General features: G+C 41.3%; 3 protein-coding genes and 1 long non-coding RNA gene across 10 annotated transcripts; 2 read left to right on the top strand and 2 right to left on the bottom strand.

The window, feature by feature from the left end:
• Nucleotides 1-371: 371 nt before the first annotated feature.
• On the bottom strand, nucleotides 372-73,922 carry cacnb1 (calcium voltage-gated channel auxiliary subunit beta 1). 5 transcript variants are annotated; one of them, XM_008113319.3, is made up of 14 exons: nucleotides 73,417-73,911; nucleotides 61,407-61,493; nucleotides 30,017-30,136; nucleotides 23,236-23,358; nucleotides 22,911-23,047; nucleotides 20,445-20,521; nucleotides 19,423-19,586; nucleotides 16,645-16,725; nucleotides 14,646-14,704; nucleotides 13,897-14,006; nucleotides 10,788-10,939; nucleotides 9,080-9,175; nucleotides 8,182-8,367; nucleotides 372-5,199 (listed from the first exon to the last, which is right to left on the bottom strand). In XM_008113319.3, exons 1-14 carry the CDS (start codon nucleotides 73,501-73,503, stop codon nucleotides 4,681-4,683), a joined length of 1,998 nt encoding a protein of 665 aa, XP_008111526.1. In that variant the 5' UTR covers nucleotides 73,504-73,911; the 3' UTR covers nucleotides 372-4,680. The 5 variants fall into 5 exon arrangements, with proteins under 5 accessions (XP_008111526.1, XP_003222599.2, XP_062814157.1 ...); XM_003222551.4 differs by lacking the exon at nucleotides 19,423-19,586 and adding an exon at nucleotides 17,205-17,224 and having other exon boundaries at nucleotides 73,417-73,906; XM_062958087.1 differs by lacking the exons at nucleotides 61,407-61,493; nucleotides 73,417-73,911 and adding an exon at nucleotides 34,750-36,622.
• An 11,109-nt stretch (nucleotides 73,923-85,031) lies between these two features.
• Nucleotides 85,032-91,236, top strand: rpl19 (ribosomal protein L19). Its single transcript, XM_003222438.3, has 6 exons — nucleotides 85,032-85,188; nucleotides 88,045-88,151; nucleotides 88,692-88,814; nucleotides 89,001-89,121; nucleotides 89,983-90,093; nucleotides 91,053-91,236. Exons 1-6 carry the CDS (start codon nucleotides 85,184-85,186, stop codon nucleotides 91,174-91,176), a joined length of 591 nt encoding a protein of 196 aa, XP_003222486.1. The 5' UTR covers nucleotides 85,032-85,183; the 3' UTR covers nucleotides 91,177-91,236.
• A 22,376-nt stretch (nucleotides 91,237-113,612) lies between these two features.
• stac2 (SH3 and cysteine rich domain 2) lies at nucleotides 113,613-181,708 on the bottom strand. 2 transcript variants are annotated; one of them, XM_008113323.3, is made up of 11 exons: nucleotides 181,251-181,708; nucleotides 142,309-142,600; nucleotides 138,674-138,771; nucleotides 138,129-138,264; nucleotides 135,751-135,863; nucleotides 133,688-133,778; nucleotides 131,141-131,202; nucleotides 129,304-129,401; nucleotides 127,722-127,773; nucleotides 122,835-122,972; nucleotides 113,613-119,280 (listed from the first exon to the last, which is right to left on the bottom strand). In XM_008113323.3, the coding sequence occupies exons 1-11, from the start codon at nucleotides 181,341-181,343 to the stop codon at nucleotides 119,176-119,178; spliced, it is 1,278 nt and encodes a 425-aa protein (XP_008111530.1). In that variant the 5' UTR covers nucleotides 181,344-181,708; the 3' UTR covers nucleotides 113,613-119,175. The 2 variants fall into 2 exon arrangements, with proteins under 2 accessions (XP_008111530.1, XP_008111529.1); XM_008113322.3 differs by having other exon boundaries at nucleotides 135,751-135,866; nucleotides 181,251-181,706.
• A 136-nt stretch (nucleotides 181,709-181,844) lies between these two features.
• LOC134299970 (uncharacterized) lies at nucleotides 181,845-187,890 on the top strand. 2 transcript variants are annotated; one of them, XR_010007227.1, is made up of 3 exons: nucleotides 181,845-182,262; nucleotides 185,660-185,762; nucleotides 186,722-187,890. It is a non-coding gene; the product is annotated as an uncharacterized LOC134299970 (long non-coding RNA). The 2 variants fall into 2 exon arrangements; XR_010007226.1 differs by having other exon boundaries at nucleotides 185,660-187,890.
• The last annotated feature ends 55,903 nt before the right edge of the window (nucleotides 187,891-243,793 follow it).

Below are 243,793 nucleotides of genomic sequence, written 5' to 3'. Positions count from 1 at the left end.
AGGCTCATTCTTGCCACACAATTACCGCTCTATCATTCCATTTTAACTGCCATGGCAACATACTATGGACTCCTGGGGTGTGTCATCTGGTGAGTCACTTGAACTTTCTGGATGGACAGTAGACATGCCTCTCCCTAAACTGCAAATCCCAGGATTTCAAACCACATTGCCTTGGCAGTTAAGGTGAAATGGAGCATTGTAATTGTGTAATGTGAATATGTCTTAGTCTTCAGGTTGTTACTTTGCCTTCCCTTTTATTGTTTCTTATCCTATGCAACAAATATTTCAAAATGACATTTTATAAAATACTTTTTATTCCCATGGCAATGGGTTTGGGAGCACTGAAGAATAAAAAATGTTTAACAATGAGGCAGAGACTTGGTAGAATTTATTTTCTGTTCTCCATAACCTTATTCCTTCCCCCAACCCATCCCAAATGAAAACAACAAAACAACCCAGAGTGGAAAATAAATCCAAAAGGTGCAAATATAATGCAGGGGATAATGCTCCATTATCTTAAAAGTTCATTAGCCATCCTTTAAATGACTCCTCTCTTCCCCACTTTTTAAATTGATTAATTGATTGTAAGGGTTTAAGTGAAACCATTCACTACAAAGAAATGAGGTTTGGTTGGGAATCCCAATCCAAGGAACAATGCTGAGACATTATGAAATAAAATGCACTGTCTTAAAAGAACTGGTTGAAGTACGGATACAGTTTCTACATTGTTTAAAATTACATTTGCATTTTTTCATCCTGCTGGTATGTAATGACCCTCTCCTAGATGCTTGGCTAGCAATAATGATTCATCTGTTGCAGAGCACATGGATTTGCACATCTTTGTCTTCAGAGAAGCCCTAAGCAGCAGAAATCGATCACAAATGCACTTAAAGTAACTACATCTACTATTGTCTTTCATTACTATCCTGAAGAAGTGGCAGAAGGAGGGGAGGCGGCTTAAAGGGACACAGATGTTTTGCTCCTGTCTCCATGATAATGTCATCTCATTAGATTAGACAGTAATCAAACAGTGAAGAAATTGCTAGTTTTCAGACCAACATTAAAAAACAAACCAGAATAGTGTTTATATTATATATAGGGTATCCATTAAAGTGCCGTGGATGTGCAAGGCAGCAGCTTAAAATAAGGGATGATAGGCAATCCTAGGAAATTAGAGGGAGGAAAGGATACTTAAGGTTTCCAAAAAGCATGTCCCGATACATTTTTAATATGTGTATTTTTAAAAAATGTTTTTAGGTAAATGTGTTTTTAGCAGTGTTGTAACCTGCCTCATGCCGTGAGGAGAGGCGGGAAAGAAATAAAAATTATTATTATTATTATTATTATTATTATTATTATTATTATTATTACTCCTACAGAAAATTCAGGTGTTTTATTGGGATTTTTTGGTGAGAGCAGGGGTAGAATTGCTTAAAACTGAAAAGGGCCAAAAATATATCAAACCCCCTCACTCTCCCAATTGAAAGAGCATAATGCACCACACATCAGTCATTTTCAATAAATGGAGGATTTGACATCTCCATAAGCTGAAAGCTACGTGTCCTGTTTCCAACCCAAGGTTATTGGAAAGTAGTCTTACTTTATTTTATTGTTTATATTGCCATTCCAAATGTAGAAGCAGATTGGATCATATGTCATGTTAACCTACATTTCCCTACCCACAGCTGAATAGACCAAGCTCTCTCAAGCATTGTCAAACAAGAGATTAAACCCTGAGAGCTGGGGGTCTAAGAAGTCATGTTTTATCCTCTCCAACGGTCAGATTCTCCTTATTATCTTGAAGAATTTACATTCAAGCTGAGTGTTGTTTTAAAAGTGCCCCAACACATGAGCTATAAATTACAGCAGAGGATGGATGGGCACAGAAGATGGAGTTCAGTTGATTCAATTGATCATGATGCTTAGGTGACAGAGAAAACATACATCACTTTTCTTTTCTTCTCGAAAAAGCGTACAAATCAATACACCTAAACCTTCACAGCATAAGATTTAAATGATGGGTTGGATGTGAGGAGTCAACTACCAGAGCTGTGTGGTGTTCAGAAGTTGTGGTATTTGCAAGCAACAGTGACCTATTTCAATGGGCAACACTTTTAACAGGAGTCTTTGGATTAAAGGGCAAGATTTTGGCACAAGTATTGAGCCCAAAAGGTGGGTCTAGATAAGGCAGAATCTGCCAGTGTTACTGCTGACATTTGGGAAGCAAATGGTTACTGCTTTGTTTAGAGCAGGGATGGGCAAAGTAAGGTCCGAGGGCCTCATGCCCCCAGGACACTTATGTCAGGCTCTCTTCATTTTCCCTGTCCTCTCAGCATAAGGATACAGTGGCCCATTGCATCCTTATGCAGAAAGGACAGGGGAGGAAGGCACGCAGCAGCTGAGAGCCTCCTGGAGCGCTCTCAGCCACATGTCTCACCCTCCTCCCGGCATAAGGATGGTGCCAGCAGTCCTTATGCCGAGAAGATGTCATGAGGAAGCATGCAGCAGCCGAGAGCCTTCTCATCCATCGCCTGCCTCATCCTCCTCCCAGCATAATGCCAAGAGGACAGCCCAAAGAGAAGATCGGGGAGGAGGATTGGGGCAGTTGCTGCATGTCTCGTATTCCTTTCGGCATAAGGATGGGGCGAGCATCCCTGTCCTTATACAAGGAGGACAATCTCAGGATGACACTGGCCCTGTCCTGCCCCCCCCCCCCCCCCGGCCCCACCCTCTCACAGGCTCTCTCCCTTCTGGGCCCATCCAGCCCAGCAAGTGCCCAGTTGCTTTCCTTCCCGGCCTGGCCCTCTCAGTCAGGCCCACAATGCGGCCCCAAGGCAAAAAAGTTTGCCCATGACAAATGGCCCAGTTTGAAATTGCTCAAATGGATGCAGATCTAGTTGATCCATAGTCTGCCCAGAAGGATTGACAAGTGAGTGAAGGATTCCTGCTAATATCTGCACTACCCAACCACTGCATCTCACCTTATGTTTCACTCCACAAAGAATCTTGTATTTGTGGCTGCATGCCCACAGTTGCTATAGGGCTCACTTCAACACCTCTGCATCTGATTATTTCATCAGAGAATGATGATGTGCTTTCCCAAGGGAAAATCCTTGGAAAGGCAGAGGCAAAATTTGGAAAGTTACTTTTCAAACAACATTGAAGTTATAGTACTGAGATGCCGCCTTTCAAATCAGTTGCCATGATAGTTACAACTCTGAAGAGGAATTATACAGAATCATAGAATTGGAAGACACCACAAGGGCCACCTAGTCAAAGTCCCTGCCATGCAGAAATACACATTTTAAACCATTCCTGATAGCCATTCAGCCTCTGTTTAAAAACCTCCAGAGGAGATATACGCCATGTCTCAAAAGTAACTAGTTACTTATGTTACTGTATTTAAGAAAACAACAGCTGACAGCACTTTAGCCATGTGATATTTCTCCTCCATCATTTGCTGTGGTTACACCTTGTAACCATAAGAGAAATAAAAAGTTACATTTACACCACAAAGGAGTGACATTATCCCTTGCTAAGTTACAATTATAATGCAATTTAACTACACCTTAGGTATCGGAGAAAGGAAGTAATTACAATTAACTAGTTGTTTGTAACTAGTTATACCCAAACCGATAATCAAGGTTCCTCCTGTGAGAGAAGGAATCTTCTGCAGGAGGCCATTTTTTTTGTCTGATGGTGGGCATGCCTTTTTTCTTTTCCTCTGCCAAGCACTACAGGCCAAGCTATCACACATGCCAGAAAGAAGATTTCAAAACTGGTATTAAGAGCAAAACAGCAAGTTACAGGCACATTTGCAGGAAACACACTCCAAAGACTTCTTTCTCTGCCAGGCATGGCACATGCCAGCCACACACTTTTTATGCCCAGGATTTGCCCAGCAGGTAAGAGACATCCAGAAGGGTCATGAGCTGAGGCACTAGAGGATGGGTAGGCTGAAGACTTTAAGGTGGTTGGGGCTGGTTTTTGCTTGTAGGCACTGGAGAATCTTGCGACAAGGAAATCTTGCGACAGCAAACTGGGGGTTGGCTTTTGCCTCCCTGCCCAGACATCTGCCTGCGGCCTCCTACCAGTAGGGCTGGTAAAGCACCGCAAGGCAGGAAAAGGAAGAGATTAAGGGACAGCTTATTTTTGCAGAAGGAAGGAGGGCCTATTAATCTGGGTGATGTTTGGCCTTAGAGGTTGGCAGGTAGGCAAGACAGAAGGAGGGGTGGCACATGGCCAGCTGTCCACCGCAGCTGTTACCCGAGAGTTTGGGTGATCCGAGGCACCGATGGAGACCATCCCTCTTCCTCTCCAAGCCCCACAAGGAGCCCCCGAGTAGAAAGAGGAATTTAAGGTACATGTGATTATGATCTCATGGGGGAGGAAAGCCCAGGCAGTGCTGGCTGGCAGGACACAGATGTTCAGAGAAGTTGCTGGCACAAAGGGCAAGGCAAAGGGATGGGGTGTCCCTAAACTAGAAGGGTCACAGATCTGGCCAGTGCTAGCGTGGTTTAGAGAATGCTACTACCCACTCCCGCCGCCTGGTCAAGGCTGTTGCAGATTACGTCTAATCCCCTGTTGCCACACAACCAAAAAACAGCTTTGGCCCTCAGGAGGCTCTGAATGGGAAGAGGCCTCTCCCTCAGTGGATGAAAGCCGTGCCTCTGAGGGCCCTCAACGGATGTAGGCATCCCTTCCCCAGTCCTCCATGTCATTATGGTTACGACCCAGGGCTTCCTCTTCTTCCTGGCAATAGCGGGCCCTCCCCTTGCCGCGTCCTCGCAGAGGTCGGTTGTGGTTTTGTCGGTCAGGCTCCTCGGCTTCCCAGGAGCTCTGGGGGTGACGGTGGCCCCGGTACTGGGTACGATGGGAATCAGGCTCCTCCGCCTCCCAGGAGCCCTGGCGCTGAGGGTGGCGATGGCCCAGACCTTGCTGAGGGCAACGAGGCTCTGGTTCCTCATAGGGGTCAGTCTCGATGTCCATGCAAGAATCCACCGGGTCAATGTAGGCAGAATCACGGCTGCCCTGCGTCTCCGTATCAAAGGTGTCCTGGCGGGAAAGGCTCCGGGCAGCAAAGTGTGAGGGAGGCTGCATGGAGCGAATCTGACCTCGCACCTCTGGCTGCCCTGCGTACTCGTGCAGGCCGGCATGCTCGGGGTCATGAGCCTCCTCCCCATGCACTAAGTAGGGTCTCTGATTGAAAGATGCAGTCACCACACACCATGCACAAGAAAAGGAGAGAAAAAGAAGGCAAGAGTTAGCATGGCCACAACACAGCAGCAGCAATGGCCAAAAACAAATTAGAACACAAGGTTATCACACCCTGGTCTGGCGAACCCCTCTAGGTTTATTAAAATACTTGTCCATTTTCCACTTCTCCCCTTTAGCAATGTTTATTCTTTCTTTTCCTGAGAAATAGGCATGTAAAAACCAGGCACTTGGAAAAGCAAGTCTAGAAATCTTAGTAAAAAAATCAACGTAAAAAGTGTTGACTTACTCATGGGTCAATCTGAGTACTGTACTTTTACTCTTATCAAAAAAGGAATCGTCCCCTTCATTGAGTAGTATGATGAAAGGCAAGAACCCTTCTATTCTCTTGCTGTGGCACCACTTCTGGTCTGTTTGAATGTTTGGGTGCGGAAATGGGGCACTGATCCCGAGACAGCTTTGATGCTTTCCCTTCTCCATGGAATAAGCCTCAACTTATTCATGGATCATATATAAATTCTTAATTTTGGCCCCAAAACTTGCCCACAACTTATACATGAGATCGATGTATACCTGAGTATATAAAAAGCTCAGAGAGAGAGGGAGAGAGGGAGGGAACGACTGCAACACTACAGATATAACCCTTTAGCATTGTCCCACATTTGAAGAAATGCATAAAAATATGCAATGGGGAAATGCCTTTAGAAATGCCTACATTAGGAAAAATGAGTACCAAAATAAATATTAACTTCCTTTTGCTAAGGGGAAAAAAGTCCTGCTACCCAATATCGTGCTTATACTGGACCAGAATGTTGGTGGAATTCTGAAAAATACAATGAACATAAAACTAGCAGATTTTTGTTGTTCTCTTAAGTAATTTTTGGCTTTTAATCTTATCATAGAGTTTTCTGGGGCTGAGTGTGTATTACTTTTTCAAGGTCGCCCAATGGTTTCTATGCCAAGCGGAAAATCAAAGGCTGGTTTCCAGAATTGTAGTCCACTACATCTCTATTAAAGTGCAAAAAAGCCTAAACCCAATTTCTAGTTTTAACTATAATAGAGTTACCGAATCAATAGACTGGCATAAGCATTCACTTGCCAATTAGCAGTTGCCACAAATGGATCTAATCTAGTTCAGGACTAGCAGTAGAATTTACATCCATGTGTGCAATTGAGCAGTGATGAGGAACAGTTAGTCTTGTGGATGCTGGAATTTAACCTCCATTAGTCTTAGTCAAGAGTTATGCAGCATAAAGAAGGCTTCAGATGTGGTAACTCACATCTGAAGCTAATTCCTAATGTTCTCCACATAACACACATAATTTGGGCATGCAGTTCCTTTTAGAGTTAGGGCACAAATGCAGAAAAATTTAATGGAGAAATTGAGACATCCCTTTATAGCTGACTGCATCACATTAAGCTCATGACCTAGACTGAGAACTCATTAGTTAGTCATCAAGACATAAAGTTAGCATCACACAGAATGTATATGGCCCACCTGTGCTGACCTGCTCAAACTGGACCAACTCAATCCTAGGCTGGTTCCTACATGATGCTGTTTGTGCATCTGTGGCGATAACAAGTCCACTATTTCTTAAGCACATCAAGCAAACCAATAACCCAGTACTAGAAACCATGTGTGAAGGTATAACAGTTACTTTAGAAAATCTGCATTAGAGAAAGGTTTCAGACATAAGTTGCTCTTTCCATCACACACTCAAATGTACGTTGGACACATGTCCAAATTCATGTTTGAATTTGTGGCAAGAACAAAGGACCCTTAAGCAAACAGATTTTGCAATAATAAATATATGTCTGCTTTTCTTTGCTCAAAGAGGAGATGAAACTGATGGATCGTATGCCTCAGTTCATTGTGGCATGGCAATAAGGCCAGGCGTCAGAGCTGAAGTGGAGGTGCATTAGCAAAAATGAGGTGGAATTTTTAAAAGTAAAAAAAGGCAAAGATCATTTGACTTTTAAACTGGGAAACCAAATAATATTTTTGATATGGGCAACAATTAACATATCTACTGCAACCACAGTAATAAATGTTGGCAAATGAGAGCAACAAAGCCCTTCCAGATTGTTTTGGAAAGCCTGGATCTATTGAGTTTCTACCTTTTTATGAGAAGGTCACTGTTTGGAAAAGGATAGGAAGGGAAAGAATTCTCTAGATTCATTTCCTGTATGATTAGGACAGAAAGATGTGGTAAATGCAACACTTTAAAAGGAATTTTTTACATTACAGCTCTCAGAATCCGCCAGCCAGCAACTCAGCTGTCTACAATGGTTGGGGATTCTGGAAGTTATAATTTCCTAAAGTACCTTTCCTAAGTATTGGGCAAGTGTACAGAAAGGTACTAAGTCAGGACCAAACTGACCATCCATTGTTATCTCTGCAACATGATGAATTAGCCCTTGTTGGAAACACATCCCTGTATTCATATACACACATATACAGGATGTTGTGAAATTCCTGCACAATTCCATAACTTGTGGTGCCATTTTAGGTCATTTTAGCAGCCAAATTACTTCTATGTGGAGATACAATTCATAGCTTGGATGTTTCTCTAATGTCCTGGAAAACACATCTTGAAAGTGAAGGGCCATGGGGAGAGAAATTATGTGTTCAGGGAAGGTCATCCTTTCATCAAAACCATTACATGTTTTGGAGATGGTGGTGGAAGGGTTCTTTAGCAGAGCAGCTCCTCCAAGAAGTGTAAAGAGGAAAGGAAGAGGGATAGAGAGATTGATTTGATTGAAAATCAACACCAACAAGTCCTTTGTGGGTGTAGTGGAACCTCATCCACATGGCTCCCTTTCTTTCTTCTGGAGAAATACCTCAGGTTCTTCCGAACTCTACAACTCGTGCTCCTCCACCCGGATGGCTCCGCTCAGGCCCTGGTCCAGGCTGCCCCTCCCACCCCAGAAGCCCAAGTTGCGCTTGAGGGAGGTCAGCACCTGTACCTGAAGGTTGGAGACTGGGGCAGGGCTGGAAGCCAGGGCGGCAGTTGCCATGGTACGGGTCAACAGGGGATTGGGTGGGTTGCTGCTAGGAGGATGCGTGGCTTTCCAGTAGGCTTCTAGGTACTCAGCCAGGTGCTCACAGGCATCTTCTAACTGGTTTTCATCCAGAATGATATCAAACATCTCCTGCAGATAGAGAGAGAGAGAGAGATGTAAGAATGGGAAGGACATAGCCTCCAGAAGAAAGGGAAGAATGGGGTTAGGGTACTGTGAATGGAGATAAGAAAAGATGTTTGGACAGGACCAAGGACAGATGCAGTAGACAGGCATGATTATTGCTTAGTATCTCTTTAAAACATTAACCAGATGCCATACTAAAAGCTAAAGGATATGATTTCTGACCCACTAGCTAGACCAGTGATTCTCAACCTCTGAGTCCCCAAGTGTTTTGGCCTATAATTCCCAGAAATCCCAGCCAGTTTACCAGACAGTTAGTATTTTTGGAAGTTGAAAGCCAAAATATCTAGGGACCCACAGGTTTAGAACCACTGCACTAGACCTACTTCCTAAGTCAGGGCAAAGAGACTACTGTTGCATTTTCTGTTGCCTGAAATAGATAGCAGAATGAAAGGTCTGAAAAAAGGATATTTTAGAGAGCCAGTCTGGTGAGGGAATCTGGCCAGAACAAATAAGCTGAATACAATCAGGATGGCACCATGGCTGATAGAGAAGGAGAGAGTTTGAAGTGCGGGAATAGGACAGTGAAAAGAGATGCCATAAGAGGCAAAACTAAATGTCTGGACAATGGGCCAGGGATCAGGTGCCAGGGTGGGAGCAGAGAGAAGTGGGAGAGGTACTTCTAGACACGAGAAAGATTAAATCAAATGGGAGGACTCACTGGAGGGCACTGCGCCAATTTGTCAGATGCCACCATCTGCACATTCAAATGTTTGGCCTGGGATTTGCCTCGAGATTTCACCAGTCTTTGAAGCACCTGTTGGGTAAAAAAAGTGGGGAAAAGGTGTCAAGATCCAAAAGGATAGGATGGATCCAGGAACAGAGGAAATTGGGAATGTACTGCTCCAAAAATGACTGCTTCCAGTTCTGCATCCTTCTTTGGCACAATTAGCAAAGGGATACCTCAGAAGAAAACGTCTAAGGATACTATAATGGAATGAGCAAAGTGGGGAGCGGAGAGACTAAGAGGCTACTCCTTCAGGCAGGGGGGAATATTTTAAAATATCCCACTGCTGCCACCAATATAAAGAAGGGTGCTGACACCGAATATAACATACCCACTCTCCACTCTACACACGCTCACATGCAAGCACACGTATGTGAGAGGCGAGGATATACCGTTTGATTTTAGATTTCCTTTTAAAATGGTAGCTGCCACCAACCTAAAATGTCTTTAGGATTTTTGTTGTTAAATGTGTCTGAGATAAATTTCTCCCATTCACTGCCCACACTGTTTCCCACCCCTGGCTCCCAAACTGATGTTCACTATGAGGCTTTTCTGTGGTATCATATTGTTGTATTGCTGGAACTTTTATTAAGGTTTCTTGATGGAAAAATGCACTGTGGAGGCTTTTGAAAATTTTGAAAATTGAAAATAGAATAAACATTTATTTTATTAAAACAGGCAACTGATTACTTCAGAGAGGTGCATAAGCTTAAATGGTTTCAGACGTTCTTCAGCTTAACTTAGTTGTAGGTTTCAGATTACTTCACTTAGTTTCAAACAGTTCCAACCAACCAATCTATCTATTGGTCACAAAACCCTCACTCTATTTGCTGAGAATAGTCACGAGTTCCCCTGGGTTGTTAATAAACTCTAACCTAGAGTCCTTCTATTAACCAGCCCAGTAGTGAGAGTCAATCCCTTGAGTTATCTCCCCCAAGAGATCCAAACTGCCTGATCTAGCCTGTCAGTTTCCACAGCTTTTAGCTCTCTCTCTCACACACACACCCTCCAAACTCCAAAACCGAACTGCTCTCTTCAAACCCTCAAACAGAACTCCCCGGAGCTCTTTTTTTTCTCTGCACTCTAGGACTTGGCTCCTCCCATCTGCTCTGGCTGGCCAATCCTAGGAGTCTCTCTAAGCTCCTCCCCCTTTATAACCACACTCAAGATGGCTGCCTGGCATTCCTCAACAAAATGGAGGCTTGCCCCACTCACGGTTACCCAGGCTTCATCCCAGGCCTAATAGGTAAGGTTCACTACAGATACCATGACATGTAGACTTGCTTAGGAGTACATTCCCCTGTACACAGGAGGGTTTATTTCTGAAGAAATGACACTCTAATGTCAGATTGCATTCTGTACAGTGGAGATGGGGACAGGGATTCTGCAAGAATGGCTTTGCAGTATTTTCAGTATTGCTAATGTAATGTAAGGCTAATTTAATCTATTTCCAGGAAGGGTGTTGCATCTGCGATTTGCAACAAAACCAACAAAGAATGTTGGAGCAACCTTTAAGGTGAATACATAACATTTCATTCCCCAAGAGAGCTGATACCAGGTAAAATGGTTAGTTTTTAATGTCAGAAAACTGGTTGTTAGCATCATCTCAGGTGTAGGAGAGTGAAAGAAAGAGTCTACCCACCTTAGGGGAAGATATCTTAATATATACAATAATTGGTGCTAATGAGGTCTTGGAAAGTTGAGCTGGATGATTGATGGTGTCTGCATCCAAGGCTACCAGTTGTAGTGTACGGGCCAGCTCAAAGATGCGCTCGATTTCACTCTGCACTTCAGCTGTTGAGGTAGAGAGAGAACCATGATGGAAGGAACAGAAACATTAGCATTGTATGGAAAGAAACTACAGAAACTGTAATTCAAATATCCTTCTAGAGCAGTGGTTCTCAACTTGTGGGTCCCCAGGTGTTTTGGCCTACAACTCCCAGAATTCCCAGTCAGTTTACCAGCTAGTTAGGATTTTTGAGAGTTGAAGGTCAAAACATCTGGGGACCCACAGGTTGAGAACCATTGTTCTAGAGGCTCTGGGGTGTATTTTAGAAGAATCAGCCTCAACTCAGTGCTGTCCAATCTATCATTTCCACCATCACCTGATAGAGATAGAGCAGTGGTTCTCAGCCTGGGGTCCCTAGATGTTTTTGGCCTACAACTCCCAGAAATTTCAGTCACTTTACCAGCCGTTAGGATTTCTGGGAGTTGAAGGCCAAAAACATCTGGGGACCCCAGATTGAGAACCACTGAGATAGAGGGAGCAAAAGTCTGATACATAAGGAGGGGACTAGGTTGAGCCAGGCTCTTCTTGAAGATCCTGTTCAGAACAAAAGGCTCAGTTTTAGTAGCACTGACTCAATAACCAGGAATCTATTCACATTCCTCCCTTGAAGCACTCCTCATTCTCACCTAAAATTTGGGATAATACAGCTGTAATTACCATCATGTTTGCAGTATGAACGGGTACGCAGAGGAGATATGCTAGTCAACAACTTGAATCTCAGGAGAAAGACATCGTGTTCTTGGCTCCTGAACAGTCCATAGTGAGCCCAGACCTGAGAAATGTATTTGCAACCCTAATACTCTTAGATGAGGTTGCTATTGATAGTGGTCAAGCAGGGAACGCATGAAGGAAGGCAAAATTTTGATTCATCAGGATGTGACACACCAGGACATTTTCCAGAGCAAGCCCCATTGAAATGATCTGTAGTTATTTATATGGGACTCATGTGCAGAAAAGGGAACTGTACCCCATGTTAATGTTTGAAAGAATGGGGTGAGAGTGGTGATATACTGTTTAGGTGCTCTATTTATTTTATGCAATAAATAAAATATATAATAAAATATACAATAAATTCTATTCTGCTCAGTAGACAGAACCAAATGCCTTGCATTTTGTTATCCTCTTATTTAAAATCATTCAAGGAATTGTCCAGTTTAATTTATTTTCATACATCACATCAGATCTGGACACATTTCACCCATTGTTATGCATTTTGAATACCCCATTGAATACTGTCTTCCTTGCTGAAATCAATAGGAGGTGAAAGTGTTTGACTGAATCTTTTAACAGCATTCAACTACGCTGTACCACTATAGAAAACAATTCTTCATATACCTTCATATACCTCACAATCTCTGAGGATGCCTGCTGTAGATGTGAGCGAAACGTCAGGAGATAATGCTTCTGGAACATGGCCATACAGCCCGGAAAACTCACAACAACCCAGTTCTTCATATACATATCCTTTCTTTTTGTTTTAAACTATCTTTCCCCTATAATCAAATGCCATTTATCTTAGGGCCCTTCCACACAGCCGTATAACCCACACTTTGAACTGGATTATCTGAATCCACACGGCAATATATCCCAGTTCAAAGCAGATAATGTGGGATTTTATTCAGCTGTGTGGAAGGGGCCTCTGTATTTAAAAGCCTCCTCTGATTTGTGTTTATTTTCTATATGTAGTTCTATATTCGGCTTACAAATACATTTGAAACTGTTTGAGTAATGTTTGAAATTTTCATAGGACACAATGCTATACACAATGCTATACATATATTTTACATCCCAGCAACTTCTTGAACTGTATGGTTCAAATCATGTCTACTCAGAAGTAATTCATGGTGAGTTTGACTGGTCTCGCTGCCAAGTTGAGAAGGCCCAGGACTGGAGACTAATTCTGAAAAGAACTGTTGTAGTTCTTAAATGGTATGACCATTTCCTTTCAAAGGAAAACAAACAACTTTCTTTTCTAGATTTGCTTTCATCTGTTAAGCTTCTGGCAATGAAACAAATGAAAAATTAGACAGTTGCAAGTTGCCATTTTCCACTCCTTCAAATGCCATGAAAAAAATTCAAAATGAACAAATGTCTATCACATTTTGTCAAACCCAAAATGTATATTATATTTGTTCTGGTTTTGAAATTTTCCCTCCAGAAGGAAAAAAATCCTATACACACATATATATTTGCATATATAAATACTTTTCCTATTCTGGAGTTAAGCGAGTTAATTTTGCACTATTAGCTTGTGAAAGCTTGAGAGGCTTAAGGTTACATACCCAAGACATCTGTATCAGGAGCAGAGAAAGGAAGAGGAGGCACAGGCACAAGGGAAAGAAAATCATAGGAAGGGAGGGAGAAAAGAGAAGAGTGAGTTGGACATTTTGAGAAGCAGTTAAAGATGCCCGCAAAGTTTGATGCAGGGGAGAGGGCCTGAAAACAGAAAAGGTAGATGACAAAACCAACTTTTTCAACTGTTTTCATGAAAAGCTTTAAGGAGTATCCTGGTTCCCCATGAACACACGTACAAAAGTATGCGACTATAGGTCCACATTTTTTTAACCTGGAAGAACACTGCTCTTGCCATTTTACTGCTCTGGTACAATTCTATGGTCAATATCTGCAGAAGTTGACTACAGAATTGTACTGGAGGACTTAGAAATGCCTAGAGTTAACATATAAGGCAGCTACGGACAATCAACTCCACAAATGCTTATCTCACAAGTGTGGAGAGACAACAAGACAAGATAATTTCTGCCACACATGCTTGTGTTCAAAATAGGCAAAAAAGAAAGGCAGAAACACCCAGCATGTGAGGAATTAGTGCCATGCAGTGACAAAGGCAAAATTATTATTTCCTTCCTCCTATTACCTCAAGGAACAGACTCTGAGATAAAATATTTGAAAATGTGGCAAAGGAGCAAGCTTTCCTCTCAATGTATCAGCAGCACAGCCTTACCCAGGCTAGAGCGGGTGCTGGACCGTTCAATGATGGTGTGTTTGCTTGGGTTATTGAGGACTGAACGTTTGGCCAGGGAGATATCTGCTGTCACTCGTGTGATGGATATTCTGTGGAAGACAGAAAGGAATGGATATCCAAATGGCATTTACCAGGTGAGCATTTTTAACTTCTCTCTAGGACACTCCAAAGTCTTTGTGATGTGATGTCAGGCAAGGAAACTATCTCTCTAATAACATAAACGTACATTTTTGTTTCCACTTTAAAAATTAAGAACAGCTACATGAGTTTCAAGGAAAAGAGGGTTTAAAAACCTCAATAAATCTAGCTTTCAATCAACACAAACTAAAGCATCTCAGTCTTTATTTTTAAACTAACAACATCTTAAAATTAAGGAAAAATTTCAAAAAGCAAAACTTTATTTTGCCATTTTATATAAGGGATATAAATACCACTGTAGATAATGGAACCCAGGCATCTGTGGATGTTGGCATCCATAGGTGGTCCTACAACTAAACTCCAGCAGGTATTTTAAAATGGAGATGAGGTACATGCTCAATAGACATACAGGATATTTGCAGAGATTCAGGGAAAGAGACACTCTGTCCCAGCCTTTCCATCTCCTACGGTTTTTTATTAGGGTTTTCCCTTACAGCTATCTCTGTATTTGGGATCTGGGCGCAATCATTAATGCACAAATGAAAATCATCCGGTTGTCCCTCAGCAATACCCAAGGCGTCAGCTCACACCTGCCATCGAAGCGACGTTTCAGGAAATCAAACAAAGCTTTCTGCATCATGTCCGTCACCTAGGAAAGTAAGGGGAAGTGGGGCAAGACAGACAAACAAGAGCAGAAAAAGATCCTCAGAATCCAGAGGATGGAATAGGTGTGGTGCAAGAGACAGACATGGTCACATGCTCAAACATGGGTGAATAAGAAATGTTTATACCAGTTCTCAAAAAAGGCTTGTTGAGACAACTCTAACTATGCAATTCACACATTATTTCTCCAGCAGTGACAAATTCTGCAAGAGAGGGATGTCTGTGTGTGAACTGGAAGTGACTAGTGAGGCCAAAATCATGGCAAAACACCCCATTTGGGCATGGCTAGGCACTTTGAGGAACTCTTTTTTTTAAAAAACTGTGTGTGTGTGTGTGTGAGTGATCCCTAATCCCCAACTGCTGCCCACTCCTGTCTATTTTGAAGCAGAAGTGACCTTTTCTCAAGCACTTTTTGCGTGAGCAACGAAAAACAGCCAGATCAATGACCTGATGTATATTGGTGTGAAGTACTGCAGAGCTCAAACTAGAACCTTATACACGAGGGTCCATTGGAATCATGCACAAGGTTGGTGAGTACATGCACAGAAACCAAGATTTGTGGGCTTGGAGGACGCCAAATGATAGATAGATATGCCACATATTATTTTTGTACCAATGTCACTTGTTTAAAATAGCTGGAAGAAATCCATCTGGAGACTAGTATTTGAATGAGACAAAGAGATGATAAGAACAAACATATGCTGGTGGATTAAGACTAAATGGATTTCAAACCAGAAGTAGAAATGTATGTGAGGAGTAGACCAGGCATAAGCCTGCCTGAGCAAATCACACAGCTCTTCTGCGTCACGCCAGTTTTAAAAAAGGGAAGGGGAGTCCTTCATCCCTTGGGTCTAAACTGGCATGCATAAAGTCCCACTCCCACTGAAGTTCCTCCATCAAGCCTTCTTCAAACTGCTTTCCACCTTTGCAAGCAAAGAGCTGGGTTCTCCACTAAATCAGAAGTTTCTGATTAAAGACTAGAGAACACACTAGGGATGTACCCTTTGCTAGGATCATGTTGCTATGGGTCCACAATTATATCATTTTGATTCCACTTTAGCTCTTGTAGGTACATCCTTTGGAATCCTGGGGGTTTGTAGTTTGGTGAAGCACTACAACTCTCTCTGGTTGAGAATTCAGAATGTTCCTCCGTAAACTCAAGACTTCAAAGGATGAAGTTGGGGAAGCTAAAGTGGATTCACAGCATTCTAAGCATGTAGTGTAAAAGAGTCCCATCTCCTATTCCAGGTTTCCAGGAGGGAGCTGAGGGCCAGCCTAACTGGAAGGATTTACGGAATAAAGCATATGCCATAGAAATAACAAAACAGAGAGCCCCAGTAGCTACTAAACACTCCAGAATTTTCCCAAGCATTTCCATTATTTTGTACCCTCTAAACATTCAGACCAGATACTCCAGAGCAGAAGAATCCAGAGTCTTGCGGCTATTATTATTATTATTATTATTATTCATGTCAGAAGTGAACCGAGGGTACAAGTTGTAATGTATTAGAAAACACAAAGTTAAAAAAACCTTGGCATCATACTAAATGTCTTTTGACAGGTAGCTGTTCACTTGGAGTGCCTCTGGTGTTGCTATAAGAAGGTCCTCCATTGTGCATGTGGCAGGGTTCAGACTGCATTGTAGTAGGTGGTCTGTGGTTTGCTCTTCTCTTATTAGCAAGGTAAGGCTAGAAGAGTCAGTCTATTTTGGAATATGGCATGTGAGAGGCGGCTCAAAACACTGGGAGGAGCCATGGTGAAGTGATATATTTTGATCTAACTATCTGACAGATGTGTAACAGGACTTGCGTGGTGGACTAAAAGATGGGGAGAAGAACCAGCTTACAATTACCACCCTGAAAAGTCAACCTCTTCAGCACCACTGCTTCCCGCCCTATGCATACACTCCCACTCCATAGTCCTCACCTCATACCCTTTCAAGGATGGGCCTACAAGAATGATGGGCCGCATAGAAGGAACCACATCGTAGGGTGGCACATGTTCAGCCTGAGAGGAAGGGGGAAGATAAGAAGGCATTAGGTTTCCTCAAGATCAATACAACCTCTGTGCTGTAAGCAGGCACCACTTCATTAAAAAAACACAAACATAATAATTTTATTTATTAAACTGCAATGTTGAAACAAAGGGGAACCAGCACCTTCATGTTGCAATCATGATGGATAGGTGCAGAGAAATGGGTCAAAAGATGTAAGGGCTCCTTAAGGAGGCTTAAGGTTGGAACCATTTATGTCCAACTCTGACACTTCCTTGAGTGCTGGACGGAGAAAAGAATGGAAACCTTAGACCTTCACAGCCAAAGCTGAATGCATTTTAAAGAAACAGAGGCAAATACAAGGAGAAATAATAGTGTTCAAGCTTTGGGGTTTCAAGGCTATATTCTTGGGGCCACTAACTGGATGGGCAAAATGTAGGACCCCCAAGACAACCACCACCTTTTAATCTTGATATGTCATAAGCCTACTTACCGATTTTTGCTTCTGTTTGGCTATGTCCAGTGATTGCCATTAATGGGTGGGGAGGGGACCAGGACGCAGAGGGAGAGGAGAAAGAGGGACAGGCAAGAGAAAAACAAACAAGGCATGCGTGTTACTGACAGCTCATTCCAGCAGAAGCACAGGCAGGCATAGGATTGGGGCAGGGTGGAGGAAGCACCACTAGTGCTGAGGGAAGTGGAAGAACGGTAGCTTTCCAGAGGGGGACAAATTCCTTCCCCAAAATGGAAGAGGGTTTTTCAAAGGAAAGAACCTCTAATTCCAAATCACTGGATTTGAAATCTCCTCCTGTTCTCCATGCTCTGCTGGCTCAGTATGATTGACTTAACTGTTCATGACAGCCCAAGTTTATGAATCACTAAGCCAATATCATATTACTGGGACAGTCAGAAGCAACAGCCTCATTGAGACCGTTCACCATTCCAGTATGTTCTTGGGATATGGAATGTCACAGTGGAGATGAAAGGGATTCCCCCTGAAATTCCAGTTTATGAATCACTAAGCCAATCTCATATTACGGGCACAGTCATAGGCAATATCCATATCCTGACACTCAGACCTTTCACCATTCCGGCATGTTCTTGAGATGTAGAACGTCATAATGGAGATTAAGGGAATTCTCCCTGAAACTCCCTGCAAACGCTTGAGTTTGAAAGTCTCCTTCCCCATCACCCAGTATTCCAGCCCATTGTAAACATAGGGATGGAGCCCATAGCAGATGAATTTGTGGAGACAAGAAGCTGGCAGAGAAAGGGACAGCCTTCCTTTCTTCTTTTGGGCTTATCAGTGGGACATGTAGTTTGTTCCTCTCCATACTAACCTTCCAGCATCCTAAGATTGCTTAGTAATCAATGTCCAGACTATTTTCTCCCTCTTCTTTCTGACTTGTCCCCAAAGAGAAAAGGAGGGTATATCACTGGATGCAATGTTGGTGGTAAGAGTTGCCCAGTTAAGATTGCCTCCTTTAAATAGAGTGGGAAAGATTGTAGAAGATCCCATATTTGTGCTTATAATAGGAAGACTGTGATTACAATTAAATGATACCCTTTCCCACCAATATGTCCAGACCCATATCTGGAGAAAGGGTATCATTTGACTGTTTCATTCACTTGTTTTCCATGCTGTAATTCATATGGTGAAGAACTACTATCATGGCTAGTTCTCATACAGCAGGGAATGAATGAAACATACCACTTACACAGTTTCAATCATGAAAATGATTGAAACCAGCTGGCTTTCAGAGGTTTGTATTGGGCAGAAGGGATGAGAGAAAGATCAGGACCACTGGAAACACTTCATTCTTGGCCTTTCCATGGAAGGAACCATTTGATCTTTGCATTCCCAAAGTGCGTAAGGAAGGAAAGGCAGGGAAGAGGACTCAAAAATATTCCACCAAGGTTTACATGAGACTGTGAGTTTTTGTTTACCATTATCAAGGCATCTTCTAATGCATAAACATATGGAAAATGTGCGATCACTGGAACATACCATTCTTGTGCTTTGTATGCTTCCATGCACAACAAACGCAATGCAGGTGATATCTTTATTCTTCCCTCTTCATCAAGACTTGGCTCAAGCTGGCCTCTTTCTAGCAAGATGCCCACTGTCTTTAGGAGGCCATTACTATGTAACACTACAATGTAATACTACAAGGAGGCCCCGGTGGCGCAGCGGGTTAAACCGCTCAGCTGCTGAACTTGTTAACTGAAAGGTTGGCGGTTCAAATCCGGGGAGCGGGGTGAGCTTCCACTGTTATCCCTAGCTTCTGCCAACCTAGCAGTTCGAAAGCATGCAAATATGAGTAGTTCAATAGGTATTGCTCCAATGGGAAGGTAACGGCGCTCCATGCAGTCATGCCATCTACATGACCTTGGAGGTGTCTACAGACAACGCCGGTTTTTCAGCTTAGAAATGAGCATCAACCCCCAGAGTCAGATGCTACTAGACTTGATGTCAGGGAAAACCTTTACCTTTACCTACAATGTAACATCCTATGGTAGGTGCTCTGGGTGCAACACTGTCAAGAGGTGATTTGTTGCCAAATATACTCTTAGAACATGTCTTTCCCATCACCTCAGTCCCACAACACACAAGCGATTGATCTCCAAGCAGAAAAGACCCACACACAGCAGGCATAATTTGAGTTCAACAGCAAGCGAGTGTGGGCGAATGAGTGAGGCAGCACCTTTACCTTCTTAAAGAAGGGGATGCGCTTGGTGGTGGAGGGGGGCGTGGTGACACTGCTAACACTAGACTTAGGGGTTCGCTGGTTCTCTTCAGTTGCTGCCTCCTCCTCCTCCTCCTCTAATTCAAGGGCATCTGGGTCATAAGCTAAGTTAGTCATCTCCAGGTTACCTGGGAGGAGAGGGGAAGGGAAGAGAAGGAAATAAAAGATAGGGGAGAACAGAAAATAAAAGAAAACAACTAAAGAGAGAAAGTACAAACTGAAAAGAAGAAGAAAAACAAATGAAAAAGTATCACCAGAAAAGGAAGAAAACTCAAAACGATTTGCAGAATGAAATCAGAACTAAAATAAATAAAACAGAAATTCCACTGGGGTGGGATTTATTTTTATATCAGAACTCTAAGAATCCCCTGGTAGATTCTGAGAACTGTAGTCCTCAAAAGGAATTATTACACAAATTCCACAGTATGTGGCACATGTACGGAAGAGAGAATATGGCGATATGATATCTGCGATAGAGCTGCTCAGAAAATCTGGTTATTGAATTGGGCTTAGGTTGGGTGTATATACATATAACCATTTCAAGTAGTAGAATCCTGAAATGGCAGAGAAAATTCCACCTTTTCAAGGGGTAGATGTGAGACTGATATGTTTGAATATCCCCTATATTAAAAGCCAAACTCAAACATCTCTGAAAATGTTAAAGAACGACAACAACAGTAGGAAATTGGCACAGGGCTACATTCTGTTTCCTTGATGTGTGATCTTTTTACTTGGTGGAAAGTTTTTCCCCTTCCTTTTAAAACGTGGCGACTATTCAGATATGGAGCACACACTTCCTCATCTACATTCTAGCTTGATGCATTTTACTCAAAACTGGGTTCCCTTTTTCTGATGTTTCCATTTATATGACCACAAAGATGCAAAGTGAGCAATGTCCTTTCGATGCTTCAAGATCTCCTCATTCCACAAAGAGAGTGGAAATGGTGGCAACAACACCATTTTCTGTTGGGTAGAAGTAGCCTTACCACTAGCAGGTGGGGTGGGTCTTCGGGGGCCTGTCACCACATCTCCCAGGCTAGAGGTGGAATTGTCTCCTGATTTACTGCAAAAAGAAAGAGCCATTAATGTCAGAGATGAGAAAGAATTTCCAGACTGTGGAACTGGCACTAACCCAGAAAATCCTGGAACCAGCTTGAGGCCTGGTCAGTGATTACACAAACCATGGAGCATAAATGCACATTAAAGGCTTTCTTTCACATGCTTTTGTGGGAGTTTGTTGTCTGGTGTTGCAGTTCGAAGCTAGTTTTGAACTGCATTAAATCATCAGTGTAGATAGGGCTTATGCCTTCTTCACCAATAAAGATTCTATGCAGAATTCTGAAAAGTTGTTCTGAGGGGATATCCTGGCAGAACGAGTCTGGAAACTGTAGTCCCAAAAATATATTTTCCAAAATCTGATTCATATGGTCCTTTTCAAAATTCTGATCTTCCCAGTATTGCTATATTATACTGGTCTAGTCCCAGTGTGATTAATTTTCCAAAGAGAATTCTTCCGATTTTTATAGTACATCTTTTCGAAGAAATATCCAGCATATCTACAATACATACAGAAGTTACTTAGAAACTAGTTTCAAAACAGTTCAAATGCCAAGGACTTCATCACAAAACTTCATGTGAGGGTATGATAAGGAAATGACAAAGGAAGACTAGAAAAAGGAACCACTGAATTGAATTGCAGCAGACCTTCCACCTTTGAGAGGACTAGGTGTGCAGGACCCCATGAAAATGAAAAAGATTTGAATTTTGTAAAAGTTTTTTTTAACCTGAGAGAACACATCTCTAGGTATCTCTGAGTTCTCCAGGATGACTCTATGGTCACTATCTGTGGCACATGACCACAGAATCGCCCTGAAGAACCTAGAACCAGGTTGAAGAAGTTTGCTCTTGTCAAAAGCCTCGACCCCAAGTACTAGCAGAGCATTAATCAACAGTCTAAGATCAAGCCGATAGTCCAACAGAGGTGCAAACATTAACAGGATAACACTATAGAGAAACCAAATGTCCATTCCAGGGTCATAATAAGCCAATTACCAGTGTGTCCAGAATATAAAGTTGAATCAGAATCCAGAAGCCGAGGTCCAAGGTGAGTTCAGGGTTCAGGAACACAAGATAGTAAGAGTCCAAGGTTGTCGCTTCTAGAACTGATGTTGCAGCCAGCAACAAGGTGCCATCCCTAAGTTCCTTTAATCTTAAATGTATGGATGTTATCTGTTGCTGCTGCTTTTCTCAGCTACTCTCAAGGACCTGTACAGCTAAGACTTCTCTTTTTGCAGATCCACAAAAGCTGAAACAGTTTTCGTGGACCTGGTCAGAGAAACTTGCACTTGTTCTGCAGACTGAGACCCCAGCTACAAAGGCCTAAGGCGCATGATTGCTTCCGGATAAGCCTGAGGTGTCCAAACGACGCCTCAGGCTAATCTGGTTTAATTTGGAGTAAATCTGGATTTCCAGGCATTTAAAATGCTGGTTTCTCTCAGGATTTCAGCCTGTGTAGAAGGACCCTGAGAAATAATAGCTACTTCCATGAGTGCTGCTTCAAAGCTTGATCGAGGGAGCTGCTGGGCACTGTTGGACTCAAGCTCAACTGCTGATACTTCCACCATCACCTCACCCATGCTTTCCAAGCTGCTAATGACAGCTCTCAAGTTTCTCAGGAAGACAACTTCCAATTCAAGAGTCAGAACCTTTCAGGTATTGCTGGCCTCAAACTCTCATCATTTCCCACTAGCAAATGGGCCGGGCTGTGGCGCAGCTGGCTAGTAACCAGCTGCAATAAATCACTACTGACCGAGATGTCATGAGTTCGAAGCCCAGGTCGGGTTAAGCCCCCGACCATTAAATAGCCCAGCTTGCTGTTGACCTATGCAGCCCCGAAAGACAGTTGCATCTGTCAATTAGGGAAATTTAGGTACGCTTTATGCAGGAGGCTAATTTAACTAATTTACAACATCATAAAACTGCCAGCAAAACATGAGGAATGGAATGAGGAAGTGCAGCCACTACTGGACAGTGAAGCAACAGCTCCCCCTGTGGCCGGAATCGTGAAGCTGGAAAAAAATGTTAAATACCTCTGTGTCTGTCTATATATGTTGTTTGTCTGTTGGCATTGAATGTTTGCCATATATGTGTTCTTTGTAATCCGCCCTGAGTCCCCTTTGGGGTGAGAAGGGCGGAATATAAATACTGTAAATAAATAAATAGCATAGCCGGCACTCAAGGATCATGGGAGCAGCTGCTCTACAACTAGAGTACCATAGGATCCCCAACTGTGTTTTAAGTGAAGACACCAAGGACTGCATTTAGGGATTTATACATGTAGACCATACACTCTTCCATTGAGCTATGGCAACCAGTCATGAGGTACAGAAGATTTTCGGTAATATAGTCTCCTTCTCCTCCCAAGCCCTCTCCTCCTTCAGCACCAAACCCACCTGGAACTAAGCCGGTGTTGTCGCATCTTTTGTTCCTGAAGCATCCTCATGTTTTCCAACTTGACAGGACTAGGGATGAAGCCAACTTCACAGCCTTCTTTGACCAGGCGTCCAATCCACCAATCATTGTTGTATTTCTGGAACAGAGATGACCATCATCAGAAAAATGTGCCATAAAAAGTAGACAAAGAAAGAAGAATATGATGAGATAACCATTAGAGTATTATTCTGTGAAGGCTATTGTATGTGTTTGCTCAGTACTGTCAGTACGTGAGCTCACCAAGATAATAGTCATGGTGGTGATGAACCCATCTACTGCACTTACCTCTTTGATATGAAGGAAATCTTTGGGTTCAAAGGAAATAGACATGCCTTGGACTGGTACATCATCATTGGGAGAAGGATTATAACCCACATTTGTCCTCACCGCAAATGCCACAGGCTTGGTCTGCAAAATACACATGAGCCTTTGTTAAGATAAGGGAAACAAGAGGGAGATCAAATGCTAAATTACTTCCATAACATTACCAGAATCTATTTTTTAAAGAAGGATGAAAAAAATCTACATAATCTCAGCAGTAACAAAAACATGATGCAGTACAATCTCATGAGTACTGAAACCATGGATACTGGTCCCACAGATCAGGGATATAATATTTAGTTTTAAAAGATAATAAGTAAGTCAAGCAGAAACAGGGGAACAAGCAAATATGATCCTTAGAGGCCTTGTGACTATGAAAATAGTTGGGCAGGGCAGGCACTACTATGAAGCAGCGTGAAATGTCTGTTCAAAGAAGCAGTTGTGGTGGGTGGTGAGATGTTGCATGACTGTCCTGATTTGGCAGGGACATTATCAATTAATCCTCAGTTGGTCCACTTTTTCAGCAGCTTATAAAATGTCCCAATTTCTCTCTCCTTTTCCCACTTTCTGCTTTTAAACTCAGCTTATTTCAGCTGCTTCAAACTGCATTTCATTACCTCAAGAAACGGGAGAGGAGGATAGACTTAAGTTTCCGGGACTTTCTGGGAGTTTTGGTCCAGGGGAAAAATGAAAAGAAAGAAAGAACACTTCCACGTTCCAGGTCTAAATTAAGTGTGCAGGGGTTTGGTGGTACTGCTTCAGTATTCTATATAACATTTTAACCTTCCACAGGCCAAATTACTCCAAAGAGTAAAATATCCAGAATTGTGGTGATGCTATCCACACTGCAGATTTCTAGTAGCTTGACACTATGCCTATGGAATCCTGAGATTTTTAGTTTGCTGTGACACCAAAGTCCTCTGGCAGAGAAGAGTAAATACCGGTATCTCAAATCTCAGAACTCTACAGCATTGAGATGAGGCAGTTAATATGGTATCAAACTGTGGTTGTGGGAGCTGCAGTGGCGCAATGGGTTAAACCCTTGTGCTGGCTGAACTGCTGACCTGAAGGTTGATGATTTGAATCTGCAAGATGGGGTGAGCTCCCATCTGTCAGCCCCAGCTTCCCATATGGGGATATGAGAAAAGCCTCCCACAGGATGGCAACACATCTGGTCATCCCATGGGCAACATCTTTGTAGATGGCCGATTCTCTCACACCAGAAGCAAGTTGAAGTATAATCTTATTTCACTTCTAATACGTTAAAAAAAACTGCTGTTATTCTGTAGTGTGATACAGTCCATGGAAATGTGCATCTTATTTGTTGGTGTTTTTTTTTAAAAGGCTGATTTCAACACTGCTGTTGGTGTTGCTTGGCAGAATATCAAGGAGAAGTGGGTAAGAAAAGAACTCAGTAATTCCTGGCTCAAATCCCACCTGAATCAGGGAGGCCTCAGACTGCCTTGCCCTCCCCATCAGGCCCCACAGTTAACCTGAGACGGCAGTCAACATATATTTACAAAAGCCGCTGAGCAAGGCAAAGGATGGAACTTGCTGGCTCAAAGCCCTGAGAGCTAGGGCTGGTCTAGGTGCCAACCACTCCCCACCACTGGCAGCAAGGAGACTGGACTGGATCCCAGTGACCAAAACGGCTCAGACATCTTAATTTGAGAGACTGCTGTGGCAACAGACCAGTTGCCTACACCGAGAGCCAGGAAGAGCAGGGAGGCTGACAGGGAAAAGAAACGAGGAGACTTAATTAGCTAATTGCATCTGTTATAATTTCAGGGCTGCTGCCAAAGAATGGTATATTGAGCCACAGAAGGCAGGAAGGTTTGTTGACTAGGGCATGAACTAACTAAGGATTAGAAATATCAAGTGCAAGATCTAGGAGGCATTCATTTTGACACCCCCCAGTGTGGAATGTTCCCTCTACAAAATTTGAAAATGTTACTTTTTGGACTATTGGACAGTACCTCCCACAGTCCTCCAGACAGATGTAGCCTGTGTACCCAAAGCATCCCACACTGAGAAAAACAGAATTAGCTAAATACCAGTAAGGCCCATAGCGTTATGTACTATATGAAAGGCTCGAGGCTTGCCAATCCCTTAGCTTTTGCAGGAGTGCTTAATGGATCCGTTCACATAATAATGAATTGAAGCCTTCTCTTCATTTCTCAGTCTGCTGCATTGATAAAGTGTTAGTATGCCATCAGCCAAATTAATTCACTGGTGTGTGGCCAGCTAAGAATTTGTAGACATTTGTGGGCCAAAGTCAGTTGCAAAAACAAAACAAAACATAAGACACAAAGTTTGTGGCTATTTCAGTGGAAGTGGACCTCAGGCAGGGATGGGACCATGAGATACCCTGTTAATTAAACTAGATCTGTCCTAGATGAGGGCAAACTACAACTAGAATTGAATGAAATCTTTACATGAAGTATAGATTCTATTTTGAGAGAACCAGCATGATATAGCGCTTTGAATGTTGTATTAGGGCTCCAGAGACAAAGGTTCAAATCCCTGTTCAGCTTTGGAATACTCTTTGGGCAAATCACACTCTCCCAATTTAACAAGGCAGCAATGGTAAAGCTCCTTTGAATTAAATCTTGCCAGGAAAGCCTACGTTCCCACTATGCCATAAGTCAGAGTCAACGTCAGAGCACATAAAAACAGCAACAAGATAGATGACTGTATAGATCTGGAAGATCTGAAAGAATCCAAAAAGCAGCGGGGGGGCGGGGGCGGGGGGGCTTTCCAAAATGAATTTTGTGGCAGATGTCTTGCTAAAGCACAAACATACTTCAGATACAAAACACAAATTGAAGTATCTTTTTGTCTATAGTAGATGCAAGATTTTCAAACATTTGGGTTGCTCAGAACTTTTTATTTGGCTTTTATATCTGAGGGGTTTGTTGATTTTCAAGTCTGTTGATTTTTTTTTCAGAGCTGCCACTAGCATCACTCAAGGTTTGGTGATTTACTGAGAGGGAAGATACTTAAAGTATCACTAACATTTAAGGCATCTTAAATGCTTAGTTATGCCTTTATCATTACATTTGTATTGCATGATCACCAGGAATTACAATAGAGACTAATAAGGTAAACATAAAGGTTTTCCCCTGACATTAAGCCTAGTCGTATCCGACTCTGGGGGTTGGTGCTTATCTCCATTTCTAAGCCGAAGAGCCAGCATTGTCCATAGAAGCCTCCAAGGTCATGTGGCCAACATGACTACATGTAGTGCCGTTACCTTCCCGCTGGAGCGGTACCTATTGATCTACTCACATTTGCATGTTTTCGAATTGCTAGTTTGGCAGAAGCTGGGGCTAACAGTGGGAGCTCACCTCACCGGATTCAAACCACTAACCTTTCAGTCAGCAAGTTCCACTGTTTAATCCCCTGTGCCACCGGGGGTTCCTATAGAGACTAATAGAGGCTGTCATAAGAGAATGTCAATTCTCTTTTGACAGAGGTTTAGTGTACCAAAAGATAGAAGGACCTTGTCTGGGGTCTAAACTACATGCTATTATTAAATGTACAGCTTGCCCCTTAAAAGTTACTCTGATTTATTTGCAAGCAAGAAGATGAAACGAGATCAGGCTTCAGGTTATAAGTGTGGATGCTCTAATTCTTCTCCAAATTATTCTCAACAGCTGGGTAGATACTATTGAAAGTAATCTATCTGTGGGCAGAGGAAAACAAATTACATGAACTCCAGATCCAAATTCCCTATTGTATTTTTTCTTTTTCTCATATTTATCACTCAGATCCAGATAAATGGATTTGAAATCTAACAGTGTCCAGCCCCCTTTCTGAGCTTGCACTGTCACTGTCCAAATGTTTACATTATAGACCACACTACTCACTATGTGGTTGAACTTTGAGTAGGAGTCAAATGGTAATAAATGTAGAATGATGACGTAGTTAGTAGAGGGGACATCAGGACCGATGGAGCTGAAGATGTTACAGCACTAAGAAACTGGTCCTGATGAAGTTATCGGTACTGCTGGTGAAGATACATTGTACTGAAGATGTTGTGATAAGTGGGTTTCATGGAAGAAATGACAGCTGATTAGATAAGACAGGAATATTTTCATTGATAGGAAACACAGAGTATCAAGCACTGAATCATGTAATGGTAGAAAAAGTAGAAATGGCAAAGGATTATTGTATGATGACCAAGGAGATATAGAAGCATGGAAGCGCCTATCTCTATCAAACCCTTAAGTTTGTTTGATTTCTCTCAGTAAGAATGTTCTTCCAAGAGTGAAAACCAAACATTTCTTGGCATTTAGAATTTTTCTTCAACATATCTAAATGGCTCCTAGTCCAATCTTGCTAATCTTTACTACAGTCACCTGTCCGTGGCCAGAAAGTTGTGGATGTTCAAGTTGTGGACCAGTGTGGTGAGCGTAAATGTGGGGGGCATAACTGTGATCTGATGGTCACTCACATAGCAGTAATGGTGAAAACCATGCCTGGGTAACCAAGAAGGGCAAAGAGTTTGTGATCTCCTCCTTTGAAAAGGAAGCAACACTGCAGTGATTTCCTGACTTTGTCACTCCAGATGTCTTTCACTGAAGTTCTCAGAATTCCTGACCACTTGACTAGTTGGCTAGGGCTTCTGGGAGTCCAAAATACCAAGAGAACAAGGGTTTGGGAACCACTGAAATAAGGAAAAGAACCCTGAGCGAGATGATTGAAGTCCAGCAGAGACATAGTCAAAAGTCATAAACTATGGCAGTTCTGAAGGCAATGGGGCAAACTTCAACTTAGCCATCCAACGTGCTAAATGCTAACCACAAAACAGTTTCAGGACCTTGGATAGCACCTTGAAATTTCAAAATACACAGGAGATTCACCGCTTCACTGTCATGGCAGTCACTGGAAACCATAGAAATAGAGTTTGTACAAAAGATAGGGTGTTGTCACTATCTCTCCCATGGGGAGAGTTGAGAACTTTGTCTTCGTTGGATCTCTTTGAATATTTGTTTGTGTTATTTCACAGCACAAGCAAATATTCAAGGGGATCCAAAGAAATACTAGTCCTTAAATTCACACTATTACTATACTTTTTAAAAGGATCAGTGTAGTGGTTTGAGTGTTGAAGAGACTTAAGCAGAACAATGTACAAACCTCCACTCAAGCACAGACACCTTCTGGGTGACTTTGGGCAAGTCATACTCTCCCAGCCTCAGACACAGAGAGAGTGTGACTTGTATAAGGTCACAAAGTAGTCCCCCTTTCTTCATATTCTGAATCCTGCAATCTTTCTGTTAACAGTCAATGAAGTAAGTTAACACTGAATGACTCAGGTTGTATGCTAATGCTTATAGGTTAAGCCGCTTTGAGCCTCCTTTGGGAGAGATAAAATGGGATAACAACAACAACAACAACAACACGTAAAACTACTCTGGGACTTCTGAATTCAGACTGACAGATTTGGAGCACAATACTCCTAATCTAACAATTGTGTTAAGTAAGAAACAAAGTATGGATCGTCGATATTGCAATCCCAGGTGACTGGCACACTGGGTGAAGTGCCTAAAGACCTTGGCCAGCACTTAAAAACAATTGGCGCTGACAAAATTACCATTTGTCAGCTGCAAAAGACCACCCTACTCACATCTGCACGCATTATTCGCTGATACATCACACAGTCCTAGACACTTGGGAAGTGTCCGACGTGTGATCCAGTACAACAGCCAGCAGAGTGTCTGCTGTGGACTCAACTTGTTGTGTTTCAAATAATAATAATAGTAATAAGCTTCAGCAAAGCTGCCAGGCTCAAAATGTATAGATTGTTGTGGTATTTTTTTCCTGCTTCCTACTGTGCTTTATATTTTGTTGATTGATTACATTAGAATCCATTCATTCATTTATTTTTATGTCTGAACCCCTAGAATAGCTGACACAAGAATACATAGAGGGGCCTGTTTTTAGAACTATTCCAGGACTGACATTTTTAATCCAGACTTCCTGATATTCAAGATTGTAGTTACCAAGGGAGGCATAGCGAGGGCATTGCCCTGCTCCATAAGAATACTACCCTCCAAGAGTAATTTTTTTTTAGCAGCACCCCCAATTTTTAGTCGTACAGTAACTTAAAACTCTTGTTGTTAGAAATAAAGTTCAAGCATCCAAAGAAAGTAAAAATATTAAGTTTCCAAGAGGATGCAAACATAGTGTTATTAATTTTCAGTGTCTTGTTCTCTTCAGTGCTAGAAATCTAGGGAAAGAAGGGAGGGCAGAATATGCATTTCAGGGGGGCAATGCAGGATATAAATCAGTGCAATGCAAATGTTAAATGCTTCCACCTTTCCTGGGTTGGGCCAATATGTATCAGTGAAGCAGCAAATTATTTTGGCTTTTTCAACTAAGGCAAACAAGGGATGATTTGCTTGCCTAAGACTTTGTATTTGTCTCCCTCATATGTTGGAGAACTTGTTCTTGAAGTAAGGTGGAAACCTCTGCCACACCATCCTAAAGCCTGAAAGGTGACTTTTTTGGACCAAACATTCCAGAATCCTGCAGCCACAATAGCTATTGGGGAGCCCCTCAAAAAGATCCGATTGGGAATTTACTTTGCTCCCACCTTCTGGAAGCTAGTCAAGACAAGTGATCTTTTCTCCAGTGTTCTTGAACCATCCCACCAACTTCTCAAGGTAGGCTTTCCCAACTTGGTGTCTGCCAGAGATACTGAACCCAGACCCACAAAAATCTCCAGCAAATATGTGGCTACCTTTGCTTTCTCCAGCTGTGCCAAGGCCTGGCGCTCTGCTTCCTTGCGAAGGGCCTCCCGGTCTTCTTCCAGGGACACATCAGAGTCAGATGGACGACTGGTATAGGACTCTGCAGAACCCTGAAGAAGGTTGTAGGAGAAAGAGCAAAGACAATGTGAGAATGAAGATTAGTCCTGGAATTAGTAAATGTAGTGAAATCAGCACCTACTGTTCATACCCTTCTTGGGGCCTTCAGATAAAACCCTTTGCAGGACTTACAAGTTTCTTTTCTGGACTACAGTTCTCAAAACCCAGTTCCCAACTGAGTATATACTCTCCCTCACCTCCAGCTGTGCCAGTCTGTGCTTAACCATTGTATCTGTGTCCCTGATATATCAGAGAGAGAGAAAAATGGGGGAGCCCAATACTGATTTTTTTAAATGTCTGAGCATGATACTTTTGCATATTAAATTCACTGAAATGATGGTATCCAGGCTGCAGAAATAAAATGGAAGTTGCTTCTGTTGCCGTGACATATTTACTTGGCAATAAGCACTGGCCAATAATAGAAAGGAAATGATGTATCCTCAAAAGGAAAAAAACAAACAAAACCAGCATGAACATCTGTAATCCTTCAGAGCATGTCTCTGTCCTGTGCGTATAATATGTTCTAGAAAATAAGGAGAAGAACCTACGGCATCTATCAAATTGAGGGTCAATTACAAATTGAATTAAATTACAAATTGAATCTACTTTTATTTTTATGTTTGCTACAAATAGAACTACATGCTTCTGCATAGAGAATTTGATTTTGCCAGTTAATGAACAGGCAACATAGTAAAATAAACCTACCCCACCCCCTTCCTATAAAAATAAGTCAGAAAATAAAACCAAGACAAAGAACTGCAATATTCTAGTACTGCACACCGGGGGTGGGAAGAGTGTGGTCCATGGGGCTCCAAAGTGTGGCTTTTGAAGACCCCAAACACATCCACTAAAGTCCAGTGAGCGGCTCACTGAGGCCTCTTCTACACTACCCTATATCCCAGGATTGGATCCCAGATTATCTGCTTTAAACTGGATTATATGAGTCTCCACTGCCATATAATCTGGGATGAGATCCTGGGATATAGGGGCAGTGTGGAAGGGGCCTTATAGAGGACTCACCAGAGTGTTAGCTGTGTAGCGAAGGGATACATTCAAGGTAAAAAATTTGAATTTTTTGCCACATGATTTTTCACCCCGACCTTCCCAACAACACAGAAACGTTGCAAAATTTCAACCATACTTGAAAACCCACGAGGAGCCAAAGAATATACACACATGCTGAAAGAAAACTGTGAGTGATGCTATACAATATATAAACTTATTAATAAAACAGCAGTCAGGTTTTTCCCATTAGGAAACTTTGGTTTTCCTCCCAGGTAATATTTCCCAAAGTTATAATCTGTCTTCTGAACAAATCCATCATAAACATTGTCAAATAGAAGGGTTGCTGTGTGTTATTTTTTAGATTTATATACAGACCTGTAATTACTAGTTTCTTTTTGATTTTCTTCTTTTGGAAGGAAAAAATAATTCTTTTGATTAATGGACCATTAAGTCTCTAACTGTTCTTGAACACAGTGAGCTTGAGGGGTGCAGGTGAGGGTCTGAAAGGTCAGTGTTCATTAGCAGCCCCCCAGGAAGCCAGTCGGGAAGCTTGGCTTACTGCAAAAGCTCAGCTGAAAACTCTAGGGAACTAGAACTCCTGGGGAAAGTTGTCAATCAATTGGGCAGGACGGAGGCCAGCAGTTTCCATGCCAGCTTCACTCTGCAAACAAAAAGCCTAGCTACCTGTTTATGAGATGATGATTGTTTTAAAAAATTACGTTTTCAGCTTCAGGGATACTGAACCCGTTTGTTAAGGCCATGCACTGCTCTAGATCAGAGCTTTCCAAACATTTCATGTTGGCGATACACTTTCTAGACATGCATAATTTCACGACACAGTAATTCAGGTTTACTGTACTAGCAAACCTGAGGTTAAACCAAGCCATTATAAGAGAGATGTACATAAATTTCAGTAACAAAATAAATGGGGACACAACATATCTCATGAAAATCTTTCATATTATATGTGTGTGTGTGTGTGTGTGTGTGTGTGTGTATGAGATTTATTGATTTCACATAGACTCAGATGTTACTTGTTATGTTCACGTGACACACCTACATACTGCAAGTGACACACAGGTTGGAAAGCTATGTTATAGACCTTTATAAAGTATGACTGACTACTATATTTGCGGAGCTGATATACAGTCATCCCTCCACACTAGAAAAGACTTTCTGTATATATTTCAAATTACAATATTAATGTCAAAAATAGGTAGTATTTTTGTAGTACAGGTAATAAAAAATAGAGATGCAAGGCCACAGTGAAATTGAAAAACAAACAAACATCAAACTTTAAAAAAAACTGGTGAGAACACCTCTCCAGGAATTTCTAGGTTCTCTAGAATACTTCTATGGTGGCTCACAAGAGAATTATTCTGGAGGACCTGTAAATGTCTAGAGAGAAGTGTTCTCTCTAGGAACTTCTAGATCCCCTAGAACAGTGGTTCTCAACCTGTGGGTCCCCAGATGTTTTGGCCTTCAACTCCCAGAAATCGTAACAGCTGGTAAACTGCCCTAGAATGACTCTCTATTTATCTTCCAATGAAAGTTGACCATAGAATTGAGCTGGAGAATCTAGAGATTCCTAGAGACAAAATATTAATCAAATATGTGAATAATCAAACCCACGAAAGTGAAACCTGTAAATATGGAGGGCCAACTGTATGTGGTTTCATCCATCCACAGTTTCACTTATTCATGTAGGGACCCTGTACAAGCTATAGCCTTATCTCAGAAGCTCTGCTGTCTGTCCCATTAAAAGTAATATCCACAGCAAAATATCTGTGCAAAATCCAGGAATATATCCCCTGCAGATATGGGAGTTGTACTGTACCTCCATGCAGTTAAATAAGAAACATGACCCGGGACACCTAAGTGTAGAAAGAAATAAGAGGCAAAAACCAAATCCATACCAACATTACATTGCAAGAGTGTGTGTTGTCGAGAAGAATGACTTTTAAAATAAAGAAATATTTCCACTCCAGTGTACATAAAGGTATGGGAGACTGGATACCTAGGCCTGTTCCCCACAGCTGTATAAAATCCACATCAAATTGGATTATATGGCAGTGTGGACTCAGATAATCTAGTCTGAAGCAGTTATTGTGGATTATCTGCCTTGATATTCTGGGTTATATGGCTGTGTGGAAGGGCCCTTAGCCCCACTAATTAAAACCAAGACAAAGGAGGGCAAAGGTAGTATCCAACAAATGCACTTGCATGTTGGGTTAGAAAAGAGTTCCTGTGGCAGTGCAACATTCAACCTCCAAATTCAACCTCCTTGTTAGAACTAAACCAGATCGTTCTTGAGGTTCAGAGCAAAACTACCTTCCTACTTTTTTCAATGTCATTCTCACTTCCAATGTTTGTAACTGAACTTTGCTCATTGGTTCTACTACAGGAGTGGTTCCCAACCTTTGGACCTCCAGGAGTTTTGGACTTCAACTCCCTGAAATCCCAGCCACTTTATTAGATGTTAGGAAGTGTGGGAGCTGAAGTCCAAAGCACCTGGAAGACCAATGGCTGGGAACCACTGTACTACAGAGAGGAAAGCTACATGCAAAAGCTTCTTTGAGTCACAAGAATGGGGAAATAAGAAACATTCCAATGAAGAATTAGGGTTGCTAGATTGCAACCTGGAGAGAACTCTTGAACCTTTCATGGTTGTGCAGAAGGGAAAATATCAGCCCGTGTTGCTTGTTACTCAACCAGGTAACAAGCAGTTTCTGTTGAAATTCTCTCTTCTGTGTAACCATTAAAAGTGCAGGGGACTACTCCAGTTTTTACTCTATACAGAACTCGCAAAATCCAGATGTCAGTTTGATGCTTGCCAACACCTGGCATTTAAGAAGTAGTCGTTTTGGAACAATTTAGATGCAACAATAACAAAATGTATATTTCCACTATATGCCTGTCATAACTGATAAAACCTGGATGAAATACACTTCTTTGCTGAGGAGAGATGCAACAACCTCCCCAATTGACATTTGGGAAAAGACATAGCCAAGAACAACCTCCTGATGCAATACAACAGAGACTGCCAGATGTACACATGAGAATGGAAAGTGATTGATCAGGGAGTTCTGGTTTACTCAGCTGGTTCTTGGAGGGCTTTCATTTCCACCCACACAATCTGAAAGAATTCCAGGAAGGGCTGTTCTACTGTTATTGTTATCATCTTCAAGCTGCTACTTAAGGCGTCTTACCAATTAAAAGGATTACAATATATTGAAAAACATACATGCAACATTAAAGTAGAACCCTTTTTTAAAAACTACCTATATTAACAATACTCAAACAATTAAAAACTTACATTTTAAAAGGATAAAAAACAGTTAAAACTGTACAATTAAACACAATACAGCATCCTTTTCAAAGGTCTTAGATTACTATCTAGTACTTTTGCATTATTTAGGGCCAAAAAAACTGTGAAAAGGGGTAATGTAGGGAGGGGGTCAGAGTTAGACAAAGAACGAGAAATCTGTCTAAGGGATGATGGCCAGATATCGGTACAGGGCAGAGGTGGGAGAAAAGCAAACAATAGGCAGGCATCAATGGTAGAAAAGGATAATCCGAAATCAGCCAAAGCATTACTCACCCCCTCAGAGTCATCATCCAGCTCATATAGATACATCTTTGGAAGCAGAGGCAGAAGCAATAGCAGTGAGATTTGGGTACGACACCAGCACTCCCCTCCCACCCCCAGTTGGGCAAGGAGGAAGGAAAGTCAGTGCTCAAAGTGTCCAAAAAACCAGAAGCTGCAATTACTGCAAGAGGCAAAAGAATGGAAAATCCAACCGCAAGCAACAGCTACCTTCCCTCCCTGCTCCTTCCACTACAACTTTCAGAGGGAGCAAGAAGAGGCAGACCTGGCTGATTCAACGGCTTCTTCTTCGCCTCCAGTGTATTCGATCTACAGACCAGAGTTAGAAAGAGCCAAGAGATGATGACGTGTCTCAGACAAGCAGTTTGTTTATTCCTTTATGTGTCGTTTATTAGCAAAGCTGATATCTAACTTGGTGGTATATATGTATAGATGCGTTTAGCCAAATTATTGGAACCTGGCTTGACTCATCAACAAAATGGTCTGTTCATTTTAAACACTATCTCCCTGTAATCATGGAAATATCATGTAATCATGTAAACAGTGGAAACCATGTATGTTTGCTTGTGACTTACCTGACCATAGGCATGTGTTTTAAAAGTGAACATACAAAGCCATGTCTCAATTATAAATTATAGACTGGCAGATCTATTAAGAAAACTAGCACATCCTCCAGAATCCAAAGAATTGCAGAATTCTCTCTCTTTCTCTTTGAACAAGATTTTATACAATTGTAAGTTTATTGGGTATCTGAATAGCACTGCCAGTGGTGAGAAGGGAAGATGTGTTTGCGTTATATATCCATGTTGGCAGTGAAGGGAGGAAGCTACAATCATACATAATACAGTAGAGTCTCGGTTATCCAACCTTCACCTATCCAACGTTCTGTATTATTGAATGCAGTCTGCCTATTTTTGTAGTCAATGTTTTCAGCAATGTTTTCAGTGCAATGTTTTGGTGCTAAATTAGTAAAAACAGTAATTACTACATAACGTTACAGTGTACTGAACTCCTTTTCTGTCAGTTTCTTGTAAAACATGATGTTTTGGTGCTTAATTTGTAAAATAACGTAATTCGATGTTTAATACGCTTTTCCTTAATCCCTCCTTATTATCCAAGATTTTTGCTTATCCAATGTTCTGCCAGCCCGTTTATGTTGGATAAGCAGGACTCTACTGTATTGGATAATTTGCTGGGGTGTACTGAAATGGGATAGACACAAAGATTTTGTGGCTCTGCAAAGGAGCTCTTCCTAGATACTTCTACAACTCAAGAAGTTATTTCTGGACAATCCACAATCCAATTCACTAGTATTTTGTATCCACTACTCATGAGGCGCATTTGGAACACAATGCCTATAACTATTGAAAATTCCCCTTACTTTCCAAAAACAGTCCTGGGGCTTTATTCATGTGTTTAAGATTTCTTAAAGGGTTCATTACAAGACAGCTGAACTTATTTTGTCCTCAGAACAACCCCCAAGAGCTTGTGAATTTCTCTCCTGAATAGGAATTTGAACTTGGGTATTCTGTTTCCAGATCCAGGATCAAACTATGCTACACGGACCCTCTTGCCTTTAAAAGCTCCCAAGTCCAACCAATGCCTTTCATTCATCCTACTACTGCTGTTCCTGGCAGTAAAACTTCTGAAAAAATGTGGAGTGAAATCAAATAATACAAACATTTGCTAAACACATGGGGTTTGCCAAATGTGCTTTTTTGTGAACTATAGAGTTTTGCTTCTGATCTAAAATTGAACATCTTTGGCCAATTCTGCCAAAACACTTTAAACTACTTGTATGCCATTTGTAACATATGCAACTGCTTCTAATGGCGGAGACAGCACGTAACTAAAATTGAACGTAGACTGTTACAGACAGACATCTGTTACTGGCAGATTTAAAGAAATGAAATGCAGCAACATGGAAATGTACTATTTGTGTCTCAAACCAGGCATGTCTACTGTGAACATTGTATTTTGAGGTTGATTTATACTTCCAGGTAGATGCTACCTGGGCATTTTGTTGGAAAGGCATACTGAAGTGGTTGCAAATAAATGCCTTTGAAAGAATATTGTACCCCCATTCAGTGAAATTTAGAGACATGACAGTGATCTTTATGCTGATAAAACAAACTATATGAAGGTGTTCATTTTGTTTTCAACATGGCAAACGTAGAGGCTTGCTATCTAGAGGTTTCTGAGAGTGCTAATTGGCTTGAAAGCAAGGTACGTGTTTTAAAGAAATTGCCTTTTTAAAAGGTAAATTGCAACATTAGGCATTATACCACTGAATGGCAGCATCTCAACCCCTTCCAACAGCTGGGCGGGTGTTTACAGGAAATGTATTTCCTATTTCATCATAGACTTACACTATGAGTATACTACAACCAAGAGAGCCCTCACTCGTCACTGTTCCCCCCCACACCCCAAAATGTCCTAGAATACACTGGGGACGTGTGTGCCCAAGAAACATCAGAGTATGGTTAATGTGGCCAAAGTTATTCTATAAATCTCTAGGTCAGTGGTTCTCAACCTGGGGTCCCCAGATGTTTTTGGCCTGCAACTCCCAAACATCTCAGCCAGTTTACCAGCTGTTAGGATTTCAGGGAGTTGAAGGCCAAAAACATCTGGGGACCCCAGGTTGAGAACCATTGCTCTAGGTCCTCTACCAGTTGTTGACCATAGACCTGCACTGGAGGACCTAGAGATGTCTAGAGATAACATATGAATCTAATCAATCATTAAATCCACACATGCGGAAGACCAGGTATAAATCATGTAGTGTGAAACTGCCCTTGGCCTTTTCTGAGATTTCACTTCATATTGAAAAGTGACACAGATCGTTCCTGTTAAATAAGTTTATTGGTGGACTTCATTGCCCAGCAATCCCAGCCAGCTTACTGGCTGTTAGGAATTGAAGTCCAAAACACTTGGAGGGCTGAAGTTTGCCCATTCCTGGGGAGGCATGAGCCATCTCCCATTCTAACAGCTATGAGAAATGCTCAAGCAGGTTTCTAAGAGGAAATATTATTTCTGCAGTCCACTCTATCCACCATTCTTGTTCTAGCCTTGAAATCCCAAACTCATCATCATCATCATCATCATCATCATCTTTATTTCTACCCCGCCACCATCTCCTAAAAGGGACCCGGGGGAACTTACAGAGCACTCATAATGTAACAATACAGACGGTGAAATAAAATACAAATACATCAATAACAATGGTATAACCATAATTTACATAATCAATATACAAAATAATAACACAATAAAATCAATCAACTCTAAAATAAACATTGATAAGACACTACAATAATTATGGACATAAAATTAATAGCAGTCAACCAGTTATATAAAGTGCTTTCAGTGGAAAAATCACTGGGTCTACAAATTTTTAAACTTTTTGGGCTCTATGCCTATTGAAAATCTTGATTAAAGAGCCAAGTTTTTAGGTTGGACCGAAAACATTGGATGGTGGGGGCTAGCCTAATTTCTCTAGAAATTAGAGAAATTAGAGATATTTCTCTAATTTCTCAAAGGAGCTGTTTCAGTAGGGGCATGGTATGCTCCCTATAAGCAGCCCCAGTTAGCAATCTGGCTGCTGACCTTTGCACTAATTGCAGTTTCCAAGCCATCTTCAAAGGCAGCCCCACGCAGAGTGCATTGCAGTAATCCATCCTGGATGGAACGAAGGCATGGACCACCGTGGCCAAGTCAGGCTTTTTGAGGCATGGTTGCAGCTGGCGCACTCTCGGCCACTGCCGACACCTGAGCTTCTAAACTAAACTAAAGCAAAACTATCTAGGCAGGGCCTGCAAAATATAAAGCAATGCTTTCTCTGCCTTGGCACAGTGGTTAACTTTTGGCTGCGAGGACTCTAAAACCCATCTTCCAAGTGACAGATGTTACTGTCTCGGAGTCACAATCTGGATAAATCTTACTCTGAATTAAAGGACAGTCTGGCAGGAGTAGAGCTTTTGCTGTTGCGGGGATGATACAACAGTTTCTAGAGTGTTCCAAAACAAGATTATTTTGGATGATAACGTCCAGACATGACTCACAGCCAGGGTGGCCATGGTGAGGGTCTCTGTAAGTCACTGTCCCAAAATTCTTGAAGCTGAATCTGTTTTAGTTTCAGATCAGGTAAACAATTAATGCTTCTTTTTGCCTAGTCAAAAAATTGAAACAGGGCGTCCTAATCTGTTGTTCTCCAGATTTGCTGGAATTTGACTCCCTTCCTCCTTGGCATGGCCAATCGCCATACTGGCTAAGCATGTCTAACCTGAATCCACCACACCTAAAAGGGGCCAGCTTGACGAGATTCCTAGTAAAAGGAAAAGGAACACTTAAATAGGTATTCAAATGGGAAACAGAGTAGAGATTTGAAGGATATGAAAAAGATCACACTATCTTTGCCTAGTTTCATTAAATTTCAGACTGTCATAATTTCTTAATGCTAGAAGCAAATCTGCCAACGGAGATTCACAATAATCACAACACATTCAATACAAATATTAGTACATGGGATAGTATCATCTCCAGCTAATCATGACAGCAGGGAAGATACTACAAACATACTAAAGATAAATTGTTCCATATTTTTCCTAAGTGTACTAGGAATTTGAGCCTTTAGTTTAGAGGGAAGAGGTTGAATGGGAGTTTGGTAAAGAAGTAGAAACAGTCCTCATAGCACTTGTTCTTATGTTGTGTGTGTGTCTTCAAGTCACCTGTCGTCTCATGATGACCCCATGAATATCATACGAATATTCATAGGAAGTCATTTTGCCCATTACTTCTCTGAAATACAACATATTGTAATGGTGTTCATTGGCAGTCTCTCATCCAAGCACTATCCAGGATTGACTCAGCTTAGTTTCCAAAATCTGACAGAATCTGGCGTCTTCAGCGTACAGGAACATAACAACAAGCTATTTTCCTGACCTTTTATCCTGATATTGTGGGTGGCACTTCGCTAAAGATACCTGGAAAGCTCAATTTTTATAATTTCCCTATTCCCCAGAATGCGCCAGCATTTACACCTATTTACTGTAAATTGCTCCATTTTAAAAGCATTTGTCATACAACCTGCTCTCAAATCATATCATTTCCAGGAATAAAACAAACACATAGGCAAGAAATCATCTTGTTTTTGGAACCACTTGAAGCCTGGTTGCAAAACAGCTCAAGGTTAATAGCCTACAAACCAAACAAGTACCACCGGAAAGATACGCTCTAAAATTACCAACACATTTGGGATTAGTCGGCAACGAGTACACTTGGGGAATAAAAATGTCTCACTATGTTCACCAGAAAAAGAAATACATTTTAGGTGTAAAGGAAGAATTTAAACTAGAAGTGATTTATACCTGTAGGCAGTGGCATGGGAAAAGGAGAATGTGGGTTCACAGGGCAAAAGAGTGGAGTAGAATGGACCGGGAAGGGAAAATGGAAATGCCAGGTCACCAGTGGCATGGAAGTCATCTGGAGGAGTGGCAATCAAACCTATTCTGAGCTCTAGAAGCTCAAACGTGGGTTAGGGAGCCAAGCTAGTGGCAAATTGGGATGGGGAAAGTGGCAGGGCATAGATAAAAGGGGTCTGTCTCCAGAAGGAGACAATTGGGAAGCTTGGGAAGCCAGGGAGGGGAGAGGGAGGGAGGTGCAAGTGCTCACCAAAACGGCCCTGGAGTCTTTGCCGCCGGGTGTCTCCATGCTGCCTGGGCCTGGTGTTATGTGGACAGCAGTGGCTCTGCCCGATTGCTGGGGGCTCGGGTTACAAACATACTGCTACATTTGCAAACTGCTGGGGTATATTTAGCCCTGGGACTGGACATCCCAGCAATGGGGTTGGGTGGGGGTGGGAGGCTATGCCAAGAGTCATTCTGGTTGACTCCCATGTAGGAAGCAAATGCTCTGGCTTGGCAGGGGACAGGTGGGTAGGTGGGGAAAGGGGAGAAAGAGCAACACCTGGTGGAGACTCTGGCATTATAAAAGAAACCTCTTTGATGCAGGACATTATGGGTTAGCATGAGTAACACTTTTACAAAATTTCATTTCTTACACTCCCACCTCTCCCAACATATCTGGAGATATAACAGAATAACAGAACCCATTTAAATAAGCTCCACTTTCCATCAGATTGAAGTTAATGTTTGTTGGACTACTGTTCTCGGAATCCACTTGTCGATTGACATGCAGATTGATAAATTTGGGGAGCTACAGTCCCCGAGAAAATAAGTTATCCATGCCCTGTATATATTATACACGCATATTCAGTGGTTCACTGAATACGTGGGAAGTGCACACAGGGTTATTTGCTAGGTTCAGGTTCATCTGGGGACACTACGTTCCAAGTCACATCCAGGATGATTCAAATTCTGCACAGATCTGATAGTGCAAATCAATGGAATGCATGCTCATCATTCCTATTGTGAACGGAGACATTTCATTTGCATGCTTTTCTGTCTTTTGAATGCCTGGATAAATTAAGGGCAGGTTGGGGATTATCGACAGAAAAGTTCAGAAGGGGGAGAAAATTAACTCCTAGGATAGCAGAGCACATCTTAATGCCTTGGGAAGGAGAAGTAGAATTTTAGCCCCACAGGTCTGATAATATACAGGGTATAAAGGTAAAGGTTTCCCCTGACGTTAAGTCCAATCATGTTTGACTCTGGGGGGTTGGTGCTCATCTCCATTTCTAAGCCGAAGAGCCGGCGTTGTCCATAGACACCTCCAAGGTCATGTGGCCGGCAGGAATACATGGCGCGGCGTTATACAGGGTTTAAGACCCATGAAACCTATATCCACAGTTTACTTACCCATACCCAGGGAACAATAGTTTTTTTGGGAATTTACCAAGTCCTCCAGGTGACTCAGTTCTCTACTTCCTCTGAGGGTTACCATAGAATTGCAATTGAGGACATAGCAAATTTCTAGAGATGATGTCTACCTATGAATCTTTAAGCCTTCTAACAGAACTTTATTGAGACCAGAAGTAATGTTGTTTGGTTATATCAACAGTTCCAGTAATTGTGGTCTCTCTGGGAACATATCCTCCACAGATACAGGGGTCTTAATGTAATCAAGGGATGAGTGAGTTTTTATTTTCCCTTTTTTGTTATTAATATCTGTGATTTCTTTTTCTTTTTTTACTTTCATAAATACCCTGGGTGACTGAAAGAGATAAGAAAGCCTTTGATTATGTGACTTATAATGTACTAAGCAAACAAGTTGAGAGGCTATCTATACACTTTCTTCTCCAAGGCAATACCTACTCCATAAAGACCTCTGGAATTTTGCCATTACAGTGGTTGCCTAGTGGGTCTCCATAGAGGGAATATTGCTAAGCAGTCTGATAGAGGGCAAAAAGTCCATCCTCTCTTAGGCATTGTTTAAAGCAGTTCTCCTCAAAATAGCTTCTAAAAAAAGCATTCAGGCCTTTTAGGACACATTTATCTGTCTTTTTAGCAGTCAAGGGTATCTGCAGAACTTTTCTACAGCACTGCCTCTCAAAGGAGTTGATTTTCTTCCTATCAGCTATTTTCACAGTCGAGCTTTCACAGGGAATACAATGGGATGGATCATCCTGACTTTGACATGCAGTAACATATATTTTCATTTCAGAGTCCTGTCTAGTTCTTTCATAGCTGCCCTTCCAAGCCTTAGGACTTCATCCCACAAGCGGGTGAAAGTGGGGGAAGGTGGAGGGAACCATCTTACTCCGTTCTCTCCTGTCTTTCCTCATCTTCTGGGATGGCTAACGTATGAAAAATCTTGAACTATTTCAATGTCTTCACCATCTATTTTAAAGTTATATACATTGTCGGCGGTCATTATTTTTGTTTTCATAATGGACAACTTACCCCATTCCCTCCCATCTTTCCCCATCTTATTTTATAGTCCATTTTACTCCTGTTTTTCTCTGTTTGGAGTCAGGTATCACCTGGCGTCTGATGATGGATTTAGAGCTCAATTTCCATGCGCTGCAGAAATGAAACCCCACAGAGTCCCACCAAAAGTTACCTTACATCATGTGATGGCCCCCTTGGTGCTCCTGTGGGGCTCCATTTCTGAAGCACATGGAAACAGACCTCTAAGTCTGTGGGATAAAGTCCTAAGTCTTCTTCAGATTTTTTTTACTAAAGTCTCCACTCAAATTAATGACTGAGCTAAGGTATGAACAATCTTGAAATATTTCAATGTCTTTTTCATCTACTTTAAAGTTATCTAAACGGTCTGTGGTCAAAATTTTTGTCTTCTTAATGTACAACTGTAAATTTGCCTTTGTACTTTCTTCCTTGACTTCCTCCAACAATCATTTCAAGCCTTTGCTGCTTTCTGCTAATAGTATGGTGTCATTTGTATATCTCAGGTTGTTGATGTTCTGTTCTCCAATTTTCATCTCTCTTTTCATCTCTCCTTCTTCTGAATCTAATCCTGCTTTATGTATATTTTCCACACAAAAATTATACAGATAGAGTGATTGAAATGCAGCATGTCTAATGTTCTTCCCAAAGAAAATCATTCTGTTTCTCCACATGATATCCTAAATGTAGCCTCTTGTCTTGAGTCCATCAGGGCAATAAAATGGTATGACACATGTATTCCTTTAAGAGCGATCTCTAGCTTTTTGTGAATTATACAAAGGCTTTGCTATAGTCTATAAAGCAGAGCTGGCTTTCCTTTGAAATTCCTTTGAACACTCCACTATCCAATGTATGTTCACAATATCATCCCAAGTGCCTCTCCCTTCCCTGAACCCAGCTTGGACATCTAGCATTTCTTGCTCCATATATCTATTAATTCTAAATCCATTAGCAGTAGTGATCTAAGTTTCACTAAGATCCATGCAAACTCTTTTCCTGTGTGAGCCTAACTACACTTTAGAATCATGGAATAATGAAGTTGGAAGAGACCACATGGGTCATCTAGCCCAACGCCTTGCCATGTAGGAAAAGAGCATTGAATTTCTTCAAAAGTCTTTGTACTATTACATCTGGAAAAACCTTTAGTAGTAGGCTAAGTGCAACTCATGGATCGTGTGCAGTCCTCAGTTTGGGACCCATTTTTGGGAGAAAATCCAGATAATTAACCAATCATTTTGGAAGCAAATTGTGGTTACACCTGGTTTTGTTAAAGAAAAGGGCTTCCTCTAGGTCTAAACACCTTGGATAAGCTCAAAACATGGCCAAATTGTCCCCAAGCCCCCTATTTTGGATGTGAAATAAAAATAAATTGGGGTACCTGGAGGGGACACTTACTAATGTTTATTCCAATGGAGAAGGCTGTCTCCTGATTCATTCCCAGTTGTGCCTTGTAAAGTGCTAGGACTGAGAAAAAGAAAGTTCTTCTGCAGATCTTAAAGCTCCCTGTCTAGTATGAGGAGATGCAGTCTTTCAGTTAGTCTGGACCCAAACTGTGTAGGGCCTTTAGGGTCAAAGCCAGCACTCTGAATTCTGCCCAGAAATGGACTAGTAGCCAATGGACCTGTTTCAACAGGGGATTCACATAATCCCTGTAACTACCCATGTCCAAGAGCCGGCTGCAGCATTTTGAACCCGGTGAAGCTTCCAAACCGATTCCAAAGGCAGCCCCACCTAGAGTATGTTAGGATGTAATCAAGGCATGTGTCACCATAGCCAGATCTAACTCTCAATAAATGGACACAGTTGGCACGTTCGTTTTAATTATGCAAATGCCCTCCTAGCCAAAAATGAAACTTGTCATCCAGGTTCCGATCTCTGCCCAAGAGAACATGAAAAATGTAAACCTGATATTTCAATCAGAGTGGACCCCAATTCAGTATAGGCTGATTCCCTATTCCCTGATGTATCTTCTAACTGTCCAGGCATATCTCTGTTTTCTCTGTTTTACATTTCAATTTGTTCAACCTGATCCAGTACATTACTAGCATCAGATCTGGTTTAATGCAAAAAAGGCTACCTTGGAATCAGATGAAAAGAAGAAACAGAGGCCCCTTCTACACTGCCATATAATCCAGATTATCAAAATTGATACTCCACGATATTTGCTTTGAATCTACATTGCCATATAATCCAGTTCAAAGCAGATAATCTGGATTTTATAAGGCAGTGTAGATGGGATCAGAATGGCATATCACCCATCAGCTGGTAATGTGGAATCCTCAAGTTTGAATGACCCCTCCTAGCAGTTTCATGTATTAAACAACACGTTTTCCATCCTCCTTGAAATTGCTGAATCTAGTCTGTCTACAGTCTGTGTGTGATTCTCAGAAACCAAGAAGAAGCAACAAAAACCCAATTAGCTGGAAGAATAAGGTTTCTGCATTTGGGATTTCTGTACATAGTTCTCAGAAAATGTCTTGCTGAGGGAAACACAATGCATGTAAAGAGGGCTGTAGGTATAGCGGGAGCTCCTGATAACAGTGCATAGACAAATGTATTCCCTTAGGTTAGCCTTGGCATAAATAGGCCTTTCGCTAGCCCAGTGGTTCTCAACCTGGGGGCCCCAGATGTATTTGGCCTTAAACACCCAGAAATTCTAACATCTGGTAAACTGGCTGGGATTTCTGGGAGTTGTAGGCCAAAAACATCTGGGGACCCAGGTTGAGAACCGCTGCTCTAGCCACATGCCTTTCTATCATTACTTTCAATGGGTTAAGTTTGAATGACAGTTGCAGAGAATCCCCTTCTTCTGACAGTCAAAGGCTGTACATAGCCATTTTCCTGAATTCAGAAATGATACCTCATACTCTTCCATTCTTTAGAATTTGGTAACTAGACCCTTTTCCAGGCACAAGAGACATATCTAAATAGCAAATAAGTAGAGATTCATGTATGGTTCTCTGTTTTTGACAGAAAAGAAATATTTTGGGGTTGATGAGGGAATCTGGTATAGTGCATTCAGCTTGTGTTTTACATCCTTCAAGTTGACTTGGATTTATGGTGACCCTAAAGTGAACCAACGTAGACTTTTCATGGCCAAATTGAACCAGGTTTGAAACTGCCTTCCTCAAAGAATGAGAGTGTTGTTCTAGTCACCTAATGGAATTTCATGGGTTTCTAACTCTGATCTCTTAGGTCCCATCTACACAGCCATATAAAATCCAAATTATCATCTTTGAACTGGATTATATTAGTCTACACTGCCATATAACTCAGTTCAAAGCAGATAATCTGGATTTTATATGGCAGTGTAGATGGGGCCCTAGAGGTCTAGTCCAATACTACAACCACTACACCACGCTGTCCCTATCGTAATGACTATTTGCAGGCTTTCAAATACACATCAGCAACCATGAAGCTAGAAAATGATTTGAAAAACTGGGACAATCAAAATTTATAAAATTCTGACTCAAAATTTGTTAGACTTACATGGGATTATATAAACACAGCCCACCCCCTATAGACACTGACATAACAAGCTAAAAAGGAAGTGGAACAGTTTTTCTCCTTCTAAGAGAAGTACAGCTTGTTTCTTCTTGATTCACGATTGATTCTCCCTTGGCAGCTTCATAGTTCTTTCTTGACTCAGTGTCTCCGTTGAGACTTTGCCTGAATACTAAGTGACTATGGAAACTGGATTGCATCTTCTATATCTTCCCTCCTGCTCCCATCATAAAGGCTCTTCTGATATCAAAGCAATACCCTGAATCTAGTCTCTTGAAAATTCTGCCTCCTTGGCCCCATTGGAGCAAATGCTTGAGTCTTTTGTAAGCTGATCTCTTAAATCACATGCAGCCATACAGGCATATCTCAACATGGCAGATGCAGCTGAATATTTGGTATGAGAGAGAAAAATAATATGGAAATAATAAAAATAGGTTCCTATAGCACAAAAAAATTGGGCAGCTCAGCTTGTTTCAGATAACGTTTTATCCGCAGTGAATAATATACAACTGTGAAAGGAAGCAACCAGGATAGGTAAACCTTATATAAATAAAAAAAAAAACTCCCTAAATTATGATGATTTTTTTTTTGTGTCAGGAGCAACCGGAGTTGCTTCTGGAGTGAGAGAATTGGCCGTCTGCAAGGACGTTGCCCAGGGGACGGCCGGATGTTTTTGATGTTTTATCATCCTTGTGGGAGGCTTCTCTCATGTCCCATTATGATGATGATGTTTATTTATACCCACTTCTTCTCTCTATGAGGAGCCTCAAAGTGGCTTTTTAAAGATCATTTGAAAGCAAGCTCCTTGAAAAGTGCATCCAAAGATGAATTTTCCTTTCACTAAGTTGATTTTTTTATGATTTCCAATTTAATGGCTGACTTACAAATATATGGATCTTTAACATGATTGGATAGCTTGTGATAAGGAAGATATATACAGGGTGTTTGAAAACAAACTCCCTATTCACCGGGAGTTCTTTTTCAAATACCATATATATATATATATATATATATATATATATATATATATATTCTACTTTTTCTGTTTTTCTGTTTATGTACACTTATTAAGGGATCATACAGTCAGGTGCTGTTTACTTTGCCTACTCTAGACAAGCACATTCAGTTAATATAAAATAGTATAGGGAAGAATTCTGCTCAAGCCTTATGGCATTAATTACTGCAAGCAGATTGCTGTAACCTGATCTCACTAAAAAATCATCCAGGTAGATAAGAGATAAGAAAGAAAGAATGGTGTTAAAAAAGCTTTTAAAAGGATCATTTTAATCAGAGGCCTTGTTAACTGAGTCCCTGATAGTACAGCGGGATAAATCGCTGAGCTGCTGAACTTGCTGTCCGAAAAGTCAGCAGTTTGAATCCGCAGAGTGGGGTGAACTCCTGCTGTTAGCCCCACCTTCTACCAAACTGGCAGTTCAAAAACATGTGAATAGCTCAACAGGTACTGTTCCGGTGGGAAGGTAACAGCGCTCCATGCAGTCATGCCGGCCACATAACCTTGGAGATGTCTATGGACAATGGTAGTTCTTCGGCTTAGAAATGGAGATGAGAACCAACCCCCAGAGTCAGACACAACTAGACTTAATGTCAGGGGGAAACCTTTACCACTACCTTTTTAACTGAAGTATATTTGTATTTGTATCCAGGACTGATACGAAGTAATTCACTATACCGGGGCCAATCTGGGATGCCATATGCCAATGTGGGGTGGCATATGCCGAATTGGCCTTGGATGAGCCAGACAGGCATTCCTCTAGCTGCTGCAGAAATGGGAGGGAGTCCCAATTGCCCAGTAATGCTAAATATAGCTGGTGCTACTTGATGGCTACCCTTACTACCTCCACCCATTCCCCATGGCACAGTGGTTTCTGGGTTCAACATGGGTCTTGCTGATCTGATGTGGCCTGCAGTAACGTTGGTCAGGAGAACAAGGTGATGAGGGAAGGAAGAGAGGAGAAATCACCCCGTCATCACATGGTTTGCCCCATCTGACATCACTGCAGGTGACAGCTGACAGATGGGACCCATGTTGCTCCTGGAGACTGTTGTGACAGAAAAGATGGGAGAGGATAAGTGTCATGACATATACAAGGGCCACCCAAGCCCAGGAAACATGGGATGGCCATGAAAATTGTGTCCGGTTCAATTCTGGACCTGATCCCACTGCTTAGACTGGCCCAAAGAAGGAGCACTCTGAATTCTGGGCTAGAATTTGGGCAACCCGACTTTGATTAATGTGTGGCAAGGCCGCATTAAGGTGGCCTTGCCCTGTGTTACCCTGGATCAGCTCCATGCAGCATTTGGCCATCATGAAAATGATCTGAACCCCTTTCACATTAAGTGGTTGTTGTAGATGAACCCCACATCTTCCAAAAAGCATCTTAGGCCTCTTCTACACTGCCATATAATTCAGATTATCAGAAGATAATCCACATTATCTGATTAGAGCCATATTATATGAGACTGCACTGCCATATAAGCCCGTTCAAAACAGATAATCTGGATTTTATATGGCAGTGCAGGCAACATCAAAATACGGGACAAATAAGTGAGGCAAAAAATCGTGATAGTTGACAGCAAGTCCAGACACGAAGCTGTCAGTCCTGGTCAATGCTCCCCCAGCGTCCTGACGCGTTCATTTGTAGCAGATTTCAGAACTTCGCAAGATGGATGGGAGACATTCAGCGGAAGTTTACTTTTATTTTATTTTTAATTAACTCTCCAAAATGCGCTGGACCTTATAAGCACTGATGCGGATAACTAAATGTGCAAACAAGCAGATTTCTTATTATTTCACCTCACCCAAGCTCTATTTAATTTCATAAGCATCAGAACAAAGGAATGATTGCAGAGAGTTCTCATTGTAATTCCTTTCCAATTGTGCTTCCATTTAGCCACCAGTGTATCTGTGGCTCCATTGGTTTATAGCCTTGACCAGCTGTTTTGTGATTTTAAAATGTGGACATGCAGTGGAACAGTCTACATTAGCATATAGGAAGGAAGTCACGTGTTTTCCTTGATTGCAGGGATATACAGTGATGCAAATATGTACATTTTTTGGTTGAAAGCGAGTTTTAAGTGAAGCTTTTTAACACGTGTTATTCAGCTGTTAATCTGAATTAGCATGCATTTTCTTTAAACATCATTTAGCCACCGTCCCTTTTATCCTGGTTTCTCCCACGTATTAGGGTTTGTGTAGAAGGGATCTAAAAGGGGCCTTAGAATATAAGAATCTTAGAATTAAGAATTGCAAATAAAAATCAGTGTCAATTCATAAATACAAATAAGTAAATTATTTAACGTTGGATCCTCATACTTATGTCTTCTACGCTGTCATATAATTCAAATTATCAAAGCAAAATCGATGTTATCTGCTTTGAACTGGATTATATGAGTCCACACTGCTATATAATCCAGTTCAAAGCAGATAATCTGGATTTTATATCGCAGTGTAGAAGGGGCCTCAGAATTATGACATGGGATTTGGCTCCTGGTGATCATATTCTACACCTACCCAACTCATTCACAATAATCTTTTCTCAATCTATTGACAACAGATAGCTTTAGGCTGTAAACGGAAGAAGCCACATCCACCCAATTCAGGAGTTGTTAGTTTGAGATGGGCCCCCTTCTACACTGCCATATTATCCAGATTATCAAAGCAGATAACCTACAATTGGATTATATTGGTTTACACTGCCATGTGGAAGCCTCTGATGGTGTAGCGGGTTAAACCGCTGAGCTGCTGAACTTGCTGACCAAAAGGTCGCTGGTTCGAATCCGGGGAATGGTCTGAGCTCCCACTGTTAGCTCCAACTTCTGCCAACTTAGCAGTTCGAAAACATGCAAACGTGAGTAGATCAATAGGTACCGCTCTGGCGGGAAGGAAATAGCACTCCATGCAGCCATGTCGGCCACATGACCTTGGAGGTGTCTACGGACAACACCGGGTCTTTGGCTTAGAAATGGGATGAGCACCAATTCCCAGAGTCGGACACGACTAGACTTAATGTCAGGGGAAAACCTTTACCTTTTACACTGCCATATAATCCAGTTCAAAGCAGAGAATCTGGATTTTATATGGCAGTTTAGAAGGGGTCTGGATCCTGAGTGCCTACTAACACTGTGTCAACTTGCCAAACAACAATACGTTCAACAGATTTACCCAAATTGGGACAAATCCAATGCATGTTTCTCTTGAGTAAGACACGAGAATTGTTCATATACTGCCCTCTGCTGGTGAAGAAGGAAAAATGCAGTTCCAGAAAGAAAGGGAAGAGGTTGAATGAAGGAAGACCTTTGGAACTGCATGTAACTCAGACTTTAATTAGGACTCTTAACTCCTCTCCAAACCAAACCTCCAGCTAGTTGAAACAGCCCTCCCTGATTGTCTCCTTAATCTTGAGCCACGGGTTGTGATTGCTCCTCTGTTCCTGGCCCCTGTGGCAGTGCTGAGAACCACAAGGGTCCTTATGTCGATGGAGGGAAGATGCAGCGTCCTGGCCCTTTAAAAGAGTTCTGGTGCCCTCCGGGAGGCCTGATGCTCAAGGAATCTCCTCCATAGCAACTGCCTCCTACGTCATCACTATGGCAACAAAAGTCCAGGTCACAGAATCCCCCCTCCCTTCAGCTGTCCTTCCATTCCTGTCTTTCCGATCACATATTTGAAATAGTGTGCGTGCACGTCCTGGAGGACAGAAAATCACTAGGCTTGGAGACCGATGTGCGTATTATAATGGGCTCGAATATTACCTGCAATATTGGAGCAAGGGAACCTTGACCATCTCCACCTTTGTGTTTCTTTCCTCTGTGTTTGCCCTCTCTGCTTTTACACAAATCAGACAGTTTGGCTGCTTCATGAGACTGAAAATAAAAAAATAAAACTGATCCTTGGCAGTTTTTCTTCTGTATTTGTATTGATGCATGTTTTACTTTCATCCTAAATACATAGCATCTAAAAGTGAGGGATTTCTGGCTCTCCAGATTTATTTGGATACCAACTCCCATTAAGTGCACCCAGGATCACGTGACAGTAATAATAAGGGATCAGAATACTACAAGGGTTGGAGAGTCAAAGATTCCCCATCTACGTATTGTTGAAGGCTTTCATGGCTGAAATCACTAGCTTGCTGTGAGTTTTCTGGGCTGTATGGCTATGTTCCAGAAGCATTCTCTCCTGACATTTCGCCCACACCCATAGCAGGCATCCTCAGAGGCTGTGAAGTATACTGGAAACTAAGCAAAGAAAGTTTATATATCTGTGGAAGGTCCAGCTATAGAAAGAGGTCCAGATAGAGAAAGAACTCTTGTCTGTTGGAGGCAAGTGTGAATGTTGTAATTAATCACCTTGATTGGCATTTAAATGGCCTTTCCAGCTTCAAGAACTGGCTGATTCCTGCCTGGGGGTAATCCTTTGTTTGGAGATTTTAGCTAGCCCTGATTGTTTCCTGTCTGGAATTACCCTGTCTTCTGAGTGTTGCTCTTTATTTACTGTTCTGATTTTGGAGTTTTTTTTTTAATACAGGTAGCCAAATTTTGTTCATTTTCATAGTTTCCTCCTTTCTGATGAAATTTTCCACATGCCTGTGGACTTCAGTGGCTTCTCTGTGTAGTCTGACATGGAGGTTGTTAGAGTGGTCCAGCATTTCTGTGTTCTCAAATAATACATTGTGTCCAGGTTGGTTTATCAAGTGTTCTGCTATGACTGACTTCTCTGGTTGAGTTAGTCTGAAGTGCCTTTCATGTTCCTTGATTCATGTTTGGGCCCCATCTACGTTTTTTTCTGTTCCTATACAACAGGATTTGAGTAAGTAGGAACATATTATCCTTCAAATGTTGGTGAATTACTGGTCCCACTATCCTGCATTCCTTGACTGGGGTCCCTACCATACTAACCTATATCCCAGGATCTAATCCCAGATTATCTGCTTTAAACTGGATTATATGTGTCTCTGTTGCCAGATAATCTGGGATAAATGGATAATCTGGGATCAGATTCTGGGATATAGGGTCAGTGTGGAAAGGGCCTGGGATAAGTAGGTTGGTGGAAACTGAAGTGAAACAACCTGCAGAGGGTGACACATTCATCAGCACTGCTCTAACATATACCTTAAATATGATTTATCCCATATATACTCATGTATAAATCTAGAACTTTTTAGCACCCCCCCCCCCCCCACTTATTGTGACCTAGGAGAACTAAAAGAACTACGTATTTTTAGTGCTGCTTTTGGCCTTTTTCAATGCCTGGTTGACTTTTTCCCATCACAACAGACTGATACTTGACTTAATACATGTCATATCAAATTCCACCATTTTGGCCCCCAAACGAACCCTCAACTAATACATGAGGGCTGTGGCGCAGGCTGTTGAGCGGCTGCAATAAATCACTCTGACCATGAGGTCATGAGTTCGAGGCCAGCCCATGGCGGGATGAGCACCTGTCAATTAAAAAAATAAAAAATAGCCCCTGCTCGTTGCTGACCTAGCAACCCGAAATATAGCTGCATCTATCAAGTAGGAAATAAGGTACCACTTATAAAAGTGGGGAGGCAAGTTTAACTAATTTACGACTTGGAATGAGGAAGTGCCGTCAGAGTGGATGATGAAGCAGCTGCTCCCCCCTGTGGCCAGAATCGAACATCCCCTCAGGAGAAGGTTAAATTGCCTCTGCATCTGTCTGTCTCGGTCTCTGTTTGATGTTTATATGGGCATTGAATGTTTGCCCTTTGTGTGTATAATGTGATCCGCCCTGAGTCCCCTTCGGGGTGAGAAGGGCGGAATATAAATACTGTAAATAAAATAATAAATAAATGATGTTAACTTAGACATTAGTACATATGATACTTCCCTACAAAGACATCATTTGTCTTGATCTGCATCAATCTGTATTTTTTTTATAAAAATGAGGACAAAGATCCTTCATCGAAGTCCATGATGTGTACCTTCATGATGTTTATTTATATTTATTTATTTCAACATTTATATCCCACCCTTCTCACCCAACAGGGGACTCAGGGAGGCTTACAATAAAACACACATATAAAACCTGTACAATACACTATAAATCAGTTAAAAATTAACTTACATAAAACATTCATAAAATGCATTATAAAATACAGATAGGTGTGTTCATGCTGAAGCTATGTCACCGATATAAAGAACAAAGAAGTGCGACAGTACCCAAGAGGGCAGCATGTAAGATATTCTGTTGCACACAAAGCACCCATGGATTTCCATTGTCTGTAGTGCCCTAGACTATTGTTGACAGCAGTTATCCTCCCTCTCTTATGCTACTGTTGCAGCCTGCCATGAAAAACACTGTAATGTTGTGTATAGTAGCCACTACACAATGGTCACAGGGCTTCTTCTGCTTGTGCCATGATTTTGATGGTGCATCTATGACAACACTACCTTCCTGTGAATATGATTATTGCCTGATCCACACAATGATAAATTGGCTTACGATAGCATACATTCCCCAAAGGATAGCAGTGTAAATTTCTAGTTTTCATAATTGTGGTCAAAATCTTTTAAAAACAAAAAAATAAAATAAAAATACACTGCAGGTGTGGTGAACCAGGCTCAAAAGCCAAATGATAATCTTCTGGAGTCTAAATACAGTATGTAAAATAACACAAGCATCTTAAAATTTCAAATTTAATTTACTGACCAGGAATAGAACCTCAAAACTTATTTGAACATAATATGAACTGCCTAAAATCTAATGCTGGAAATGTTGTCGAACACAACACTCCCACTCTGATGATTTATAGTTCTCTAAGAATAAAGTGAATGATTTTTCCTCCCTTCTCCGCTAAATTCCCACACCCTGGCCAAAAGCAAGACCGCCACACAGACCAGCAATCATGACTCTCCCTTTAAAAGTTCATTTTTATGTTATCTTTTTATTTTTAGTCTGCAGGTATGCACTGATATGTATTAACACATATACAGAGAAAACCGACAACAGCAACTCAAAGACTGTATTGTTCCTAACCCTCCAATAAAAGTATCTTTTCTTATAACTTTCTGTCCATTTTATTTATTTATTTATTTATTTATTTATTTACAACATTTATATCCCGCCCTTCTCACCCGAAGGGACTCAGGGCGGCGTACAAATTGGCAACAATTCAATGCCTGCACATAATTAAAACAGCAATGAAAATCCAATAAAACAATTAAAACAATATAAAAATATAAAACATATGATTAAAATCCATTCCTCCAAAATCCTCATGCTGTAGCCGTAAATCAGTCCGGGGTCGTCTTTTATCATTTAATCTTTGAAAGCCTGGGCACATAGCCATGTTTTCAGGGCTTTTCTAAAACTCAGAAGGGTATCCTTTGCTCCCCGTTCTGTTCCTATATGTATCAAATATATGTATCAGCTATATGATTTCTGCCAAAGCAAGTCCCAGGGGTCTTCACCTTCCTGCTGACCCCACTGAGGAATTTCCTGGACAGATGGTTGGGCAGGTCCCCCTACTTCCTCAGTCTAAGGTGACAATCGGGACCCATTGTGTGCACATGTGAATCAACAGATGGTTTCTCCTCTCAATCTGATAATAACCAGCCAATATTTGTTCAATCAAATATCCCACTTGGTCTATATTGTCAACCATAAAGACTCACAATATACATCCAAGTCTGGACCCCGAAGGCAGAGATCACCACCCTTGTTTCAGGGACTCCGGACACTTGACTATCATAAGGTAAAGGTAAAGGTTTTCACCTGACATTAAGTCTAGCCGTGTCCAACTCTGGGGGTTGGCGCTAATCTCTATTTCCGAGCTGAAGAGCCGGCGTTGTCCATAGACACCTCCAAGGTCATGTGGATGGCATGACTGCATGGAGCGCTACTACCTTCCCACCGGAATGGTACCTATTGATCTATTCACATTTGCATGTTTTCAAACAGCTAGGTTGGCAGAAGCTGGAGCTAACAGCAGGAGCTCACCCCACTCCCTAGATTCGAACTACCAACCTTTCGGTCAGCAACTTCAGCAGCTTAGTGGTTTAACCCGCTGCACCCTATCTTTATCACCCAAAGCTGGACTATTATGCTAGTCATAATCCCCCTAAGCCCTCCAAATATGGTCATAGGAACTTCCTGGGGTCATCCCCTTCTTGGTCAGACCACACCTGGAATACTGTGTCCAATTCTGGGCACCGCAGTTGAAGGGAGATGTTGACAAGCTGGAATGTGTCCAGAGGAGGGCAACTAAAATGATCAAAGGTCTGGAGAACAAGCCCTATGAGGAGAGGCTTAAAGAACTGGGCATGTTTAGCCTGCAGAAGAGAAGGCTGAGAGGAGACATGATAGCCATTTATAAATATGTGAGGGGAAGTCATAGGGAGGAGGGAGCAAGCTTGTTTTCTGCTGCCCTGCAGACTGGGACACGGAACAATGGCTTCAAACTACAGGAAAGGAGATTCCCCCTGAATATCAGGAAGAACTTCCTCACTGTGAGGGCTGTTCGGCAGTGGAACTCTCTCCCCCGGACTGTGCTGGAGGCTCCTTCTTTGGAGGCTTTTAAACAGAGGCTAGATGGTCATCTGTCGGGGGTGCTTTGAATGCGATTTCCTGCTTCTTGGCAGGGGGTTGGACTTGATGGCCCATGAAGACTCTTCCAACTCTACTATTCTATGATTCTATGATTCTATGAAGGGCATTCCTCACACCTGAATAGGCTGTCAGAAACTAACCACGACCATCCCCTCCCAGCTGAAATAAAATTGTTGCCTGGAATCAGTGACATCAGCAAAGCTCAGCAAATCAGGGCCCCTCCACACAGCCATATAACCTAGAATATCAAGGCAGATAATCCACAATATCTGCTTTTAACTGGGTTATCTGAGTCCACACTGCCATATAAGCCAGTTGAATTTTGTGAATAAAATGTGAATTTTATACAGCTATGTGGAAGGGGCCTCAGAGGGCAGGCCCAGACTGGCCCCTCTCTGAGCCAATCTGGGGAGGAACGGGAAGCTTGAATGGAATCTGAACTTAAAAATCTATGTTGTTTCTATTCATGTTTATGCTTGTACATTTTGGCATCCTTTCTGGCCCAGATTGCATAAACCTCTGTTGCTTGTCTTGACCCTGGTGAGTATGTTTTCTAATCAGAAACTTTGGGCTGTTAGCGTAATGCTTATCAGGTATGGACCTTCCATAATCATGACCCTAGTCTAAATGTGGCCTCAGAAACCACTACAAAAGAAGTGTGGCCACTGTTCATAATAGGCATATCCTGTCCTTAGAGACAATTTGCCACCAGGCTCTGTTACCTCTCTCCAATTCCTGATCCAAAGATCTGCAAAATCTATGCCAAGTATTGCTTAAATGTTTCATTCTTGTTTGACTATAGCTTCCCGTGAGTCATGCTTCCATGTCCCTATAATATGTGTTGTGAAGCTTTGGACTTTCTATTCCCCTCTGATCACATCCACAGGTGAACTTTCGTTTGGCATGAATCCCTTTGCATCATTAGGCACAGTGCTGCTCGTAGTTGTCCTATATTGTATCCCAGTTGTTTGTCTAGTGGAAGTGTCATCTTCTGGAACTATCTCTTGTTTAATTTTGGACTGTTGTGTCATGAGGGTTTCATGGACATTCAAAAGAGGACTCTCATACCTCCTTCTTCACGGTACTAACAAGCATGACTTATGGTGCCACTGCCGTTGTCTCTGAGAGATCATTTGCCAGTTTCATTCCCCAGTGCTGCCCATTAGCTGCTTGGAAAATTCAGCCTAGATCCTCAGCAAAAGCCTGCCTGACACGGCAAACTCTACAAGTATCTCTGTTACCATCACCATAGCCTCTTGCCTTATAGAAGCACACAATCTTACCACCACAGAAAAGTAATAGTGAGAAAACCAAAATTGCTTCTTTCTAATGTTACTAGATTCGAAGAGGTGAAAGGCAGAAGTCAGGTTATAGTGAGCGCCATGAACATGTAGCCCAAACCCTGCCAGTGTCCTCCTCAAACACCATCCTGCCCCTCATCCAAGTGAAGGCTTTCATGCGGGGACAATTTCCTCCTAGATGTTCTGTTTTTCCTCCAGAATGGACATCCCAGGGTTCCTTAATTTGCATGACCCCACTCACTGTGTCTACCTTAACCCTTTCCTACCCTTTCCTATGGAACACAGTTAACAGAGGAATTGATCAGCAACTGAACAAGAGGTTTGGGGAGAATTCACCATGATTTACAAGAGTTGTAGTTACCTACATCCAGAGAGCACTGTGAACCCAACCAACGATGGATCTGGACCAAACTTGCCATGGATAATGGGACTTGCAGTACCTTCACAGATACTATGACCCCCACCGACAATGAACTGGTACCAAACTTGGCACAGAGAAGCCCCATGACCAACTGAACATACTGAAGGGGTTTAGGGGAACAGACCTTGATTTTGGGAGTTATAGTTCATCTGCATTCAGAAAACACTGAAACCAGCAGACGTCCGATCTGGACCAAATTGGCACACAGACCCAACATGGCCAACTGCAAATACTGGCAGGGTTTGGGGGTGATTGCCTTGGGAATCTGGGAGTTGTAGTTCACCTTCATCCAGACAACACTGAACCCAGCCAATGACAGATCTGGACCAAACTTAACATCCCAAAACAAACAATGCCTTCTTTTATAACCCGGGCATCGCCAGGTCCCCAAGCTAGTAGAGACCCCATGGGCCATCCAATCTAACCATGCAGGAACACATAACAAAAACACTCCTGATAGATGGTCATCCAGCCTCTATATAAAAACCTACAGAGAAGAAGATTCTATTACATTCTGGGGCAGCATATTTAACTGTCAAAACAGCTCTAACTCTCAGGAAGAGGAATCAATGAAACTTGCATGAGTAAGAACATACCAAATGTCATTGATTCAATGGGTCTACTCAAATTAAAAATAACTGACAGATTTAGCCTATTGAGTATGTCTTCCAGAAATCTTTAGCCCATATGCTAGCTAGAGCGCTTGGAAGTTGTAGTCCATAAGGTAACATTTCCAAGCTCTGGTGAAAGAATATGCCTATGTATCTCATATCACATACCCATTTTTAACCATGATTCTGTCCTGAGATAGAAACCACAAAGAGTGATTTCTGTCAGAGGAGAAAATATTTTCCCTGCTTGATCTGCTTCTACCTTTTACAATCTACTTTGCAAGGACTTAGTTATTTCTTTTATCACTCTGTTCCAGAGAATACAGCCAGATGGAGAATTGCTATGGCAACCTTTTTGCTTCCCTATGTAACGGATGAAGAGGTTTCTGTTTGTTTTGCAAAGATGTTTCTTGCTAAGACAAGAAACAGACAAGAGTAGCAGAAATGTGAAGCCATTAAATCTGGTGATTGGCAGGGTTTCTTGGCTCTTCGAGGCCGGATATCAAATCTGAGAGTCAAGTAAATCAACTGGAAAAACCTATTGCTGTGGCTGAACATCTACCAGCAAAAGATGGAAGGAGCCAAGATTTCTGAGTTCTGCATGGGTTAATATGATTAGCTGTGAAATGACACACTGCTAATAAACCACTGATGGTTTAAAAAAGACGGAACAGCCTAGTTGTGGTTGTTTTGATGTAAGCTTGAGGGCTGGGAACTGTCAAACTAAGAATTTTTAAGCAAATCCGGAATCCTTTTTGGTTGAAGGACGGGTTATAAATATTGGTGAAAATGTTTTTCAGAATGCATTTGGTGCTGGCAGACAAAGTTTATCAAAGAGTGGAAGTGTGGAGATGTTTTATTTAAATTTTTAATTCTGCAAAATGGTGTTTTTAACTTGCATTTTAAATCAGTGAGTTTAATTGTACTGTAACTTTTGCTATCTTGGGTCCGGAATATTACGGATTGATGATGATAAATGGAAGCTCTTACATGTGCCCACAATCCAGAGTCACCCGCAGAATAATAACATGCCACTCAGGTTTGTACAACAAAAATACAAGAACATTACTAATTCCAAGAGATCAAAAAACAGTAATATTTTCAATGGTCCCTCAATGATACAGTCCTGGTTCTTCACCCTCTTTTCTCAGCAGCAAATAGGTAAAGGTAAAGGTTTTCCCCTGATGTTAAGTCCAGCCGTGACCGACTCTGGGGGTTGGTGCTCATTTCCATTTCTAAGCCGAAGAGCTGGCGTTGTCCGTAGACACCTCCAAGGTCATGTGGCTGGCATGACTGTATGGAGCGCCGTTACCTTCCCGCTGGGGCGGTACCTATTGATCTACTCACATTTGCATGTTTTCGAACTGCTAGGTTGGCAGGAGCTGGGGCTAACAGCAGGCACTCATTCCGCTTCCGGAATTTGAACCTGGGACCTTTTGGCCGCAAGTTCAGCAGCTCAGTGCTTTAACACACTGTGCCACCAGGGGCCAACAGGCCTCAAAATAGCAAGGCCTCTCTGAGTACACAGCTCTCTTTACCAGCAGTACTCACTCAGCACCGAAAAACTTGTCCAAACTGGTTCTGCAGCAGCAGAACAGAAACAGTATCAAATCAATCCGTGGGTCTTTGCAGGCTCAGCCGATCGGCTTCATGCTCTCCATTTTCAATTTGACTTTTTTTAGAAATTCAAGGATATCCATAGGACTTTCTGCCAGCACCCTATTTCAAATGTTCCCACAGTCAGCATTTTCCCATGTCTAGATGTTATGATTACAGATAAACTGGAAATAATCTGTGCCTAAGTGTATGTCTGTGAGCCTATGTTTCTAAAACTTGAAGTGGACTTAGAGACACCATCAATTTGGAATTTGGGGGGATAAAGTGGGCATTTTGGGCAGTCTGTGTGATCCCAGGAGGCGAAAAGTGACCCCTGGACCTACTATCATCACTCTCCTTTGTTATACAGGTATGAAGAAGTAAATTCTAGTGAATTCAGAGAGGCTAGTTTCCAGGTAAGCAAATGTAGGTTTTAAGCCTATGCCACCAACAAGCCCTCTGCCTGTGTAGCCATCTGCTACTTTGTTCTCAGTGCCCTTTACAAAAGGAGACTCAGCAGGAATGCTTGGCTTATGTTGTTTAACACAGAAAACACTTTTATTCTTCAGCACAACACTTCCCCTTGAGATGGATGCTGACTATGAGAAGCAAGGGAAGACAAAAGAAAGAAAAATGGGAGAAAGAAAGAAAGAAAGAAAGAAAGAAAGAAAGAAAGAAAGAAAGAAAGAAAGAAAGACAGAAAGAAAAGCCTAATTTTTAGTAAAAGAAGGTGGTCAGAATATGCATTTTGAAACCATGTAATTTCATATACATAGAAAGACACAATATTTTGCTTGCAAGATTGGTTTTCCCCCTCACATGAGACTTCAAAAGACAAGAAAAAAGTCAAAGCAATAAAGAAAAGCTTGACAAGTGGGAAAGAATGAATCTAGACAGTGGAATTAATGTGTTGTCGAAGGCTTTCATGGCCAGAATCACAGGATTGTTGTAAGTTTTCGGAGCTGTATAGCCATGTTCCAGAAGCATTCTCTCCTGACATTTTGCCCACATCTATGGCAGGCATCCACAGAGCTTGAGAGGTTGACCTCTCAACCTCCGAGGATGCCTGCCATAGATGTGGGAGAAATGTCAGGAGAAAATGCATCTGGAACATGGCCATAAAGCGCGGAAAACTCACAACAACCTAGCAGAATTAATGTTTCGGTGTGATTTCAACTCCCATGACTCCATGTTGTGCATGAGAGTTGTAGTTTGGTGAGGCACCAGCACTCTTTGGCAGAGAAGGCGAATACAGTTGTAAAATTACAACTCCCATGATTCCATAGCACTGACCCATGGCAGTTAAAATGATGTCAAACTGCATTAATTCAACACTGTAGATACACCCTAAAAAGATACACCGTTGGGAGGGATTACAGTAGTGTATTGGGAAAGTAGTCCTCATTCCACACAGTCCTGGAAACACCATCCAAATTCGGTTCCAATTTCGTGAGCTGCTTATTTATATTAGGTAAAGGAAATTCACAGGTTGTCATAAATTGACAGGTGGCTTGAAGGAACACACACACACACAAAGGTAATAGTTGTAAGACTGCAATAAAAGCTGTATCCATTGGAGGAAGATGATCTCAAAATTCCCAATTGGAAACTATTGCATTAAAGGTGTCTTGGTCCTTCAAAGGCCCCGAACTAATAAGCAGGTAATACTGTGCAAGCAGATATCAATTCCCACAGTTCTCCCCTCCCAGCATTCTCTGCCTCCTCTTTGAGCACAGATTCCCATTCCCTTCTTCGGCTTTCTCTTACCTGTCTGACGAAACTGTTTGAAGTCGTGTCAGAGGAGGTACTGCCATCAGAGCGTTTGAAGCGGTTTTTCCTTTTGCTATATTTCCCCTAAGAGGTCAAAGAAGATGCAGAAGAAGAAGAAAAAATCAGAGACAGAGCAACTGTCATAAGGACATAATCAAGCATGTTTCAAGGTTACAGAGTATGAGCTGACTCCATATTACAGAAACCGACAAAAGGTGGAACCCAACAGCAGGTCTTGAGGCATTTCCAATCTAAGATACCAGATTTACTGTGTGTTTGGCATGTTCCACCATCCACAAATTTGAGAGAAACAGCATTCTGACCTTGCCAGGAAAAGTATGGAATGACTTTTTAATATGCGCTTAATACTAAAAGGAGCCCCCGGTTGCACAGTGTATTAAAGCACTGAGCTGTTGAACTTGCAGACTGAAAGGTCGCAGGTTCGAATCCGGGGAGAGGAGTGAGCACCCGCTGTTAGCCCCAGCTTCTCCTAACCTAACAGTTCGAAAACATGCAAATGTGAGTAGATCAATAGGTACCGCTCCGGCGGGGAGGTAACGGCGCTCCACACAGTCATGCCGGCAACATGACCTTAGAGGTGTCTATGGACAACGCCGGCTCTTTGGCTTAGAAATGGAGATGAGCACCAACCCCTAGAGTAGGACATGACTGGACTTAACGTCAAGGGAAACCTTTACCTTTACCTACTAAAAGTGGTGCTGTATGGAACTGGTACAATCCCTGCTTGGGTAGCCTATGTCTAAGTCAAATTGACAGGGTGAACATATATTGCACAGTCTACACTCCACATTTATATTTTTTAAAATACCAGATTTCATTATTTGCAGATTTGATTAAAATGGTCCCTCTAGGAAACTCTAGATTCTCTAGTGCGGCTCTACAGCCAACATTTGGCAGATCCGTGGTCTGTGGACCACCTACTACAAGGGAGTCTGAGCCCTGTCACATGCACAATGGAGGACCTTCTCACAGCGACACCAGAGGCACTCTAAGTGGCTTCTGGTCAATGGAAATATAGTATAATGTCAAGTATTCTAACTTTGTTTGTGCTTTTAAAAAACATTATAATTGTACCCCCAATTCACTTCTGACATGATAAATAAATAAATCTGGCAGATGTTGACTATAGAGATCTGCTGGAGGACCTAGAAATTCCTAAAGCAAAGTTGACCATAGGATCACACTGGAGGACCTAAAAAAGTTCCCAGAGAGGCATTCACTCAGGTAGAAAAGTGGTGATTTATTCATGTATTTTCCACTTTCACAGAGGTCCTGAGCCTCTAACTCAACAATGTGGAGCTCTGACTGTATGGAGCAAAGAAAAGAAGAGCAGGAAAGGTTAACTGATTAAACTGTAAATCAGAACAGATCTTAATTACTTTTCAGACTACACTTTCCAGAACTCCCCAGTGTGATGATTCTCATGTTGGGTGAATCAGAAAGGGGGAACTTCTGGATACACTCTCTAAGCATCTGTCAAACCTCCTGTGATGGACATGTTTATTCAGTAATCAAGAATTTAAAAAAACCTTCTTATTTATCTATCTATCTCTCACCTTCTTCCCAAGTTTGGGAAGCGAAGTAACTTCTGACAGATTTAAAAACTACCAGTAAAAATACACAGTAAATTATATATGGCCAAACACAAATTAAATTAAAAGTTAAACTATAAATAAACTTTAAAAAAAATTTAAATGATCAAAAATAAAAATAAAATATTGAAAGATACAGCTTATCTGTATTAGCCTGACTGCATATAAAAGGCTTTACCAGAAGGTAGAAGGGAAAAGGTTAGAGCTAGTCTATTATTACTATTGTTGTTATTCTTCTTCTTCCTCTTCTTATTCATATAGCCCCCGGTGGCGCAGCTGCTGAGCTGAGCTGCTGAACTTGTTGACCGAAAGGTTGGCAGTTCAAATCCGGGGAGAGAGGTGAGTTCCCACTGTTAGCCCCAGCTTCTGCCAACCTAGCAGTTTGAAAACATGCAAATGTGAGTAGATCAATAGGTACCATTCCGGTGGGAAGGTAATGGTGCTCCATTCATTCATGCTGGCCACATGATCTAGGAAGTGTCTATGAACAACACCGGCTCTTCGGGTTAGAAATGGAGATGAGCACCAACCCCCCAGAGTCGGACACACTAGACTTAATGTCAGGGGAAAAGCTTTACCTTTACTATTCTTTATATGCTTCCTTTGGAAGGAAGTTTCATAATTATAGAGTGGCTGCCAGAAAGTCCTCTGTCATGTCTGCACCAGATTTAGCTTTAAAGTTGATAAGACTGATCTCACAACCTGGCAGACCTATATGGGAAGATAGTCTGGACCATAACATAGGGCTTTATAGGTCAAACAGCACTTTAAACTGTGCCCAGAAATGGACTAGTTACTAGTTCTGTAAAGTGCTGTAATGGAAGCGCTATGGGCTTCCTCTAACCAGCAATTCGCCATAGTATTTTTGACCAACTGAAGTTACTGAACAGCCTTCAAAGGCACAGACAGTATATTACAATAATCCAAACAGGATATAATATTTTTCTGTGGTCAAATTAAGACAGCTTCAGAGCTGATACACTAACTTCAGCTGTGCAAACTGAATTCCTGGCCACTGCAGAAATGTGGGAACATGAATCCCGTACCACAACGTGCAAACTTCTCTCTTCAGGGAGAATGTAACTTGATCCAACACAGGCTGAATCCCTATTCACTGATCTGTCTTTTGACTGATCAGATGTACTTCTCTCTCTTCCCTGAACGAGGCCTTAATGTGTGTTCCTTCATTCAGTTTATTACTGAAAACATTTCAGTAATAATTTTTTTCTGAGAAATCAGTTGAGGTTTACAAGTGAAAAAGCTGTTGCATGGAGCTGAACCAGGCTTTTCAGGAAAAAAAGCTGTTGCATTATGGCTTCTTTCCACAACCACCAACTCTCCCAATTTGTCAGACACAGCCCTGATATTATCCTATTTTTTCAGTGCTTTTGAAATGTTCCAGTTTTTTCCCTCTTCCTTCTATTTCCCCCCACCATCTCGATGTAGTTATGGCATTGGCACAGATCAGTGATGATGCAACAACTTTTTTTGGAATTGGAGAAGAATCAAGTGATGTCACAACAGGTAACGTGGCACGGCACAACCTCAGCAAATGAGTTTGATAAGAAACTGCTTATGTTAAGAGATAAATAAATAATGACGTCATGTCTCCCCCTCACAATATATGATGTCAGAGGTTTTTTTTTGGTTTAATGCTTTTATTTCAGATAACATTAAGGTTCAGGAGTGTCACAATTTCAAACTGCAACTCTCAAAACCTGGACCTGAATGGCCAGTAAGCACGATGGTAGTGGATTTTGGAGGTTGTAGTTCAAAAATTGATGTTCCCAAGCTGTGGCTGCAGCATCCCAATGACAGCGTGAATAACCAACCTTGCATGGTGAGGCTGCAAAATTATTTGACACAAGCAGCAGATATCCACTGGCTTCATATGAAGTTCAGATTCCTTGAAGGGCTCATCATTCACAAGGTGAAGAGCCAGACGCCAATAAACAAAACAGAAGTGGATGGTTGTGGAAGGCCATCCAATCACTAATTCATTTGCAAAACATATTAGCAATAATAATGAGAAGCCACACCTCACAGGAGGCCTAGGGTGAAAACATTTCACATTTGCTCCAAGGCCTCATTGGAGGAAAGACATCAGTAAATGAAATCCTGCAGGCAGGGCTGTCTGTACAAGATAACCAGGAATAAATAACAGCTGGTAAATCTGCATTTATATCTGCTAATCCTGGTTAGAATTACCATTTTTTCACCATTCTAAAGCTAACCACATTAACATGCAGGACTTATTTTGATAGTCTTCCCTAACCTCATGCCCTCCAGATGTGTCGGACAATAATTACCATCATAATACCCAGTGGAGCCTCCGGTGGCCTAGGGGATAAAAGCCTCGTGACTTGAAGGTTGGGTTGCTGACCTGAAAACTGCCAGGTTTGAATCCCACCCGGGGAGAGCGCGGATGAGCTCCCTCTTTCAGCTCCAGCTCCATGCGGGGACATGAGAGATGGTAAAACATCAAAACATCCGGGCATCCCCTGGGCAATGTCCTTGCAGACGGCCAATTCTCTTACTCCAGAAGCAACTCCGGTTGCTCCTGACACACACACACACACACAAAAATCATACCCAGCATGATAGCCAGAAAATGGAACCTGCGTGTTGATGTATCAAGTTATCATTGTTCCAATTTGCCCAAACTTATTGGGACTAACAACTGAGTTTAAACCAGAAGTGAGAATCCATGGATTTCCAGATGTGGTTGAATTTCAATTTGCAGCATCGCACACTATTGACTATGTGGCTGTTGGGAGTTACAGTTCCAACATGTGAAAGGACACAACTCTAGTTTAGATATATGTGATCATATTCTCCAGATTTATAAGCTGTATATCAGTAATGTGCTTAGCTAATTGGGTCTATCTATTTTAAATATAATACTGCCAACACACATGTTGGTGTCTCAAATGTTAATCCTCTTTCTGGTTATATTTGATCTGCTGATTCCAAAAATGGAACCATATCAGCTCTAATTTTTGAGATACAGAACATATGCTATATACCACTCTTCACTCTGCTCACCCACAGAATACCATAACCATATCAAAGAAACTAGAGCTAATGTGGTTTATCCAATGCAATTTTCTGAATTAGTGCTCCAAATAACCTCAGGAATAAGCCTAAAACTGCAGACACCAAGGAAAAAATGTTTTTGTTGGGCTGTGTAATCTATAAACCAATTAACAAAGCTAAACAACTTAATGTTTCCAAGCTCTGTCGACCAGATATACAGTTTTGAACTTCGTGCCATTCTAGCTGCCTATCTTTGCATGGCAACAGTGGGGAAAGGCTCACATTTCTTCTAAACTAAATGCACACAGGCACATCTGCTGAAGGCAGATAGAAATGTATGCATAAGAAAGCATCTTATGATCCCGAACTACTGTTTGTGTGCACGCACATCCGCCCACACAAAGCTCCATTGAAATTGAACTCCTCTCTTTCTGCATACAAAATTTCAGACTGAGGAGGGCAGATTATTGCCCTGCAGATATCATTGCATTGCCACTTCCATCAACCCTAGACAGAATCGTCATTATTGAGGGATAATAACAATAATGTTGAGGATAATAAGAGTTGCTAATCACATCTGACAATTACAAGTTGCTTGCTCTTGACATATAAGCACAGCTGCCAAACCCATGGGCAAAACCATGTTTTTATGAAGTACAGGTAGATTATCCCTTGCCTGAACTATTCGGGATCAGAAATGTTTTAGATTTTGGTTTTTTTTTTCAGATGTCAGAATACTTGCATATACATAATGAGATACTTTGGTGATGGGATCCAAGTCTAAACATGATTGGCATTTTATGTTTCATATACACCTTTCTTATACACATAGCCTGAAAGTCATTTTATACAGGCATTTTTTAAAATAATTTTGTGCATGAAGTAAAATTTGTCTATACTAATCATCAGAAAGCAATGTGGATAATCGTAGATTTTGGAATATTTCAGATTTTGGAATTCCAAGAGATGCTCAAACTTGTACTAACATACCATCTCCTCCTTTTTGCTTTTTTTGATGTTTGCTTATTTGTTCCCTATACATATGATCATGTATACACATGAACATCTGCAGGAGGCATGCAACCTATCTTCCAATATAGTACCATAAACCATGGCTGAGTAGGCAGAGCCTGGAAAATATTTTGTTTGGACTATTAGTCATATTATCCCCTAAGCAGCATGGCCATGCCTCTACCAAGCCCTTGTCGCCTAGACATATTTCTTGAAAAAGAATGGTGGGAATCCAGTTCTTTTTGTGTGTTTGTGTAAGATATGGGAAGAACTGATACAGCAGTTTCTGCCTTCCCTACATCACCCCTGTGGAGGAGGCTAGGATTTCCCCAAAGGAGACTGTATAATCAACATTGTGAATTTTAAAATGTCCCCCTCTGGATTGATGGGGAACCAGAATAGCTCACTCCACTTATCAGAGGCTTAGGATTTCATCCCACAGGTTTAGGGTTCTATTCCCATGCGCTTGGGAAACAGAGTCCCATAGCAGTCTCACAAAGGCCATCATATGATGTAAGGGCACTTCTGGTAGGACTCCACGAGGTTCTGTTTCTGCAGCGCATGGAAACAGTGCCCTATATTTGTCTTCAGGAGTCCGGTTATGAAGTCTTGGCTCTGCCTTTCCTCTCCTTTGCTTCAGTTCCCTTTGTTTAGGTTCCCCAATAGTGTAGATGCCTCCATTTGTATTAGTTTTTGGGTGGAGCTTAAAAAAAACCCTAGAGGCCAGCCTTAGTTGGTTTAGTCCATTTGTCTGCACAGAGCTTTCTTGCTAGGACTTCTTTTCTTTTTGCAATAAAGCTACAGAGTTTAGATGCCTGGATATAGTCTGGAAATCATACACCCTAGCAATCCAAATAGGCATCCTTAGCACTAAACTTTTCATAGACCATCAGTCCCAGTGACAACAGAAGCTTGTGGTCAGCCCAAGTTTCACAAAGTAGAAGACCAATTCCCTCACTTTACATCAGAGGCAAAAGACTTTCAAGGATACCAGAGAGATGACCGGGACCAGCAAAATCTCCTTTTGTAATGTATTGTTTTAAGCTATCTTTTAATAGCCCCAGGTGGAGTTAACCCTTTATTCATCTTGTTTTCAGTAAGATTATTTTGGTTAATTTCCATCTTGCCTAAAGTGCCTCTGTACGTTAAGGGTCTTGATCTTAACAGAAGGTATACAGATAGCCCCCAAGTAAAGCCAGATACTATAGTTGTCCCAAAGGCTCGGACGTGCCATCACACCAGTGTTACCTAACTCCAAACAGTAGAAAGCAGCAGAAAGCAGGGGAAAGACAGACCTAATGTGGAAAGGATGTGGGACGGCTGGCCATCCCAGAAGACAGGGAAAGATGTGAGTAAGATGGTTCCCTCCACTTTCTCCTCACCCGTGAGATGAGCTCCTAAATGTGTTCCAGAGCTGAATGCATGAGCTGCAAACTCCCAGTTCAAATTTCTGTTCAATTTTGAACTCACAAAGTCCCTTCTTCTTTCTTTCAGACTTGGAAGCTCCAAGTTGTAAAATGAGGATAACAAAACTGGGTTATTGTGGAGAGTTGTTGTTGGGATCATTGAGATCCTATACTGTACATAAAACTCATGGCTGGGAATTATGTGCCCCTCCAAATGTTGGTGAACTGTGACTCTCAACATCCCTTAGAACTGGCCAGGCTGGCCAGGGAGGTTGGAACTCCCAATTCAATGTCATTTAGGGGGACACACTGTTTTTCACCCCTGTTTTGCCTGAAGGAGGCCCAGTGCTATTCACTTTGGAGCTGTCAAAAAGCTAATGTAGAATCAGGAAAAGTCTATGAATGGACCGATAAGCGTGTGTGGAGCTCCTCCATCTACGAAGCTTAAAACTATACATCAGGCTTCTGCATAGGGTTGCCCATATGAAACTGGAGAGGGCTCCTGTGCATTTAATGGTTGTGTAGGGAATTTGAGCTGGTGTTACTTGTTACCTGTTGTGTAGCAAGCAACACTATGCTGAAATTCCTGTTCGACATAACTACTAAAAGTACAGGAATAGGGTTCAGATTTGAGCCCTACTCCTATCTTCCTCCACAGCCGTGCTGCCTTCATTCCTTAATTTCTAACTCTTTCCAGGTTACGACCTGCCTGTTTCTTTTAATATAGTGAGCAAACAAGCACCACCATGTTCCTTTTTAGGATAGGGGATGTTGATTTTATCAGTTTTCTTTCACCTGCTTCAAAGAATCATGTTACCCGCCTCCTCTGTCTCCCAGGGGTGGCTGTCTTTTTGGTCTAGGGAGAGTCCCTCGTTGAAGTCCCTGGAAATATCTAAGCCTTTCTGCCCTATGTTGGGAGGGAGGGAAGAGAAACTGGGGCTGGAATGAACCAAACACTTCCCAAGCATGTCTCAGGGAGAGGGAGAGGGACAGCTGTCCGAAGGAAGCCAGTTGTTAGCAGGCCCCCACAGACATGGTTCTCGTAGTTTTAAGGCTAGGCAGGGCAAGGCAAGGAAGCAGAGCCCGAGGTTGGTATTTTTAGGCCTTTCCTCCCCTTGTTCTAATTAAGGCACGTGCGTCATTCAGAGCTGCAGCAAGCGGTGGGGGATCCACCACCTGGGAGACCACAAGGGAGTGGGACAAAGGAAGCGCCCCAAGGAAAGGGTCTACTTACTGGTGACATTCCACAAACACACACAAAACCCTCGGGCACATCGTGGATTTTGTATTGCTTTTTTGGAAAAGAAGCTGAAAAGTAACAGATTTGAATGGTGCCATCACACCAGCAGGGACAAACACACATCCAAAAAGGATTAAACCCACACGTCTCAGACTGCTGTTTCCATCAAAAGAGGGCAATGCATCTTGTGTTTCCCTATTGTGATCCTGTCCTTTTCAGCTGGCATTTTCGACACCCCTCTAAAGCTCACAAACAGTCGAAAGAACTTGGCATTTTCCCATTCCTTACGTATGAGCAACAGGTCCCAAGCAACTTAGCATTTCCTGCTTATCTTGGCACATTCTGCCATGATTCTAATTCTATTATTATCTGAACACCCTAAAGGGAGGAAGGAGAGAAGAATCTTAATACTGTGGCATCTTCTGGTATCTAAATTTCCACCTGATCTGCTGTTTCGCATTGCCCACTAGATTCAGCAACACCCACGATTTCCTCTACTCCCCATGATGAACTATATAGAAAAATAGAGACCAGAATCCTCCTATAGCTCATTCTAGGATGTATAATTCTAACTTTTCTTAACATCAACTACTCACCTTCCCTGTCAACAACTCTAAACTCCATCAGACTAACACATGATCCATGGAGCCATGGGATTATTTATTACTATAATCGCCTCTGTTTCCAGCCTGGGTCTATCTTCTTCCCCAAGAACTAGCAGATTAATAACGGACTATCACAAAACCAAAGCCAATTAACTGTGTATCACTTATTAGCTATGACTTGGAGGGCATCCTTTGTAAGACTGCCAACTTGGAGTTCCCAACACACCAAGGATGAAAACTATGACGAACAAGAGGAGGAGTGAGGTGGACATCTGATTCAGAAGGAGAGCAATCTCTCCATCGGCAGAAGATAAAGTCTCCAGGATCATGAAAAATGGCATCGTTATGAAAAGTGCTACTGAATAAATCTGACTTTGTGAATGTAACACTCACTGGTGAACAATGGGGATTCTACTTAAACCTTTTTTTATCATGTCAGAGGCGACTTGAGAACAAACTGCAAGTCGCTTCTGGTGTGAGAGAATTGGCCATCTACAGAGATATTGCCCAGGGGACGCCCAGATGTGTTAGCTGGGAGGCTTCTCTCATCACCGCAAGCTAGAGCTGACAGACAGAAGCTCATCCCGTCTCATGGATTCGAACCGGCAACCTTCAGGTCAGGAAGCCAACCTTTAGGTCAGCAGTTCAGTCGGCACAAGGGTTTAACTCACTGCGCCACCGTGGCTCCATATTATTAGTATTATTATTATTATTATCCCCACCATAGAATCTCCCCTCCATCAATCCTCACCATATCCTCTTAATCAGAAAACATGTGAACTGACAGAGTGATGTTCAATCAATCCTTCTTTCTAGAACTTACACCTAAAGTACTGTACCTTATACAGAAAAGCCATGGGCTTTTCATGTTCTTATTGTCTAAAAAAAGTATGTTTTCAAAGCTCCAGGCATGGATATACCCCGAATTATTCTTATGTATATCTCCAACTGTCCTTGTAGCTCCTACAAGTACCCTTCCTACATGAACCAGGAGAGTCACATACACTCATTGTGAACATTACTCTTGATTTTTTTAGATTAGAGAAATCTGAGTCATGTGCAACCTTTCTGGAACTCATTGGCAGAGAACAAGACTAAAGCAGCCCCCTTCCCTCATCTCCAAAGACACCTTAACCTTTGCCATGATTTTCTTTCCAGGACCAAGAGAAGATATAGTATCAAATAAATATAGTATTATACAGTATAGTATTATTAGTTTATAGTAATATATTAGTATTATAGTATAGGTAAAGGTCAAGGTTTCCCTTGACATTAAGTCTAGTCATGTCCGACTCTGGGGGTTGGTGCTCATCTCCACTTCTAAGCCAAAGAGCCGGCGTTGTCCGTAGGCACCTCCAGAGTCATGTGGGCAGCATGAATGCATGGAGCGCCATTACCTTCCCGTTGAAGTGGTACCTACTGATCTGCTCACATTTGCATGTTTTCGAACTGCTGGTTGGCAGAAGTGTATTATAGTATTTTATTATTTTATTTATTTATTTATTTACAACATTTATATCCCGCCCTTCTCACCCGAAGGGACTCAGGGCGGTGTACAAATTGGCAACCATTCAATGCCTACACATAATTATAATTATAGTATAGTATTATTTGATATAGAATCAAATATATCAAATATATTTTCACCCAGTGGCGCAGCAGGTTAAACCACTAAGCTGTTAAACTTGCTGACTGAAAGGTTGACGGTTTGAATCCAGGGAGCAGGGTGAGAGCCCGTTGTTAGCTCCAGCTTCTGCCAATCTAGCAGTTCGAAAGCATGCAAATGTGAGTAGATGAATAGGTACTGCTCCGGTGGGAAGGTAACGGCACTCCATGCAGTCATGCTGGCCACATGACCTAGAAGGTGTCTATGGACAACACTGGCTCTTCAACTTAGAAAGGGAGATGAGCACCAACCCCCAGAGTGAGACACAACTCAACTTAATGTCAGGGGAAACCTTTACCATATAGTACAGTATTATTAGTACAATAGAATCTCACTTATCCAACATAAACGGGCTGGCAGAATGTTGGATAAGTGAATATGTTGGATAATAAGAAGGGATTAAGGAAAAGCCTATTAAACATCAAATTAGGTTATGATTTTACAAATTAAGCACCAAAACACCATGTTATAAAACAAATTTGACAGAAAAAGTAGTTCAATACACAGTAATGCTATGTAGTAATTCCTGTATTTACAAATTTAGCACCAAAATATCACGATGTATTGAAAACATTGACTACAAAAATGCGTTGGATAATCCAGAACGTTGGATAAGCGAGTGTTGAATAAATGAGACTCTACTGTATATAGTAATATATTAGTATTATAGTGTAGTCTTATTTGATATAGTATCAAATAAAACCCACCCATGGCCCTCCTTTCACTTTATAGAGACACACTGTCAAAGTCCCTCTTTGGGTCTGGCTTTGCCATCTGTTTGCATGTGCGGATGGATGGCTGGCTTGAAAGATGAACAGGCACTGAGTTGAGCTCATCCGCTTGCACGAAACAGCGCTGGGTGGAAATCCAAGCAGCTTTATGGCTTTCTCTCCTGTTTTATTTTGTTGTTTACTAATTGGGCCTTCCTGGTGCCTGAATCAAATCAGGAAGCGAGCTAGTTAGGTTTAGCTGGTGCCAAGGGAGAAGGGCTCTCTCTCTGTGCAAGTTGCAATCCCCAGGCATCAAAGGGACCTGCTAGACTCAAGCTGCTTGAACAGCCATTCCTGCCTCTGTTGCTGCTCCTCCTCCCTTCTCCTCAATCCAGGAATTCCACATCTTCCTAAGATTGCCATTCAAACACTTCCTGGCTGTTGATCACTAGGAAGGCTCAAAGAAAAAGGTTTGCCGGTTTCCAAAGCATCATTGCTCTCTTATTTCTCGATACGTGTTGAGAAACAGGGGAGGGGTGGGCGAGCAGGAACGAATTCAACCAGGAGAAAAGGGTGGATGAGCCCCTCCCGAGCCATTTGGCCTCTTCTTCCCCATCCAAACAGCCACCCAGCCTTTCCATAAGGTGATATGTCCACCTCCAAAGTTCCCACCCGCGTGGGATCGGGCCCCGCTTCTCCCTTTCCCCGCTCGCTCCTCACCTGGAGACCGGGGTTGTCTAAGACCTCCATCTGGATGTCTTGGCTGGAGCTGTAAGGTGTGCGTGACATGCCGCCCTCCTGCACCATGGAGATGCCCCTTGGCCGCCGCCGCCTGCGCTCACGACGATGCCGGGCCCATGGTGCCGAAGCCGGAGAGATGGGCTTGGGGCTGGCCGCACTCGCAGGCGATTGCCAGCCCCTTCCTCAGCCTCGTCGCCTCGGCATGGCTTCTGCTGCCCACTCACCAAGGCGGGGGTGAGGACGACGGCGCCTCAAGGAGCGGGCGCAAGGCTGAGGCGCGGCTCTTGGGCGATTCCTGGCAGCAGAGAAGGCTGGAGAGGCTCCTGCGGTGGCGGCTGCTGCTGTTGCCAAAGGGAGAGGAAGGCAGGGTGGGCGTGGGGTGGGCTGAGCCCAAGGGGGATGCGCAGATGGGAGGGAGGGAAGGAGGGGAGAGGCTGCCCAGGAGGAGGGAAGAGAGATGGGGGGCTGGCGCTGGCCTTACTTGGGTTGCCCGAAGCCAGCCCTCCATCCTCCCGCCTCCTGAGCATCCTATCAGCATCCACCTGCTGCTGCCCCTATCTGCCCTTCTTCCCTCTTTCCTTCTTGCCCCTTATCCACCCAAGCACCCCCTTCCCTTGCTTGCACTGAAGGATTTGGGGAGGGAAGTGGCACCATACCATTTTTATTTCCTTCCAAGCAAGTCCTTCTCCTTCTTTCTTAACCTGTGCACTGAATCGACTCTAATAAATAATAATAATAATAATAATAATAATAATAATAATAATAATATTGATCATATCCTCAGCTGCTGTAAGAAAATCGCACAGACAGACTACAAACAGAGGCACAACTATGTGGCCCAAATGATTCATTGGAACTTATGCCTCAAGTACCACCTCCCTGCAGTAAAGAACTGGTGGGATCACAAACCTGCAAAAGTATTGGAGAATAAGCACGCAAAGGTACTGTGGGACTTCCGAATCCAGACTGACAAAGTTCTGGAACACAACACACCAGACATCACAGTTGTGGAAAAGAACAAAGTTTGGATCATTGATGTTGCCATCCCAGGTGACAGTCGCATTGAAGAAAAACAACAGGAAAAACTCAGCCGCTATCAGGACCTCAAGATTGAACTTCAAAGACTCTGGCAGAAACCAGTGCAGGTGGTCCCGGTGGTGATGGGCACACTGGGTGCCGTGCCAAAAGATCTCAGCCGTCATTTGGAAACAATAGACATTGACAAAATTACGATCTGCCAACTGCAAAAGGCCACCTTACTGGGATCTGCACGCATCATCCGAAAATACATCACACAGTCCTAGACACTTGGGAAGTGTTCGACTTGTGATTTTGTGAAACGAAATCCAGCATATCTATCTTGTTTGCTGTGTCATACAACGTCGTTGTGTCAATAATAATAATAATTTATTTATAACCAAAGCGCTGAGCTGCTGAACTTGCAGACCAAAAGGTCGCAGGTTCAAATCCGAGGAGCGGAGTGAGAACCCGCTGTTAGCCCCAGCTTCTGCCAACCTAGCAGTTCAAAAACATGCAAAAATGTGAAATCAATAGGTACCACTCCGGGGGGAAGGTAACGGCACTCCATGCAGTCATGCCGGCCACATGATCTTGGATGTGTCTACAGATAACGCCGACTCTTCAGCGTAGAAATGGAGATGAGCACCAACCCCCAGAGTCGGACACAACTGGACTTAGGGGAAAATTATCTTTACCTATTTATAACCTGCTTCCATCTCCCCAAGGGGACTCGGAGTGGTTCACATGGGGACCAAACCCAATCAACAGATAAAATAATACGACAGCATATAAATTAAACCAATACCAGTAAAATAACATTCATACAATACATCAGCGAGCATCAGAACTAGACAGTGGGGCTATTAAGATATTACAGGGAAGGCAGGCATGTGCAAAAATTCTAGGCAATGAGATTCAGGAGTAGGGTAAAGTGCTGAGGGTTAGGGCAGTAAATAGTTAAGACTGGATGGTGATAAAAAAGGAACCTACTGTTCGAAAGCACGTTGGAACACCCAAGTGTTCAAATTTTTGCATTATGTGGCCAGGGTAGGTGCTAATCTAATCTCAAAGGGCCCAACCCTGGATTATATGGTAGTGTGGACTCGGATATCTCAGTTCAAAGCAGATATTATGGATTATCTCACACTGCCTCTCTCTCACACACCAGAAGCGATTTGCAGTTTCTCAGGTCACTCCTGACATGAAAAAAAATGTTGATTATCTGCCTTGATATTCTGGGTTATTACTTTACTTAGGTGATCTTTCATAGCTCGAGGGTGATGGTTCTCCAAGTGTAGTGTCTTGGCGGTGGATGCGTAGGTGGCTGTGGATTCCTATTCTTGACCTGCATGTCCTTCTGCAGTGAAGACCTCAGTTTCCAGACGGAAGGCAGTCCTGGTCAGGGTTGGCTTGACGTGACTTCCTCTTGGCACACTACCCCCTTAAGCCCTCCATTTATGCCTCTTCGAATTCTGCAGCACTGTTGGTCACAGCTGACTTCAGTGCCGCAGCTGACCACAGCTGATTCTGGGTTATATGGCTGTGCAGAAGTCCTTCAGTCATAGATATTTTCTATGGGAGATATTGACAAGCTGGAAGGTGTCTTCTTGCGGTCCAAAGCACTCTCAGAATTTTTCGCATCCATAGGTTACCATGGGGAATACCATTGCTGACCTTCATTGCCAGTGTGATGTCTCTACTTTTCACTATTTGATTGAGATTTGTCATTGCTCTCCTCTCAAGAAGTAAACGTCTTCTAATTTCCTGGCTGCAGTCAGAATTTCTGCCTTGATATTTTGGGTTATATGGCTGTGTGGAAGGGCCCTGAGAGAGTGTTACCAATGGGTTTTTGTGGGTGGTCACCTAATGCAGCACACTCATTAACTGGTAATTATGGCTGAAATCCTAAGCATACTGGCATTATTGGCACTAACTAGACTATTTTGTGAATAGCTTATTTTCATTTTTCCTTAATATACTGGCTTTGTATCTCAGATCATATCAATCACTTTTTCACTTTGAATTCAGTTTGCCTGCTGATTTGGCCAGACAGTTTTTCTGTACTTTTTGTTAACCGAAACATCTTCCTAAGGGGACTCAGGGCAGATTCCAACATACAATGGCAAACATTCAGTGCCTCCGTAAACAAACAAATACTGGCATAAAATCCCAGAGAAACCTCGCATATGAAAATAACTTAAAACCTAACATCAAATTAAAGCCTAACATCAATAAATTAAACTAAACATAGTCAAACAAAATTATATAATAACATCAAATCCAAACAAACATCCAAGTATCTGCAAGTGTTGAGCTTCAGTGCTAACACCAGTGGTTTAATAGTTTGCATTTGGCTTTGGTAATCTTGGCGCAGATCCTCTTGCTGGTACCAAAAACAGGAAGAATTGCCGTTGAACTTCTTTGAATAAATGTTTATTCTCTAATTTTATCTGAGGTTTCAATCATTCTCCAGGGAGGTTAGCTCAACCCTCCTGGATGAAAGTGCATGTGTGCCTGCTCAGCTTTAACTGTGTAATTGTCTACAGCAGGTTTCCACAGAGAAGAAATTCGGCTTGTTCTGTTACAGCTGCTTCCAGGATCGCATTGCTTTCATTGGTTCCTCCACCGGCAGTCACGCATTCTCTCAAGGGACAAAGTAACAAAGAGGAGGTTGCGATCAAACAACAAGCAGGATAAAAGTGAGACAGAAGGATGATAGCAGCAGGTGTGTAACGGAAATTGGAGACCTTGAAAGCATTGTAGTGTGTAAAGACACATTAAGCCCACATGGGAATCATATTCTTCTCTTCTATTCAACAGTGCAGATCTCATATGGTTTTCTGTTCCCATCATTGTATGGTGCTGCCACTATTTCAAAATACTAATTTGGACCCCTAGGGAATTACAGTTAGCATGCCGCATTCGCTGGAGTCAGGGCAAAAGGAACCCTGTCAATGTGAAAAACTGCTTGTTTTGTACCTGATAGGACATCTTTCTAGGTTCTCCAGCACAACTCTATGGTCAACTTCTGCTGGAAGCTGTGACTATAGAATTACACTAGAGGACCGAGAGATTCCTAGAGAGATGTTCTCTCTAGGAAACTCTTGGTGTTCCAGCATGACTTCCAGAGGAATCATACTGGAGACCTGAAGACAATCCTAGAGAGAACATTTTAATTAAGCCCATGAATAATCAAATCTGCAAACGTCAAACTAGCAAATGTGGAGGGCTAGCTGTACTGGTATAGAATGGTACTTTTCAAACTTAGTGTTCATAAGCGAGAATTAAAAATGAAGAGGAGTCTCTGGACAGTCTGTATACTCCCCAACATTTTACAGAGGAAATTTGAGATGTGTAGCCAAGTGCACATCAGTGCATGGTCAAGATGGCAAAAGTTATTATTCAGAAAAATCACATAAGGAGGAGCGTTAGTAATGTACTTTGCTGAGCCTATTGAGAAGGGCAAGCGTTCATTCCTCTCTTCTTCCCTCTTGCTGAGGTAATGGAATTAAAATCACTTTTCACTTTGAATTCAGTTTGCAGCAATTGAAACAAGTTGAGAAGAAAGTGGAAGGAAAAGAGATAAACTGGAATATTTTAAAGCAGTTGAAATAAATGGGATGACAGAGGATTAATCAGGATTTTTCCTGTTTCATTGGGACAGTTGGAGAATATGAGTCTACAAGCTACATATGATTCCAAGACAGCTTTTGTGGGATCTCTACCTCCACACAGAGGTGGTCCAACCATAAGGCGAACTAGGCACTTGCCTGTGGTGCCATCGTCCCAGGGGCGCCATCGTCCTGGGAGGAGGGCACCACTCTCCACCTCCTTCTCTTTTGGGGCTTCCGGCGGCCACGCTGGGCCTCCCGGTGCCCGTGCTGGGCTTTCCGGCCGGCACAGACCCACCTTCGCACCACGGGAGCCCACCTTTGGGGCCTTCAGAGATTGTGAGGTCTGTGGGAACTTGGAAGCTAGGTATGTGGGGTTTATATATCTGTAGAAGGTCCAGGGTGGGAGAAAGAACTTTTCTTTGAAGCAGGTGTGAATGTTGTAATTAATCACCTTGATTAGCATTTAATGGCCCTGTGGCTTCAAGGCCTGGCTTCTTCTTGCCTGGGAGAATCTTTTTTTGGGAGGTGTTAGCTGTCTCTGATTGTTTACTGTCTGGATTTCTTCTGTTTTCAGAGTGTTGTTCTTTATTTATTATCCTGATTTTAGAGTTTTTTTTTAATACTGAGGGCTATCTGTGTTATCTAAATCCACACTGCCCTATATCCCTGTTCAAGGTTTAGTGCTAAATTCGCAAATATAGTAATTCCTACATAACATTATCATGTATTGAACTGCTTTTTCTATCGATTTGTTGTAAAACATGATGTTTTGGTGCTTCATTTGTAAAATCATAGTGTAATTTGATGTTTAATAGGCTTTTCCTTTATCTTTCCTTATTATCCAACATTTTCGCTTATCCAACGCTTTTATTTTTCAGTGATTGGTTTGGGGAGGGCGCCAAAATTCTGTTCGCCTACACTTGAAAAATACCTAGGGCCGGCTCTGCCTCCACATGTATCCCAAACTGGATGGATTTTTGGCCCCAAATAGACAATAGCAATGCATCTTAACTGGGCGGTGTATTAGCAATTTTACCACATTTCTATGCATTCTGCCTCTAACATTCAGACTGTTCGATACTTCCTTCGAAATGAAAAGAAAGTCTAAAGACTGGTGCTGCCTTTGGAAACTTGAGCAGCTTTGAAATGCTGCATCCAGAATGCTGACCAGGGCCAGTTACATGGAGCATGTAAGTTCCTTGTTCCTTGTAAGTTCCTAACAGCTCCTGGTTCATTTCTAGACACAATTCAGGTTGCTGGCCCTATATGGGTTAGTGTCTGAAAGACTGTATCTCCCATATGAGCCTATCAGAATTTTAAGATCTACAGAGGAACGCTTTCTCTTTGTCCTGCCAAGTAGAGGGTCTTTTTTATTGTGGTGTTGTATTTATCTTTTTCAACTTTTGCTTACTGTTAAAATAATTTTAAAAGGTTTATGTTGATGTTTTAATTGGTTTAAAATATATTGTAAATGTTTTTAATGATCTCTGGAAGACTTTTGGGTCTAGCTGGCAGAAAGCAAGCAGATAAAATAAATAGTCGTATGGATAAAATATCTAGCACTCAAGTGATCCTATCACAGAGATGAATAGGTAATTAGCTAGAATGCCTACCTTGACATTTTGTTCATAAATGTCCAAGTGAATGGCAGTATTGCTGGCAGACAGATACCAGACCTTTAATTTTTTTTTTGAGCATTATTTCATTAAAAAAAAGCTCCTAGTCCCATTACTACCCAAAGTCCTGGGATTTATTTTATCCCTCTCTGTTTATATGAGCCATGCCCTAAACCGAATACTCAGAGAACATAGCAACCTGATTAAAACACATTTTTACAATAGAAAAAAACAGTAAAATACTTGAAATGTGCTTGCTTAACTACAAGTTTTCTCCCTTCGCTTCCACATGAAAAGAGTTTCACAAAGATAGTTCGCTTATGTTGCTCTGGCATTATGATTCAACAGAGAAGAGAGGTAGGGATGAAAAGGGATCGAAGAAAGGAAGCATAGCACGCAGAACAGTCAGGATATAAAAATTATTAATCATATGCTCCTGGGGAGCTTATTTCTCATTCACTGGAATTCTAAACACATTTTTTCAGGAAATTCCCTGGTGATATCATAGGACCTGCTTCGGAATAAAGCTGTTTAGAAGCTGCATCAAGTGGATTGGAGGTTCCTATGCTCAGAGATTCCCACTGTGACACTGCTTCCTGTGAGTGTGGGACTGCATGCTCAACAAGGTAAGAGACTATACTGATGACAGCATAGAAGGAGTCACGATAAACCCTTTTGAATGTCTTTTACCATGAAAACTCTTATGATGAGACCATCCAAAATGTAACAAGAGACAGTGCCAGAAGAAGGCACTCCCAGATCAGAAGGCACTCAACGAGTTACAAAGGTACAACAGAGGACAACTATGAGTAGCACTGTGGCTAATGATGCATCTGGATTCAAGCCAAAAGGACATTCCACTGTTGACATGTTCAGAGGAGAAAGGAAAGTCCAAAGTGGCAAAATGCATTATAGGAACATAATGACAGGATAATATCAATAAAACCTTTGAGAAAAACTATCAATATAAGCATAATCCAAGTTTATGCTGCAATTACAGAGGCAGAGGAAGAAGAAAACGAATGATTCTATGATGGAAAGCCCAAGAAGAAAGTAATTACATGCTACAATAGGACTTGGTTTTAATCTCAGACAATTGGAAAGCAAAAGTAGGAAACAGAGCAGAATCAAAGATGTTCTGGCCAATGCAGGAGACCAATCGACTGAATTTCATAAGGCCCGCAGTTTGTGCATCACAAACACATTCTTCAAATAACTAAAGAAATGATTGTATACAGTGACATCATATGATAAGCAAATAAACGAGATCACTGGAATATGGAGAAGCTCTATTTTTTTTGCAAAAACAAGATGAAGAACAGATTTCAGCATAGATTGCAAATATCAAAAAATAGAATAATGCTAAAGAAAAACAGTAAAACAATCGTGCCAAAATACAACAGGTAAAGATCAAGATAGAGTTTAAAGATAATGTGAAAAACACAGATTTGAACTTTTAAGCCAGATTGACCAGAAGCCAAAAGTACTATAGAGTGAAATCAGGAATATTATCATGTGGGATGCAAAAGGACACTACGTGCAGCCAAAAAAGATAGAGAAGTCTGAATGGATGGCAGATGAAATTCTTTAAGCATTTAAGGAGAGAGAAGTTAAAGGAAACAGAACCCTGAATGCAACTCTTCAGTGACTTGTGCATAGGGACAAATTCTCATTCATTTTTATTAATCACATTGAATTCACACTTAATACTCTGCAGGCAACAAATATTCAGGAATTTAAGACTATGAAAACTGAATTCCACTACATTTAAATAATTTAAATGCTGTTCATGCTGTTTTACTTTATTTTGCTTTTATTTTTAAAGCTGCTTTACATTTCTAAACTGATTCTGTCTTCAGATAAAATACAAGGTAGGACGTAAAGATATTAATCATGTAAGTAATTAATTTTCACAATTTAAAAACAGGGAAGGTGACATGCTTTAGGACAACTTTCATGCTAGTATGTTTTTGAGCCATGGCACCCCAATCGACAATAACAAGACTTTAAGCAAGAGATACGATTTTTTTTCTTTATTTTAAAAACATTTTTAACTCTTTCAAGGTTTTGCAATGTTGAAGTCGCTGGAGGTTCCGGGGGACCCAGCAGCAACTGTACCACAAACTGCTAAACCCTTTAATAAATGTATAAAAATTTATTTATTTATTTACATCACTTTTACCCCGCCTTTCTCTCCGAGGAGACTCAAAGCGGCTTACAGTAAATAGGCAAAAATTCAATGCCTAAAAACAATGCAAAAACAACAATTCATATAAAACAATCTACAAAAAATAAAATAAAAATCTCAGGGCCCCCTATTTGCCTAAGCTTCTGGAACAGAGATTGCTATACAAGTAAGAAAGGTCCTGCTAGTGATCTCCCAAACCAGATAATATCAGACCTCTTGTGTATGTTTTCAAGACAAATAATCCTTTTATCACTGAGATGGGTTTAGCATGTTCACTTGTTTAACTGGAAGCTTACCATTCCCACTGAAGAGAAGGCTAAAACAGAGATGAATACATTAGCCTCCTGAATAGGCTAATAATAAGAGTCTGGTTATCCAGTACTGTCACCTGTTGTTTCCTGAGTCTTGCACCTTTGTCTTCATGGAACTGGACACTTAAGTCAATCAAGGAATCATCTGCATACCCATGTCATCATTTTCCCCAGTTTTGTGCCCGCTCGGGGGCATCTTAGTAATGGACTGTTCTTCTTCTCACCATGGGGCTCTCCTCCTGCCAGTGAAGTCAGGGAAACCTCCAGCCCATCCCTGCATGGATCCTAGCTGGTCCGGTTTCTCACCCAATCAGGAGGAGGTGTGGGAAGTCTAAATTGCTATCAAGAGTGTATAAAACGTCTTATATTTTTCTATGGCATTATGCTTGTACATTTTGAGTGTTGGCTGGTACTTACATCCCTTTTGACCAAACAATAAAAAACCTCTGTAGTTTGCCTTCAATCCAGAGTGCTTGTTCTCTGTCCTGGCTCATCTGCTTTAGCAGAAGCTCACTGGGCACAGACCTCCTTATCTGTGGTAACTCCCCATTATAAGGATCTGCCACTTCCAGAACAACCTCAGTAAAAATAGAACACCTGTTATCTGAAACCCCCAAATCCTCCAAAATCTCAAACTATCCACATGGACTCAGCAAGCCCATAGTAACACCTTTGCTTTCTAATGGTTTCGTGTAGATTTGTTTAATGTCCAAAATTAATTTTAAAATATTGCGTATAAATTACCATCAGGGTTTATGTATAAGGTTTAATTTTAAAATATTGCGCATAAAATTATCATCAAGGTTTATGTGAAACATACATGATTTTATAAAATGCATTTTATGTTTAGACTTGGGTCCCATCTCCAAGACACCACATTATATCCATACATGTAAATACAGGCAGGCATTCCCAAAATTTTGAAAATCCAGAAATCAAAACACTTTCTGCTTTGAATCATTTCCAGCAAGGGAAGCTTTATGATGTCACTGGAACCTTTACTAAATGCATTATGTCATACTCTGCACAGGCACACTCTTTCAGAACAAGTCCAGACAAGTCCAGTAATTCTGTTCCAGCAGAAGAGAAGGCTAATTTCAACATAGACTTCTAGTATCTTAAGACTCATGCATAGAGTCCAACTTCTGGGTTACTTTTCCCTGAACGAGTATGAAAATTCCCTGCCTAAAACAATCACAAAATCACAGAGTTGGAAGGGGCATTGAGTCCAATTTCCTTTTCAATGTAGGACCTCCAGCTAAAGCAGCATTTCTCAACCTGGGGGTTGGGACCCCTGGGGGGTCGAAAGGAGGGTTTCAGAAGGGACGCCAAAGACCATTAGAAAACACATATTTCTGATGGTCTTAGGAACCCAAACCCCTCCAGTATTTTCTATTGGTTCTGTGTGGGAAGTTTGGCCCAATTCTATCATTGGTGGGGTTCAAGGGGCTCTTTGATTGTAGGTGAACTTTAAATCCCAGCAACTACAACTCCCAAATATCAAGGTCTATTTTTCCCAAACTCCACCAGTGTTCAAATTTGGGCATATTGAGTATTCATGCCAAATTTGGTCCAGATCCATCGCTGTTTGGAATCCAGTGCTCTCTAGATGTAAATGAACTATAACTCCAAAATTCAAGGTCAATGCCCACCAAACCTTTCCAGTATTTTCTGTTGGTCATGGGAGTTCTGTGTGCCAAGTTTGGTTCAATTCCATCGTTGGTGTAGTTCAGACTGTTCTTTGATTGTAGGTGAACTATAAATCCCAGCAACTACAACTCCCAAATGACAAAATCAATCTCCCCACCCCGCAACCCCACCAGTATTCAAATATGGACGTATCGGGTATTTGTGCCAAATTTGGTCCAGTGAATGAAAATACATCCTGCATATCAGATATTTACATTATGCTTCATAACAGCAACAAAATTAGTTACGAAGAAGCAACGGAAATACTTTTATGATTGGGGGGTCATCACAACATGAGGAACTGTATTAAGGGGTCACGGCATTAGGAAGGTGGAGAACCACTGAGAGAATGCATCCCCAGCAAGGAGCTGTCCTGCTTGGTTCATATGCTTACCGGCTGTTAGGAATTATGGGAGTTGAAGTCCAAAACACCTGGAAGGCCCAAGTTTGCCCATGCCCCATTAATGTGGTTGAGATCTGAAAGCATTTTAAATTATTTTAAAGTAGTAGGACCCTTCCAGAGCCATATAACCCCAAATATCAAGGCAGAAAATCCCACAATATCTGCTTTGATCTGAGTTATCTGAGTCCACACTGCCATATATTCCAGTTCAAAGCAGATAATGTGGGATTTTATTCAGCTGTGTGGAAGGGGCCTCAGAGCTCTGCCAGACAGGCCCTCTATCCCAGGATCCGATCCCTGGTTTTCTGTTTATTCCAGATTATCTGGCAGTGGGGATTCATATAATCCCGTTCAGATCAAAAAAGCTAGGACCAGATCCTGGGATACAGGGCCTGTCAGGCTGCATTTCTATCGCGCAGCAAGGAAACCGCGCATCAACATGCATTTCCTATCTCTATAGTACAGCAAAACACATTTCACAGCAAAGCCCTTCTGCGCATGCGGAAGCCTCAGGGTTTCGTTTGACGCAGGCGCAGAAACCCTTGCGGTTTACGCAGGCGCAGAACGGCTTCACTGTTTCACGACGAAGCATCTCCTCTTTGACAAAAAAGATGCGCCTGCGCAAGAGGGGTTTGGACTGTACCATTTTCAGTATCCGGGGGAACAAAATATATTAAATACTTTTTACACGCGCCCCTTTTTTAATTTTGCTCGCACCTCACTTTGTATAAAGTTGAAAAGAAAATATAAGGGAGACAGGAAGTGAGGTAACAGAGAGAAGAGAGGCAAGGAAGGAAGGTGGTGACGTTGAGAGGCAAAGTGGTACAGGCCACTGAGGCCCTGCTGAGGGGCCCGCCCCTTCCGCGTTGCCTTTCTTTCCTTTCGGTGCCGTCGGCGCTGCCGCCATGAGGTGAGAGGCCGCTGAGGGAGGCCTTAGTGTTTGCGGGCGGGTTTCTTATACAACTAATTAAAAAAATACATTCTGAAAGCAGTGGTTGAAAGAAGGGAAATAAAAGTATCTGGGGGAGGATGTTTGTGGAGGAGGCGGGGAGGCCTGGGCGAGGCCTGTTGGGCCTATGAGGCGGAAGGAGAAGGAAAGGCCCAGGCTTCCAGTACAGATACAGGCCGCGAATAGATATATATGTATACCAATATGGAGGAAGCCTACATAAACATAAATGGATGTACACAGACACACACATATATGTACCGTTTATTCGATATAAATAAATGCATTAATATAATATCTTATTTCTTACCCGCCTCTTCGTGGCGGGTTACAACATAGCAAAAAAAATCACATAACCATCAAATATTATATTATATTATATTACACATGTTAAAACGTATTTCTATATAGTGCTGAGTACAAAGATTAAAATAGTGATCACAAGACTTACAGGTGCGTATAATAATAATTGAATTTGTTTCTCTCACAGCTCGAGGCAGGGTACAACATGGTTAAAACAGATAAAATTAGCACTATTGAAATGCATATATTAAAATACACAGAAAAAAGGTCAACACTATTATTTATTTATTTACTGCATTTTTGCCCTGCTCTATCTCAGCCCCGAAGGGGACTCAGAGCAGCTTCCAAAGTGGCAACAATTCAATTCCACAATAGACATAAACATAGAAATACAATATACACTATACATTAAAATAAATAAAAATCATAAAAATCAATAAATTGAATAAACTGTTAAAAGCACAAAAACCTAAAATTATAATCCAGGAGCCATTCCAATCATATTTCAATCACTTCATAGCTGCCTATTGCACCGTGCTACTCTCTGAATGTGTGATCCCACAGCCAGATTTTAAGTTTATATACTAATACTAATCAAATATAGGTTACAATTCACAGTTTAAAATTGACAGGGGAGGCCTGCCAGAAGGTTGTCTCTTGAAACAAGCTGTCTGGTCTCTTTCATATATGACATCTGATTATATATGGGTACACATGCTCAGATCCAGGCCCAATACCCGAAAGCAATTATCCTATTGGGTTAATTGTAAAGGTCTATTTTATACTGTATTTTCTGTGCTGTTGTAAACCGCCTTGAGTTCATTGGAGAAAGGTGATGTAAAAATTCCCAAATAAATAAAACAGGCATGGGCAAACTTCGGCTCTCCTGATGTTTTGTACTTCAATTCACAAAATTCCTAACAGCTGGTAGGCTGTTAGGGATTGTGGGAGTTGAAATCCAAAACACCCAAAAGGCCAAAGTTCACCCATGCCTGCCCTAAAGGTACCAGATCTTGTCTGATCTTGGAAGTTAAACATGGTGATTCCTAGTTAGTACAGTCAACTTTCCTTATCCATGGATTCAACCATTCTAGCTTGATCGTATCCCCCCTCCACACACTCTATAAAAGTAATCCTTGATTTTGCCATTTCATATAAGAGACCATTTACTACACCATTGTATACAATGGGACTTGAGCATTCACAGATCCACAGGAGAGCTGCTGTACTTGGATGGGAGACCACTAATTATGATTATTATATTTATTTGTACCCTGCTTTATTTCCCCCAAAGGGAACTCAAAGCAACTTAACACAAAAATGTTAGCACAGCATTTAAAATATACAAATATTAAAACAGAATTAAATATAAACAGTATTAAAAGATCCACAGTTAAACCCTTTTGAACATATTTGAGAAGTACCAGGTGCTGTATGCTTAATTTTAAAGCAAAGGAAATGGCAAAATCACCTTGTCTCAGAAAACCCTGTGAATTTAATGGAGTTGCCTAAGTTGACAGGTGATTTGAAGGCATATGTGTACACACATATGTGTATAAACTTTAATTTTGATAGGTATTAGGTATGCTTTATAAAAGAAGTGGTTGATGAGTTAATATCTGTACATCTCCACTGGAAAAAAGACTGGAAGTTTTAGAATAATATTTTTTAGAAATTGGTTTGAAGAAATAGTAAATTATAAGCTGAACCTAAAACCTGGCGGTTTTTCAGAAATAATGCTGGAATGAAATGGGAGACTTAATCTGAGACTGAACTCTTAGCTTTTGGGGAAAATAAATGATATATAAAGTGTTTAACTTGTGATATTTCATGAATGGGTCTAGCGGTTCTGGGAGATAGACACCACCACACCAGGTAGGCAGGAATTAGGTGAAGCTTAAATAGAGGGCATGAGATAATGAGCAGCAGCTTTGGAGAAAGAGGGGGGAATATATGTTGTAGTTAGCCATTCTCTTCACAACTTATTATAAACTATATTTTTTATTAAAACAAAAAAAATTCTGGTGTTCTAAATGTAACAACATCTTGTTTCCAAATCAGGCTTGTTTCATCCAGTTTGAGTCCCAGGACTGGGACAAAATAATAAAATAATAATAATAATAATAATATAAAATCTAAATAACAATATAAAATCTAAATAACAATATAAAATCAGTGGATTGCCTGAAGTTAAAATTTTTTACATGTTCACTCTAGCTGAAAGCAGATGTTGAATAATGGAGTCACCTGAAAAAAACTTCATTGAAAATAAGGAATGCCTCTTCATAGTGTGTTCCTCCAAATTTTGTTGGAAGATACTGTAATTCTATTTGAAAGCATAAACTTTATATTTTGCTTATTTATCATAGAGATCTAATTGTTAAAGCACATCTGAAAAGATTTTGTCATTTTGACTATCAAATGAAATTATAAAAACATTTAGAATAATTTCCCAGTTGCTTGCTTTGCTTTCTGGGAAATCCCTAACTTTTGTGTGATGTTTCGTGTCTTCAGTATGCTAAGGCTCCAGAAGAGGCTGGCCTCCAGCGTTCTGCGCTGTGGCAAGAAAAAGGTCTGGTTGGATCCCAATGAGACCAATGAAATTGCAAATGCCAATTCTCGTAAGTGACTATTTCCTGTGTTTATGAGCTCTTATTTGAAATACTGCATTCAGAAAGCTGTTTTTAGAATACAGTAAAACTATTACATTAAGTTTGTCTTCATATGCTTTCAATAAATATTTTATGGTATGGTATGGTATAGTATGTGGTAAGCCTACTGTGTTGTCTTATGAATAGATATGGAAACAGTTTTTTTCTTAAAAATGTAACTAGTTCATATATTCAATTAATTTCTATGTAATTGTTTTTGAGTTGCCAGTATTGTGCTTAAATTTAGCAGGATATCTTCTCGTTCAGTTGTGCATATTTTCCTGCTAATCGTTGTTAGGTGAATTCTGAAGACAACTTGGTTGCCCAAATATTTTTTGAATTAGGCAAACAATTTTAAGATGATGACATGTTAGCTCTTTACAGTTTGAGAACTGAAATTGCAGAGCAGAGCATCGCTGTAGTTGTTTGTGTGTGAAAATCACACCTGGGAATATCTTGGCTGTAGTATGTAATGATCTGTGATTATATATATATATATTTATCTTCTAGGTCAGCAGATAAGAAAATTAATCAAAGATGGTTTGATTATTCGTAAACCAGTGACCGTTCATTCAAGAGCACGATGCCGTAAAAACACCTTGGCTCGCCGTAAGGGCAGGCATATGGGTATTGGTAAGTCTTGATTTCTCAGCTTTCACTATCTTCGATTCACTAGGCAGATGACTTTAGGCAGTTTTTACACATGAGGAACAACAGGCATTTAATAAACATTATGAAGCCTTTGCAGAAATGCACATTGCTCTGTGCCTAACGGTAGAGGAAATTAAGTCAGTGGTTAACATTTTATTTCTTGTTCAGGTAAGAGAAAAGGTACTGCCAATGCCCGTATGCCTGAGAAAGTTACTTGGATGAGAAGAATGAGGATTCTGAGGCGTCTGCTTCGCCGCTACAGGGAATCCAAGAAGATTGATCGCCATATGTAAGCCTGGGAAAAATGTCTTTACCCATTTGGTTACCTAGAGCAGTTGTGGAGTTGTACACATGCTTCACAGGGAATTCTAAGAGAAAACATAATATCTGTTTTTTAGTTGAGAGTTGAATAAGGCCATTTTACTGAGCAATGTTCTACGTAGGCTTAAATATCCTGAAGGCACCAGATCATGTCCGATCTTGGAAGCTAAGTAGGGTCAACTCTGGCTAGTACTTGTTTGAGGGACTGCCAAAGAATACCAGGTGCTTTAGGCTATATTTCAGTAGAAGGAACTAGCGAAACTACCTTTGAGTATTCCTTGCCTAAGAAAACCCTTTGAAATTCATAGAGCTACAATGAATTGACAAACTGAAGGCACATATGCACACTTATGCCACATTCTACCATTGAACTGTAGTATCATAGAATTGGAAGAGACCTCATGCGTGATCCAGTTCAACCTCCTACTGTGCAGGAAAAGCACAATCAAAGTACCCCCGATAGATGGCCATCCAGCCTCTGTAGCCTCCAAGGAAGTACCTTCCACCACACTCTGAGGCAGTCTTGCACTCTTAAATAGCTCTCACATTTGGGATCTTCCTAATGTTCAGGTGGAATCTCCTTTCCTGTAATTTGAACCCATTATGCTAACATTCTAGCTCCCATCATCCCTTCCTATTGATCATATTGGCTGGAGCTGATGTAAGTTGCAGCCCAAAAACATGTTGAGTTTAGCTGTATGCAGCTCCAGCCTCTGATTTCCCTTTGTTGGTGAAAGGCCACATGGTTTTTTAAAGGGGATCTATTACAAAGTACTGTTTCTCTGAAAGAGACCTGCTCAGGTCTTCCTGTGTTTGCCCTCTTTTCTAGGTACCACAGTTTGTACCTGAAGGTGAAAGGTAACGTGTTCAAGAACAAGCGGATCCTGATGGAGCACATCCATAAACTGAAGGCAGACAAGGCTCGCAAGAAGCTTCTGGCGTAAGTTTCTAATCCTCCTTCTTGGCGGGGTTATTTCATCTTTTTAGACTTTGAATGATCTTTGAAATTGTGTCTGTCTTTTATTCCTTGTCTACATGCAGAACCACACTTGACATAAAAAATTAGAGGCTAAGAAACAAAAAATCTGCTGTATAATTTCATAATACAGTATGTAAGGGAAATGAGCTCTTGAGTGTATAGTATGTACAGTTCAACTCTTTAAAGCAGGGTTTACTTCTTCAAAAAAAAAAGTCTTAGAAAAGAGAGGTTCTCTGTCTGGGTCATGGAGTTCTAATTACCCAGGCCCTGTTCCTTTGGGAATTGTGAGAGGCATCCCTGTTTTTTTCTGACCATCAAAGCTCTACTTTCCCTCCTTTCTTGACCAGAAAGAGGCACGGAGAAGCAAAACACAGCTTCTGACTGAACTGTATAGTTCAGGAAAAATTCCTTGAGTTGTTTGGGTCAATCTGGACTTTTGTTTTCCTTAGTTAAGGAGGATGTGGTGTGGATCACGCCGGCTCTCAATAGCTTAGCTGTATTTCCATTTTGAGGTTTATCTGTGCTGTATTCTGTCCATTTGGGGATGGGGAAGTGATATAGATAAAGTGATATGGGTGAAGCCAACTGTCCTTATTAAGATCACCAGGAAGTGATGGAATGACCTAGGAGTGACTGTCTCCATTGTCATACTTCATCCTGTCACAGATAAGGGAGGGTTTTGCTTTGTTTATTGGAGAAAGGAGAGCAATCTCAGCCATTGCATAAATGAATTAAGAAACCCCCCACGAAAGGCATTTGTGTTTTCCCTCCCTCAAATTTGGAGAGAGCAGAGTATTCAGAACTTGGCAGGGGAGAGTAGTTGACTTAGCTTTATAGAATTCATATTAATTGAAGGTACTGGAAATAGCAAAGTGTTGTTGGTGGTGGTGTGCCTACAAATAACTTTTCTTGTGTTTCAGTGACCAGGCTGAAGCCCGGAGGTCCAAGACCAAGGAGGCCCGTAAGCGCCGTGAAGAACGCCTGCAAGCCAAGAAAGAAGAAATCATCAAAACCCTGTCTAAGGAGGAAGAAACCAAGAAATAATTTCTGCCTTTCTGTGTACATAGTGCTCAAAGGGTATCAAATAAATCTCTTTAAAATTAATCTTTGCCAAATCACTTTTACTATATGAATAGAGTTGCTTTAAAGTGTGATGGCTTTTTTGGTTTAGAATAGCAGCTTGACTAAAAATTTGATCTAGATTTTTGTTTCATTTTTTGAGTTATATAATCCTCTTAGAGAGATGCTAAAATTGCTCTATTGCAATTTCATATACTTAATTATGCATACAAATTAATTTATTAAAAATACTTAGTTTGCTGCTCAATGAAATATTTACACTATTCAGAAGCTTATGTCAGAATTTTTGAACATGTAGCTCACATGCATTTGCTCTATTTTTATCTTAGAGTAGCAATGAAGACAGGGACTTCTGATCTGTATTTTCTGTACATGTGTAAGTAAAGAAAACAAGATTATATGACAAAAGGACTTTAAAGAAGGCATAGGTAGTGCTGTATTTCTTCCATTCTAAGATGCGCTTTTTCCTGTTAAAATAGGGTGAGTTTTAGAATCACAGGTGCATCTGAAGTATTTTTTTTAAAGTTGGTACTGAAATTAGGGTGCATCTTAAAATCAATGGTGTTTCACAATTGAAACATCGTAATTAGACAGAAGTTTTGTTCTATGAAATGGAAAGTGAGGAGCCAGTGGGATGTAATGTCTTAAGTTTTGAAGGAAGGGAGATTAGGACTGGAATCTCTACTCAGTCTATTGGATGACCTTGGGCAAGTCACGCTTTCCCAGCTTTAGAGGAGGACAGTGTCAAACCCCCTTAATAAATCTTGTCAAGAAAAATCTATTATAAGGTTGCCGCAAGTCACATTTGTCAATTTAAAGGAACAACACAGTAAATAAAATTTCATGCTATTTGATAATTCGGATCATGAATATTAAAAATTTAACAGGTGATCTAAGGTCCAGTAAGGAAAGCATGACTTCAGATATGTTTCTATCTGACTTGTCCAGTCATGTAGAAAAACAGACTTCTTGAGGCTAAAAGAAATGTTCACATTCATGTTCTTATACTATGGATCTTGGTTTGAGAGCTTCCGCTCGGGATCCCTGACTATGGGTTGGATGTTGCACAGTCTGAAATCCAATACGTGGAAGAACCATTCGACTTCATGTGAACATCAGTTTTAGCGGGGTACCTAGGAATCTTCCTTGCTGTAAGGAAGTAAAAAGGCTGTCTATTCTCCAGAATCTTAAACCTTTGTTCACCAGAGGAATAATCCATACAGTGGTCTGAAATTGAGAGCTTTCTAACCTCAGCAATCTTGAAACAGCACTTTCTGTTAGTGTGGAAAAGGTCTTATTAGCAGTTAAAGGAGTTTAGTGAGGTTAGGTCACCTTTTGGAGAAGGAGCCCCCTGGTGGCGTAGTGGGTTAAAACCTTGTGACTTGAAGGTTGGGTTGCTGACCTGAAGGCTTCCAGGTTCGAATCCAACCCAGGGAGAGCACAGTTGAGGCTCCCTCTATCAGCTCCAGCTCCATGCGGGGACACAAGAGAAGCCTCCCACAAGGATGGTAAAAACATCAAAACATCTGGGTGTCTCCTGGGCAGTGTCCTTGGAGACAGCCAATTCTCTCACACCAGAAGTGACTTGCAGTTTCTCAAGTCGCTCCTGACACGGAAAAAAAACCTTTTGGAGGCCCAAAGGTGTGATTGTGGAACCCTGTTATAGTCAACTTTTAAGTCTGCTGACGTTGGAAGCTCAGAACCACATTTATTCTGACTGCAGCCAATCTAATTTCATTTGAAAGTGAAATAACTCCTTGTATCTGAGGAAGAGTAGGGGTGTAACCTATTTTAAAAGTTTTTAACATATAAAAGGGTGATTTGACACATTTTCAGGTATCATTTTTCTGGTATGGAAGCCTTGTGTTGTGCATTTGAAGCATCCACTCTCCATCTTTCTCAAATTCATCAGTAATTCAAGCACTGCAGGGATGTAAATAAGTCCAAAAATATTCTTCTTTAGTCTTTAGAGCATTATTTTTCATTTCCATTGTGATTTTCAAGAGGTATATTGCAATAGTTTTACTTCAGGCTTGTTTCTAGTTCACTGTTTGGGAATTGGTTTCTGGATAATGGTGTAAAAAATTCTGGTTGGCTCCAAAGGTATGTCAGATTGCAGTACTGACCTTTTCATACGCTTCTTTGTTGACATTCAATCTACTGACTTTCCTCGCACTCAGCTGCATACATTACCTGAGGCCATCAGAGTGCCAATAGTAAACAGAAAGTGACATGGTCCCTGCTGCCAATCCTTGTCTGTTAATTAGATAATTAATCCCAACACAGACACAAAAGATCAAGTCTATTAGCCTCTGGTAAAAATGAGGGCAAAGGTGCTTTCCAGATGGCCACTGCAGTGACATTTCATGCATTTTTAGACTGAAAATCAAAGCAAGTATCTACCTAAAAATCACAAGCTTTTATGACAAGGTAATCATAATAGGCCTGTGTGGTAGGTGACAGATATATCTATTAGAATAAATAAAATGTAAAATACCAATTTTGTATCTGTATCAGCTGTACACAATGACATTTTAAATCCAAAGGCCTGTTGACAATCTGAAACGACAATTGGCCAAATGATCAACAGAATAACAAGAAACCACAAGTGGCATAGTGCTCTCGTCTAGACTTTTCTAGACTAATAAAAACTGCCCCCCCCCCCCCCCCCCCCGGAAATCACTTTGGCCACAGCAATTGATCTTTAATTGCAATTTACACTCACAAGAGACTCTTGGATGTTTTCTAGATGACAATCCTAATGCAGAATGACAGTGAAGCCTAACATGCTTGGCTAAGGAACTTTTTAAAAAATATTTTTATTCGATACGCTTAAAATCAATCAGGAGAAATTAAGTATACAGCATGTGCACATCATAACTGAGTAATTAAATGTTCAATCAGTAATAATGGGGTGGATCCAGACTGTTCAACCCTTTTATACTACACAATTAGTGTAGTATGACGCAAAAGTACTTCCTGTGGGACTCCATGTGTAAACTCAGAAGTGTATAGAAACAGATGAGTATGAAGTCAGGGATTAATCGTGTTAAGAGCCCCCGATTCATGCGGGGATGGCTGAAGGCACCTAATTTTACATGTGAGGGAATCTGTCAGATTTGGTTGTGTTAGATCACTTCATTGACTTTAAAGAGTGGGCATTCCTGTGGGCGGTTTCCAAATGAGCATTGATGCTTCTTTTCTTGCCAGTAATCCTTGCTTTTTGATATATTACCACTTCGCTATTGCTATATTTTCCCTCCTTTTTTAGTTCTAGATTTTCACATTTCCAAAGTTTCTCTTTTTTAATGAAAAAAGAAAGAAAAACGGTATGGGTGAGGACTACATTTGCCTGTGTGATAGCACAGAATGCGTAGGATTACTGTAGAAATGGACAAAAGTACATTGTGCATGATGGGGTGAATAAATTATCCGTTTTCATTATAAATGCAACAGAATGAAACGTTACGGTACGAAGATGATTCCCTCCCCCATGGGATAAGGTCACTGTCATGTAATGTATGATTGCTAGTGTAGCTTTAACCCCCAGCCAGATCAGCTAGATTTAGTGGTTTGAGCATTGGACTATGGCTCTGGAAAACAGGGTTTGGATCCATGTTCAGCCCTGGAAACATGCCAGGAGACTTTAAGCAGGTCACACTTTCTCAGCCTCAGAGGGCAGCAAAAGCAAAATAGGGCTGCCTTAGGGTTGCCATATCAGAAATGATTTGAAGGCACACAAAAAGAAGAAAAATCAGCCTAGGTGACCTGACCTCATTAATTTCTTAGATTATTTCCTCTGGTAAGAAATAGAAAGTTCATATGAGGTTTTTAGAAGTTTTGCCAGTTCCTTTTTCTGAATTAAGCCTCTTACAGCACCTGGTATACATTGGTATTCCTGTCCAAGTACTAACCAGAGGTGGAGCCCCCAGTGGTGCAATGGGTTAAACCCTTGTGCTGGCAGGACTGTTGACCAAAAGATTGGCAGTTCGAATCTGGGGAGCAGGATGAGCTCCAGTCTGTCAGCTCCTGCTTCCCATGCGGGAACATGAGAGAAGCCTCCCACAGGATGGTAAAACATCTGGGCATCCACTGGGCAACGTCCTTGCAGATGGTCTATTCTCTCACACAGAAGCGACTTGCAGTTTCTCAAGTTGCTCCTGATGCGAAAAAGAAACTAACCAGAGGTGACCTTGCTTAGCTTCCAAGATCAAATATGATCTGGAACCTTTGGTCAGTAATAATTCAACTCCTGGGAGGTTTTAAACCGCACTGTCCTAGCCACAACTTGCCTCAACCTGCAATATGGGCACAATAATATAGGGGTTTTTTGTTGTTGTTATGTCCCTTCTAGGTGTTTCTGGTTTACAGAAATCCTAAGGTGAACCTATCGCATGGGTTTTTTGTGTGGCAAGATTTGTTCAGAAAAAGTTTATCATTGTCTTCCTTCAAAGTTGAGGGAGTGAGATGCCTCCAAGGTGGAGTTCCCAGAAGTGCAGTCCAACACTCAAATTACTATAATGCAGTTTTATGTAAGATAATGTATTTTGTTGTTGAGCACTTTCCAGTCATTTCTGACATATGGAGACCCCAAGGGTTTTCTGGGACTAAGAGAATGTAACTTACCCAAGGTCAACCAATGGGTGTTCATGGCTAAGCGGGGATTCAAACCCTGTTCTCCAGAGTCATAGTCCAATGCTCAAACCACTATGTCACACTGGCCCCTGTAATTTATTTACCTCTTCTTTATTTATTGAGCACGACTCAATTCCAGTTTCATTAAAAACTTGGATTTCTCAATTAGGTGATAGTTCACATTTGAGTCTTTTGGGTAATTTAAAAATAGTTTTGCAACATGAACCAGAAAATGACTCATTCAGACAATGAGATGTTCTCCTTATATTTTAAAATGTAACTCTTTCCACTCAGTTCTATATTTTTAAACATTTTTGCCTGATGAGGAAGTTGCTGGAGCTTTGTCAGCTTACATGATGTATTTTGAGCATTTCAGTCTTTTGTGGCATTTGTATTTTGTTGCATTTTGCTGCAATGGACAGCATAGCTAGCTAGCTAATATCCTGAATACGCTTCCTTTGGTTGCCACACTTGCTTTTCTCCATAGCAGCCACAGGAGGGCTGCAAACACCCACATTTTCCCTGCATTTTACCTAGATGTGGATACTCAGAGAACTAAGGCAATAGCATTTATGATTTATCAAGTGTTAATAAGGCTGGATGTAACTTTCCCACTTAGTCAGAAGTATTCAAAGGAGTAAACATTACACAAAATGATTCAAAGCAATTTAAAAATTATTTAGTGCTTTAATGTATTTGGAACACAGTTTTTGGACTACTTTTGGACATGATGTGAGATTTGAATTCATTTTGGGTAGTTTGTTCATCTCACCTTTTCCCCATGCAAATACACATTCTGTAAAACAGGTTTAGCTTCCCTCAGCCAAATATATGTGCCATACTTTCCACTGACTCCACAGACAAATTCCAACTACTCTTTAGAGATAGCTCCGTACTAGCTGAATCTACAAACAATGCAAACACATCTCAGTTCTGAAATGATACCTTGAATGATATGCTCCAGTCAAGGAGTCGGCATGGTGCAATGTGAGACCAGAGTCTGAACCCCAGCTCATCTGTGGAAAGTGATGTTGAACAGAAAGTCACATTCTTCTATTTTCAGAGAAAGGCAATGACCAAGGAAACTCTGTTATAGTATTGCCCTAGGGTCCTTGCATTAGAAATGACTTATAGGCACACAACAAAACAATCCAATCACAATTTAATTATTTTTTAGAGCTACAGTGTTCCCTCACTACTTCGCGGTTCACTTTTCACGGATTTGCTGTTTTGCGGTTTTTCAATAAACTCTAAAAGAATATTATAAATCATAAAAATTACAATTTATAACCTAAGGAAGGGAGGAAGGAGAAGCCAAAGGGAGAGAAAAGGAGCCCAAGCGGCAATGAGAGGAGAAGGAAGCGATTTATAGACACACGATTGATTAATAAAGACTTAAAATAGTGTATAACTACTAAATTAATGTATAAATATTAAAATAAATATAGCATCCCTACTTCGCAGATTTTGACTTATTGTGGGTGGTCCTGGAACGTAACCCCCGTAATAAGTGAGGGAACACTGTATATACTTTTTCAAAGACTGATAATTTGATGAAAACATCAAGGAAAGGGAAAGTGTTGGCAAGGTCCTGAAAGTAGAGACACACATTCTAGCACCATAGGAATTATGTTTCAACTTTCATATAATGGAGATTGTATGCCCCTAGACTAGGCATGGGCAAACTTGGGCTCTCCAGTTGTTTTGGACTTCCACAATTCCTAACTGTCAGGATCACCATGTCAGCCTGGAACTGGCTGCTATGGTTCCCTACCATAAAGAAGGGAGGTGAGGGAAGGGAGGCTGAGTACAGGGAAAGTAGTGTAGATAAGACATCTGTTTTGTCAGGGAAATAGAAATTGCAGGTAACAGACTGGTACAGTGTTTGGTCACTGGGGTGGGGGTGTGTGTGGATGGGAGTTGGTCTGTTATATTACAGGGTGTTTGAGCAGGAAACTTTAGAACAGTGTTGTCGAAAGCTTTCATGGCCGGAATCACAGGGTTGTTGTGTGTTTTTCAGTCTGTATGGCCATGTTCTAGAAGTATTCTCTCCTGACGTTTCACCCACATCTATGGCAGGCATCCTCAGAGGTTGTGAGGTATCACAACCTCTGAGGATGCCTGCCATAGATGTGGGCGAAACATCAGGAAAATACTTCTGGAACATGGCCATACAGACTGAAAAACACGCAACAACCCAACTTTAGAACTGTCTTATCAGAGAATGTGGAAAGAAGGAACAAATCATTTGTCTCCAACTTATCATTGTAAGCTTGATTTCAACTCCAAGATCTTCCAGAGTCTTACATTTTTCTTAACGCAATTACAGAGAATTGTAAGAAATTACAATTATTACAATTTCTTACAGAGTCTTACACAATTCTGGCCAAAACACCTTGAGTTCCCAAGTTTGCCCATGCCTTCCCTAAAGAGATCTCTACCAGAGCTAGGCTCCTTAGGACGATGGCTGGTGTGGATCTGTCAATAGCTGGGAAGAAGTGGGCTTCCTTTGGCCATTGTAGCACCGGGCCTGGGCAACCATCTGGGATACCTGGAGGTCACCAGCAGGGATCCTCAAGTGGACTCAGCTCCATGCAACCCACATTCTGCCCTGCCATATCCAGGGGAATGGTAGTTCCCTCCACATATGTGCTGATCCAAATCAGCTTAGATTAAATAGCTGAACCAAAATGTGTATCTGGAAAAGGAAGTGGACTTTGTAAGGCTGGGGTTTGTTGCTGGTCCGGGAAGGATGGAAGGAGACTTCATGTGAGGGATGGGGGCTATTGCAGTACATCCCAGCTCTACATCCTTAGGAAATGATAACTTCATTCCATGGTCGAATTATGTCTCTCTTTTGTTAGGGGTGGGGATAGTCATGTTCGATAACAATAACACACTGATTACTGAGAGCAGTTGACTTTGAGGCAATAACTTGCTGTGCTGTTGTTGTTGTTGTGCCTTCAAATCATTTCTGACTTAAGGTGAATCTATTAAAGAATTTTCAAAGTATATAAAGCAATTAACTTTTACAGCCTCATTGACTTTCTTAAGGCATTTATAGCAATCAAATGTGGACAGCTCTGGGAAGAAAAATTGAGACTTTGTTTTGGTACTGACTCTAAAAGTAATTGGAAAAGGGGGAGTGCAATGAATAGCTTTCCCAAAGGGTTGTGCCATGGCTCAATATGACAGCACATTTTCTAAGCACCCGGTCACAATTTCCATAATGGTTGTATGAATGTAGGAATTGTAGTCGAAAAAGTAACACTTTCCTTATCTGAGGAAGTCTACCAATTCTGCTCAGCTCACAATCCTCAAAGGTTGTTTGAGATTACAATATATCGCTTAGGTAGCCTTTTCATTGTTATCCTATTTTTTTCTGCTTAGCGATTAGCACTACAATAGACCCACTATGTTCCTTTTCCATCATGTACCTTACCAACTTCAGCTCTTGCAGAAGGCAGCTATATTAAAGTATAGATTTAAGAGCATGGTGTAGTGGTTTAGGTGGTGGACCAGTATAAGGACTATATGAGTTGAGGGTTCAAGTCACTGCTCAGCCATGGAAACCCATACTCTCTTACTCTGAAGGGAGTGGGAAAACCCCAAGAAAACCCCATAATAATTAGCCATAGGGTTGTCATAAATCAGAAACACAACACATGGGTCTGGCAGCCATATAGCTAGCAGTGTGTAGAATGGTTTACTAGGGATTAAACCAGAAATGCAGCAAAACATTTATTCCCCACCTTTTCCTCTGGAAGCCAAAGTTTTGAAACAAGGTGTTCATATTGTTGGAGTTCAACCCACACTGCTCAAGTCTGCAGTCCTCAATGAGGAGTAGTTAGCTTAGTAGAGGCTGATGGAAATCCCTCCCCCTCCCGTCTTCTGAATGACAGTTGGAATGTATCTACTTTTTCTCTCCTCTCTGTTTCTGCTTTCATTCTGGTTGGTTATGTAGAATGGATACTTTGCAGGAGCATGCTTTTTGTCTTTGACTTCTACTTTTACATCTTAGTGTGTGCTGTGGGTATTGAGATCTCTCTCTACTTGTGTGTCAGGAGAGATGTAATGACTGACTAGAGATTTTTTCCTCTCTTTGAAATGCTAGAAGAGATGGAGTATACAGAAGCTAGGGCCCAGTTATTTTCTACATCGAAATGTAGTTATTATTTTTGTAAATAAACCTTTTGTGATTTTAAAGACAGGCCTCTGTTTGCCCCTAAACTCTAAATTCTTTACAGCCACATTGTGCTTCATGCTCTGCTTGCTGTGAGCTGAATGCTCAAATTATAAATATCCTGTTTTTGCATATTTTGGATGCTCTGCTGTTTTGGGTAGTTTGTGATAAATCCCCAGGAAATTCCTAACACATGTGACATTACCCTTATTTCTTAAATGTAGGAATTGGACATTTATGTAAGACAATGCACAGGAACTCACTTCTTTTCAGTTCCAGTCTTGTCTCCTTATATTTTTATTAATATAAACAAGATAGATATGCTGGATTTTGTTTCACAAAATCTCAAGTTGAACACTTCCCAAGTGTTTAGGACTGTGTGATGTATTTTCAGATGATGTGCTCAGATCCCAGTAGGGTGGCCTTTTGCAGTTGGCAGATTGTAATTTTGTCAATGTCTATTGTTTCTATTATTATTATTATTATTATTATTATTATTATTATTATTATTATTATTATTATTATTTACTTTACTTATATCCTGCCTTTCTCCCCAAGGGAACTCAAGGTGGCTAACAGCCACACACTTTTATCAGTTTAAATCAAAGCAATACAAAAATGTAAAAAAAAAAATTAGAATCACAGAATCACAGAGTTGAAATAGACTGCATGAGCCATCCAGTCTAACCCCCTGCCATGCAGAAAAGCACAATCAAAGCACCCCTGACAGATGGTCGTCTAGCCTGTGTATAGAAGTCTCCAGAGAAGGTGCTTCCACCACACTCCAAGGCAGTGAGTTCCACTATTGAACACTTCAATTAAACAGTACTGTGTGTAAATGTATTGTCAAAGGCTTTCATGACTGGAATCACTGGATTGCCGTGAGTCTTTTGGGCTGTATGGCCATGTTCCAGAAGCTTTCTCTGCTGATGTTTCACCCACTTCCATGGCAGGGATTCTCAGAGGTTGTGCGGTTGTGGCAGGCATCTTCACAACCTCTGAGGATTCCTGCCATGGATGTGGGTGACACGTCAGGAGAGAAAGCTTCTGGAACATGGCCATACAGCCCAAAAGACTCTTAGCAACCCAGTACTGTATGTGTTAGGTTAAAAAATACAAGTAAACATGATAAATACAATTCAAATGCATTTAAAACTCACCACCCTCCCAAAATCCCACCCACAAACTCCCCAGCAACGTGCCCCTTATCCTTCTCCAAATGCCAGCTTTCAAAGAAAAGTTCCTTCCTCATTAAACTTTGAAGCTCCATTTGTAACAAAAAATATTAATACAATTTATAATTATTTTCTGAAATAACTGTACTGAAAATGTATCCCGAATATGATATTTCCATGACATTATGTGTTTTACATTTCCAATGTGATAAATTCCCTCTAGATCTCTAAAGGGTGTAATATTGCATTCTATCAATTTTTTTTTCTGCAGTTCTCTCCTACTCACCAAAATTGTTTCTTTCCCTCATATCTTCAACATTTCTGGAAGTTTTACATCTCCAGGCTAAGCTCAGTTATTTTGTTCCTTCATGTATATGTATTGGCTACTCATGCACGCTAAATGCAAATACTGTTGACATCCACACAAAGAACCCCTGCTTTGCTCAAATAAATTCTGGGAAAACACATTTCTGCTTTTGAATATCAAAATTCTGGCAGTTGGCCTGATGATAAAAAATCTGGAGTTTGTGATGTCTCTTCGCTTATGTTATTCGTTCTCCTACCTCATCTCTCTTTTCTCCTCTTGTCTTTTAGAATACATGATAGCTTTATCATTGTTTCTCACAGATGTCACTAAAGTCTACCATGGTCTACCATGGCTTCAAGTCACTAAAGATGTCTATTTGTCAGAGCATGAGATTTTTCTCACCTATTTATTTCATGTTTCATGTGCTTTTTTATTGGCCATTGGAAGTGAAACACAATACTAAATTGCAAATCTGATTATTGAGAAGGAAGTCTCTTTGTAGGATGGAAATGAGATGTCCATATATATCGTTGGATATAAGTTGACTTCATGTATAAGTTGAAGGAAGGTTAAGTATAGTTAGCCCTGCACATTCAGTAGGGTTTCAGGAAACTGAAAAATAATACTTCTCTAAGAATTTCTAGGTCTTCTGCATAGAGGTAGCTTGGCCTTTGTTGTCTGAAGGCATCCTGTGTTTGGAGGTGTTAACTGGCCCTTGATTGCTTGTTGTCTGGAGTTCTCCGGTTTCTGAGTGGTATTCATTATTTACAGTATTTGTGTTTCAGGACTGTATTTGGTGATCCCCATGTAAACTTGTCCGCAGCTGATAAGACTCCTGCCGTGGTTAGAGCAGTGGTTCTCAACCTGTGGGTTCTCAGATGTTTTGGCCTTCAACTTCCAGAAATCCCAACAGTTGGTGAACTGGCTGGGATTTAGTTGAGAACCACTGGGTTAGAGGAGCCCTCTTATTCTTTGCAGAACGTTGCATTTGTTGAATTGTCTTGGTGGGTCTGTAAATTATTTGGCGGTTGTGATCAGTGGTTCCCTTGATGCATGGTAAGAACACTTTTCCTCTAGGTGGATCTTTGTCTTTACTTTCATGGCTTGTTCTTGGACTTGCAGCTCTTCTGATGTCTGTTGTAGAATACCCCTCAGCATGTAGAGTCCAGTTTAGATGGTTCAGTTCACCTTAGAGGAGGTGGGGCTCGTAGATCCTGTTTGCACAGTCTACCATGGCTTTAATTGTGCTTCTTTTTTGACCTGGATGATGGTTGGAGTTTTTATGTATCTATCAGTCTGCGTAGATTTTCTGTAAATTGTGTGACCCAATTGTGATTTGGTTTGCAGATGACTAAGATATCTAGAAATAGTAGTTTTCCTTTGTTTTGCTGTTTGGGTAGATGTTTTTGATGTAGTCCAGGAACTTGTTTAGTTCTTCTTCTCCATGGCTCCAAAAGGTGAAAGTGTCATCTACATATCGGAACCATTCAGGGGGCTTTTTTGGTGCTGTTTCCAGATCTTGTCTCTCAAAGTGCTCCATGGAAAAAATTGCTATAACAGGGCTAAGTCGGCTCCCTGTGGCTACTCCATCTTTCTGTTCATAGAATTCATTATCCCATTGGATGTAGCTTGTAGTGAGGCAATGTTGAAACAAAGCTGAGATGTCTTCTGGGAAATTCCGGTTAATGAATGTGATGGTGTCTGCTACGGGAACCTTGGTGAATAGAGACACCACATCAAAGCTGATCAGTTTGTCATTGGTGTTGAGTTTGAGATTGCCGATTTTTTCTATGTAGTGGGCTGAGTCCTTAATGTAGTGTGCAATGCCCAGTGATTACAGTTCACAGCAATTCAGTGATTCCGCCTATGAAAGCCTTCGACAATACATCAACAATCCTAATTAACTTGACAATCTCATTGACCAAAAGCAGGTCCACACTTCCCTTTGAAATAATGGTAAGTTTATGTTGGTTAAAATTAGTCTTCATTTTAAATATTGTTCTTTTATGTTTTTTGCACTACAAATAAGATATGTGCAGTGTACATTGGAATTCGTTCATGTTTATTTTCAAACTATAGTCTAGCCCCCCCCCCCCCCAGCAGTCTGAGGGACTGTGAATCATCCCCCTGCTTAAAACATTTGAGGACCCCTGGTCTAGACTTATACATGAATCATTCGGGGAATTTGCTCCTCTTAATCCTAGTTCATCTCGCTATTTTACCACTTTCTTACTTATGTCTTTCTCTTGGATCTGTTTCTTCCGCCTCTTTCTCTGACCACTTTTTCTTCAGCTTTGATTCCTTCCTCTAAACCAGTGTTTCGCAAACTGTTTTCCTCTAGGTATTTTGGACTTCAGCTCCCAAAAACCCTAGCCAGCTTACCAGATGTTAGGAACTGTAGAAGATGAGGTCCAAAACATCTGGAAGAGCAGTTTGAGAACCAATGCTCTAAACAGACAGACTCACTAGGACAGTGGTTCTTAACCTGTGGGTCCCCAGGTGTTTTGGCCTATAGCCAGTTTACCAACTGTTAGGATTTTTGGGAGCTGAAGGCCAAAACATCTGGGGACCCACAGGTTGAGAACCATTTCAGAAACCTTTCTTTTCTTTTGTGAGCTTTTCCTTTGGTTCGACTGAGTTTGCCACAACAGCAACCTTGCTCTCAGTCCCACACTTTTAAAACATGGATGAAAGCAGTGAACAGAGCCATACCGAACCTTGTTCAGTACATTGAGTTTTAACTCACTTTCCTTTTGGTTTTGATCTGGCAACCCTGAGACCCAGAAGAATGGCTCTGGGCCTTCTGGCTGTGCAGTTCGAGTAGCTATTTATAGACAGGAATTGGGATGACAATAGTTTCTGAATCCATGACCTGCCCCCTGCAGCGGGGCATGCTTCAGCAGAAAGACTTGCTGTTCTTTGCAGCGGAGCATGCTGATGCTCCATCCCAGGCTCCCTGTCTTGTGACTTCTCCCTCCAACTCCAAACCCCATCCCTTCCTTTCCACCCCACTAATCTAGGGGCAAGGAAAATGGAGAGAAGATGAAAAAGAGAGTGCTTCTTGTTTCAAACAGCAAAGCTGCTTTCCTCCCCATTCCTTTGGTTAAATCTTACATTCTCATGCCAGCTTGCTGATGGCATTTTCACATGATCTCTTGCTATCTGGGTAGTTTTCCAAGGACGACTGAGACAGGGGTGACATTAATCAGAAATCATTTGCATAACAAAAGGCAAGGAGAAGGAAAGTGCCAAATTGATTTGTTTCAGGTCAATCGTGATGAGCTTGAGAAATGCCTGAACAAAAATATGACTGAGCAGAGCACACAGTTGTTTTCTGATAAGATTGTCATTATTATGCTTAACCTGGGCCAGAGCTTAGATTCAGTACCAAAGCATAAAGGAGAGCCTGGAAATGCTTCTTTGGACTACAACTCCCCTAATCCCCACAGCCATTTTGGAAATTGTAATCTAAAAATAAAACATTTCCACGCTCTGCTTCATATGCACCAGCCTTCCCATACCCAGCATTCCAGCATGAAGGTATTTTCAAAAAGTGCTCCATCTTGGAATTTGACCCATTTGGAGTGGAAAGATGATCCATAAAAAACTGCTCTGTTGCATGTCCACAGTCTAACTATGGGGGAAAGTTGCAGAGTATGGTAGAGAGGTATTCTGGATGACATTGTGTGTGGCTCATGCATACATTGCTACCCTCTGGTGAATCCTCTTCCATCATCACTGTCAAAGTAAAATTCATATCATAGCCAGATCAACTACCTTATGGAGATTAGAAAGAGTAATAGGCTTGCCCTTATTGCATAACCTATTGGAAAATAACTGTACCCAGTCTCTGGGAACATATCCTTTTGGCAAATGTGAATCTCCATGAATATGTGGAGACCGCCTTTTGAATACCACTAGTCAAGAAAAGCATGATCTTGTTAAAAGTCAACTCTTTGAACAGGTGATGTTCACAAGCATTCGTGTAGTGGCACACAGGTAACTCAGCTGTTAAACTGAAGACTACAATGCAGTCTGTATTTTAGAAGGTACAATATACAGTACACTGACAGAGAAGAAGGATGGAAGCTAAATAACCCTTTTTTATTTCCAACCCTTCCCTACCTTCCCCTGCTCTCCCTTTATTTCTCCATTCCCCCCTTCCAAAACCCTTTGCAGACCACAAAAACCCACGAAACAGCAAAAATGCAGTGATAAATATGTATATTGATATTAACTGAAAACCCGCAAAACAGCGAGAGAGCAAAAAGTGAACCGCGAAGTAGCGAGGGAACACTGTATAGTGCCCAGATCTTCCTATGCTGACAAAGGGATTCTGGGAATTTCCATTCAGATAAATAATTTTCCTAAGATTTGCCTTGCAATGCACAGATGTTCGTTTTTTTTGTCGTGTCAGAAGCAAATTGAAAACATACTGTAAATAGTTTCTGGTGTGAGAGAATCGGCTGTCTACAAAGATACTGCTCAAGGGATGCTCGGATGTGTTATCATCCTGCTGGAAGACTTCTCCCATATCCCCACATGGGAAGCTAGGGCTGACAGATGGGAGCTCATCCTGTCTCACATATTTGAACCTTCAACCTTCAGGTCACTAGTTCAGCTGGCACAAGGGCTTAACCCACTGCACCATCACGGCCCCTGTTATTTTGTTTAAAATGTGATGACTTCACAGGTATTTGCTCACAGGGACTTCCCTTACTGTTCTGAGAACTTCAGATGCTGGAGACAGTATCAGGCTTCACATTTGAAAAGAGCAGCAAAAGCCATAAATCAGAATATTGTTCCCCTCCGGGGATCTAACATATGAACAAAGAATGACTCAAGGTCACCCAGTGAGGCTGCAATGGAGCCAAACCTTTTAAAATTCTTCCCTGGTTCGAGTTAGAGCCAAGTCTGCCGTCATCATAAACACAGTCTGAGCATCCCCGCAGGAAAGAGGGGCTGGCCATGTCACCAGACAATGTGCCCTTATAATAAATCATCCATCACTGTAGCTTTAGATGGGAGAAAGTGAAAGGCCCAGGGGAGAAGTAGCAGCACTGTCACTCGCAGGCTGGGAGCTGGTAGCCTGTGTAGTTTGGACCAAGAATTGCTAGGAAATGGGGACAGATGTACTGCCTTGTCAGCTCCAGAGATCAAGTGGGGTTGAAAGGCAGGCTGTATCATGGAGTTGAGGCTGCCAAATCCCCAAAGCATATACATTTTGGAGACTACAGTGCCTTCTTACCTGTGCAAAAACATTGGTTTTAGGGCGAGGAGGTAGTTGGTTTTTCAATGCAGAGGCAGGGTGTGTGCAAAATGAAGCCCATTATCCCTCCCAAAGATGAATTCATCTCTCCCAAATGAAAATCTCTTTCAGTTCCCAAATTTCGAGCATTGCAGTAACGTAGAACTTCAATTGGGCATTTAGAGACACAGTTTTGACATTCAAAGTAAAGAGGGCAGGTGAAGTGAATGCAGAAAATGGAAGAGTTCTAGGACTGAATTGTTTTTTCACTCCCTATAATGGTAGCAATTTGGGGACTGAAAGAAAATTTCACCTGACTGTGAAGGGTTCCTATTGGCAGGCAAAAACTGCATTTCCCCCCTCCCCATCTCTACATCCTTTACATGGGAGTTGATGTGTTTTTTCAGGAATAATTTCCCATGGGCAAAACACAAGGAGTGGAGTCGGCAGTGGGGGAATTGAAGATAAAACAGTTGGTGCTTGAGTTATTTCTATTCATTACTTCTTGATCTCCTTCTCTTTTTCTTTCCTCATAGCTTCCTCCTTTTTGTTTCTCCCCTTCTCTGATTCTCGTTTTCTCCTTCTTCACTCTCTCACTTCCCCCCTTGTTCTGTCTCCTTCCATTCCCCCTTCAGTTCTCTCAGTTTCCTGTTAGGTTTAAATCAGTGGTTCTCAACCTTTTTTTGACCAGGGACCACTCTCCAACATTAGTACCAAAATAGTTACTAATCCGTTTTTGGTCAACTTTTGATTCGGTTTGATTATTTAGGGTGCTGATTCAGAAAATTGCATTGAATAGACCACATCAGCTCTAATTTCTGATACAACAACAACAATTCTTTATTGATTAGTCACTTTTGACCATATCAAAAATTTCTGATACTGAACATATGCCATCAAGTAGTTGCCATCTGCTCACCCACAGAAAACCATATTTAATAATCTAGAGCTGATGTGGTCTATCCAATGCAATTTTCTGAATCCTCACCTCAAATAATTTCTGGAGAAGGCCTAAAAACGAAGACACCAAGGTGCCCCCACTTCCAAGGTGCCACATGGAATGGCTCTGCTCAGGGGGAGGGGGGAGGAGAAGCAGCAGTCAGGAGGCTTGTTTTGAGCCTTTTGTGAGTAGTCAGCCTCTCCCCTCCCGATATCCCTGTTGTCTCAGCACTATAAGAGTTTTGCGAGACCAGTTGCTCTCGTTGCAATGGTGTGTTAACGGCGAGGCCATATTTTAGTTCTTGTGGACCACTAGTGGTCCATGGACCACAGGTTGGGAACCACTGGTTTAGATCAATGGTTCCCAAATTCTGATCCTTCAGGAGTTTTGGATCTCAACTCCCAGCAGCCTCATCCACTTTGGCCAATGGTCAGAGATTCTGGGAACTAAGTCCAAAACAAACCAGAATTTGGTAGTCACTGACTTCTATAAAAGTTCTCATTTATGGAAACAGGCCTCCTCTCCCTTCATATATCATTAACTCAGGAAGATTTGCTGCTATGAGATCCACATATGGAGAAGGAAAGGTTAGCAATTTTCCCCTGTTGCTCTGCTCTTGGTATCCTCCTTCTCATGCAGTAATTAGAAAAAGGAATTTGCTAATAGCAAGTCTGGGAAATAAGAATAGTTGATTACTGCACTGTAATTAAAGTGAAGGTGCCAGGAGACAAGCTTTTGCATACAGTAGAGTAATCACAGCCCACTTCTATGTATCCTCAATCTTGCCATAATCTAGGTGCCTCTTAACTGAAGAAATGAGCCAAGTTCATGAAAGGGGGGGGGAAGGTGAGGGAGGACTGCTCATTATATCAGGGCCTTTTGCTTGCCTTCAGTTTTGTCACTCATTGCATATAAGACCACTCCAAGAAAAGTATGACTGTTATCTGTGTTAAATAGAAAGAAAGTTGAGTACACAGCTTATTGTAAGCCAAGTTAGGAAGCAAAGCTTGTGGATCTGTCCATGGTGCTGATTGAGAAATGAATACTCTTACTACAGTGGTTCCCAACTCTTGGGGACTTTCCACACAACTATATAACCTAGAATATCAAGGTAGATAATCCACAATATCTGCTTTGAACTGGGTTTTCTGAGTCCACATTGCCATATATACCAATTTAAAGCAGAAAATGTGGGATTTTATTCAGATGTGTGGAAGGGGCCTTGGTCCTCCAGGTATTTGAGACCCAACTCCCAGAAGCCCCAACTAGCTTGGACAACTGTCAGGATTTATGGGAGCAGAGTTCAAAACTCTTGGAAGAACAAAGGTTGGGAACCATTGCATTAACTGCTAGGTATTGTAGAGTCATCAGCAAGCTCACAGAGTCTTTAACAAGCTATTTTACCAGATTCAACATTTTTTATCCCTGGCACTGCTCAAGGGTAAATCTTGTTGAAATCAAGTTAGCAGCTTCTAATTCAATAGTCTCCCTTTTCAAGACAGGAGGGAAATTCAATACAGGATTTCAAGAGCGTCTGGAATGAGAACTTGGATTCTTTTAATTTGTGCGCAGATGCTCCATATGGTGCAATATCAAACTTTATTTTGAAGGAACTGAAGCTTGTAAAAGATGCATTTTGGATTACAACTCCCAGAATTCCTCAGCCAACATTGCCAGTGGCCTAGGCAGCTTTATATCCCCAGGTTCTGAATTGATTCTGTCAGCTCAGGCTAGTGATCGGATTCTCTTGGACAAGAAAGAGTAGAAAACCCATTTTCCCCGTAATAAACAACCAGCAAGGTCTTTCTGAAGTCTGATGTGTTTCCATACCCATTGGTCCTGACTCCTGGTTTGTTCTCTAATCTTGATTTCCTCTTTGATGTTGAGGTCTGGCTTAGTCCCTAGTCCTGATTCCTGGTCTGTTTTCTGGTTTTGACATACATTTGTCATTATTATTGTGTTCTTGCTATGGTTCTTGAGTCCACTAACTGTGGCTAAGCCTTATATGTATATTTGAATATTCCTATTTCAATCCGGAACTATATCTTGTAAGCAAAGTTCCCCAACATTGTGTCCTTCATGATGGATTAGAATTTATTATTCTTACTTAGCAAGACATCTTTGTCTCTCAGATATGTACACCTATGGACATAAGGGAGTGATGAAGCAAATATGTTCTTAAATCCTAATTCACAAACTTTGCATTTTTAGTGGAGAATATTTTATGGATAAAATATTGTGTGGGCTACAGTCCTCCTGATATCCTAACATACTGGGTGCTAGAGATGGTGGGATTTATAATTCAACACATCATAAGGATGCCATCTTGGAGGAGATTCCTCTAGAAGTATCTTACAACAGTGCTCAAGCTTCTGACACATCAGGACAGTTGGTATTGAATAAGCTGATACTGGCAAAACAGTGCTGATACACAGGGCCCTTCTACATAGGCCCTAAAACATGGAAGAAACCAAGATAAAAGAGGAGGGGGTGGTGGCAGCTAAATGATGTTTAAGGAAAATGTGCACTGATTTGTATTAACAGCTGAAAAACACGTGTTTAAAATGTGTGCTTTAAACCCGATTTTGGCCTAAAAATGTGCATATTCGCATGACTGTATATCCCTGCGGTCAACGAAAACACATGACTTCGTTCTTATACACTGGTGTGAACAGCTCCACTGCATGTGCACATTTTAAAATCCTGAAACAGCTGATCAGGGCAGTAAACAAATGGAGTCACGGCACACAGGTGGCTAAATGGAAGCACCAATAGAAAGCAATTACAATAAGAACTCTCTGCAACCATTCCTTTGTTCTGATGTTTATGAAATTGAATAAAGCTTGAATTTACAGGAGGGTAAGGAGAGATAATAAGAAATCTGCTTGTGTGCACATTTAGATATCCACATCAGTGCTTATAAGGTCCAGTGCATCTCAGAGAGTCAATTAAAAGACAAAATTTAAAGTAAACTCCAGCTGAATGTCCCCTGTCCATCTCGTGGATTTCTAAAATCCACTACAAACAAAGGTGTCAGGATGCCAGGGGAGCATTTACCAGGATTGACAGCTCCATGTTTGGGCTTGCTGTCAGGTCCCATGATTTTTTTGTCCCACTTATTTGTTCCAGATTACAAAGCTGCGTGGAAGTGCCACTATTTTATTGTCTTCCATCACTTTGTTAGGACCTCTGCTTCCCACTACTAACCCATCAGAAGCTATCTAGGGTGCTAAACCCTATCCTTAAAATAGTTTCATCTCTTGGACAGCTCCTGCACTAAGATTCAGTGTGCTTTCCCTATGCCCCTGACTGGACTATAGAACTCCCCCCTATAGCTGACTCCTAATCTGCTAAGAAGCTATTAAAGAACTGACATCTCTGAAACTGCATTGCCTTCGCCATCCATCATAGCACTGTTCCAAACACCCCCTGCTTAATGGACGCCTTGTCTCGTCTGATTGCAGATGCTTAATGCATGGCAGATCAGCACACATTTTTAACCTTTTAGAAGGAGCCCTAGCTGGGCAAGGATTGTTCTCTGTAAGATCAGTCGCTACCTTGCAAGACAAGGAAAGGGAAGGAAAGAGCAGCTGGCCTGATGCTGTGGTTTGATAGGAATGATAATTGACATGAAAGAAAATGTGATTTTGCATCACAAGGCCCTGTTTTTCACTTGTCATGCTTGTATGGCCAGTGTAAACAAGCACTGATCTGTCTTCTCCCCTAAATCTGATGCATATTAATGCTTCAGGGTCCTGATAAGGGTCTGAACATGTGATTGCCTGCACACACACTAAGCAGTGTAGGAATAATAATTTGCCTGTCTGATGGCACCCACAACCTACTTCTCCTGTACAATCCTCCCTGCATACTCAGGTCCTCTGTGGGGTGGCTACTCCAACCAGCCAGAACCTGACTGGCATCTGTCACCCAGAGGACCTTTTCATCAGCTGCCCCAAGACTGGAATTACCTGCTGGAACAGCTCACAGAAACATAGGATAATACAGTTGGAAGAGACAACATGGCCCACCTAGTCCAACTCCCTGCCATGCTGGAAAAAACACAATTAAAGTATCCCTGACATAGAATAGAATAACTTTATTGTCATTGTACATTGTACAGCAAAACTAATTGCTTTTCCCAGCACACATCACAAAACAACACATCTATCCCTTCACACTCCCATTCCACCACACAGCTCCTAATGCTACATCAGTGCAAAGCCATGGAGTTCAATGACCATCCAGCCTCTGACCTGACAGCTAAATCGGCAATTGAACCAGCAATTGAAGATCCATCTCTTCTGGCAGGCCTATCCAGTCAATTTTAAGCTGCAAATTTTAACCTGCATTTTATCTGTATTTTCAACATGCTTTTTACCTGTGTATATTTGTTATATGTATTTTAAGCAGAGATTGTATGGCCATCTACGGGGTGTGTGTGTGTGTGTGTGCTTTGATTGCGTTTTCCTGCATGGCTTGGCAGGCATGGGCTTGGACTTGATGGCCCTTATGGTTCTTACAACTCTATGATTCTAAGTCACTGCTATTCTGTATAACAAATCAATCAATAGCAACCCTGTTGTTAATGCCATTAACAGACTTTGGACTATGGTTTACTTTTATGTCTCATGGTACATCTTCATTTTTCATCTCCCTGAAGTTTCTCATTTAGTTGAGGTCTGGCAAATAGACAATGGGAGAGCCTAGTTCCATTCCTTTGCAACATGTTGCCTAGATTTAGGAAATGCATCTGATTTGGGAGCTTAAAGAACTAGACTGACGCCGTAGTGTTAGTATGCCATGGCATGAATTACACATACTTATCTCCATCAGCTAGAGGGAGTACAGGATACAAGAAAGTTAACACTTTAGTGTGGGTGTAAAGAATCTGGTATAGTAAAAAAGGAATCTGTACATTGATCGGGGTATGTTTGTATGTGTGTGTAAGGGGAAGTACATTGCAAAGATGCCAGTTGTCAAGCAAGAGGTGGGCAATAGAATGTCACATTGTCAAAGATCAATTCCATGAAATCTGGGGATTTGTAGTTTAAACAGGTGCATTGAGAATTCTCATCTGGATTGCTGCAGTAACCCAGCAAACTACTCACCCCAGGATCCCACAGGCCGTAGCTATGGCATTGTAGTGCCATCTTGTGAAATGAGCCCTGTAATCCTATCAGATGGGTTGAACTACACGCCCAGTCTTTACTACTTGATGACCTTCTGCATCTCTTTAAAATGTATGCACAATCATACCTGAGAGAGTAAAGAATCCTGATCATAATAGAGGCTTATCTCTCTCCAGCCAGGCCTCACTATGCAAACAAGAGCTCTATTCCAGCTACCTGGGAAATCGTACAACGAAATGCATGAACTTATAATTGCCTCGATTTCTTCAACCTCCTTAGCCAGGTGTGTCTTTACAATCAAAATGTGTAACTGTCCTGTCAACAGAAAGTCCTGAAAGTGTTTCACGTACAAAGAACACATCGAATTAAAACAAAAAACATAGGAAATGTTTGAAACACCTTAGGCAAAGTAATTATATGGCAAAATGGGTCATGTCGGTCAGCAAATCCAAGAAGATGTAATCATGACAACCTAGGAGGCCTTGTCTTCACCCAGTATTGACAATAAGGAAGGAATGAGACATCATGTTTGACAGTGATAATGTTCCTGTGGCATGAACTCTCAGACCCAGAAGTGTAGAAGAAGAGTAGCTGAAGGGTGAAGTGTTAACTTCAGACACAGAAAATGATTTGATAAGAGCGGCCTGAGCAAAGGTGCCGACCTCCAAGGATGAGACTCTGAGATAAATGAGTTCTGCTTCGAACCTATATTTATCCTCTAAAAGGCAACCGAGAAGAAATTACAACCAGTGAGAAGAAGAAACAGGCAACCACAAGATATTTGGTGTGTTGTAATAATGTTTAATCAAGACATTTGTTTCCAACTAGTTTCTTTGGCCATCAAAATCCATACAACAGCAACATCATGCATTCCTTAACATAGACAAGGTGCCATTTTAACAAAGCTATCTCTCTACAGTGCAGCCGGCAAAAATCCGGACATTATTGCTTCAGTGAATGGGATTCCCAGTGGGGAATAAACTGTGTGAGGTCTACTGTGCAACCAGATTATTTCTCTGTCTGTGTGTAATTGTGATCAACATCCCCCTTCATATGCCCAAAGAGGGCAGTGGGACAATGGGTTTCTTTCAGTGTAAACATCAAGTCACTGTGGACTATATTGCATAAAACAGAAGCAAAAAAGGCTGAAAACGACTAAGAAAACCTGGCGTGAAGGAGAGACTGAGTCTCAGAATGTATACAAAAGGAAGTTTTATATCAGAAATTAACCCAAAATGCTTTGACCAAGGAATATTTATATTATATTTGCCAAAATTTTACATAGGTGTCTCCAAATCTGGTATGTTACTTCTTGGAGAAATCGTTTTGTAAAATCCTTGCAAGTTGATTTTAACTACTTTTCTTCTGAAGAAGTTTTAGGATAATTTCTGGAATAAAACCTTTTCTATATACCTTCAGATGAACTCAAATCAGAAAGACAAAATTGCTCACGAGACCCCGGAGGTACCTTTTGTTTTAATCTAAAAGAATAGAAATCCAGATTGATAAGACAGGAGGAATATTTTTGTCAAAGGGGAAACAATCCTTCCCTCACAATATACTTCTCTTTCATCCACACCCTTTGGATTTTCTTTCTAGTGATGGTTCAAAAGGATGATCACATTTATACAGACCACCACACCAACATCTTATTGGCGTTTTCTCAGCATTTGCTTCTTTGTCCTCTTCCTCCCTTTTCTTGCTTATTGAGAACCCTCCACCCAGGTCTTCTCTTACAAAGTGAGCTTGGGTTTTGTTTTGTTTTACAGAAAAATAATGATCTGCTTTTCAGACAGTACACAATATAAACACATTCAGTGTACTATATTCTAGTTAGTCCTAATGCACTCTGGAAAAAAAAATCATTTGCAGAGGAATAGAAAACCCATTAAAGGCGGCTTAGAAGCTAATAGAAGAATCAATTTAGCACACTAGGGGAAAGAAGAAAGCCCAAAATAAACCCACTTTAATTGGACCAATAGTTGACTGTGTACGTACAAGGAAGAAGTGAAAAACTTTGTGTTATCCCATACATCTTCTACACAAGCAGGGCTTTGACATCTGTTGATGTCTAGTCTCAATGTATCCTTCATAGGGTTAGAAGTGTAAAATGTTTTGGCATTAGAAAGCTAATGAAGAATCTTGACACTGCCACCTAGAAGCAACTAATATATCCTCTCAGAAGCCCTGATTAACACTGTGGTGTATACAATACATCCTCAGAACTTATGTGCTCACCAAGGTCAAATCGAAATTCCCAGGGACTATTGTGTGTCAAGGTAGTGTTAAGACAATCCCAAAGCTATACCTTAAAAAAGGAGAAGCTATCCTTTTGATAATGGCAGGAGAACAATGCATGCTACTCCATGGTAAGATCAGCCAGGCTTTGGTACCGTCAGGATATTTTGCCATGACTTAGATCAGGCGTGGGCAAACTTCAGCCCTCCAGTTGTTTTAGACTTCAACTCCCATAATTCCTAACAGCCTACCGGCTGTTGAAGTTGAGATCTGAAGTCCAGAAGTTTGCCCATGCTTGACTTAGATCCTATATGACTCTTCACTAAAACAGACCCAGTCAATCAATTGGACTTACCTATGTGTTGATTCACCATTCAAACTGATCCAATAGTTCTACTCTAGTTGGGACAAACCAATAGGATTCAAAGTAATATTTGTAAATCAAAGCAACATAAAACCCCCACCATATCACAAACAAGCTTTCTGAACTTTTAGCCTGTTCAAGCATTATTTGATTTTATCTCGAAAATGGGTGATACAGTTGAATTAAACAGAATGTTACTAATTTAGTTATCCTCTTTTAAGTTATGAGTGGTGGCAAGCTACTCATGGACCAGGCCTTGATGGGTCATAAAGTAGTATCTTCACTGAGCCAAAAAAAGAAAGAAAAGAAAGAAAAAAAAAAGAGTACCCTCATGGAAAAAACATACTTTTGAGATTTGGACTAATGCATTACCATACGGATCATTTTTTTCTTTAAAAAATAATACTGGTGCAACATTTTGATGTTCAGATCTAGATCCTATTGTTAGTCCATATTACAGTGAACCCATGGACTCAATGGGATTCACATCACTGTTGGATGCAATGGGGTTACTCCAGTTAGTACTACCAAAAAAATTCTGGCCCAGGGATTTAAGAAATCACTTTAATAAGAGAATCTATGCACCACAATGTTACATCAGGTTTCCTCAAGGGTGGTTGAGTTGACTGTCAAGTTTTACTGTGTCTTTTCCTGCCTTGACAGATAACACTGAGTGACATGGGCATTCGAAGTTCTTCCCCTATATTCTGTTTTGGTTTTTAAAAAATCTCTTTAAGCAATCACAGCATACTGAACAAAAACAATCTATTCAGCTAGGGGCTAATTTAGAAATGCATATACATCATTTGGTTTCATTACACTTGATTACTGCTGCCTGAAAGTGTCAATTAACTCAGTTGAAAAGCACTGCATCCGAAATGATACAAAAGTTTCAACTGTGAAGTTAAATCTCTAGTGGCCCATTCACACTTGCAAGTCATCACTTTGTGTTGTAAAAAGCCAGCTAGAAAGATGAATGAGCAAAACAGAAGAAATTAACCACTTGCGTTGTTCCTTGAAGAATGCAATGTGCATTGTACAACACATTTAAAGGAACGTATGGATAAAAACGTTCCCTCTGCAAACCTAGCACTATGGAACAATTTGCAGATAAATGATGGATGTTCAGCGATGCCTTTTTCCTTAATGAAAGAGAAGAGTCAGCAGTGCAGATGGCTTGGGACATAAGCGTGAAAGTCTTCTTGAGCAGAAGATGGCAATGATTTTGTGTATGTGTTAGAGAAAATATTGTTCTTTCAGGCATCTGGGGATTCTGGGAGCTGATGTCCAAATCAGAAAAAAGGCCAAACTTTGGAATTCTGCTCAAGGAAGTAGCTAGAAGTAGGTAATAATGCTACAACGACCAATAAAGAGGTAAAAATTGTTTTTTAAATGTTGCTCATTCAATCTACCAGCCACTCTTAGCTGCGGGAGACTAAAGCTCATACACCTTTGCTACAGATTTAGCAAGTGGTATTTGGCATCTTACATGCCTTTAATTTGCTTTTGCAAATAAAAATATAGCCATTTTAAAATGATTTGTGTTCCCAATGTGCTCTGGAAATCCTAAGGGCAACATTCCAACATGGACCACATAAAAATATATTTGAACCTTTCCTGCTTTGCCATTTAGAATGATTTTGTAATGGAAGAAAAGCTGGCACAAGTGTTAAAATCCTTTTTTGAAAAACACACTGATGAATTATGCTCCAGAGCTTCAGAACCTATAATGTCCTTTTAGCTCCTGTTGGAGTTGTTTGATGGATGAAATACAGGGAAGAGGATTTTTGATCTGTACTTTGGTTGCCAGAAGCAAAAAACAAAACAAAACAAAAACCAAAAAACCAAAAAAAAAAAACCCCAAAACAAACCAATAAATTATTGCTAAGCTACTATAAAGCTCAGGCCATTTTGTAAAAATGAAGAAAATGTGCTTTCAGGCTTGATCTTTACATTATGTGGGTCATAGGTAAGGTGCTTACTTAGGTTAATGTTTCATGCATACCTTCCGGTCTGACTCCACTTAGCATGTACACTAGATCATACACATAAGTAATCACTGGCTTCTGCCATTGATTGTGTGTGAGTATATATATGTGTGTGTGCGCGTGTGTGCGCTTTCAGGCTGCCTGTCGACTTATAGTAGCTTCAGGTTTCTTAGGCAAGGAATACTCAGAAGTGTTTTGACATTTCCTTCCTCTGAAATATAGTCTACAGCACCTAGTAATCATTGGTCTATCTAGGACTGACCCTGCTTAGTTTCCAAGATCAAAGAAAATCTGCTACCTTTAGAGGATTTAGGCCACTGATTACTAGTGTTCTACATGTGAGTGACCCAGTAGACACACTGAATCCATTTCATGCATGATACCTTTACACATGCAAGTGCTTTTTCTATGGGCTGGACAGTATATAAAATGGTTGGGTGCTACCAGTTGAAGGATTTCCCAGAGACGTCTGGAACAGAAGACTGGGCTGGAATGGCTGTTTCTCTGATCCATCAGGGCTGCTGTGTTCCCATGCCATGGGATTCGGCAAACATGTCTCCTGCTTGACCATCCAATCCAAAGACGAAAAATACCATCTTAGTCGTGCTGATAATGCTCAGATATCTGTGCAATCTTCTGATAGATGGGATGGAATGAAATATTGTTTGTTTGTTTTTACATTACAAAAGTACATCTATAGATGACAAATAGCTGGAAGCATGCTGGCAAAGTGAGGAAAGACAGGACGATCAGGGTCTCTCAACCTCTCCTGTGAGCAATACAGTCAAATTCTCAGCTTCGTTGCCAAAATCCATCTGGCTGAGGAAGGTCCCTGAGAAATGGTCTGCACTGTTGCCAGCCATGTGATGAGGGAGCTGCCGTGGGCTCAAGGGGCAAATGGAGATCAAAGAAATGCCCAGGGAGCCAAAAACGAAGGCAACATTTCATATCAAGGACAAGGGGAAATAATGAAATGCAAAAGCAGTTGGCCTCCCTAGAATAAAATGTCTAACAGGCTCTGTAGTGAGACATCTTGGTAGTGAGACGTCTTGCTCCGTGACCAATGAGGCCACATAGAATTGTCCTGCTTATTTTTACTTTCCAAAAGGGAGCTGTACCAACCCTGAGCAACATCCAAACACACATATACACACATACATGGACAGACGGACACAACACACTCATGTGGCTTCCTTGGCCAGACAAGGCCTTTGTATGTCCACATGTCATACGCATGCGACACAGAATTATCACTACGGGTTGGTTGGGGAAGAAGCATTATGCGAAGATATAAAGAGCCCTGTAGGGTAAAGGCTGGTTGACAACAACCAACATTTGTTGCCATGGAAGTGGAGCCCAAAGACAAAGAAAAAAAAGGGGGTGAACCACAGCAGTGGAAATCTCCTATACACCCTATGCCACAGAGATGTCAGTGGCACCCTCTGAAAAAATGGCAGAGGGCTGAATAGGAAACCAACAAACCAACGGAAACATCAGACTGGAGACAAATTTCCAGCCCCAGCTAGACAGAAGCAGGAAGGCCACACCGTAAGTGGACCTCAAGCCGACCCCTTTAACCTTCTTCTGTCCTCCAAAACAAAGCCATCCTCAATCCACCCAGAAGATTCCATAAAAGAGTGATTAGCCAAGTGCACAGGGATGGGATGGGCTGGACTGGACTCAGGCAGAGCTGTCTTTGCCTGTGGACATTACTTTTAAACTTTTCCATCTTGCTTTGCGCTCTTGTTATGTCTCAAATTTCTGTTAGGGCATCTGCAGGCACAAGTCCCCGTTTTTTCCCACTTGTCACCTTGATGTAACCCTCATTCTCCTTGGTCTTCCCCACACCAACACAGATCTGGGGGGACAAAGAAAGGAAAATGTTGTCAAGAGGAATCCAGAGACAAACAGAAAAATGATACTCGGATGCCAGAGTTTTGATAAAAGAGCAACAGAGTGGGTGGGAAGAGAGAGCAGAGGGATTGCCAGACTGCCCTGAGGGTTTACTAATCCATGAACATCAGGGCTGTCAAGTTACAAATTTTGAGAATTTTCTGTCAGCTAGTTTAAATTTCTAAATATTACATATTACAATTGTCAAAAACCAAAGGGTGCATATAGACACACATAAAAAAACACATTCAGAGGGGGCGATGGTTCATCTTCCAGAGTCTGCACTAGCAAAATGTTTGGGTCCACAGAAAACATCCAGCTAGATATTTTGCTGCATAAAATGGTGGAGGAAATGGTATCCCAACCACCTGCCCAAGTCAAAGTCGATTGCTTATCAGGTGTAATAGATCATTTCAGCACCTAACTAGCAAAACCTACACATGCTTCTCCAACCCTCCTCTATCATTATGTGCTATCAAGTTGGCTTCAGCTTATGGAGACCTTAAGAATAAGACCTCCAAAAGATCCTATTACAAACAGTGCTGCTGATATCTTGCCAAAGCTATGCTTTCCTTTTTATTGAGTTTATCCACTATAGGAACCCCTAGTGGTGCAGTGGGTTAAACCCTTGTGCCGGCAGGACTGATGACTTGCAGGTTGGGTTGCTGACCTAAAGATTGCTGGTTTGAATCCAATCTGGGGAGAGAGAGGATGAGGTCCCTCTGTCAGCTCCAGCTCCCAATCCGGGGACATGAGAGAAGCATCCCACAAGATTGGTAAAATATCAAAACATCTGGACGTCCCTTGGCAACGTTCTAGCAGACGACCAATTCTCTCACACCAGAAGTGACTTGCAGTTTCTCAAGTCACTCCTGACACAAAAAAAAAATCCACTTGTAATGTTGTGGTATAGTAGTTAGAGTGTTAAACCAGGACTCAAGAGACCAGAGTTTGAATCTCTGCTCAGCCATGGATACCTAATGGGTGATCTTAGGCCCCTTCCACATAGCTGTATAAAATTCACATTGAACTGAATTATATGGCAGTGTGGACTCAGATAATCCAATTCAAAGCAAATATTGTGGATTATCTGCCTTGATATTCTAGGCTATCGCTGTGTGAAAAGACCCTTAGGCAAATTGCACTCTCTAAGCCTCAGAGAAAGTCAAGGGCAAACTGCCTCTTAACAAATCTTGCCAAGAAAATTCCATGTAGACACCTATTGTCTTTCTCTTTTCCTACAGCTGTAGTCCTTTTTGCTTGCGGTGGGAAAGTTTAGATTTCATTTACTTGCTGACCCACTTTTGGAAATCCATGTTATCTGTAGAACTCTGTTCTAACTCTATATTACAAATGAAGTGTGGTCCCATCAACCTTTTTCAATGTCCACAAATAGAAATTGGAAATACTATGGCCTACCTAGATGATCCTGAATTTGGTATTCAGTGGTACAATTACTCTTTCAAGCAGTATAAAAACAAAGCAGTAACAAAGGAAATAACTAATAATTGCTTGTCTATTTATGTGAGCTGCCTGAGGTGGCTGTCTCATTCTGCCTAGTGGGAGTGCTTTGGGGGCTTTTCACCCCAGTTTTATTCCTTCTTTGTGCCCCTCCTCATCTCTTCATCGCAATGTTCTGGACCTCACTTCCTTTGTTATGTGTTTGTAACTATCCGCCCCCATCCTTCATGTCACAGCTTAGTTTTGTCTGCCAGTAACATATTAAGATGCATTAAAATGAATCTGTCTGCGGGGGCCCATTGGGATTAGATGCTGAAGTATCAGACAGACAGATCAAGGGACTCTGAGATCATTAGCAGGTCTTTGTTAGTTTCAGAAGGGAGAGAATTTGCAATACACAGGAGTGTTAGACTCAAGCATTATAGTGATAATAACAGATGATGTCTATTATTGTTGGGAGTGTAATACATGACCACACCTGCACATTATTGTTGTTGTTGTTGCTGTTGTGTGCCTTCAAGTAGTTTCCAATTTATGGCAACCCTAAGATAAGATATTCTGAGGCTAAGAGTTTCTGAATTGCCCATAGTTACTTCATGAGAGAGTGGTAAATCAAATGCTATTTTCCAGAGTCCTAGTCTGATCGCAATAAAAAATTTTTTAAAAAAAATTCTAAGTGTTCTGGTTTTTTACCTGTTCTTTGGGTTATTTGGGGAGCCAATTCAAAAAATTGCATTGGGTAGACCAAATCAACTTTAGTTTCTTAAATATGGTCAAATTTATAATTTTTTAATCAGCTCTTTAAAAGATCTCTTCTGTGGAATCGGGATGTCAAAACAAGATGGGATGTACACATGACGTCAAACTATTATTGGAATTGTATGCGCAATTGTCCTGGCAGATCCCACTCTTGGGAGTTTTCCAAAAGCAGCTTCTCGTGTGTTGAATGATTCAAAAGTTTGTATCTGTGTTTTTGGTATGCAATAAGTAGATTTTCATGTAGTTCACTTTCCTTTTAATGTTTAATACGTTTCCTTTGTGCTTAAAAGGTATTAGTTTAAACACTACATTAAAATGTCCTGATTTTTTAAAGTGCGAGTTAAGAGTGGTAAATGACATATGTTCTGTATCTCAAAAACTAGAGCCCATAGGGGAAAACTGGTGTCATTTCTGAAATCAGCAGGTCAAATATATCCAGACAAAGGTCTCACATTTGAGGGACCAAAATGTGTTTTGGCCAGTGTAATTAAATTACACCATGCTGGCACATAATTACCTCCGTTCTATTGTTACAACGAGATGCTAAGGTGAATATTCTTGACATGCCACAAAGTACCAATACATATAATTGCACCCTATGTGCATACCGTTTCAGTGAAAAAGCTCTGATGAGTGTGTGTGTGTGTGTGTGTGTGTGTGTGTGTGTGTGTGTGAAAGGGAGATATGTCAAGAGACTGCTGTTTGCAGCTTCCCTCACCATTGACTGTCTTGTCTGGGACTTCTGGGAGTTAAGAGTCTAATAATGTTTGGCAAGCTTCAGAATTCCCATCCTTTGTTCTAACGGAATAACAGTGTTATTCCATTATCACCCTTTGGGAGACCCTGTGAGATGTAGAAGGTAGAGCTATGAAAGTTGCAAGGTGTCCTTGGGCAAGTCACTCTCAACCTATCCTAAACGGGAAGACAATGTTTGCTTTGAGCATCTTCAAGGGTGAGATAGAAAAGCAACTAATACATACAGTAAGAGGCAATCCATGTGGTTTCTGCGAGGCTTTGTTAAGACCTCAGGCAAAAAGAATTCCATCTTTCCCCAGACTTTAGTCAAAATCTCAAAGGGCCAGTCTAAAATACTGTGTGTTTGCAGGGGGCTTTGGTGGAAGACTTCAGAAGGGTTAGGAACCATATGGTCCTTCAGATGTTGTTGGACTGCAACTCTAGCATGCACAGGCAATGCCACTGAATGCTGGGAGGTGCAGTCAAATAATGTCAGGGGAATCACATAACCCGTGCTTTGGGGTCACAGATTGCTTGCCCCAGTTGCTGAGTGTTTGCCCTTACCTGGTTTTCCTTAAGGCTCAGTTGTCCCTGCTCCTTATTGCCATAGAAAGTTCGGTTGCACGTCCAGACTGTTTCACCTGGACGAACCCGTTGCACAAAATTGGCTGGGAAGAAGCCTATGCGGTCACCCAATTTTCCCTAAAACAGAAAATGAAAAATGTGAACTTTGTTTGAAATACTCATGTGCCGTTTTACTGTTTACACATGAAGCAAATATAAAATAATTCAAAAACAGCAACTGGAACCATAATTCAACAAGCGTCCAAAACTGACAAAAATATTAAAAAGTAGTCAGTTTTTACAATTGTCTGTTTAAAAGCCTTAGCCAACTTTATGCTAATCACATAAAAAGTAGATGGGTAAATTCTGTGTTGAGATAATAAAGGTTGATGTAGGTATCCACCAGCATGAAAACTAACACATATTTGAATATACACATATTTTATTCTCAAATTTGTTGTTCTCTTTCTCTCTTCAAGGTAAACTTTGCCTTTCTAAATAGAAATTATGCAGAGAATCTAACCCAATCTATAACAGCATTAACTGTGTGTCAGGTTTTGCAACGGAGTCACCACTGCGTTCAATAATTGTAATGCTCAACATACTTAATACTTTCTGGTGGTGTTTTGTTTTAATGCGGGCAGTGAAAACAATATTTATTTTGCCAGGTTTGCAGTGGGTTTTAGTTGTCTTTTAATTGTACTGTCTTTCATTTTGTTTGTTTTGACAGTCTCGTTTTGCTTTCTTTCTTTCTTGTATAGGGATTTTGTGTTACTGTTATAAACCACCTTGAGGGCACTTCTGGAGGAGGCGCTCACAGGCTGTATGCAAATGTCTTTATAAATAAATATTTAAATTTATAAACCTTGTAAGACTGCAGACGTTACATCTCATTTTACATCATTAAAAAGACTAGAGGCAAATCTCCCGGATTGCTTGGAACAGGTGCTCAATGAAACAGAGGTTTTGAACCTCACAAGGTTATTTCTTTAGAGCAGTGGTTGCCAACCTTTTTTTTTTTGACCAGAGACTATTTTGATCAGGGACCACTTTGACCAGGGACCACTATCCAACATTAGTACCAAAAGAGTTACTAATCAGTTTTTGGTCAACTTTAGATTTGGTTTTGTTAGTTGGAGTGCCGATTCAGAAAATTGCCTTGGATAGATCGCATCAGCTCTAGTTTCTGATACAGAACATATGCCATCCGGTAGTTGCCATATGCTCGCCCACAGAAAAACATATTTAATAACCTAGATCTGATGTGGTCTATCCAATGCAATTTTCTGAATCAGCACCCCAAATAATCCCAGGAACAGGCCTAAAAATGAAGACACCAAGGTGTCCCCGCTTCCAGGTGCCACATGGAACAGCTCTGCTCAGGGGGAGGGAGGAGGAGGGGAAGCAGCAGTCAGGAGGCTTGTTGTCGAGCCTTTCATGGTTAGTCAGTCTCTCCCCTCCAGACATCCCCATTGCCTCAGCACTATAAGAGGGTTTCATGGGACCAGCCACTCTGGTTGCAATGATGTAGTAACAGTGAGGCCGCAGACCATATTTTAGTTCTTGGGGACCACAGGTTGGGAACCACTGCTCTAGAGCAAGATGGAAAGAATATTTAAAATACCTATACAAGTAAATTTAGAAATGATACTAATGGGAATATTAGGAAACAAGAGAATGAATGGAAAGGAACAAGAACTGTTTAAAACTATGATTCGAGCTGGACAAGCAGTAATTGCACAGAGATGGAAAGATGAAAAAAGTGGACGTTGGAGAACTGGAACAATTACATATATGAACAAGTACAATTTCAAATTAGGACAAGTGTAATGAAGGAGGATACACAAGAGAATAAAATAGAGGAAATTAAAAAACAAATGGACAACATATATAGAATGAGCAAAAATGGATAAAACCAATGCAAATATTATAAAGAAATTAAGAGAACTGTGTACATGGCTAAAGATAACAATAATGAAAGATGTGGGCAGGGAGTTGGGTGATGAGGGGATAACACAGGAGTTTTATTTTTCTCTATTTTTATTATTGTTTACCTTAAAATGTAGTAGTAAATGTTAATAAGATAAAGGATATGTAATAGATTAAGATAACAAAAGAAATGAATAACAACTAGGAATGCTGGATACAAAATGTCCCAGATGTAATTGCACCAAATGAAAATAAGTGTAAACCTATGAATATCTGCACCTAACTGAAATAAGAGTAAATAATGTGAAGAAAATGTACCGTGTATATTTGAGTATAAGCCAAGTTTTTCAGCCCTTTTTAGGGCTGAAAAAGACCCCCTTTGGCTTATGCTTATGTGAAGGTTGGCTTATATTTGAGTACAGATAGGTAATCAGAGTTAGAAAGTCTTATCTTATTAAAGTCTTATTGTTATCTTACATGACAGTTTTATGTAAATATTAAAAAAAACATTTAACCTACTGATGCCTCAATTAATGTAATTTTATTGGTATCTATTTTTATTTTTGAAATTTACTAGTAGGTGCTGCATTTCCCACCCTCATCGTATACTTGAGTCAATAAGTTTTCCCAGTTTTTGTGGTAAAATTAGTTGTCTCAGCTTATATTTGGGTTGGCTTATACTTGAGTATATAGGTATTAAGAAGCAAGAGATTTTTAAAAAATCTCTAGTGCAAGATATATTGAAGTTTTTATGGGGCCAGAGATAACAGAAATGGCAACATGACAAATGGTCTCTTGGGCAGTGTGGTAATCCTATGGGACTGGATTATATGAGTTTCTTGTTTTGGTGCTTCTTTTCAGACCCTTTAGACTCAAATATTAATTTCTGACAGAGAAAGCTATGTGAACATCTCCCTTTGCAAAACAAATCAAAACTTTGAAATACTTTAAAATATATGATTTATTGCTTATTTCACATAGACTCAGAGGTGTCTCATTATGTTTGCACTGTAGCTGACACACTAAAATGTTATGACACATACTTTGGAAAGCTTTTGAAAGCTTTGCCCTAAAGGCACCAAATCTTGCTTGATTTTGAAAGCTAAGCAGGGACAGCCTTGGATTGAAAACTACCAATGACTACCAAGTGCTATAGGCTATAGTCCAGAGGAAGGAAGTAGCAAAACCGCCTATGACTATTCCTTGCCTAAGAAGACCTGATGAAATTCATGGGGACAACAGGAAGCTGAAGGCACATACATACACATTTATACTGGGATCTTTGTACACAATGTATTATAGTGTTATGATTTAATTTTAACTGTTGAATTCTAGGATTTGTAGTTTCATAAAGGATTTTGAATTCCCAGCCCAAAAGCTCTAGAGGCTCACTGAAAAACTCAGAAGGATTTCACAAAATGAAGCTGTTGCAGTTAAAGCAAAAGCATGGTGTTACAATTGATCTGAAAACCACTAAAGTTGGCCTCCTTTCATAAGCATGGACAGGGGTGAAAGAAAGACCTTTTCCACCATAGGCTAAGAGACACATCATCATCTGAACATCTTGGGGATGACTTCTGACACCCCAAACAAGTTTGGAGGTGGAAAAGGTCTTGGTGTCACGATTGCAGTAATGCTCGCCTTTCCAACACCATTTAGCCCCCAAGATCAGGAACAGGGTCGGGAAGTGGTTAAAATTAGAGACTACCAAGAGCTTGCTGGAGAGTGTTTGAGCATTTGCAGCAGAAGCTGTTAAGATGGAAAGGACAGGAGAAGATAGAGAGGGCAACACATCGCAAGGTCTTGTCCTCAGACTCTTCACAGATTTCTCTGGCCAGCCAGAAAGCTCTGAAAGTGTGAAGGATGTTCTTGCAACCTGTCATGTTGCTATGGTAACCGGGACAAGGTACCAGATGTGTCTTTGGCTGCCTCCGAGACCAAACTCTTTTCCCTCAAGGATTATAAAATGTGTGTGTGTCTGTGCATTGATGTGGAAACATGTGTGTGCATAAGAGATAATATGTGAATGCAAGAGAGAAAGCAATGCATAAGGATGGGCCAGAAAATGGGTATGAAAACTTGGACATGGTATCTTTTAGACTTCATCTCCTAAAATCCCACATCCAATAGTCCAGTGGCCATGTAGTTTAGGAAGTCTAGGAGGTGTATTCCACAAAGGATGTTTCCCAGACTCTGTTATGTAGCTAAGAAAGTTGTTATTTTCGGAGGGCACCAAAACCTTCCCAAATCTGGTGCTCTCCACATATGGTGAAGGCTCCTTCTTGCTGGATAGGATGATAAGAGATGTCCCAACCCCCTTGGGCTTAAGAAGAGCCCTAAAAACATGGCTATGTGCCCAGGCTTTCAAGGAATAAATGATAAAGACGACAGGGATGGACCTATGGATACAGCACGAGGTTTTCTGGACGAACGGATCTGATCAAATGTTTTAAATTTATATATTGTAATTTTATATTGTATTTAATAGTTTTAATGGATTTTATGTATTGTTTGATATTGTTTTTCTGTGGGCATCAAATTGTTGCCATTGTTGTAAGCCGCCCTGAGTCCCTTCGGGTGAGAAGGGCGGGATACAAATGTTGGAAATAAGTAAATAAATAAATCTAACACATGTGGAGAACAGCCCACTGGAGGATGGTGTTGTACAGGAATGAACAAGGCAGAGTCTATAATGCAAGACATGCATGCTTCCAAATCTGACTGAGGAGATCTAGATAGGAAAAAATGGATAGAATATAGGGTGTTTTTGGATGTACAAGATGCAAATTTAAATTTCCATGCCTTGCCATGAAGTCAAGCCAGTGCCTTAGGGGTATTATTCCCTTATTTTTAATATATACACACACACATACATTGCTTTTCAAAGAAAAGATCTCAAATCAGATCCCCAAAATTTAAATTGGGCAGCAATTTCAGAACATTCCCCTTTCTGCTCACCTTCCACCAGTCCTCATTGGAGTCATCCACCAGCATGATTCGATCACCAGGCCTGAAGTGTGAGAGAAAACCTATTCATTTCCAGACATTAAAAGGAACAATATAATACTACTACTACTACTACTACTACTAATATACTACTAATAATAACAACTTTATTTTTATACCACACCTCCATCTCCCCGAAGAGACTCAGTGTGGCTTACATGGGACCAAGCCCAGGTGGTTACAATCATTGTAAATAAAACACATCCAAATAAAATACAGATCCTGTAGAACATAATAAAATAACCACATCAAAAATAACACAAATAGTTAAAAACCTGAGCAAGCTCATAAAAGCAAACTGGGCCAATATGTAAATGTGTGGTTCTTCTAGATGCCAAAAAGATCAATCACCAGCAAGAGGCACCCCACCTATTTCTTACCGGTCCTCTTAGATCAGTGGTTCTCAACCTGTGAGTTCCCAGGTGTTTTGGCCTACAACTCCCAGAAATCCTAGCCAGTTTACCAGCTGTTAGGATTTCTGGGAGTTGAAGATTAAAACATCTGGGGACCCACAGGTTGAGAACCACTGTCTTAGATACTTATCTAGAAAAGTTTCCCCAACAGTCAAAGCCCTTTGAATACACCACAAGTGGGAACCACATACCACTCTAGACATGGTTGAACTGCATCTCCCATTAGCCCCAGATAGCATCACTAATGGCTAAGAATTGCAGTCCAGCAAACATCTAGAGCAGAGTTTTCCAAACTACGTGTTACAACACATTAACGTGTCAGCTGCAGTGTATACGTGTGTTGTGTAAATGTAGTGAGAAATGAAAAAAATTGCACAAACGTAATGAGAAATGCATGTTATTATCTTACAAATCAAATATTTTAAAAATATAAATGAAAGGTTTTCATTAGATATGTTGTTTCCCGATACATTTCATTATGACAATTTATGTATGTTCTTATTTCTCATAAGGAGTTGGTTTAATATCTCATTTGCTAGTAAAATCGAATTACTGTGTTGCAAAATCAGGAATGTCCAAAAAGTGTGTCACTAATATGAAAAGTTTGGAAAGCTCTGAACCAGAGGATTGCGTGATTCTCAAACCAGTGCAATTTATTTATTTATGCAAAATTAGATATGTACACACACATAATATTGTTATATACTATCAAACGTAAGTTTTCTTGGCAATATTTTTTAAACAGAAGGTTTGTCACTGCTTTTGTTTTTAGACTGAAATAATGTGATGTGCCCAAGGTCTGCCAGGGTTTTCACCAGTGAGCAGGGATTCAAACTCCTGGATTCCTAGTTCAGTTCGTAAACCACTATGCCATACAAACAAACATGCATATTATGATTTCCTTACTTTAGGAATCCTAACAAGAACAATCAGAACTTGATTAGCATTCACCATTATTCTCAAATAGCAAGTGTGTTTTGTTAAAGTCTTTCTGAATACTAGTCAGCAAAAGCTTGGATTGAGTTAGCATGTGGTCTAGGCTGATCAGTAAGGGCTGATCTGCTGACATCTCATGCTCTGAACCAATGAAACTGGCAAGATAGGGCAAGGGACAGACTTACTTTAGGGGTAGATCATTGTTCTCCTGAGGCAAAAACTTGTAGAGAGCTACGTATGAGTACATGGGTGAGATCTCCTTTCGTGCAGAAGCTCGAGCCGACTGCAGGAAGAAGAAAGACAGTGATGTGTTACAGACTTTGTCCAGGTTTTAGGCTAGAGTGGGCAACCACAAAGGACAAGGGGTTATACCCACCACATTTTCTACTACTCTGGGACTACCCCTGTACCCCTGATGTATCTGAAAATGGCTGGAAGATCATTCCTGGTGTTCAAAAATGTAATCTGGGACACAGGGAAAGTGTGGGAAGTGTAGAGGACAGCATTTTGGAGGAGGATTCTTGAAATAGGATTCTCATTTTTTTGCAGATTTTTTTTGTTGGCACTAAAGGGGGGTTTCTTACCCTTCCAAAGCCCATAGAGATTGCGAGCTACACAATCCCCATCCTGCCTTAGCCATTTTTGAACATAAGGCTGCTAATCTTCTTCTTATCTGCAAGGAAATACAGCTTGATTGGTGTTTAAAACTCTGTCTCAGTAACAGGACTTGCTCCCATACAAATGTGTACAAAATTATTAAAACAAGTTACAAAGCCACACGTGGGACATTTTCTGAATAAACACACAGAAGTCTATTGGAACCAGCTCCCTTTAGAGTTGGGAACAAATAGCCACTCTTTCTACCTTTAGAAAAAGGCTCAAGTTGTATATTTAAGCTTTTAAAAAAGAATTTTGTATTAGTAGTCCTGGGGTTTGTTTTAAACTAGCTTGGGTACCTGGCATTGCCCGAGTTATTTGAAAAAGACAATTTTGAATTGTACAAAATGCATAGGGTTGTAGGTGAACTACAACTGACATCATGCCAGGTTAACTCCAAGGAACTCGATTAGGACTTTAAGTTTGTTATGTTGGCCAAGTTTGCTGTGGATGCATCATCGGTGGGGTTCAGTGTGCTCTGGCTGTAGGATAAACTACAATTTCCACTATGAGTCAGTCTCCTCAAACCTCTCCAGTAGATTGAGTTAGTCATGGGAGTTCTGTGTGCCAAGTTTGGTCCAGGTCCATCATCAGTGGAAGTCATAGTTTCCCTGGTTGTGGGTGAACTACAACTCCCAGAAAGGAAGGTCAGTTTGCCCCAACACCCCCCTCCCCCAGCATATCAGGTATGTGTGCCAAGTTTGGTCCAGATCCATCGATGTTTGAGTTCACAGTGCCTTCTGGATGTAGGTGAACTACAACTCCCTCAAATCAAGGTGATTTTCCCCCAAAGACCTCCAGTATTTTTGTTGATCATGGGAGCTCTGTGTGCCAAGTTTGACCCAATTTCATCTTTGGTGGAGTTCAGAATACTCATTGATTACAGGTGAACTATAAATCTCAGTACCTACAACTCCAAAATGTCTAGGCCAATTTCCCTCAAAACCCACCAGTATTCAAATTTGGGCATATTGGGTATACATGCCAAGTTTGGTCAAAATCCATCATTGTTTGGGTTCATAATGCACTCTGGATGTAGGTGAACTACAACTCTTATAAATCCCTCCAGAGACCTCCAGTATTCCTAAAAATATTTGTTGAGATTTAGAACATATTCTATATATCAATCTTCATCTATTCATCCGTACAATATCATGATAACCATATCTAAGACACTAGAGTTGTTGTGGTTTATCCAATGTAATTTTCTGATTCATTGCTCCAAATAGCCCCAGGAACAGGCCTGAAAACCAAAACACCAGGAAAATTTTGTTGCTGTGTTGTGTTATCTGATCAATTTTACCAATGCTTTGTTGATTCTCTGTCCTCACCCCACATCTTAGTGTGAACGTATATGTTATTTACCTGTTGTTCTGGACTCTTTTCTTCTGATATGGTGCCCTCACTCTCTGCTGGCCCTGAGAAAACTGAAACAACAAGAAAAAAGGGATCATTTCAAGAATTTGAGCAATATACAGGCAGTTTCCAGGTTATGAACAAGATAGGATCTGTGGCTTTGATCTGAACTTGAATTTGTATGTAAGTCAGACAGACATATTTAAAGAGTAACTTCATCCAAATTGTATATGTTAAATTTCCGTAACTTAGAGATTGTATGTGGCAGCTGCAGTACATACTATATGTGTCCCTTTCACTTCCTTTCAGAAAGAATGCCTTGCATGCCTTGAGGATTGCCAGAGATGATGGAGGAATCCTACAGAGTCAGTCCTACCATTAAATAGGGTGATGAGGCCATCTCAAGGAAGAGATTTTTATTATTGAGCTGGATTCAGACTAATATAATTCCAGTTGATGGGAGTGATAATACTGCAAATAAATGTGGTTCTAGCCCTTTTATTTTTATTTTCTTCCTTGGGTACTATAGATTTTGACTGGCCAGGCAATGTCACCTGCTGCTCTCTGTCAGGCAGCAAAATGTTTTGAGTACAGACTCATAGCCAAGTAAGCATGATGTAGCAGTTTTAGCTTTGGACTACAACTCTGGGAACCAAGGTTTAAATCCCTACTTAGTCATTCTTTTTTCATGTCAGGAGCGACTTGAGAAACTGCAAGTCGCTTCTGGTGTGAGAAAATTGTCCGTGTGCAAGGACGTTGCCCAGGGGATGCCCAGATGTTTTTGATGTTTTCACCGTCCTTGTGGGAGGCTTCTTTCATGTCCTTGCATGGAGCTGGAGCTGATAAAGGGAGCTCATCCGCACCCTCCTCGGGTTGGAATCGAACCGGCAACCTTTAGGTCAGCAACTCAACCTTCAGGTCTGCAGTCCCGCTGGCACAAAGGTTTAACCCACTGCACCACCAAAGGCTCCACTCATGAAACCCACTGAATGACTTTGGGCAAGTCACACTCTCAAGACTCAGAGGAAAGCAATAGCAAACCTCTTCTGAACAAATCTTGCAAAGAAACCTTGTGTCAAGTTCAGGTTTGGATCACTATCATCGGAAATGTGTTGTCGAAGGCTTTCATGGCCGGGATCACAGGGTTGTTGTATGTCTTTCGGGCTGTGTGGCCATGTTCCAGAAGCATTCTCTCCTGACGTTTCGCCCACATCTATGGCAGGCATCCTCAGAACCTCTGAGGATGCCTGCCATAGATGTGGGCGAAACGTCAGGAGAGAATGCTTCTGGAACATGGCCACACAGCCCGAAAGACATACAACAACCCTATCATCGGAAATGACTTGAAGACATACAACAAGCACAACAAGAACAGACTCAAAGACCCGTGTCTAGACTCACTTACAGAGCTTGACTCCTGCAGTCTCCATTCTCTCTCAGGGTAAAAGTGGGAACTGCCCATAGAAATCAGTTGAAAAATCTAGGATTTTAGTGTTGCTGCTGTTATTCGGACATTTTGATCAATGTCCAAATACAGCAGTAAAGGCAAGTGATCATACTCATCTCTAGATTTTATTTTTTGTGCTGTTGGTATGGGCCTTCAAGTCAACCCATACTTATGGTTGACCCAATTCACAGGGTTTTCTTGGTAAGATTTATTCAGAGGAGGTTTGCCGTCACCTTCCTCCGAAAGTGCAGTTTGCCAAAGACACTCACTGGGTTTCCATGGCTAAGCAGTGATTTAGATCCTAGTCTCCTGAAGTCATAGTGCAAAACTAAAACCAATACACCACACAGGCTCTCTATTTCATGTGACAAGTGGCTAAATTTCCCAACAAATTGATTCTGACAAGGCTATATTACTTCTTTAGGAGGAAGTACAACTGAATTCAACTGGATACTCTTCTGAGTGGTCATAAGCAAGGAAACTTGTGACAAGCCTCTCAAACATAAAAAGCAGAAATGTAAAGAATGTACAAGTTACAACAAAAACAAATTTTTGACATAAAATAAGACCAAGCACTGCTACTTTTTAGGTAGGCAGAACACTTCTCAACAACAGCCACATTAAATCTTGGGAGTTTTTTTTTATAGCAGAAGTGGAGAATGCATGATCATACAGACCATTAGATGTGATTGCTAAGGAAAATGGGGTATGTAGTGAAATGTCTGCAAAGCCAAATATTTCCCATTTTGTGGGTAACTCATTTCCACCCCAGGAGGCTTCCCACCACCCCCAGAGGCACAGAAGCTTCCCACTCTTTTACTAAACGTGCAATGGTAAAAGAGGGTAAAAGGTCTTGCGGGAGTCAAAGAATTTGAAATGGTGCTAACACAAGTTGTCTTGCTTCACCATCTGTATATTCGCTTTGTGTCTGGGGTATCTTACACACTGTGTCAATGAGATGGGCTATTGTTCTGATATATTTCAACCTCTTTGGTTTCAGTAATGAAAGAATGGGTAACTTCCACACAAGGTCAATGAAATGGGCTATTGTTCTGGTATATTTCAACCTCTCTGGTTTCAGTATTAAAAGAATGGGAGATAGTGCGCACCATTATCAGCTTGGGTTTCCTCTGTTGTTTGGCCACCAGCTTCCGTGTCCTCAGTCCCTTCATCTTTGGGCCCCTCTTCATCTTTTTCATTCTAAGAAAGATACAAGAGTGAAAAGAATTTATCAGAAAGTCAGTATATATCAATGGACCAGGCTCTATGAGTACAGTTGTCCTCCAGCAACTGGTCCTACTCTGCTCATGCTATACAGCTGACTGGCATATTTAAGAGTCACAGCTTTTTTCATGTCAGGAGCGACTTGAGAAATTGCAAGTCGCTTCTGGTGTGAGAGAATTGGCCGTCTGCAAGGATGTTTTGATGTTTTTACCATCCTTGTGGGAGGCTTTTCTCATGTCCCCGCATGGAGCTGGAGCTGATAGAGGGAGCTCATCCAAGCTCTCCCTGAGTTGGATTCCTAATTTGATGTTGGACTGATCCATCTGCCCATTTTATAATAGCCCCCATTTCAAGATGTTGCCAATGCTATTTTGCACTTTATTGTCCATTTCTACCGGCACATTCTGTTCTGGATTTTATGAATTAGTCTCCTGTTTTAATATTGTATGTTTTTCGTATGCTTCTTGCCGATTTTAACGATTGTTTTATTGCTATTGATGTTTTACTGGTATAATTGTTTTATAGTCGTGTTACTGATATTGATTGTTTTATTGGGCTAGGCCCCATGTAAGCCGCCCCGAGTCCCTTCAGGGAGATGGGGCAGGGTATAAAAATAAAGTTATTATTATTATGATTATGATTATTATATTGGATTCGAACCGGCAACCTTCAGGTTCAGCAACCCAACCTTCAAGTCAATGAGGGATTGCCTAACAACAACAGCAACATAGGAGCAACACTGGATTCTTGATTTTACCCAGGGCAATCCTTGCCCACAGTTAAGCAGATGGGATATTTTAGGTCCATTTCATCCTCCCATCTAGCCTTACCTTCCCATAACCTGGGGCTGCCAAGATACGTTGATTTACAATACATTAAGAGGGAAACAGATTGGTTGATACTGAGACCAAGTGTTCTTAGAGTAGGACATGTTTTGTACAAGAGCTGGTATCAAATTTGCTTGTTTTCCTTTCTCCTCCTTTCTCTTTCATATTGTACCATTAGGACGTAAGCCTGCAGACACCGGCTGTATCGATTTGTAATGTTTTGCACTGTGCCTGAAGCTTTTAGTTTCTTATTATTATCGTAAAGACACTTATAGAACACAGGTGGATTTTGATTTGGGACACATACACCCCATTTCTCCAGCAAAGACAGCCAATGAGGATGCGGGTCATTTAAAAAAGGTATTTCTTTAACAAAAAAGAAATAGCATGTTTTTCACAAAAATGTGGATTACTGGGAGAGCAAAGTAATTAACATGAAGTTAATTCCACCCCTCTCTTCTACCTCTCCTGCCTTGCCATGTTAATTACTGGGTTTCAGACACTTTCAATTACATGGTTTAAATAGAGCTGGAGTTTTCCCTACAGGCAAAAGAATTCGAGCTCCTGCTGTGAAATACATGCTTGATATGAACAGGGCTCTGCATTGCTTTACTCATTTCTCTCTGGCTTCCATCTGAGCAGCTCATGACATAATCCCATCTACAATAATTTCACATAATTTCCTCCTCTTTCCAGCACACAGCTTTCCAGCTACAAGTTTCCAGCCTAATTCCTCACATCTTCTTCTTCTCAAACTCCCACACAGATGCCCACAACTCCAAGGCTTGAGCGAACAAAATGTAAACTTCCCATTGAGGGAGGACCATACCAGGCTCCTGGTGAGAGACTTGAGCTCCTGCTGTGAAATATATATTTGATATGAACAGGTCTCTGCATTGCTTTACTCATTTCTTTCTGGCTTCCATCTGGACAGCCCATGACATAATCCCATCTACAATCATTTCACATATAATTCCTCCTCTTTCCAGCACACAACTTCCCAGCTACAAGTTTCCAGTCTAATTCCTCCCATCATCTTCTTTTGGAACTCCCACACAGATGCCCACAACTCCAAGGCCTGAGCTAACAAATGTAAACTTCCCTTTGAGGGAGGACCATACCAGACTCCTGGTGGGAGACTCCGAGGTGCTGCTGAAACTGGAACGGTTCATGTAGGCTAGTGAAGTCCCATAGCGCAAAGTCTCGTAAATGGGGTCCACCTTTCCACTGGTCCCTGCTGGTAAAGAGTAGACCATTCAGAGTGTATCTTCCAACATGGGAATGAAACATAGCATGTTACCTTATACCAGTGGTTCTCAACCTTTGGGTCCCCAGATGTTTTGGCCTTCAACTCCCAGAAATCCTAACAGCTGGTAAACTGACTGGGATTTCTGGGAGTTGTAGACCAAAACACCTGGGGACCCACAGGTTGAGAACCACTGCCTTACACCAAATCATGTGTGCCTTTAAGTCTTCTATTTACTTATAACAACCCCATAACTTTCATGGAGTTTTCACATGCAAGGAAGACTCAAGGTGGTTTGGTCTTGCCTTCCTCTGAAATCTAGTCTACATCACTTAGCATTCCTTGGTGGTCTCCCATAGTTGACCCTGGTTAACTTCCAAGATCATTTGGGATCTAGTACTTTCAGTATATTTAGGCAATTCCCTTACACTGGGTCAGACCATTAGTTCATTTAGATTGGTAGTCTCAGCTTTGACTGGTGGCAATGAAATTCCAGTGTTTCAGGCGGAATTATTTCCTAGCTCTATGTAGGGACAGTGGTATTTCATGGTGGTTTTCTATTCAAGTAAAAACCAAGCCCAATCCTGATGAGATCAGGTATGTTCAGGGTGGTATGGAGAGAACAGAGTCAATCCAGCTCCTAACTGTCTACTTTGACTGGCAACACATTTCTAGTATCCAAAACAAGAGGCTCCATAGCTTATCTCTTTCCTGATCTTTCCAATAAATGCCACTTCCCAGATTGTGCACTAAAGTAATTTTATCAGTCAGCACTATCTAGCCCAGTGGTTCTCATCCTTGGATCCCCAGATGTTTTTGGCCTACAACTTCCAGAAATCCCAACTAGTTTACCAGCTGTTAGGATTTCTGGGAGTTGAAGGCCAAAAACATCTGGAGACCCCAGGTTGAGCATCACTGATCTAGCCTATTCTGTTATAAAGGATTATGGGAGCTGCAGCCCAGCACCACCTGGAGGGTCATATATTTCCCAATCCTGAGCTGGACTCTCTCTGATCTGCCTTCCACAAACCCAGTTACATGGTTTTCACTGCATTGTGGAAGCCTTTCTGTACAGGTCAACATTTCAGAACTAGGAGTAAACAGGTAAAATATGTAATTTATTACAGAAGAGTCTCACTTATCCAACACTCGCTTATCCAGTGTTCTGGATTATCCAACAATTTTTTGTAGTCAATGTTTTCAATACATCATGATATTTTGGTGCTAAATTTGTAAATACAGTAATTACTACATAGCATTACTGCGCATTGAACTACATTTTCTGTCAAATTTGTTGTACAACATGATGTTTTGGTGCTTAATTTGTAAAATCATAACCTAATTTGATGTTTAATAGGCTTTTTCTTAATCTCTCCTTATTATCCAACATATTCGCTTATCCAGCGTTCTGCTGGCCCGTTTACGTTGGATAAGCGAGACTCTACTGTACTCAAATAAAGTGACTTGACCCAGTTTTACTTATTACAGTAAAAGAAATAGAAAGGGTAGACCTCATTCCCTTTCCTGGCATTGATATATTCTCTGTCTGCAAATGTGACTCTTGGACGCTTTGACCCAGTGTTGTTGGTGTAAATGCAGAAATGCATGTGCTTATCATGGTCGTTCCAGAAGTGGACACTCATGAGGAGAGTCTACAATTGTAACTGACTGAATTTATTTAAAATAATTTCTTGAGTTTTCTTTTCCACCAGGAACTATCTTTTGAAAGGCCAATGAGTGTTTCTCACTTAGGACATATCATTTGTAACAATATGTTTGTTGCTGGAAAAATCAGTTTCTTCTCCAACTACTGTGGAGTTTGCAGCTGAATTCAGAAGAAAAGGTGAATCCAAGGTGTGTGTATGAGGAGCTAGATGATGTCATAGGATGCATCTAAACCACATAATGATTGCCGTTTGACACCACTTTAACTGGCATGGCTCTATTTTATGAAATGCTGAGATTTGTAGTTTGGTGAGGCATGAGCACTCTTTGGCAGAGAAAGATAAAAATCTTGTCAAACTACAATTCCCATGATTCCATAAGAAGTTAAAGTGGTGTCAAACAGCATTAATTCTACAGTGTTGCTGCACTCATAGTCGCTGTTTCTTAGAAAGTTCCAGGACTTGGACCATACAAACTCTGGTTTCTCTACACTACTGCTTGCATTCAAAATTGCTGTGGCTCACCTACAGTACAGAATGTCTATATGTCCATATCCCACAATTCAACAACAGTCTTCTCCATTCTCACCTGCAGGCAGAGACTCTTTCGTGGTGGCGGCGGCAGTGACAGTAGCGGTGGAGGTGGTGGTAGTAGTGGCTGGCTGTGGCTGTGGATCATGCAACAGCATAGGGGAACTGAGATTACGTCTGAAAGATGCTGCCTGCTGAGGAAACGAAGAAGAAAATGAGCTGATTCCATACAGCAAATGGGGTTATGACTTTAAGTGTGCTGAAACAAGTCAGTTTGTTCAAGAACAAAACTGATTTGAAGCTAGTTCATGATCACAGGTTCAAACATCATGCAAATTTCTCCCTTTCCTGCTTGATTGCCCACTTGGATGAAGGGAAGAGTGAAGCAGGAGTTATGCTTCAGGTTTATTCCCATTGTAGTTTATTAAGCCAGTATTCCTGGCTTATTGTTATGTATTAATTCGCCCACTGCATCCATGTAGAACAGTGTGAAGACACTGCAGTGGTTGTCTCTACAGCAGAGTTTAGTAAGTAATACTGTACATCACTTATTTCCCTTTTTATTGGCCATTGCATTGTGTATAGTTTTGTTCGTCTACTTACTGCCTTTCCTGGACATTGCTGATGAGAAACTTCTTCTGAACACCACAAATGCACACTAGCTTTGCATGTCTTGCATCGCAGGCCTTGTTTGGAATTTCCTAAGAGGTGAAAATGAAACAAATGAGATAGCTGTAACGCACCATGCAAAAGCAATCTGGGTCATGCATATCTGTGAGTGGGCATATGTATGTGTACACTACTTCGCAAAGGGAAAGGAGGTGACTTCCAAAAAAGGGGGAAATAAGCTAACATAAATTAAAGGAGCCTCCAGTGGCGCAGTGGGTTATATCGCTGAGCTGCTGAACTTGCTGACTGAAGGGTCAGCGGTTCGAATACAGAGAGAAGGAGTGAGCTCCCCCGTTAGCCCCAACTTCTGCCAACCTAGCAATTCGAAAACATGCAAATATGAGTAGATCAATAGGTACCGCTCTGGCGGGATGGTAACTGCGCTCCATGCAGTCATGCTGGCCACATGACCTTGGAGGTGTCTATGGACAACGCCGGCTCTTTGGCTTAGAAATAGAGATAAGCACCAACCCCCAGAGTCGGACACGGCTAGACTTAATGAACCTTTACCCTTACCAAAATTAAAAGAAGAGTGTATTCTGTTCCCTTTATCCCACTCCTGATGGGAGCTGCAATTCAACACATCTTAAAGGCACCAGCTTTGGGGAGGATGCATTACCTACAAAAATCCATCTATGCCATGCTTCCCCTTTTCTTTTGCAATTTGAGATTTCAAGGATATCCTTTTGCAGGATCAATTTCTTCATGAGCACTGGATCTCAAGTGTTTTCAAAACACCCACACACACATACATAGATTGCACAGGGCAGTGAGCAAACAGCTACAGGTACAGGACTGAATATGTTCCTCAAAAATGTTACCTGTTCTTTAGCATTTTTCCAACTAGGAAGGACGCTTTAGTACCCTGAGGTACTAGTATTGTTGCAGAATTCACAAGGTAGGCTTTTTTGTTTTGGACTGTAAAAATTTTATACATTGTCCTTTAGTTTTAGCCACCTTTTATCTCCAGAAACAAAAACAGGTGAGACAAAAGAAATCCATACAATCAATTGCATTCTTCCATATATAATTTGTGAAACCGATAGGCACAGTGTGCATTCAGGACATGGAACAAGAGGAGTCCTATCAAAGTCAAAGTGTGGAAGCCCTTGGATACATGTTTGCTTACAGCTCCTCCTGGGAATTTACTACAGGCAATATGAACCCTTGGAGAAATTGTGGCATCCTCAAAACATAGTTGCACTCAGAACATATTTATTTACCGCATTTGTAACCCACCCTTCTCACTCCGAAGGGGACTCAGGGCAGCCTTACCACAGGCACCAATTTGATATCATACACATATACATCCATAAAAAGAACAAATACAATTAAAATCCAGCAATTAAACATCAACTATTAAAACATCAATTAAAATCACGCAATCCAATTCATAGAACTTGAGATTCAACAACAGGGAACTTGAGCAAAGAATCTCTTGGTGATGTACAACAAAGTATAAAGGATCACTGATAAACTGGATGTACAGTAGAGTCTCACTTATCCAACATTCTGGATTATCCAACGCATTTTTGTAGTCAATGTTTTCAATACATCGTGATATTTTGGTGCTAAATTCGTAAATACCATAATTACTACATAGCATTACTATGTATTGAACTACTTTTTCTGTCAAATTTGTTGTATAACATGATGTTTTGGTGCTTAATTTGTAAAATCATAACCTAATTTGATGTTTAATAGGCTTTTCCTTAATCCCTCCTTATTATCCAACATTCTGCCAGCCCATTTATGTTGGATAAGTGAGACTCTACTGTATTTCAAGCCTTTTACGTTATTTTTAATAATTTAATTAGGATTAGTACTTTATTTTAAATTTTGACTCAGCTCATGAAGACTTACCTTGTCGGGATGGTCCATTGCTAACTGTATGATATGTTTTAACTGTGTTAATTACTTCTGGCCATTACTGGAGTCATTAGAGAATTGTGTCCTAATTATTTAATTCTGTATATTTAATTTTTCTCACCTGTTATTTTAAGTTGTTTTATAAGTATATCTCAATGTAGTTGATTGTTTATTTGAATTTGTTTTTATGTTATGTTTCTCAGGCATTGAATGTTTGCAATCTTTTGTTGCTCACCATCCTGAGTCCCTTTTGGGAGATAAGGCGATATAGAAATAAAGATTATTATTATTATTGACACAACGACGTTGTATGACACAGCAAACAAGATAGATATGCTGGGTTTCGTTTCACAAAATCACAAGTCGAACACTTCCCAAGTGTCTAGGACTGTGTGATGTATTTTCGGATGATGTGTGCAGATCCCAGCAGGGTGGCTTTTTGCAGTTGGCAGATCGTAATTTTGTCAATGCCTATTGTTTCCAAATGCCGGCTGAGATCTTTCGGCACGGCACCCGGTGTGCCCATCACCACCGGGACCACCTGCACTGGTTTCTGCCAGAGTCTTTGCAGTTCAATCTTGAGGTCCTGATAGCGGCTGAGTTTTTCCTGTTGTTTTTCGTCAATGCGACTGTCACCTGGGATGGCAACATCAATGATCCAAACCTTGTTCTTTTCCACAACTGTGATGTCTGGTGTATTGTGTTCCAGAACTTTGTCAGTCTGGATTCGGAAGTCCCACAGTATCTTTGCGTGCTCATTTTCCAATACTTTTGCAGGTTTGTGATCCCACCAGTTCTTTGCTGCTGGCAGGGGGTACTTGAGGCATAAGTTCCAATGAATCATTTGGGCCACATAGTTGTGCCTCTGTTTGTAGTCTGTCTGTGCAATTTTCTTACAGCAGCTGAGGATATGATCAATGGTTTCATCGGTTTCCTTGCACAGTCTGCATTTTGGGTCATCAGCTGATTTTTCGATCTTGGCCTTAATTGCATTTGTTCTGATGGCTTGCTCCTGGGCTGCAAGGATCAGGCCTTCTGTCTCCTTCTTCAGGGTCCCATTTGTGAGCCAGAGCCAGGTCTTCTCCTTATCAGCTTTTCCTTCAATTTTGTCAAGGAACTTTCCATGCAATGTTTTGTTGTGCCAGTTGTCAGCTCTAGTTTGTAGTGTGGTTTTCTTGTACTGGTTTTTTGTCTGCTGTGGTTTGAGGAGTTTCTGATTTTTGACTTCTATTATTGTTTTAAATCTGTTGAATTTTTTGTATATGTCAGGAGCTTCTGGTGTGAGATAATTGGCTGTCTGCAAGGACATTGCCCATGGGATGCCCAATGTTTTGATGTTTTTACCATCGTTGTGGGAGGCTGGAGCTGGAGCTGATAGAAGGAGCTAATCTGCATTCTCCCCGGGTTGGATTCGAACTGGCAACCTTCAGGTCAGCAACTCAACCTTCAAGTCATCAGTCCTGCCAGCACAAGGGTTTAACCCACTGTGCCACCAGGGGTTCCACATCGGTTGAATTGATTTGATTGTACAACACCAAGAGATTCTTTGATGTAAGGGAGGATACAATAATACTTTCCTAAATAAAATGTGGAAGGAAAGGGAAAAAGGACAACATACCATGTATCTATGTGTGTACACATGTGCTAGCCAGAAGTAGTGAAAGGATAGAGCAAAGCAATGAGGCTCTCCAAATACTCACCTACAATAAGTTGATGGCAGATTTCACAAGGGTTGTGTTTCTTGAAGATGTGTTCCTGGAAGCTGTGAGTTTTCATGGGCTTGAGGGGTGCCAGGGATCGCTGAGCCGCTCGGGGAGAGCGCTCTACTTCGGTGGGCACCGGTGGGGGAGACGGGGGTGGCACCGAATCCGGGGGGCTAAGCAGCACATCCGAAGGCAGCTTGAACTCACTGTTGGAGCGCAGGAAAAAGTTCTCAACACTCTTGCTCCGTAGGATGGTTTTGAGCGACAGGGAGCGCTTGAAACGCTGCAGCTGGAGAAGATTGAAGAGATAAGAGAAACAAAATAGAGAGAATGCACAACATCTGGGACAATTGTACTGCAGAAATACAAACTTTGTCATGCTTTCTCTGGGGTTACAATATCTTGCCCACAATGAGAACTGCAGCCACAGCTGCTGGAAACTGGCATAAAATAAACTTAGAATGGCATAAATATCTAAACAATCTTTTTTTTAAAGTTTAAATTGCACCGCATAGGATCTCATCACATTGAGGTCTGAATCTGTGGGACTGTTGGGGACTTGCCACACAGCATGGCAAATCCATGGAACAGTGGGGGGAAACCATTGCACTGCATCATCCACTGCACACATTACGTCATCCCATGGGGGTAAGCATCACCACTCAACTCCCCCCCCCCCCATTTTCTCAGTGGAACATGGGGAAGCCTTCAATGTTCCCAGGAAAGTGTCCTAGTATGCTGCCAGGTCACTTCCTCTATGGAGCCCCACTGGAAGTTGCCTTACACTATAACATAATTTTCTTCATAATGTACTCATTCCAGTCTCCGTCTTTCCCTCTCTCTCTTCATGAAGCCAAACATATCAGAAATAAAAACCATACAAAATCAACTAACCCAAAGTTCCTCGAAGTGGACAGAAGCAAAGCAGACGAAATCTCTCAAAGCAGACAAGAGCATGAGGCATGGAGGCACAAGGCACGGAGGCACCAAGGTAAGAGGCACTGAGGCTGTTCCCTTGAAGCCCTAAAAACCTGTACTCTCACGCTCTTAACTCAAAATGCTGCTCTTATGTCACAGTGAAACCCAGGCTAAACAACAACTCTCAACCCAACACTCTTAAGTTGGGATGCTCTTAAGTAGAGGTTCCACTGTATGTTAAGTTACTAGTCCTAGGCATGCACTTGGCTGTACAGTCTTCTAAAAATGACATATACAAGCATTTTTCTTGTACAATTCAACTGTAGTGAGAGGACACTAGATTTTTGTGTGTGTCAGGAGTGACTTGAGAAACTGCAAGTTGCTTCTGGTATGAGAGAATTGGCCATCTGCAAGGACGTTGCCTAGAGACACCCGGATGTTTTGATGTTTTTACCATCCTTGTGGGAGACTTCTCTCATTCCCCGCATGGAATTGGAGCTGATAAGAGGGAACTCATCCATGATCTCCCTGGGTTGGATTCGAACCGGCAACCTTCAGGTCAGTAACCCAACCTTCAAGTCATCAGTCCTGCCAGCAAAAGGGTTTAATCCACCGCGCCATCGGGGGCTCCTAACACTAGATAGAGGACAACTTTCTTCCCACTGCCCAGGGTCACCCTATAAAGTCAGGAGAAATGAGCTTTTAAACACAGACTTTTTTGGATGGAGTGGTTAAAATGAAAGGAAAGATTTTAGTCTGTTTAAATACTGTTTGGAAAAACATGCACGAAAGAAGACACAACAAGAAAGACCTTTGAAGGGTGGAGTAAGATTATCAGATCGTACTCATAATACTCGAACTCAGAGGCATCCACTGAAGCTGAATTGTGTGGGAATTAAAGTCAGAGACAAGAAAAGGCTTCGCAGTGTGTGAACACTTGCAGCAGCTAGATGTCGTGACAACTGCTAATTTGGGTGATTAGGCAAAATCATGAAAAATAAAGCTATCAGTAACTACTAGACATAATTTAAGAATCATGTCACTGTTTCAAAGGAAATTGTTGCTATTTCTTTTTGCATTGTTTAAAAATAAGTATGTAGTGTGTGTCATTTTTTTCTGCTACAAACGGTAACCTCATTATGTAGCTTGTTACATTTTGTTATGTTTAGAAGAAGAAAAATCACTTAAAACAGTAATAAAAAGCATCTCAAAATTGCCCACCGAAAATTCTTGCCTATCAAAATGTAGGGATTAAAAAGGAATGTCATTACCTCCTTGTTACCTCCAGAAACAGAAGCTATATATAGCAGCCTTATTGGTAATGCAATAGTTCTCAGCTTTGAACAGAAGGGTGCTATTGTGATCATGCTTCACTTAATGAGTCTTCCATAAGTATTTGGTTGGTTTATTTAGGAACAAAAATGCAGGAGTATATTTTTTTAAAATCTGACCACAACAGAACTTTTAAATCCCTATGGCTATGATTCTGCTGCAGCTTTATGGTGATATAAATATGATTGTGCAAGTTTGGAAGTTATGCAAGGGGGACTTTGTGGAAGTTGTGCAACATGAGATCTTATTTAAATGGGGCCCATTCAGTGAAGCTAATACTAAAAGTTTGTGGGTTTAACTTTGGTGATGTGATTATTCATGGATTTGATTAACATGTCCTATCTAGAAATCTCTAGGTCTTCCAGGGTGACCCTATGGTTCTCAAGTAGAGGCTCTAAATAGAGAGATCGAATCCTGTTGTAATAGGGGCATTTTAAGAAAAAGTGTTCTGAGTCCTCCACTTCTGCATCTGCCTCGCGGCACCCACAGGTTCTCTTTGTATAAGGGATATTCTGGCGTCTACCTAGCTTAGACTTAATGTCGAGTTGCTCAAATCTAGCCTGGGTAAAAAGTTTTCTAATACATAGTGGGAGTGTAAAAAAGAGTTAGGTTTCCATGCCCACGTTGCATTTAAATTTAGCCAGGTATGGAGTGGCTCTAGCTTGTGCTATGATCATAAAGTCATTTTGTGCCGCAGTGTCAAGGGCTCTTTGGTAAACAATTGAGCACACTTTAGCCCCAAAATTTATTAGCTCAAGAGGGGAAAAACCTAACTTACTGACAGTGTGGCAGAGTCTGCTTAGCCATGATGACCATTCTTTGTGGGTTTTCTTGCTCTAATAGGCATATGGCTGGGAGTCTATGTGGTTGCATTTGTCTTATTTTGTACCACCAATTGATCTGCCTCTTCATAATTACTGTGGAAATTGGGGGTACTCCCATCTCTGCTCTCACTGCAGCTGACAGGGATGATCTCTCCACACCTAAGCCAATTTTTAAGTGGCGAAGTTGGAATCTTTCTACCAATGCCAGATCTTGATCCCCCCATATTTCAGCTCCATACAACTAGACTAGACTTAATGTTAGGGGGAAACGTTTACCTTTACCTTAGTGCCCTGAACATCAGCAAAAGTTTAGGGTGTACTATACAAGCATATTTGTTCAGTTTAAGAGATTCAGGAAGTAACTTCTGTGTGGATGGTAGCTGTTGAAGTGACTTGCACAATGTAACTTGTACATGGTCATTTTGCTGCTGCGAAATGTGTTGTGCATCAGTACAATCCAGCCCAGGAGTGGTGCTATGCTTGCAGAAGTCCATGCTATGAACCACCTAATAGGTCTGTTGACTTGGAAGAACAAAACAACTTTGATTCTGTTATGGAAGCATCCAGATTATATCAGGTTTGGGAGGGTTGGTGGCAGAAGCAAACCTAGAAGAGGAGGCGCTGGAGCCTATGGTCCATTTAGATGCTCTCACAGCTGTCTCCTCTTTGCTACTCTCCTTTTCTGCAGTGGAAAGGATGTGTAAGCAGACTTGCATATTCTTTCCACCTGCTTCGCCAAGATAATAATAAAACAAGGAAGACGGAGACCAGATACACCAATTAATCCCCCAGGGTAGCTAATGGGCCCATTGCTTCCTGCTCTGCTGAAGAATGCCAGCCGCAGATGTTACAATGCTTGTGCCTGCCAGGCTCTGGCATTGTCAAGGCTAGCCCTAAGCTCCATAATATGCTCTTTACCATCATCTAGTTCCAGCAAACTGTGGCAATCTGACCAGAAAATTAACTCAGCTTAGTCTAAACCAGTATATCTCAGGCTGTGCAGGGCCAGTAATGTTTTTTTTCAATGTGCCATTTGTACACTTTGCGTACAATAGTTTTTTCCCTTCTTTCAAATTCTCCAGAAACTTTTTTTTATTGTGTCAAAAGCAAAATGAGAATACAGTTATGATGTACAAGCAAAGTAAAAAAATTGGCATTATATGGACATCCCCTGGGCAATGTCTTTGTAGATGGCTGATTCTCTCACACTTGCAGCTCTAGAAACTGGGAGCCAATGACTCAGGGACCAGCGCTGCTTTCAGGACCACCAATTTGAGCAACAGTGGTTTACACAACAAAGGACAAATATATTTGAATTTTATGACCAGCAAATGACTCAAGACAATAAGTGATTATATTTACATCTCATTCTGTGGAGTTGGGAGTATGGGCACAGGGGAACCCTAGAATCGGTCTTCTGCATAAACCCATATTGAGAATTAGAGTGGTTGGATAATGATAATATCTGAATTGCCTATATCTGCATCTAATTAAATAATATTCACAAAGTATAAAAGGGTGGAAAGATGACTTCTACCATGAGGTTAGTTAAAGTTTGACTTTCTAAATTTGTAAGTTTTCGGCCTAAAAACAGCAAAATCTATCTTATGGAAACATCTTTACTGTGGGCAATCAAAAGATGTAGCATAGATCATTCTAGCTTTTAAAACTTTATAGGTTTTTTCATCAGGCAGAGATGGCAACTCTGTTCTTCTCCTGAGACAGAAGGCAGATTTCTCATTGGAAATAGAAAACAATCTTAGTTCTCTTTGCCAGTGAAAGAACGGCAGCTAGGATGGGGTTTGCCATATTGCCAATCTGTACCACAAAAATACCCTAAAACGTGAAAGCCTGGATGTGAGTGGAACATTATGTTAGGAGCTTGCAACTAACTCCCCCAAATATTAATGTGCACTTCTGAATCCCATATGTACATGCCAGCAAAAGCATTCTGGCCATTAAAAAAAACAGAGAAGCCAGATTAGCTTTATTGGAAGTAGCAGTATTGCATTACAGACAGACTCTACTTAGATAAGCTGGTCCTGCCAGATGATCTGCAGATCAGTGAGGATCTAAAAACAGATAATCTCCTGATAGCTGGAAATCTCCCACTAGTTTTTCTCATGTGAAAAAGGCAAAACAAAAGAAGCCTGGAAAATCTGACTGCCCTTCCCACTTAATATAAGAGGGCAAAAGACAGTGCTGATTCTGATGTCAACAGAGAGAAGAATCTGCTCTAGATTGTAGTCTGAACTTGCATTGAGATATGTGTTGTCTCTTGTCCAACAGACAAGAATTATTTCTTCCACCCTGGACCTTCCAGAGATATATAAACCTCCCTTGCCTAGTTTCCAATATACTTCACAACCTCTGAGGACGCTTGCCATAGATGTGGGTGAAACATCAGGAGAAAATGCTTCAGGAACATGGTCATACAGCCAGGAAAACTCACAGAAAGCAACCCAATTCCATTGAGATATCTAAGGCATACGGTTGTGTGCCTTTAAGTAATTTACAACATATGATGACCTTATCACATGTTTTCTTGTCAAGATTTATTCAGAAGTCATTGCTTTTCTCATAGGCTGATAGAGTGTAACTTGTCCAAGGTGGGTTTCCATGGCTGAAGTGGTTCTCCCAGAGCTCTATACCAAAATTCGAACTATCACAGTACACTGGCTGTTCGAAGTGATGAATTCTATCTCATAGATACATTTGGAACCATGGATAACTCAAATGTTCAGACTAAAGCTTAGAGTAGATTGACCACATACTAGCATTCGTGTTACCATCTGTAGATGGCAGAAATTATTTGGAGGAATTTATGACCTCAAAATTTCTTCCAAATTCTTTTTTACCAGCTGCAGGTGGTGGCACCAATGTCAGAAGAGTGAATGAGAGGTAAGGAGTGGGATTATTATTTCATTTTGGGCCCGGGCTGTGGCGCAGGCAGGAGAGCAAGCCAGCTGCAACCAGCTGCAATGAATCATTCTGACCAGGAGGTCATGAGTTCAAGGCCCACTTGGAGCCTATGTTTGTCTTGTCTTTGTTCTATGTTAAAAGGCATTGAATGTTTGCCTATATGTGTAATGTGATCTGCCCTGAGTCCCCTTCGGTGTGAGAAGGGCGGAATATAAATGCTGTAAATAAATAAATAAATAAACTGTGTTCAAGTCAACTTTAATGGTCATTCTATAAATGTGAGACCTCCAAGTCATCCTATTCTCAACTGCTCTGCTCATGTCTTCCAGACAAAGAACTGTGGTTTCCTTGACTGAGTCTGTCCATCTGTAATATGGTCTTCCTATTTTTCTATTGCTTTCTACCTTACCAAGCATTATTAGAAAGCCACTCTGGTTGCTGCTAACAGAGAGTGTATTTACTTCTGCTAAATAAAACAAATATTACAATGGGACCTAAGACTCTAGTGCCCTCTTATCCAAAGGAAACTAAAACACACTGTGTTCCTGTTTCTTCTGCTTGAAGAGGCACAAGGAACTTAAGAGCCCTAAACCAAGAGCTGGAGCAATTAACTACAAAATAAAATTGCTAAGCACTCCCAATTATGAAGGAAACATGCAATTGCCATGGTCAATATCATACCCTTTTGATCCAGGCCAGCACTATGTTTAGCTTTACATCAGGGAGATGGAAAGTGAGAATGTATTTCTGGACACACAAGAGGCTTGTGGCAGATGTGAGAGTTGAACCTAAATTCCAAGTCTTATTTTCTCTCCAGAGACTAAAAGTTGCTATTGTTTGCTTGGAAGGGGAAACAAATAAGACCAGTGGGCCAGAGCAGCAGAAGGGAAGGATTAATTGATCAGTAATCGAAATGTAGGAAAAGAAAAATTCAGAAAACTCTGCAATTAGATGCCAGTCTTTTGGAAACAGGAAAGTATAAAAATGATCTGCTGGCCATCCTAAGAAATAGTACATATCTTCAGAACTCTTCATCATGCTAGATCAGCGGTTCCCAACCTGTGGTCCGTGGACCACCAGTGGTCCACAAGAATTAAAATATGGTCCGTGGCCTCACCGTTACTACTACAGATAATAACACAGCCCAACCAAAATATTTTTTCTTGGTGTCTTCATTTTTAGGCCTGTTCCTGGGGTTATTTGGGGTGCTGATTCAGAAAATTGTATTGGATTGACCACATCAGCTCTAGATCATTACATATGGTTTTCTGTGGGCGAGCAGATGGCGACTACTGGATGGCATATGTTCCGTATCAGAAACTAGAGTTGATGTGGTTTATCCAATTCAGTTTTCTGAATCAGCACCCCAAATAACCAAGCTGAATCTAAAACTGATTCGTAACTTTTTTGGTACTAATGTTGGAGAGTGATCCCTGGTCAAAGTGATCCCTGGTCAAGTGGTCCCAGGTAAAAATGGTCCCTGGTCAAAAAAAAGGTTGAGAACCACTATGCTAGCTGGAAAGTAAACAGTGGAGGCAGGGAGAAGAAAGTAGCTAAAACCTTTGAATTTTTTGTGTCGCAGAATAATAGGAATTGAATGATCTAAACCCTTGAGTTTTCATGTATTACAATAGTAGGAATTGCATAATCCTCCAGGCACTGTTGAAATGCAAATCTTAGCAGTTCTAGGCAGTATAGCAAAGAGTAAGAAACGCTGAGGGCTGCAGTTCAACAGCATCTGAAAGGCTTCAAGATTCCCATCCTGATCTAGCAGCTCACAGTCTTTAGATAGAAGGTGGAGCACAGGCAAAGGTCAGATATGTACTATGAAGGATTCTTTTTATACCTAGGACTTCTCAACACTTATTGGGGTCAGAACCCAGCAATGTCTGATCACCCCCACTTAGGCATATATACAATCCAGATGTTACCTGCACCTGTCTCTTAAGCTGAATAAAGCAATAGTCATTAATCTTTCATTCAGAAAATACAAAATCCAGATATAAGCTTCACCTGTCTCCATCCTTAAATGAATGAACTGATGTTTGATCCCGTTATTGCAAAAATATCCAGATGTTACCTTTGTCTGTCTTCATATTTAGAGGAAGAAAACAATCACAATAGTGATTGTTTTCTCATTTAGGAAAATTTTAAACACAGATGTTGTCTGCACCTGTCTCTATCTTTAAATAATGAAATAAATAATCTTTAATCTCTTCTTTAAGAGGGTTTGATAGTTTAATTTAAAATTGTTTAATTATCTAGAAAAGTATATTGGTATGTTTATTCTGATTTTTGAATTGCTTTCAACTTATATTATTTTAATATGTTGTTAGCCACCTTGAATCTCATTATTGGAAGAGAGGCAGGATATTAAATAACAACAATCGTAATAGCAACAATAACAACAAAATTCCAGCTGTTATCTGAACCTGTCTCTGTCCTTAAATGAAGAAACCAGTAATAGATTATTCTTCCTTTAGGACCATATATAATCCAAATGTTTTCTGCCTCTGTTTTTATCCGTAATGCAACATATAAGTTCTTTGATGGCTGGAAAAAAGAAGTGGAAAAGAAAAATGAAGTGGAAAAGAAATTAACACCTTGTCTGGAGGAGAGAAAAACTACTGTCCAGCTGTACGAACTGTGCCATTTTGGTCCAGACTAGGATGCCTTCATATGCGTCCTCTTTTAAACTCAAGTCCATTTCATAATATTTTGATGGAGTGGGAGAACTGCATACAATACATTAAGCAAACAAGTTGTTTGCAGCAGAAGAATGAATACAAGGACAAACCAGACTCTTCCAGGGAGGTAGTTCAGTTGCTGGAAGTCACGACCAAAGCCCAGGTGGGCATTTAAGTCTGGAATCCTGGCTGAGTCATGTTTTGATGTCTCAGTTAAGAATTATTTCTTGCTTTCCCACCTTGGAAAGGGGATGATGCAAACAGAAGTGAAAAAGCAGAGTTTGGGACTGTTTCTTCTTTGGGTAAAACTCTCAGCCAGTATGACCATTGTGTGGTGGATTCTGATAATTTCGACTCAAAGAAGTACCCGAGTATAAGCTGACCCGAATATAAGCCGAGGCACCTAATTTTACCACAAAAAACCCTGGGAAAACTTATTGACTCGAGTATAAGACAAGGGTGGGAAATGCAGCAGCTACTGGTAAATTTTAAAAATAAAAATAGATACCAATAAAATTTCATTAATTGAGGCATCAATAGGTTAAATGTTTTTGAATATTTACATAAAACTGTAATTTAAGATAATAAGACTTTAATAAGATAAGACTGTCCAACTCTGATTACCTATATACTTGAGTATAAACTGACCCAAATATAAGGCGGCCAGGACCCTCACTCACTGAAAAATGGCTTATACTTGGGTATATACGGTAACTAACTGAGTTTAGGAAAGGGAGGAGAGAGCTGCTACCCATACTTCTGGGAAAATCATCCTAAAAGTTTTTAAGAGGGAAAGAAGAAACTGTCTGAGCCTCTATCCTTGAAAATTTGTCCAGAACTCCTCAAATTTTGCTGCCCAAAGCAGTTTCTCGCATTGAAGCTTATGCCAATTCTGGAGCCAGGCTTAGCTATAGACTACAAACAGTGGGAGAAAGATTAATGGATTTACTTGGCTAAAGGAAAAACAGCTTGTTTGATATCACTGACATCTCGTCCAGCCCTGATTTTACAGGAGAAAATTTCCATTTACTGCAAAGCTGGTCACCATCCAGAGGCACCTAACACATTTTTGGCTCTTTTCACATTATACAATTATGCTGCTATGATTTGATTACAAGTGCCATAGCAACATCTTATGGAATCCCAGGATCTGCAGTTTAGGGAGATGTATTATATTGCAGTTTGTATTTTCTACTGCCTTACGAAACTACAAACCCCCATATTCCATAGGGATATGAATATGAATCTAAAGAGTTCACAGAAACGTTCTTAGCTATGCTGGTTGGAATAAATTTTCCAGAAGCTGTTGTCTGAAAATGCAATACTCCCAAGCACTGAATCTTCAAAGTATTTTAAAAAAATACTACATGAGGATAAACAAAAGAGAATGACAGTGAATACAGTATTACTATTCCTAGGGCAAAATGTGCAGATATAGACAGATAACATTAAAAAAAATTCTATTCCTGGTTTGAAAGAGTTATTTCCTGTTTAATTGTGTGGTACTTGCTGTGAAAGTAGTTGTTACAATACAGAAACTTCATTTTTGTAGCTGAAGGTTGTACTATTATTTCCTTCAGTCTAGGCACTTCTTTTGTAACTTTCCCTTAATTAAAATATGCCATTTTTAATCTTTCAATGTGCAGATCGCGAGAAAGTTTTTGCAGTTTAATAAATCTTTCCCATGTTTTTATGATACAACTGATTAGTAAATGAAATTTATAACCCAGGAACAGAAATTGTATTGAATTGTGTAATCATATACATGCATTTTAAATTTTATAATTCATGGCTTTATAGAGTCTAATTAGAGTTTTAATTGATGTGGTACTGTTTTATTGTTTATTAATATGTCGTTATTTTATTGAATGTATTTTGGGCAATGTAATTTGCCGACTGTTGTAAGGCGCCCTAAGTCCCTCCGGGTGAGAAGGGAGGGGTAAAAATGATGTAAATAAATAAATAAATCATTTACTACAGATACAGATCAACCAAAAACATGCATCGAAATATTTTTGCAGCAGCAATTGAATTAATTAATCAAAGACAAAATATTTTATTTATTTTAAAAATAATATACAGTGTTCCCTCACTACTTTGCGGTTCACTTTTCGTGGATTCGCTGTTTCACAGTTTTTAAATAAACTCTAAATGAATATTATAAATCAATTTACAGCCTAAGGAAGGGATGAAGCAGAAGCCGAAGGGAGAGAAAAGGAGCCCAAGTGGCAACAGGTGGAGGAGACGGCGATTTATCAACACACGATTGGTTGATAAAGACTTAAAATAGTGTATAACTACTAAAATAATGTATAAATATTAAAATAAATATAGTGTCCCTACTTCATGGATTTTCACTTATTGTGGGTGGTCCTGGAACCTAACCCTCGCGATAAGTGAGGGAACACTGTACCTTAACTCTGCAATGTTTACTTCTTGAAATAACATACTTCTGAAAGTAGAAATGACTCGCAAAAACTGTTCACGACCAGGTAATTCCAGAGCTTCTAACCAAGGAGCAAGCAACTGGTGGATAATAACTCCCAGCATGTCTCTCCATTGGCTGTATTAGCTAATGTCCATGGGAGTTGCAATCCCTAGAATTCTCCAGTATGGGCACTCTTGGGTTGCAATTCCCAAAGGACCTCTGCTTTCAAACTTTGCAGTAGCCAGGTTTGGTCTAATTGTCACTCTTTTTTGGCAAAAGTAGATGAGGGACAGCTCGGAGAAGAAGCAGAGGCAAAAGCGAAATGGAGGCAAAGACAAGAAAAGGGACAAAGTTAAAGAAGAGAATAAGAGAGGCAGAAAGTGTGAGGTCATACACATTTTTTTCTTTTTTTGAGCTGCCTCAGCAGGGAACCCAGCTGGCTCGGACATCTGCGCTTAAAAGCTTTCAGCTTCACTTACGGCTGATGAGCAGCCAGGGCCACTGGAGCGAGAGAGACACGCCGTGTGGCTCCCCTGACCCGGCTTGCTAATGGAAGCTGTAACACCTTCACAAAGTTACATAGAAGCAAAGGGTGGGTGAGTGGATGGATGGGTGTCTCACTAATGGATTTTGCAAAACAGTGGCTGAGATGTCATCTGGGACCCGGACGGCACCCTGGTCCTTGCCCACTCATGGATCACCAAGCTCCGCGTCTGGGGATTCATCACATTACCTGGTGCCACTAATCCAACTGTGTTAAGCTTGTTAAATGTACTTTGTTGGACAATTGGTCGTGCTCACTGGGAGTGCCAATGAAAAACTAACTATTTCTAAGCTTTGTAACTATGTCCCAGGTGCTGTACAGAAAGGATGGCATATCTAGATTTGACAGACAAGGCAAGGGTTGAAGGAGAGTTCAGGAGGAGTGGAGATGGATGTTGGGCTGCACTGTCTGGATCTGAACACCTGGAAATGTTTCAGTAGGTGTTGCTTGTTACACTATGTAATACAATTTGAAAAAATTCTATTCCTGGTTTGGAAGTGTTATTTCCTCTTTAATTGCGTAGTACAGTAAAGTCTCACTTATCCAAGCTAAACGGGCCGGCAGAAGCTTGGATAAGCGAATAACTTGGATAATAAGGAGAGATTAAGGAAAAGCCTATTAAACATCAAATTAGGTTATGATTTTACAAATTAAGCACCAAAACTTCATGTTATACAACAAATTTGACAGAAAAAGTAGTTCAATACGCAGTAATGTTATGTTGTAATTACTGTATTTACGAATTTAGCACCAAAATATCACAATATATTGAAAACATTGACTACAAAAATGGCTTGGATTATCCAGAGGCTTGGATAAGCGAGGCTTGGATAAGTGAGACTCTACTGTACTTACTTTGAAAGTAGTTGTTATACTCCAGAAACCTTTGTTTTTTTGGCTGCCACAAATTAAGTTGAATTTATTGAGACTCTATGAGATAGTCATTGAAAATCTATAGCAAAATGTGCTGTAGGATGTCCCACAAAAACAAAGTTTATGCTGTTTCATAAATCTTTTCCAAGTTTTCTTATTATAGAACCAATTAGGAAATGACATTTATAACCCAGGATTGAAAATCATGTTACATAGTGTTATGCAATCCAATAACAAATCCGTCGCTGCTGAAATGCTCTCTTCTACACAATTATTACAGGAATAGGTTTCCTTTCCAGTTTTCCCTCTGGAACATGTTTAAGTTTGAGGAGGAACATGGGGAGAAGTTATGATAATGCACTGCCAGTTTTTGTTTTTCCTTGCCCCCCGTCTTCTATTTTGAGCTGTAGCCAGCCTACCAGAAATAACACACATGAAAGTCTTCATATCATGGGAGTTCTATTTCTTTGTGTGTTTCTAACAGCATTAAAAACAAGAAACGTAAGGAGGAAAGGCCAGTAGCAAACACTAACATTAATATCAAAACAACACTGCAAAACTTCAGGCATTACGTAATACATGCTGAGGAAGCATCTTAAATTTGGCAAAGTTCGGTCCTCAGCTTGTCTTAACACATCCTTGTCTCTCTCCAATGTACAGCAATGGCAGGACCCACATTTGTATTTGTTATATGGTATAGACAAATGCAGCGGCCCCTAAATCATGCCTAATTTAAGAGACCTCGTTTTTGTTGTTGTGTGCCTCCAAGTAATTTTTGATCTATGTCGACCCATGGGTTCTCTTGGCATGATTTGTTCAGAGTAGGTTTGCAGTTGTCTTCCTTTCAGGCTGTATGACTAACTCCCTAAAAAGTATGCATATGTTATATAAATCTTAAGTGTTATTGTTTTCATATAGTTCCAGGTCAAAAGCCCAAATGCAGTTCCATGCATTTGCTTCTAAAGAAAAGACAGCTCAGAAGAAACCCTTGAGTGTTCACAATCTGAGAAGGCAGATCAAGATAATAGGCTATTTAAACAGAAGGAACTGTCCAAAGCATTCTGGGCAGAAGGCAATGAAGACAAGCATAATGAGTTGTTGTGTTTTCCAGGCTGTATGGCCATGTTACAGAAGCATTCTCTCCTGACATTTCACCCACATCTATGGCAGCCATCTCAGAGATTGAGGGGTCTGTTGGGAACTAAGTAAGTGAGGTTTATATACAAGCATAATGCTTTTCCTTTAAAGCTGGTTGCAGGAGAAGAGATATGTACAAGTACATAATAAGTCATTGCGGCATAACAGTAGGTAACTGGATTGAAGGAACCCATGTGGTATAGTGGTATGTGTGTTGGGTCATAATTCAGCAAACCAGAATTTGAACCTGTGATTAGCCTTGAAAATCCCTGGGAAAATTGCACACTCTCAGCTCCTGTGATAGGTTTGCTTTATGGTCATAAACAATTTGAACAACTGGGCTGAAAGCTCTTCTTCCTGTCTGTCAGCTATTCTAAGCTGCAGTAATAAAAGTATAGTGTCTAGATAATAAGGGGAGTAATAGTTCCATTCTATTCCACTTGAGCTAGATCTCACCTGGAATAATGTGTCCAGTTTTGGGCACCACAATTTAAGGATATTAGCAAGCTGGAACGTGTCCAGAGAAAGGGGACCAAAGCTGCATCAGGAGTGGTTTACATGTGGTATATGTTTCCTTTGGAGAAGAGAAGGCCGAGAGGGCACATGACAGCCATGTTTAAATATTTGAAAGGATACTACATTAAAGAGGGGACAAGCTTGCAGGAAAATATATTCCACTTGAACATTAGGAAGAACTTCCTGACAACAAAAGCTGTTTGGCAGTAGAGTATGCTGTGTTAGAGTGTGGTGGAGTCTCCTTTTTTTGGAAGTTTTTAAAACAGAGGCTGGATGGCCATCTGCTGGGACTGCTTTGACTATGTGTTCCTGCATGGCCGGGGGTTGGATTGGATGGCTCGTGGGGTCTCTTCCAACTCTATGACACTATTCTGTAAGCGCTAGAATTGTTTCCCCTTTCTCTTTCCCCCCAATATGAAAGTACGGCAATCGTCTCTAGAAATTGGTAGAAGGCAATGCTTGCAACACAGAACTTCAGGGGTTGAATAGCTATTGGTGGGGAATAATATAACTGAACAAACTATGCCCTTTTTCCCAGGCAGGTAATCTCTCAATCACACAAACATACACACAACTATTTTGGAGAGGAAAGGGTCTGTTATGTGCCCCCTGGCCCACATTATGCTGTTGAAATAGGTGCTCAAGAGAACAGCGTTCATAGTTCTGCCTGAGTTACCCAAACATAAGGAGATGCCATCTCTTCCTTTTTTTCTTCAGCTTCTGTGACGATCAAGAATGCCAAGATGCTATAAAAAAGGAAAAAACCCTTAATATTTCTTGACGTGCGGCTCCAGCCCCCAGGAGCTATTTTTAACCCAAGCGCTGTGAAAACAGCTTGGCAAATAGAAGTCTCATCGGCGACTCAGCTCCCAGTCCTTTCCAAAAAAAATCTCTCCTCCCCCGTGTTTGGAAATCAAATATAATGTTTAACTTCCTGCCTGTGCCTATCTCAGCCTCCAGTTCCACCTCATTCCCTGGATGGTGTCTCAAGCGCACATTCACAGCTTCACTTATTGCTTCTGCACTGAAAAAAACAACCAAAACTTCTCTACGTGTGTACATGCCTTCAAGGTACCTGTTGGTTTATGGAGAATCCATACATCTCATAGGGTTTTCTTAGGCAAGGAAGGCTTCGGAGGTGGTTGTAATAGCATACCTGAGTCTTTGGGAGAACTATAGTATCTGGCTTGGTTTTTCGAGGGTTATCTGTATACCTTCTGTTAATATCAAGACCCTTAATATATAGACGAACTTTAGGCAAGGTGAAAAGATAACCAAATGAGTTTACTGAAAACAAGCCGAATAAAGGGTTAACTCCACCCGGGACTATTGTAAATAGCTTAAAACGATACATTACAAAAGGAGATTTTGCTGGTCGCAGTCATCTCTCTGGAGTCTTTGAAGGTCTTCTGTCTCAGGTGCAAAGCAATGGCTCACAAGCTGGAGGCCAAAGGCTATCTCAATCTTCTTTCTTTGTGAAACCTAAGCTGGTCAAAGGCTTCTGTTGTCTCTGGGACTAGTGGTATAAGAATACTGCTGAATGTAGTGTTTAGTGCTAAGGATGGCTATTTTGGATTGCTAGGCCTAGGATTTCCAGACAATGTCCAGGCCTCTAGACATTATAGCTCTGCTGCAGAAAGAAAAAGAAGTCTAGCAAGAGGCAAATGGACTAACCCAACTAAGGCATGCCTCTAGGGTTTTTTTATGTTCCACCCAAAAACTAATACAAATGGAGGCATCTACACTATTGGGAAAACCTAAACAGAGGGAACTAAAGCAAAGGAGAAGAAAAGACAGGGCCAAGACTTCACAGTGGTTTTGCCAGTTCCTCCCTTGGAGTCCCTGATGGCACAGCAGGTTAAACTGCTGAGCTGCTGAACTTGCTGACCGAAAGGATGACGGTTTGAATCCAGGGAGCGGGGTGAGTTCCTGCTGTTAGTTCCAGCTTCTGAAAACCTAGCAGTTCAAATACATGTGAATGTGAGTAGATCAATAGGTACTGCTCCAGCTGAAAGGTAACGGTGCTCCATGCAGTCATACCGGCCACATGACCTTGGTGGCATCTAGGGACAGCGGCTCTTCGGCTTAGAAATAGAGATGAGGTCCAGTGTCGGACACGACTAGACTTAATGTCAGGGGAAAATCTTTACCTTTACCTCCTTGGGGGATGGCTTTAAGCATTTTACTCTTCTTTAACTTCAGGTTGTATGCAAAGAAGACTTAGCTGAAACCCATATATCCGTCAGAGTTGGGAAAAATTTCTTTTGGGAGCTAAAACTCCCAGAATCTCTCAGATATATAATCACCAGCCAAAAAGATCATTATGATACAGAAGCAATAGAAACTTCAGACTCATTAAATGAGATGGTCAGCAAATGCCCATCTGTAAATCAAATCACTGTCTGAGGCTACAACCAAGGATAAATTTACACTAAAGCACTGATGAAGTTCTACACCACTTTAATTGCCATGGCTCAATGCTATGGAATTCTGGGAGCTTTAGCTTTGTAAGGTCTTTAGCACTGGCCACACATACCTTATCTATGCTAGATAGCTATAATATGTTGAGTGTAGGACAGCCCTTGAAGACAAGCCTAGAAACTTTTAAATGATTTAAAACGCTGGTGGCAGTGTTATGAATGGAGTCAGTAAATCAAAGTCAGATTGTATCACATTGATCTTATGTGAGCTGTGCTGGTTGCCAGCTTGCTTCTAGGCTCAATTCAAGGTGATAGCATTCACCTCTAAAGCCGATATGTGATACCAGAATATCTCATGAAATATCTCCCTCCAGAGGAGCCTGTCTGAGAAATTTGATCCATCTCTGTTGACCATGCTCTGGATCTCTCTGCCACTGGAAATTTGAAAGGTGTTTATCTGAAATAGGGTCACTATAGTTACCAGGATTGAGGTGTAGGGAAGAATCTAAGTGAAGTCTGTTTTCTTTTAGATGAGCAACAAGAAATTGATTGAGTTCCAGTTGGCATTTTGAGAATCCAGCTAGTAAGGTGAATCAGTGCCGAAACTGCACATTTGGTTTCTTTTAGCTCATTCTGATTGCAATTATCTCTGTATTGTCTTTTTGATTAGTGCTTCTAAGGTTTTATCGTAAGCCGGCTTGAATGTTTTGCTAGAGGAGTAGATTTGACATTTCGGTGACAAATCATAGTTTGACATTTTGGTGACAAATTATAGTTTATTTTGGTGACAAATAATAATCATTATAATAGTTTATAGGTATGACCATTATTGCTGAACAAGTATGAGAATACCAATCTTTCTTATTGTCCAGCTGCTACTTAATTTTGAGTATTTATATTTGTGTTTATCAATGGCCTAATATTTACAGCTTGGATGTGACATAGATCAAATCAAGAAGATGATGCATTTAGTGTCCTTCAAATGCAGTATACAGTATAGAACTAATGAAGTTTAAGACCACATTAACTGCCATGGCTATGAGAGCTGGAGTTTGGTGAGGCACTAGCACTCTTTGGCAGAGAAGGCTGAAGACCTTGCAAACTACAACTCCCATGATCCCATAGCAATGAGCCATGGTAGTCTAAGTGGTGTCAATCTGCATTAATTCTATAGTATGGATGCACTCTTAGAAAATAAATTCTGTTCCAATGTACACATTCTCGTTTTCGAGTCTGCTCACACTACAGCAGGGAGGTCAAGATTACGGCAAGATATCAAAACTGAAAGCGGCCAAAGTTCCCTGTTTTGAAAAGCTGGCATTTTCAAATGCTTAATAGAGCACGAAACATATTTAAAAAGTGATTTGTCATTCCTAGAGCTTCCATGAAAGGCAATTCATCTTTCTTTGGCCAGGAAAAAAGCAGTCCAAAGAATCTGCCTACATCTGCAATACTCATGATGGAATGTCAGATATGGACTCATGTTTATCTCTCTCTCTCTCCTCTTGTTTCCTTCATCTTTTCAAAGTATGGAAAATTCTTGAATTGCAGTGTAGCCATTCAGTTATGCAGAAGAACATAATACTCGAGGAGAGCATTGTCATAGACATGACGCTCCTTTCCATATAACCTCACCATGCTAGCCAGAGTGCGTAATAATGAGATTTGGAAGGGGGGAAGAAAAACAGACCATTTGGGGGACATGGGTGCCATACAGTCATATAACAACCTCATCCCCAAAATTAACTAAACACACACATCTTTCCCTTGGCACTAACAACAGATGAAGTTACCTTTGCTCAATGTCCAGTATTATTTTGAGGAGGGGGGTCTCAGTCCAACCAATGAGAGCTTTATCCCACACAGTCAATGGTGTCGAATAGCTTCCACTCTAGTGAAATGGTGAATCTGATCGTGAGTTTTACTCTAAATGCTGAGCATATTGTGGAGATACATTCCAGCACCATGGAAAGGTTCTCTGAAGCTCAGGCTAAAACCAAGACCAGATTCACCATCCCATTAATATGGAAACCCACAGCTATCATGGAAAGTAGAAGGTAAGGTTGTGCTTTCGGGGTAAACCTTGACCTGTTTCATGTCCCAGCTGTCGGTGGGGGCTCCAATCCATGTTTTGGGACCCTCCCGAAATTGGGAGGGCAGATCTGTTTTCACCCTGGGGTGCCGAAAGATCAGTTTTCTATTGGCCTATAATGGGGAGGGGCTTCCCAGGCTCTCCTTCCTGTCATTTTAGGCATTTAAGTTGTTTTACTCTAGAGGAAAGGCACTCAGCTCCAGGCAGGCACACGCTTTAAGGAGGCTTCTTATCTGTTTCTCCTCTAGAGGAGGCGCTTGGTTGCAGGCAGGTGCACACACTGGGCCTGCACACCACACACACGCTCTCTTGAGGCAGGTTGTGATTTTCTTACTCTAGAGGAGGCACTTGGCTGCAAGCAGGTGCCCATGCTGGGCCTTCACGACACACACACTCTCTCTCAAGGCAGAGGCAAGTTCTGACTTTCTTACTCTAGAGGAGGTGCTTGGCTGCAGGCAGGCACATGCTTTAAGGAGGCTTCTTATCTGTTTCTCCTCTAGAGGAGGCGCTTGGTTGCAGGCAGATGCACGCACTGGGCCTGCACGCCACACACATGCTCTCTTGAGGCAGGTTGTGATTTTCTTACTCTAGAGGAGGCACTTGGCTGCAAGCAGGTGCCCATGCTGGGCCTGCACGACACACACACTCTCTCCCAAGGCAGGGGCAAGTTCTGACTTTCTTACCCTAGAGGAGGTGCTTGGCTGCAGGCAGGCACACGTTTTAAGGAGGCCACTCTGTCGTGGTAAGTTCTGACTTTCTTTCTCCAGAGGCGCTTGGCTGTATGCAAGCGCCTGTGCTGGGCCTAGACACCACACATAACTCTCTCGAGGCAAGTTCTGACTTTCTTACTCTAGAGGAGGTGCTTGGCTGCACACCACATACACACTCTCTCAAGGCAAGGAGGCAAGTTCTGATTTCTTACTCTAGAGGAGGCACTCAGCTGCGGGCAGGGGCTCGCGCTGGGCCTGCACGCCACACTCTGTTGTGCAGTTCCACACACAACTTTAATAGAAGTTGTTCTTGGCTGTAGTGCCCCAGTTGTGGAAGGCCTTTTCTTCAAAGCTGGGCCCACACCATCCTATCCTTATTTCAGTGCCATGTTAAAAACCTGGTGAATCATCAAAGCTTTGGTGACCTGGCTCTATTATTTATCTGTCAGATTGCAGAGTTTATTTTGTGTGATTCCAGCTACTCTGAGTTGTTTGAACTATTTGTCGGTTTAAACTGTTTTAGACTGTTCTAAAGTGACTTTGTGGGTTGTACTCACCTAGAGATCTGCTGATACAGGATCCGTTTATAATATTTTAATATATGTATACAAATTTGAAAGCCCCAGGCTTTAAATTATGCAATTTACTTCATTTGCAAACTAAGCATCTTAGATGCAAAAAGTGCAGCTTTAATCAGGTTTGTTTTTCACTTAATTGAGGCTGTGCAGAATTGCAGCCTCCTTGCTCATTTATTCCCTTAGCTTGCAGAATAAGCAAACCCAATTTAAGTAAGCTGGCAGTATCATTGTTTTCTCATACAAGCAAACTCCGGTGGATGACTGCCAACAAGACCAGTCCAAAAAGTGAGTGAATTATAGAGAAGACGACAAAGAGGCAACTTATCCAGGAAAATTCTGCGCTATGAAGAATTATTTTTTAAAAATGCAAAAGATAACAAAAGATCCAGCCTTTTGATCATATTTCTCTATACAGCGAATGCAGTTACCTTTGAATTATTATTTTTTCTGAACCCCGAGTCTGTTCAGTCTTCCTTTACCTGAATTCGCTGTATAGAGAAATATGATCATATAGAAAATTCATAAGCAGCAATATATTTATTAGGTCAGCTCCAAAGCATAAAACACATTATGCAAGCCTTCCAAGCTTCACTGGCTTCATCAGACAAAGATTTTGAAAATGGTGAAATAGAAAAACTGTGATGATGTTAGAGTCGCAGGCCTACGACTTTCTGTTTGAGATGTTCTCAGTTGAGATGGTATTGGTGGGTTTCAATGCAGGCAAAGGCCACGACTCTTACTGGCCAAGTGAAGACTTGGGACAAAGAGCAATAAAACAGGTAATGCAATTTCAACCCCATTAGCAACAGAAAAGGATGAAAATGAACAAAATCTGGCTACCACTATTAAAAGAAATTCTAGAATTAGGACAGTAAATAAAGAGCAACACTCCAAAAACAGGGGAATTCCGGACAGGAAACAATCAGGGCCAGCTAAAGCATCCCAACAAAGGATTCCCCCCAGGCAGGAAGCAGCCAGGCTTTGAAGCTGCAAAGCTATTCAATGCTAATCAAGGTGGCCAATTGCCACATTCACACTTGCCTCAAACAGGCAAGAGTTCTTTCTACCACCCTAGACATTCCACAAATATATAAACAACTACACTTGCCAAGTTTCCAACAGATCTCACAACTTATGAGGATGCCTGCCATAAATGTGGGCAAAACGTCAGGAGAGAATGCTTCTGGAACATGGCCATACAGCCCGGAAGACTCACAGCAACCCAACAGAAAAGGACTTCTCATGTAGTAACAGCTGGATCTCTGCTTGTATCACTGCCTGTGGGTTTCATGTCTATTGAGTTTCAGTTGGAAAAATCATCAAGGGTTCAGCAGGATCTCTGAGGAAACTAGGGAAGAGACATTTCCAGCAAAAACATATGTGGAGATCTCAAGCAAAAAGTATCAGATGCAAAATTGTATCTGATAAAGTGGACCAAATAAATTTTTATGCTAGGAATTTATTTTACCCAGCTAGTCTCAAAGGATTCATTTATGACTTTGCCAACGGATAGTCCTTATTTTCAATCACCTTATGTTCAGTACTCTTAAGATTTCCAAACAGCCCTTAACCCCTTTAAGATTATCCAGTGTATGTTCAAACTTTGGCTGAGCAGGAATGCAAATGCAGGTCTTTCACTGCCAACCTAAATATTCTCTCTTGCTCTTAAAAGATTAAGAGGTCTACAGGAGGATTTAACTCTCTTTCAGCCCTACATTCAGGCCTTAAACTGAGAGTTCACTAGTAATTTTTCCCAGAATCTGTTCCAAATCCAAACATTTTGTCCTTTAATGCATCAAGCGCTAGCTTTATCTTGAGATGGTGGTAAAGCACAGGGGTTTATGCTGAACGTCGCAATCTGGCAAAAAGTGGGCGCTAGAAATACTATCTTATGAAAGCTGACTGGCACAACCTGGGGATCACAACCAGACACAGTGAAAACGTCTGCCCTTACGCTTTACTACTCTGCTGCTGAATACGCATGCCCAGTGTGGAATACATCTCACCATGTTAAAACAGTGGATGTGGTTCTTAATGAGACATGCCGCATTATCCCGGGATGTCTATGCCCTACACCACTGGAGAAATTATACTGATGAGCCAGTATTGCACCACCTGATATCCATTGGAAAGTAGCAGCCTATAATGAAAGGACCAAGGCATTGACATCTCCAGCCCATCTCCTGTTTGGATATCTGCCAGCATGCCAATGCCTTAAATCAAGAAATAGTTTTCTAAGATCTACAGAGATTCTCGCAGGAACACCTCAGCAATCAAGAGTCCAAAATGGGCAGGCTAAAACCTGGAACCTCGAGCCATGGCTGATACTGAATGAGAGATTTCCTATTGGGCACACAGAAGACTGGGTGACTTGGAAGGCGATGAACAGACAGCACTCTGGGACTACGAGATGCAGCCAATCTTAAGAAATGGGGGCACAAAGTGGAGTCCACGACATGCGAGTGTGGAGAAGAGCAAATCACAGACCACCTATTAAAATGCAGTCTGAGCCTTGCCACGTGCACAATGGAGGACCTTCTTATAGCAACACCAGAGGCACTCCAAGTGCCCAGCTACTGGTTAAAGGACATTTAATATAATGCCAAGTTTTTAACTTTGTGTATTTAAATACATTACAACTGTACCCTCAGTTAGCTTCTGACATGATAAATAAACTTCAAATTGAAAAAAGGAATGCCAGAAAAACCTCTTGATTTTCATCTTGAAGAGGTCCTGGTGTAAATGAATGAAAAGCACCTTCATAGGTTCATAATAAGGGAGGGCTCTTGAGCATGAGCAAAGTGCAGACTTGACACTACTAAGCAACCATATGAGGCTGAGACTTAGCAAAATACTGGGTAAGCATAGGGAACATGTGACCCTCTGAATATTGTGGGGCCATTCTGGCTGGAGATGATGGAAATTGTAGTCCAGCAATCTTTACAAAGCTTGCCCATTCCCTATCCAGTCTATACTGGAAGAAATTCCATTACAGGTGAGAAATCAATTCAATACAGGCAGTCCCTGAGTTACAAACATCGCTTCCTCTCTCTTCCAGAAACTGACCAACTACAGCAATTGCTTGGGAAATGTATCATTTCGACACCGGCTTCCAACCTTGGGAGGGAGTGAAAAAGAACAAGAATCAGCACAAACCTCTTCTGCCTGTTCTGTTTGATCCGTTGTATTGCTCAAGGGGCTGCGGCAACGGCAAAAGGGCACAGAAAAGATTTTCCCTTACGCATCACAAACATGCAAGACCTTGGTGTATGACGCCTTTTACTGAAAAGACATTTTGGTCTTAAATCACAAGAGGTTGGGAGAATGAGGAGGATTCAAATGCCTCCCTCCCCATGTAAAATAAACAGACCAGCATTTGGAAAAGTGGCTTTTCTGGACTTCAGCCTCCCAAATCTCCCCAGACTAAATGCAGCTTCCTCCAGAGTTGGAATAACCCATTAAAATAATCCCAAGGTCGGGCATTTGGATCCGGGGTGGTCTTTAAGCATGGCCTCTCTTTCCATTCAGCTTGGCCTGTTTGCTTGGGCATCCTTTCCTTTGAAAACTCTCTTCCCTTAGAAGGAGCTGCAACCTGAATCCAGGGCAGGCTGCCTGCTAAGCGCCCAGCTTAGTGGAACGACAGGTCTTAAAAAGGGAAAGAAATGACTGAGACTGAGTAAGACAGGAGGGAAAGGGGGAGGGGATGGCATCTGGAGTCGCTTATTGTTCATGGTGATTATTAGCCTAGCATGGCAAAATATTGTATATGTGGCAGACTCGAGGCTTGCTTACGGTATTTGCTTTTTAGCAGAAGCTCAAGATCCACCAGCCAGAGTCTGATACAAATGGCTTATGGTTTAGGATGTAAACATTCCAAGCCCAGAGGTTTGTTCATAGTACTAACAATGAACAAAGGTCACAGTGTCTCACCTCCACTAAAACCCACTTCTGGCAAGCCCTTCTGTGCTTTCACCACTGCATAATTCAGTGCAGAGAAAGGGATATTGTTATTGCTATTAGAGAACAAATGGGTAATCAGAAATCTTGCTTATCCATTGCTGGATTCCAATCAAGTTTCCAAACTCTTCTGATGTAATCTGTTTGGTTTCTGATTTCACATGTTCCAGACAATCGTTCTAAGCAGTGATAGTCTTTACTTCCCAAACTTGGAAACATTATTTTTTGGATGACAACTCCCAATATCTCCAGCCAACATGTAATATTTACAACTTCTACTTATTTTCCTATGAATAGAAAAATCACGGACTGTCTCTCATCCTTGGGTCCATCTACACCAGTGGTTCCCAACCTTTTTTTGACCAAGGGGTCACTTTGACCAGGGACCACTCTCCAACATTAGTACCAATAAGGTTATTAATCAGTTTTTGGTCAGCTTTAGCTTCAGTTTGGTTCTTTGGGGTGCTGATTCAGAAAATTGCATTTGATAGACCACATCAGCTCTAGTTTCTGATACAGAACATATGCCATCCAGTAGTCGCCATCTGCTTGCCCACATATAGAGCTGATGTAGTCTAGCCAATGCAATTTTCTGAATCCACACCTCAAATAACCCCAGGAACAGACCTAAAAATGAAGACACCAAGAAATTTTTTTTTGGTTGGGCTGCATTATTATCCATAGTAGTAATGGTGAGGCCATTACTATTTTAGTTCTTATTTTAGTTCTTGCAGACCACTGGTGATCCATGGACCACAGATTGGAAACCACCGATCTACACAGTAGATCGGATGCAGTCTGACATCACTTTAACTGTTATGGCTCAATAGCTTCCCTAGCCCCAATGTGAAATAGTCCAACTACATTCAACTTGACAGCTGTTGTGTAATTATTATAAACTGCCGTTACCAAATCTCTGGGGTTGGCCCTGAGTCTCTGGTTTTCATGAGCCATCTCCAGGAGGAGAGAAGACTGCAAATCCTCCAGTTTTGTAAGTCTCAGCTCCGGGCAGAACAAAAGGGCTGTATACAAACATCACCTAATAGAGCAGAAGCTTTCTCCAATTTGCAAGGCTTTATTGATTTGTTGCTGCTACATGCAAAGGCCCTTCAGGGAAAGTCTAATCAAATACTTAGTTTTTTCCCCCAATTGTTGTGACACTAGGATCCAACTTCTGCAGTGTTGTGTATCTGCCTTTTGACAAGTGTGAGTGTCAATGTTGCCTCTTGACTTATGACTTTTCTTAAGCAAGGCATGCTCAGAGGTGGTTTACCAGTTCCTTCCTCTGGAACATATCCTACAGGACCTGGGATTAATTGATGGTCGCCTATTCAAGTACTAACCCTGCTTAGCTCTAAGATCAGGTGGAATCTAGTGTCTTTAGGGCAGTGGTTCTCAATCTGTTGGCCGTGGCCTAGAAGTGGGCCATGAGAACGAAAATCTGGACTGTAAACCTCCTTCCTCTTTGTTTATTTTATTACTTTTATTTCCACTCCTTTCTCCAGAGTTGACCATTGCATTGGATAGACCACATCAGCTCAAGATTATTAAATACGGTTCTTTGCGGGTGAGCAGATGGTGACTACTGGATGGCATATGTTCTGTATCAGAAACTAGAGCTGATGTGGTCTATCCAATGCAATTTTCTGAATCAACAACCCAGATAACCAAACAGAATCTAAAGTTGACCAAAAACTTATTTGTAACCCTTTCAGTACTAATGTTGGAGGGTGGGCCCTGGTCAAGGTGGGCCCTGGTCAAAGTGGTTCTTGCTCAAAAAAAAGATTGGGAACCATTGCTTTAGGGTATTTAGAAGCAAGCATGTTAAAGCAAAGATTCCTTAACCTATCTCCCTGAGTGAGAAGAAATAATCCCCTCACGTCATCGTGATCTACAAAACACTTTAAATTAAATATTTAATTTCTGTCTATACATACATGTATATTTGAATGACAGGCTGTGAACAACTGAGGTTGACACTGAATGCATAACACATAATGGCATTACTAAGGTTGGAGCCCCCGGTGGCACAGTGGGTTAAACCCTTGTGCCGGCAGGACTGATTACTTGAAGGTTGGGTTGCTGATCTGAAGATTGCCGGTTTGAATCCAACCTGGGGAGCGTATGGATGAGCTCCCTCTAACAGCTCCAGCTCCATTCAGGGACATGAGAGAAGCCTCCCACAAGGATGGTAAAAACATCTAAACATCTGGGCGTCCCCTGGGCAGATGGCTAATTCTCTCACACCAGAAACGACCTGCAGTTTCTCAAGTCACTCCTGACATGGAAAAAAAAATTACTAGGTTGCCTCTAAGTCTCAGGTTTTGGGCAGAATCCTCAAGGACTGGGATAACCCTAAACTGGCAACCACAATATAAGCAGATCCTTTTTTCAGTTCAATACAGGCAGTTCCCAAGTTACAAACATCTGACTTACAAATGTCTCATAGTTAAGAACAGGGGCGAGACAACAGGAAGTGAGAAAAGTCTGCTCCTAGGAAGAGAAATTCACTCCTGATAGAGTTATCAAGGGGAAAAGGTGTCTCCTTTGAAGCTTTCTCACCAATTGTTGTTTCCACAACAAGCCAATTTTTTTCAAAATCCAATTATCACAGGAACAGAAAGTGAGGTGAAATCTTCTGAACAGGGCCACAAACAGCAAAACAAATACCACGGGGGTGTTAACCCTTCTCTATGCCATCCAAAGCTATCTTGAACTTAACAGTGCCGTCAGACGTGTCCCAAATGCATTTAAGTGGTGCCATTTTGGCTATAGAAGGAACCACACTCCAAGAAGGAGTTGGCTACAACAATGTGTGAGATAACTGTTATGTCATGGTCAATTTACTCACTCGCCCTGCTTCAGAAGCCAGCACAAAAGAGAACATTGCAGACTGAATGAACATGTCACCTGGCAGACAGAGAATAGCCTCCTGCAACATGTCAATTTAGATGAGCGGAAGACCTGGGTGGCAACAGTTCTTTGTCAGTGCAAGAACAGGGACACTGCAAGTACACAAAAGCAACCCCATTTCCATCCGTGAAATACTGAAATACGGATGCTGCTCTTCCATTGGTGAGATTAAAGCAAAGTGGCCACTGTAGGAAGAATAGGAAGACAATGACCCTGTTCTGGCCCTTCCTGGGAGACAAAACATAAAAGCTTTCTTGAGCAGCACTTTCAAAAGAAACCAGAGCATCACAACAGCACAGGGGATGCAGATGGAGGGGCTGAATCTCTGGTCTTTCTCCCTCCTGACTTTTCTCCCCTTCCCACATCAATTTCATTTAAACACAGAGATCACATGCAGCACGCTGGGATGAATGCTTGACTACAAATCAGGGTGGGCTTAGAATTCCCAATTAACTTTCCAACTCCTGTCAGCTGCTATTTGCCTCATTGGGAGAAGGTTGAAGCAGAGTTGGAAATCATGCAGCTCCCTAGATGCTCTGTCGAAGACTTTCACTGGGTTGCCGTGAGTTTTCCGGGCTATATGGCCATATTTCAGAAGCATTCTCTCCTGACGTTTCGCCCATATCTAGGGCAGGCATCCTCAGAGGTTGTGAGATCTGTTGGAAACTAGGCAAGTGAGGTTTATATTTCTGTCAAATGTCTAGGTAAGGGAGAAAGAACTCTTGCCTGCCCGAGGCAGGTGGGAATGTTACAAATTGGCCACCTTGATTAGCATTGAATGGCCTTGCAGCTTCAAAGTCTGGCTGCTTCCTGCCTGAGGGATCTTTTGTTGGGAAGTATTAGCTGGCCCTAATTATTTCTTAGTCTGGAATTCCTCTGTTTTCTGAATTCCAGATGTTATTATGATTATAATATTGTTGCAATCAGAATATTATGTGATTATGATTGCAATTCTCATCAGACCCAGCCAGCAGAGCCAAATGTTGACTGATGTGGGAGGTTGTGGTTAACATCTGGAGGACCATATGATTTTGACCCCCTTCTGTTTTTCCCAATGGAGCAAGTAGCAGCTGCAGAGGTAATTGGGAAAATGACTCAGGAAAAATGTTACAAGTCCCCATCCCATCTTCAAGGTGCTTATTAATGGTTTCCACCTTTCCACCTTCATTTGTTATTTTCTCTTTTGGTTGTGCATTTTTTGAAAAGTTCTACTGCTATTTTTTAAAGGTCATATGATAGCCTAATTAAAGCTCTCCTATGTCACATCTCTCTTTCCATCGCTGGCCAATTACACTACATAACACGATTTTTGTTCCTGGGTTATAAATGTCATTTCCTAATTGGTTCTCTCATAAAAGCATGGAAAGGGTTTATTAAACTGCAAATGCTTTGGTTTTGCAGGACATCCTGTAGCACATTTTGCTATTGTTTTTCAATGAACATCTCATCGAGTCTCAACCCATTCAACATAGTTGGTGGCATCCACAAAAACGAAGTTTCTGGAGTATAACTATCACTTTCAAAGTAAGTACTGCACTATTAAACAGGAAATAACACTTTCAAACCAGGAACAGAACATTTTTCACATTTTTGTTCCATAGTGGTATACAAGCAGTAGGATCAAAGGGTTTTCAACAGGATGGCGGTTGTACTGTATTTTTCTTTGATTGAGTTCCTTTTAAATTTGTGCTTTAATTTACTGAGGTGTTTTAACTGTCTTTGTGCTATTGAAATGCAAGCCACCTTGAGCCCCGTTTGTTGAGGATAGGAGAGACACATATTTTGAAAAGGTAAACTTAAAAGGGGGTATGACTTTCCCTTGATTCTATCACTTCTGCCAGCATTTTTCCTTCCCTGTTTCTCTCACACAAATCAAATAAAACTATTTTCTCCAGCACAAAGTGAGTATGTGTAGGGAAATCTAGGCTAAGTTGTTCTCCAATATACACTAATTTGCTTTTTTCCCAACATAATAGAACATTTAGCTCTCAGCTTCTTTCCTCATTGGCAGTCTAAAGTTTATCTAGGGCCAGCTAGCATGCCTGGCCTGAGTCCAGTGCAAAGTTTATACATTGTAAGACAAGAGAGAAAAGGAACTTGAATTTCCCCTTCAAGAAAGAAAAGGGCCCTTTACATTACCTGTCAAAAGCTACTACAGTGTTCCCTCACTTATTAGGTTTCAGGGTTAGGTTTCAGGACCACCTGCAGTAAGTGAAAATCCGTGAAGTAGGGACACTATATTTATTTCAATATTTATAAATTATTTTAGTAGTTATACACTATTTTAAGTCTTTATCAACCAATCGTGTGTTGATAAATCGCCTCCTTCTCCTCCCGTTGACGCTTGGGCTCCTTTTCTCTCCCTTTGGCTTCTCCTTCCTCCCTTCCTTAGGCTGTAAATTGTATTTTTTATTATTTATAATAGTCTTTTAGAGTTTATTGAAAAACCGCAAAACAGCGAATCCACGAAAAGTGAACCACAAAGTAGTGAGGGAACACTGTATTTGGAAAAACAGACTTAGATTACATCTACTCTGTAGAATTTATGCAGTTTGATACCACTTCAACTTTGATGGCTCAATAATAATAATAATAATCTTTATTTATATCCCGCCACCATCTACCAATAGAGACTCAGGGAGGCTTACAGAGCAGCACATGATGGTGCCATCCAAACACATAAAATATAATGCATCCGCATTTATAAAATCAATGACATACCAATTTCCATAAAACAACAACATACAGAAATTAAACAAAAACCCAACTCGATTTAAGTAAAGTGCTTAATAGACCACGTCAGTAGCCACTAGTTAAAAAGGGCTATGAACCAGTTATAAACCAGTGAAAATGCCAACATTAAAGTGCCAAAGTAAAGCAGCAATCAGTTTAGCTAGTGCCTTAAACATTACTAAAGGCTTCCTTGAAAACCACGTTTTTAACTCTCTCTGAAAGTATTGCCATGTGGGGGTTTGTCTGATTTCTCTGGGGAGGGTGTTCCAAAGCCAGTGGGCCACAACCAAAAAGGCCTTCTCCCTTGGCCCCACCAACCACGCTTGAGACAGAGGTGGGACTGGGAGCAGGGCCTCCCCAGCAGATCTTAGAGCCTGCACCAGTTCATAAGGGGAGATGTGGTCATGAAGATAGGCTGGACCCAAACCGTGTAGGGCTTTGTAGGTGATAACTTGCACTTTGAATTGGGACCGGAAACTTATCGGCAGCCAGTGAAGCTGCTTTAATAGGGGTGTGGTGCTCCCTATAGCTAGACCCTGGCTGCCGATCTTTGCACTAACTGCAATTTCCAAACAGTCTTCAAAGTCAGCCCCACATAGAGTGCATTGCAGTAATCAATTCTAGATGTAACTAAGGCATGGACTACCGTGGACAAGTCCGGCTTTTCAGGTCCTGAAATGAGATCCTGAAACTCATAGTTTTACAAGGTCTTTAACCTTCTCTACCAAAGAGGAATGAATATTCAGTAAACTGCAAATCCCAGAATTCCGTAACACCAAGCCATGGCAGTCGGTGGTATCAAATTGCATTAACAGTGAAGTCGCACCCTGAGAAGCAACCTCACAATTCACCTCTGTAGTTTTCCCCAACTTTCCATGGTGATATTTGCTATAGTTCCATGTCTGTTATAGTCATCATTTCTCAATTTTCATCCAGACATTATGCAAATACATATCTTCTTTTGACCATTTCTGAAATTTGGCTGTGTCTTTCCTCCCTTTTGGCGGTGTCACATGGTTGTCCTGTTCATTCTAAAGCACAGAATAAAACTAAGCTGGTCCACTTGGCAAACCTGAGTGTCCTCCTCGCCTGCCTGCTTCCATTCAAACCCCTGAGCATTTGGGATGGGGATCAATGAGTTTGGAAAACCCAGCCTTGATAGGCATAACCTTTAAATGTCTCACTCATGCGTCTTCATTGCTCACCATTGGCAGGATCAAAGGATGATACGCTCAAGAGAATAAACCTTCACAGATTAGTTATCTCCCTAGAGAAAGGACATTTGTATTGTCTGATATCAATTCAGAGGTAACACAAGTTCAGCATGTAAATCATCCATTATTGCGGAGTCAAGGGAAGCAGCATTTCAAAAAACATAATGAGTGGCATGTGGTTTAGACAACAACGTTGGGGCAAAGCATCAACAATTGCACAGTCTCAGGCCCCATCTACACTCCATATAAAATTCAGATGATCTGCTTTGAACTGAACTATATGGCAGTGTAGACTCATATAATCCAGTTCAAATCAGATAATGTGGATTATCTGCTTTGATAATCTGGATTGTATGGCAGTGTGGATCCAGCTTCAATTTGAAGACACTTATGAGCAGAACTTGGATTAAAAATTCTGGAATTTTCTCACCAGTAAGGCCCAGGGAGAGAAAAGTTGGGAATGTAACCCAAACAAATAACATTTTGCAGTTTAGTTCAAAAGGATATGATTTCGGCCATGCAACCTGGCCTCATAGAACTATGTGTGTATGTTAAAAACAAATCTAGCTGTACGAATGGCGAGGGGAATCTAAATTAGGACCATGGCACTGAATGAAGGACCAGTACAAGCTTCACACTCCCACACTACCGTTCCATTTTAAGCTTGCCTCTTGCAAGATGCTATTTGCCTCGTGGAGGAAATGTAAAGACATTGTATGGGTGGTTGTTGTCTGCACTCAAGTTATTTCGGACCTTAAGGTGAACCTTGCACGGGGTTTGATGGGGCTGAGAGTGTGTGACTGCCCATTATGGATTCCCATATTATTTTTTTATTCAGTGGCAAAAATAGGATCTGGGAGAAATGCTCTTGGTTTTTAAAAACCTTCTCAAGTTCAGTGATCCTGGTCAGATCCACCCACTTTGTTCTCTCTCTTACACAGACAGATCTGATATTCTTCCTGATTGCTTTGAATTGCAGAATATCTTCATTACAGATCTCTCTCTCTCTAACTGGCCAATTTAAATGATTGGTGGCGGATTCAAGCGATACAGCTTTCTCCATTTCTGGCTGCAGGTGGATGCATTGCTCATTAAAATGCTCCTTCCTCCCCGCTTTTTGCTCGCACAAAGAGACAAATTAAATCACTTTCTTTAGGAAAAATTAGCAAACTGGAGCAAACTTTATACTCAGGCCCCTTTTACACTGCCATATAAAAACTAGGTTATCTGTTTTGAACTGGACTATATGGCAGTGTTGACTCATATAATCCAGTTCAAAGCAGATAATGTGGATTATCTATATTGATAATCTGGATTATATGGCAGTGTAGATCCAATCTGAGGCCCCATCTACACTTCCATATAAAATCCAGATTATCTGCTTTGCAGATTATCTGCAGTGTAGAAGGGGCCAGAGTGAGGTAGCTGCCTCAGACTCCTTCTACACTGTTTTTATATCTTAGGATCTGATCCCAGGTTATCTGCTTTGAACTAGATTATATGAGTCTCCACTGCCAGGTAACTTTGGTTAAGATAATCTGGGATCAGATCCTGGGATATAGGGTAGCACAGAAGTGGCCTCAAGCAACTGAATTTGAGTAGCATGGATGGACAATGACTTGTTAAATATTTTTGTTTACTATTATTATTTTTAATGGTTGGCGAGAGGTGCCACAGCGGTGTTAAACCCGATAGTGCAGCGGGTTAAACCGCTGAGATGCTGAACTTGCTGACTGAAAGGTTGGTGGTTCAAATCTGGGGAGCGGGGGGAGTTCCCGCTGTTAGCCCCAGCTTCTGCCAACGTAGCAGTTTGAAAACATGCAAATGTGAGTAGATCAATAGGTACTCCTCCGGTGGGAAGGTAACAGCGCTCCACACAGTCTTGCCAGCCACATGATCTTGGAGGCGTCTACGGACAATGCCGGCTCTCCGGCTTATTTATTTATTTATTTATTTATTTATTTACAGCATTTATATTCCACCCTTCTCACCCCGAAGGGGACTCAGGGCGGATCACATTACACATATAGACAAACATTCAATGCCTTTTAACATAGAACAAAGACAAACAAACATAGGCTCCAAGCAGCCTCGAACTCATGACTTCCTGGTCAGAGTGATTCATTGCAGTTAATTGCAGCTGGCTTGCTCTCCCGCCTGTGCCACAGCCCTTCGCTCTTCTTATATCGCTCTTCTCCCCCAGGGGGACCCAGAGTGGTCTTACATAATGGCAAGATTACTGCCACATATAATACAAAATATAGTAAAAACCAACAATCATAAAACACACTTAAAAACCAATATCATACCCAATTAAAACAGTAAAACACTGTGTGACCGTTACAACAGGGCCAGTAGCATTAGAAATGGAGATGAGCACCAACCCCCAGAGTTGGATACGACTAGACTTAATGTCAGAGTAAAACCTTTACCTTTATCTTAGGAGAGAGGTGCCTATGGAATTTTTTATCTCAGGTGAAGCCCCATCTTGAGTATTGTGTGACTTAACTACTCAGCCTCAGGCAGCCAAAAGACAAGGAGCTGGTCCTCCTGCAGCGGCGTAGTCCAAACCACGCTTCATTTCTTAGGAAGTTCTCAAGCACTACTTCATTTCTGCCTTTCTAAGCCTTGCAGATGTGCTGGGAGTACAGTCCCTATCATTCCTATTTGTTGGAAAGCTTGCTGCTTGTCTGCATGTGTGAAACAACATTGGGAGCAGGAGGGGGCAAGATCTAAAAGCTCACAAATCAATGGGATGAATATACGGAGGGAACAATAGCTACCCCAAAGCACAGGTTTTAGAGCCCCCTCGGGATATTTCACCCGTAGTACGCTGTGTCTACTCTCCCCCAGTGCCCACACTTAACTTCCCACTGGGTGAATTGCAGACTAAAATACCAACATGTTCTGTTTGTATGAGACAAATGTGCATGTCTACACACATTGAGAGAGACACAGTGATGGTTGCAAGAAATACTTGGCAAGAGTGGAATCAGCAGCACTATACTTGAAATGGTCCAAACCCTTTGATTTAAAACCCACTCCGGATATCAGATTCATTGCCTGCTAACGTCACAGCATTGACATCAGCAGGGATACTGACATCAAAGCACAGAGAAAACCCAGCCTGTCAATCCACGCCTTGACTCATATGCTCATTGGTTTTAACTTGGAGAGGGGGCGGAACTGCCAATTATTGGCATTCTAGACTCCTTCCAGTTAGTTACATCCTAACCTAATTTTGACAGAAATCGCATTGAGTTCCAGACCATGTTAACAGACTGACATCATTAGGGCCCACTCTTGTTCTTGCCCTTTGAAGCTCTGTCATCTGGGTTGAAATGGGTCAACATCTAAGAAATCAGATTCTCTTCCCCAACTTAATTTTCACGTGGGGCTTCATTTGAGTCATGACAGTTCAAAATACAACAGTCAACTTTCCCCTTAGATCTGTTTTCAATGACAGGATTCAACCATACAAAAGAAGAGAAAGAAAAGCTGGTCCTTGAATATGTGAAGAATGTCTTTGCACTGCAATAGCAAGGGAGCAGAAGAACTTTCCCTAAATGAGGTGTGCCAGATTACAGGTCCCATCCTGATTCAGGATGATGGGCATTGGGGTCAATCATGCAGGGAGGATATTCTAGAAAGCTGGAGCACAAAGACAGGCTGTTGGAACGAAGCAAACAACTTCTAAGCAACTCAAACCCTTCCTTTCCCTTAAATCTGTTTTCAATGTCAGGATTCAGATGTGTAACAGAACAGAAAGGAAAATACACCTTTGAAGCATGAAGGATGCCTTTTCACTCCAACCACATTGAAGAGGAATAAAATAAATTTTCCCCAAGCAAGATGTGTAAGATTGCAGTTCGTATCATTCACAGGCAGTAGAGACTAGTTGGGGATGGTAGGAGTTGGGGGTCTATCATGTAGGGAGAATGTGAGTCTTGGGAAGACTGGAGTCAAAAAGACAGGTTGTTGGAACAGAGCAAACTACTTGGAAGCAACTCAAACCCTCCCCAACTAAGCTGCTTCTATTAAATCTGCTTTCAGTGTCAGGATTCAACAGTAACAAAAAGAAACATACATCTTTGAATGTGCGGATAATCTATTTTCATTCTAACCACAATGAAGAGGGAGCAGAATGAATTTCCCAAATAAGGTGTGTCTGGTTATTCACAAGCACCAGAAGTTGCTTGGAGATGATGGGAGTTGGAGTCCATCCTTTAGGGATGAATGAGGTTTGGGAAAACGAGTGTAAAAACATGTTGTTGGAACACAGCAAACAACTTCTAAGCAACTCAAACCCTCTCTAAATTGGCTCTTTTCCGTTTAACATGCGAGAACAGGTGCATATTATGGCATTCACTTGAAAATCTTTTCATCTTCAGAAAAAACGTCAGACCTACCAATATAGAAGCTGTCTTTCTGGGTGGAGAATAAGTCTACCACCTGACAGTAGAGCCTTCATGTGTACAAATATCATTGCTTTGAGCACTAGAACCTTGCCTTGGAGAGAGATAAAAAAAAAGACCACTACTGCCACTCAAATACCCATCTTGTGGGCTTCTTAGAGGTATATAGCATAGGTTTCTGTTTGAACAAAAGGCAGATCGGATGCATGCATGTTCTAATCTCCTTGTTCTTTCTTTTGCAATCTTTACATTGAAGCAACTCATTCTCTTCCTCCTCCTCATAAAACTATGGTCTTCCTAAGCCACCCTTCAACCTTTGAGCTTTTCTGCTGCCAGAGAACACAACTACAGGGAGTCCTTGAGTTACAAATATCAAAATTACAAACAACTCATAGTTAAGAATGGGGGTGAGACAACAAGAAGTGAGAAAAATCTACTTTTAGGAAGGGAAATTCACTCCTGGAAGAGTTATCATGGGGGAAAGGGGTCTCCACTGAAGCTTTCTCACCAATCCTTGTTTCCACAACAAAACACATTTGTTATAATCTAATTATCACAGAGATGGAAAGTGAGGCAAAATCTTCTGAACAGGAGCACAGACAGTAAAACAAGCACCATAGGGTGGTTAACCCTTCCCTATGCTATCCAAAGCTAATAAAGATATATTATTGGCTGGAGTTACACTTAAAGAATGTACCTGTTGTGACTTACAAATACATTCAGCTTAAGAATTAACCTACAGAACCTATTTTGTTTGTAACGTGGGCACTGCCTGTATCACAACAGCACAGTCTGCAATTAAAGCGTGTGCTAATAAGTCACACTGCTGCAGTGAGACATGCAGGCAGACACACACAGACCCACCAGGCAAAATTGCTGGTTTCCAAGGCCTCCCCCTCCCCACCTCACCATAATTAAGATATTATGAGATTTGTGCGCTAGTAACCGTTGGGTACCGGCTCCCGCTCCAGTTCTGTTTCTTCTACAAACGTATGCATACACATTATGTGTACAGAAGTGGCAATGCTCTTTCTCTCCATCCCCTCTGCCTTTCCCTGCTTCCTTTGATCTCTCTCCCCTTTTTATAGAAAAACACATCAATGAGGCACCTATATCCCATCCTAGATTTGCATGGCCACCCATGCACTGCAGGATGTTGAAAGCCCCACATCTGCCTCTTAAATGACTGGGATCAAACAGAGATGAAGGGCGGTGAGTAGGAAATTACAGAAAGGATATGCAATTTATCAAGCCAGTTTAGAGTTAAACAGGGAAGAAAGAGGAGGGGAAGGGAATTTTGATTTTTCAAAGGTCAGGGAGAGGCACAGCTTTGTATCCCTCCTGTAATTTGATTTTTGATCTGCAATGACTGGAGGTATCGGTATGCATATGGAAAACAGGAAGAGTTTTTACATAAGCTTCCATGATTTTAATGCTAGGATAAACACACACATACACAAACCTTCAGGATGTTCCTATCATGGGAATCCAACTGGAAAGAGCTGGATGAGCTTCTCTCCAATGCAAGGTCCCATCCAGCAAGGTCTCAGCCCCACTCCATCCCGACCCTAATGTGGTTCCCTATGCAAAGAACAGTTGATGGGAAGCTATGGAGTCAGGAGCAACTTGAGAAACTACAAGTCGCTTCTGGTGTGAGATAATTGGCCATCTACAAGGACATTGCCCAGGGGACGCCCGGATGTTTTAGCATCCTATGGGAGGCTTTTCTTATGTCCCCACTTAGGAAGCTGGAGCTGACAGATGGGAGCTCACCCTGCTCCCTGGATTTGTTCTGCAGGCACCAGGGTTTAAGCCATTGTGCTACCAGGGACTCCGGAAGCCATGGTGAGCTCAACAGAAATGTGGCCATTCAGTTCCATTGAAGATACTGTGGTAGTACTATTACTATTACTAATAATAATAATAATACACGAGGCAAGGCTTACTTTTGGATTCTGCAATGGTCTCCCAAGAGGATGGGAAGCTATGATGGACTCAACAGAAAGCTTGCTATTCAATTCCATTGAAGATGTTGAGTATAATGATAATAATAATACTCAAGGCAAGGCTTACTTTCGGATTCTGCAATGGTTTTCCAAGTTGATGGGAAACTAAGATGGATTCAACAGAAAACTTGTCATTCAATTCCATTGATGATGCTGCAGTTGTGTTTATAATGATAATGATAATAGTAATCAAGGCAAGGCTTACTTTTGGATTCTGTAATGGTCTCCCAAGAGGATGGGAAGCTATAATGGACTCAACAGGAAGGCATGCCATTCAGTTCCATTGACAATACGGAAGTGTGGTTATAATGATGATAATAATAATAATACACAAGGTAAGTCTTACTTTTGGATTCTAGCCATGGCTCCTAAGATGATGGGAAGCTATGGCGAACTCAACAAAAGACTTGCCATTCAATTCCATCGAAGATGCTGCGGTTTTGATTATAAGGAAAATAATAATAATAATAATAATAATAATAATAATACACAAGGCAAGGCTTACTTTCACATTCTGCAATGGGCTACCAAGAGGATGGGAAGCTATGGTGAACTCAACAGAAGGCTTGTCATTGAATTCCATTGAAGAGGCTGCAGCTGTGGTTATAATAATGATAATGATAATACAGTAATAATACACAAGGCAAGGCTTACTTTTGGATTCTGCAATGGTCTCCCAAGAGGATGGGAAGTTATGATGGACTCAACGTACAGCTTGTCATTCAATTCCATTGAAGATGCTGCAGTTTTGATTATAATAGTGATGACAATAATAATAATAATAATAATAATAATAATAATAATAATAATAATAATAATACACAAGCCAAGGCTTACTTTTGGATTCTGCAATGGTCTCCCAAGAGGATGGGAAGCTATGATGGACTCAACAGAAAGCGTGCAATTCAATTCAATTGAAGATGCTGCAGTTTTGATTATAATAGTGATGACAATAATAATAATAATAATAATAATAATAATAATAATAATATACAAGGCAAGGCTTACTTTCATATTCTAGCCATAGGCTCCCAAGATGATGGGAATAATAATACTAATACACAAGGCAAGGTTGACTTTCGGATTCTGCAATGGGCTCCCAAGAGGATGGGAAGCTATGATGGACTCAACAGAAAGCTTGCCATTCAAATCCATTGAAGATTCTGCAGCTGTGATTGCAATGATGATGATGATGATGATACACAAGGCAAGTCTTACTCTCGGGTTCTTGCCATGACTTCCCTACTACTGGAATGACAGAGGGAGAGAAGAACTGGAGAAGGGAAGCATGGCCAATGGTTAGAGCATGGATAGCAGCAGAGGAAGCCAGACGAGGCTGGCGGGGAAAACGGTTTGCAAAACAAGGGGTGGAGTTGGCACGTTTGCACCAAAAATCGAGGAAAGATTTTCTCCCATCCTGGGGAAAAAAAGATAGCTGCATTTGAAGAAGAAGAAAAAAACCCTGGCTGTGAGCGGGAAGCGTGGCTCTATCAACGAGGCGCTTGGTTCAAATCTTATTTAGTGCTTAAAGGGAAGAATGAATGCAGTTTGGCGCCACTTCGAACTGCCACGACTCAGGGCTCCCTGGAATCATGATGGGGAAGAGAAGGCAAAAGACCCCGTCGAATGACAACCCCCCGAATTCCGTAGCATCCAGCACTCCAAGTGGGACCAAACCGCGCTAATTCCACAGTGCGGACAAACGGAGGAGGTGGCTTACCTTGGTCTCCTGGAGGCTGAGGGTGCCCACGGGCGTCTGTTGCGGGTCGGGGTTGTTTTGGGGCTCGTTCTCCTTTTCGGTGATTTCGGTCATCTTAATCCTGTATTTCTTGCTCGACTGTCAGCCTGAATCCTCCTTTCCCAGTCACTTAAGTCTAAATGCAGCCGATCGGGTTATTTATTCGGGCGAGGGAGGGTGTTGTTTCCCCTCCTACTTTGCTTCCTTTGCAGAAAATGACCCAGTTTATTGAGAACCAAGCTCTCTTGGATCCACACGTAGCAATTTCTCCCCGCTCCGCTAAACTCTCCTGCGTGTAAGAGCAGATGGTCCACTTTGCCGGGCTTTTTCCTCACATCCCAGCGGAGGAGGAGGATGGAGTTTTTTGGGGGGCAGCGCCTCTTCCTGGGGCTCCCTCCAAGTTTGGGATTTCGGGGGAAACTTGGCTCCTCCCCCCTCTCGCCCCCTTTTATTATTGTTCCCCGTGTGTGCGCATCTACGCCGCTCCCTCCCTTTTACGAGGGCTCATTAACCTCGCCTTCCCCTTTTGAGATGCTAATGAAGGAACGCTCTCCCATTGGCGGAGACGGGAAGGAGGCGTCGGCGTCTCCGCCAATGGCAAGGCCCACGCGGGAAGGCGACGCGCGTTATTTGGGGGGCGGCTAGACAAGGAGTGGCGGCGTTCGCTCCCGTTCACTTATATCGCCTTTAGTTTAGGGGTGCGGGGAGTGCTTTAACAGCGAATGAAAGGCCTCCAAGGGTGTGTCCATGCTGTAGAACAGGCATGGGCAAACTTGGGCCCTCCAAGTGTTTGGGACTCCAAGATAATCTGGATTCAGAAACTGGATTTTATGACAGTGTAGATCCAGCTAGTCTTTCCATGCTCTTCGCCGTTTCCTGCTGTTTTTGGCTTCACCAAGCATCATTGTCTTTTTTCGTGAGCCATATCTTTAGGCAAAGAGAGGTGGCAACCCCTTGGAAGCAGATCCTAAAAGACAGCTGGAGAAAGGAGAAGGTAATGTCTCTTTTCTGACAGATTATTATTATTATTAAACTTTATTTGTACCCCGCTAGCATCTCCCGAAGGACTCGATGCGGCTTACAAAGGCCAAGGCCTCAACACACAATATAACAATACAAACAAAGGCAAATTAAAAGAATTAAAACAGTATAAACCACAAGCAATAACAATACGCTAAAACACAATAGAACTGGTATAAGGTAGCAGGTCCTCTTCGGATGCAGTATTTATTTATTTATTTACAGTATTTATATTCCGCCCTTCTCACCCCAAAAGGGACTCAGGGCGGATCACATTATATACATATAGGGCAAACATTCAGTGCCCATTTACACACATCATCCACTGTGACGGCACTTCCTCATTCCAATGTCGTAAATTAGTTAAATTTGCCTCCCCACTTTATAAGTGGTGCCTTATTTCCTACTTGATAGATGCAACTATCTTTTGGGCTGTTAGGTCAGCAACAAGCAGGGGCTATTTTTTTTATTTTTTAATTGACGGGTGCTCATCCCGCCATGGGCTGGCCTCGAACTCATGACCTCATAGTCAGAGTGATTTATTGCAGCAGGCTGCTTACCAGCCTGCACCACAGCCTGGACCCAGTAGAAGCAGAACTTGGAATAGTATGTGTGAAAAAGACCTTGGGGTCCTCCTGGACAACAAGTTAAACATGAGCCAACAATGTGATGCGGCATCTTAAAAAGCCAATGGGATTTTGGCCTACATCAATAGGAGTATAATGTCTATATCCAGGGAAGTCATGCTGCCCCTCTATTCTGCCTTGGCCAGACCATACCTGGAATACTGTGTCCAATTCTGGGCACTGCAATTGAAAGGAGATGTTGATTAGCTGGAATGTGTCCAGAAGAGGGCAACTAAAATGGGTCTGGAGAACAAGCCCTATGAGGAGCGGCTTAAAGAGCTGGGCATGTTTAGCCTGCAGAAGAGAAGACTAAGAGGAGACATGATAGCCGTGTATAAATATGTGATGGGAAGTCACAGGGAGGAGGAACCAAGTTTCCTTTCTGCTGCCCTGGAGACTAGGACGCGGAACAATGGCTTCAACTACAGGAAAGGAGATTCCACCTGAACATCAGGAAGAACTTCCTCACTGTGAGAGCTGTTTGACAGTGGAACTCTCTGCCCCGGACTGTGGTGGAGGCTCCTTCTTTGGAAGCTTTTAAGCAGAGGCTGGGTGGCCATCTGTTGGGGGTGCTTTGAATGCGATTTCCTGCTTCTTGACAGGGGGTTGGACTGGATGGCCCGCGAATTCTCTTCCAAATCTATTATTCTATGATTCTATGAGTTACACCTTCCAATGGCCATGCGGCCTGGGGAAAAGGCGGGGGTTTGGAAGTTTTAAAAGGTTCTGGTGCTCCATCTTGGCAAAGCGATAGTATATTATCCTTGGTCATAAACACCAAAATTTGAGGGGCTGGTCCTGGCCTGGCAACCTACCTCAGCTATTTTGTCTTAGAATGGAATCTTGGAAAATCAATAATAAAAGCTTCAGCACCAATAGTTTCCAGCTGTGATCCCCCAAGGGCCTCTTGTTTGTTTCCAACATTTTTCCAACATACTGCCTCTAGGCATAGAAATGCCACTTTGCTTTTCACTTTTGATATGCAAATAGGGAACGCAGTGGGATTCTTTCCCGTTGGCTTCATGAAGGAACTGATGGGATTTTGTTGCCCACTTTATTCATTTCTCTCTCCTCTTACTTGTCACATCTCTCATTAAGTCCTGATACTGGCAAACTCTCTGTTCCAGGATCCATGACAAGCTGCTTGTCCTTCACCTTGAACTTATGTGTGGTTTTCCTCTCATATTTCAGCTCTTATCTCCTAATGAGACATCATAGCATAGTCCCAAAGTCTCCTTTTCTCTAGGAGATTAGAAATGCCTTCCCTCCTTTGCCTCTTTTGCCCTGCACTTGTTATTATTGCTGTCACTGTTGCTGTATGCCTTCAAATAATTTCCAATCTGGGGTACCCTAAGGCGACCTTATCACAAGGTTTAAGTGACTGTATCATAGGATCAGAGGAGCTTTAATTATCGCCTTCCTCTTAGGCTGGGAGAGTGGTTTGCACAAGGTCAACCATTGAAACCACAGGGATCAGCAGCGATTTGAACCCTGGACTCTTGGGGTGCTATTCCAGTAACACCATGTAACAAAATTTGAAAAATATTCTATTCCTGGTTTTAAAGTGTTATTTCCTGTTTAATTGTGCACTACTTACTTCGAAAATGGTTGTTATACTCCAGAAACTTCATTTTTGTGGCTGCCAGAAACTATGGTGAATTAGTTGAGATTATGAGATATTTATTGAAAAACTATAGCAAAATGTGCTGCAGCATGTCCCACAAAAACAAACTTTTTACAGTTTAATAATTTTTCCCATGTTTTTATGGGAAAACCAATTAGAAAATGATATTTATAACCCAGAAACAAAAATTGTGCTACATAGTGTTGTTAGTCCAGGCATGAGGCAGTCTTCAGGCATCTCAGATCTCCCCATCTATCTATATCTATATCTATCTATATCTATATATATATAATAAAAGTAAATGTTTGTATGTTTGTATGTGGCAGCTTTCTGATTGGCCGCCACTTTCACAGGCCACTGTGACCGCCAGGATCACTGACATGGACCAAACTTGGCACGCTTAACCCCCATGATGCACTCTACGGCCTGGTGCCGTTGGCGGGACGATGGCCCATTGGTGATGAGATCTATAGTACTTTCAATCGCTATGACTCCCACAGGCCACTGCGATGCCCAGCAGTGACGGAACTGGACCAAATTTGGCCCACAGAACTCCCATGAACCCCTTTCTGTCACGGGGTAGATTGGGGGAGGATGGACCAAGTAGCTTCTCTCACTTCTTCCTCTGAGAGTTGTAGTTCACCCTTAAACAGACAGCACTGAACCCAGCCGACTTCGGATCTGGATCAAACTTGGTACACTGCCTCATCATGCCCAACTGAGCATACAGGCAGGGTTTCGGGGTGATTGTCCTTTGCCTCTGGGAGTTGTGGTTCACCCTTATACAGACAGCACTGAACCCAGCCGACTTCGGATCTGGACCAAACTTGCCACACAGGTTTCTCAAAACACCCGGGCACCGCCGGGACCCCAAGCTAGTTTTAAATAAAATCTCAGTATCTATCAGATACAAAAAGCAGAGAGAAGAACAAAAGAACAGGATATCTCTGATCCAAGACTCTGTAGTACCAGAAACTGAACTAAACTCACTGTCCATTCCCTCTGTCCCTTTCTCTCTCTCATTCACACTGGATTTTATCCTAAGCTTTCTTCATTTTCAATTGTGAATGTTTGTTCTTTCTGCTGCAAACTAATTGAGAATCAAATGTCATTGCTTCCAGAGATCATCCAGAATTCAGCACCACTATATCAAAGCAGACCTGGTCTCATCTGATCTGGGAAGTTAAACAGGATCAGTATTTAGATGGGAGACCACCAGGGAAGGTTAGACTATTATTATTACCTGTATTATTATTACAGTAGAGTCTCACTTATCCAACACTCGCTTATCCAATGTTCTGGATTATCCAACGCATTTTTGTATTCAATGTTTTCAATACATCATGATATTTTGGTGCTAAATTCGTAAATACAGTAATTACTACATAGCATTACTGCGTATTGAACTACTTTTTCTGTCAAATTTGTTGTATAACATGATGTTTTGGTGCTTAATTTGTAAATCATAACCTAATTTGATGTTTAATAGGCTTTTCCTTAATCCCTCCTTATTATCCAACATATTCACTTATCCAACATTCTGCCGGCCCGTTTATGTTGGATAAGTGAGACTCTACTGTATTATTATTATTATTATTATTGCAACAAAAACATAGTATGACACAGCAAACGAGATATATATGCTGGATTTCGTATCACAAAATCACAAGTTGAACACTTCCTAAGTGTTTAGGACTGTGTGATGTATTTTCGGATGTATTATCAAATGGTATTAAAACATCTTGCTTAAAAGGCTGCAAATTCATTTCTCTCAGATAAGACTAGGCTAGATGGGCCAAAGGTTTGACATGACTTTCCCATGTTTAGACTTGTTTCTGCCCATCTGTCCAAGTCCCCAGGATCTGTTCTAGCTTGTATACTTTTTGCAGACTTATCCTCTTAAATCGCTATTTACACAGATGGCGCTCCATACGCAAACATCGTTTTATCACTTCTTTTCATTGCTTTTATAATGCAGCAATACATAGTCAGCCTATAAATAAAAGCAATTTAAAAATACTCTCTATGAAACATATGCATCAGGGATGCTTCCAGAGGGAAAACTCCTAGTGCTTCCCATAAAAATCATATGCAGCATTTGTGTCGTTTCCCTCTTTTTTGTCAGAAGAAAATGCAAAAGAAATTGGAAAATGTATGAAAAAGATTTTTTTTGTGTTTGTTAGGAGCGACTTGAAAAACTGGAAATCGCTTCTAGTGTGGGAGAATTGGCCGTCTGCAAGGATGTTGCCCAGGGGATGCCTGGATGTTTGTTGTTTTTACCATCCTTGTGGAAGGCTTCTCATGTGTCCTCGCATGGTGAGCTGGAGCTGACAGAAGGAGCTCATCCATGCTCTCCCTGGATTTGAACTGGCAACCTTCAGGTCAGCAACCCAACCTTCAGGTCAGCAGTCCTGCCGGCACAAGGGTTTAACCCATCGCACCACCTTATGAAAAGGATGCAAGTAAATGATGATTATCCTGGGACCACCAAATACAATCCAATAAATTGTTTCATTGGAAGATCTCTGGGTTTTTGTTTTTGTTTTATAAATCAAAATCAAACCATACATTTTCAAAAATAATATATCCAAGAAATGGCTCGTTTAAAGCCTATAGGCAGAGCTTGAAAAGAAAAAACCTTTCTTTGTTTGGACCACAACTTCTATTGTCCATGCTGTTTGGGGGATACTGCGAATGGTAATACCAACTGTGACTTTTCTAAGCTACGGTCCACAATGAGCCAGGTTAAAGCAAATGAAAATTCATGTTTTCTTCCTTCACGCTCTGGTCACCTGAATTTTACAAGATGGGTCACAACATTAACTTCCCCCAGTTTCATATTCACATGTGTTCTTCTTTCTAATATTTCCAATGTGAAATAAAGTTGTTTAGAACAAAATCAGCAAAGCAGGGACTTCTGAGACAATATTCACAACTCTGTATGCACCCCAACTATGATACACAGAAACAACACCCTGTAAATAATGTTTACATGCAACAATCTAATAATACATACAATAACCCAATAATGTTTTTAAAAAGAGCTGTGTGTCACAGTTGGGGAATATGTCGCCCTCCCAATGTTGTTGGACTACAACTCCTATTGATGTCAAGCATTGCCCCCCCTCCCTCCCCCCCGGGTCAAATTATTAACCAATTCATAACTGTGAAACCATGACAGAAGACCCGTGGAGAACGGGAGTCTGGAGCTCCGCAGGAATCAATACTGCGGACGATCAGAGATACGGAGGAGCCCAGCAGCAAATACCCACATTTTGGATACATTCTAATTTTCCTCTTTGTTACGATATAACCCTTTAATAAATGTTCACTGTGGTGCATTATACTCTAATTTGATTCTTTGTATCTTCTTTGTCTCATGTGCCCTACTCTCTCTTCGTTGTCCCTGATAGCTGGCCCCGGTAACTGCTTGGGAACCCCCGATATCCATGGACCCCTTTGTATATATAGAACAATCTTTTGTGTCTCCTATAAAATTATTTGAGGATCAAACCACCCATCAAGCTCAGGTAACCTTTCACACTGAGTGCCTATCAATGCTTCCTGGTCATCATCACAACAATAGGATCAAAGCACCCATCATCAATGGGATCAAACCATCTCTATTGATCCCCATAGCCCCAACTGTGCAGAGGACAACAGGATCTTTAAGCCAGGCCGCCCACTCTTTGGGCAGTCACCTGGACAGATCAACTGGTGAAATCTTTTGATTGGGGAACATTGGGTTTATAGCTTCTTGATCTTGCCAGGCATGGATCCCCAGACTGCCCATTGCCATAACCAGCCCTCCACTTAATGTTTTGGGTTTCCGCTATCTGCGGTCCGGATCTCACTATCCATGACCCATTATATTTGCTCGATTTCATTATCATGCCTTACTATTGACTGTGATGCTTCAAGATGCCATTCCCTACCTCCATTATAGATAGATGGGGTGGATGAGAGGGTATTTAAGGTCATTATAAACCTATGATGCTCTTTATCCTAGGACCTTCATTCGCCAATACTGCAGCACAGAACGTCAGCATCAGAGCAACCTAGAAAGAACACTATGTCACCTTAAAACCTACTAAAACATTTATTAGAGCACAATATCTTTATGAATTCTTAAGGTGCCGAAGGGCTTTTTGGTTGCGTTTCTTTATTTTCTGTCTTTATTTGCTGCAAGAAAAGAATCCAGCTACCCACATTTATAAATAGCAATAGAAAGTCACTGACAAGTTTGTTTTAATGTGAGAAAGAACTCAAGATCTTTGGAGGACAGCATCGGGGCAGCCGAGAAAGAGCCCCGTGTCACCTTAAAACCTACTAAAATATTTATTACAGCACAATATATTTATAGGTTTTTAAGGTGCCAAAGGGCTCCTTGGTTGCCCTTTTCCTTTTCTGACTGCAAGGAATTGATTCAGCTACCCACATTTATAAATAGGAAGAAGAAAGTTACAGGCAAGTTTGAATAAGAAAAAAACTTTAGGTCTTTTAGGGGTTTGAGTGGAGAATGGAAGGGAAGCTGTTACTGAAACTTTAGCCTTTGGGTGTCTTTCCTTATTTTTGGTGGGTTAAACTGCTGAACTTCTGAACTTGCTGATCGAAAGATCAGCAGTTCAAATCTGTGGAGCGGGGTGAGCATCCGCTGTTAGCTCCAGCTTCTGCCACCCTAACAGTTTGAAAACATGCAAATGGGAGTAGATCAATAGGTGCCACTCTGGCAGGAGGTAATGGTGCTCCATGCAGTCATGCCGGCCACATGACCTTGGAGGTGTCTATGGACAACGCCGGCTCTTTGGCTTAGAAATGGAGATGAGCACCAACTTCCAGAATCGGACACGGCTAGACTTAATGGCAGGGGAAAACCTTTACCTTTAATTTACAATACTCAAAGTCTGGAAACATTGATTTTGAACTACAACACCCAGAATCCCCCCAACCAGCAAGCTGCCTAGAAGGTTGGGATTTGCAGTCCAAAACAATGCATTTCCCCATAAGCTATGCAAGCCCTTCCCTTCCGACTGCCAGTAAGAATAAATGCTCCTTTGGGATTTGTGGCTAGCTCCGAGAGAGGCAGGACTGATAAAGGTCAGAAAAAAAAGATGGATTAGAAGACAGCAGGATGATGACTGGAATAAAACATGTTTCAAATATTTAATGCCTATGATCGCTGCATTATGAGTAAAAAGTGGTGGGTAGCATATGAATGGTGTGGTGGTGAAGTCATCCGGTGAATGATATGAACAATCCAAAGTATAATTTGTGTGTATGTGCATTAATTGCAGCGAAAGACAGACATAGATTATATCCACCTCTTTGAAAAGTATATCTGTCAGGATTTTTTTTAAAAGGGAAGATGAAAGTGTGGGAAGCAAAATGAGCTATTGTCTGTCGCAATGACCTTGCAATGAGATCCAGGGCACCGTGTTCCCTCCCTCTCGCATCCTTTTTTCTAGCTAATTACAGCCACTATTTAAATAAGAATAATAATTTTAAAAAACCTCATCACAAATACGAGAGCAAAAATCTGTTGTCAAATAGGGAACCAATTTCTTGATACTATTATAGATACCAGGGGGCTGTTAAGAAAACCAGGTTACAAGGGAGATGATGAAAAAGCATCCGTCTGGAAAAAAAAGGAACAAAAAGCAATGATAAGAAAAAATTGGCAGGGGTCTCTGCTTTTATCACATCAAGCAACTTCAGAGGTGGAGTTTAGGTTGAATTAGTTTTCAAGTTCAATAGGGAAAGAAGTCAAGATCTCCTTGTCCTACGGTTGCAACATACAGACCCACCTCTCCGAAAGATAATATTTTTGTCTATCTTATAAGTATTTAGGTTAGCCATGGGTCATGTTTTTGGATTCAGTTCTTGCTAAGGGTCTAATAGATTCAGGCCCCTTCTTCAAATCCAGATTATCTGCTTTGAACTGGATTGTATAGCAGTGTAAACCCATATAATCCAGTTCAAAGCAGATAGTGTGGATTATCTGCTTTGGTAATCTGGATTGTATGGCAGTGTAGAAGGGGCCAAAGTGTCAGAAATTTTACTCTTCTTTTTGGGGGGATGGGACGGGATTATGATTCTCCAGATAGCATAGATTTTTGCTGGTGCTGGCTGGAAAATTGAGAATATTGTATGGAGAGAGACTAACATTTTTCAAGCCCTGCTAATGAGCCATTTGGCTGCTCTTTACCAGAAGCTGTGTTACAATTTAGAGTGCAGAAGGGAGGAAGAATGTTAGAACTGGCAATCTTGGAAACCCATTTTCAAAAGTGAGTGAACAAAGGACAGAGTTTCAAAAGAAAAGCATTAGGTGGAAGCAACGGAGCTGTGGCAATGCATAGATCATAAAGACTGGGGAAAAATCTATTCCTATTCAAAGTGACAATGATGTATACGCTGAATATGCATTCCCATTTTTAATTTCTACTGACTTTTAACCTCCCCACTTTCTATACTTAGGGGATCATTTACAGTGTAGAATTAATGCAGTTTGATCCCACTTTAATAGCAATACAGTAGCTCAATGGTATGAAATCATGGATTTCTAGTTTGGTGAGGCAGAAACGTATTTTGTAAAACTACAACTCCCATGATTTCATAGCATTGGATGATGGCAGTTAAAGTGAGAGCAAACTGGATTAATTCTACAGTGTAGATTCACATGAGGAATAACACAGAATGTGGCGATGGGCACAATAGTCTTCATGAGATTTTCAGATTTGTTTTTTCTTTTAAGCAAGTTTCTAATCCTTACAAATATGTAGATGTAGAGGGTGGGCAATGTCACCAAATACAAAAGCTGACTGGCACAACCTGGGGATCAGATAGTGAAGAAATCTGCCCTTGTGCTTTGCTGCTTTGCTGCTGAATACTCATGCCCAGTGTGGAATATATCTCACCACGTTAAAACAGTGGATGTGGCCCTTAATGAGACATGCTGCATTATCACAGGATGTCTACGCTCTGCACCACTGGAGAAATTATACTGTTTAGCTGGTATGTCACCACCTGACATGCATTGGGAAGTAGCAGCCTGTAATGAAAGGACCAAGGCATTGACATCTCCAGACTATCCTCTGCTCGGATATAGCCAGCATGCCAACACCTAAAATCAAGAAACAGCTTTCTAAGATCTACAGAGATACTCAGAAGAACACCCCAGGAAGCAAGAGTCCAAAAGTAGCAAGTTAAAAGCCAGAATCTCAATCCATGGCTGATACCGGATGAGAACCTCCCCCCGGGGACATAGAAGACTAGGAGACTTGGAAGGCATTGAACAAGCTGTGCTCTGGCACCATGAGATGCAGAGCTAACCTTAAGAAATGGAGTCCACGACATTTGAGTGTAAAGAAGAGCAAACCACCGACCACTTACTACTAGGGAGGCCCTCCTCTCGGTCTCACCTCTGTCCCAAGTGTGATTGGTGGGGATGAGAAAAAGGTGTGTTGCGCCTTTGAGTGCTTTGTAAGCTGTCCCGAGTTCCTTTGGGAGATGGTGGTGGGTATACATAAATATATTATTATTATTATTATTATTATTATTATTATTATTATTATTATTATTATGACACAGCAAACAAGATAGATATGCTGGATTTCATATCACAAAATCACAAGTCGAACACTTCCCAAGTGTCTAGGATTGTGTGATGTATTTTCGGATGATGCGCGCAGATCCCAGCAGGGTGGCCTTTTGCAGTTGGCAGATTGTAATTTTGTCAATGTCTATTGTTTCCTATTATTATTATTATTATTATTATTATTATTATTATTATTATTATTATTATTTATTACAATGCAACCTGAGCCCTGCCACATACACAATGGAGGACCTTCTCACAGCGACACCAGAGGCAGTCCAAGTGGCCAGCTTCTGGTCAAAGGACATCTAGTATAATGACAAGTTTTTAATTTTTGTTTTTTAAACTACATTATAACTGTTCCCTCAACTCACTTCTGGCACTGTAAATAAATAAATGTCACCAAATTATTAGAAGCCAAAGGGGAAGACAAAGTAGGCTGTTTGGTGAAGTAAAGCTTTTAGTAATCCCATTCCTCCCATGACCAGCGAATCCTGAGTAAAGGAAGCAAAACTGCAGAAGAACTTAGGTAATACACATACAAAGTATGCACACTCATGTTACATTATTGATAAGATGCTGCAGAATTCAGCTTGTGGATGACACAGAATCTGGACTGTACAGCCAAGGACACACACACACACACACACACAGCCTTTAGAAGCCAGCATAAAGGAACTTCTTCAACTTGTTCTGCATGGTGAGACGTAGCCAAGGAGTTTGATGCCTGAAGTAAAGCACTAGATTGAGCATACTTGGAATTGCAGACACATACACACATACACATGAATATGTTCTTCATACAGAAATCAATTGAGCTAACAATTGAAGCGTAGCTGTATGAATGGAACAGTATCTCTGCCATTCCTGAAGGCAGCATGCAGGGTACTGCGAGGATGCAAGGCAGAACATATGGCACACACATTGCTCTATCCTCCTTGCTGTCCTTCCTCATTAGTGGCTTCTTGTGTCTGCTTGATTATGTCCATTCTATTAAATAGTGCAGCGCAGTACCAATTAACATCTACACAGAACAATACAACACATGGGATAGGTGTAAATCCTTCTGGAATGCATAACTTGCTTTGCCTACCTCTATTTTTCTTTGCTTGGTCAAGGTATAGGACTAACCTAGGGCCAAAACCTAAGACCACAAGGACAACTCTTTATAATGCTACAGGAGGTGATGATGGAACTGTGATATTAGATGATGATATCTACAAGATCAGCCTCTAGTAGTGTAATTAAGCATGGATTGTGTGCATTGTGATCTGCCCTGGGTCCCCTTCGGGGTGAGAAGGGTGGAATATAAATACTATAAATACTATAAATACGTACATACATACATACATACATACATAATTGCCAATTGACTCAGGAATCATTTTGCTGTTTCTAATCATTTAGAAACGGCAAAATACCCAGAACTCACAGTAAGAACTTGCGTCATTTTTTTAAAAAAAATAGTGTTTATTAAAGTTTCAAGTAAGATATACAGTGAAAGTATGAGAACAATTTTTTTATAGGATAGAGGTGTGAAAAATAGAATAAGAGTAAAAAGTAAGTAAATAATTAGAATACTACTAACGAAAAAATAAAAAAATAAAAAGTAAAAAGTAAAAAATATATAAAAGTAAAAATAAAAAGTTGGTTGACTTCCGTTCTTCTTCCTTTCGCCCTTAATAGGAGCTGTGGGTAAAAAATCCATGTTCCTATCGATCTCAATACCAAAGATGATATTATTATTATTATTATTATTATTATTATTATTATTATTATCACGTATTTTTTCCTCCATTTTATTATCCTGTTGTTCATATCATTTAGTTATTCTTATTTATGTAGTCCTCGAAGTTTGTCCAGTCTGTCATTCTCATACCCTTTCCATTACATTGTTTGAACAAAAAGGTCAGTATGTCCATATTTTTTATTTCCCTTATTTTATCTAACCATTGTGTTTTTGTGGGGATTAGGTCTTGTTTACAAAATTTTGCGAAGACCATTCCAGCCGCCATAATAAAAAATGTGAACAGTTTATCTGTATTAGGGTTATTAAAAAAACTCTACATCAATCATCCCTAGACGATGGTTTCATTGGAAAGTCTACTTGCAGTATTTTCTTACATTCATGTGGTGGCCATGTAAGGAAACGGAAAAGTACTGGAAAATGATTTATAATGAATGTAAGAACTTGCGTCATTTGATGGGCTCTGTCAGTCTCAGTTTCTTAAATGCGTTGAAACGCTGATTTTATTGTGTGTGATGAAGTCATAAGAAACTAGAGTTGATGCGGTCTATCCAATGCAATTTTCTGTATCAGTGCCCCAAATAACCTTGGGACCAGACCTAAAAACTAGGACACCAGGGAATTCTTTTTGTTTGGCCTGTCTTTTCAATACCTTACTCTCTGCAATGATATAAATCCGAAGACAAATGTACTCATTTTTGAGAATGGCTCAAGATCAGTGGTCCCTAAAGTTTAGTCCAGCTTTGGACTTCAGTTCCCAAAAGCCTCACTTATTTTGGTCAACAGTTAGGAATTCTGCCAGTTTAAGTCCAAAACATCTGGAAAACCATAGTTTTGGAAAGGCTACTCCAGATAAATAAGCTTCATAGAAGACACAGGCATCAATACCAACATGAATTACTCCCTGCTTGCATTGTTTTCCTCCTTCCTATCTTCCCCCCTCTTTGCCCTTATACTTCCCTTTTCTCTGTAGCCATTCTCAAAGTTTGAGCTCAATTTTATTTTTCAAATGCCATGCCCTGCTTTTCTGCATCTCTTTCCTCCCAACCTTGGTGCGGAGTGATCCTTTCTTTGGAATTCATCCACAGTCTGGCTGGCCATGATAACATTCCCAAGGCACGCAAGAAAGCTACTGCGGATTTTTCATATCAGACAGTAAAGAAAATGGACAGGAAGAGAATCAAGCGATTTGAAATATGATGAGGGAGAAAAGCTCTATAAATACCAATGCTCTAAAATACAGAATTTCAAAAAGGATATCCTTTTGCACTAGAACATGAGAATCATCTAGCCTGCATGCCTATGATGACTGGGGCCTGAAGTCCAAAGAAGTAACTTTTTCACACTCTGAAAAGTATTTTAGTGATTTCTCTCCCCTCTAACCACAGCAATACCCAAAGTCACAGAGGGAACGCCATTTATCCAGAAAGGAGAATGCCATTGCTAATAAGTTCAGCAGGATATGGCTTCGTGAGGCTTCCTTAAACATTTCAGGATCAAAATGTACAAGCAAGTACCACAGAGATTAGACTCAGATCTGGTTTTCAATGCCTATGCCCTTGTAAAAAAGGGGGGAGATTAAATGGATTTGCTATTACATTCCTTTCTAAAGTTAGGAAATTAACTGTGGAGGTGCAGCGAGTTTATGTGGGCCAGAACCCGAACATCTTATTCGAATATCTGAAGTAGTATGTCACTGTCTGCAATGGTTTTAATTTGGAGACTGAAATAAAATCTTAGGGGGAAATAATTCGTATTTAGGGGGTAATGTCCTAATTTTGGGGCCCCTTGTTCTCCATGGGTCACAGCAGGAACCCAACCATATGGATCCGTGTTGTTCCTGTCCCACCCTGTTCCCCACTGATTTACAATTCTAGGAGTTAGGATTGCTTTTCCAATTTTCATCCAGCCTGGGCTGCCGTGGCGCAATGGGCTAAACACTTATGCTGCCAAACTGCTGACCTGAAGGTTGGCAGTTCGAATCTGTGAGATGGAGTGAGCTCCCATCTGTCAACCCTAGCTCCTGCCAACCTAGCAGTTCGAAAGCATGCAAATGTAAGTAGATAAATAGGTACCACGTCGGCGGGAGAAGGCAAAGAGATGCTCCAAGCAGTCTTGCCGGCCACACAACCAGGAGGTGACAATGCAGGCTCCTTGGCTTGGAAATGGAGAATGCACCTCTCAGAGCCAGAGATGTGTACTGCTTCCAGAAGCCGGAAATAAAAGGGGAAGCCTTTGCCTTGGTTTGTGTTTGTCTATCTCATTGCAAGTGACTGTAAAGGTCTTGAATGTTTGCCTAGGTCTACTGTAAATGCTGTAATCCACTCTAAATCCCCAATGGGAGAAGTGCAGGATATAAATAAAGCGTATTATTATTATTATTATTATTATTATTATTATTATTATTATTATTATTATTATTTGATTAAATCCAACATTCATTATATTTGGAGTAGACCTATTAAAGCAAAATTAGAATTCTGTTACTGGTGACTGATCTTTGAGTTCATTGGCTCTGTTCTAAGTTGGACTAAAACTAGATTTAACACCAGATTGCTATCCTTTTCTCTCCCATGGGTTTAGGAGCATTTTCTCCATGAATGCAATTCTATGGTGTACTGGTTATAGCTTTGTCTCTGGAGCTGAATCGGCAAAAAATTACTGCAATATATTGAAAGGATGTAAAAAGATGCAGCAAAATGCTTCTTCAAGACTTTATAAAGATAAATAACTTTTATATATTGAGAGAAAGAGAGGAAGGAAGAGATAATTTAAATAATGGCAGTCTGGAACAGATCTATACAAATAATAAGATTGAAAATATGTATGTATGTGTGTGGCTGGGGTGTCCACTTACACAGACAAGCTGCCACTTCCACAAATACCTATAGCTCCCACTACTCAGGAGATACCAATGGCCCTCCCTCCAATGACAGTGCAGGTTATAGAGAATGCCATGAACACGTCCAAGAGCCCTGCCAATGCCCTCCACAAACACCATACTGCCCACCACCCAAGTGAAGGCTTTCATACGAGGACAATTTCATCCTAGATTTTCTGTTTTTCCTCCACCATGGACACACCAGGGTTTCTTACTCTCTGTATTGGTGTGGCATTTGCATGATCCCGCCCACTGCCTCTCCCTTAACCTTTTCCTATTCTTTTCTATGGCACACAGCAAACAGAGGAATGGATCAGCAAATGAACATACTAGAGGTTTGGGAAGAATTCCCCATGATTTACAGGATTTGCAGGTACTGGGATATATAGTTCACCTGCAATCTAAGAGCACTCTGGACTTCACCAACAATGGATCGGGACCAAACTTAGCATGCATATCCAATATGCCCAGATTTGAATACTGGTGGGTTTTGAGGGGAGTTGGCCTGGACATTTTGCAGTTGTAGTTACTGGGATTTATAGTTCACCTGCAATCAATGAGCACTCTGAACTCCACTAAAGATGGAACTGGACCAAACGTGGCACACAGGGCCCCCATGACCAGCAAAAAATATTGGCGGTCTTTGGGAAAAATTCACGTTGATTTGGGAGATTTATAGTTCACCTACATCCAGAGAGCACTGTGAACCCAAGCATGGATGGATCTGGACCAAACTTGGCGCACATACTTGATATGCCAATATTTGATTACTGGAAAGGTTTGGGAGGAACTCACCTTCCTTTCTGGGAAATGCAGTTCACCCACAACCAGGGAAACTGTGACCTCCACCGATGATGAACCTGGACCAAACTTGGCACGCAGAACCCCCATGACTAACTCAACCTACTTGAGGGGTTTGAGGGGACTGATTCACCATAGTGGGAGTTGTAGTTTACCCTGCAGCCAGAGAGCACACTGAACCCCAACGATGATGCATCTAGACCAAACTTGCCCAATGCAACAAAGTACTGATGGAATTTCTTGGGGTTAACTTGGCCATGAGGTCAGTTGTAGTTAATCTACAACCGTATGCATTTTGTACAATTTAAAAAATGGCTCTTCCAAATAACTCGGGCAATGCCAGGTACCCAAGTTAGTATTGGAATAAAAGGATCCCCACCAGCAGCACTCCTCTCCAGTTTCTCCCTTGACATTTGGAATTCATCATGAATTGTGTCATTATTAGGCAAGACCAGCTGACATTTCTGGGAATTGCATTAGTCATGAGTAACCTGACTCATTGATTTCAATGGGTTTGTAACTTTAAGTCTGATATAATCAGGATCCACCCCCATCTTCTATAGTGGTAAGTTGATTTGTTAATAAAGATGTAAGTATCAAATTATGACCCGTTACTTAATTATTACTGGTGAGAAACCATTTTCTACTGCTATCTGTAATTGTGATCTTTTCTAACATCACGAAACCAAGTACATAATGCATTATTAAGCGCTGCAGTCGACTTTGAGAAACTGGTGCTTACAAGATAATAAAAAGATACTATCTAAAGCATGCGGCATTACACTTGAAACAGAAATGATGTGTAACATGACATACGCATCTGAATGGGGGAAGGATTTATAATAGAGTATCTCTGGTGATGTGTCAAGTTTTTTGTTCACGATTCTCAATATTACTAAACATTAACATTACAATATAGCTACACAGTGGCATTTAACTCCCTTGGAAGAAATTTTTAAAGTTTAGCGTTGGAATGGAAATGATAGATATTTGCATACTTGAATGGCAGGAGAGTTTTTTTTTTATTGTATTCAGTAAGAATGTGAGTGGAGCACTTAGGACTTCATCACATGAGTTGTGGAAAGCAGCATATTGTCCTGTTTAATTTTCAAAGATCTCGTACCGTTTTTCAAATCCTATCAAATGCTGTATGTTTTGCATGCTTTCTCCCATTCTGTCCCATGTTCTGAACCATTACATGAACGAGCGCAGTCCCTGCCAACTCCACTCACATTCTTGGGGGAATCTTCAAAATCGCTGAGTTTAACAACTTCTTTTTAACTACTTTTTTTGCAACAAGCCTACTGACCAAAAAGGGAAAATAGTCTTTTTTCTTTAGGTACATCTACATCAGGCATGGGCAAACTTTGGCCCTCCAGGTGTTTTCGACTTCGACTCCCATAATTCCTAATAGTCTACCAACTATTAGGAACTGTGAAAGTTGAAGTCCAAAACACCTAGAGGGCTAAAGTTTGCCCATTCCTGATCTACATTGCAAAACTAATGAAATTTGACAACACTTTAATTGCCTTGACTTAAAAATGCTGTGGAACTATGGGATTTGTAGTTAGGTGAAGCAACAGCTCCCTTTCACAGAGAAGAAGTAAATATCATATAAAACTACAACTCCTACATTAAAATAACATACATAAGGATTTTATAAGCACTACAAATGGGAGTACAGTTGCTATCAAAAAATTAAAAATAATTTAAAAGTTAGCACACTACTATTTCAAAACTAGTACTAATGGAGAGAAAATATAACTATATCAAAGTGCTGATATCTTTCAATTGTGCAATTTCTTTATTACATTAAATAAAAAAAATAACAACGTTCATCGCTCCACGTCACTGAAACAAAAAGACATGGGCGAATCTGACAGATCACATTCTATGTCTTTTGATGCATTTCCTCCTGTTTCCACATGCTTCAGGAGCTCAGATGTTTTATTCCAAGCTCCTGTTCCCCCCGTTTCTCTTCAGTCCTACAGTTCATAGCTAAAACAACATGGATGATAGTTGAAAGCAGATTTCTGTTGTTCAAAGGGCTCCGTCTATGAAATGTTTTAGACGTGAATAGAATGGGTGGGGGGATTTGCATCTAATCGGGTCCTTAGGCACTAAAAGAAGAATATTTGCAAAATTCTGGAAGATTGTCACTCAGCTCTATGAACACAAGGATGGTTCAGAAGAACATGGGATTTGCTCAAACTGAAAAATTTACAGCCTATATTTTGAGTGAGAATTGTGTGACCCTTCAGATGGTTTTAGACGACAACTGCTGGCGTTCCTAATCATTGCTATGCCAGTGATGGCAGCTGACACCTGGAAAGCTGTATGATTTCCCAACCCTGTCTAACATCCCATTTTTAATTCTAACTAGAACAGACCACTTGAATCCATGGTTCCGCTTGATAAATGAACACTTGTGTGAGCTTCACTGATTCAGTGGTTCTAATCACAGTAGGTTTCACTGATTCAGCAGATTAAACTAACAACTGGCTTTAGGTCCTATTGTCAAGTATGAAAAATAAATGAGTAAATAAAATATTTATTATAAAAAATTAAATAATAAATAAATAAAACAAATTGAAGGGTATCACTGCCATAAAATCCCTGCCCCACTGGCTAGCCTGACATCAGACATTGCATACTTATGGAACAGGCCCTCATCTAAAATCTGAAGGATTCAGGGAAGCCCAGAGGAAGTGTTGCTTGAGACATCCTGGAACAGTAGTTCTTATTCTTTGGCTTCCAGATATTTTTGGACCTCAGTTCCAAGATCATTGGTTGCACTGGCTGGGACTTCTGGAAGTCTAGAACATTTGGAAGACTGAAAACTGAGAGGATAATCTTGAAAGGAGAGAAGAAGGAAGAAAAATAGGGGAAAAGAAGATGGTGACAGTAGTCCAGCTGGATAGTGAACTGGTCTGTATCAGATCTGGTCATGCTTTCCACACTGTGCCCAAAATGTAGAACTTCTCCAGTGTTGACCAAATTTTCTTAATGTGGTTTATCCATGAAAAAGTCTGCAGACATCCAGAAGGTACGTCATGGCCAGTATAGGTTATTTCACCCTTGTAGATAAGCCCTTATCATTCTTCAGCCAGCATGCTCATGCTGGTTGGTAAATTGGTTGATTTCAGGAGAGTAAATCTGTTACTCCAAACTAAAATTTTCCAGTCTGGTATGCATTCAATTTGTCCTCCATTTCTCATCCCAGCACAAACCAATGATACTGTAAATCAGTGGTTCCCAACCTGTGGTTCATGGACCACCAGTGGTCTGCAAGAACTAAAATATGGTCGGCTGCCTCACCATTACTACTACGGATAATAACACAGCCAAACAAAACAACAAAAAACAAAAAAACAAAACTTTTTTTCTTGGTGTCTTGGTTTTTAGGCCTGTTCCTGGGGTTATTTGGAGTTCTGATTCAGAAAATTGCATTCAATATACCACATCAGCTCTAGATGATTAAATATGGTTTTCTGTGAGAGAGCACATGGCGATTACTGGATGGCATATGTTATATATCAGAAACTAGAACTGGTGTGGTCTATCCAATGCAATTTTCTGAATCAGCACCCCAGATAACCAAACCGAATCTAAAGTTGACCAAAAACTGATTCGTTACCCCTTTTGGTACTCATGTTGGAGAATGGTCTCTGGTCAAAGTGGTCCCTGGTCAAAAAATGGTTGGGAGCCACTGCCATAAATGCACCTGAGTGATGATAACAGTCAAGCCATTTAGAGTAGGAGCAACTATTTGGAAGGCTCTGCCCATGTTCTGTTTAGCCCTGTCAACAAACCAGAAAACCACAATGTTTCAGTTTCCCACATTCACTGGGATGTGAGAGTGAGACTGCTTGCCTTCCTTAAAGGGTTGTTGTAAAGGAAAATCATAACATATGTAAAATCGGGCCGCAGGCATCCTGCAATGCCTAGGTATTGCTCTGCAATGTTAGTGAGAAAGATACTAGTTTCTTTATGGCTGTCAGAATGCATTAATGTTGGGATTAAGTACAATGTAAGAGCCTATGCATGTCTGTGTGTATCTGTGTTCCTTTTGGAAAGCTTGGTTGTGATGCTGGGGGGATTCTTTTGGCCTTATTCTTCAGGCCCTATCACCTCTTATTTCAGAGACCAAAAACCAGCTGGATTTGGCTTGTTTTGTTTCTAGAGTATGCTGTTTCATTTAATATGCATGAGGCTGACGTACTTGCTCTGCTCTTCTCTAGCTGCGTGTGGCAGTTCAACTGATAGGCAGGCAAGACTTAAGAGTGGAGAGGGATGGAGAGATAGAGAGGTAAAAGGCAGATGGTGGGGAGGTGAGATTGACAGAGACAGCAAAAGGGCACTGGGGAATAGATAAATACACTCATCTAGACAAGAGGAATGGCAGCGGAAAGACAGACAGACCAGAAGAAAAAGGAAAAGAGGAGGGAGGAGGAAGTGAGGCAGAGAATAGAAGAGACTGAGAAGAGAAGGAAGGAGGCAAACTGCTGGAAAATTTGAATATCTATGAAGGAGGAAGGGTTTCATCAGCACTGGGTCTTTTTTTAGCTGAGCCAAAAATCCTCTAGTGTTGTAAGGACTGAGGCGTGAATTTGGCAAAGAAATCACACCAAAATACAGTTGTGTTTCTTCAAGTCTTTTCCAACTTAAAGCAACTCCAAGACAACACTCTTATGGGGTTGTCTTGACAAGTTTTGTTCAGAAGAAGGCTTTTTTTGCCTCCCTCTCAAGATGAAAGGGTGTTACTTGTCTTAGGTAAACCAGTAGGTTTCCATGGCTGAACATAATTCGAACCCTGGTCTCCAAAATCCTAGTGCAATGCTCAAGCCACTATGCCATGCTAGTCATTCAAAATATATGACCTCTATTGGAAATAACTGCACCCAGTCTCTGGGCACATAACCCTTTGGAAATAAATGGCAATCATAACCTTATTGAAAAGGAAACATGATGTCATATATGTTTGGCAAATGTGAATCTCCATGAACATGTGGAGACCACCTTTTGAAAAGCACTAGTCAAGAAAAGCATGACCTTGTTAGAAGTCAACCCTTTGAACAAGTTCTATTCATAAGCATTCATATAATGGCACACAGGTAACTCGGCTGTTAAACAGAAGAATCATGTCTTTGAACTGTCAAGGACAAAGACATGCCACTACCAAAATATATTTGGTTAGCAGAGGATGATTGTTACTTTGAAGTCGAAATTGCAGTTGTTAGTTGCCCAAAAGATATACACTCCCTTGAAACCTCTTAGTTTAAAATATGCACCCAGAGATAAAAAAAAACAAAGTCTTCTTTGAAAAATAATATATTTTGTTTACTCACAAACATCTTGTATTAATTCACCATACAGGTACATTTTTATTGAAGTTCAGTTATAGATAGATTGTAGTTCTATGTGTGTTGATTACATAGGGTATCATTCTTAATCAATAGTCCATAGTCTTTAGGTATAGTTGTACTCACTGTAGTCCATAAGTCATACTTCTCTACTGAAGTCCAAATAGTAACATGCATCCACCTCCACTTGGGGGGGGGGGGGGGTAAAGCAGACAGAATACAAAATGGAGTCCTGAGTCTGAACATGCTCAGTACACATGTCTATAATCCCTTGCACACCAAAGAGGTACAGTCAAACTGGCAAATAAACATACACATGGGATACAGGTTAGCAAATATATACATTAACAAATGAACAGTGAAAGGCTTGGGAAGTGGTTATTTCCAACAACCTCTGAGTATTTGCAAGATACAGCTTGCTCCCTGCAATATGTAGCTACCTAAACATCAGGCATTAGTGGGGACGCTGTAAGGTGTTAAAATCTAGTGTCCTGGTGTCCGACAAATTCCTGCTTCTTTAAAAGAAGCATTATTAGAATGAAGAGGGAATGTGAATAGGCAAAAACACAGATACATGCACAGGAGAAGCTGCCAGGGGAGATAGAATTCATTGTGATGTTTTCTCTGTATGCAAAACTGTTCATTTTGACAGGTTCATGTAAGCAAAATTTCCCCAAGGAATATAAAGAGAGTTTATTTGATTGTTTGTTCTAATTATCATTTGCGTTTCCGCCAGTAAACTGAGGATAGTGTGCATAGCAATCTTCCTTCGGGCTGTATTCACCAGGTGGGAGTCCAGGACTAGAGAAACTATGACTGGTTTAAGGTCACCAAATTTCATGGCTCTGGGATAAATGAACCTAGATTTCCCAAGTCCTAGTTCAAGCGTCTAACCTAGGGTGGGGAATCATATGAACTTGGATTGTAGATAAGACCCAGCACCATTTTTCTGGTCCTGGGAAGGAGGAAGAAAAGAACAAATGGCTGCTCTTGGAGCATGTCAGGAGCAATGAAGGCACAGTGCTTTACCACTTTGTTTTGAACTTGCCATATCTCAGAAAGGGTTTGGTAGAACAGGAGATGAGCTTCATTTAAATGACTGAAAAATGTGGTATACTGATTTGAGTGTTGGACTACACCTCTGGAGACCAGGGTTCAAATGCACACTCATGCAAGTCTCACACTCTCAATCCTACAGAAAGGCAAATACAAATGGCCTCTGACAAATCTTGCCAAGAAAACCCCATGACAATGAAATCATAAATTGGGAATGACTTGAAGGCACACAACAACACAACAATGTCTTTAGGAAATTATTCTCTAGACATCTAGTGTCTGCACATCCATGCTGTAACCAGTATGCAACTTTTTACTTTCTTTTAACAATCGACAGTGCCAGTACAATGGTTAGTAGTAGTATATGCCTCCAATCTTCCTGTGATTTATAGGATTTTATAGGTTTTTTTGGACAAGGAATACTCTGAAGTGGGTTTCCATTGCCTCCCTTTCCCAAAACTGTCCAGGCCGGACCTTGCTTAGCGTTCCAGACCAGCCAGGATATTTTGTGAAACAGCTACTGATATGTAAACCACTGTCACACTACATATACAGATAGCAGTAAAGATTAAAGAAACTGTGGGTACAAATAGTGAGCATATGCAGAACTCATCATTATTAATTTAAGATTATTATGGGAGTGGATTCAACACATGTGTGCAAATAAATATTGAATGGCATAGGAGATGGAATTGCTGGCTAGGAGTCTCTGCATTTAGTTGCTTTTCTGGCACTTGTTCCATTTAAGCGTGCATGGCATCGCAGCTCCAGGCAGGGGTGGAAAATGTTGTTTAGGGCTGAAGGCTCCTCAAGACAGGGCACAAGTGTTGAGGTTTGTGATATTTGCTGGGGTAGTTCTCTGTTTTTGTTTTTTAAAAAAATCCAAATTACATTTCTGTTGACCTGACAATTTTTGGCACCAACTACATTTTATTTTTAATGTTGAAATGTGTCAGACCAATATGTTTCCTTCTCTTTTCTCTCATTTTTATTTTCAAAAGGTATTGAGTCCCCGGTGGTGCAGCGGATTAAACTGCTGAGCTGCTGAACTTGCTGACTGAAATGTCGGCGGTTCGAATCCAGGGAACGAGGTGAACTCTTGCTGTTAGCCCCAGCTTCTGCCAACCTATAATAAATAATAATAAAACTTTATTTATGTACTGCTCTATCTCCCCAAAGGGCCTCAGGGCGGTTTCCAAAGAGTACAAGTACAAATACAAAACAACATACAATAAAATATAACAAAAATACATCATAGATAAAACACAGCAATTTCAGTCAAAAAACAATTGCAGAGAAAAAACCTAGCAGTTCGAAAACATGCAAATGTGAGTAGATCAATAGGTACCGCTCCGGCGGGAAGATAATGGCACTCCATGCAGTCATGCCGGCCACATGACCTTGGAAGTGTCTACAGACAGCACCAGCTCTTCAGCTTAGAAATGGAGATGAGCACCAACCCCCAGAGTCGGACACGACTAGACTTAATGTCAGGGGAAAACCTTTACCTTTACCTTACTGTGCTATAGTGGATCTCAATGACACTTTTGGTTTATATTTTTGTAATAATAATAATAATAATAATAATAATAATAATAATAATAATTCAGTGACAAGAATAGTTGCTCTTCAAACTGTTGAGATACCTCATCAAACCATTTGTTTGTTTCTTGTGGGTCTTCTAGTTGACCCTGTCTTGTGATGATCCTTTCACAGAATTTTCTTGGCAAGATTAATTCAGAAGAAGTTTGATATTGCCTTTCTTTTAGGACATGGAAGCGATAAGAACTGGCAAAACCCAAAGAGCTGTTTGGTGAGAAACCACCCTTCTTTAGCCCAGTCTGGAAAAACCCTTAGGGTCAAATTTGTATTTGGAGACATCCACAGCAGCTGTGTTCCTGTGGTGGATGGTGGATCTGCAGTTTGCAGAATGGTGAATTGACTTTTGTTGGTTTTAGCATGATTTTTCAGTTAAGTCACACACCCTTGGTCTCAGAGTAGGGCAGTGCAAAACTCCTCTAAATAAGAAACCCCTATGAGAAGGTTACTATAAATCAGGGTTAGCTTGAACTAACAAAAAAAAAATCCAAGGTCTTACATCATACTCATCAAAGCTTCATGGGTACCTTTTTTTAAAGTTCAAACTAAAACTGGAAATGGGTTTACCACTGTGGTGACAACAGAGCCACCAGCCTCCACTACTAAAAATAGCAGTCTATTTTAATGTGAAGGTCTTACTGCCTTAGGAGAGATGTTTTAGCCTTTTTGGAAAGGGGAAAAATAATGTAATGAGACAACTAATAGGTGGGAAAAATGGGAAAACGACAAATGAAATATTTGTGGAAAGGAGGATGTGAATGTCTGGGAATCCCAAAGGGCTGGTTTGGCACTTAGAGTGGTTTGCCTAAGGTTTCCATCATCAGCTTTATACACTCCTTGCCACCTTACTTTGCTGACTAAAGCAGAATCTTCACTCTGGTCTAACTCAGGGATGGCAAAAGTGCGGTCTGTGGATCCTGTACTGGCCCTGAATCCCACTATTCCAGCCTGGTTTTCATCTGGAAGTCCTCTGAGATTCACCTAATCCCTCCAAATATATATATATATATATAATTCAGCATACTATTTGGGCACCTTTTCCCTGTAAATCTTTGAAGAGATGCCTTCATCCTGAACTTTCAATGATTCCTTGAAACTTTTAAAACATTGAAAACAACCCCAAATGATGACTGGAAATCGCATGATGGTGTATGTGAGGTACACCAGGACATGCTGGTGCAATTCAAACTGGTGGTGCTGGTGCGTGTTGTTATCCATCACTGGCCCAATGGAAGAGTTGGGCTTTCTTTCAAGAAAAATGTCATTTTTCACAATAAACAGTTACTTTGATGAGCACCAACTTCCCGAGGCAGACATGACTGGACTTAACGTCAGGGGAAACCTTTACCTTTACTTCATGAATGTAATTTTTAAACTAAAGGTAAAGGGTCTGGTCATTTATTTTATTTTCATTATTGCTGTGTGCTTTCAAATCACATGAGGGCACTCTATCACTTAAGACAGTGGTTCTCAACCTTCCTAATGCCGTGACCCTTTAATACGGTTCTCCATGTTGTGGTGACTCCCAACCATAAAATTATTTTCATTGCTACTTCATAACTGTCGTTTTGCTACTGTTATGAATTGTAATGTAAACATCTGATATGCAGGATGTATTTTCATTCTCTGGACCAAATTTGACGCAAATACCCGATTTTGTCTTTTCGGAGTTGTAGTTGCTGGGATTTATAGTTAACCTACAATCAAAAAGCATTCCAAACTCCACCAACAATGAAACTGAACCAAACTTGCCACACAAACTCCCACGACCAGCAGAGAATACTGGTGGCATTGACCTTGAGTTTTGGAGTTGTAGTTTGCCTACATCCAGTAAGCACTGTGGACTCAAACAATGATGGATCAGGACCAAACTTGGCACGAATACTCAATATACCCAAATGTGAACACTGGTGGAGTTTAGGGGAAATAGACCTTGATATTTGGGAGTTGTAGTTGCTGAGATTTATAGTTCACCTACAATCAAAGAGCCCGTTGAACCCCACCGATAGAATTGGGTAAACTGGGCTTATGGTGGGAGGATTCACCATCTGTTTCCAAAAAGGAAGAGAAGGACAGGCAAAGAGCCTGTCAGCCTTCTCTGTCAAAAGATTTCCTAAGACCATCAGAAATATGTGTATTCTGATGGTCTTTGGTGACCCCTCTGACACCCCCTCGTGACCCCCCAGGGGTCCTGACCCCAGGTTGAGAAATACTGACTTAAGACTTCATAACATTGAAGCCCTCAAGCAGAGGGACAGTGGGAGCATCTGTGGGGTGGTCGAGTAAATCAACAGGGGTCCTGACCCTAGGGGTCCTGACCCCCAGGTTGAGAAACACTGACTCAAGACCTCAGAACATTGAATAATAATAATAATAATAATAATAATAATAATAATAATAATAAAACGTTATTTATACCCCGCCACCATCTCCCCGCGGGGACTCAAAGCCCTCAAGCAGAGAGACCGTGGGAGTATCTGTGGGGCAGTCGAGTAAATCGACAGGCAGAGAGGGAAATCGTTGTCCTGTGCCCCACATCACTCACATTGCCCCCTTCCCACAGGGGAAAGCACTACTGCCTGGCTCCCCCCCCCAATGCTGTCCCCATTCTATGCAATGAGAACATGGGGAGACTTTTGTGTTCTTGAGGCTCCGTCCTAGGACACTTCCAGAACGGAGCCAGGATGGAGCCCTGCCAGGAGTAGTCCTGCATCATGTGATGAGCTCTGCCAGACTCTGTCCTGGAAGCGTCCTAGGATGGAGCTGGAGCCCAATGTGATGAGGTCCTTGATTCCTTGACAATATTTATTCAGAGGAGAGATGCCTTTCCCTTCTTTTAAGACTGAGAGAGTGTGACTTGCCCAAGGTCATCTAGTGGATTTAAAGATTGGGCAGGGATTTAAGCCATGTTCTCTAGTCATAGATCAACACTGAAACTGTTACACCACGCTGACCCCACTAGTTCCAAACCAATTATTTACAGGAATGCATGAGAGGAAATGGAAACAGTAAGGTCATCGACCCTGTCTGCCCTGTTGAAGAAGCATTTCAGGGGTCCCTGCAGAGCCCCCCTTGGCTCCTCCTCCTCTACTCATCCCAGCCTGGGCAGGTGTGTCTGACTGGGTATAAAAAGCTCCCAGCCTTGGCTATATTTAGCTGCTGATTGTCATGCACGGCTTTACTACCCATTGCTAAGAAGCTGCAATGCAGCTAGTTCTAGGATGCTGGGTTGGCAAAACGTCTGTGCACGTACAGAGCGAAGAGAGTAGAAGCAGAGAGAGGTCGTGGGAGAGGCATAGACTAAGGAGAGCACCCCCCTCTGGGCAGCTACAAATCTGTTTCGGTAAAGATAACCTCCCAAACCTGGAGTCCGCTTTGTCTTTCTGGTTACTTGTTGCTGCCTCCTGCCTCCGCAGGGTGTCTTGAGGCCGCATATCTGACATCACCGTTAAACAGTCTGCTCCGCAGGGGTGCTTGCATTTCAGCTGCTGGGCAAAGATTGCTTCAATCATTCACAGCCAATTTGCTGACTAATATGGGAGTGTATAAAATTGTCATCTCAATTTGTCAACTCAAGACTAGTCTGGACATTTTGGTCAGGACCCAAGATGAGTAGAGACGGCCCCAGCAGCACCATAAAAGCATGGGGACATGCACAAGTTTTGAGGCTGTGTCAGTCTTTTCTTTAAAGCAACTTAACTTGTCTTACAGGGAAAATTGTAACAATAAAGAAAACATTACAATGGCAAGGAAAAGAGAGTGGTCTAAGAAGTTCTCTCCTGTGCCCCAGTGCTCTTTAACATCTTTATCCACAATTTGGACAATGGAATAGAAGGCATGCTTATCAGGTCTGCAGATGATATCAAATTAGGAAAGATAGCTAATATCCCAGAGGGCACGATCCTAAGCCAAAATGACCTTAACAAATGAGAGAGGTGGATCAAAACTAACAAAATGAATTTCAGCCAGGAGAAATGCATATACCTAGCTTGATAACAGTCCATGTGAAAATGATCTATGACAAGCTGAACATGAGTCAACACTGTGATGCAGCAGCTAAAAAGCCAATACAATTTTATACTGTATCAATAGCAGTATGGTGTCTAGATCAAAGGAAGTAATAGTCCCACTCTATTCTTCATTGCTTGGACTTCACTTGGAATACTGTGTCTTGTTCTGTTGAAGAAAGATATTAAAAAGTTGTAATGTGTCCAGAGAAGGGCGAACAGAATGGTCAAAGGTCTGGAAGCCAAGTTTATGAGGAGTGGCTTAGGGAGCTGGGTAGAGAAGACTGAGAGGAGACACGTAAGCCATGTTTAAACACCTCAATTCTAAAATGTAGTTTTCCCATATAAACATCTCTAAAAATGGGGTGTGTCTTGGAACAGCTGTAGTTCCACTGAGCAGGATATACCCATAACCCTCCCTCCACTGATATAGTGAGCACCATGAATATGTAGCCCAACCCCTGTTAGTGTCCTCCACAAATACCATTCTGCCCCCAAGTGAAGACTTTCATGTGGGGACCATTTCATCCTTAATGTTCTGTTTTTCCTCCAGAATGGACATCCCAGGGTTCCTTAATTTGCATGACCCTGCCCACTGCCCTCCCTTAACCCTTTCCTACCCTTTCCTATGGTACACAACAAACAGAGGAATTGATCAGCAATTGAACAAGAGGGGAGAATACACCATGATTTACAAAAGTTGTACTTGACCTACATCCAGAGAGCACTGTGAACCCAACCAACGATGGATCTGGACCAAACTTGCCACGGATAATGAGACTTGCAGTACCTTCACTGATACTGTGACCACCACCAACAATGGACTGGGACCAAACTTGGCACAGAAAAGTCCCATGACCAAGTGAACATACTGCAGGGGTTTGTGGGAAGCGACCTTGATTCTGGGAGCTATAGTTCACTCTTATCCAGAGAGTACTGAACCTAGCCGACGTCAGATCTGGACCAAACTTGGCACACAGACCCAACATGGCCAACTGTGCATACAGGCCTGGTTTGGGGGTGATTGACCTGAGATCTGGGAGTTGTAGTTCACCCTTATCCAGAGAGCCCTGAACCCAGCCAGCAACAGATCTGGACCAAACTTAAGTGATATTACCTAACATTCCAAAACAAATAATGCCTTCTTCTAATAATCCGGGCACCGCCGGGTCCCCAAGCTAGTAAATAAAGCTTTTTCTTTCGTTGGCAGTGCTGAAATAAGTAAGCATCTTACAATCAATGGTATCTTAGAATTGATGAAACATGGTATTTGAAAGGATATTTTATTGAAAAGGGAGCCAGTGCTGCTCCAGAGACCAGGAACACAGAGCAATGGATTTAAACAGCAGGAAGAGAGATTCCACCTAAAAATTAGGAAGAATGTCCTGACCGTTAGAGCTGTTTGTTTGTTGGAATATGCTGCTTGAGATGTGGTGGTAAACAACATCTGGATGGCCATCTGTCAGGAGTGCTTTGGTTGTGTATTACTGTACAACAGGGGGTTGGACTGGATGGCTCATGTGGTCTCTTCCAACTCTGTAATTCTAAAGGCACACAGGGCAGTTCTGTTGTTGAACCTGAGCGTCAAACATGGTCCTGGAATGGGAATATTAGCTATCGTGGGACAAAATGAGGCCATGGGCCAGACAAATACAGATACTTCTCTTCCAAATGAAATTAGCCTTTCCTGATTTCTAGCATTCCACAGAGCAGGACACTGTAACTTGTTCACCGGTAGAAGTAGAATTGCATTGCTGTCTCTTGACAATTGTGTAGAGGTGAAGTCAGGTCTCTATCAAAGCATCTCTCTGATGTTAAACATGAGAAGGTAATCTTAAGGTTGCACCAGAAGTAATGACAGGATATTGGCTGTCGTGTGCCTTCAAATAATTTCTGACTTACAGAGACCCTAAACGACCCTATCACTGAGCTTTTGGGGAATTAAGGTGTGTGTATACTGGAAATAACATTTTCCTTCAGGGCTCAAATTTCTAATATTGCAGAGAGCGAGACTGAAAATTGTTCACACTTAGAGCACATACATCTGCTCCCTTCAGATTCCCTTGGTACCTTTGCCACTCCTTTTCCTTTGGATGCCGAAACTATATTTCAAAGCGCTTAGCTAAAGTTTGAAGTTATTTCAGTGCTACAGTTTTGGCAACTGTAGGGAAATGTCACTGTGCAGGCAGATTTCTTACTCGTCTGGGCAATGCCTTTAGTTTGCCCCTCTGGTGCTAACACCTCAGCTGTAAGACCCAAAAGTTTGGGAAGGTGGTTTTTTAAAAAAAAGACAGTTCCCAGGTTTTCCAAAGATTCTGGGAATTGAAGACCAAAAGTAACATTTCCAAACTCTGGTCAACATGGGAACTTGACAAGTTCCTGGGGTCTTCTTGTTGCTGTTGTGTGCCTTCAAGTCATTTCTGGTTTATGAACAGGGCAGGCATTTATGCATCACTAGAAAACAGGAAACATATCACTGTGGGAGAAAACAGAAAGAAAAAAAGATACTAATGATTTGTATGTACAGAAATGCAGATATATTTAGTATAAGGTGAAGAGAAGTGCATAGCAGGGGGATGAATATGATCAGCTGACCCGTGAGCCTGTTTCATCTGCTGTCTAGGAACCAGGCTGATAGATATATTCAATTCCCCTGCTGCTCTCCTTTCTTGTGGTTTTTGATCTTTTGGTCCTACACTGGGAAAATCCTACAAATAAAGTATGCTGTAAAATAGGATTTTGGCTCATGGGAGTTGTAGTTTGGAGGCAATATCCAAGCTGTTTCATTTAGCTACCAAACAAAGCAGCACTGGAGAAAATTACATTTCGGACATCACTTGCTAGACTCTAAGCTAAGAGTTGGAGTCCAACACCCTGCAAATTTCCTCAGCTCCGAAGCAAAGAGAATGCGAGCTTTGATACATGAAAAGTAGTGCCAGGGGAAAACGTAAAGAACAGACGAGCGAAACACACTCATCTTGAACCCCATCTCTTTGTTCAACGCCATCTCATTAGCGAAGACACGGGTAGCCCAGCTGGGTCCTGCCATTTCTTATTATCTCTCTGCCTGGGTTTTTGGGCTGAAGCGGCAAGGAGTTAATGGTGTGAAACAACCTTGTTTGCACGTCTCTCTTGGATGATTGTCTCCAGTTCTTTATTGAGGGGTGATGGAGGAGGAGGAGACTCCTTTCAAGGCCTGAATATGGACAGAAATTCAGATCCATGTTTTCTTTCTGGTTCACATTCACACTTCAAAATATTTTACGGCTGAGGCAATATGTGACCCAGCAATCTTTCAGATAACACTTTTGGACTCATAGAGTTGGAAGAGACCACAAGGGCCATCCAGCCCATGACTAAACACTGTCAATTAGGCCATCCTGGCATATTTTGCTGTCTGAAGGAAAGGACAATAATGTTATCCCACTATCTATTGTCCATGTATGGAGGTCAGCTTGATTTGCAGCTGACTCTTATTTAAAAATTGATTAGTAGATAGCCTCTTCATTTTCCTCTGAAGACAAGAGTCCGTTTTAGGGGCACATTCAACTTTAAGCAGTCCCTGACATGTGATACCTATGGCAAATTGTCTTTGGCTTATTCTGCCTTATGGTAGGGCCAGTGGTAACTAATGGGGTTCTAATGGGGCCAGGCTGTGGCGCAGCTGGCTAGTAACCAGCTGCTATAAATCACTACTGACCGAGAGGTCATGAGTTCGAAGCCCGGGTCGGGTTAAGCCTCCGACCATTAATAGCCCCGGCTTGCTGTTGACCTATGCAGCCCCGAAAGACAGTTGCACCTGTCAATTAGGGAAATTTAGGGACGTTTTATGCGGGAGGCTACTTTATAACACCATAAAAACTGCCAGCAAAACACGAGGAAAGGAATGAGGAAGTACAGCCACTACTGGACGGTGAAGCAAGAGTTCCCCCTGTGGCCGGAATCGTGAAGCTGGAAAAATGTTAAAAATGCCTCTGAGTCTGTCTAATGTATGTTGTTTGTCTGTTGGCATTGAATGTTTGCCATATATGTGTTCATTGTAATCCGCCCTGAGTCCCCTTCGGGGTGAGAAGGGCGGAATATAAATACTGTAAATAAATAAATAAATAAATAAATAAATAAATATAGCCGTTCACTATGCTATTAAAGCACTATGCTATTACAGCATAAAGAGTGGATAGAAGTTATTTGAAAGATCGTATCTCCTTTTATGGAACCCTTACAACTCTACAGTCATCTGGAGAAATCATTCTCTCTGTCCCACTTGGTGAGAACAAGGGAGAGAGCCTTCTTGGGGGCAAATCCAGACTTTGGAGCTCTCTCCCTAAAGAGACCCGGATAGCCCCATCCTTGAAGCCCTTCCATCAGCACATCAAAACATTTGTTATGCTTTAAGGCTTTTAAAAGACATGGCGTGTTTATATTATGAAGACCTGTTTTATACATGTTCTTTTAATGAAAACTCTTTCTTTCAATGCTAATTTTAAACAAAAATTTATATAGAGTTATAGAGTTGGAAGAGGTCACAAGGGCCATCCAGTCCAACCCCCTGCCATCTAGGAACACAGAATCAAAGCACTCCTGACAGATGGCCATCCAACCTTGCTTAAACATCTCCAGAGAAGGAGATTCCGCCATGTTCCAATGCAGCATATTTCATTGCTGAGTAGGTCTTACAATCAGGCCGTTCTTCCTAATGTTTAGATGGAATTCTTTTTTCTTCCACAATATGACATCCTTTCAAATATTTGAACATGATTATCATATCCCCTCTCAGCCTTCTTTTCACCAAGCTAAACATATTCAGCTCATAAGCTGTTCCTCATAGGGCTTGGTTTCCAAACCTTTGATCATTTTGGTAGACATTTTCTTAACACATTTAATTATTTAAGTGCCTTTAAAACAACTATTATATATATACTTTTACAGTGGTCCATGGATTCTGCATCCAAAAATTCAATTATCCATGGCTTGAAAATAGGTTTAAAAAAATCCCAAATACCTTTATTTGCCAATTCATATTAGATTTTATTATGCCATTGTATATAATTCGACTTGAGTGTCTATGAATTTTAGTATTCATGGGGAGCACTGATTGTGCTTTTTCTACATGGCGGGGGTGGACTGGATGGCCCTTGTGATCTTTTCCATCTCTATGATTCTATGACTTCTTTAAAGGCATTCTCCAAAGTGATGAACTCCATTCTTAAGTAAATTTAGCCTCTTTGACAGATCCATTATAGCTAGACAAAACATAGCATTGATTCAGCATCCCACTGGTATAGTATAGTATCCTCCCAACTAATGTCTATACAGAATTCGCTTTGTCAAATGAATGCTGTTCTTTGCAATTCAGGAAGAACTACCAACTGGCTGGTAGTTCATTTCAAAAAAAGAAGATCCCCAGACTGTGGACCTGTGTCCTGGGGGGGGGGGGGTATAACCCCATCGAGCACAGGTTGCCACTCTATACCCTTATCAGCCTCACGACTGAACAAGAGGATCTCTGTCTTGTTTGGATTAAGCTTCAACTTGTTAGCTCTCATCTGGCCCATCACGACTGCCAGGCATTGGTCCAGGATCTGGGGCGCTTCCTTGTATTTCGGTGGAAAGGAGTAGTAGAGTTATGTGTCATCTGCATAGAGATGACATCCAACCCCAAAACTCTGGATGACCTCACCCAGCGGTTTCATGTAAATGTTGAAGGGCATGGGAGAAAGAATAGAACCTTTTGGGACCTCACAGTTCAATGGCCAGGGGGCCAAGCAGGTGTCCATGCATCACCATCTAGGTATGATCCTCCAGGAAGGAGCAGAGCCACTGCAAAGTAATGCCCCCAAGACCCAATCCAGAGAGACACCCCAGAAGGATACCATGGTCAATGGTATCAAAAGCAGCTGAGAGATCCAAGAGAACCAGCAGGAACACACTCTCCCTGTCCAGTTCTCTGCAGAGTCACCTAAGGTGCCCATCCCAAATCCAAAGATATGTTCAATTGCTTTAAACTCACCTGTTGACTTATGCAAACCCTATGAATTTTGTAAGTTTTTCTTAGGCAATGAATACTCAGATACAGTTTTGCCCATTCCTTTCTCTTAACTATAGCATTTTGTCTTTGTTAGTGGTCTCCCATCTCAGTGCTAACAGGGCTGACCCTACTTAGCTTCTATGAAAGATGGGATCTAATGTCGTTAGGGTATTAGCTTCTTTACCAAAGTGAGATTCTGTCCCACTGACATAGGTATCCTTAGCTGCCACTGGCAATGCAATAATATTGATTTAATTTATTGGGCTGTTGGAGAATATTTCTTAACCTGCTCTCAGATATTCTAGACCACAGATCTAGTCAATCCCAACTAGCATGACCAATATTCCCTGGTGTGGGAGACGTAGCTGCAAACATCTGGAAGGTCTCAGACAAGGTAATGCTGATTCCCAACATGATATTCTGCATTGAAGCTCCTTTGAACACAGGCCTTCGGTGATGGTGTTCTTTCCTTACACTCCAGGGGTCGCTGTCCTCCTTTAGCCGCCAGAATAAATTGAGATTTGGAACACAGGCAAACTCTTTTGGCCAGAATATTTCACTCTGAGACACATGCTCCATAACAGTATGAGCCTTCTGATTTCCACAAACTGCCCACATTCATTTACACAAGGATTCTATGGAATTAGGAACTTGTTCCTTCAATATTTAAGCAACTGTTTAAAGTCACCCCTCCTTGAACCTGAAGTCACTAGATAAGTGAAGAGAGATTAAAAATGCAGACGCCACATATCTGATTAACTGTATGCTGGAAAACTGATCCATTAAGTTCTATATTGTCTAAGGCTCCATCTAAACTATCATATAATACAGTTAAAATTGCATTATATGATCAATGTAGACTCATATAATGCAATTCAGTGACGTTAACTTACATTATATAAACCAGCAGTGACCATATAATGCAGCTCTTAACGAAATCCCAGTGGGTGACTAAATCATTCTCAAATGACGGCAAAGGCAAAATTCTTCTGAAAAAAAATTATTGTCACGAGATACAATGTGCAGATTTGATCAATGTGGATTTTATACGTGTGGGTATGAGTGGAACTTTATGGAAGAAATGAATGAATGAAAGCTACATTTTGAAGACACAATTCTAAAATATTAAGGCCTGCAATGACTAACTACCTGCTTGCTGAATTGCAATTAAAACCTGCTAATGAGAACTGAAATGGTTGACTGCTATAGTAAAGTGTGATAAGAACTGTGACAGTGATAAAAGAGATGTTTACAACTGTCAACTTTTGCTGACATTATGAAATTTTTGGGGAAAACAACATGTTTATATTTCTAAAGACAATGGTTCTTTTAAGTTAAGGATGTTAAGGAGGAAGTCAACACAGAGCTGCTTGAGTCTGCTAACACTAATCAAGAAGAGTCAACAACATCTGGCCAGGAAACGGAGATGGAGCCAGGATATTCCAGGATGGAAGACGTCTATTATTTCATTTACAACGTGTAGACAACATCAGCAAAATATTGCTATATAAGTGACCATATGACAATTCAGAAATTGTGACAGACAGAGGAGCTATTCACCCGCTATGCTATGCTCCATGGGAAGGACAGAGATGGTATACTTTGGAGAGTGTCAGATTTTCAAGGACGCAGTCTGGTCACTTTGGGCCTCATTTTCTCAAGGGAAGAGGAAGGAGTGTATTTTGGAGACATTTTATGTTGCAGGGTGTAAGTTCTTCTGTAGGGAAAGCAGGAGTCTGATCCTTGGCATTGTGCTTAGCGAAAAAAGGATGCATTTGGAGTTTTGATGTTTTGGAACTATGCATTGGCAAGCGTCAGAGGAAGCAGGGCCTGGTTTAAGCAGGTGCTTCTAAAAGGAGGAAGAAAAGGATATGGTAATATATGCATGAAGATGAATGCATGTTGTTTACATGTGTGTGAATGCTGTATAAAAATGTAATGTTTGTTTGTTAGCCAAAGATTGTGAAATCCGATGTAGTTACATAAAATCTGTGCATCTAATGTTGTTATTTGTGTAAAAGTTCTGTAAAAGTTCTGATATACCCTCTCACGATGAAATTGCAATAAAAAGAACCTATGCTTTAAAGTTATTGAAAAGCTATTTATAATATTTTTGGTGTCAGAAGTGGGATATTCTTTTCAATGCGAGTATTTATTTATTATTTATTTACAGTATTTATATTCCGCCCTTCTCACCCCAAAGGGGACTCAGGGCGAATTACAATGAACACATATATGGCAAACATTCAATGCCAACAGACAAACAACATTCAGTTTTAGACAGACACAGAGGCATTTTTAACATCTTTCCAGCTTCACGATTCCGGCCACAGGGGGAGCTGTTGCTTCACCATCCATTGGTGGCTGTTCTTCCTCTTCTTTTCCTCGTGAGCAGTTTTATGGTGTTGTAGATTAATTAAATTAGCCTCCCGCATAAAGCGTCCCTAAATTTTCCCTACTTGACAGATGCAACTGTCTTTTGGGGCTGCTAGGTCAACAGCAAGCCGGGGCTATTTTTTATTTTTTTTATGGTCGGAGGCTTAACCCGACCTGGGCTTCGAACTCATGACCTCTCGGTCAGTAGTGATTTATAGCAGCTGGTTACTAGCCAGCTGGTTACTAGCCAGCTGCGCCACAGCCCGGATATTATTTTTAAAATCTTTGCTTAAAAAGTATTCATGTGTTTGATTTCCATACGTCTTGAAGGCACACAATAGCAAAGAAGCTACACCTATTGTGCTTGACTTTAAGGTGCCTATTTGAGTTCAAATTCTCCCTGTTTCGTTCCTCTTAAAAAGCCCTGCCCAAAAGCATCAGCATAGTGATTCTATAGTCTTGGAAAAGAGCCTTAGAGGAAAAGGCAAGGCAAGGTATTTCACAGTTCAGGTGGGGAATCAAGTCAGGATCAAGTCTGTATTTTGGAAATTTCCCATCAGTGGGTGTTAAGATTGCCAGTGAAAACTAGAAACATTTCCTGTACCTTTAATTGTTGTGTAGAAGAGGGGATTTCAGCAGTTCTTGCCTGTTATCTGGTTATGCCACAAGCAACCCCCATTGAAATGTCCTTTTCCACATTAGAAATGGATAAGCTAGCCCTGTTGCTGAGGGGCAAAACAATCAAAGTCTTTTCAAACGATTCGAAGCCTTTCATGAATTTTTAAAATGAGAACGGACAAAAATAACTTGTGAAGACTAAATTATTATTTTTTAAAATAGCTGAAATAATTTAAATAAAAGGTTGGAAAATTACTACAAAAATTAGAAAGCTAATCAGGCAATAGATAACCAGGAATTTAATCTAAATTCCCGTTTATCTATTGCTTTATTATCATATTCATACCCTTTTAGTAAGAAAGTAGGAAGTCGCCCTTACAGAAAAAAAACTTTCTTAATGTACTTTGTAGTTGGAATATAGGTTAGTTAAATGTTAGTCAAATGCAGTGGTGCAGTGAGTTATACTGCTGAGCTGCTAAACTTGGTGATTGAAAGGTCGGTGGTTCGGTGGAGCAGGGTGAGCTTCCGCGGTTAGCCCCAGCTTCTGCCAACCTAGCAGTTTGAAAACATGCAAATGTGAGTAGATCAATAGGTACCGCTCCAGCAGGAAGGTAATGGCGCTCCATGCAGTCATGCCAGCCACATGACCTTGGGGGTGTCTACGGACAATGCCGGCTCTTCGGCTTAGAAATGGAAATGAGCATCAATCCCTATAGTTGAACATGACTAGACTTAATGTTAGGGGAAAACCTTTACCTTTACATTATATAGGGAACTATATATTTTGTAAAGTATATTTCTGCAGTATGTGTTTGTTATGAATTCAAAATAAAAAATAATACCCAAAGAAATTCCTGTTGCTACACAATCATTAAAAGTAGAGGATACTTATTGAGCTTTTCCTCTGGCCTCTCTGAAAAAATGCAGGCTATTACTACTTTGCAATAGTGTAAGGCTTGGCAGCATTGCATGGAAGAGAGCTGGTCCTTTTGGTATTAATCATTCTAGGAATGGAAGGATTTCACTCAAATCAAGGTGACTAATATGTATGAATGAGCCTTCTGTAAAATGGAACTGGACTATATTCTGACCATAGATGCTTTCAGGGGCTAGTTATAGCTGCAGAATATGTTTAAATCAATAGGACAAGTAAATTCAGAGTTGCACTAATTAATCTGCAGTGAAATGGCTCATTTATATGGAAACTCAATGTAGAAAAAAATTAGAAAAGCAAATCATGTTGAAATCAATGGGACAAGTAAGTCTGGAGCTGACAAATGCAATTTCCATTGACAACAGTGAGATTCATGCACTAAATTCCCTTGAATTCTAGTGTTTTCCTTTCATTTGATAAATCTGTGTCTGTCTTTTCTTCATTGGCTCTCATTTTTGTGGTTTGGGAGGAAAGCCAGATGGCAATGGATCTTCTTTGTTCCTGTGTTTGCAATAAAAAAGATATGGACATATTATTTATGATTTAGTCAATTTGTTCAGCTTGACTGGAAAAAAAAACATGGCAGTAAAGTGTTAACTTTTCATGAAGGAGAGGAAAAACTCTGCCCCTTTTATGTGGCTGTCAATAAAATCCTTCTTTTCCCAAACATGTAGGGGAGACGTTTGGAGATTTACTAGCCCAGTGCATGTAGCACCATGTTTACTGGAAACAGCCAGAAAGACTTGGGTCTGTGTATAGAGAAAACACAATTACTGACCACACACCCAAGGGCCTGAGATTGCTGCCTTGCTTTTCTTCTGTCTACTGTTGCCAGCTTCTGTTCCCAAACATTCAAGCCCTGGAAAGAGAGAGCTGGGGACAGGTGGGGTAGAGACTGGGAAAAGTATGAGAACCTTATCACATTGGGATATAATCAATTTATATCAGTAGGCACTAGGCACCCTATATATTTTTTAAAATGCATACTGTATTGAGATGGGATGCCTACTCTCCTCATCACACCTGATTATTATGTTTCTTATGATTTGAAAATACTGTGCTTTCACTCATGACATCACTGAAAGTTGGCTCCTCCCAATCCATTCAAAACACTCCATACATCACTCTATGTCAGTGGTTCTCAACCTGGGCTCCCCAGATGTTTTTGGCCTACAACTCCCAGAAATCCCAGCCAGTTTACCAGCTGTTAGGATTTCTGGGAGTTGACGGCCAAAACATCTGGGGACGACAGGTTGAGGACCATTGCTTTATGACCTTTTGAAAAGTATCATTGCGGATGGGATGCATACAAATTTTCCTATCACACCCAAAAACAGTGCTTCAACTATTGCATAACCTATTGGAAAATAATTACTTCGGTGGGAAAGTAATGACATTCCTTGCAGTCATGCCAGCCACATGACCTGGGAGATGTCTACGAACAACGCCAGATCTTTGGCTTAGAATTTGAGATGAGCACCAACCCCCAGAGTCAAACACAACTAAACTTAATGTCAGGGGGGAAACCTTTACCTTATAGGCTGCTAGCCAAGATGACTAAACTGAGGCTGTTGTGCAATAATAATAATAATAATAATAATAATAATAATAACAACAACAACAACAACAACAACAACAACAACAACAACAACAACAACAACAACTTTATTTCTATTCTGCTCTATCTCCCCAAAGGGACTCAGGGCAGTTTCCAACAAACAACAGCATACATTCAATGCCTTCAACAAACAGATAAATATTGGCATAAGATCCGAACAAGATCCCACATATGAATACAGTGTTAAAAACCTAACATCAAATTAAACCTATTATCAGTGAATTGAGGATAACATCAGTAACCTAAACCAATATAATCAAACGGAATGAGACAAAAATTATATAGTGACCTAAAATCTAAATAAACGATCACCACTGAAGTTCAACAGAGTTGTGTGTGTTTGATTATGTGGCCTTAAACATGAATCACTATAAAAGACGATAACACTTACATCATGTGTCCTGCTCATCTTCCCTAGAAGATGAAGACTTTTAGCAACCAAGTCCTCTTTCAACCAATTAACAGCCTAATCCTCCCCCAGCTCAGCAAGAAGTGAAGCTGGAGGAGAGACCTCCAAATCTTCTGAGTGAAAATGAATGAGGTGTTCGATGCAGACCCTTAGATGCAGCAGAAGTGTCCAAAGCTGTACGATGTGCTCTCTAAATACTATCAGGATGTGGACATGAGTTGAGCTGTGGCTTGTTAAAAGAAGGCTCATTTCTCCCTGACACATACTGAAAGCAACTTCAGTCCTTCTTATGACCATCGGACCCTGTTGTTATTAAACGGCTAGGGTTTATTACCCTCAGACTCTCACTGACTTCTCTACTTGGATTTTTTTCTGATTTATGACTGCTTGGATTTTTTTTTTCAGATTTATGGCTTTCCGACCTCAGACTACTGATTACTACTCATATTGTGCTATGACTTCTGAACTCTTGTAAGAGCTGGACAACTTGGTAAAGTGGAAAGCAGTATAAAAAATGGAAAACCACATTCCAGATAGATAGACTCAATCAGGGGAGCCATAGTCCTGAGTCTGCAAGACATTCATAAGACTGCCATAAGTCAGAAGTTGACTTGAAGGCAGTTAACAAGAAAAGAGGAAAGGCAGCAACCTTGAAGTTATCCATTAACTGTTAGCATCTGGACTGCTGACTGAGCCTCGTCACCTGGTCACAATCTTCACTTCTCCAGTAAAATTTATTGTGTTTATATTTAAATGATAACCATTATTTTTAAGCTGGCACCTATGCATAAACAAGAGTATATGTACACTGTATGCTATGCCACACTCATTTTTACCTCTCCCTACCTCCAATGCATACATGGCTGTTTCGGTTAAGTGAATTGTGCAAGAACCTTACGGGGAATTGATGTGCACATAACAAAGTGATGATGACAGATATTCTCAGGGATAAAGGGAATAGAAAGGCTTGCCCACAAATGTGGAATTCCTTTTCTGCACTGTTGAGTAACAATAACCCTGTGTTACACAACCTGATGTTTTAGGATTTTTGAACCAGAGATTGTGATTGCTGGACAAAATCCCCATATCTCATCATATTTTAATATCATTCTTATCCAACTTCTGGCATCATTTCTTCAGACCCCAAGAGACACTTCTTCATTTTTAGAAGACTGAAGATATTTTAAATCTAGGCTCAGGCTCTACACTTTTTTTCAATCCCAGGGAGATAACCTCTAGCACTGAACAGAACTTTCTAGATTGCACTTAGAAGTCGGGGAAGACAGGGAAAATATGCATGCATTTAAAATTGGCCTTGACTTTTGCATCAGAGCAGAACCAAGCATTTTGTTGCTTGGGATAAAGGAAAAGTTGATGTCTCCTCCCACTTTCCATGGAAAATTGCCTCCTGATTCTAATTTTGTTGACATTAGAGTGTATTTCAAGTATACTGAAGGGAGCAGAAGACTTAGGTGGTATAGGGCACTTCAGTAGACAAACTCAGCTTTCTTTTTTGTGCTTCTCGGAATTTGCCATCTGAGGCATTGTGCCTCTAAATAACAGTTGTTAAATAATGAGGCATGGAGTGTGCATTGGCATCCATGTTTTTCTGGTGGACTTCCCAGAACTTTAGTCTGGCTAAACATGTGGTCAATTCCTTATCCACTGATAATTAGGGATAAGGCCAGCTCTGACACGGTGCAAGAAGCAACCTAGTGTTTCAATGTCGGAGAGAAAACTGGAGAGGCTCCTATATCTTTAATGGTTGTGTAGATGAGAGATTTTCAGCAGATACTGCTTATTTCAAGCAACACTGTTCAAAACTCCTTCTTCTACAAAGGCATTAAAAGTATAGGATACTTCTACAGTTGTCACTGACAATTCTACTAAGCCTTGGATGGTTGGCTGGTTTGAATCCCACATATTGGATAGTTGACTGGTTTAAGTATTCTCTCAACCAAGGAAACAAAAGTATAGAGGGCAAGCTGTATTCTAACTGGCCTATTAAGATACTCTGCAAAGGACTAGAGGGTGGCATCCCACCCCATTGCCCATATTCAGATACTGACTGGAGTGGAAACTTCACCTTACTTTACTATTAATGACACAATCCATATTCCTCTGCAGATGTAGGCAAGGGATCAACATGAGGGCTAAAGGGTTCTGTCAATGATACTGTGCTTTTTCTGCTTCCCACTTTGCGTTCCAACTCAGAGCAAATACTGCAATGGTAGCAGTGGTGTTGGCTTGTGTCAGATGAGCAAAATAGCACATGTGTATACATAGTGTCCAGGAGCCCCCGGTGGCACCATGAGTTAAACTGCTGAGCTGCTAAACTTGCTGACTGAAAGGTGGCAGTTCAAATCCGGGGAGCAAGGTGAGCTCCTGCTATTAGCCCCAGCTTCTGCCAACCTAGCAGTTCGGAAACATGCAAATGTGAGTAGATTAATAGGTACCAATCTGGTGGGAAGGTAACAGCACTCCATGCAGTCATGCCAGCCACATGACCTTGGAGGTGTCTATGGACAGCGGCAGCTCTTTGGCTTAGAAATGGAGATGAGCACCAACCCTCAGAGTCGGACACCACTACTTAATGTCAGGGGAAAATGTTTACCTTTACCTATATGTAGTGCCCATGGATATGCATGGTAAGGAATATTTATCTATTTCAGTGTCACTGACTGACTTGTATTTTGTCTGTTCCTGCTACTTCTAGTTTTCTCAAACTTAGGATCCATCCAGAGAATACTCCCAACAGTAGCCAATATGAAAACTATCAATGCGGTGAGTGGATGCCTGTGTAATTAGAAAGAAGAAAGAAAAAACTAATAATGAGGCCCTGGTTGTTCATTCTTTTTAATGATAAAAGGGAAAAAAGTATGAGAAGTTGAAACAAGAATGAAAATGAAGCAAGAATGTTTATCATTCATTAGTTTGTGCATTCATTTTCAATTCCTTTGCATCAGGCACATTGTTTTATAAGGAAGAAATAACCTAAGAATGCCATGTGCGGTTCATAGAGAGGTCATAAGGAGGGAGGAGAGAGAAGGACAGCAATGAAGTTGAGCAAAGAAAAACAACTACAGTACTTAGAAAAGGCCATGCAGGTCAGAGAAAGATTATAGGAAAGGTGCAACACTGATAATTGAGGATAGTTAGCTGCTAAGTTGTTTCTGTATCTATTTCACCTATAAAAATGAATAAACCTTTCTTCCATCTATATGAAAATTTGCAGAACTATTTTTTCAGAAAGGTAGTGGGATCAGAGGAGCCCCTGATGGCACAGCGGGTTAAACCACTGAGCTAATGAACTTGCTGACCGAAAGGTCGGAGGTTTGAATCTGGGGAGTGTGGTGAGCTCCCGCTGTTAGCCCCAGCTTCTGCCAACCTAGCAATTAAAAAACATGCAAATGTGAGTAAATCAATAGGTACTGCTCTGGCGGAAAGGTAACAGCACTCTATGCAGTCATGCTGCCACATGACCTTGGAGGTGTCTACAGACAATGCCGGCTCTTTGGCTTAGAAATGGAGATGAGCACCAGTCCCCAGAGTCGGACACGACTAGACCTTATGTCAGGGGAAAACCTTTATCTATTTTTACCTAGTGGGATCAGAAACAACCAATGTGCAAATGAAATGCAAGGTACCAAAATGGCCTTCCTCAACCTTTCTGCTTTGCTTGGTCTGTCTGAAAGTTGGTAGAATCATAGAATCATAGAATAGTAGAGTTGGAATAGACCACATGGGCCATCCAGTCCAACCCCCTGCTAAGAAGCAGGAAATCGCATTCAAAGCACCCCCGACAGATGGCCATCCAGCCTCTGCTTAAAGGCCTCCAAAGAAGGAGCCTCCACCACGGCCCCGGGGAGAGAGTTCCACTGTCGAACAGCTCTCACAGTGAGGAAGTTCTTCCTGATGTTCAGGTGGAATCTCCTTTCCTGTAGTTTGAAGCCATTGTTCCGTGTCCTAGTCTGCAGGGCAGCAGAAAACAAGCTTGCTCCCTCCTCCCTATGACTTCCCTTCACGTATTTGTACATGGCTATCATGTCTCCTCTCAGCCTTCTCTTCTGCAGGCTAAACATGCCCAGCTCTTTAAGCCGCTCCTCATAGGGCTTGTTCTCCAGACCCTTAATCATTTTAGTCGCCCTCCTCTGGACGCTTTCCAGCTTGTCAACATCTCCCTTCAACTGTGGTGCCCAAAATTGGACACAGTATTCCAGGTGTGGTCTGGCCAAGGCAGAATAGAGGGGGAGCATAACTTCGCTGGATCTAGACGCTATTCCCCTATTGATGCAGGCCAGAATCCCATTGGCTTTTTTAGCAGCCGCATCACATTGTTGGCTCATGTTTAACTTGTTGTCCACAAGGACTCCAAGGTCTTTTTCGCACACACTGCTGTCAAGCCAGGCGTCCCCCATTCTGTATCTTTGATTTCCATTTTTTCTGCCGAAGTGAAGTATCTTGCATTTGTCCCTGTTGAACTTCATTTTGTTAGTTTTGGCCCATCTCTCTAGTCTGTCAAGATCGTTTTGAATTCTGCTCCTGTCTTCTGGAGTGTTAGCTATCCTTCCCAGTTTTGTGTCGTCTGCAAACTTGATGATCGTGCCTTCTAACCCTTCGTCTAAGTCGTTAATAAAGATGTTGAACAGAACCGGGCCCAGGACAGAGCCCTGCGGCACTCCACTTGTCACTTCTTTCCATGATGAAGACGACGCATTGGTGAGCACCCTTTGGGTTCGTTTGCTTAGCCAATTACAGATCCACCTAACCGTAGTTTTGTCTAGCCCACATTTTACTAGTTTGTTTGCCAGAAGGTCGTGGGGGACTTTGTCGAAGGCCTTACTGAAATCCAGGTACGCTACATCCACAGCATTCCCTGTATCGACCCAACTCGTAACTCTATCGAAAAAAGAGATCAGATTAGTCTGGCATGACTTGTTTTTTGTAAATCCGTGTTGACTATTAGCAATGACCGCATTTGTTTCTAAGTGTTCGCAGACCACTTCCTTAATGATCTTTTCCAGAATTTTGCCTGGTATCGATGTGAGGCTGACCGGACGGTAATTGTTTGGGTCGTTCTTTTTTCCCTTCTTGAAGATAGGGACCACATTCGCCCTCCTCCAATCTGCTGGGACTTCTCCCGTTCTCCAAGAACTCTCGAAGATAATTGCCAGTGGTTCTGAAATAACTTCCGCTAGTTCCTTCAGTACTCTTGGATGTAGCTGATCTGGCCCTGGGGACTTGAATTCGTTTAGAGTGGCCAGGTGTTCCTGGACAACTTGTTTCCCTATTTGGGGTTGGATTTCCCCCAATCCTTCGTCCATTCCATGTTGCTGAGGTTGAAGATGGCTTTCTTTTTGTGAGAAGACCGAGGCAAAGAAGGCATTAAGTAGTTCTGCCTTTTCCCTGTCCCCTGTCGCCATCACCCCATCTTCTCCTTGCAATGACCCTATCGCCTCCTTTTTCTTCCTTTTTCTACCAACGTAAGCAAAAAAGCCTTTTTTGTTGTTTTTTATGTCCCTGGCAAGCCTGAGCTCATTTTGCGCTTTAGCCTTACGAACCTTTTCCCTACAGGTGTTGGCTATACGTTTGAATTCTTCTTTGGTGATTTCTCCCCTTTTCCACTTCTTGTGCATGTCACTTTTGAGCTTTAGCTCAGTTAGAAGTTCTTTGGACATCCATTCTGGCTTCTTTGCACTTGTCTTATTTTTCTTCTTTGTTGGCACTGTTTGCATTTGCGCCTTGAGTATTTCACTTTTGAAAAACTCCCATCCATCCTTAACTCCCTTGTTTTTTAATATTGGCGACCATGGAATGCCGCTCAGTAATTCCTTCATTTTTTGGAAGTCAGATCTCTTAAAGTCCAGAATGCGTGTTTGACTTGTCTTAATTTCAGCATTCCTTTGTATTGCAAACTGCAGGAGCACATGGTCACTTGCCCCTAAGGATCCAACCACTTCAACTGTATTGATCAGGTCTTCCACATTTGTTAAGATTAGATCAAGAGTTGCTGATCCCCTTGTTGCCTCTTCTACCTTCTGGACCATAAAATTATCTGCAAGGCAAGTGAGGAATTTGTTGGACTTTGTACTCTTGGCTGAGTTTGTTTTCCAGCAGATATCGGGATAATTGAAATCGCCCATGACTACTATATCTCTTCTTTGTGCCTGTTTGGTCAGCTGTTGACAGAAGGCTTCATCAAGTCCTTCATCCTGACTCGGAGGTCTGTAGTAGACACCCACGACAAGATCTTTGGAGTCCTGGTTCCCTTGATTCTTATCCAGATGCTTTCAAGCTGATTTCCCGGATTACAGTCTTGCATTTCTTCTGCAACGTAACTGTTTTTGACATATAAAGCTACTCCCCCTCCTCTCCCCTTTGTTCTATTTCTGTGAAAGAGGTTATAGCCCTCAATGGTTAAATTCCAGTGATGGGAGTCATCCCACCAGGTTTCAGTGATGCCTATGACATCGTATGTGTGGTGCTGTGCTAGGAGTTGGAGTTCGTCTTGCTTATTTCCCATGCTCTGAGCATTAGTGTAAAGACATGTAAGCCCCTGTGACCTCCCCTTGAGCTGTTTATTTGGGATTATTGTGCTCTCTGTACTTGGTCCTTGCTGTGTTTGTGCAGCCCTCCGTTTAGCCTTTTGGCGGTTCCCTGTGGTCGTGGGTAATATAGTGTTCGCCAGGCTGTTGTTCCCCTCCCCCAGTGGATCTAGTTTAAAGTGCGCCTGATGAGGTTTGTGAGTCTGTGTGCAAAAAGATGTTTTCCTACTTGTGTGAGATGCACCCCATCGCTTGCCAGTAGTCCATCCTCTTGGAAGAGTAGACCATGGTCAAGGAAGCCAAAATGCTCCTCTTGACACCATTTTCTGAGCCAGTTATTGACCTGTACTATTTTTCTGGCCCTTGTAGAGCCGTGTCCTACAACGGGGAGGAGGGATGAAAAGATCACATGTACATTATACAGTTTTAGCTTTGTTCCCAGAGCTCGAAAATCATTTGTGATCTTTTGAAAAGTATGCCTAGCGGTGTCATTGGTACCTACATGAATCAACATAAGGTGGGGAGGGTGATGGGGCTTTAGGAGCCTGCTGAGCCTCTGAGTGATATGGTGTATTTTTGCCCCCGGGAGGCAGCATGTTTCTCGAGCCATCCCATCCGGTCTGGAAATGATGGCTTCCGTTCCTCTAAGGAGGGAGTCACCTACTACCAAGACCTGTTTCCTTTGAGGATTGACAGGGTCCCTTTTGTGCAAGACAGTGTGTATGTCCCCTGAAGAGTGTTCCTGTTGAAGTGAATCAAATAAAGCTTTCCCAGAAACTCAATTAACAGGGGACAATGCCTGCTGTCAATCAACTTAAGTACCTGGCTCTCTTTCAACACAACAGTCACACAACAGTTAGACTTTGACCACAGGAGCCAAGCCCACACTCAGTTTAAAATCTTAGCCAAATCTTAGCCAAATCCTACCTGAAGCCAGGGAGCAAAAATGTCCTCCTGCTGCCTCTGCTTCTGCGAGAACCAACTGCCCTTCTGGGATCAGGCTCTGGCAGAAACTCACACTGGCAAATAAAGCTTTCCCAGAAACTCAATTAACAGGGGACAATGCCTGCTGTCAATCAACTTAAGTACCTGGCTCTCTTTCAGATCTAACAGATGTGGTGGCCATTAGGTCTTCCAACTTTTCAGACAGAGAGGTTTCTTACTATTTAAATGACAAACATAGAAGGTACAAGCAGTGGAAAATCGACTTAGAATCCCATTGAAATCAGTGGGAACACAGAAGAAAACTGGATGGATGGAGTTGAAATAAATGAAAAGTGCAGAGGCTTATGAAATTCAAATTATGAAGTTTAGTATGCTGATGATATACAGCTTTATCTCTCCTTTTCATCTGCTGAGAAAGAACAAATTGAAACTTAATCTGGAGAAGACAGAGGAGCGTGTGATCAGTTGGAAGGCAGATCAGGGAATAGGGATTCAGTCTGTGCTGGATGGGGTTATACCACCCTGAAATCTCAGCTTGGATATGCTTCCGGACTTTGATCAGAGCCTAGATGCCCATGTTTTGACTGTGGCCAGGAATATATCTATACCGTTGAAACTAGTGTTCCAGCTGTGCCCATTCCTTGAGGAATTAAATCTAGCTATGGTGAAACGCGTCTTGATTACATCCTGTTGAACTACTGTTATGTGCTTTATACATTTCATGTGACATGCGGGCTTGATGAATCCAAGGCTGGAGTGAAAATTGCTGGAAGAAACATTAACAACCTTAGATATGCAGATGATACCATTTTGATGGCTGAAAACAAGGAGGAGCTGAGGAGCTTTATAACCAAGGTGAAAGAAGAAAGTGCAAAAGCTGGGTTCCAGTTAAACATCAAGAAAACCAAGATTATGGCAACCAGACCAACTGATAATTGGCAAGTAGAGGGAGAAAGCATGGAGGCAGTGGCAGACTTTGTACGAGGGCTATCCAGAAAGTAGATTACGTTTTGGAATTAAAAATGAACAAAGTATAGGAGAAAACATTTACCATAGGCAGTTGAAAGCCACACCCAAATACCACCTCTCAACATAGTCGCCATTCAAATCTAGGCACTTATCATAGCGATGAATGAGCTTGGCAACTCCTTCCCCACAAAACTCAACCAGCCAGTCACCCCTTCCCACAGCTGCGCATCATTACCAAAACGGTGCTTTGCCAGCCACTCCCCCCTCCCCCCAATTGTTGGAAACAAGCGGTAGTCGCTCGGTGCAAGGCCTGGACTGTACGGCGGATGAGGAAACAACTCCCACCCAAAAGACTCCAGAACTTCACGTGTGCAACCCGCCGTGTGGGGCCAGGCATCCCCATGAAACAGCGCTCAATTTCCCCCACGCTTGACCTGGATCACTCTTCTAAGGTTTTGCAAAGTTTGGCAATACCTTTCTGAGTTTATCGTCGTGCCTCATTCCAGGAAGTCCGCAAGAAGCACACCTTTCCTGTCCCCAAAAAACAGTCGCCATAACCTTCCTTGCCGACATCATTTGCAAGCATTTGCAAAACCTTAGAAGAGGGATCCAGGATGAGCGTGGGGTTTTGTGGGGAAGGAGTTGCCAAGCTCATTCATCGCTATGATAAGTGCCTAGATTTGAATGGCAACTATATTGAGAAGTGGTATTTGGGTGTGGCTTTCAACTGCATATGGTAAATGTTTTCTCCTATACTTTGTTCATTTTTAATTCCAAAACGTAATCTACTTTCTGGATAACCCTCGTATTTCTAGACGTAGACTGCAATCAAGAAATCAGAAGACGTTTACTTCTTGGGAGGAGAGCAATGACCAATCTCAATAAAATGGTTAAGAGTAGAGACATCACACTGGCAACGAAGGTCCACATAGTTGAAGCAATGATATTCCCTGTAGTAACCTATAGATGTGAGAGCTGGATCATAAGGAAGGCTGAGCGAAGGAAGATAGATGTTTTTGAACTGTGGTGTTGGAGGAAAATTCTGAGAGTGCCTTGGACCGCAAGAAGATCAAACAAGTCCATACTCCAGGAAATATAATGAGAAGACAGGAAAGCTTGGAGAAGATAATGATGCTGGGGAAAATGGAAGGAAAAGGAAGAGGGGTCGACCAAAGGCAAGATGGATGGATGTTATCCTTGAAGTGACTGGCTCGACCTTGAAGGAGCTGGGGTGGCGACTTCATGGACTGCTCCATGAGATTACAAAGAGTCTGAAGCGACTGAACAAATGAACAACAACAATGTGTTTTATGTGAAGCTGTCTTTGGATACTGATTGAGAATTTCAGCGGATCCAAAATACTGCAGCCAAGCTGTTGACTGTAGTTGGTTAAAGGGATCATCTCGCTCCTCTGTTGAAACAGCTCCATTAGCTCCTGGTTCATTTTTGGGCAGAATTTGAAGTGCTGGTTTTAACCTTTAAAACTCTATGTTGTTTGGGTCCAGTATCTCCTTCTATAAGCCAGTGTGAGCTTTATGATTCAAGGGATGGCTTTCTCTTAGTCCTACTACCTTTGCAGGTGCAGCTGGTGAAGATTTGGGAGAGAGCCTTTGCTGTGTCTGCTCCCAGAGGAGCTTTGGTTGGCTCCCTTCTTGATCTCTTTTCACAAGAAAGATAATTTTTTTATTCAAGCAAATCTTTCATTTTAATTATGGAGCAGTAGTGTGTGAGCTGTAATTTTGAAATCTTTTATTCAGACAATATTTGAAGTGTTTTCAACTGTCTTTAATCATGTTTTTAATAATATGGCTATTTAATTCTTATTAACTTTTGTAAATTAAGACATCTTGAATCTCATTTTGGAAAAATGACGGGATATAAATTCAACGAAAAAGAAACCCAAATGGAATAAAATACTTCTTTGCACACCACTTTTCTGGTTTTCCCTATGTATGGGAAATAGAATTCAGTCGTGCTCGCTAGGGAATTCTGAGAACGCTAGTTCGAAAAGCAACATTTCTATGCTCAGATTCTACTGAAAAGAGTGTTCTCATAAAACGTATTTTGCATTTGAAGGCTTCCTAGTTCATGTTAAGATAACAGGCAAGAATTACAGCCAACCATCCACATTTCCTGGTTTAATTTAACTTACAAATTTGATTATACTATGTAATAAAAGAGGATACAGTAGCACAGCAGGTTAAGCTGCAGAATTTGCTGTCCGCAAGACAGGGTGAGCTCCCCTTGTTGGCCCCAGCTTCTACCAACCTAGCAGTTCGGAAACATGCAAATGTGAGTAGATCAATAGGTACTGCTTCGGTGGGAATGTAACGGCATTCCATGCAGTCATGCTGGCCACGTGATCTAGGAGGTGTTTACGGACCATGCTGGCTCTTCGGCTTAGAAATGGAGATAAGAATCGGAATCGACTAGACTTAATGTCAAGGAGAAACCTTTACCTTTATGTAACAATTTTTTAAAATCTGTTCCTGGTTTGGAAGTGTTATTTCTTGTTTAATTTTGCAGTACTTACTTTGAAAGTAGTTGTTATACTCCAGAAACTTTGTTTTTGTGTCTGCCACAAACTATATTGAATTAGTTGAGACTCATTGAGATATTCATTGAAAAACTATAGCAAAATGTGCTGCAGGATGTCCGGAAAAACAAAGTGTTTGCAGATTAAAAAAAATTGTGTTACATGTTGTTATTTGTGGATTTGAGTAATATGTAATAGAGTAATAGAGAAGTTCTCTCGAGTCCTCCAGCAAAAGGTTTTTTAAATTTCCATTGTCCCACTTTTGCAGGGGTCCTGAACCCCTTACTCCAGTAAATGTGGTGGTTGACTGTATAGAATGGAGAAGAAGGGGACCTGAAATTGCTCATTTGACAGTTAACTCTTAGAACTGACCTGTCATCTTAACATATCAAGATGTATTTCTATTTTAATTATAATAATTATTCTTGAATTGTGTTAGTCTGTTGCAGCAAAAGAAAAAAGAAAAAGACCTTGTTAGTCCCAAACAGAATGACTCCACCAAAATAACTGCTGAATGGCAAGTCAGAATTTATATAAATTACATTATTCAATGCTGGGATTAGCAATTGAATTTAGGTCAAATGCATGTTGGGCTCCTTTAAACTATCCCTTGGATTTTAGAAAAAGCACTCGCAAGAGTCCTAATGCAGATCCAAGACACTGCTAAAAACAGCTAGAGTTGCCAATTCAGGATCATCCCAGGCTTTGAGGATTAATGAGTCAAAACCTGAGATGTAAGGATTTCCTGTTCAGAAATTAAAACGGCAATCAGTTAAAGCAGATGTTCCCCGATGAGATAAGGAACATTTACTCTAGTCAACTTATTCCTGGCCAGAAGGTGGATGCAAAATGGAGCGGAGCTTGTCATAAAGGCAGGGAGGCAGGGAGGAAGTTAACTAATCAAATACTGTAGTCAGACCCTCTGGAGAGCCTTTGCAAGTTGCATCAAGAAACAAATTCAGCATTGAAAACTGAAAACTAACTGAACTGGAGATTTCTAGTGAGCAGTTTGATTTTTCTAGGAGCTTAGAATCTCCATATTAGAGAATTTGTACCCTCCTCTCCTGCCTGGAAATGACTCATCTGAACTGGATACTCAGGGCCAAGCCCTGAGATGTGGAAACTCTATAAATACACCTCCTGCCCCAAATAATGGAAATTGGATCTAGAGGCAACAACAGCCAGGCAAATTCCAAGAAGCTCTATGGCAAGGTTTCTTTAGGTCTATTTGAAAGAAACCTTCACGATGCCTCCTAGATAACAAATATATTACAGAATAATAAGTCTCTGGAGATGCAGCCCACGTCACCGGATGCATTTTGCTTTCTAAATTTGCATCCATGTAAATCAGCATATGCAAATGATATGCAAATCTGCACCTGCTTTTATCCTCTTTTGAAAGTGATGCCTTCTTTCTTGTTTGGCAATGAGTCAGGGGCCACTTTCCTCCCAGGGCTACAAATGAAAACCATGCTTCGGATACAGTTTCCCCTCCTTGTGGCTTTCCACCACTCTTTCCTCCTCCTCCTCCTCCTCCTCCTCCTCCTCCTCCTCCTCCTCCTCCTCCTCCTCCTCCTCCTCCTCCTCCTCCTCCTCCTCCTCCTCCAGGGCTTTGATCTCCATATGTTTTGACATCAAACACGTGCCTGATTTCTAGGACAGAGTGAGAGCTTTTACAGTGTATACAATATAAACAGGAGAAATAGAAGTGAAGAGGGTGAGGAGAAAACGCAGCCTACGCCAGGCACTCTTTGCTTATTTGTTGACAGATAAACTTCACCAAAGGCAGATGGAAACATGCCAGGAACTCCCTAAGAGAAGGGAGCAGGGAGGTGCGTAGATCAAAATCTCAGTGGTGGAATGGGATATTCCACTTGTAGAGAAATGACAAGGTTAAAGGTTAAGTCCTAAAATGGGAAAGGGTGGGGTAAGCTAGGGAAATGAGGTACAATGGAGACATACATACTCATGGACTTTATCCACCAGCTGCAAAATGTAAAAATTAGACATGTGTAGCCACGGTGCAGTACTGAACTGAACTACCTCACAATCAATCACACAATGGGCAGTATGGGCAGCAATATTTCAGACTTCTGAACTACCACTATGGACTGCATTTACAATCAGACTTCCAAATTCACTGGCCATAGGGGCATAGAACCCCCTTAAAAGTGGAAAAACCATGAACAAAACACCTACTACTAAACTCTTTAGGAATCTTTGATTTCCCCAGTGCAACTCTATGGCTGAAGTTGACTGAAAAACATAGAGATTCCTAGAGAAAATGTTAATCAAATCCACAAATGATCAAATCGGAGTTTGAGAAGCCTGCAGATGTGGAGGGTCAACTGTACTAAATTGGGCTTGTGCATTGGTTTAGATTGGTGTCAGTGGGTTGCACAACCATAGACAGAATGCCGCCTTTATGCGACCTCAAAGACAGTTCTATTGCTTGTTTATAATGGTCTTTATGCCAGTGGAAAAACACAGCAGGGCTCCAGTGAGCATTTCCAGTGTGCGAGGAAGCTCTGAGAGAGGCATACAGAGCCTCCCTACCTATTGCTACTACATATAGTAAAATATGCTGTTTGTTTGTGTTCATATGATAGAGAGAGAGAGAGAGAGAGAGTACAAGTGCTGCACAAGATGTTTTACACAGAAGGTTACCCATCGCACTTGGTCTTCTTGACTGACAGCTGACAGGTTTCCATGGAATGGCAGAATTCCCTGGGAAAATTAATGTTGTTGATAAAACATCCCTCTCTAGAACAAAAATACTGCTTAATACAGTGAGAGGGTATTTAGTTTCCATTAAACCCAGTCACCTCAGCAAAGAGTTTTGTCGTTGTAACTGCCTTTAAGTCCATTCAACCTGTGATGGCCCCATGAATTAGAGGCCCCCAAGTCACTCTAACCTCAACAGCCTTGCTCAGGTCTTGCAGATCCATGGTCATTGCTTCCCAGATTGAATTTATCCATCTGCAATGTGATTTTCTTCTTTTCCTTTTGCCCCTTCACTTTACCAAGCATTATAGCTTTAACTAGTGAGTCACCTTTTCTCATGTCATGCCAAAGTGTGCTAGCCCCAGTTTAGTCATCCTGGTTTCCAGGGATTGTTCAGACCTGGTTTATTCTATGACCAATGTATCACTGTTCTGAGTCCCCCACAAGGGTGAGAAGAGCAAGATTGAAATAAAGTAAATAATACATGGAATTCTTCTCCAGCTCCACATCTGTCCAGTTTTCACAACCATACATAGAGTTGACAATTATGGAGGTGTAGTCCAAAATTAACACTTGACTCTTATGAAATAATACCTGGACTGAGCCTGATGGCAGAATCCTGTGTATCAGTGGTTGAAAGCCAAAGCTAGACTTGTTGTGGAGCCCAGTAACTTTGTTAGAACCAGAGTCAGAGCTCCATGGCTTTGGAAAACTTGAGAGTAGAAGCCAATCTGATAGGCCATGAGTGAAGCCTATCAGTGGTTTTAAGCCCTGTGCCAAATTCAAGTGTGAATGATCACTATTGAACAGAGAGTGCAGTAGAGTTACTTTTCCATTTGTGCTAAGCTAACTCTGCAGAGAAAAGGTGAACCTACACTGTAGAATTAATGCTGTTTGACACCAACCCAACTGCCATGGCTCAATGAAAGGATTTGGACCAGCACAAATCAGTAAGTCATTGTGAATGGGTTTTTAGAACAAATTTGAAAGGAGCTTTCCAAGGTGCTAAAGCGGCTCTTCCCTTGAAAGTACAAACTAAAAGCCAGCTTGAATGCACTGGCCTAGTAACACTGGATGGATTAGGGCTCTTCCACAAATCATATAATCCAGAATATCAAGGCAGAAAATCCCACAATATCTACTTTAAACTGGGTTATTTGAGTCCACAATGCCATATATTCCAGTTCAAAGGAGATAATGTGGGATTTTATTCAGCTATATGGAAGGGGCCATAGTCTTGAATGGCAGAAACATTTTTGAAAGATTGTATGGTTATTATATGACCTGCTTTTAAATAGACAAAGAGCACATCTGATTGCAGACAGATTTTCTGTTTACAGAACATTTCTCATTTTGGCAATTTGTTTTCTTTCTCCACATTTTGAATTAATTATAGCGGTAGTGGGTTTTAAAAAGTAAAACCTTACAATGGAGAAAAAGTATAAAACAGTGGTTCTAAAAGAATTGGTAAGTCATCCATTTTATGTAGGTTATGGATTTCAGCCCTTAGTCCCAAAGACAAAAAAAAAAAAAAAGATTTAACTCATCTATTGTTTTTGTGTACTTTCAAGCAATTTCTGACATACGGCAACCCTAAGGACCTATCATGGGGTTTTCTTGGCTGTATTTGTTCAGAGGGTATCTGCACTTGCCTTCATCTGAAGTTGAAAGAGCGTGGCTTGCTAAAGGCCAACTAATGGATTTTCATGGCCAAACAGTGATTCAAACACTGGTCTCCGAGTGTCCTAGTTGCTGTACCATGCTGGCTCTCATATATACCAATCATGTAATTGAAGTGAAGAGCATTAAAGATAAATTCTATTTTTTTTCAAAAGCTGAAGGTGAACTGGCCAGAGCTTGCAAACGTTTCAATTTTGGGTTGCTGTGAGTTTTCCAGGCTGTATGGCCATGTTTCAGAAGCATTTTCTCTTGATGTTTTGCCCACATCTATGGCGGGCATCCTCGGAGGTTGTGAGGTCTGCTGGAAACTAGGTAAATGAGGTTTATATCTGTGGAATATCCAGGGTTTTTCATTTTCTTTTGGATATTTGGACCAGAATTGTCACTCTCCCACTGCTATCCCCGTGCCGTGCTTGAAGTCTTCTCTGGAACATAACTAGCCAACTGCTGGTCTAAACACAATTTTGATCTAACCTGGAAGGATTCCATTGAACACAAGTCCTGTCAATTGATTCTGCTTTGCACATAAGTGAAGTGGTGCTGCTGGGGATCATGACCTCATTGGCCATTTGTGCAGCGCATGGCTTCCCATTTGTCTTGGGAACTGCATACACACAGCCCTGAAGCCAAGATTTCTTTCCACCAATTTTTGTATCTCTTTCCCATATATGCTACCAAAATGCGCAGGCAGGTGCCATGTAAATGCAACTTCAGAATACAAACAGACCTTGAGGGCCAGGCTTACAGATCCAAGTCCCTCTGGGAGCAATTAATGTCTGTTCTTCAACTTTACCAATATGCCTCAGCTTCAGATGCAAATCCATAGAATTTATGAAAAGCTACTCTTCTTACAGAGACTTACTCATGCTTTATTCCAGGCCCAGAGATCTTGGAGGTCAGGGTGTTTGCTTTGCAAAGGTCAATGCAGTGATAATAGGAGATGAATTGCAAGAAGTGGCATATGGATATCTCGAAAACATGAAATATCCAGACAAGCAGCAGAGGCTTTGTCCAATGAAGACCTATGTGCCTTCCATGTCAGTGGGGTGGTAAATCCATTTTGGGTTTTAGTCTGAACTAACTTGGGGTCCCGGAGGTGCCCTGGCTATTATAAGAAGGCATTGTTTGTTTTGGGATGTTAGGTAATATTTATTTATTTACTTCATGTTAACCCCGCCTTTCTCAACCTGAAGTTTGGATTCCATGCTGTCTGGATAAGGGTGAACAACAACTCCCAGATCCGAGGTCAATCACCCCCAAACCAGGCCTGCATGCACAGTTGTCAGTGCTCGGTTTGTGTGCCAAGTTTGGTCCAGATCTGACATCAGCTGGGTTTAGTGCTCTCTGGATGCAGGTGAACTATAACTCCCAAAATCAAGGTCTATTCCCACTAACCCTTACAGTATGTTCAGTTGGTCATGGGGCTTCTCTGTGCCAAGTTTGGTCCTAGTCCATTGTTAGTGGGGGTCACAGTATCAGTGAAGTCCCATCATCCATGGCAAATGGGATCCAGATGCATTGTTGGTTGGGTTCACAGTGCTCCCTGGATATAGGTCAAGTACAACTCCTGTAAATCATGGTAAATTCTCTCCAGACCTCTTGTTCAGTTGCTAATCAATTTCTCTGTTTTCTGTGTGCCATAGGAAAGGGTAGGAAAGGGTTAAGGGAGAAGCAGTGGGTAGGGTCATGCAAATTAAGGAACCCCGGGATGTCCATTCTGGAGGAAAAACAGAACATCTAGGAGGAAATGGTCCCCACATGAAAGTCTTCACTTGGGTGGGGAGGCAGAATGGTGTTTCTGGAGGACACTGACAGGGTTTGGGTTACAAGTACATGTTCATTGCGCTCACTATAACTTGCATGGCAATGGAGGGAGAGCCATGGGTGTCTCCTGCTCAGGAGAAATATAGCTGTTTGTGGAGCTGGGAGGCTGTCTGTGTAAGTTGATACTGCTACCACATACACACATACACGTTTTTCACTTTTATTATGTGTATAGATGATGATAGAAGTGTTCTCCCAGGAGCCGAATGCAAAATCGGTGAAAAACCTTGGACAACTTCTTTAGCGACTGGTTGAGGATTCAGGAGGCCTCACTGATATGGAAGGCACCAGATATCATGGGCAAGTGGCCATCCTTCAGCAGATGTTGTCTGCATGGTGTGACTCCACCTTGAAGATGTCTAGAAGCGTGAATGACTATAAACTACAGTTCTGCTATACTCAAAAGCATGGTTTCACCATAATGAGACTCGGGAGCTTTATTTATTTTAAAGTCTGCCATGCTGTATTGAAAATCTTTATTAGAATAACAAATTTAATATGCAGGGAACATTAGTAGGCAAAACCACCTCTCCTATTCATATGGCAATTGGAACACAGAAGTATCAATTTTGTCCAAAACAATAATAGGAAAGCTTTATGCTGCCAAAGCTCTGTATGGCAGCATATGTGACTCACACCTCACAGAGCTCTCTTATCCCCTCGGCCTTTGCTGAACCTTCTTAGTCAGAGGGGCTGCGTAGGAAGAAGAGCTGAAGAATTGATTCGTAGAACGCCATCAGCATGGCAAAATTAGCAACACTTTCTGGGTCTTGAGTCCACTTTTAAAAAATAGTCTCTCATCTCCAAATCACAAGGGACACAGATTCCTCCACTTCATTTGCTTCACTTCTGCTGATCGGCTGAGAAACTCTGCTTCCAAAGAAAGTTTGGTACTGAATTAACATAAAGAGTGGAGAAGGACTCCTTGCAAGCCAACAGGACTCTAGATTCTGCTGGGATTTCCTTCACGAAAGAAAAATAAATAAGTGGAACCCCTTCCCATTTGGGAAAAAGGAGCTTGGCTTTTTTTTAAAAAAAAAATTCTAGTTAAAAAATATATTAAATTCTTACTCTCTTAAATCCGAAATTAACTCAATGTGTGGGGAAGAGCAAATCACAGACCACCTACTACAACACAGTCTTATCCCTGCCACATGCACAATGGAGGGCCGCCTTATAGCAACACCAGAGGCACTCCAAGTGGTCAGTTTCTGTTCAAAGGAAATTTAGTATAATGCCAGGTTTTTAACTTTGTTTGTGGTTTTTAAAAATATATATTATAACTGTAGTCTCAATTCGCTTTTGACACAATAAATAAGTAAATAAATTCAAAATCATTTTAAAATGTTGTTATTATACAAGATGTAAAGAGTCAAATTATTTAAAATTTTTGGTTGATATATAACACAACTGCACTACAATTAATCAAGTGCTTTTATTTAAAAAAAAATCAACAAAGTCGGCATTGAAAAGGGAGAATGTAAAACTTCACATCATAGTTTGATTTTAAAATTTCTTTGCATAACAGCTCCAACAAGTTATAGAGCCAATAACAGTTTGGACATCTAGCTCTGCAAACCTAGTGACACATTTAACTGGACTACATTTGGACTATAACTCCCACAAATCCTAAGTTTCACTGCTGTATTTTGGAAATATGGTCTTGCTCATCCTTGCATTCAAATTGTACTCTAGAAAGAAATACACTGCGAACTTGGGACAAGTCTCATTGTCACACCAGCCCTGTGAAATCAACTTAGACACGTTTTATAAGCTCACTACTTTACCATATTAACATTTCCTCCATGTTCCCCTCCAAGTAATACAGATTAATCCGATTGTGTGAAATTTAAGGACTCTTCCTTATTAACATGAATGGGATTAGAATACCATGGGACCAGATGTGCACAATTGGAGAGCCATCAAGCAGGCTTCCAACCATTTCAAGCTGGTTCACCAAATGTAAACCTTTCCATTCCTCCTTCTCTGTGCTATATACAATGTTTGTCAGAAGGAGTCATGCAGAGTTGCAAATAGATGGCTGTAAGTGGACACATTGTTGGCTTAGTGGCGTGCATATAAGTGGAACCACAAATACATTGTGGATATTAGTCTGAAGTTTAAAGGTGGTCAAGGTGTTGAGCCATATCCTCAAAATAGGTTCGAGATCTTGTACAGTTTATCTCTTGGTTATAGGAACCAAGAGATACCAGCCCACTGACATGGAAGCCACCATGGACCATCTTTGCATGGGTCAGTTCCTAAATGCATCTCTCCCCAGCACTCTAGGATGCCAACCCAATTGCACATTGTACAGATTTATGAATCCAGATTCATTTGGCCCTTCTAAGCACAGATCTGCATCTAGTTGCAATTATCTTTTGGTTTTCTGCAGATTTCTGACTTTTTACTCTTTAGTCATGGTCAAGCAGTCTATGAGTCAATGAGTGATTTGCTGTAGGTTTGTAATAAACTTTTGAAAATATTTGGTTGACGTTGTTTTCTATCAGCTCTGAGGTGAGCAGGAGCTCTTCCTGCTCACCTCAGAGGAAGGTGAGCAGGAAGCCACTAAATGAATAATACGTAAATAACAGACTTTGAAAAACAACCCCTATTATTCTGTTGAAATGAAGGACACTTGGTATAACATTAAGCACAGGTTTTTATATGAAAGGACCGTGAGCTCTATTCAGATCCATACCCTCCAACTGTTCCAATTTGGCAGGGGCAGTTCCAACTAATCCTCTGTTGTCCCACTTTTTAAACTGCTTTGAAGATGTCCCTGTTTCTCTCCACTCCACACCCCAATTTCCCCTTTTGATCTTGGCTTACATCCATTGCCGCAAATTCAGTTCAAATGCAAAAGGGATTTGCACTCAATTAACTCAGCAGTAGGAAAAGAAGACAAGGGGGCACCATTGTACCTTTCTCAGTAGGTTCAGGCTTTTTTGTTGACTTCCAGGGCCAGAGAAGCAGATGGCAGAAACAGAAGAACGGCTTGCCTCAGGGGAGTATGCTTGCTCCATCATTGTTTAACATTTACACAAATGATCAGCCACTGCCAGAAGGGACAGAGAGTTTCATCTATGCTGACGATCGTGCCATCACTGCCCAAGCAGGGAGCTTTGAAATGCTTGAATAAAAGCTCTCTGAAGCTTTAGGTGCTCTTACTGCCTATTACAGGGAAAACTAGTGGATCCCTAATCCACCTAAAACACAGACGTTTGCTTTTCACCTTAAGAACAGACCAGCACCTCGAGCTCGAGGATTACCTGGGAAGGAATCCCACTTGAGCATTGCAGCACACCAAAAGTACTTGAGTGTTACCCTGGACCATGCTCTGACTTACAAGAAGCACTGCTTGACTATCAAGCAAAAAGTGGGTGTTAGAGATAACATCGTACAAAGCTGATTGGCACAACCTGGGGATTACAGCCAGACACATTGAAAACATCTACTTTGCTACTCTGCTGCTGAATATGCATGCCCAGTGTAGGATACATCTCACTACCTTAAAACAGTGGATGTGGTTCTTAATGAAACATCCTGCATTATTGCAGGATGTCTATGCCCGACACTACTGGAGAAATTTTGTTAGTTGGCATTGCACCACCTGATATCCACCGGGAAGTTGCAGCCATCAATGAAAGGACCAAGGCATTGACATCTCTGGCCCATCCCCTGTTCGTATTTCAGCTAGCATGTCAATGCCTTAAATCAAAAAATAGCTTTCTAAGATCTACAGAGATACTTGCAGGAACACCTCAGCAAGCGAGAATCCAAAAGTGGCAGACTAAAACCCAGAACCTCAACTAATGACTGACACTGGATGAGAGACTCCCTCCTGGGAGTCTGAACAACTTGGAAGGCGCTGAACAGACTGTACTTGGGCACCACAAGATGCAAAGCCAATCTTAAGAAACGGGGCTACAAAGTAGAGTTCACAGCATGCAAGTGTGGAGAAGAGCAAACCACACACCACATACTAAAATGTAGTCTGAGCCCCGCCACATGCACAATGGAGGATCTTCTTATAGCAACACCAGAGGCACTCCAAGTGGCCAGCTACTGGTCAAAGGACATTTAGTATAATGCCAAGTTTTTAAAACTTTGTTTGTGTTCTCAAATACATTACAATTTGTACCCTCAGTTCACTTCTGACACAATAAATAAATAGTAGGTTCAGGCAAAAGCAAGCTGCTGCAAGCTCGCCTAGCTTGAGCATTCATTTTCATTTACAACTTTTGCCATCATGCCCACACCCTGATGTTGTTTGATCACACATGTCCTGATTTTATGAAATGTTGGGGAGTATGCAATTCTAATATCCGAGATCTGTTCTGTAGGTTTGTTCTTTAGTTGAACTTGTATTTATGCTGGAATATGTATTTTTTAGCTTTGTATAGCATAGGGAAGGGTGATCACCCATGTGGTGTTTGTTTTTCTGTCGGTGCCCCTGTTCAGAAGATTTCACTTCACTTTTTGTCCCTGTGATAATTGGATTTTGGAAAATTTGGCTTGTTGTGGAAACAAGAACTGGCGAAAAAGCTTCAGTAGAGACACCTTTTCCTCATGATAACTCTTTCAGGCATAAATTTCCCTTCTAAGGGGTGGATTTCTCTCACTTCCTATTGTCTCATCCCCATTCTTAACTGTGAGTTCTTTGTAAATGTGTATATTTATAACTCGGAGACTGCCTGTATAGCTTGCAGAAAGACTGGTGTCTGATCATCACTATGCCGACTGACAGTGGTATTCAAGTGGATGCTGTATCCACATTAGGTAGCAGAATTGGGATGGAAGGAATGAGCCACATGTAGCAAAACATGCTGGAAATGAGTATTATGTACCTTGACTTGGCAATGGGGAGATGGGTACTATTTGTTGTCTGCTATTTTGGGGCAGCCCTGCCAGTGGGAATGCTGAGGAAGCCTGAAACGGAGACTTGACACTCGCAAAGAATATGTTCCACCCCAGAGCTGTGCGCCATTGCAATGTGCC

Source organism: Anolis carolinensis, chromosome 6 (genome assembly GCF_035594765.1).
Source record: "Anolis carolinensis isolate JA03-04 chromosome 6, rAnoCar3.1.pri, whole genome shotgun sequence".
Lineage (NCBI taxonomy): Eukaryota > Metazoa > Chordata > Lepidosauria > Squamata > Dactyloidae > Anolis > Anolis carolinensis.
This window is presented reverse-complemented; position numbering and strand designations above follow the sequence as displayed.

Bases quoted from the DNA above. Each gene is read 5' to 3' on its own strand.
- cacnb1 (XM_008113319.3), bottom strand. From the start codon at position 73,503: ATGGTGCAGGAGGGCGGCATGTCACGCACACCTTACAGCTCCAGCCAA. The intron at 61,494-73,416 runs GTGAGGAGCGAG...TTGACCTCTTAG, and splicing joins TAGACAACCCCGGTCTCCAG to GGGAAATATAGCAAAAGGAA. The intron at 19,587-20,444 runs GTAAGGCTACTT...CTCTCCTCCCAG, and splicing joins ACCCACCCCACCTGCTAGTG to GTAACCTGGAGATGACTAAC.
- stac2 (XM_008113322.3), bottom strand. From the start codon at position 181,343: ATGACCGAAATCACCGAAAAGGAGAACGAGCCCCAAAACAACCCCGAC. The intron at 142,601-181,250 runs GTAAGCCACCTC...AATCTTCTCCAG, and splicing joins TCAGCCTCCAGGAGACCAAG to CTGCAGCGTTTCAAGCGCTC. The intron at 135,867-138,128 runs GTGAGAATGGAG...ACTCTTTACCAG, and splicing joins GAAAGAGTCTCTGCCTGCAG to CAGGGACCAGTGGAAAGGTG.
- rpl19 (XM_003222438.3), top strand. The intron at 88,152-88,691 runs GTAAGTGACTAT...TTTATCTTCTAG, and splicing joins AATTGCAAATGCCAATTCTC to GTCAGCAGATAAGAAAATTA. The intron at 90,094-91,052 runs GTAAGTTTCTAA...CTTGTGTTTCAG, and splicing joins GCTCGCAAGAAGCTTCTGGC to TGACCAGGCTGAAGCCCGGA.